The following is a 217,974-nucleotide window of genomic DNA, read 5'->3' on the forward strand; positions in this document are numbered from 1 at the left end:
TTTGCAGTCACCACACTGTTTTCTAAGGGAAAGAACAGATAGCCTGACAGCTGTAAAGGGCTTACACTGAAAGCCTTTAAAGAATCCTTCTTTAATCTGATTTTAGGGGAAATTAAACTTTACTCATTTTCTATTTGCACCAAAATTAACAGGGTTGATCTCATGGATAACTAGAACATTCCCTGGAAGTTTGGAATCTGTTATGTGCAGTCTCAAATGCTATTATTATATTGCATTCAGAGAAAGAAAGAAAAAAAGGAAGGGGAGAAGGGGGAGGGATAGGTGGGAGAAAAGAGGGTAAAAAAGAGAGAAAAAAGAAAAGGAGAGAAAGAGAGAAAGAGAGAAAGAAAGAGAGAAAGAAAGAGAGAAAGAGAGAAAGAGAGAAAGAGAGAAAGAGAGAAAGAGAGAAAGAGAGAAAGAGAGAAAGAGAGAAAGAGAGAAAGAGAGAAAGAGAGAAAGAAAGAAAGAAAGAAAGAAAGAAAGAAAGAAAGAAAGAAAGAAAGAAAGAAAACCAACCAGAGCGAAAAGCTGACTGTTTTCATGACAGTGTGTATCATCATGCATTTTGTTAATATCCCATCTAACCCCTCAATAAAGGGGATTTGCAGCATACCCTGGAGTATATTCACTCTAAAACCAGGCCACATGGTGGCACATGGTTAAGACCAGAACCACAAGCTCTTCCATAACTATTAGATTGTTCCCAGAAAGTCCCTTTTAATTCTACATTACTTTTAAAATACTAGATTTTTTAATCTCCAGTCAGATATCGCAATTCTGAGAATTCACTACCCTTTTGGAGTGCAATCACCAATAACATTTTTCCACTGCTGTATTTCTTTTCCCTTTTTGCCTTTCTTAAATAAGCATATGAGTTAAGCAAGCTCAAATAAGCATGCTAGGTTATTTCACCACCTAGCATTTTAATGACCTAGCCCAAGTCATTTAGGGTCAAAACAGATTTTTACAACACTGAAGACCCTACAACTCATTAGAAACCATTAGTTCCTCAGTAAAGAACAAATGTTGTATTATGCTCTCAACTAAGTGCCCACATGGAGATTAGGGAGTACTAATAGAGCACGACTAGCACCTTTGCAAATAAAGGATTTCAAAGATAAATACACTGCTTGCCTAATGGCAAAAGGCAGACAGATGTGATGACAGAGGCAGAGTTTGTATTCAAACCTTTTTTTTTTTAAACCCATGCTTAAACTGTACGTCCCTCTGTGATCGTTAAGCAGTGGGAATGAATGTTTTGGGATGTTGTTGTAAATGAGGATTTAAAAAAAATCCAACGCTGTTAGTTTTACTGGCTTTGAAAACCCTTGAATGATTAAATAACTTGACTGCAGTCTAATACTAACCCTTAGTGGTATAAAATGATGCAAGACAAATTCATGCCCAAAATTTGTATCCTGTGAAGGACCCTATGCCTGTAGTCATCAATGTGAAGGGAGTTTTGCCTTACAACCAGATGACAAAGCCTTAAGACTGTGTTTGAGTGCCTAAAAAGAGTTTTCTGCAGTCACTTCACTCGGTAATGTTCCTTAAAAATCTCAGGAAATTGTATTAATTTAAAAATAACATGGGAAGCAGTGTTTGTTTCCATCTCTGCAAGCACACCAATTCCACTCAACACAGAGACTGTGTGATTTGTTGGGTAGGCTGGGGAAGGATGACTCCTCAGGAGGACTTGCATGGTCTCCACATGTGCCTTTGCACAAGAAGTTTGGGGATAGGCTCAGACATGCCAGAAAAGAACAGATGAACAGGATTTGTTGTGAGACAGGCCTTCCAGTCCCCCGGCAATGAGGCAACTGAACCTGCACCATTTCCCAGATGAAATTATACATCTGCAGCCTGAGGCTCACAGGAATTTGATAACGCTTTACAACAAATGCAGCTTGTTTAGGCAAACCAGTTTGTCTTGGCTTCAGTTCACCAGCCTGCAAAATGGACATTATCTAACTGTGGTTTTGTGAAACAAGGAGCAATTGCAGAGTGCTTTCAGATAGACTGATGAAAGTTTTCACTTTCACGTAACATATATGTTACGTATTTATTGGTGGAGGGTATAGAATATGGAAGCATGTGGGAGTGAAGCCAGAAGAAATGACAACATAAGCAAAGAAAATAAGGTCCAGAAGAAGAACTGTTGCTGTCCTGATCTATTTCGTAGGTCAGTGTCTCTCAGACATTTCCATCTCTGCTGCCTTTCACAGCTGTAGATGCCTGCAGCAAGTGCCATACAGAAAGGCAGTATTAGCTACCTTTAATCCAATGTCAATACCAGAAAAGTAGGTAGCATGTAGCTAACCAATTCTAGGAAGCTCTTAGGTTTTGGCTCACACGGCAGTTTTTCCACTTCTAAGTTACTGGAATCAAAGCTTCTGTTTTTTATTTCCAGTGTGGTAGTTGCTCTACAGCATGGAATAACTTCTTTGCTTCACAACCTACGAAACTCTTGGCTTAATATTTACCTATTTCACAGACTAAGTATGAACACTAACTACTGTAAAATATTTCATATTAAAACTGCCTGTAAGAAGAAACAGCGTCTAAGTAATTATCGTGTGATGGCCATTTAGTCACACAACTGATTTACTGTTGGTCTTCCAAAATTATTTTAAACCTATTACTTTTATATTCATATCATTATTTAATTCCTGCTTCTGCAAAATGTACTCTTAAAAGTGAGTGCTAGCTGCAGGAGTACATAGCAATCTTGATTTTCTTTCTACACAAGGTTTTCTGTACCCTTTGCTTCAAACTGTCCTTCCCCTGCTTCCCCCCCACCCCCACGATATGAGTCATTCAGGTCAAACATGTAACTTTTCATCTAAAATAGATACATCGAGTAGAATTACCAGTTAGATACCAAAGCAAATGTCTACATAGAGTCTACCTTTTGAAATAAAATTCACGGTGTGCAAGAAAACGTTCTATTGATCTCTGAGTTTTCCTACTCCAAGATATGTAATTTCTTTTGAAAGAGCTTGCATTATGATTTATTTCCATTCCCCTACAGTAGGTAGAAGCCTGTATTTCCATTTTCTAAACACACAGCTCGGCAGAGACAAGGAAATTACAAAAAATGCTCTTTCAAATATTCTCACTCAGCCTTATTTTTATGAATACTTTTGGAGCTGAGGAAAAATATTTGCAATGCAGTGTTAAACATTTATGAATTGACAAAGAATAAAGATCAATGGTTGATAAAAGTACAAAGGGTGACAGAAGCAGACTGAAACAACTTTTAAGTTACTTTTATGTTTAACTAGGGTTTATGTAGGTCAATACAAAACATGCAAATTCCCCCTGGCACAACTTTTGTAGAAATCTTTGATGAAATTTTAAGAAGAGAAAGGAAAAGTTGGCATGATTTCCCTTTCTGTAATAAAGTCGCCCCTTGCCACATGTTATTTACACATCTTTCTCATAAAACTACTACTGAAGAGAAAGTGTTTCATCTCTGAAGTACACAAAATGTTTCCTGGTGGCCAAGGCCCAAAACAACGCAGGATGGAGCAGAACTTGCAGCCATATCCTCCCATTCTTGTAACATTCAAATTTCCTCAGCAAGTTTTTCAGGAACAAGATAATGTCAGGGTCCAACAAGGACACCAACAATGCTGTTTGCTAAATACTGTTCCTTTTTTCAGTGTGAGGAAACAAATACAAGTCCGGTCTATAACTCATTGTTCCAAGGAGCACATGGATACATTTTTTGTGTGTGTGTGTTTTATTTTCAGCTTCCAAAACTGTAAATATTGTCAGCGCTATTCTACAGATGTCCACAAACATGCATATTTCATTGCAGCATAACCAGATGAAACAGTGGATAAAAAGGTGCTTCACACTGCGGACAGTCTAGAAAGGCTGGGGAAATGGCTTCCAGACCAGAAATGCTCTTGCTGCCCCTTCACTGGAAGATTTGTCTTCAGCACATTCCCCATGGAAAGTGGCAGGGAAAAATGAATAGACCCCAGACTGGCTGGGCACTGGGGTGTGAGCGCCACCTCTCCACAAACATCTCCGTGGAGCACAAAAATTAAAGGCCGTAATTTCTGGTTTAAGTCCTCAGCTTTCATATTTCCTGAAAATGACTCAATACACACATTCACCTGCATGCTTGTTCACACCTATGCATGCTCCCACTCACTTGCATGTTCACCAGTACGTACACACCCTGATGCATCGTTACATTCACTCACACGCCTCCCACCTGCCCATTCGCTCATACACAGACTCCTGCTCCGTCTCACGCCCGTGCTCATATACGCACGCTCACACTCATTTGGTCACACAGCTGTACCCCCTTGCACTCACTTGTGCTTCCCCCCGAACCTTTGAGATTTTTCTTGCTTGAACAACTAATCACTCATTCTTTGCCTATGCATTTTGTATTTTCAACACCAAGTTCTGCTAATGGCACTGATTATTATTTTGTCTGCAATTAAAGATAAATTCTCACCAGGAACTAAGCACCATAGTTAAAAAAACTAAAGGGAAACACCTTTGGTTCATACAATTCACAACACAAGGTAACAGCATTTTTCATCCACTGTGCCCAAAGAGCAGAACTGTACTTTTCACAACATGCTAGAAAAGTGAAAAGTGTGCTCTGAACTTTAATCTCTCAAAGATACATCAGATCCTACCACATCTTTCTCCACAAAGCAGTTAAAAAAGCTTACACTTGAACTCTGATTTGCAATCCAGCCAAAAAGGTGGGATAACTTCACAGAGCAGAAGACAGTTGAGAAATTGCAACATGCAATACCAAGGAAAGACAGGTACTAATGTTCAGCATGTACCTTTGAATCTGCCACCTGATGTGGTTGCTTTTTTCTTGTGTTATGAGAAATAGTGACCATTTCTATTTACCTCCATCATGCCACTCATTACGTTACAGGAGTAAACCTGCACGTCATGTTTATTACACCGGCATAGAATGAATTTATGCAGTAATAAAACAATCCTTTGCATTTTATGCTATCATTTTTCTAGCAATTCCATTATTCCTAATACTTGCCATTTTGACCACCACTGAGCGTTAAGCTGACATCTTCACAGAACTTTCTTATTACACATCCACAATCTGAGCAATAGGAGCGCTAGTCCACAGCTTGCCATTTTGGATAGCTTTTTTTACAAGACTGCCTTTTCCTCAAGGCAAGTCACTATACTAACATACAATACTAACATACCATTTGCTGCATTATCACCCAGCTGCTGAGTATTTTGAGATACTCTGCAGATCTGAAGTGAAAGGTCAGCTTACTTACTCTAAGTAAGTAATTCCCTGTCATCAGCAAACTTTCTCAGATCATTTTGTACCCTGCTTTGGGATCATTTATGGTAACACTGGAGCACAGAGGCCTGGTACAAATTCCTGAGAAACATCACAGCAAACTTTGCCCTGTTAGACCAAGGTTTATAAAAAATAATAATAATTAAACAAAAACATCTAAACACCACAAGAATAAACCCCCCGTGTCAACTCACCCTTTTTTCCCTGCAATAACTGAGTGATAATCACATGCATATAATTATGACAGGGCAGAAGTAGGCATAATTTTAAAAGATGGGCATTTTTTTGAATTACTACCACAATCTTGTAAATATCTGGTAGATATTTAGTCTTTGCCTAATGTTCAGATGCTACTCATCATTATATAAATATAATTATTTTATAAATATATACTTATATAAATATATATACTCAGCATTATATAAATTACATAAACTGTGGATAATTTGAAAAAATATGTAATAAAATATTGATTTACATGAGAAATCAAATAAAAACTGCATCAGGAATAAAGTGCTACATTTTTTTTAATGAGACATTTATGGTACTTCTTGTTCCACATGAGATTTATGTGATATACATACATGTGTGTCCTTTACTACAAACCTTTTTTTTCCTCCTTTTTAAAATATTTCCATTAGTGGAAATGAGAAGCCAAAAAAAGTGCTGCAAGTGATACACTTCTTGTTGCAACCACAGTACCCTACCTTTTACTTCTTGTTTTTCTTGCTGTTCGTTATTATGTTATTTCCAAGCCACCCTCTCTTCAGTTGAGAGCACCAACATAGTTCAGTTGAGTTGTACCCACATAGATGTCTTACCTCCATCTTAAGCAAGACATTGTTCCTCTTCTGTCTTCTCTTTGTGACTTTTCCATGTTGCTTCAAGTCTGAAATTATCCTCATGTCTTGGTACCAGTATTCGTACTTTTCTACACCTTCGAAACAGTGAAACCTGCTTGGGTTTTTTGGTTTGGGTTTGTTTTGTTTTGTTTTTTTTTTGAAACTAGGCTTTCTTCCTCAATTTACTGTGTTTTTTCATTCTGAATATATTATGGGTCTTGCCTCAGATCTAACTATAAGCATTTTGGAGGCAAGATCGCACCTGTTTCTTTGACCACATCTCCTTCTTTGTTTCTAAAGCACCCTGCATCTTTACCAGGTTTCGGTAAATGTGCATGTAAAGAATCTTCCTCTACAGAAAAAAAAAAAGTCTATTTCCTTTTTTAATCAGTATAGAGCTGAAATTTTCAAGGAAGTCTCCCTTTTCTGATCTCTAACCTAAAGTCCTGAGTCACTGGTTTGCTTATTTAGAAAAATATATTTCATAAAATCTTACAGAAATGTAAAGAAATACTCAAAAGGAAGTAGGCATAGACCTAAACATAGGCTTAAACATTTTGCTGCACCGAGGCCTAAATATTCCTGTTTCCAAATAAAGTTATTTGGGTGATAAATTTCTGTTTAAGAGTTGCTGAATTTGAAAGCTCAATCTGATTAAGCACGTTTACCTTTACAAAACATGTCCAATTGAAACAGAACACTCTCTGATCAGACCAAGTTTTACTATCTTAGTTCTAGAGTAGCCACTTCATTAAAATTCAGTAAATAGAATTTTATATTATGAAAACATTTATTTCTCCTCGTCCTTTCCAACCCTAAGTTCACAGTGTATTTTATTTTTCCTTTCACTTGCAATATACAGAAAGAAAAAAATTATTTTTTATAATTAGAAAATCAGTCTGAAAACTGAAATCACTCTGAAATCTGCAGCAGAATGTATGCAGCAGCTATGTATGTGCCCAAGAAAGGATAGGGAGCAGATGAGAGATAATATAGGATAGCTATAGACTTGCAAACCTTCACAGACAAAGAGCGTTCTTGTTCTGTGTCTGAGCTGTTCAGTAGCTACCAGAAAAGGGACCCGGAGTTTCTACTACTGCAATATAAATAGTTGTAGTTACACTGAAAACTCATCTTTATTCTAGAATTTGGGTTTTGGTCAACATTAGAAGACAACAGATTTTTTTTCCCTACCTCTTCAATATAGCTAGTGTAATGGAATTCTGCTCAAGAGATGCAATAAATAGGCTCTCGTTTCATGTCATTGAATGGATGACTAACACCAAAACAGGAATAAGAAGTCTCTAATAACTAACAAGAACAATCCATCTAGTTTTTCATTTCAATTAATCACATGACATGACCAGAAGCGCATCCACCAAGGGACAAAACTGCAGGCACTCCCAGTCACAAATGGGCCCACGTCCCACCCCATGGCTGTGGTCACGCTGCCAGATGTGCCCCAGATCATGGGAGGGGGCACTGGCACAGTCCCAGAAAGCCGGGGATCCACCCTACCCAGAGGTTCTCCACCCTTCGGTCGAAGCAGGTTCCAGCCCAAAACGAAGTAGCCACACAGTATTGGGAGAAAGAAAAATAAGTAGCATAACTAACTAGGCTACAGAACGTAGCAGCTTGTGACTGAGAGAGTGTGAAAACAACCTTCAAATAGTCAAAGCAATGATGGAAATTTTCTCCACTCCAAGCAGCAGGCCTTACACCACCATGGGACCTGCAAGAAGGAAAAGAAACAAACCATCATATTATCATCTTTCAAATGTTGGTTATTTGTTACTAAAACTACAAAATCTTGCTGCTTCATTTTTCTACCTAGGAGTGTGGTATCTCAAGTTTAGCATAGACTAGCCGCCACGCGGTAAGAGCATGTCATGGTTTAATTCACAGCAATTCATTAATAAATTCATACTTTTGGTTTACAAAACACCAGGTTAGAAATATTCTCTCCTCCCAGCCTGGAAGGGGTTCTTAAAAGTGACTGCAATTATCAGCTCTGAATTGCAACATTTAGATTAGTTCTATCCAAAGTCTTTTGTTCTAAATTTCATTTCCTAGAAAGGCTTGTACTAGCCAAAAGTAATACACAATGCTACTGCAATTCTACAACAGAAAGATGTATCTTGCCTCAATAAATTTGTCTCAATTGTACAAGGAATAATAAATCAGCCCCATTTATCAGGTACTAGAGTAAGACCATCTCAGCTAACAAGTGAAGATCTGGCAAACTTTGAGGCAAATATTCTTCCCTGCATAGAAGAGAGACTATGCAATAAAAAAATGCTAAAATTACAGCATAATTCCCCTACTCCCTTTTCACTTAGGATACTTGTACCAGGGCTTAAATGTGAGGAAGTAATTTTGTTGAGAGAAAACCTAACCCTGTTACAACACGGGACAATGCCCACAAAATACGTAACTCCGGTACAGAACAGTCTCCTGAATGCCAGGATATGGCCATAACTGATAAGCTCATGGAACCAGTAACTACATTTGGATAAAGATTTTCCGACTGCTTAAATATACAAAAAACCCAACCCAACAAAACCCAACCCCACAAATGAGTATTATTAATCAGGGAGGACATGAGCTGTACTTGTTCAAAATGGGGAGAGACTCCAGGCAGAAGTCTGCCAGAGAAAGAAAACTTACGGGCCATACACTAAGCTAAGTAGAAACTCATCTAACTCCTCTGAAACCAATGCCTCCTCAAGGAGACATATGCCACACCTTAATTCTCACCACTGAATTAATTACATTCTTCCCTGCCACTTTATCATAGAATCATAGAATGATTTAGGTTGGAAGGGACCTTAAAGATCATCAGATTGCTCAAATCCCCATCCAGCCTGGCCTTGAACACCTCCAGGGATGGGGCACCCACAGCCTCTCTGGGCAGCCTGTGCCAGTGTCTCACCACCCTCATAATGAAAAGTTTCTTCCTGATATCTAATTTAAATCTACCCTCTTCCAGTTTGAAGCCATTACCTCTCGTCCTATCACTACATGCCCTTAATATCACTTACATGCCCTTTCATACTTTCACATGAAATCAACAGCCCTCCCACACTGGATAAATTAGGCACTTAACCATGACACTCTTAACTTTACAATCGCTATTTTATTTCCATTTCAGGTCTGTGGTTATGTCTATTAACTCACTGCTGTTAAGAAACACCGCAAATGACTTTGGCAGTTTCAGCTCTGTGGCCAGCAGGTACTTGTAGACGTCACAGGAAACCACACGTTGTGCTAGTTAAGCACGAATTTTTCAATACCAACATTGGCATGGCCATAGACGCATGGAGAATAAACTCTGTTCTCATTTCTAGGTATTTTTTCCTAACTCAAATGAAACAAGTTATAATATGGCTTCTGTCACTTCTTCTGATAGGCAGAACTGGGGGGGGGGGGAAGGGGGAGAAAAAAAGTACTTTAGCACCAGCCTTGAAGTTATCAGCTTACTCTGTGGTTAAACCACAAACTAATGCTAGTAAGTTAGCCTTTCTACACACTTTGAGAAAATAACACTTGCCACTGCCAATATCAAAAGTAGCATCTGTCACTGTGTTTTCCCTGAGCAGAGACAGAAGAGGGTGATTTAGGAGCCAGAGTTTAAGACTACTGCTTCAGACATTTGACTACCTAACTCTTCATTCTGCTGATAGGAGTTTAGGAGTTTTAATATCAATAAACTTCCGCAAGACAGAAACAAGAGCAAGAAGTATCAAGGGCACTCTGATACACAGGAGCCCTCTTGAAACCCTACCCATTTTTACTAATGTACTGGAACAGAGTAACAAAATGGTAGCCACAGACAGTCCCTTTCTTTCACTCTGCCATGTTAAGTCCAGCATTAAGAACAGCGTTTCTCAATTTCAGATGAAGGTAACTGCTTCTGTTGCAATACTGAAATCCTTAGCAGTTTTCAAACCTTGCAGCTTCCTGCATGTTGAAACTGAAGTAACATTTAAGAATCCAAAAAGCATCTTCTAAACCATCTAAATCACCAATCAAACAGCTTCAGAAGCTGTGTGGCTAAACCCAGGGGAGATCTGAGCTAAACAGACCCAAAGAACCAACACACAAACCCAAAGCAATTCAGTGAAAGAAAAAAAAAAAAGAGCAAAAAAGGCAAGAGCCAGGAAAAGGAGAATCAATCTCAATAAGCATAACACAATCTTCTGACACTTATAACAGAAGAAAACTGCTTTAGAAATTCAGATAGAAACTCAGAAACTGATCTAGAAAGAAAGCAGGAAATCATAACAGAACAAACTCTGTAACTGCACTAAAGTGAGTGTATCTTAATCTCATGGTAAAACACCAAGATGAATTTTCTTGTATTCAGATGTGCCATGTTTCCTCATGTATTGACCAGCATCAGTAAAGCGACTGCACTTCTGCCTGGGTGCCCTGTTGGTTTACAAGCTGTTTGCATAAACTGGTCATGGACATTTTTACCAACATATATCCTAGATCAGCCGTTGAAGAGATTGACATTGTGCCGGACTGGGGAAAACAACTTTGGATGTCCCATATTACCATTAGCAACAAGGGCACAGCTCCACACATTTTTTTCCCTCTTGACACCAATACTTGTTTAAAGAATCTCCATCTCTTCCTCCGTGCTCCCCTTCACTGTTGCTTGTAGGGGCAGGAAAAAAAAATTAAAAATGTTAAATACCCAGCAGCAAATTGATGTATCCTGCAGCCTTGCAAACACCCGTTCAAATACAGAAGACAGAGCAGCGTGAGGCAGACTATAACCTTAAACTAAGCTGCAAAAGGTGAGGATGATCGTGTTCCCAGAAGGCCAACTAAGTCAGTTATGGCCACACACCACCCAGAGCACTAGAGGTTTTCTTTCCTGCCTCAGCACGTAAGCGGCTCCTGACAAGGCGTAGGTTGGTGAGGACGCTGGGTCACTGCCACGCAGGCAGGGCACAATCTCCCTGCCTACAGTGAGTCATGCCTGGGGAGCCTGCGACATGTCAAAAGGTCTGGTTGTGACCAGCTCTCCTTGTGACACGTCGTGGTTTACCCTGATAAAATGCAGAAACGCGAGCTTACAGGTTCTTTTTGCATGTGTTTGTGGCACATTTTCAACTGAACTTTAAGTATCAGTGTACATTTGTTTCAACTGTTCTCATCAGAGCAGCTACTTATTTTTTTGACCTAAGTTGTTTGTGATTACTGATACGTACATATGAATTTATGCTTAATAAATTGCAGTGCTTCCAGGTCACAAAAATCATAGTTTACAAACTAGGAAAGAATGCTAACTGGCCAGAAAATTCTGTTTCTAAATTGAAAAATACTGTGGGAAAATGATTTTATAGTACTGAACAGTATTTCCTTGAGAGAGAGCGAAAGCTCCAAGTAGCGTCAGCCCTATTACTTTAATAGCTTTCTATTACCACAGATGTCACTATAGACAGCTTACATCCCCATTTTTCTTTCACATGCATAACCCAGAAGCTACAATTTCAACCACTACTTTGGACTCCAATTCTCATTATAATTAAGCATTCAAAACCCCATGACAGTTTTTAGTATCGTGCTTAGACTGCATAAATCCCTCATAAATTTTTCTCTCATTTGCGTAAACTATTGCAACAGTTTCTTAAACAAAACTTGAATGACTTGTAGATAATTATCTTGTAAATCAGAACATCAGAAGTGCAATGCACAGTGATTACTGACATGTACATATGAATTTATGCTTTTTCAAGAACATGTACAAGTCAATACCTCTTTGTTTAAATATGAGTACAGCCTCACAGTATTGAGCCATGTAACAGGTTACAACTAGGATCTATGCTTATTCCAGAAATAGTTATTTTTATAGGAAATATAGAGTATTTGCTATTACAGCTATTTACCTATCCACTAAAAATAACTTTTCTGAAAAATGAGCACTTTTAGTGCCCTGCACGTAGAGAAGGTCGTCCAAAAAACCAGGTACTGCTCTTCAAAACAGGGTGGTAACGGAAATTCACGAATCAAACCCCAAACTCACAGCAAGCAGAAACAAATGTGCGGGTTGAAAATATTTTCCTAACTTCTTTAATCAGCAGGGAGCTCAAGATTCTCCCCCCTTCCCCCCATCTTTCCTCCTCCGTTTCATAAGGGAAAACCAAGTGTGAACGCAGTAAGGCTCCAACAGGGGAAATCCTCTCCCTCGGTGCTGCCCGGGCCCCCCACGGCCCTAACGGTCCCCTCGGGGCCGCCCGGCACCCGCCAGGGCCCCCCCGCGAGCCGCAGGTACGCGCCCGCCTCCCCCGTGACGCCAGAGGCGCGCGGCGCGGCCCGGCCCGGCCCCGCCCCCACGGCGACCGCCACGTACCTCCTCGGCGCAGGCGGCTGCGCTGACGGCCTGGCCCCTCCCGCCATCTCTGGCCCCGGCGTCCGAGGCGCTTGCCCAATCAGAACCCTCCGCGACGCCTGGGCGGGGGTCAGGCCCGGCCAATCCCCGCGCTTCGAGGGGCGGGACCTGTCCCTATGGCAACGGGAGCCGGGGCCGCCGGAGTGCCGTGGGACTGTCGCGCCGCACCGCACCGAGCCGTACCGCACCGCGCCATACCGTACCGTACCGTATCGCACCGTGCCGCCCCGTCGATCCCCAGGAGGCCGCGCCGGGGGACGCTCCCTTCACATCCCCGCGCGCAAGGAGACACCTCGCCCTTAAGAAGCCAGCGGCTCGTCTCCCGCCGCAGCGGGACCGAAAGGTAGCGTCGCCCGTCCCAGGCCGGCCCTGGGGCGGCGGTGCCCCTCCGGTTGGGTGGCGGAGGGGGCCTGCGAGGGGCGGCCCGCGGGCGCGGAGCGGGGCGGAGGCCCGGCGGGGGGACAGCTCCTGTCAGGGAGAGCCATTGGAGCCGCGCGGATGTGTGTGTGTGGGGGGGCGCGCGCGCTCCCTCGCGGGGGGGTTTAACCGCCCTCCCTCCTGTCAGGTTTGAAAACGTGAAATAACGGTAACGCGGGAGCGGGGGGAAGCGGTGCGCGATGTGGCGGCGGGCGGGAGACAGCAGCCGTGCGGGGCCAGGGGCTTTCTCGCGTGTGTGCCGGGGGGTGGAGGCGGCGGGAGAAGGGGGGGGGAGCGTCCGAAGTTTGGGCGAGGGTGTCCTGCCGCCTGCCAGGAAGGCGGCTCCGCCGGCCCCCTCCCTCCCTGCGGCCGTTCCGCACGGGTGCCCTCCGCAGGAGTCCCTGGCTTTGCAGGAAGTAACACTTGGGCAGCCCCGCTGATGGGCACGTAAGCGATTGGCTTTAAAGCGCCGGGAGAAATGGATGCATACCTGGCGGCGGCGGCGGCAGCGGCAGCGAAATCGAAATCCTGACGGGCTGGTAATTGCACAACCGCAGGAAAAACTTGGGCTGCTTTGTCCAGGAGACCAGACTGGTTTCACTAGAAAGGGAATAGCTTTTCAGCATTATGCTTGCTATAGTACCGCTGGCGGAGCTCGGTAAAATACTCTAGCGTGAGGCTAGCCACTGTACTCAGAAAATATTTCAAAAGAGGAAAAGGTTGAAACATGGTTGTAGAGAGGTAACTTTTTTTTTTCCTGAAAAGGACATGGCTATGGTTTTCAAAAGCGTTCACGTTTGGCAGCACGTTTTAGTAAGCCTGTAGGAGAGAAAGCCTCTGTTGTTTGAGTTGTAAGTATTTGCTGTGGAGAAATAATGTTCAGCATTTTCAAAATTCGACCATCACAGTAACAAAAATGAAGCACCAGTACACCACAGTATCAAGTTCAACGTAGAGGTTTGCTTTGCATCTTGTTTGTCATCTTGTTTTCTCCCACTTTAAAGAAAAGACCTGTAGTTGATTCAGTATTAGTGCAGTTGTGCCCTGAATTCTGACGTGACTGTCCTTCTCCACTAAACAGAGCAGCATGGGAGAGATTCCTACTCTAAAGACCGGATAGGAGATGAAAAGCCACTCAAAAATTGTTTGAAGCCAGGTTTTGTGGTAACCTTTATTGACCTTTGCATAAGACTCACAAAGGTTTATGGGAGAAGCCCACATTTCTGTGAGCATGTAAGATCCACTTATATCTCTGGCTATCAGTTGCTACACAATGATTTTGTACGGTCACAGTGCAACATCCACCGTGGGCCAGGCGCAAGTTATTAACCACATTACATACAGTAACTCCTAACTGCGATTATGTATTTTCCTTTTTCATTGCTATTGTAATCTTTTGGACAGTGGCAGTATTTTATTTTAGAATAAAATAGATAGTTATATAAAAAAAGTAATAACATAAGTCTATCTTTAAAAAAAAATGTGTTGTAGTAGAACAATGTGAATCTCATTCACTTCTAACGAAAATAATTAACAGACAAAAAAGGGGGAAAAACATTAATATTGCTCATTGGGTCTGCTTAAAATTTGCATTAGCTATTGGATGCAAAGGCATTCAATGTAGGCATCTGATATAAATTTGCTTGTGACTTGGTGCTATAACACGGCTTGACAGATCATTATCTGATATGTGAAATTATATTCAGAAAACCCCATCAAGCAAATAAAAACTAAGCAAGAACAACAAAAAGGATTATTTTTTTAATAAGATGAATAAGCTTCCATACCTTGGCTGTGTAGCAATGTAGTATAGTAATATTGCTGAACATAAACTTTTTGTCATATAAACCAAGTTAAAGGGTTTGTGTCAAAAGCTGCCCCTTTTATAACTTAAATTGGGATCATGAAAGGGGAGAACAGTAGTTCTCTGAGATAATAAAAAATATAAAATATTATTATATTGACTCAAATGTCAGAGGTGTGGAAATATTGACCCATGCTTCTAGTGATATACTGACTAAACAAATATGCTTTACAAAAGAAAGATAAAATCCTTTACTGTTAAGTTAAAAGGCCGTATCAATGTTGCCTTGATTTGGACTCCTGTGCAGCAAAGGTGTTTATCTAGTGAGGTATTGTGCTCTTGTCTGTTTGATTGCTCAGTAAGCAGAAGAAATCTCTGTGAAAGTTCCTGTTAGATACATAGTAGATATAAGCCTGCTGGATAGGGATGTGCTTGTATGTAGCTAAAAACATGGCCATGTACTTAAGCCAAATTGAATGAAATCAGAGGCAAAAATCATGTTAATTTTGACAGTTTTTGCTCTTAGGATTTGACGGAAGAATGAAAGAAACTGCATTTTATTAGAATTGTTTTAATCATATTCAGTTGTAAATATTATTCTTCATCATAGGATTCAGGAAATATGTAGTCCATTTTCATGATTACGTTTCTCATACTTTATATTCTTTATAAAACAAGAGTGGGATGTTTATGCATATTCTGGTTACTACGTAAGTAAGAATCAATGGTAATTAACAAATTATGGAAATAAATCTCATTAGGCAGCTGTCATTAAGTGCCTAAATATTTTTAAATCTGGCTCCATATCATTAGATCTAAATTTATTCTTGTTCACTATTTTGTATTTTCTTTCCAAAGGGTGATAAAAGTACCTTAAAGTCCTGGGGCATTCAGGGTTTACTTTAGCATCATCATTTGTTGTTGATTAGAGCAAAATGCATATTAGTAGAATGATTGAAATACTTTTTGATTTGAGACTAGGGTTTAAGCAAATACTTTGGTTGCCTGTAGTAGCATATTTGAAATGAAGTTGTTTTTTCACACCGGCACTGGCAAAATTACTGTTTGGATTTATACAAAAGGAATTTGTGAGATTCCAGATTTGCTGTTGTATTTTGTTCTGTATGGGAACTGAACTTGTAGTACAGGAAGCTATATTTATACTGGTAATTTTTTTTCAAATTTGCTTTTGAAGTTGATAAGAGTTTTGTCAAGTATGCATTGAATTCAATAGAAGTTTTTGTGTATTAGTTTCATAAATCTTTTTTTTGTAGCCAACTTTATTGAAAAAAATTGATAAAATTATGCAAGTCCCTTTTAAAAACAAGACTAATATTGCAGCATTCTTCAGTTAGTAAGATAGCTTTGCAGACACTGACACTTATTTTTCTGTAACAATGATAGGAAAGTTCCTTGGAGACAGGTAGTATATGAACGTGTATGTGTATTTGTGTGTGTGCACACAGGTTTTTAAATAATGAACCATTAACATTGCAACAAGAAGAAAAAATGATTGTGTTTTAAAACTTTATTTACAACAGAGCTGAGCACATGTAGCAGCAGGCCATATGTTTTGCTTCAATGCCATTTTTATTTCTGGACATACAGTTGCCTTCTAAATAGTACTTTCTTCCTTCCCACTTGAGCATTCATAGTTCGTGTTACTATATAGTATCCCCCATCATTTGGGTGACTCATTTAATAAAATAGCTGAAGTGTATTTTTTAAAAAAAAGGTTTTGTCAGCAAATGTTGCACTACACACAGTTATGGCATGCTGTCTTTCCTGAGAAGCTGAAAAAAGAAGCTGTTTTATCAGCCAACTTCTAACTGTAAAGAGAAGTACTGCCTATGAAGATTGTTCACTTCTCCAATGTCCAGCATTAAAATAGGAAGTCACAGCACGGTCATAACTATAGAGAATATTGCTATCATCCTGCATGTCTGCACCATGTCTTACACAGGTTTAATTACTTCCATATCAGATACAGCAGGCATAAGTGAAATTTTATGAATAGGTAGGCATATTTGTGTATTCTATAAGTCTGGATTTATGTTTACATTATGTTTACATCATAGTACACACGGGTTTGGCAAGTGCAAATGTGCAATATGACATTTACAGTGTTGTGCTGTCTTGGCTCATAATCATCCGCTGAGCTTCTACATGTGCAGACATTACACACTGTACACTGATATCACTGTATGGTTTTGCCTATCTCAGTTTTAGAAAATTTGACATTGGGTGTTACTTCTTTAAAAAGAATTTGTGCTTTGCTAGGAAGGTGATGGAGACATCAGTACCAGAATCATACTGTTTTCTGGGCAATAGGTGGTAAGTTAATGAAAAGTAAATTTTCAGGTCTATATTATAAACTCCTGACAGTTGTGTAAAATAGGTATACTAAGCCCACATTTAGCTGCTTGTGTTAAAGTTGCTAGAACAAACCTTGGAAGCTGTATTTTGTACTTCTCTTTCGAAGCCTGTAGCTCTTTGTAATTCAAATGTCTGATCCTGTTTCACTGAAGTTGATAGGAATTTGTGATTAACTTTGGTGAGGTCAAGACCAAGGTTGCTGGCAGACAGCCTGCTTCTTTTCCAATTGTATTCTTCTGTTCATGCAAGTACATGGGTGGCTCTGTTTTCTGCTGACTGTTTCATTCTTTTAGTTCTCACTCTGTTTTTTAAAAATACTTTATACTCAGGTTTTTACTTTTTGTTTTCCCTGAAAGCTTAGGATATTGGCTTTGTTTATAAATTACAGTATTTGTCCGTTCTAAAGCACTACCTTTATGATTAGTTCTCTTTATGTATTACAAGTAGAAATGTTTGTTTATCCCTCTAGGAACGATGAGATTGAATTCTGATACAAGCAGATTAGAGTTGTGCTACCTTTTTATCTAGGTGGGCTACACGTCTTGGACTAAAATAACTTAATTTCCAGATGACATTTGTAACATTAGCTCTGTCCATCTGTCGTTAAGAAAATAACGAGTCAGCTGGGCAGATTAATGACAATTTGTATTCCTATTAAACTATATATCAGTAGGAAGAATAGTAATAATAATAGGCTCAAGAGATGCACCCGTGGCAGGGCACAAGGATATATGCTGTGCATTAGGTACCACTAATGGCAGTGATCAAATCGACATTGCTTCTCTTCTGCAGCACTGTGATTGTCTGTTGACTTGGTAGCTCCTAGTCCTTACAGGAGAAATCACATCTGTGGGTCAGAAACGTAGACTCATCCTAAAGTGTCTGGGAAGGAATGGGCATCCAGGAATGAGTTTCTCAAACATCAAGAACTGTTCAAGGTAGCTGGTAATAGGCTGAGAGTGGGATAAACTTTTAATAGTAAAGAGTTTAGTGGAACAGAAACTGGAACCCCAGTTTTCCTCTCATACTGCCTCTTGTCACTCTTCCCTCTAGTTGCTGAATTTGAGAATCATGCTCAGTTTTTTCTTGCAGCTGATTAATGTTAGAATTTGCAATGGGCCTGGTTTCTGTCTTATAATACGTGTCAGAGTAGAATGTACTCGGTGACTCAATTGCAACTGTCACACTCTAAAAGTTGACACATGTCTTAGTCACCTGCTTTTATTGAGGGAATTTTGATGAATATAGTCTTGGACTAATAGATACCTAAATACAGTAACTCCATCTTCACTAGGTAATTATTCTTTATTCTAATAAATGTATGTTATAGCACAGATTGTGTGAACAGTTGGGTTCCTCAAAATACTACTGGAAGTCCTGTGTTGAGCATAGTAGTCTACAAAGTCAGCTGCAATGATAGAGATATTTTTTGCTTATTCATTTTGGTATTCTCTGCTTCTAATTCTTCCTGGTACTTGTGGATTTTTTTGCCTGTGTTATCAGAAAGGCTACAATAAAAACACCCTGTGCACAACCTGAAACAAAACTGCCTGATAGGTAGTAGATGGGCCTCTTTTCAGAGCAGCTTGTATTACATCGAATAGATATGAAGAACATATTGCAATATCATCCAGTCCTTCCCATTATGTATGACAACGTGTGATTACAAAGGTTGGTATTTCCAAGGGAACCCAAATTGGCCAGGAGCACAAATCCCACAGAAAGTCAGCAGACCCAATGGCAATTAGTTTGATTAGGGCTTCTGGTAGATAAGCTTTGCTGACTGCTGCAGAGGTAGTTTAAAATGATATAGCTCTAGTTGCCCATCCCAAATCTGCTGGAGGTTAGTGCTCCCTTATATGAGGTTTGGCAGACCTACATGGTTGCTTATACCTCAGTTGTTTCAGTTCAGCATGGACATTTTATGTATCAGTTTTCCTGAGTAGCAAGGGAAAAACTCCTAAAAATTTAACGGTGTGCCCCCCTTTGTCCTAAACTGACAATCCCCGTCTCCACAATCACTAAAGGTTGTAGGTCAGCAGCTTAAAAAAGATTATTTATGTCTTTAAAATGGATCAAAGACTAGATGTCATCATTGAAAATGGCTTTAGTACTTGCCGTAGGCAAAGAATGAATCAGTGCCATAAATATGGCTAGCACTTGAGTTTCTGGCTTCTCTGCCATGGTTCAGCTAGCCACATATGATTTTAAAAAACACTGTTTACACACCTTACATAACTAGAGTGGCTTATGATAATACTAAATTACTTTTATTTCTGTAATTTTGTATATATGAAAATAATTTGGTCAGGAAAATATTTATCCATCTATCGGGATCCAAATTTTTAGCATTCTCAAAGCTATAGTTTCTTTAAATGATACTTCAAACATTGATACTTCAAAACCTTTTTAAAAACAACATTTCTAAAATACTGAGAGTATAGTTATTATTCTCATATACTTTGTAAGTCTTTTATTTTTTCTTAGTTTTGTTTCATATCCATTACATGCTTATGACCTTTCACTTACCAGTTTGATAGACTGCCCCATTCATACTCTGCTGGAATTTCAGCAAGGTTGATTTTTGGTTTACCCCTACATTTTTTTTGACTGTGTTGCTCTGTGTTTAGAGAAGTTATTGCCCAGGCTGTTCATCCAGAAGCTTTCAAAGTGGATTTTGATGTTTTATTCTCTCCTATTCATTTTTTAAATACACTTAGTTGACAGATATTGAATTAAGTGTTTGCCTTGCTTTTACTTTCTTTGCTTTTTTTTTTTTTTAATCTGAAAAGGAAAGTACAATGGCTTCCTCACAACTGTATCTCAATCTGCTTTGGAAGTGAACCACCACCTTGCAAATATTCTCAGTCCTAGTTATAGAATTTATAAACCTTTCTTGTTAAGAAACAATGCTCTGATAAAATCTGTAGCATAGCTTAGACCTCCCAAGGTTCTTCTATTTCAAATGGGATATCAAAGGACTGGAAAAGATTCAGAGAAAACTAACAAGCATGATCAAAGGTCTAGAGAAGCTTCTGTAAAAGGAATCAGTAGGTAAGCTAGCACCGAGCGATAACTGGTATATGATCACTGTTGCAGTGATAAATGGAAATGGTAATTAAGAATAAATTGTTTATACCTCTTCCAAGACAAGAACTTAGGGGGTCATTGAATGAGGTAAATGAATGACAGGTTCAGAGCAGAGATGGTTCACGCAACGTGCTATCTGTGGAACTACTTGCCATAGGGTGTTACAGATGATACAATTTTTTTATGGTTCAAAAATCAATTGAATAAAATACTAAAATAAAAATCCATTTAAGTAAATACAAGGTACAACCTGAATGTAGGAAAAGCCAAAGATCTCCAGTTGAGGTAGTCTAGAAATGACAGTGAGAATCACTGTTCTCATGTCCTTCCCTAAGCACCCATCATTGCAGACAGGATCCAGGGCTAGAGGGCCCTTTGCTCTTATGGAGCAGAGATGTCGTTATGCTCCTGAGGAAGCATATTGAATTATAAATATGATGAGGGTTGGTCATGTTATAGGTAGTCTGTTACAGAAACACTATTTTCTATTTCTGTCCAACCTGCTGCATAGGTTACGCTATTTCCACTTTCCATTTGTTGTATTCAAGCCTACGTGGTGATCTATCTGTGTTTGTATGTTGACAGGTCTATCAAAATGCCTTGGTAAGGATAAAACAGGCAACAGTGTTCAGAGAATGACTCTAACATGAGACATGGCAATCTACTTCTGGGAAAAAGAGGACAAAATTAGGTGGTCTTGTCCATGCAAGATAGAAAAAATTAAGTGACAGTAGGGTTATGGTTGTCTGCCAGCTAAAAAAACTGATGGCCTGCATGACTTCTGCGCCAATCCATTAACATGGTCATTTGGTTTATAGAAGTCATCCAGTTAGTACTCAGAAATATTCCATCTTGGCATCTACATCAAGATTAGGAGACTTGAAAACCTGGTATTTGTTAGTTATTATAATTTCCTGTTATTTAATCCTGTTGAAATTACAAACCCTGGCACAGCCCCTGGTAAGGGCTCTTGCCACACTGCCCAAGTTGCAGAAGGCAAAGGCAAGTGGGAGAATGAGGAACGGCCCACTGTAGGAGAAGACCAGGTTTGAGACCATCTGAGGAACCTGAAGGTGCACAAGTCCATGGGCCCTGATGAGATTCATCCTTGGATCCTGAGATAACTGGCAGATGAAGTTGCTAAGCTACTATCCCATCATATTTGAGAAGTCATGGCAGTCCAGCAAAATTCCCACTGACTGGAAAAGGGGAAACATAACCCCCATTTTTAAAAAGGGAAAAAAGGAAGACCTGGGGAACTACAGGCTGGTCAGTCTCACCTCTGTGCCCGGCAAGATCATGGAGCAGATTGTCCTGGAAAGTCTGCTAAGGCACATGGAAAATAAGGAGGTGATTGGTGACAGCCAACATGGCTTCATCAAGGGCAAATCATATCTGACAAATTTGGTGGCCTTCTACAACGGGGTTACAGCATTAGTGGACAAGGGAAGAGCAACTGACAATCTACCTCAACTTGTGCAAAGCATTTGACACTGTCTCACACAACAACACACTGGAGCACCCTTGATATGAAGACAGGTTGAAAGAGTTGGGGTTGTTTAGCCTGGAGAAGAGAAGGCTCCAGGGAGACCTTATAGCAGCTTTCCAGTACTTAAAGGGGGCCTACAGAAAAGGTGGAAAGGGACTCTTTATCAGGGAATGTACTGATAGGATGAGGGGTAACAGTTTTAAACTGAAAGAGGGTAGATTTAGATTAGATATTAGGAAGCAATTCTTTACTGTGAGGGTGGTGAGATACTGGAACAGGCTGCCCAGAGTAATTGTGGTTGCCCCATCCCTGGAAGTGTTCAAGGCCAGGTTGGATGGGGCTTTGAGCAACCTGGTCTAGTGGGAGATGTCCCTGCCCATGGCAGGGGGGTTGGAACTAGATGATTTTTAACGTCCATTCTAACTCTAACCATTTTATAATTCTTTGATTTATACTACAATATTCTGTAATTAAAAATATCTGAAGTATTGGGACTCTGGCATTTTTTGAAGTGATAGCGAGTAACTAACTCCTTCATTCATCAGGCCAACTCCTTCATTCTGCAGGCCAACATCTTGAGTAGAAGTGTAGAAATTAATTTACTAGTTTCAGCAAATCAGTCTGGTTTTGGGTTTCTTTTTGTTTGTGTGTTTGCTTGTTTTCCAGGAATGATCTAGGCAAAGCTAATCAGACTTGCTGTTGTGGATCTGACAGTAGTGCTGACATTGAATCTAATATGCTTAGTATGGCAGCAACAATAGCTCCTGCTATCCCATCTGGTAATCATCAGACGTTAGTCATTTTTTAAATGAAAGTAATAGGTATTTGCTATAACTGAGCAGAATCCATGTAGGCTCTTCTTGCTGAAGATGCGATTAAGAAAAAACAGAGAATTCTTGTCATTCTTGAGCCTTTGAAATGTAAAACAAAAGATGGATACGTGGATGTATTTTTATCTTCAGCTATTCCCTCATCCCCAGCAAAAGAAAGAATCTCTCTGCACATCTTATATGCATTTCCCATTTTTTTACTTAATAAGAGTGCTTTCTTTTACATAATACTTATATGAATAAAGGGTGTCATCAATGCTTATTATTAAGTAGGTACCATTATCTACATTTATTGCCTTACTAAAACAGCAGTTTAATCCAAGCAAAAGTAATGTTTCACTGTCAAGTACCAGAGCATGTAGTCAGGAAAACTGGCACTGACACTGTAATTACAGTTTGTCCCTCCTACCCCTACAAAAAAAAGATTTGCTGCTGGGGGACGTAAGTACTTGTGATAAAATTATGTACATAACTAGTTAAAGCACTTGTACAGAAATTTTCCTTGTAGCAGGTGTACTTTTGGTTTGTTTGACTGCACATTTCTTGAATATTATATCTTTTTCTATGATATATCTAAGCTAATTCTAGACAGCATTTGACTGGCAACTTTTGCTTTCCAGGAGGTGATTTATATTATTAATGTAACACTGGAGTTTGCTCAAGCTTTTTATAGAATATGCAGAGACTGTGGACTGTCATAGACTAAATTGGCTGCATTGTCTCAAAAGCATGACTTCATTGTCAGATGCTGGATTACCATCATTGCTTTTTTAGCTGTATTTCTGGTATTCGCAGTGTTTAAGTATTCCGTCTTACCAGTTTCTGAATGAATTGAGCTATTTTCAACCAAATGTGATAGAGGGAGAGAAGATGGAGCTTGGTGGTCATCAAACTGTGTGAGTTAGCCCCATGGAAGACACCAAAGAAAGTCTAGGAGAGACTGACTTAATAAAGCCCCAGCCTCAGCAACAGTTTCAGATAGTGTGAACACTTTTTTAGGAATCACTGTCAAAGTGAAATATGGATATAACATGGATTGTAAAATATTTTTCCTGCAAATAAATTTTGGAGGAAATCTTGACTCCAAATTAGGGAAAATACTCCATTGCTGAAACATAAAAACTACTGGCATTACTACGCTAAGATCTGATTCAATGCCCGTGATTATCTTTAGGAGTTTGCCAATAACATCAGGAAAGACATGATCAGAGTAGGAACATCAGTATTAGTTATGCAAGACTTGGCCATCCTAAACAAGCACATGAACATTGGGTGTTCCCACCTGTTCTGTGGAGCCATTGCTAATACCTCAACATGTTAAAAACCTCTCACTGTTTACAGTACAACTTAGGCTTGCCACACAACTGTAAGGTAATCTGAGGATATCTGCTTATGTAATAACGGCTGTTAAAAATTAAAGCTGTATTTAATTCTTTGAGTTTTAGTGTTCCTTGAGAGCAGTAGAACATATGGGAAGTGGGTTATTACGGGTATCTATTTAGGAACGTCAAAAAATTCTAATCAGTACAGTATGATGACATATTTATGTTAATTTTTGTGACATGGTCTCATTTCAGATGAAGTGGCTATCTGTCCTGCCCCAACAGTGTATTTTGCTGATGACATGTCTCCTAATGGCCTTGGAAGCTGTACCTATAGACATAGATAAGACGAAAGTCAAAGGAGAAGGTCATGTAGAAGGAGAGAAGGTAGAAAATCCAGTAAGTATAATGAAATTTATCTAATTAAGTATTTTTCCCTAATTGTTAGTAATCTGGCTATAGCGAACTCCCTGACACTTAGATGTTCTTTACTGGAGTTACTTGCAGGAAGGAAACTAATACTAGTCAGTATTGTCAAACAGCCTACCATCTACTGTGGTTTAAGTTGTTCTCTTTTATTTTTTTTCCATGAGCTGCTAAAGGTGAGGTGGCATATGGAAGGAATTCCCCAGCTTACAGTAGAAAGAACTGCTTACTGGTCCACAAAGACTTCTTCCAAGTGATTGAGTGGTGGCTTAGGAAATTCCAGTCAGTGATTCCAATTCAGTGTGTCCAATAGAAGAGTACTGAATGAATTGCACTCTTTTTAAAAAAAACAACAAACTATATTAACATGACAGGTGCTTGTGCATGACATGGATTCCTAAACATTTTTCTCCTCTTCCTTGTCAGTTGCTGAAACAAATTAATCATAAGAGTAAGTTGTTATAGGGCAATGATGGAAATCAGAAAAACCAAAGATGTGTAAGACAGGATAATGCCTGTGTTGCTGAGATTTGAGTTTCAGTTTAATCGTTGTATTTAAACAATGATTATGAAATGTTTGGTAGTATATTTGTTCCTCAGTTTCACATTTTTATTTTGAAGGATACAGGACTTTATTACGATGAATATCTCAGGCAAGTAATAGATGTCTTGGAAACAGATAAGCATTTCAGGGAGAAACTCCAGACTGCTGACATAGAAGAAATAAAGGTAAGTACAAAATAATAATAAAAAAAAGTTAAATAAGGTTAATTAAATCCATAATCATGAGCCATGTATGTTGTATTCCTTCTTCCTTTTCTTTCTTCATACTCCTCTCAATTTTTGTCGTCTTAAATTTCCTCTCATTTTTATTTACTTGGGTATTTAACTCTTACTAGATCTTTGTCTTTAGTCAAGGGACAGCAGAAGTTCTGTTCATTAAAGAATATCCCATAGCATAAAAAACCCAACCCCAACAACATATGCTTGAACGCACAGCTTTTGCCTTCTGCCTATCTACTAAAAAGCCAGTTTCAGACTTCCTACAGGTAGGTGAACCTTCATGTACATCAAAACAGCTGGAAGCGTAGCTGTTAACTGTTGCCTGATGAGTAATTTGGAACACTGTTTTGAACATAGAGGTATATCTGCCTTCTGAGATTAAGATAGTCTGTCACAAATGAATATGATGACATGGAAGAGAATTACAAGAAAGTCGTATTTTAAAGTCTAGGGAAGTTGAGGAATTGTGCTAGAGGTAAAGTCAGTGTATATAGGAATAAAATAGACCTCTGACTTTCTCCACTGCTGTCCTTTCTTTTGTGCCAATCCACATAGCACTCTCTCCAAAACCTCACCACATTCTTGTCTTTTCTACTTTAGTTCCTGGCTGTAGGTGGTGGCTGTTCTGCATTCCCCTTTATGAGCTAGAAATTCAGCAAGGGACAGGTAGGAAACAGTCTAAAGTGATAGACTTAAAGAGGAGATCCTGCCTTTTGCATTTCCTTTAATCCCTCATGTTGCCGTTGGCAGCTTTTGGCTCCTTTTTCTTCCGTGCTACATGTAGTGTAACCCTTGAACATTACTATCCATTTCCAGATCCTGATAAATATTCTTGCAATACACATTGGTGGCTGTTGCTGTCCTTGTACCTTCTCCCAAGTCTTACAGCTGTCATCAAGTGGATGAAGAACACAGCACTTTCTGTGCATCTCACAGTTCTTTTGAGTTAATTTGAAAACATTTGATCAAGAAATTTGTCACTTCTTAAATGTTATTAGCTGCTTCAAGGTCATGCTTTTGCTCTTTGAAGGAGCAAGATACTTAGAAATTCTCTTTTCAGAAAGCTTTTAGGATTCCTCTCTGTTTCTATAACCATAGGTTTAAAAAAATTTGAATCTGCTCTTTGAAAAAAATTTGAGATTCTTATCATATGGGCTCAGTATTGCCAAAGACTGCCACTAGTCTGCCGTCTTGCAGCTCATGTCTAATGGGAATCCTAAAGGCTACTTTCTTCTAGTTTTTACACATAACTTGTTTTTTGACAGAGTGGAAAACTAAGCAGAGAGCTTGATTTAGTAAGTCACCATGTGAGAACACGACTGGATGAACTAAAAAGACAAGAGGTGGCAAGATTAAGAATGTTAATTAAAGCTAAAATGGATTCCGTTCAAGGTAAGAATGCAAAATTTAACTAGGTGAGTTAACAGATGGGGTTGTGCTGGAAAGGTGCCCAAAATCTATCAGTTGTGCTTTGTTTGTTGTCAACAATAATGACTGTAAACCGAAAGTGAGTGTCCTTTCTGAGCTGGCCTAGGGCCAGTAACAGGAAGCTGGGGAGATGAGAAGTGCCATCTGTATTTTATAAATAACTAAACTTGATTCTGGCAGTGGATTTTTCCCATACTTCTAGTCTTTTTCAACCTCTTCTTTATTTTTGTAGTGCATCAATGTATAGATTACCCACTGAGAACTAGTAACATAGTAGGACTATGTTTAAGAATACAACATGATATGGCATTTCATGTCTTTACAGGGTAAAAAATGACTTGCGTTTTTGGTTTGGTTTTTTTTTTCTTACAGTCAATTAACACAAAGTTCTCCATTTTCTCCTTTCCACCAATTAGCATTACTGTAGATTATAGATTATTATTATATATTATAGATTTATAACAAACATTAAACATCTCAGTTCAGAAGATTATTTTTGAAGCAGTTTTAAGCTCCTGAATAAAGAAAAACATTTGGAATGAAAAGAATTTTCCATAGCATTTTCTTAATTGCTAATAAAATCATACAACTCAGGCAATTTCTTTTAATGAATAAAGTATACAGGTTTCTAATGATTCTGATTGTTCTATGTTTGTGTGGGAAATGGTTCTATCCCTTTTTATTTCTTATTACCAAAGACTTTTTGAAGTTTGCATTTAGAACTAATTCTCTAAATTTTGTATTAGTGGTTTCTTTCTGAAGATAATCAGTAGCTCATAAACAAAGATCCTAATGATGGACTGCATGACCTTGTTTCTGAAATGCAGTTTTTCACAAAGAAGCTCTAATAAAAAGGTCTTAATTTGCCTATATAGATTATTTTATTATTAAAAATATTTGGAAGTTATGGGGAGGCATCCCACTGAATTGAATAGGTAACGTATCAATTTAAAATACTCCAAGAATAAGGATCTGTTTCTAGGCTAAGTTGAATTTAGAGGTGGCAAGTAGGCTGAAGAAATTTGCATGTGCAAATATGAGTTCATGGGGATGCTACTAGGGTCAGGAAAGCATGAGATTAATTTGGGAAAAAAAGATATTCACAGTGTAGTAGCTTTCCAATTAAGTCTTTACGTGCTACCATAGTATAATTAATGAATAATAATGTTAAGTTGGCTGAGGGCATCAAATCACCTTTCTGTCCTTTGCTTTCTTTTAATGAAAGGTCTAGTTCAGAGAGTACAGTTTACTGTTAGCTAGACAGTGCAGACCAGCAGTAGCCCCTCCACAGGAGTCCGTGCATTGCCTCACATACCTGCCAGACTCCGTGTTCATCTTCCTCAAGTGGCTCGTTAGCTGCCAAGAGCCCAGTCTCATGCTCCTGTTGCAGGCAAGCAGTCCAGTGACATCATGGTGACACTCACAGTGAGCTAGTTGACAGCAGGTAATGATACCTGATTGTTTACATAGTAATTTTGTGTATTTTGCATTTTTTTAATAGTTTAATGGACTGATTACTTCTAGCCCTCTCTACTTCCATAAGCCAAGAGTGCTTTAGAAAAATAATTCCCCCCAACAGATCAGATCTGTTACAGTGTAAGTGAGATCTTACATTTGGGAAAGAATAAGAACAGATTATTCCAGCTGAAAATATTCAGATGACTTCTAAGATGTGAAAACAAAGGGAGTGGGAAAAGATTTTGTGAATTTTATAATAAGCCCGACCAGCAAGTACTTCACACCACATGCAAAAATATGGCCAGACTATCTATAAAATACAGCTGCATCTGTACAACTATGCAACATCTTGGAACATGTACGAAAGAGCATTCTATAGTAACAGCAGGCAGAGCTGTTTGATTTCCTTTTATTTGTTCTGTTAATCTTTTCCCTGTAATACCACTTAATATTTTAGTCTTCTATCTGATCTAAAAAAAAAAAAGCACAGAAACCCCCCCATTTTCTTCCCTCTCAGATGGATAAGGTTTAGAAAAACCCAAACAACCAGACTTGAGATTATATTCTGCATATATTTAATCCTGATACAGATGTGTTTTTAAACATTTGCACCAAGATCCTACTAGACTGATCAGTACAAGACAGAAGAATGCTAGGGGTTAGGGGTTGGGTCTCAAATAAGACAGCAGTGTGGCAAGTAAATACTGTCAAATAGAATGAGTCTTTTCCCATAAATATAAGGAATGCGGGAAAATGGGTTTGGGGGCAGGTTTGTTTTTGTTTTGGTTTGGTGTTTTGTTTGTTTTTTAAAAAAGCTTATTATTACACTTCTAAAAAATGTTTCAAAAGCAGGCTAAGGCGCATATATTTCAACAGAAATTATGATCTCACCAGGGAGGAATGATGGTTGAAATCTGCCCCAGCCAGCGTTTGCTGTTTTGTGATAATACAAACACAGCATTGAGTGTAAGATAGATAGTTTACCAAAGAATAGTTTACCAAAGAATAACATGTTCAAAATGTTTTCTTTTTTTTTCCAAATAAATAAAATATTGTTTGCTAAGCCATCTAGTAAAAGCTTGTCAAAATTGTTATGTTTAATATATCAAAGTGTGTCCTGCTTATGATAGCATTATTATCTAGCATTAGCAGTTAGAAGCCATGGTAACAGCTAGAAAAGCCTGATGTAGAAATGTGTTTTGTTGTTAGTGCATTGTATATTGATATTGTTGGGTATAGTTCCTGTTATAAGGATGAGAAAAATGTTTTCAGCTTTTAGGCATAGGACCTGACTCTCCACTGTTTCGCACTTCTTGTTTTGCACAAATGAAATTTGAGTATCTGCTTATCTGATTTTATATAATTTTACACCATATTGTACATACATCTTTGGCCGGATATAATTCATTTTCATTTGCAAAATGTACAGGACAATAGAAGAGTCAGACTTCTCACACTTCAGAAAAAAGATGCAATTTGTTGTCTGTGATACTGCACATAACTTCAACTGTGTCATTTATATAAAAGGGAATAAAATATTTTTCTTAGTTTGTGAAGCTCAAATTGGTTGCACATTTCCTTGCTGAAACACAAGCCTTAATTTGTGCATGTTAAATTATTACGTGCAGTGAAACACTGACACATCAGAAGGAATATAGTGCAAACTGCTATCAAGTTTGCCAGTCTCCTTCAGGAAAAGCAACTTTAGAAGTCCTGTTATAATTGCTCAGACAGTGAAAAAATTATCCAGTCCTCAGGGAGCCTCAAGTGCTTACAAGGCACAAGCTCCTGTATGAAAGTTTTTAACTTCCTGATCTTGCTTGATTTAAAACTTATTTTAATGTTTTACATTTGTACCTTGTTCTTTCAGATACTGGCATAGACCATCAGGCTCTCCTTAAACAATTTGAACACCTGAACCATCAGAATCCTGACACGTTCGAACCTAAAGACTTAGATATGTTGATCAAAGCAGTGAGTGCTAGATATAAAATACTATGGGTTTTTTGGTATTAATTATTATGCTTTTTCTCTGGTAAAGGCAAATCCCTTTATATATACACCACTTTTTTATAAGCGAGATGCAGTTTTCATTTTCAGAGAAAAGTCATTCAGAGAGAAGTGTCTTCATTGTACACTTGAAAACTGTTGTCAGTGTGCACTATGTTGAATAACCCATAAATTTTGGAGTGGCATCTTAATAGGACTTGCATTCATGTGCCAGTATAAACAACTTCGGGAATAAAATACGCCTTTCTGGGAGCATTTAAATTAAATGCAGTTTTGATAGGGGTACATTTTTCCCAAGTGTATTTTCTGATTTTGAATTCTGAATGATTTAAGTGTCTCACAGAATGACATAAAAAAATCATCCCATAACTAGCCATTTGAATTTTGGGATCTGTTATATGTATCAAGCTGCAAAAACACAGCAGAGTAGAATTTAAGATATCAATATTAGAAATTGCATATGCTGGGCATGGCATTCAGTGTCTATTTAGCAGATTCGGTATCAATCACGGGTGAGGTTGGTTTTTTTTTTTTCCAGTGCATGTTTATTAAGGGGATGCAGTTAAGCTAAGCATGGCGTGGCTTTTTTCAACTGCTGGAAAAAATACGCTTCCCAAGGGGAAAAAAGGCTTTAATATCAGATACGCTTTAGCAAGCACTGCATGTTTGACGTGAGAATTTGACAGTTTTTGTATTTTCAAAATAAACGGAAAGCTAAGGTATATTTTAAGCTTCCTGTCATTTTTGTGGATTTTTTTTACCCTTGGAAAACTTTATCTCCATTTCTGTAAAATTATTTTTTATATAGGTATTATAAAGTTTCTTGCCACTTCTGAGCATCACTTCTGGGCAAATTCTGATTGGCTAGGAGAAGCATATCCTCAGCAGGGCAGTTCTTTCTCTTATTATATTATTTTTCTCATCTTTTCATTTCTCAGCTGAGATATTGACAGAGTGTAATGGGCATTTTAGGGGGTCTGTGCTTTGGAATTGTTTTTGAAAAGGTACAGTGAATCTGAAAATTAAAATGTAAATAATGGGAAGACTATATCAGGTATGAACATGTTACTTTGAAAAGCATTGCCAAAACATCCTGTAATACCTTGAGCTGTCTGAAAGTATCTGAAAAAATCTCTCAACTCTGTACAAGTACTTGTCAGAAATTCTTTGCTCATACCCTTTATCTCCATATAATTGGACTTTTTGATTTAATCTTTATTAAGCTACTGCAAACTAACTCCCATTATTAATGAAGGCACTTTTTTCATTAAATTGTAGGATAAGCTACAGATGTTCTTATTCTGAAATAAATAAGGAGTTAGTGGCACTATTGAAGCTGTGCTTAATTAGAATGAGACATACTTAACTTGAGTTAATTTATCATTAATTGATGAGAAAGGACACCTTGATGCCTTCTCTACAGTACTGTGTAGTTGCAAAAATTGTCCATCAGTTGAACCCTTGCAAGTTAATTTCTGTGAAAATAACAAAGTGAGGAGGGTTGTCTTTGCATCACTGTCATGTGAAAGGAAACCATCGACTAGTCTACCTCATGTTTAAAAGCACAATGGCAATATGGCCAGCCTTGCCTACAGATCTGAACAATACAGTGTTTTTAATGTCATATGTGTTAACATAATTGTGTGGCATAATCATATGTCCACATATGTCTGTATTTTTAGGCTACAAGTGACTTGGAAAACTATGATAAGACCCGCCATGAGGAGTTTAAAAAATACGAGATGATGAAAGAACATGAAAGGAGAGAGTATTTAAAAACACTGGATGAAGAAAAGAGGCAGCGAGAAGAATCCAAATTTGAGGAGATGAAGAAAAAACATGGAGATCACCCTAAAGTTCACCATCCTGTAAGGCCACAGTCTGTTCTTACATGATTAGGTGGAAGGTTTTCTTTCCAGAGAGAAAAAAATGATGAAGAGAAGGGTATATCTTGTTTGCTCTCAGTATTTGCCTCTTCTCATTCACATAGGAGCAGAGCGTGGGAACAGTGTTGAGAGCATTACAAAACCCACTATATATATACCCCCATTTTTTCTGTAGAAGTATGCTATTTGCTGGCAGAGTTAATATTTACAAAGAAGCTAAAACTCAAGAGGAAGAAGCCAGAATGGTATTCAAAACTGCAGGGATGCCTTCACGATATGCCTGACTTGCAAGGGACTCTGTCACAGCACAGTTTTCCTCTAGAAAAGGCAAACTAATTTAACTCCCTTCAGCTATTGTTTCTATACGAGTATGGGTGCCCATTACTGATTATTACACGTGTTCCTTTCCTCAGAATATGTATTTCCTTGACACTCGCTCTTTCCCTGGGCCTTTCTGTCTAATAAAAGTATTAGACCTGACCAAAGGGGAATTAAAGAAAATTCCACTGATTCCATTTGCAACATGACTAATCAGAAAATAAATCCTTTCAGAGAAACTGTAATGCAAAGGTAATGCAGAAAAATTACACTTAATAATTTTTTTAATAGTTTTTCTTTGTAACCAATCTATAGGGAAGCAAAGATCAGCTGAAAGAGGTGTGGGAAGAAGCAGATGGACTAGATCCTAATGAATTTGACCCCAAAACATTTTTCAAACTACACGGTAAGAGGTTTAGTTTAATTTAATAAACAAGTGAAGTGACTTTCTGTTACCTTACCTGAGGGAAAGTTTGTCTTAACACTAGCATAAAGTCTTATATCTCAAACAATTTGGATTAATCTGAAGAATATGGAAGAGATAATATTTGTGTTATTATTTGTAAGTTTACTGCAAAGTTTTAAATGGGGTTTAAAAGTTAAAAACAGGGTTTTGTTTAACTACTCATAAAATCGTACAGGTAATAACCATTAGTGGTTGCTCAGGGAAATATGGGTACTCAGAGGGCTGTCCATAACTATAACTTTGCTTACGCACACACTAGGAATAAACGCTCAGAGGTGTTTGTGGGAAAACCTGCTTTCTCATCATCTCTGCTGTTAAGTGCCAGACTCTCCTTATCTTTGCAGCGGTCATAGAAGTGCCAAGCCTCTTCAAAAGTTGCAAGATTCCCTCAATAAAACGAAAACCACAATGACCCCCAATCCTCCCTCTATATTTCTGAGCAGCATGCAGCTAGAAACAATAAAATAGTAGCAGAGAGGAGGATGCATGTCAATGGGCATTTTGCTTTAAATGTGATTGTATAAATATGTAACCTTATATCCTGATGTTGTTAAATGCTTCATAATAAAGTACCCTTAAGCAGATCCTGCCTGGCACTGGCCTGTGAAGAGTTGAACAGTACACAGAATTTGACTAGTCACAAAGATGATAATTTAACTGAAGAAAAGTGCTCTAGCTTGAGTCTGAACTTTTATCTTGGTTTATAAAATATATAAATATGTATTATAGTTATTAAACCTTATTTCTTCTTTATAGAAAGAGATCTTGAAAGATAATTTTCTGAAAATTTTTGGTAGCTTTTTTGTGCAAATCTTACCAAAACAGAAATAGCTGAAACAACCTTTTACCTTAGAGCTTAGTATATAAAAAGCTTTGAAGCAATTAAATAAAAATATTGCATAATAACACTCATTTGAAGTAGACATTGTCTTTCAGTTTCAGAGGTAGTGTAACAATATTCAGAGTAGAATGTAGGATAAGAGATGGATCATTAGTTATCAAGTATTCTTATCTTTGCATTTGTCATGAAAATTCATTTTATGGCGATCTCACGTGCTGCATATTTACATAGGTGTTCACATAATTCTTTAGGTTTTTTGGGGAGTTATACTGTTGGTTAACAAAGCTTTTCTACAGATTTTTGTTGCTCCTGAATCTATTTACAAGTTTGGTTGATAAATTGGGGCAACTTGTTCTCAGCAATATTTTTTGGCAATTGCACTCTGCGCCATCCTGTCGTGACCTACTTCTTCAGTTTGCTAATCTAAGAAGTAGGGAAATTGCTCTAGACTTGTCCAACCAACCAAAAATGGCAATACAGTACAGCCAGTGCCTGCTAAAAACCTAAACAGAAAAAATGACCTATGTAACCAGCATCTTGTTAAATGAGGTTTTTAATCCACGTGAGATGTGTATGCTGATACTTACTTAACTCATCGAGAACTATTACATGTATTACTTTCTGTACATACTCAACTTTTATTTTCAACGTTTCTTTTTGTAGATGTCAATAATGATGGTTTCCTGGATGAGCAAGAATTAGAAGCCCTATTTACTAAAGAGGTAAAGAAAAAATAGTTCAAAAACTTAACTTTTTTCAGTAAGTGGTTAGAGGGATTTCTGTACTCTTTCCAAGTATATCTGGGGGCTTTGGACTACAAATTAGAGTATTCATGCCAAGTTTTCTGCATTGTTAATGTTTCTACAAAAGTGTAAAAATATATCAGCAGTGAAAATAAAGTAGCTGAAGCACAGGACTCAGGCACCAGAGATCTAGTGCTCATGTATTTCTCTGCCACAGGCTTGTTTGAGATTTTGTAATTAATCTGCAGGATAGCTATACCTGTATAAATTGCAATGTAGAGAGCTGCAGTCATACTAGGTGCAGCCTGGTAGAGTTTCTGAAGCTGGGTATCTGTGATCATTCAGTGCTATCTAAAGTCATAAGACTTGTTGAGAGAAGAAGGGTCACGCTTGTGCATATTAGCTGAAAGACAGCACATTGTGGAAGCAGCTACAGAAATTTCACGTATTTCGTATCTAGCTAGTTTGGAGGACATGGACATCCGATAAAGTAGACAGGCTCTTAGTTTCTTGAAGCCTTGCTTTATTGTCTGTGAAAAAATGCAACTATTAGTACTTCTTTGCCTCCCAAAGGGATAATGATAGCCATGTACTGAAATTCTACAGTGATGGGAATTGCAGAATCAATAAGTAAACAAAGGGCCTTGGTCTTCATTTTTTCAGTAGGTTCTGTTCTGGTATAGCAGAAAAACAGCCCTAAACTTCCCATTCAAAGATCCAGTACTGTGGCTGTCAATATGTAGTCCTACATTTTTTTCTAAGTTTCATAGGTCAGGGAGGAAAAGTGCTATATAATGTATATAGAAGCTTATAAATTCAAACTACTGTACATTTTTGAATAGATTAATTTTGGAAACACAGATTTCTATCAGTACTTTGCCATAATCCTCTCAATAATACAATGAAGATATATGGCAGTCTTTTTTGACAGATTTGTCCCACCATTTTGCAATTTTGTAGTTTAAAAATAAATAGTCTGGGGCCTTAAAATTACCTATGGCTAAGCAAGCAAAGCTTAAAGACTAAGAAAGATAAGTAGAAGCAAATAAGCATAAACTCACCAGAAAGACATTATGCAAGAAGAGAAGTGGACCTTTAAATTAAAGCACTCAGTTTGTCCGGTGATATCCTGAATGCTTACAGGGTCATCTGCATGCTCTGGTAAAAAAGCTACTCTCTCCTGTTCCAGAAACCACGTGGAAACTCTTGTCTGCTTTGAATCGAACATAGGATCAGACTATGCATGCTGAGGTCAATTTTACTTTAATGTCCACAGTGCTAAATTATAACAGACCACATGAATTAACTGAAAATGTCATTCTTAGCAATGAAAGGCTCACTTGTTTCTTAAATACTATGCTAAGAGAGGAGAATTACACACACTCTCACTCTATGGTAAAAATGGTGAACTCAACATCTCACACTACTGTTTCAAATATGCTCTGTCATTTGAATGAGCAGCCCTTTCTCCAAACTAACATTTGCTAATTTTGAATTTCAGCTAGAAAAAGTTTACGATCCCAAAAATGAAGAGGATGACATGGTTGAAATGGAAGAAGAAAGGCTCAGAATGAGAGAACATGTAATGAATGAGGTGGGGACTGATGTTTAGTAGAGCTGCTGATTTCCTTCTATGTTCAAGAAATACAGTCCTCCTAACATGAAGGGTTGTCCAAGTACAGCAGAAAGGGACGACCTGACACACTGAACGCTCTTTGTGCTGGGATTCACATAAAGTTACAACTCTCAAGTCCTGCCCCCATATTCTGATGTAAATGCCTGCTGGCAATTTTTTATTTAAGAAGTTCTAGGGAAGAAATTGTGCTGTAGCTTCCCGTATTTTGCAGGTACTGAGATTCAGTAGAAATTCCCTGTGACTTTTGTGTCAAACAGGGAAGACTGTAAATGTGCTTTTGCACTTGGCAAATGGGTAAGATTGAGGTGTGAGAAGAGGGAGTAGAGAATGTCGTCTTTCATTTGGCTCCCCTTTGTCCCTTCAGAAGGGGGCTCAGAGCTCAAGGTGTCACCTATGACAGTGAATACCTTTACTAGTTCTGATAGGTTTTCAGCTCAGGAGACTGAGGAAAGGGAAGATGATGTTTTGAACCGTTGTGTTTTTCAATGATATCTTTTCTGTGTTCAAATATGTTCCTTAAGCTTGAGGAACAGAGCAAGCCTGGTCTCTTAGTCATAAAGGGAGGCGTTTCCTCCCTTCCCCTTAAGGATTCTGACGCAACTCAGTTAGGGTTCTTTTTATGTTTTAAAACCTCCCTATCCAATAGTGGAGATTACTCTGACTCACAGTTATGAAACTATTACCAGAAAGCTATAAAACGTTTTTCTCAAAAAAATCATGCGTGCTATGATTAGCATTGGGGCTGTGACCACAAATAATGTTTTCAATGAAGCCAGTGGATTGTGAAGTAAAATGTGAGGATTTACTTTTTATTTCCATTTTTGTTAAGCTATATGAGCTTATGTGAGAGGTTTTCAGAAGATGTTGCAGGCACTGCCTTCAAAATGGGACAGTTTAAAAACAAAACGTTTGTATTTGAGGACAATTGCATTAGGAAATTAAACATTAGCTCCACCAAAACCCATCGTTTAGGTTGAGTTTAATTTTTTGCTTCAACTAGGTTGACATCAACAAGGACCGGCTAGTGACTTTGGAAGAGTTTCTGCGAGCTACAGAGAAAAAAGAATTTTTGGAGCCAGATAGCTGGGAGGTAATGAGAATGTGTTCCAAGTGCAACATACTGCACTGTTACCATCACTCTAACCAGGAAACCAAATGGCATGTCTCTGACCTTTGCTTTTTTTTCAGTCCTGTTTTGGTATGCATGTGGTTAAGCGCCTTAGCTGTATGTAATGTACAAAATGTAGCAGATAATGTAATGCAGATGTAATCTTTATGGTCCACACACAAACAGAAAAGGTCTTGCGCCACCCTGTGGATTCTAGAAGAGTTTTTCCCACGTGCTTTTCAAACAGAAAATGGACATTTTGTTTATGAATCACTTTAAAGGGAAGATAAGAGCTCAGCTGGAAGCAAGAGGATTTCTTTCTGTCCTTCCCCTAAATCTATGGTAGAATTTTGCTGAGAAAATATCTGAGAAACAGCTATTTTGCTGTTTCTTACAGCGATTGTACTAACCCTTTACAGTGTCATGTCTGGGTATTTTGATGAAAATTCTGAGAGTTATTCAGTGAACTGTACAATTCAGCTAATAATAATTTAAATGGGAAGATAATAAAAATAAATATTCATTCCTGCCTAAATATTCACGTTTATATCTATTTTCTTGCAGACACTAGATCAACAGCAGCTCTTCACTGAGGACGAGCTGAAGGAATTTGAAAGTCACATTTCTCAGCAGGAAGATGAACTTAGAAAGAAGGCAGAAGATCTTCAGAAGCAGAAGGAAGAGCTACAAAGGCAGCATGACCAGCTTCAGGCTCAGAAACAAGAGCTTCAGCAGGTACACTTATGAGAATAGAATCTCCCCCCCCCTCCCCCCCCAGTCTTCTATATCCTTATATGTGTGACAGGTCATGACAATTTTCAGCTCTGGAGCATTTTTTACCTTGATTTCTCATATGAGTCCCAGCTGAATTCTAAACTAATGGTACCACAGCAAAACACAATCAATTATTCAGGTTTATAGCAAACGATGCAAGCGTATCAACTCAGTAGTATACCCATTAACAAAGACTTTAAATAATGACTGCAAAATTTGTTTTAAGGGTGTTTATTTATGTCACATCAGAGAAAGTTGACAGAATTAAGTTTTTCAACTGGTGTTTTATTTTTCACCAGGTTGTAAAACAGATGGAACAAAAGAAACTACAGCAAGGAAATCCTCCCGCGGGACCAGCTGGAGAACTGAAATTCCAACCCCGTATGTATCTTTTTGTGTAGATACAGAAACTTTAAAATAAGATCTCCAAGTCATTAAAGCTATATCTTCTGTTTAAACTGTAATATAATGTGGTTTTAATGATCTCTGTAGAGAGATTTACTAAACTGTCTTTAAGACGGAAGTATAACGCTGCTAAAGTATTCCTGAGATCTCAATGCTTTTAAGTCCATACTAAAAAAGCAGTTCTAACAGTTCTAACTCAAGGCATCCAATGGGCAGAGGAGGAGGATGGTGTTGTGCCTATCAGACTAAAAATACTGAGATCTAGGATATCTAGGATTTCTGAGCATCCAGAGAAGAATAGAGGCATACAAATGACCAAGTCTGTCCAATGTTCTATGGCTGCATTACCAGTCTCAAACTGCGGAACAAATCAAAGTGTTTAAATGCTTTCAACAAGTGTATCCTTTGTGGCCAATTTACCAGCAGCTGGGAACAACATGACATGACAAGTTAGTTTTAGACAGTGTGAATGACCAATTGCTTCAACACCCTCAGAAGAAGATAGTGTCATAATAAATCGTTGCATATGCTCATTGGTGGCAACAAAACAGCCAGGTATATATTAGCACTTCTTACTCGTAACACATTGTCCATGGGTTTTTTGTGCTTTAAAGGGGCTCTGCTCTCCCATGCATCCTAACTTTGCTTTTTCTCCCCCTCTAGAAAGGTTGAAACTAATCTGCCTGTATTGGCTTCCATGTTCATGTGCTAACATTATTAGTAGATCTCAAGAACTTCTTGACATTCATCTCAAACATAACACTTCAGACTATATCCAGGCAGCCTTTTGAATACTGGAAGCTCTTAACTGCTCCTGCAGGGCCAGCAGCGGGATTTCAAACTTTAAACGCTATATTCAGTGATTACAGCTTACTTTGTTGAGTACCCTGAAATTCTATCCCTAAGCCACTCAGTTCTGTGAAAAGAAATAATGACATTTTGGTACCAATTTAACTTTGTCTTTCATTTGCTTCAAAACTGCCTGTGGGTAATTCCATTTTATGATCCTTAGTTCTGAGAGCCTCGGTTCCCCTTACCTTCAGAAAAAACATCATGTGTAATAGCGGATGCCCTGGGAGTTGGACTAATGATACATCTTTTGATACTGGCAATATTGTAGCATATACTGTTCTTAACACATACATTATTTTACGTAAAAACTTTTTGCAAAGTCGTTTTATCAGGTGTCATAAGAATTCATTATATCAGCCAGAACTAGTCACTACTCATTCACGGATTTAAGGAGGTCCAAGTAGACAATATTTCTAATCTGTAGGCTATTGGAGCTACTAAGAGTAATTTAAGGAAAAAAAGAAAATCACAAAAATGCAGCTGCAAGTTCTGAAATTGTCAGCAAACTATGAACATTAGTATTATTCAAAGGTAGCCAAAGCGATAATGCTGCAAGTATTGTACACAGTAAGGAGTAAATACAGGAGCAAGTTGGTTTTGTTTTGTTTTTGTTTTTTTTTTTTTTTTTTGCAAGCTTCCTGTATTGGGATTAAAAGTTTCATAAACGCGTAATATATTTCAGAAAGAACAACCTCCAAATAACCAATGTGTTTTGTAAGTGAAAATACTTCACAGGAACCACTAATAATTTAAGAGGAAACTCTGAATATTGTAACAATGCAGTCTATTGGGTAATCTCAATCCATTGTAATTGTTAGTAACATACAAAATTCTTGATCCCGCTTACAAACAAAAAACCAGAAGGTTTTGTTTGATTGTCCCTACACTAGAAACTTTCCTTTAGAGACTTTTCACATTTGCGGCCAACTTAAATGAGAAGTTACAAATGGTTTCATTCTTGTTTTACAGCTGGGGAACACAAAGTTGGAGATGCACCAAAACATCCTGCGGGAGGTGATCAGCCTTTACCACCAGGACATGTCCAAGAACCAGCTGCTAGAACTGATCAAGTTCACCCTTAACCACTCGTGCCTCAACTTTATAGCATCTTTATTATCTGGGGTGGGGGGGGGGGGAGGGCAGGAAATCAGAGTGCAACATGAACTCTCCACTTTCTTCCTCAGATTGTAAAATCATTGGGAATGTTAGAGGTAAAGTATCAATCAGATTTGAATCATAAATTAAACTAATTTTCTCCTTAATGCATCAGTGAGAAATACAACAAGGGGATTATTTAGAGGCTATAATGGAGGAGGGAATTAATGGAACTATTAATACTAAAGGTTTTTATGGCTAGGGGACTGAGCTGTTGAACTCTTCTCTTACAAAAAGGGGAGGAGATGTCTGCTATTCTGTGTTTAGGCACAAATCGTAATCTTCTCAGAGAGGAAGCAGGGAACTGGCCTGAATGTCAAGTTAGGTCTAGTTTTATGTAGAAACTCTTTCCAGAAATGCTGAGAAGCAAAATATGGGGAAACGAAGACCATAGATAAAGGCCTACCATTTCCAGCACTCCCAAACCCTTTCTTCTTTGAGACCAAATAAAAATCAGACTCCTAATTCTTCATCACAGAAAATTTGCACTTTCTAAAAACTAAATATAGCAAAGAATTACGTGGAACAGTGAATATTTTTCATGTTTACAGAAGCCTAAGAATTTCACTGTAAGCCTTCAAAAGGAATACTGTATTTCTGGTGTATTGATCTGAACCGTCCTCCTTGTTGAGATTAATTCTGTGTAGCAGTTGATTACTCAACTGGCTCTTGGGACAGTACTTTTGTCCCTGTTTCTTTCATCAGGTGCCAGCTGATCTCAAAATTTTGCATGTTATTAGGTAAGCTTTTTATGTTGATGGAAGTATTGTGCAAAACAGAGCAAGACTCATTGTCTTTTTCTGTACAGATTATCCTACCTCCTATGATAATACCAGATTTTTCAAAATGCACCACAAGCTCTTCTCAGACATGAATCTTTGACTTAAGAGCCTCACTATTAACTCTTACTCATCTTTCAGCAGTTGGTGTAAGTTTAAGAAGTGTTCTAAAACAGGGGTGCTACTTGATTGTATTATTTTGGTATTGAACCAGGATAGGTCCCTAATATTGTAAGCCAAGATTTTACAAGAATAAGTTAATTTTCCTGTGGGTTTTACTGTAATGTTGAAAAGTCGTGTGATTGTCCTTGCTTGTCACGCATTTCAGACTGAAAGTGTCCTAAAGTGTAAACCCTGCATGGGTTTTTTTGTTTGCTTGGGTTTTTGTGTGTGTTTTTTTTTTAAACCTGCATTGTTCTGATTGTATAATGCTGGCTTTGAAGTGATACACACACACACACCCCTTCGCAAGTATCCTTTGCATTTCCTTCCTGTTCTATGGCTAACTATTGACAGTGTCATTAAAAAAGATCATTTGGGGTTTGAGCAAAGAAACAGAGGCAAGGCTGTGTTACAGAAAGACGTTCCTTTCAGAATAAGACTTGAATATTTTAGGCAAAGTCAAAAAAGCCAGGAGGCAATTACTGACATTTTGTATTGATGTTTGTGAAGTTTCTCACTCTGAAGAGCTTTGATTGATTGAAGCTAGGCATATTCCTTCCATGTTTAAGGCTTCTTTCATTAGGACTGCACACATTCTTGTTCTCCACACAATATAATAGAATTCACTGCCCGAACAGAGTAGGTTTCCTTATCTGTTTCATCGTATTAGTTGTCATGTCACATTTCCTTCATACCACTCAAACAATTGGACTTCATTTACCTCTCTTTTTTTTTTTTTTTTTCTTCTTTACACCAGTGGTTAACATTTTAATTTAGTTTCCAAAACTAGTGTCTCTCCACTGTTCTTTATTTCCATGCATTTCTAACATCAGTTTGATTATGTCTTTGTCACGCAATTAAAATACCTTTCAACAACTTAATCTGTTTGCTAAGAGGCCCAGACATAGTTACAGCTACATCCAAACTAACAGAGTTTCTCAATGCACAGCCCTGGCTTTGGGGATGTAGCCTGATAATGGGTAACAGAGCAAGGAGGGAAACAAAGGGGGAATTATTCGCACATCATGGAAAAGGTGAGGGGAAATATTTTTTGTGTTCTCCCCATCCCATGTGAAACTTTACAGAGGACAAATGATACAGCCACAGATGTTTGTAGAAAATCAAGGACTGAAACCTTTGGTGTGAAGGCATTTCTACCATACAAATCATTCCTTCAGGCTACACCTGCCTCTTAACAGATGTCATTATATGTAATTACATGCTTTGTAATGTCATTGTAATGTAATGTAACACTCAAGCTTTGGTTTCAGTGCAACCTCTTACATTTTGATTGTAAGATCCTGACTCTCCCTGCTGTTGGAGATGGGCATTATATCCCCCTTATTTACTTTGAAACATCCAGAGTTCTGTAAAGAACTATTGTAACTTGGGTGCTGAACTCAGCTTCTGCACGCCACGGTGTAGTGAGCATCAGTGGTGACTCTGAGGAAGCCACTTGTGAGAAGCCAGAGTTTTCACTTGTCATTTCATCATGAGTTAGCATTAGCAAAAGTTCCTTGTTTTCCATTTCAACTAGCCACTGAGGTGCGTTCAGTGTAAAACGGTGCACATCTTTCAGTTGCTATCTGATACCTAAATGTTATTCTTGTCACTGCTAATTTAATTAGTAGCTTGCAGTTTAGCAGTATATTACAGACTTTCTGTTCATTTTTTAGAAGTGGAAACAAGCAGGTTTTTTAACCTTAGAATTGGTGGTTGGGTTTATCTCTAACAATAATCAAGGTTTAGTCAAACTGATAATTATTTGCCCTAAATTATGTGGGAGCAAGAGCCTCAGTCCTCAAAAATGCTTAAGTTATTGAACTCCTACTGAACACATCTTAGGTTTGTTGCCTGATCGTTTTTGAGATGAGCGCCCAAATTACAACTTCATTCTCATCCACTCAATTCAAAAATCTCGTATGTGTGGGTACCTGTATCGCGTGTCCACAGAGGTAGCAAGGACTGAGTGAATGTTCTTTCGAAAGATGGTCTGTCAGGTCTGGGATACCGACAATGTTCGCCCAATACTGTGCATCTCATCCTCATCTGTAGACGAAGCATATCGTTCTTCAGGCCCAGGCTAAAAGAGGTCTCCGTCTGAGCGTAATTGAATCACCAAACTATTTTTGTGGATCAATCCTGAAGCGTGGTTGAAATAAGAGTTATCTCACTGTGAAGAACATCTGCCTTAGAGGTTATGCAATGTACTGAAGTCATGCTTACACATGAAGTGTTTAGCAAATTTGTTGCTTTTTAATGTCTTTGTTGTTTTCTATGCTGATGTGTTCTTTTAATTGGGTTCTCTCTTCCATAAAAGAGGCTAAAAGTATTAGCTGCTAAAAGCATGTTTCTACCATGGTACTCATTTCTCAGGAGCTTTTTAAAGTTGAAAAAAAATTATTAAACTAAGCTTACAGCTAAATGAGGAAGTGGAAAACTATAATCACAGATAAATAAGGGACTGGAATATCATAGGCACCAGTACTTTCACCTCTACTCTGCTTTTCATTTAGGAGGTGATTACGAGAAAACTGAATGTAACTTCATACAGACACCAGTTCCAAGACAAAGATGCAGAAATTTGGTTTTGTACTTGGCTGAGATTTCCGTAGGAGGATGAAGGGGTAAGATTTGGTCAGTGTTGTACAAATTCATATCCTCCAGTGCAATATATGTAGGATAAAGAAAAAAAAGCCCCGCTCTGTACTTTGTATAGATTAGTTTTTAACTGGATTAAACTGAAACTCAGCGCAGTGACAGACGTCTAATGTTTTATTTTAAGTGGGTGGGAAAGAGGTGGGTTTAGATCTCATCTATAGGCACAACTTTGTGTTTCCACTTAGAGGCCCTTCCTGTTTGCCATCCGCATTTTGCTTTCTGGAAAGATGTAAGAAGGAATTTCGAAAAAGAGATAAGTATCTTGTGTTCTTTCCTGGCACCAGCTGCCTCACTGCAATAGCTATTCAGTAATGAGGTACTTGAATACTCAGTTTTTTATATTCATAAAAATGCAAAACTAATTAAAATGCTACTGCACGAGCATTACAAACTCTTGGCAACATGACACACTTCCCTAACTTGTTCAAATTCAAAACAGAAATCCCAGAGAAGGTGAAGCACCCACAGGTTTAGTAACAGATTTTGCTATAGGTCGTTTTCTCTTTGCTTACGGATTTTGCCTTCAAAGCCAGGTGTCAGCATGGCTGTGTCAGCATGTCTCTTGGGGAGATCCACAGGACATGAGACCATATCCAGCCACATTAGGTTTTACCATTTTGTAAATGTATCTTGATTAAGAAAAATTTGATGTATGGTGGCATTTTCTGAAGAAGTGAACCTCTGAATTACGGATTGTCCTTTTGTAATTTATCCAGAAGTAGGCAGCAGATGCCAGGAGCTGTCACAAAAAGGTTGGCCCCAAAAGTACCTTCTTGTTTACATCCTCAAATATCTGTTACTTACTGAAATTAAGAGGTAGTTGGACCAAGGTAGTAAATGAGAATCACATCTGAAAATGTATCAACACTCACTGTAGGTTAGTTACTTTTTTTTTTTTTTTTTACATAATGGGGAACAGCTTGAGTCCTATTATTTACAAACATCAAAACCAACTACAGTTACACTAATGTTTTCTAATGCCTTAAAAGCTATACTTGCCAGAAATACTTTGTACCCAATAGTACCACTTTTTATAATTATACTATCCAATACTATGCTAAATAATAGCCTGCATACTTGCTTATGTAGTAAAGTAGAATATCATGAGGGAAAGTAGTTTTTGTCAGAGATACTCAGGTTTCTAAATCTGGTAAATTTTTCAGTGACAAATGCAGTGTAGACCAGCACCACAAAGCTGACCTCTCCATTCTTTGCAACTTTTCCATCAGTTCAAGAAGCTGTAGGTTTGAATGACTGCACAGCAACTGCAGTTCAGTCTCTTGCAAACAATTTGTATTTACTCAAACGTGTATTTCCTTAAAATATAATAGCTCACAGCCGGTATCTTCTAAGAAATTGCCCATAGAGCTATTTCTGTGTTGTAGAAGGTGATGGTGCATACCATACACAGAGTTTCCCCTCTAATATTTCATTTCACACCCTCTCCCACTAGCTTATCATTGCTGTTCATACTACACTGAGAAGAGGACTTCAATTTGAGCTCCTTATCACCAGTGACAGTGGAGAAAGTAGGATGGAGGTGCAGGCAGCCCTCCACCTCCACTGTGCATCATACCAAGCTACCCCGCTGCATGAATTTAGAGCCCAGTTAGGAGGATAGGATGAGTTATTCAACCATGGAGTAGAGTCCTACGCAAACTTGGACGTATGGAAATTTCCAGAGTCACAGAAAGATGCTAGATACTTCAGTAGCAACGAGTGAAGTTCCTGAGCCCACGTCTATGCTACAGACAGTGCAGGCCTTGCCAGTGCATTTAGTACCATGGAGAAGTGACGCAACATCTATTATAGCACACAACGATTTTTCACATGATCAGCACATGCAGTTGCATACTGTTTCTTCACTAGAGGGAGCCCAAGACAAGGATTACTGAGCACTTTTAAAAGCTAAGAAGCAGAGTGGTGGCATAACAAAATTGAATGTTGAAAATGGAATGATCCCTCAAAAGCCAAACAACAGCTGCCATGTTCCTAAGGGGCTTTTTCTTCCTTTTTCTTTTACAAGAATGCATTTCTTACATTAATGCTATTTCCTTTTGGAAGAGAACCTGAAAGTTCAAATGAGCACTAAGCTGACGATGCCCTTCCTGAATACAGATACCTCTGTACCATGCTTGATCTCCAAGTACCACAACAAGTACCAACAATATAAGAATCACTTGATATTTAAAAACCCAAGATACTGACCAGGAAAAGATAATGTTTACATTTGTAACTGGAAACCACAGTCCTCCTAGAGCAGGATCCTACATGTTAGACAGTGAAATAAAAAAGGCAATACTGTACTATTTCTGCCAAAAATACAGCTGGAGGAAACAGGATTATACAGATGCTAACTCGTTGTCACTCCTGATGCTGCTCAAGGAACAACTTCTTTGGAGGTAGTTGGTAAGTTGTTTTATAGTAGCTTTTTCTCCCCGGGAATTCTAAAGGTAAAATTTGCATATATCAGAGACAGCTTGGGGATGCTAGTTTATTCATCTCTGAAGCTCCCAGGGAAGCACAATCACCAATGGTTGTGCCAAGTAAACTGATAAAAATCATTATGTTAAATACGAGAACTTGGATAAAGGGATAGGATGTTATCATCAAGGCATGCCATAAGTCTTTGACCAGAGTTTCCCTATATCTCCTGTTTCATTGTTGGTGTTCAATGTTACACTGCTTACTACACATAAAGCCACAGCTCATTTTCAACTGCAATAGTTTTATAATTCTTAGTCTAAATACACTCTTTCTATGCATTTTATTTTTTAGCAAACAAAGAGGAAAATTAAGTGCCGTAAGTGTTCACTTATTTGCATTCACTGGGTATTATAAAATTACTAAGAACTTAGTAAATCACATATGCTTTTCAGTCTAAATAAGTATCTCTATTTTAACAATTTACTGTTTGCAATACTCAGACAAAAAAAATAACCAGGCAGTCATCTGCCCTGATGAGTAGATTTAGTTCAGTCTACAGGTAATTACAGTACCATCAGAATGGTTTTTATTAATTTATCTATTAATTATTTACAGCTCCCAAGTTGCATTTTAGTTGGCTCACTCTTTGGATTAACAGCTGCCTGTCTTTTGGTTGGACTGATTGCTTCTCTGTACATTAAGCACTATAAACCACGTAAGTGGTTTCAAGTGTCTAAATTTCTCTTGTGGTTGTATTACAATTTCTACATTGAAAACTGGTTTTGCAAATTATTTTATTCTAAGGCTGATAAGAGCGACTACAGCCAGCACCAGAATACCCCGTACCACTGTTGTGCTCTTCCGCCGCTGCTCCCAAAAGCAGCGCTCACATGCTTTTGTTCCCATTTGTTTAAAGCAATGTTTTCATTTAGTACTTTGGTGGCTGCAGGCAGGCTGGAGATTGCTAAGCCATCTGTGCTGTTACGTGGCACCACAGACTGTGCTGGCTGGATTCAGGTTGGATCCTGCAGCTGTCTGCCTGCCTGCATGGCACCAGCCTCACTGAGGGCCAGGGATCACCAGTCGGCATCTTATCCATTTGATCTCTGCCGGCTTATACATGCTTTGTTGTAGCTCCTCTTTCAGTCTAGACATGTCCTAAATGTTTCAGAGACCCTTGGGCTCCTCAGGACAAAGCCAGGGTTGCACCAGTGTTGCATCAAGTATACACAGAGCATTTTTATTTATATATTTTAAATAAATAAAGTAAAAATTGCAACATAGTAGTTATGAAATAGGAAAAAAGTAGAAAAGTAGTACTGGGATTAGGTGCAACGCATTCACATACTGCCACAAAGGACTAACTGAAAAGATGCAGTTTGACTAAGAAAGTGGCTAATATAAATCATCCTGCTCACGCCTGATACACATGTGTCATCAGTAGAACTTCAAAGTGGTAACTCCCAACTGCTTGGTGATACGATTTGTTTATTATTCAAAAGAAACAGCGACAAACTTGGGCATCTAAATAACCCTTTCACAAATGAATTCATGTGGAAGAAACTTTGGAGGTTGGCTGGCTGCAGCTGGCTGTACAGTCACATATCTGGCAGCAGTGGTGGACTAAACATTATTTAATTGTGGGTCTTCAAATCAAGAGAATTTAATTGCATGTTTTAAGCAAAAAAGCAACAAAATATTTTTATGCACTATGACAGTATAGTATCTAAGCCTTTGTAAAGTGAGGAACCGACTCATGTTTATGAGTTGAAAAAAATAAAAGCTAACTAAAGCTTATTTTAGGCAGCCATTTGCACTGTGTAAATGCAGCTCACTTCTCCCATAGCTGTTCTCCTTGGTGTATGGCTCTTCAATGCTGCCCAGGAGCTGGTTGCAGTCTGTCCAGCGCTTGGGGCAAGCTCCTGGGGCAGCTCCCACCACTGGCTTCCCAGCACTCCCGCAGCTGGGGAGGGAGGACATCATCTGCCCACAGCTGGCAAGAGAGGGGCAAAGCTGCCCTGCGATGCCAAGGGCAGCAGCCTGCCACATCTCCAGGGCAGCAGAGAAGATCTTTCTGGCACGGCATCACCTGCCTGGACAGAGGCGAGGGAGAAGCAACCCGCGTACCTTCCCAAAACCCTCCTGACAGCATGCATACAAGCAGGAGAGAGAGAAAAAATAGCGTTCATTTCTTTTTCGTGCTCTTTTTAATTTAACATGCATCTGGAGAGAAATGTATCCCTTTTTTCCTTACAGTTCCACAAAAGATACTAGCATTCAAAGGAAGTGTACAAATGAAGCATTTGGAAGAAGCTGCTTTGAATTACCAGATTGTGGGCTTTCATTCCAAACTATTAATATTAAACTTTTTATCTGAATTATCCACAAGAGAGAAAGGTACAAATTTTCTTCTGGAGTAACGTGCAACGTAGCACACAATGTAATGCTGCAAGAGAAGAGAAAGCAATTCTGCTAAAGCACCAGGAGGATCTGAAAGCTTTTCAGTTGCAGGTGCGCATAGAAGAGAACAGCACTTTTGTGGCTCCAAACACTGTTCATGTTTCTCCAGATGTATGTGAGTACAATAGGAAAGAGCTTCCCATCAAAATCACTTATGAGACTCTTAAGTGGCATCCTCTTGAGTAGACAGCACCACTGACTGTCGTGGTAAGCAAACTGTTTTGCCATGCATTGAGGGTATGGTTTAATTTCTGGAAGACAGTAGCTGTTTGGATTTCCAAGTTGGTAGGGCTATGACTGGTATTAAAACAGATATTATTCAAAGCAAATGTCCACTTTAGGACTCCCAAATTTTCATCTCACTGTTACAAGGATGGGTGTTCTTTGTCTCCAGAGCTGTGACAGTCATTTCTTCTAACCCAGACACCCTCACGTGAACACACAGTTACTCCTATGTGCTCACACAGAATTGCTCTTAGTAATACTATATATTTTCTCCAAATAGCTATCTTAACTGCTACACTCAGTTCTCCAACAGCTGGTCATTTCCCTCACAGGTCCTCAGGAACTATAAGGATACATTTCCCTAAATCTTATTTAAGATGTCTGGAAACCATTTCCCCAGAGAAGGCACGTTCTGTTCACAGAAGGCAACCTGGGTCTCTCAAAAACTGGTTGGTCATAGTCACCAGATCTCTCTAACTAGGGAAGAAAATACCCTTCAAACACATCTTTGTTTTTTCTTCAGGGGAATTTCACAGCTGCATCTGGTGCAATTGTGAAACCCATCCTTTTTCATTTTGCCTATCTTATGGGCTTCCAGCACAGGTTTCTCTGGGGCTCATGATGCTCAGTATCTGGGGGAGGGGGCCAGCAGGGGGAAATCCCCAGTCAGCACATTGCAGTCTGTATCATATCTTGATAAAATTTAAAGAAATCTAGTGATTTGCTTTTTAGCCCTACCAGAGCTGGATGCAGTACAATGTTTAATGGACATGCCAACTGCTGTGGAGTCAGATCAGTGCTCTGGAGCGAGATCAGTGCAGCTGGGTCCTGGATGCCCAGCTTTATATGCACAGACATGCCAGAAACAGAGTTTTGAGAGAGCTGAATCTAAGGAACAACAGAAGTACTGCTCCCGATCAGATTTCACAGACTGTCATGAACTAGCTTCATAAAGTATTAAAAAAAAAATAAAAAATACTACTCAGATCTGACTGTCCCAATGTGAGACACATACATAGCACTGCACTTTGCAGTGCACGAAAAAGAAAGAAAATTGTTCCAGATATACATCCATATCTAGCTCGAGGTCTAGATTCAGATTGAGAAAAACAGCTAGCCTGAGAATTTCAAAGTGCCCACAGCACCTGTATTCCTGCCTACCCCACTGGAAATCAGGGAGCCTAATCCATTGAGCAGACTTGACAGTCTCTGTCTCTCAGAAAATTTTAAGAAACTCTTACACACACCAAAGAAAAAAAGGGTGGGAGGGGCGAAGAATAGTGCTTGGAGTTTGTGAAGTATTTTCCTGAGGAAGTATTCTTTAATAGGATAACACTGATGCTTTACAAGAAAGTAAATAGATTGTTCCTCCCGCAGCAGGGAAACCACTTCTATTCCATAGTTCACCACCTTTTAAATTGTGCTGACATAGCTGTTTTGGGAACTGCGAGAAGGACTAGCAAGGGGAAGCTGGGAACTTCATAAGCCAGGGAAAATTTAATAAAACACATAATTACATGTTACATTTGTTATAGAAGTACTAAAGTATGATAAATAAGTACATTTTCATATCCAGAGGACTAGCGGTTCATTGTGTTTAAGCTATCAGAAGAACATTATTTCTCATTGTATTTCTTACTGTGATGGGATCCCTTTTGCGTCCTATATAAATAATCAAATATATAAATACCAAGGCTATAAAGAGCTAAATAGTCAAGATTCTTTGACCTCCTTTTCATATCTTTGTCTGCTTATCTCGCATTAGCAAATACTATATCATCACTCTGTGTCTCTGTGTGTGTAGAGTAAGTGATTTTTGCCCTGAAGAGATTCAAATCCAGTGGTTACTGGAGGAGGATACGATCAAGGATAACATCAGACAAGAGTTACCGGGCCACTCAGGCAACTCCTTCTATAACTACGATCTGTGCTTCAGATAAATTCTATGGCTTTCATGTTTGGGGAAAAAAAAAAAAAAAAATATTTGCTTTCAAAGTAGTGTACAAAGCCTGAAGAAACCCATCACAAAAGAGGTATTTCTAAGGCTTCCAGGTATGTATAATACATCCATGGGTCCTTTCACTTTAAGGGCAGTACAAAGCACTATTTGATGTAACTTGAGGGGGAAAATAATTTTAATTTTGTTTCAGGTATACAGAGTCATTTGGGACAGGAAGGTGTAACTTACGAAATCACTGCGCAAGCATGATTCAGCCCCAGGAGACCCTGGTTATAGCTTTCTATCAAATTAGTCCACGCAGTGGTTCAGTAGATATGTTCACTTGGCATGTTATTTTTGCCACAGAGAGTCTCTACAAAAGTTCCAACAAATTGATATGAACAAAGGTTGAATTTAACTTGGATTTTTGCTTTCCTTGAATTGTTTTATTTCAAATGAGTGAAGAATGTTATATTCCCCACTAAGAACTTTGCTAAAAGTAAAGTTAGTTAAAAAAAAAAAAAGCTAGAAATCGAGGTTCTGTTATCTTTAATCCAGCTGTTCCACTACCAGTTTGCTTTCCAGGAGATATCATATCTGACAGGAGCAATTTCACTTTCTCTCTCCCCTCTCAATCACAAGTTGTAATTTCGTATTTACCCTGCTGTAAAATTCTAGTGGCAAGAAAGCAATATAGGTTTTAGATTTAATGCTTGAGAACTGTTAGCATAAACCCCTTGTCTGGGGTTCACTTCTTAACTAATTAGTCCTCAAACCATAGATCTTCACCTATTTTGTAGCAAAGTAACAGAATATTTTAGTTGGTGGAAGTGATGGCAAATGGGCTGAAAACAGCCTGCTCAAGACAAGTGCTTAGTTGCTATTATGTTGATAGGACCCATACTTTGGTCTTATTCGTGCTGCCAGAAAAAACCCACACCCTCTAACAAAGAGCGAGATTCCTTTTTTTAATATATGCAGTACGACACCCTATGTATGTACATATGTGAGTGCACTGTCTTACTGACTCCGGGTACAGAGCACCCAGAGAGCAGCAGGCGTATACTTTTTCCTGTTGCAATTCTTTCTTCTGTAACAAACCACTCTTGGGTTAGTATCCCAAGAGTATTTTGCTGCAGCAGCTTTTTAATGGAAAATTTTCTCTCTTACTTTAGCGGAGTCTCCTGTTGTCTCCAAGATAAGAAAAAAAATCCTACACAAACCACAGTCAATAGGACTGTCTGTCTTGACTTTTCCATATCAAATTTTGTACCTGACAACATCAGTTGTTGTATGTACGTATCAGAGCCACAAAGACTCAGAGACGCAGGGTGGTTACCTGAAGCCAACCAAGTCATAAAAACTAACATTGGAGAAAATGGATTATATTTTTGTATGAGCAAACTACAGTTCTCTCCAAAGGCATCTGACAGTATTAAAACATTAAGATGTGAGGTTTTTCATCCAGCAGCTCAACACTGTAGAAAGAGCCTTTCAACTCAAGCTTGCAGGTAAATTATTGTTTTATTCTTGTTTGTTATCGCTTAGAAGTTAGTTTAAATTTGGATACTACTTTGCAAATACTCAAGCTCCTTTTAGTGTAGCTGGATAATGGAATAAGACACCCCACAAAGTTGTTAGAGGTATTGGAGTGTTAACTAAAGGAGATTATATCTTTAAAGAAGTATTTCTGTATGTCAGAATAATGTGGAAATTATTGAATTTTCCATTCCACAGTTATGCACTGAACGAGCTATAGCTACACCATAAACTTTAAAAGTGAACCAACAGAACTTTTCCACTATAACACACTAAGAATCAAATCAAACCCCTCTAGTAATGCTGAACGGTATTTTTTTTTTATTTAAACTGCTTCAGAAAAATGAATGACATATGAGTGTCAACACACCATTTTAGTCAGGCATTCTCTGAACTACATCCAGATTTTTTTAAGTCAGTAACAAGACATCTGTTGAATTTAGCATACTTTGGAGTAGTTTCTTTGAGAATCAATGTGAAAACCAGTCATGACTGAATATTGAGTAATGAGAACATACTATTAAAAACTTTGTGGACTGGCATAAATTTGGCGATACTTTTTAATACAAGATTGTGGATAACTCCCTTTATGATAGGGGAGTATAACATGATTACTATTGTAAATAATTATATTTCTTCCTACTTTGTAGAACAACATAATAGGGCTGCTAATAAACTGTCTCTGAATGCAAATCAGACACACAGAGCCCTTAAACTATTAGTTTTAGAACAGAACAAAACTGTAAAGGTCATTCTAATAATATAATTCATGAGCACGATTCTCACCTCACCAGGAAAACATTACTGGAAGGTATGGTAAGTGACAGTACAGCTTATGCAACAGTTCCACACCCCTATATCTCCCACAGGACTCTAGGTTTGGGATCAGCAATGCCTGTGTAGACGGGGAAGAAATAGGAAACCGCCAAAGAGGTTGTCCCCAGGTTAATACTTGTTAAACGAAGACCTTCTTTTTTGATACAGAAGTCACCTGAGGGAGGCAGTAATGGGTCTCTGGCAGTATAGACAGAGGTTCACAGAGATACAGAGAAGGTTTTCGAACACAGGACAGTTTCACATTGGGCCTGCCTAAGGCCAAGTCCAAGCAAGGGGAATAAGGAGGCAGAGTCTTAAATTTTTACTAGTCTTCAGGTAGTTATTTAATGTTACGGGACATCAGTGAAATGTGAAAATTACAGTTTTAATAGTAAAGCACAAACCACTCAGCCATCATGACACATTTATGGAGCGGCTTTGGTGCCAAGACCTTTATCCTCTTCTCTCTGAAAAAATAAAGATTCTGGTCCATCTAGCCAAGAAGCAGTTACCACTCTGAAGGTTAAGTGCATTACAGCACACACAAAGGCTAGCATGGATGTGACACTTCAGTGCTATGACTCTGGAAGGAACAGAGACCAGGTGAGTTCAGTTACCTGGTTTAAGGGACTACTCCCAGTTGAAGTAGAAAACAAGCACTATGAGAATGAATCCTGTGTAACTTGCAAAATAGAAACACAGAGTGAAGAATGTAGGATGAGATGTGAGGTTTCTACTGAAGATGAAATTTTTGAGGAAACCTATATTTTAAAACTTGATTGAGTTCCGCTTCACAAAGGAAACAGACTCTTCTCAGTGAGGACAGATCTGCACATAACAGTAGAAACATTTGTGATACCATTAAAATATCTTGAATGGTAATACTGTAATTTAAGAGTTCCGACCTCAGGTCACAGAGCTATGGCATGCTGTGGAGCTTTTAATTTTTTTTCTTCAAAAAGATGTCGTTCAAGAATACAATAGAAGTGACATGCTTTTCAGGCCATGTACAGTAATGAGCAAAATAAGTAGAAAAAAAAAATGTAAATAAAGGAATAACAACTTTGCCACAATTAAAAAAAAAGGAAACACAAAAGAATAACTTTTCAAACTGATCAAATATCACTATCAAATGCATCCGTTTAATAAAGTAGGTAGATTCTAAGTGTAAAGATCTCAGCTATAGATGTCCAGATAACACTTGATAGAAGAAAATCTGAGTAAATAATGGCTACATCCTACAGAGACATTTCTAAAGACAGATACTGCCTTTGGAAAAATATCTGTTTACTGCCTATAATTCTAGATAAATTCTCAGTAAGCACGAACTTTCTCCATGGTTGGTGAAGCCAGCCGTTAGTTCCTTCATATCAAGCGACCCTTCTGTATTTCGTGACCAGCACACCCAGAGAGTGCTAGTCATCTTCTAAAAATGTCACTGGGGATGGCTGCATAGGGTACCTTTTTTACCCTCAGAGTCCAAGTTTAGCATCATTTTACATAAGGATCTGCTCTCTGGGCACTCTGCTCCAACAAAATCCATACGTTTTGCAAGAAGAACACTCTGATCTTCCTGCTCATCTCACTGGCCTTCTTTTCCACCCACCCCATGAAAGAAACATTATCTTACTAACTTTTCTTCTCAGGTTTTAAAGCTAAAGTAGAGCTAACAACACTGGAAAAATGCACCTGGGGCAAAGGCAGGGTGTGGAAAACACTGTTCCCATAACTTGTATGCACTCATCAGGAGACAGTGCGAACTTAGAACCATAGAATCATTTAGGTTGGAAAAGACCTTTAAGATCATCGAGTCCAGTTGTAAACCTAACACTGCCAAGTCCACCACTAAACCATGTCCCAAAGTGCCACATTGACACACCTTTGAAATACCTCCAGGGATAGTGACTCCATCACTTCCCTGGGCAGCCTGCGCCAAAGCTTGATAACCCTTTCAGTGATGAAATTTTTCCTAATATTTAATCTAAACCTCCCCTGGTGCAACTTGAGGCTATTTCTTCTCATCCTATCACTTGTTACTTGCAAAGAGAGACCAATACCCACCTCACCACAACTTCCTTTCAGAGAGTTGACAAACAGGGCAAGCTGATATCAGACCATAAGATAAACATTCAAGTGCTTCAGCATATAGAATTATACAATATGCACACGGGCCATATTCTCTCATGCTAGAGAAAAATAAATAAAACAAGATTTTTTTTACTCACAAGGCCCAAGAAGGAGCTCCCAGGACATGCTGAAGCAGAAGGAGACTTTTAACATAAAACACAGGGAACAGCATCACTGTTGCAGCAAAAGCACCATCAGGGACTATTTGAGTCAGCTGCCCACTCCATTAACCTAATAGTGGCCAATCCTAAGAGGGAAATCCTGGTGCTAACGAACTCCCTGGCAAGCTCTCTTGGATTTAAGGGCCTAGAATTTAACGTGGGGGCCTGATTTGAAGCTCACTGAAGTCAAGGGCTGCTGGCATTGATGCTCACTGTCAATCTCTGTGCCTCAGTTCCACTCAGGAATAACATTATTATGACTATAACAACAACAATGCTATTTGTACACTGTGCCTGTCCTCTCTTGGGCAGAGAAAACAAATGCAAAACAACAAGCAGGTATTTGCCACTTAAAACAGCAAATGAACAAGGAACAGCCAGGAAAGGAAAAGGGTGGCTCCCACCTCCTGCCATAGCACGTGGCAGCCCTGCTTCCAGCTCAGGGCCTCACCACACTCACAGCAGCATGGGCAGAGGGATGGGATGGGATGCTCCATGCCTTCTGCCAGGGCAGGGCCCAGCTCCTGTGAGGGGGGGAAAGAGAAGACCTGTGCCTCTGTGAGGCTGCTGTCACGAGGATTGAGATGGGATTGATTGCTGAGCTTTGCAGTAAGGCAGCTGGTTAGGATACCTCTCATAGACCTGCCATCTGTCAGGCACAAAGGTTGACAGGGGCAAGTGGCAAAGAGCGGCTGCAGGTTTTGATTTTTGAAAATTACTTTTAAAGTGAGTCATTCCCCTGTGATGATTCTTTAAAGTCATATTATGTATTAAAGTAGGGGCGTGAGCCAGAAAAACATGCAGCATACCATCCTCTGCAGGCACTCAGCAGTGCTAAGTGCAGGATGGAGGCAGCGGTATCTGCAGCCTCTCAAGAATGTCTTCTGCTCTTTTAATAGTTCTCCTTAGGGGGGTGTGGAGGTTTGTATCACGTATCTTTCTCCTTTGCTGAATCAAAAATAGTACACTGAGTCATTTGTTACAGGCATTTAGACAGTCACCAGCCATGTTGAGCTCACGTCCCACCGCCTGCTCAGGTCCATCTTACCCAAAGCCTCCTTCACACAAGGGTCTTCTCATCTCAAGCAGCAACTTTGCATGAGTAAGGTCTGCAGCACTGATTAAATACCTCTTTCTGCTGCAGCATATGCTTTCAGCAGGTTGGCAGATTACATGCTTTGTTCCAAAAATCCACAGAATGGGTGGGAATTTTTCTACTGCCTTCCAGGGCAGTTGGGGTTTGAGATATCCACCTTGGAATGGGGCAGCTGTCCCTGCATGAACACAGAGCCACACAGGAACATGCACTGCAAAGAGCATTCATTCTGCGCATTTTTAGTGGCAACACCACTATGACTTTGAGCATGGGGAGAGAGAATGGTGTAACCAGGGAGCCTAAAATACAGTGATTTTGAACTTTCTTCTCTTCTGCCTCAACCCAAACCTTAAGAGCTAAACCACCTTCCCTTCCACAGGAACCTGCAAAATTAACATGAGCAAATGATCTATGGTAGTTTATTAATATCCAGTTCCTATGAATAGATATTTCCATGCTTTGTACAAGGAACCATCATGAAAGTCACAAGCTTGGCAATTTCACAGAAGTTTTTGGGTTTCTAATATCTATTTTATTTTTGTATTTTATTTCCCCGAGCACTCTTGTGTTTTATCCCAAATCAAAACAATCTGTGCCAGCAGACTGACAATAATTACCTTTGGGGGTGACCAATGTACAAAGAAAGAGTGGAAAAGGAAGGTAAACATGAGGAAGCAAATTCAGTTTTCAAAGAATTATTAATTATTCCTTAGTTTGATATTATTAACTATTAATAAATAACTAAACACAAGAATCAGTTGCCACAAAGCCCTCCTAACACTGACTCCAACAGGGCTCTGTTGTGACTTGTACCTTGCCCAACACGCAGCAATATTTACCCACCGGATTGAGCAATGCTGATCACGCCCAGCCTGCAGTCTCGCCTTACAAGGCAGACTGAATTTTGACATTGACCGTGTTGCTAATCTATGCTAGCATGTAAGCCCTGGACTTGTTAAAGACTTTTATACCAACCTCTCATCTGCTTTTTAGGTGTCTGATCTCTTATCTCAGCTTCGCCACACCTTTGCTGGTGTGAAGGTCTTCAAAGAAAATAGTTTATTACTTCTTGACATTGTCTTCCCACTGTGTCACTTGTGGATTTTAAATGTATTTTTAATGTCCCTGACCCTCTTCTGCCTTAATATGCAGCCTCTTGAGTTCAGTTCTGATTTGTATCTATTTTATAGAGAGATTTTCCTACTGAAGTACACCGCTACAATACCATACTTACTATGTGCCTTGGGGGATAAAGAGACAAAGTCAGACCTTTTTATACTCTAATTTTGTATATGTATGTCATTTGATTTCATTAGGAAACACAACATGAAACTGATACACCTGGCGGCTATGTTCTCACCAGCAGTCACTACAAGTATTTTAAAACTATGGCATATAACACAAGTGCTCTCCAGTCTCTTTTTCTGATTAATAAACTCTGTGATCCTTCTGTCCATCCAAACACTTAACAAAATCCAATTTGAATGGACTAAACAGTGTGAAATATGAGTATAAAATTATAACGGTCTCTGAAGCACATGAAAGGCAATTCCTATGGACACAGTTGGTTCCACCACACCCTAAATTCAACAATGGGTCACTACAAAACCTATAGCTTGCCACTTCTTGTTTCCACATCCTTCCCTCAGTCAGGGCAAGCCCTGAGCATGTAGCCCCTGGCTTCCCTCAAGCAGGTTTCTGTGGAGAAGAAACGTGGAGAGGTAGCAGTGATGGGAGCCACGGCACACTCCCTGCAGCTGTTCAGCAGGATCCCAACTGCAATACTACCTACCAAAAAGCAGATGTAGGCTGAGAGAGAAAGTTTAAAAGCCCACTCACTTTGGACTTCAACTATGGAAAACGCAGCGTTAGCTCATTGCTAAGAATGAGGACTTTTCTACGTCAAATGACAGCACTGACGCCTTCTTCAGAACCTTCCTACAGAGAAAAGGGCCGGTCAGCATAAGTACAACTTTAAAAACAATTTCAGATATTTGTGTTCCCAAATACTTTGTAAATGACAAAATGAAAGGATCCTCACAAAGAAGTAATATCCCTAGTAAAAAATAAATACATTTATTCTTCCTTGCTCTGCCCCTGAAATGCTTCTGAACGTTTTAAATGGTGAAAGAACAGAAGAATTTAAACTTACAAGAATCCTGACATTCAAATTCACCAACACTTTGACTGAAATCATTTGCTATGGTGATTTTAATAGTACAAACCCTGCCTTGCTCATAATATTATGATGCCAATTTATTGCAAGACTTCAGAAAATTAGGCAGATTCTTGTAAAAGAAGTGACATAAACGGTGGTCCTGAAAGCAGCCCAGCGCATGCACGCTGCTTCCTCCTGTCTTTCCCCTCCCATCTCACAGTGAACAAAGGGAATTTTCTACTTCTGTAGCACAGATTTCCCTGAGGGAAAAAGAGTCTTGCATCAGTTCCTGAAAATAGTTGCATGGTAGTGCTGCTGAAATTGCTTTACATTTAGGTCAAATCTTGGCAAAAGTTTTAAAATGCTACCAGAGCTGAAGAGGTTTTATGTGAGAACCTTAAGGTGTATCTTACACATTCAAATAAGGCACTAAAAGGAGACTATGGAGAAGCCAATGATTTCAAGTCACTGGAAAGCTAACTCTAATATTTTATCTATGACTCTTGTAAGAATAGAGCAGTGATATTGTGACAAGTGATAAAGAACAATGAACTTTCAAAGGAACAAAGGTGTCTAGGAAGTGCAAATAGCTCTACTGTAAGTGCCGCTCCGATGAGCGATGGAACAGAGGCAGTAAAAGGGAAAGCTGGAAAACAATGTGACAATTAGACTCAGTCTCACAGAAGAAATTTAATCAAAGGCATTTAATCATTCTCTATTTTAAAAAGTAGGATTTTTTACGATTACAAATGTAAAATATGCCTTTCCAAATTTTCTTTGCTGACTACTTGTTAATGCTAATTTGACTCTTTCATTGTGAAACACACATCACATTTTTAGAGCTGTACACAGAATAGTATTGGTGTATTGGGAATTTGGAAAATGAACAGGCATTTATTCTCTTAACTGGCAGTCTGATAATGCTGATACAGGTCTTCATAAAACTGAAATACATAAATATTAAAAACATAACTACTATTTTATCATTTAAAAAAACCCCTTTGATTTTACCCAAACATTATTTCATTTTATTATAGGTGCCTGAAAATATTCCATAGTCAGTATGGAAGTTTTGTAACACTTTTGAATCAGTTTGTCATATTGTTACACTGACAAGGCATCAAAAATTTGCCATACTATTGCCAAAACAAACCATTTCAGGTGTCTGTCGTGAGCCACGTAACACAAGAACTTGATACTAGAAGCTCCTTGAATAATTGGGTTTGAAAGTAACATTGTGCCCCTGCACAGCTTGTGCAACAAGGTGTTGGATTAGTTCTGTAATGTTTATTTAGGTTTTATTTGGACAACATTATCTTTTTTTACTTGAGTAGCAGTTTGCCCTGTTAATAGCACGCTATAGTTAATGCTGCTATCTCCTAATAGTCCTGCATAGAAATAAAATTGCCGCTGTTACTAATATCCCCAGATAGAGGATTTGCAAGGTTGTGCTAAGGGGAATTGCTCCTATTGTCACAGTGGAACTGAGGAGGTGAACATGGCTCCTCCATGTTTGCTGGTAAAGGCCAGATCTTGAATTCAGCTAAAAACCAAGGCAGGCACCAGCTGTGTAGGGAGGTCAGGATGTAAATGGAAAGGGAACTGTTCCCTCAGCAGGAGTATTGTTTGTCACACAGCATCCCAGAAGTGACCACGTTGTCTTACACATCCTCCCTTTCCCTAAGCACAAAACCCTTGGCTTATTTTACAAAAGGGAAAGGAGTGAAAGGTTTTGCTTACTGCCTGCAGATACAATTTCAGCACTCAGCATTGCCCTTTCCTTTAAAATATCTAATTCTATTTATATTCCCCGATTATCTGACAGAATTCAGACCAACCTAAGGGAGAGATTAATTTTTTTTACTGGGTATCCTATTGGCATGTGGCTCTCTGTGTGTGAGCTTCTCTTCCTTTGGAAATTAGAATACAGAATTTTTCCTATTTGTAATTAATGTCAATTGTATACTATCTGCTACTCTTTTTAAAGGCAAAGCATTGCTTAATATCAGAAAAGTACAATCCAAAAAAATATTCCTGAATGTTTTATTTTGGAAGTGTAAAGGGTTTTAAAATAAACAAAGTAAATATTCAAATACATTTCATATTGCACGTGGAATGGCTCCATACAATATTGATGAAGCAAATCTGGCAGTTAATTTCTTTGAGATATAGAGTATAATACATAGACACTTCCAGATCTGCTCTTGTGTCATACATAAAATTGTCTAACTTCTTTGTTATCACGTAAATCCAGCCTACTTTATTAATTATTAATATTTTATTTTGCTATATTGATTGTTCAAGTTAGAAAAAAACAGTTAAAAACTATTGACTTTAGGACACGGCAAGACCCTAAGTACTGCAATCTTTGAGGATAAATATATATTTATTTTTTTGAGCAAATGTCATTACCTGCAGTCAAATCAATGCAAAAAAAAAAAATCGTGCAATTAAATAGGACAGTCTGAATTGAAATTTAAAGCTGCACACCATGTTTTCCTACTCCCAGTGCTGCTTGAAATCTCTCACACCTTTAAAAAAATATAATTAGCTTTAGATTTATCCCACAATAAATAACACCAGAACATACCTTGTGCTACCAACCTGAATTTAAAAAAAAAGTAAGAGGCCACCTCAGTGTTTTGAGTTTATGCAATCTTTCAGACATAAAGCCCTAATGGACTTTCCCATTCAAAAGGCATCAGGAAGGCTCATCACTTATGGTAAACTTGGGCTTTAGCTTGACAGACCTCTTCCTTATTGTGCCTTTAGGGGACAATGGCATGGTGTCCATAATGCTCTTGTCCTCCTCCAGCTGCCTAGCAGTGCAGGAAGGGGTGGGCACTTTCACTGTGTTGCCAAATTTAGAGTAGTCCACAGAGTATCGCCCATCTTCCTCTGCCACGATGGGCACAAACCTTTGGCCCCAGAGGATTTCATCTGCTAGGTAGGAGGTTCTGGCTTGAGTGGTGATGCCGGTGGTCTCCACCACCCCTTCCAAGATGACAATGATCTCCAGGTCCTCATGGTGGTGAAGGTTCAGGGGGGAGATGTCGTAGAGGGGGCTGTTCTTGTCTATTACGTGGTAAATGATGAGTGGGGAGACAAGGAAGATGCTGTTGCCCCCCACAGGGTTCTCCATCTGGATGTCAATCTGGTTGAGGGGCACCACCTCTCCCTCCAGGCTGGCGGTCTTCTTCACCACCTGCATGCGGATGGTGGCGCTGATGATCATGCTCTTCCGGAGGTCACCCACCCGCAGCATGAAGCAGAGCTTGCCCTCCCGCAAGGCAATGACCGCGTGCTTGCTGAAGATGAGGGTTTCGGCCCGGCGGTGGGCCTGCGAGGTCTTCATGAAGATGCAGCCCAGCATGATGGCGTTGATCACCAGCCCTACAATGTTCTGCACGATCAGCACCAGGATGGCAGCCGGACACTCCTCCGTCACCATGCGTCCCCCAAAGCCGATCGTCACCTGCACCTCGATGGAGAAAAGGAAGGCAGAGGTGAAGGAGTGGATGCTGGTCACGCAGGGCACAAAGCTGTCCGAGCCCCCTGCCGCCCCCTCTCCGGGGCTGCGCTGTAGCCGGGTGCTGTGGTCCAGGTCCCCGTGGGCGAAGGCGATGAGCCACCAGACCATGCCAAAGAGCAGCCAGCTGCAGAGAAAAGACATGGTGAAGATGAGCAGCGTGTGGGGCCACTTGAGGTCCACCAGGGTGGTGAAGACATCCTGGAGGAAGCGTCCCTGCTCCCGGATGTTTTTGTGGGCCACATTGCAGGCACCGTTCTTGCCCACGAAACGCGCCCGTCGCTCGCGTGCGCGGTACCGGGCATGATCCGGCACATCCTCCGCCAGCCGGGTCAGCACGTACTCCTCGGGGATGATCCCCTTCCTCGACAGCATGGCTCCCCGCCGCCGCTCCGCCGCTCAGCACCGCCCCATGCAGCCGCCGGGGGCGGGAGGGTACGGGGGGGGGAAGGGGGACGGCCGCGCCGCGGGGGCCGAGCGGGTGCACGGCGCCGCCGCAGCCCCCGCCGTAGCCGGCCCCGGCAGCGCGGCGGCGGGGAGATGATCGGGTCCGCGGGGGACACCAGGCGGCGCCGACGAGGCCGGGAGCGGTCGAGCCCGGCCACTCCCGGCCTCGGTGCTGCGGTGCCGGAGCCGGTACCGGCCCCTGGGCGATCCCTCAGCGGAGGGACGAGGGGCTGAGGCGCTGCTGCCTGCGCGCGCGCGTGTGTGTGTGTGTGTGCGGAGGAGCCGCGCGCGCCTCCGCGTAACGGTCGTTGGGCAACGGGCGCAACGGCAGGCGGTTAAAAACCACTGGGCACTGCTCCTCAAGGTCGCCCTGTGGGAAGGGAAGGGGGAGCCGAGTCCTGGATTGCTCCCCGGTGAGCGCTGGGTGCGTTTCTTTACCTTTTTACCTCAGTTTTGGTGTTTGTTTTGTTTTTATTTTTTTCCTGAGGAAGGGGGAGGTCGGGCTTCGGGTCACGGTGATGTGAGCGATCCCCTCTCCCCAGAGCCGATTTCTGTAAATATTTGTTCGAGGATGGATTTGCTGCCAGTACCTGGCTTGTGTTAACAGCAGCTACTTTGCAGGATGGTGTGGTTTCAGGTTGGGCAATTATTCTGTGAAATAGAAAACAAAATGGTACTGGGCATTTTTTTTAAAGGAAATCTAATGGGAAAAAAAAAATCCTGAAATTCAGTTGCATGTCTCTCTGTAGGTAAGAGGAAACCATTCATCTAGTGAATCGGGCAGGCGGTGGTAGGAAATTTGCTTTAAGAGGCCAAGTCCAAGGACGTAGTGGTTAAACAGAGAGCTGGAAGTAGAGAGGCTCCTTCCCATTTAGAAAATTTGCTAGAGTTATTTAGCCTTAACTAAGGAAAGATTTGTCTGGAAGAAGGAGCTCATGAAATCATGTGAGCTGCTCAGGAAAATGCCTACTGTCCAAATAGCAGTAAATATTGCAAACAAATAATCCATCTACAGATGGTTAACCCACAGTGGCATGAACTTCCGGACAGCCATCAAAATTGCCAAAAGAGGTGCCAAAAGGAGGCAGGAAGCTAGAACTTGTGTGTGGCAAGTGTCTGCATACATATAAATGCATACATGTGCATGCATATAAGGATGTATCTTTGCAAGATGCGTTATTTAAAAACACTTCAATGTGACTGCTACACTCTTTAAATAGCAATATTCTCATTAGTGTGTTGACTTACTCCAATTTAAATGTTTTGTTTCTATCCATTTCAGTTTAGACACCAGTATTGTCGAGTTGCTAAAGCATCTAGGATATTCTGGATAAGAGATTTTTCTTTAGTGCCAGTGGGTTTATGATTATATTTTTCTAATTGTATGTGTCCATGGACTTTCCCTTCAGTTTTTACTCTAAGTGCTTTGGTATACACTCTAAGCAGTTATTGGCATTGATTGCCTGGGCAAGGCAATTGCCCAGTTGATGGTTGGGAGCCAACCAGTTGGGCTTGAAATTAGCTTTCACCACCTGCAGCTACTTACAGTGGCCCACCTAGGGATTTCAGAATAGTATTTTTAAGTAATCACTCTGAGCTCTCTGGGCAGTCATTGTAGGCCTTGTAATTAAATTATTACTATTGCTTTAGACTATTTCTGTTTTTTATGTATGAATAGTTGCATGTCCTTGGACACATCCATTCCTTTTGGAGGGGTCAGTTTCCCAATACCTCACACTTTCTCTTGTTCTGGGTCGTGTTTCTTGCTGCTTTGCTAAATAAAACCAAAATAAGAACAAGATGCCCTGGCACCTGGCTGTCATGCCACTGAGCTTAGCCAAAGATACTTCCTCTTTCTCTGTATCACTTTGTCTGCTAGATATTTTTTGTGTGCTTGCTGAGAATGTCACCTGCAACTACACTGTTACTTTAAGTATGTGATTCATATATGCAATTTAACTAAAAAAAAATTGTATTTTTCATACTTTTCTTTCTAAACACTTTAAAATAAAATAAATTGATTGAGTAATTTGAAGATTTATTTGTCATAGGTGTGGTTCTACAGCTGCTGGCAGCTCATAGTTACTTCCAGCATTTTGACGTGAGCGTACAGAGGCTCTATAACACCATGCAGGTCATAGGTAACATTTCACACTTTTTTGCAGAGATGGACATAAGTATTCAAGAGGCGGTCATGTCTTTTGTGCCATTTTTACTTACTCTTTACTAATTGTTGTCTTATTCTGTATCTTTTCCTCCAGAGGGCGGTAAGCACATGAGTGTAGAATGAAAAAAAATATGTGTCAAGGAGGAATAATTTAAAGGGAAAGGTAAATTGGTTCATAGTCTGGTGCTAGGCAGGACCCATGGAGCCTAATGCAGCAAGGGGTGTTGCATGAACACACCATGCTGGTTTTAGGAATCCTGAACTCTGTAGAGCTAGAAGGGTGTTTCATTGTTTCCTCTTCTGTTCTTTATTGGGACTGTCATTTGGCACTGCTTTTCCTTCACTTCTGAGCACTTGTTCGCTGAGATGGGACAGCAAAGCAAGTGGCTTCTGCTGAAGAATTTCTAGAGCAGAATAAAAAGAAGTCCTGTCTTTGTGGATCAAATGACAGATACTTAAAAGAAAAAAGTGACACATCTGAGTGAGCCAACTTATTTGTGTTCAGAGCTGATGAACAAATGGGGCTCACAGGAATGAACAATCCCACTCTGTACTATTGAATCATGCATAAGGGGTAAGTTTTTCCACCTACAAAATAAGTTTTACATTTCAAAAATCCCCCCTGCCCTGATTTATCCTAATTTTTATGGATGTCAAAGAAGATATTACTATAACTGTTAAATGAAAATTTAGTTTGCACCATATTACTCTGCCTTCAGAAGCAGACCTTTCTTTTAAAGGCTACACAGTGTTAACACGAATTAAGCCTCACAAATCATCTTGCTGTGTGAGTGGGTAGACAGAAGAAAAGAGATCGGAGCTGGTTATGCAAAGCCACAGGGGAAGGAATGAGCAGAGCTGGGATGAGAGCTAATGTAGCAGGCATGCTCTGCTTCCTGGCCTTCCAAAGAAGCGTTCCCTTAGAAATAAGTAGAACAGGATTAAATGACCACACTAAGACAAGGGGATAAATGCTATAAAGGTTTTTGCATAATGGGCACATTTATAGAAAGCAAACAAAATAAAACAAACCCTGGTTTTTATCTCCATGGTCAGCCTATCCCACTAACACCTTTGGGACTGAGCCAAGTCCCATCCCAGAGGAGAAATGAAAGTCTGAACATGGCAGCTCCCCTCAGCAGCTTCACATGGCTGCTCCGGGGCTGTTTTGCACCCATTTCAGTACAGCACTTTCTTTAATAATGCTTCATTGCCATGCAAAATACATTTGTGAGCCTGATTCAATAGCAACTTCTGGAACGCCTATCCCAAGGCAACAGGTTTAACAACTCAGATAATGGCAGTGATCCTCCCACCATAGAGTAATTTTCTTGGATATTGTCACTGTTAAGATTCTAACCCTTTGCAGTTAGGGGGCAGAAACTTCCTGGGACTTAGCCCCATATAAAGACTATATAAAATGCGCTGAGGAAACATGAAGTGTATTCTGTCTGAGAGGTAGCTAAGAGGCCTCCCTCTTCACACATATTTATCCAGCATTGTGGTGCCATTAAAAAGATATATAGTAGTTGGATATGAACCAGCTCACTTACCCTATTCTCCTGCAAAGCTGCTTTGTGAAATACAAGCCACATTTATAATGGAAATGTATGACACCTGTACTTTAAGTTCCTATTTCTTAATACTGTGAGACACAATACAGTCTTCTTAGTGATATGCTGCATCCTTTACTCCGTTGCGTTCCTTTGCAGGTAAGGTCATCAGAAGTTTGTGGAACAGGAGGTAGTCCAAATTGCAGTGTCAAATCCCAGGCACTTTATTAAAAGCATATGAAACCTCACTTCTCTCTATCTCTCCTCTTGCCATTAGGATTTAGGATCTTCCACAGATGGTTGAAAAGCTTCTGAGGATCTCTCTCTGCAGCATGAGTTTGAGATGTCCAGCAGAATAGTGTTTTCCTAAGCCTTTAACACGAGTTCCTGCTTTAGACCAGTGCTGGGCAGCTAGGAGACAGCACAGACAGTAGTTGTAGTAGAAACCTGCTCTGCGCTCACTGTGCCCTTCTGCTACCCTGGAAGGATAGTCACCTGTCTCCCATTTCTTCTCTCTTAGCCCTAGTGGATGCCTGGTATCCCACGGTGAAAACACACACCAATAGCTCTGCAGCTATTTTTTCTTTGAATCTGCCCAGCAAAATGTGTCCCTGGAAGAGGAGATATCCTCCAACTGCCCATTTTCTCCCTTCATCCAATGACAGAGCTCACGCATTTCATCTGCATGACTGTATTCTACCTCCCCGCTTTTACTGTTGTTCATCCTACATTCTCCTTGTTAGTTCTATGTTCTCTGCCCCCAGTATAATGCCCTTAGGTATTGCATAAATAATCACAGGCAGATGCTGCAAATACTCCATTGTGGAACTGGTAACACTACTTAGACAGCAACAACACTTCTTCAGTATGCCTTGCTTTCTGCTGCAGTGCTAGAAGTAATGCATTAAAAATATCATGTATCCCATGAGAACACCGAGATGCCTTTTTCTAGAAAATAAAGCCGTTAAGAAACAGATTCCAAATTAACTGAGCAGGCTGAAGAAATTCAAAAAGAGAAAGGAGTTTTCCCAAGTGCTAGGAATGCTTCAAAAAAGGGGAAGAGGACAAAATTGGATATAAAGCCAAAGTTGCTATAGAAAGAATAACAGTGAAAAGTTCATTGTAGCTTTCCATTGTGTTGTTGACATTCTAACCTGTTAGCAATTAATAAATCCTGGAATGATTGTCACAATGAATCAATAGGGCAGGGATAAATCCTTGTCCTGCCAAATTAGGATAATCTTAGTGGTAATTTATTGGTAAAGATCAGAAGTGAATCTAGAAACAGTGTGACAGTGGCTGAAATACGTGGAACTAGGAGACAATGAGTCAAGCTCCCATGGCTCTGAGCTACAGTGAAAGGTTTAATACTGTTTATTTGCCAGATTTGGCAGGATAATTTCCAGATGAAGTGGTACGTCTGTACCAGTCTGGAAAGTGCATTAAACACTGATACTTTATCACAACCTGCCTCCTCTTAGCTTCTCTCAGTTTGGGAGGGAGTCTGGCTCAATCCCTTTTGGAATCAGTAGAATACAATTCAATGGCAGTAGCGGTGAGGCAGCCTAAGAAAGACTAAAGGAATCAGCTTGTGATTAATTTTGAAAAGGAATTAAAGGAGAGACCAAGAGACACAGGCACTAACAATAAACCACAATATAAAAAAAGTTTTATAGATTTTATATTTAGATATTAAAGCTTTACAGAGTCATATGATTAAAAGAGATACAATCTTTTGAGAAATACCTTTGGTATATAATTTTTCCTTCTGCATTTAGTCAGTCATGAGCATTATCTACAGTAGGGCTATGACACATAAAAAATAACACGTTAAGAAAATGACAGGAGAGGTTTAAGAGTTACATAAAAACTCTATGCTGGCTATGTTTTTGATGTGTTAAAAAAACATGTTAATAAAATGACAGGAGAGGTTTAAGAGTTACATAAAAACTCCATGCTGGCTATGTTTGTTTGATGTGTATCCTGTCATATTTCACCCATATAGGTTTTTTTTAACTATATTTCATGATTCTTTGGTAGCAAATAAAGAGAATAGTAGTATACAAAAAAAGGAAAAGTACACGGATAATTCATTAATACTTCAGATGCAGAAAAGGGCTCATTTTATTAAAAAAGGAAAACCTCAATTTATTATGAAATAATATTTATTTACAGGTATTTTACATTTTTAGAAAATAATACAATTGTACTTTAAAAGGCTTTATTTATTTTTATTATTTATCTGCTTGTACAAAAGAAGCAAAGACACTGTCTTCTTGTTCTAGCAGAACCTCAGGCTTGTCGTATTCCAAAATAACTCCTCTCTTCATTACAATAACCAAGTCTGCATTGAGGATCGTGTGCACACGGTGCTGGAAAACAAATAAACAAAATGACAGTTCAGTGTATCTATCAAATGTATTCCCGGATAAGACAGACTTCCAGAAATTAATTGTCTTGACAAGTTCAAGTTAGGCTAGTTATCCTACTTTTCATCCTAATTTACTGTGCAAATACTGCAGATAAATATACAGACTGAGAGCCACGTGGATATTCAAGTACCTAAATTGCACACAGGTACTTGAGTATGAAGAGTCATATGAGCTCAGCCTACGATGTCCCTAGCCCGCAGTCCACACGTTGCCACAAGAAGGTAGCCAGGAAGAGTGGGAACAGGGCACATGAGTGTGGTATTACATGCAAGTACTCTTCCAGTCCTAGACTATGTCTAGATCAGGGGGGGTCCTGTCCTGAGCTTGGTGTGGTTTGTCTATTTGTAAAACTGAATAGATCTCTGTTGTAAGACATTGCCCATGTCCTCTGTTGAGCTTTCATAAACGTTTTGCATCCACATCCTTTGGAAAAGATTTTTCCAGACCTGCTCCCCACTGCATGAACCAGTACCCTCTTTTGTATGCTCAGGGCCTTGCTGCTCAGAGCTTCATCTGATGCCTCTTCCCCCTTGCTTCATGATTTTGCAGACCTCTCTCACATGTCCTTAACTTTGTCCTTTTTCCAGGCAGAAGAGGCCTGGCTTACTCAGCTGCTCCCCTTAAGAAACAGTTCCACACCTCTGATTATCCTTGTGCTTCTCAACATTTTTCAGTTGTAATGTGTCATTATGGGGATAAGACGACTGGAACTACACACAATGTTCAAGGTATGTGCGAACTATGGACTTACACAGTGGTATGATGTTTTCTTTTTTGCTCTCTACTGTTTTTCTAGTAAGCCCTAACATTCGATTATCAGGAAGAAACCTTCCCAGTTTTTTCCACAGTGAATACTGAAAATAATTAGTTTAGCTTTTCCGCAATGCTGTTATTTTTCCTGAGCATTCCTTTCACATATCGATCATCAAATGGCCCTATAGATTGACAGACTTCTCTCTCCTGCTGTGTTTCAGGGATTCATGGATTCATTTTGATGGCTTACAGAAACTGCTCTCATACTTTTTTTTTTTGCCTGCCTTATTGCATTTTCACATGTAACATGCCAGACGCTATCATTTCTGTTTTCTTTATTTGGCTATGAGTTCAGCTTTTACAAGAATGCCTTTTTGTTTCTAATAGTCTTTTGTATTTGTTTAGTCATACCAGCTTCTTTCTATCCTTACTCAAGCCTTTCCTAATAAATAGCATTCATTGGCTCTAGGATTTTTTAATAAAATCCTTTAGTAATTTCCATGATCCCTGTAGATTCAATTTTCTTTGCTTTCTCTTTTTGCTTTTTTCACCCCCATTTATTTTTGGGTTTTGTTTTTAGCAAGCCTCCTCATTTTTACATAATTCCACTTTTTAAATTTTAGTGTAACTGCATGTGGTTTTTTGGGTCTGCGTTACTCCTGCAGGGATATTTAATCTTGGAATACTCTGGTCCCTCTTACACAGTCACTCTTCACTCATATGGTTACTAATCAGGTCTTAGACACCCTCAGTACCAAAACAACTCCTGTATTTCCTTCTGTGGCTTCCTAGCCAGATGTTTCATGAAATAATCACTGATGGCATCTACAAATCTCATCTCTGCTGCAGTCCTCCTGTGACATTTATCCAGTCCACAGGCAGGGGGAGGGGACTGAAATGTCACGTTACAGTTGTACTTGCTGTCCTTGTTTGTTTGATCTCTTCCAGTATAACACAATCAGTGCTGCCATCCTGGTAAAGTAACATAGAGGGTAATATAGACCCAATACTATACTCTTCCTATTCCTGTTCTTCCTAAACACAAATTAGGAATATATGGTTTTCTCTGAAAAAAAAACCCAAAAAAACAAAACACCCGAACCACTACCCAACACCCCACCCCCCAACCCAGATGATGTTTCTATTACAGAACATTTTGAATACAAACCCATCTGCTGTAAACCACATTTACATTTGGAAGTAAAAACATTCAAAGTAAGTTTATTCCAAAATGCTGTTTGTTTGAACTGTGCAGTTTAAATTCACTGAAAGAGCAAAAGACTAATAAAACTTTCTCAACCTATCCCCAAACAAACTAAAAAAGATACATAAATGCAAAATCCAGTGCAACTCAGAATTTTCATGTAGAGAAATCAGGAAATTCAATGTTTATGATTCCTTTGGTGTTTTTATAACAACACACTGAATGGATACCATAAGATCAATCAGGTTTTCTATTACACATTCACTACATGAGAATAAAAAGATGCTGTAAGATTTCTGAGCATAGATTTCTTAACTTTTGTTTAATTTTTAAATGTTAAGAAGCATAATGACTTTATTTCACATCCCTGAAATATGTGTATTTTTAGAAAATAGAGGACTGAAAGATATATATTGCTTCTGACGTATCTGTTGAGCCAACTGCTTTGATTCAGGTCAAATCTCTTTCATAAACATTTTTTTACAGATACTCGAGATCTTTGTATAATCACTTCAAGAATATGCTAACTTAAATTCAATCACTGTCAACAGGGATGGAACATTTATTTTTAAAAGTTAGTAAGATCATCATTTATTTGTTTAAATTGTGAAACATAATTGCTTTATCCAGTGGCAGAACTATCACACAATTTTACATGTCCTTAGTTAAATGATTGCTATAGCTTGATTAAACTTAATTCTTAGATTTCACAGTAGTCAAAGCCATATTACATTTTAAATTAGCCTAAAATGGGTAACAAAAAATAGACTGCATACTAAGATTACATGTTTTTACAGGCAATCAGACTTAGCATCACGCAACACATTTAAGAAGCTGTTGTTAAGTATTTAAATAAGAAAGTTGTTTAAAATCGATGAGAAAGCTTACACTTAAACACTGCATTAAAAAAAGATTAACAGCCACATTAACACATTTATTAACATTGACAAGCATGGACTAACGTGGCATTTCTGATTCTTGTTTGCATTAGAACAGCAGCAGAGACTGTACTTACTGCTATTGTAACCACAGTACGGTCAGCAAATGCAGTCATGACTACCTTCTGGAGTATGTTCTCCTATGTAAAGAAAAACATTTATTGCTTTTCAAACAACAGAGGTTACATGATAGACACACAGACAATAAGAAGGCTAAAGTAACCACTGATTATTCCACGCTTTTATTGATCCTTCATTGCAGAAATGAAAAATTAACTACGTCAGAACTAAGTCAGAGCTTGCCTGGTCTCCAGTTAAACAGCCCTGCTCGCTCCTGCTACCCGCACTGCCTCTGGGCTTCAGTGCACCCGAGAGCTGTGCTCTGGCCCCCAGGCACCTGCCATCCTCACCTCAGTTTTACAGTGAGGAAATCAAAGGTGAATTCAGGGTCCTGCCAGGCTGCCTGCATGCTGGCGCCTCTGCAGTGCGTTCTTCACTCTGCTGGAAGCCCAGGAATGTCCCAGCATGTTGGGGACATCTAACACCAAGGGGTGGCAGGGATAAGCAAAGGAGTGTGCTGTACCTGGCATATTTAACAGTGGAGATGATATTTAAGATGGTCTTAACATGCATAGTTCTCACTCAACAAGTACTCATCCTTTGCTATTTAGGCAACGTGTTGTTGCATACCAAACTGCCTAAAAATGTCACTAGCGCAGATATCTAAAGAACAGATAATGGCAAATAAAGGTATGTATCACAAGGGAGGAACTATATCCTCAATGCATCAGAATTCAAAATGTGTTTTAACTGGGCTGCATACAGTATAATTCCCAGCATTACTGACACCCAATACACTAACATTTTACAGAACTAAAAATGGTAGCTGTTATAATAAACCCCTCCAATTATACTCTTTACTCATAGAATTAAGACTAAAGCATTTCTCCTAACAATATAACAGAGGAAAAAAATATCCTAAGAATGTACTGTTCTAGTTGGCTAAAATCCAGTCAGTGCACTATTATTGCATGGTTTAACCTCTGTCTAGCAATTTCAGGCAGTTAATGCAATAATCCAGTATGTCTTTTCTATGTCTCTGTTTATTTCCTTGACTCTACTTTCAAGCCTTCTGATTTCCTGACTTGTCCTGTCCACCACGATGGGGAAATATGCTTGCCAATTTACCCTTCGCTGACCATCCCAGCTGACCTTTCAAAGCTGCCAATGAAAATAACATGCTTCATTTTCCTAATCCAAGAAATGCTGGGATAACTGTGAAACCCTTAGTAAAATGATTTAAAACTCTTTAGATTAGTTAGCAGTGACTCACAACTGCCTGGACTTGTAAACACATCTGTACTAAATATCGTGTAAGCATATTACAGAGTAGATAGAATTGCTTACCACCTTTTCTTTGCATATTAGCAGTTGTCTACCCCTCAAGGAAAACAAGAAATCAGAAACTCTCCAAACTCACTGTTGCCATGTCAATAGATGCTGTAGCTTCATCCATGATGAAGATGCTCGTCTTCCGCACAAAAGCTCTTGCTAGGCAGAACAGCTGTCTTTGGCCCTGGCTAAAGTTTTCACCCCCTTCTGTGACTATAGCATCTGGAAATGATAGAGCAAAACAGTATTTATGGGGTGTGTGTATGCAAGAAGATCAGATTAGAGTACAGCATATGCTTGGAAAAGAGAAGGTCTCACTTTCAGCATGAAGACTTTCAAAGTAACATTTCCTAGATCTACAGCTGCTGGTGATCCAGTTTTTCCTGTTTATTTTCCTTGTTCAAAACAACCAGTACTTCTGTCTCGTGATATGTTTTATACATATTAGACATCAAAGTAACTAAGAATGTTTAAGAGCGAGTTTTGGACAGTCTAGGACACTGCATCCTCCAGTCAAAGTGGCATCCATAATTTCTTTACCATAAGGCTGTATAACTTACCACTTTTAAGTTTGGGGTTTTTTGTTTCTTTTTTTTTTTTTTTTCATGGCCAAATGATTCTCACCTTTAAGCTACTGAAATCTTCCTCAGGACTATTGGAAAATACAAAAGAATATATTCTAGATATATCCTGACTTATTGACAACTTATTTGAATTCACAAGACCCGTAAACCTCAATGCCTTATAACAAAGACATACTGAAATAAAAAAATAATTTTACCATTGATTTAAGTAGAAACAGGATTCTGCCCCACAGGTGCAGTTGGTAACAGAGTTAGATGTCACCTTCCATAAACTTAAAAAGCTTTTTCTTCAGCAACTAACTTTTTAATAAATAGTAAATGTGAAACAGAAATGTTGTGACCACTGGAAGCAATCTTCTCAAGAAGGAAGTCTTATTACCTAGGCCCCCAGGGAGCGCTTTCACCACATGCTTGAGCTGTGCTATTTCCAATGCTTCCCACAGCATGCTGTCAGTGCACTTCTTCTCAGGGTCCAAGTTAAACCTACAGTTATGTGAGATTCAAGAATATCAGTCAACATAAACTTCTGCAATGTATTTCTTCTTTTAGTGTGCTTAGAAACAAACTTGCAAATAATCAGAATCATCTGCTAAAGATCTGGACCTGATTCTGATCTATCATTGGTATAAATCCACTGAATTTTGCAGACTTGGTCAACATTTATACCAATGTGATTAACAACAAAATTTGACTCTTTCAGTTGAGCAGAACAGAAGCAGCTTCCTGTTTTGTAAATATCCTTGTGGTTTTAGAATTTACTTTGTTCTGAATAAAGTAAAGAAATTTTCATGTTTTACTAGAAAAAGCTCTGAAGAAAAAAAGCTGTGGATATAACCAGTTTAAATTAACATTCATTTTTTAACAAAAGGCCAAAATTCTACAATCTCTCCTTTTAAATCCAGTGTCTCTTTGTTCTTTACTGCTATAGAAATGCAGAACAGAACAATCAAGCTTCGTACTGAATTATGAAATACAAGTCTTCACTACAACTGAACAAATCTTGCATTTATGAGCAAATGAATGTTATTTAACTTGCAGTAGCCCAGAAATTATAGCAACAAATATGAATCTCATATCATATTAATATATAGAATGCTAATCAGAAATAAAAGATTCAGTGGTGCGTAAAACTTTTTATTTTTACTTTTTACTCCTATTGTACGTGCTATGAATGACCAATGCTGACCTAAATAAATTTTTTAATAGTTTAATTAATAAAACAAAGGTATGGGGTACCTCATCTTCTGACATGAATGAATCATGCTCTATTCAGGCAAGTTCAGGAGATAATCTTGGAAACTGTATTAGTGTGGAGTCGGCAAAACACGGAAGCCTGTATCATTTTCAGTGAACTGTAATGACTTTTATGTAGAAACTGTAACTGCAGGTGATGTAACTGCACTGAGGATTGTACTGTTCCTTTCTAAGGTATATGCCACAGACATAGGGAAGGACATTTGTTGGAAACTGTGGAGCATTTTGCCACTGATTCTACTGCATCATCCTCTCACAGATGAAAGAACATCTCAAAGACTAGAAAAGCAACAGAGGCTCCAGAGGCTCTAGAAAAAAGGCTCCAGGATAAAATACCCCAGACCTCCCCCAGTACTTCTCATATTGTTCTATTGCTTCCTTTTTTTCTACATTGGTTTTTTAGTCTGCCTTTTTTCCATCTCATTGTTTTAAGGTAGACAGATGAAAATAGATGCAGGAGAAAGAAGGTTTCAAGAAGTGCTGTGTAGTTACAGGTATTTGATCAGTAAACTAAACTGATTACTCGATCCTGGAGAAATAAATAGTGACTTTCACTACTTCCCAGGCACAGGATGCCTTCTGCTGATAGCGTGCTGACCAGGCTCAGGCACTGGGAAGGTGCAGTCTGGCAGTGGTGGGTAAAAAGCACAGACAGAAGGCAGTGATCCTCCCTACTTCAACTGAGAAGAACAGAATCGAACAGTTTGCTATCAGCAATTCTGTAAAAATCATTATATGGTATAATTATAATATATAATGGCATATAAGTCATATTGTTTTTATTGCTGGTACTTAATGCTTACCGGATTGTTCCGCTGAATAAAATAGGATCTTGGAGAATGATTGACAGCCTGGATCTCAACGTCTGTAAGGGAAGCTTAGCAATATCTATACCATCAATGATAATCCTTCCTATTCAAAAAGAAAACAGATAGTCTGCTAGACTGTTTATCATGCCACACAGCTGCTGGCAAAGACATGGCACACTTTCAGCTTGCAATGCATACAGCAGGAACAGGCCTTGAATTGTGTATCCCCTCATTCACTAATGAAACAAGTTTTGGTTAAGCAGCAAACATAATTGTCTTGAGACTAAGCCTCAACTGGGAAGAATACGAAGTATACCTGTAATATTTTATGAATGATTAGACACAGTACTTCTCTGCTTGACCATTACTGAATATCAAAAACCAGGAGGTTACTTCAATCAGGAACTAGTTACCAGGGGGAACAAGCATTTCAGAAAGCCTAATTACTACTGAATGCTTTGAAATTTTATCACCAAACACAACTGTCTGGCTCTGCGTAAGGGTCCTGTGGGCGATGTGGCTGGGAAACTGAGGCTAAAATTTTTTGAGAGACATAGGAAGACACTCCATGAGGTACATGGCTGTGGCACACATAGCAGGAAATATGGCAGGAAATCCCAGGGCAGCATGCCAAACTGCAATCCCCAGTTGCTGAATTTTCTGGGCCCAGTGGGTCCTATCCATGCCTGGTGCGTGGATCCTTCATTGTACTTGAACACCTTCCCCTTTTATGGTTTGCTCCTACTGTTGTGATTTAACAGAAGAAAAGGACTTTTGCTTCTGTCAAGTGGAATTTTTATTGATCCAGCTTATCAATGGAATAGCTGTTACATGACAGATGATGCTGTATTTAAACAAGACCAGAGAACGTGTCCTGCAGATTCAAAAATCGCACCTCAGAGCTGCTGCTGTTAAGAAAATGACTATCAAAGCGCCTTCAGGAGCTAAGCTTGACCAATATGAAAAAAGGTAATCTTACCCTCAAAAGTGTCAACCATCCTGAAAAATGCAAGAGAGAAGGAAGATTTTCCACTGCCTGTTCGGCCGCAGATCCCAATCTGTGATACAGAAAGCAGATGAACATCAGGTGAGCAAAAAATGGATAACGTCTGTATTTGCCACTTAAGATGAGTGGATGGAGGAGCTGTTCTGATCTACATGATCCTCATGTCCTCCAGACAGTTCAGTTCACTCTGTACCTTTAGGGGTCTGAGCATTTAGGGACAAATCAAGGCCAGTCCTATGTACAGGAACAACAGGAGAGTGACAACAATGGGAATAAAGGCAAGAGAGCCACATGGGAATGATGGAAAGTAGGTCTAACACAGTAAGAGGTCACTGTTGCTTCTTTTGGCACTGTGTGCTGACAGCAGGGCACTGGGATACCGAGAAGTGGTGTGTAGTTTAACTTCTCACTCTAACCTATGCCTAAACACACCAAACTAAGAAACCCACAGACTCCTTTCCAGTACACTACATTCTTTTAGAGAAAAAAAATCTGTAATTCAGTCATCAAAACATACTGCGGTATGTTTTTTCAACTTTGTGATTTCTATGATGTGCTAGTCTAAAGAGTTTCTCAGAATCACTGCAGTTCTTTACCTTTTGTCCTGGAGAGATGTGGGCATTGACATGCTTTAGCACTGGCTTTAAGTTGCTGTCATATCGGACACTGAGGTTCTGGATTTGGATCTCCCCTCTGTCTGGCCAGTTCTGGGGAATCTGTGAGGGAGCTGTACCAGGAGCACAGGGGAAAAAGAACTCCAAAAATTAACCCTCTCATAATAAATTAATCAGCTCATTAAGTGATTTACTATGTTTTTCATGGTAATACACTGCAAAATCATTAAAATTTCAGCAAGCTCTTTCTGCATGCTGCACAAAACTGCACTTACAAAGGAGCCCTTCGTAATTTTCAGCTTCTGTTTTGAGAAGGCCATTGATTCTTTTCACTGCACCCAGCTGGATCTCCATGTCAGCCAGGTTACGAACCATCCAATTCAGATAGTTAGACACCTGATGTAAAGCAAATACACTACTAAATTCCAGATTTTTAGTAGTTTGCAACATTTGACCAGCATGCAGTTTATATTCCTCCACAGTAATACTCATTCAGCCTTCATAAGCTGACGTTGTGAATGAACTGTGTGGCACATATCAACAGGGTGACAACAGTGACTAAAGGTTACATCTCCTAACTGCAGTGCACAGATACAGATACTTTGATACTATGGGGATCTGATCTACACCAACCGGAAAGAGGGAGGGGAACAGTAAAGACAGGTGAAAAGACATAATCTTGTTAACTTAAGGTTTGACAGTCTAGAATGATGTACCAGGGCATAATTACCATTGATGCACTGAAAAAACATTCTTCACAATGAAAGACAACGTAAAAAATATGATGCAACTTGGCCATGTTTTGTTGACATATTTGAACTAGCATTTCAATGAATATTTTATCTAAAAACTGAAGAAAGCATACACTCAAATATGTCAGCCATTGAATGTGAACTGAATTTAACACATGGTTTCAATGATGTTACAGTACCCACTATAGATGTACAGACACCTTCGATCTTCCTGTTCATCTTTGTGCCTGAAGAATTACAAAAAAAAATGTTTGGGAGAGACAAAAAGGGTCTTGAGATTCTTACCATAAGCGCATAGGTTAGTCCCAAGCCTACAAGTCCTGAAGAGAGTTTCCTATACAGGCAACTGGTAATAGAAGTGACAGCTGCTATGAGTACCACACATGCTCCAATGTACTCCTGAAGGAATATGAATAAGCTCCATCACTATAAGTCTACAAAGGATTAAAACATTCTTATAACTTTGCATACCAAATAACAAACCCATTGTACAGTTTGAAATACAAGCAGAAAACAACACATAACTCCATAGAGACCCTGCCTAGGAACCCATTCTCATTGCTGTTAGCGTGAGCGTGCTGTTTGGAAACGCTGTTGTAGACAGAAGGAGTTGTACCAACACCCTTTATCTTCTTCTGTAGAAGTCAACACAGATATCATAAGCATGTAATGGAGGTGGCTGAAACCGTGCAGCTGATGTTACCTGGGGTAGGAGGGAAATGCTCATGTGATCCGCTCTGCGAGTGGATCCTCTTTGCAGCTGATGATTGACTGCTGGGTGGCTACCATCTGTATTTGTTGAAACAAGTTGTTCTTGCACAGCATGTATCTATTAGTTGGACTGTGTCTACCCATGATGGGCTTTTTGGCTTTAATTTAAATCATTAGTGATTTGACTTCCCACAGACAAGTCTTTGAGTAAAATTATGTAACAGACTAGAAAACAAACTCTGTATGAGAGAAACTGTCATTCATTTATGTTTGTACTGTTTAGTGATACAAGCATTGATCAGAATTAGGGACTTCAGATATGTTCTAGGACTGAACATATGAAAGGGTAATAACATTTTATTTAAGTCATCTCAATATCTGAATTTAAGTAGTAAAACATACCAGGTAAAATGTAGTCCAAAATGGGGATATAGAGCGTGACACGAAATATAAGTTAACATATGTTTAGCCCATATAAAAGGAGCCCATGTTAACCCAACAGCAGTACTACACCTGTATCTAACAAAGTCTGATACAAATATCACCATCCACAATGTAAAATTCCTGATTTGCTTCTTAGGGAATTATTTTTAATAAGGCAAATTTACTGTGGAAACAGGTATATGAATATCTTTGGCATTCTTTAGTGACCCAAAACCAGGCACAAACCTGCTTATAGATGTTGAAATGTTCCTGGGGAGCCACAAGGCAAAGGCCTGCTGACACTGACTAACACAGGCCCATTATGCATCCCGGCTGGTGGCACAGCTCAACCAGCTCTGATCACTCTTTACACACAGAGGAGTCAATGTGACCTATAAAAACTATTCTTGTCTTGGCGAAACAGCTGCAGGCTATGTGGAAAATTCGTACGCCATTCAGTTTCCAGGATGGGTTGGGCACATGTTCATTACAGATGGAGAGATATAGATATAAAGGGTAAAGGTACAGCTTCAAACCCCAGATGGGGCTGGATAACTGTTGGATGCCTCACCAGATTGCTTGGAATGAAGTCAAGTAAATTCATTGTGTATACACAAAAATAATGTACTTGCCATTCGGACTTCCAGCCAGCGATTGGCAGCTGTAAGGAAAAGGGAAGCAATATTGTTGGAATCTGTGTATTCAAGAAGTTTTTGTCGAAATTTGGCTTCATACCTAAAAAAAACCAAAAAAAAAAAAAGAAAAAAGAAAGAAGAAAAAAGAAAAGGAAAAAAAAAAAAGGAAAAAAGTGTCAGGCCTTGAAGACTTGGAAAAATGGAAAGTAAAATTTAATTTCTGGGTGTATATGCTCATGGACAATTTGACACAGGTTCTAAATCAGCCTATCAATAGTTCAGTGTGACATCGTCTGTAGACTTGTATTACACATGCAAACTGTATTTGTACGGTATCTTCAGGAGTAAATGGATGTTATTGCATTGATGAAACTCTATATGGGACTTCTGGATCACACTGGGCATTTTCTAAATGTATTTTATTACATAGTAATGGTGAGAAAGACAAATCTGAAATGAAAAAAATTAAAAATATATACAGGAGAGAAATAATACATGCATGTACTTGTGAAAAGAAGTATTAATGCTGTAGAATGCAGTTCCTCTTCTCACTTAATCATATAAGCTAAGTTTTAAAATTTATATTACTGTAGTGCCTAGAAATTGTAACAATTCATAAAGTATAAACTCCAAGTACCTCCAGTCATAGTAGCTCCAGCGTTAGACAAACTTGTTTGTCCTTATCACTATTCAAATGGAGCACTTTGGAAAACAGAAGTCCAAGCACATGGTCCAACAAAAAGTAATAGAATGGAAAGAACTGTGGTGGTGTGTCCCCCCCACTCCCACCAAATGAATTAGCCACAGAATACAAAACACAAAAAACAAAACAGTTTATTATAGTGGATCTGCAGCCACTCATCAGAATAGCTGCATCAATGAGTTCTGCCTTGAATTTTGCAGATACGGAAGATGATTCCCTGCTACACCTATTTAGACTGGGATCTCGGCAAGCATGCAAGTCAGCCAGTCAGCCCTTTTAGCTGCGCATATTTATTTGTATAGGTCTAACTTAATGTGATGTTAATAATAAAGAAGTCTGGCACAAAAGCCTTTTCCAGGGTAGCAACAGAGCTTGAAGACCTGAGGATCTAGTTTAAGCACCCAAAGCTTGCCTTTTTTTCCCCTTTATTTCATTAGCAAGTTTAACAAAATTGCTGATCTCCCCCTATAAAACTTTACCCTATTTATATAATTTAGCCATTATGGCTGCAACAAGCACTGCTTATTTATAAATTCAGCTCTCCTTATACTGATATAAGAGAAAGACAGGACAATGTTTTGTTTAAGTATGAAGTACATGGCTTAGAGAAGCTTTCAAATTTGTTCACTACAGAGTATCTTAATCTTTCTTCTGAGTATAGTATAATAAAGTTATCACTTCACATAAATAATTTACGCTTTTGAGGGAAAGAAATATGTGCCACTTTGTGGAAATAATTTAGCTGTTCACAACTTAGCCACGTGCCGAGACATGAGAGACATGTCTGCTATGTGCAATGGAGAACGGCCTGGGCTGGCTCCGAGCGTGTTGGTGTGTTTGCATAGCCTAGAATGGTCGTACCTGAAAGCGAGCATTAGCGTCACGCAGTGACAGAGCTAGCGAGCCCTGCCTTTCCTCAGAACTAACCACCCTCGGTGCCCTACCATACAGAGACGGCTGTGCTGCTTCTGGAATCAATTCAGTCACGTTTAATTTTCATATCTCTATACCATGAGGTATTACGTGATGCAGATATGCCTTAGAAGACGTGAAGTATGCATCATGAGCCAGTCATGCATATGCAGGTGGAATGGGGATGCAAAGTTATTACTGTCAGTGCAGTACTGCAGGAATATCAGAATTTCTGCTCAGAAAGTGTCCCCAGATTACCAGGCCTCTCAGACCAGTCTTTGCAGAAGCCTTCACATTTATATTTTATTGATTATTTAGCACCAATGCAATCTGAAGTGCCAGATAGCAAGCTATAAATCAGGCCAGGGCATCTGCTGAAAGTCTATTTATAGTTGCAGCAGTAGCTGTCTTTCTGATCTCCCCCTGGATTTTTTGTACATTTCTTTCCTTATGCATTCTGAGCAAGTGCAGGATGGAAAGTTGCCAAGGGTAAGGACACTCCAGAAACAACTGGCACCTCCTAACTTAATGACTGGATTCCTGAATTAGTGTTATTTTTAGGGATGCTCAAGCTAGCAAGTCTAAACTCCACTCCGGCTAATATGTTAGGCAGCTGAAAAGCTACACAGTCCTAAAAATAGCTAGGTTACCAGCTGAGGCTGAAGGCTGGCAGGCAGATGGAATACAGAACTTACTGAATGCCCATGGCTCTTGGGTCAGACACACATCAGTTACTGCAGGTTTTAAGAAAAAGGAGACACCAAACACAATTCTTTGATGGAGGAATTCATTTCAAGAGGACAGGAAGAATCAAGAGGGAATGCTCAAAATGATTGGAAGATATTAGCTAGATGGCATTAAATATTATTCATTGTATCGACACCTGAAAATATACACCCATAATACCCTTAAGATCCTCCTGATGAAGTAGAAGAATACATGGATAAATGAGAAAAGCCGTTAAGAAAGGAAGTGAATTTCCTTAAAACTGAACGTAGACATAGCTACAAACCAGAGAACACTGTTGGCACTTGATGAATTCAATAAGCACCAACTCATTGGCACTTATTGAAGTGGAGTACCAATAAGTTGGCACTTATTGTGTAACAGTAATAATAATGGAAAATACTATGCTGTTCTACTACTCTTCGGGAAGTTACCTTCAGTCAAAAAGAAACAAATTCTTAAATTGGTTGTTCTTTCATTGAGCTATTTATATCCTATTTAGAATAGTTTAAGAAAAGGTAACTTTGTACTTTACTTCTATTATAAAATTAACGTTATAGGTTAGGAAGAATAAGCACTACCATTTCAAAGATAGAAAGGTAACAGTAATAATTAACCAACAAGAATTGTCGACATCTAGAGATGGGTGTGGAATACAGTTGACCGCATTTGAGTCAACTGGGAAAAGACAAGAATAGCACTAATGTAAGGAAAGCAGCTGGTAAGCTCACCAGTAGTTTTACCTCTCCTAGCACCAGTGTGACTGCCATTTTTGTAACACAGATACACAACCCAGGCATGTTATCAGGTATTCCTGGGCTCCTCTCCTGTGAGCTTATGAGAATAGAAAATGAAACGAAACAGGTGACAACAGACTCTGTCTCCAGCTTGTGTATTTTCAAAATCAGTATAAACAACCACATTTTCAGCTAGCAACCTGAAAAATAACTTAGGGTACTATTGTATCCTCTAAAGTCACTAGCATGCACACTTTATCTTACCAGGACATCGCCTCATACACAAATTACTCTGGCACAACAAGTTAGTGCATATTAGTTGTTCCATGGAAACTGTCCAAGCACACAGTATGCCACACTGCACGCTGTGGTAATTGCAAGCTAATTTAGCTTCTTAAATCATATTTGCCCACAAGTATTTTTTTGAGCTGCACGCAAGTGGATGGAGAGTTACTGCAGGGCAGCTGATGCACGTTAGCTTGTTTTTCTACAGTAACTCCTTCACATGCAAAATGCTTAAAGTTCTTCAGTGTTTTGGAGTTCCCCCTTACCAGTGTTTTGGGAACTCTGGATTCTGCGGGTGATCCAAATAACAATTACTTATAGCTGCATAATTGCAGAACAGAATCAAAACTGAGGTAATGTATGTTTCTTAAAAAACTGTACCTGAAGGCTCGGATGGTGGTAAGACCTTCAACAGTCTCTGAAAAATGGGAGAGTAATGGTAGCTGAGTGCTGTCATCCAGCTGCTGCAGGTCCCTGGAGAGGGTTATGAAAAGAATTTTGTAAAAAGACAGTTTTGTTGTGCAGTTATTCTCTTGAAACAGGCCCAGGGACTGAAAGGGAGTATCATCACAGTAATTATATATGGAAGGTTCAGACAGATTGCAAAGCAGAGCTGCATGTCTCTCAGCAGCAAATGAAGACCCCAGGAGAATTTTTCTTTTACTATTTGAACACAAATGGTGCTGGAGTTCTGAATGGGTCTTTTCCCTTTACTGCCTTCCCTCATTTCTACTATATTCCTATTTCTTATACTCAATTATTTATTCATTTAAACATCATTCTGGCTCTGCACTGAATATAAATTTAATGGGATACTGCAAATAAGAGCTTGAGTTAAGCAAAAGGCAAAATGCAAATTTTTCTCTCTCCCCTCTGTATCTCCAGTTGACAACACAACTTCTCACTGAGCTAACAGTATAACTCATACGCAGTAGAGTAACTGAGAGCCTGCACTCATCATTAGGTTGTGCTTCTCAATTTTAGTTTAGTCATCAAATCAGTGGAAGCACATGTGGGGTGAAATTCTATCAGTTCCTTCCAGCAGCAAGTAAATTGGTTGCAGACTCCCTCTCAATCCACTCATACATGAGCAGATAAATGCAGCATTGCTGCAAATGCTTCTCAAGCGCAACTGGGGAGGGGGGAAAGCTGTATGACTGTAGAAGGACAAAAATCACAGATAGGGCTAAAATTTTTCAACTTGTTAAAAACTGAAAGGCACCCAGAACAAGAGACGATGGATGCTTCTGCATGTTGGATCTTTAATGGGCGGGAGTACCACCACGGTTATTACTGCATTCTCCAGCCTCTCCCTGGCTTTATAGATTTCCACTTCCACCTGGATAGGCAGACATTAATTTCCCTGTTCTGTCACCACATTGTCTTGGACATACCCAGGACAGAACCTAGTTGGGGTTTTTGTGTCTTGTGAACTCTAAGAAACTTTGATCATGGACAGAGACCCTGGCTCATGCCTCCCAAAAGTTCTGCCTGAAGAGCTGCAGACAAAGGCACTTGTAAAATTACACATTTTCACTCTAGTGGATTCGGCTCACTTTCAGACAGGGCCATGGCTTTCACAGGACCAAATTTAAACCAGAAGTTCCCCAGCACTGCAAGATGTTTCTACTGCCAGAGTGATACTGGTTTATGCTCTTACCGTGATGCGACTCGGAAGTACTTCTGGATGAAGTAACACATGATTGCGAGGGGAACCAGGGCAATGAGAAACATTGGTGTGACGTATGAGATGACAGCGAGAGCAGATACACACAGCAACGTGGAACGACTCAAGCACTCCAGGGTAGCTGGAATGTGCTATGTAGATAAAGAAGAATAAACACACAGAATCTTCCATAACATATCAAGTTTAAAAGTGCATTATTTCATTTACTTTTCTCACACTTACACAAGGGAAAAAATTGTGAGGATTCGAAGCACTAAGCATACAGGCCCGGTTCTGAATTGACTGCTGGGTTTTGGGAAAGCCTGAAGGGATTTCTGAGGGGCTGCTTCACATGTCTGCATTGCAGACCACAATCCTCATGTCAGAGGATTACAGATGGGATGCAACAGATAATTTCAGTGTCTTCATTGATCCTATGAACTGGCAGTGCAATCTGGGGTAAATACTGATAATTTGAATTTCAGCCATTTCTATTTTGGGCAACAGCACTTGCCTTTTTCGCATTTCATTTGCTCATATATGTCAAGTGAATGTGTTTACCCACTTTTTTAAACAGTAGATTCTCTTAACTTGGGGATATCACTATTGATCTAATTTTGCTTCCCTTTTCTATACAGGGCATCTTAATCAAATAAATGGTTTTTCAATGTGCATTTAAGATGAGGAATTCATTCTGAACCTAGAAAATCATAATGCAAATTGATACAGTAGTCAAATTATACATCATCAGTAAAATTAATCTAAATGAGTCTATAAAAAATGAAAATCCAGTCTTTCAGACTGGGAAAGACAGAATAACTTGGGAGCTTGAATACACTTAGGTAGTACCTGGTCAATGGTATTGCAGTCAGCTGAAAATCTGTTCAATATACTTCCCAGAGGTGTTGTTTCAAAAAACCTAAAATGAGACAAGGAATGGGAAAGATTACAATACTGATACTAGAATAGTTTTAATTCTTTTTTTGTCTTCCTTAAGCTAGCTACCATATCACAGGCACAAGCAAATAAATTGACAACCACAGTAAAGTTTCTCATTTTCCCCTGTAACCATGGCTTTCCAAAAAAATGGCAGTCTTGAACCCAACAACAGCAAGCATGTCCCCACCTCCCTCTACTGCCTAAGTTATGCAAATCACATGATTACAGTTAAAAAAAATAAATCTTTTCAGATTTGCAATTTGAGGCCTCTTCAATTCATGAAAAACGCAAGCGAAGTTAAATGGCAGGTCTTGCATTTTTCTGGGAATAGAAATATGTAACTAAGTACAACTGTTCAAATAATATATTAAAAGACCTTTCCTTTACATTTGCATACGCAAATACACAAACTTCGTTGTTGCTTTCTAATTGTTAACTGTTCCATAACTCATGTTGAACCTGAAGTCTAATTCTATTCCAGAAAAAAAAAGTTTTTTTAAAAAAAATCTGAGGTTTTCCATGTATATTATTTCTCCATGATTTCTGGGTCAAATACAGTCAGCTTAAAAATAAGAAGGTATTTTTCCTAATGTTCAGTAACAGCTGCAGGTTTGAATCAAGCTACAACTTTCCTTTCATGCATTAGCGGAAAAAAATCTTACACAGGACAACAATGGCCTTTACGGTATCTGTGCATCCCAGCGTACTCTAATGGTGACTGGGATGACACTTGTCTAGGCTCATTATATTTTTTATAGGCTTGCATAGTCGCCGCCTGACAGTAAATATTTCCAATGATTAAGATTATGATGCATGCTATGAATGAACTGTACAACATATTAATCGATAATTGTGTTTTCTCTCCCTAATTAAAAACAGCAAAGAGCAATTAAGCATGCAAGGAAGTAAATCGCTAAAGTGGCAATCAGGCAGGAAAGGCATCTGACTGGTGTCTAGGAACCTGAGCAGCCGGGTACCATTTTAAAAAATTGCTCAGTAGTTTGATACCTGGTGATTTTCAATGACACATTAAAAAAAAAAAAAAGTGATTCACAGTCACTTCTTAATAAAAACTGTAGTTAGAAGACTGCCTTGAAATAAGAAACACAAAATGACTACAAAATAATTTGTATATCAATCAGAGGAATACCTCATTGGGGCCAAAATAATTTTATTTAGTAAAGCAGAGTGTAGCTTTTTGGTGACTTTCAAGCCAGTCCACTCCACTGCTATTGATGTGACAAGACATAATACAATCCCAAGACAGCAGAGGATGCTGAAGACTTTTGAATATGGAGAATGGCTGAAATCCTAAGAAACAAAGAAAGAATAACAAAATTATTCCCTGTAAGTTACATTTAAAATTTATTGCAAAACCACAAAACACAGGACTGAAAAAAGGTAAGGAGTAAATCCTTTTTTCTCCCTAAATTAAACTGCCAATGATTTTCAACATCTTAAACCACAATTTGTTATGCTTTGGAGAGAGGAGTGTTTGCATGAAAATAAAAGTAATCAGAAATTTAAAAGAACAGAATACTACAAAACCTCCTGAAAAGATATATGTGATAATTTCATCTGAAGGGAAAAAAAAAAATCTTCAAAGTATTTATTATAGCTCTGTTGTTTTTGTCTATTTTTTGAATACGTACAGAATATAACGGTTTTTATTTTGAAATGCTAGTTTGATATTAAAACCCAGCATCAACAATGCATCTTTTAGAGATGAAAGCGTGACTCCAGTGAAATCCTACATGCACCTCCCAAACATGAACGTGGATTATTTGTAGGCACTAAATTCCAATAAAGAAAATAATCCCAGTTCTAACAAAATCCCTTCACTACTGCCTTATACATACAGAGTACCCTGCTAAGTAACACTGTGATCAGTTCCATGTGGAATTCACATAAAAATCAACCAAAGAAGCATAGTCACCACACACACACAAATTTAAAAGTCTGTGTTTTCCATATTTTACAAAACCTGAAAGCCCTACTTGCAGTAAGAATGCAACAGTACAGGAAAAAGAAACAAGAGCTATGATACCAAAATTACTGTGGAGACCATCGTTTAGCATATCAGCTAGATGATGAAAATACAATAAATCTAGCAAAAGGAGAACAATGCACAAAACTTAACTGTTATTTTTATTGCACTGTGTACCTGACGATGCATTAAGCTTCAAAATACTCTAGAGTGGCTCTATTCCGAGAAATATAGCACATCACGTACAAATCTGGGAGCAGAGGTTGACAGTGGGAGGTCACCACTGATTAAGTCATAAGAGGAAGGCGAACGAGGCATTGCATACCTCACAGTGAGAGCAGTTTTTCGGGTCTAGCTCTGTCTTTGCAGAAATGGCATCCGAGGTCCAGCGCGCCAGGCAGTAGTCAATGGCCACCATCACTGTGTGCTTCAGCAGCTGGGACAGAATCAGCAGTGGCAGAAGGAGGATTCCTGCCGCGCTGAGGTACTTGCCACAGGCTCTCCAGGGCATCTTTGCTCTCTGATGCAGCACTGAAGACAGGTTGTCTTCATCATCGCTTTCTGTTACTTCTTCTGCAATGTGCACGAAAAAAGTACAGCCACACTGACTTACTCGTACACACCTTTCATAGGGACTGGCAAGTGGCAGCTACTAAACAGGTCATCACATACGGGGTAAAGAGTGGCTTTAAGGTGAAATTGCCTGCTCAGGCATGCATGTATTTGCCTGCTAAAGTTACTAGTAATGCACCCTAAAAAGACGCAAAAAACCTTAGCACTTGGTAATCCATGTCTTCAGCCATGTTTTTGCAATTTAAGAGTACTGGCTTGATAAAAATTAATTGCAATTTTTTCCTAGGTAAAACCTTAAACAAGTGTGCTTAGCTATTGACAGGTTGGAAGCTCACACAGCATAAACTATTCAATATTATTCCTCTTTCATTATCAAATCATGATCAAGTATAAGAAAAAAACCCTCAAAAGTTTGGAAGAAGCTGTGACTTCTGTATGCTTGGAGTCACTGTAGTCCAGAGGTAAAAATCAATGGAAACAGCACATTTACAAACCACAACCCACATGGAAAAATGATTATTCTCTTGCCAGTTTTAGTTATGCTAATTCATTCTAAAATAATTGAACTGTGAAACAGTAATGTAGTGGTACTGGGCTCAAAGGGTGCCCTTTTACCTTCATCATCTTCATCATCTTTCAGCAGAGCTTCACGGGAATACATAGTCCTTCGGAGATTCGTTCTTTCCAAAACAGTTTTGCTTTCAATAATAGTCTCCTAAAGAAGGGACAATTTGTGTGTTTTCAACCAGAGAATTAATAAAAGAAATTACTATCTGTGACAAAACTTGTTTCCAATCAGAACATTAGAGAGAAATAAAAGTGAGAATCTTACAGCAGGCACTCATAAGTGATTGATTTGCTACCTCTGTGTATAACCAAAGGACATACACTAGATATCTGACATTAATTTCAGGTTGTCAATTCCAACCCGCCTGGAATCTTAACTTGGACAGGTATCCCTGAATTAAAGAGAACTAAGATTAGTATCTCATTCTTCTGGTGTTGCAGTATTAAAGACAAAATGTGTTACTGATTTAGAAAGCTTGATATATGCACATTTGAAAAACTGCTACCCAATGCAATGAGTAAATTCAGGCATATTTATAGAAGCAGTTGTTAGTATTGCACACTACCAATGCTTTTCCCCTAAAATGGCCCAATTTTATACTCCTTAGACAAGAATATTTTGATAGGAGTTCACTAACAAGAATGGGTCAGAGGCAACAGTACCAAGGAAGTATGAGATGTCCGGATGAAGGAACTTCTCTTACTAGATCAATAATAATGGTAACAGTAATACTACATTCATACTAAGTGAGAAATCACACACAGCATGTCAATCCTTGCTAATGCTTTCAACCTTAAAAAAAAACCTGTCAAATTTTTTGCAAATGTCGATTGCCCTGCCCATCAAAAACCTTCTCCAGCTCTTGGTCTTGTCGATTCATTAACGTCTTCCAGTGTTCAAAGAGCTCAGTCTCTGATTTCTGAATGTCCTTGAGTGTTCCTTCTCTCTGGATGTTACCATCTTTCATTGCAATTATCTAAAAAGTTAGAAACACAAGTCATGAGACAAATAGCCATGTATCTCTTTATTTTAAAGCTATGTTCCTGAGCTTGGACAGAATTTTCTATTTTTCTTAAATAAAGAATATTTCTGTGAACAAATCTGTCATTTTAAAAGACGGTGAAGTTATCTCTCAACTCTTTCCCCTTTACTCAAGATGCTGCAAAACCAGAAACTTCCCGTACTTCATGCTTTCAGAAAGGAAGGCTGCTTTTATGTAAGAAAGAAGAACGGGGTCCCTGTCAGCAGACAGGAGAGTGCACTACTCTTCCTAAATACAAGTCATTAGCAAGATAAGATTTTAGAGTTCTCTTACCTCCTAAAAGGAAAAGGCTTTTAGCAACACACTGCACAGCATGGCTTGCCCTCATTCAGGCAATTAGATATGAGCATGCTGGCTCCACCGTCTGTTTGATATCACGGACCTGATAAGGAAAAGCTAGGGAATCTGAATCCCCTAAAGCTTTTAAAAGCATAAATAATGGACAAGGTTTGGAAAAAAAAAAGTGTATGGAAGACAAAGTCTGAAAGGCGTGGTTTCCAGGTTTGTATCAGTGTAACCACATTATATACACAGTGTAACTACCTTCACTTGAGATCTGACAAGGAGAATTAGAAAATGAGGCGTGTGGAGTGTAAACACACGTGACATCATTAGAAAACAGTTAATGTAGTATTTATTTTTCTGTCTCCCTAGAAACTCAGAAATTTCCCTGGGTGAGGGGTGAGGAGGTGGGAAAATAATCTATTCCACTTATTGCTAAGAATTTGCACCAGAGGAAAGGAAAAAATAAAGCAAAAAAGGATCTTTTTGTGGTCAATTAATTCAGGAAACCTGTAATTGGGCTGGACCTTGAATTCTTGTGAGGACTTTGCTAGGAAGATTTAGGAGGGACACCAGATATACTTCAAATTATATTTATATTTAAAATTCATTAATAAAATAAGTATTCCTGCTGCACTCCATTCTGTAAGACTCGCGAAGGCTTAATGAGACCTGTGCTTAGGAAAAAAACCTGAACTATTTTTTAATAAATATTTTTAAATTACAAACTTCATTAATACAAATCCTTCCCATCTCACAGGCTGTTTGGAAGAGTATATTTCATAAAACATTACTGAAATCCAATTAGACGATAATAAAAATAAAATAATTCTCAGAGTATCTCATAAAACACAAACACCTAGAAATGGGTCTGACATTCATAAGAAAATGGAAAAGATCATACTGATACAAAGCCACAGCTGTGCATATTAAACAAAATGCCAACAAATAACAATTGAAAAAGAAGCAGCTAAGATGAACCTCATAGGGAGGGGAAGAAAGCAGAAAATTCCTGTATCCTGAGAGATGCCCACCAGAAAACCAGAACTGTGTTGAGAACAGTAGCAATTCTTAAAGATGTACAACTGAGGGACAAGGTCACAGCAGACACCATAAAAGATAAATGCTGCCCACCAAAACCACGATCAGAACAAGATTAATGTCTACGTGCAACTTTATAGCAAGACAATATGAAGAACAGGAAGCAGCTGAAATATGACTGTTCCTTGAGACTGCTGCCATAGGCTCTGCGAGCTGCAAACAAGGCAGAAGTCCTGCTAGGAGCCATAACTGCGGTCATCAATCCTTGTGGGCAAGAAGACCTGTGATGTTGTAGCTGGATAAATGTAGAAGAACTAAGTGCAAGGCTACTGTGAACTAATGAACTAATAAAAAAATAAATCCAAAAAACCAAACCACCTTATCGTATTTGATTTCCTTCATCTTTGACATTTGCAATTGCAAATTCTTACAGAAAGCATACCTTGATTTTTTCCTGTAAACTACAAGATATAACAAAGGAACCTAACAAAACAACTGAATACTACACATTTCTTAAGATTTTGCCAACGTACAAAGGGTAAAAATGTTCTTAATACATTGTGTACTAGTACTAACTGCAAGGAAATACTGGTTTTTTCCTTGTATTTCCATGCACCTCAATGTCCATAAAAACACCTTTTGCTTTGACAGCACAGACAAATTCCCAGTAACATCTCAGACATCGGCAAATATGTTACTCAAACATTTCACTGTTTTGAGATTAAAAAATGAAGAAAACTTTCCTAATTTGGTTTTGGATACTCAATATATTTTAAATGCAGCCTGCTTTCATGAGAGTATTAAGTATCAGCTCTATGAAAATCCAACCTATTTAGGTGTGCAAGGATGGGAATCCCAGTATTATGGGACCTCAAACTCACCGGCCAATTTTCAAAAGATCTTTATTATGTCTCTTCTTACTAAACTACCACTTGGTGGGAAGATGAAGCAAAAGCCTTGTTTGTAGCAAACATATTCATGCCACATCCTTGCCTCCTCAGAAAAAACAGGAAGGGCTTTCTTACCCAGTCAGCGTGGGGTAAGTACTGCAGCTTGTGAGTTACCAGCACAACGGTCCGCTTGTCTTCCCGTAGCATTTTGAGGATCCCTTCTTGCATGAGATGGTCACTTAGGTGGATATCCAGTGCAGAAAATGGATCATCCTGTCACGAGGAAAAGAGGTCAGCTTTTGGAGCCAGAATTTCTGGGATTTAAGGAAACTGACAGATTTTAATACCAGTTAGATCAATATAGACAATCAAGAGAGGCCATCAGATCAAAATTCTGAGGAAAGGTTTTCTTAAATTACATAACAACAAACCTCAAATTGTCTTTTTGCAGTGACTGCCCAGACACACAGTAGCGTCAGCTGTGTAAACGCTAGGATTTCCTGAGGCTCTGTGGGAACTGCTCCTCTCCCAACAGATGCGTTTCGCAGCCCCCGTAACCGCAGTACACTGCTTCTGTCAGGCTCAAGACAATGCAGCAGTGTGTGTCTCTGGCACACAACTGCTCCAGGGACAGTGGCAAAGAGCACATTTTTATTTCTCTTGTGCGTAACTGCCTTCTGATTATTATTTTTTTTTTATTCCATAAATCAAAACTCTATTAACAAAGAATTGCAAAAGGAGAAATATTGATCAGTTTGATGACTCTGCTCGGATGCTTGATTTACAGCCTAGATTATCTTATTGAATCAATGAATTATACGCAATTAATTTACGCATAAGCTAATCTGTACCATCTTTTGGACGACTTGTTTACTTAAACCTATTTATATGGAATCACAAATCTATTATTTCTGCTTGCATACTGATACTGGCTGTAATATTTTCTCATACTATTATATAACACTAAACGCAGGATTTGTTAAAAATCAAATTTTGTTTTCATTTGTCCAGATGTTTGCTGATAAAGTAGGGTTGAATTTGAATTAATTCTGCTTTCTGAGTGACATCGTTACCACCAGTTAGTTAGGGAGAGGTATAAACAAAAAAGTGAGTGCTTTAGAAAAGCCATTTGAACTTTTATTCCCTTCGATTTTGCAACAATTTATATTGTGACTGCGTTAGATACTTCAGTATTGTTGCTTTCACACAACGATACTTTGGTTTCTAAAAAACCAAAAATATCTGAAACCAACAGTAAGATAAATGTGAACACTGAAATTCTAGTAAGTCAGAGGATCATAACACAGAGCTTTTGAAACACAGTAACTTCAGACCGTGATACAGAACTTATTCTCAACAACGTGTGCGCAATTGCGTGTGCACTGAGCGAGGATGCACGTTGTCAGCTTTACTGCTGCACTCCTCTGATCTGGCACCGCCCTGAACATCATTCTGAGCACTGAGTTTGTGCCCAGCCTCCTCGCATGCAACGCTGCGCTTCTGCAAACAGTAAATACCAGGTGAGAGAACACGACATTGCACTGTGGAGTCAGGTGAGGCTGTTTATGAAGGCGGCGCTCACCATATACAGTTATAACGAGGCATTGGTTACAAGACACCTGAAAAAAATCACTTCATGCTCCAGGACTAGTCCAACAAATAAATAGAAACCAAATTAAACACGCTGAATGAATTAATGTCATTAAGAATAAAATACATAATGAATTATCACATGACCTTTTTTCACATCTGCAACGCTCACAAGAAGTTTAGGGAATATGAAAAGTTATTCAATATGCACACTCATGAGAGATCTTTCATAAGCATTTGTTTACAAAATCAGTCTTAAAAGAACTGAGTGTTTGCAAATACTAACATATAGGATTCCTGATTATTTTTAAAAGATTAATAACTGGCAAAAAATGTATTTGTAGGCACTTTTACGTTATCAAACTATAAGAGAACCGGCTACTATTAGAAGATTATTGAGTGTCCTGCACAAAAGAACAAAAGTGACAAAACCAAGTTACAGCCCAATTCTGGATCTGCCGACTGGCAGCACCTGTCACCCAACTGCTCTCTACCCTTCTGCATTCTGCCCACTGCCTGGAAGTGTCCTGCACATGAAGCAAGCACGTATCGACCAGCCTATCCCTATTCCCCTGCAGGGAAAGGTCTAAGTAACCTCGCAGACTTTGAGAGATGACCTCTAAACGTGCACAGTTTTCCTAATCCCATGTGATTCATGTCTGGCTCTCGTAACAGCTGGATTCAAAGCTCATTGAAAACTGAGCTTAAGAAGGAAGTCCTGAATTGGAAAGCCATCAAGCTCACTACTAGCGAGTATGTAGGATGCATCCGCTTTCCCACCTACTGTTTTTAGAGCCTGCTCTCACTCCTTTTTCCATAGCACTTCTGTTGAAGTTGGGACAGGATATGCCACAAGCAGTTCAGGGTGGGAAGACAGTTTGCTGCACAAAGGAAACACCCCAGACACAGGACAACATTAATTTTAGGCCCGAGACAGCTTAGGATTTTCATGAATACCGCTCAGACTATTAAATTTCTTAGTACCAAAGATAAACACAAGGGTCAAACAGAAATTTCAACAGACTGCGAGGGGAAGCATCAGCATGTCAATTTGTATCCTAATATCTACCTGTGTGTCTGCAGCATTTGCAAAGTGCTTCTTACCTGCGGGCTAGCTAACAAAGGATATAAAATAGTGCACACTTGGCTTAGCTCAGTGAAGCACAATGTTCTCTGTGTGTTACCCATGAAATACTGTAAATGCTTCCACCTCGTGCTCCTGTTTGCAGCATAAACACAATGGCACCTACTCACCAGGAAGACAACATTTGTCTGCTGGTAAAGTGCTCTTGCCACACTGATACGTTGGCGCTGCCCTCCAGACAGATTAATACCCTGGAGATAAGCAGGAGAAAAACAATCACACAGTTATAAAAACATCAAATGAATATTCATATTTTGACCGGATTATCCACCGAAGACTTTCTGGACAGAGAAACCCAGAGAAATTTTTCAAAAGTGTGGGCCTGCAATTCAGCTGGGACACAGTACGCAAATTGTCAGCAAAGCCAGAGCACTGTCTGGAGCTGTGCTCCATGCATACCAGAGGCACGGGAAATGTTTAGTAGTTTGTGGTGACATAATGGTGTAGGTGGCACAGATATTGTGCAGGCAGTCTAAACTAGACTTCTACTCAAAAATTAGCCAAATGAGTCTGGCTGTATTCTGATTTTTATTTATTTTTATAATCGTATGCTGTCATACTCTATCAGCTCCATTGTCTACTGTGATCAGTAACTGCTGGCTGCAAGGTCAGACCATGCCGAGGGGAACATTACCTGGCTGCTATTGTACTTGCTTTCGGCCCTTACTCCCCTGCTCTAACTTACTTATCCTTCCTGTGATCCACCTGCAGTTTCACAAACACCTTAAACTCTCGTAAGCCAGTACTGCTGCCAAAAGTTGCCACCTCCCCTCCCCTTCCCTCCTTCTGTCAAAAAACATGTGTTTGTCTACACAGTGAATTGGGTTAGGAACTAATCCATGTAAAATTAATGTGGTAGCCAGCGTGGGGATTAGAACATGGAAATGTACCCTTAAATGTATCTTTGTGTGGGGTGGTTTGTTGTGGTTTTGGGGGGTTGGTTTGTTTGTGACAGTGCCAGTATACACCACAGTAAATTGTGTACAAATTTGTGACTTCTGTTTCCTTTCTTGTCACTCCTTAATCTTCCCTGATGTGATAAAGCTTAGTTTGCCATTGATTAAACACCTGCCCTTTTTTAAATGAAGGGGCTCTACAAATCTATGAATGATTTATTTTTATGTTACTCCTAAAGAAACCAAAAAATGCACTGTGAAGTCAGGGTATCTGAGATGTGGTCACAGAATTAGTCAAACATTCTGATAGCAGCACATTTAAATCATTGCATCTCACATAAAACGACAGTGTTTCCATGTTTACCGAGCAACGAGCTTTCAGACTAATGACCCAAATGTACACTTAACGAAAAGATTACCTTTGTTGCCAAATAACCGGTAAGATTTTAAGAACATAACAAAATAATAAAAACCCCTCTCTATATTTAAAACAAAAATAGAAGCCTGTAGGTGTTTACTGACCCTCTCTCCAATCTGGGTTTGGTCTCCGTGAGGGAGAATGTCAATATCGGGTTGGAGGGAACAAGCATCAATTACTGCTTTGTACCTGCGGAAACAAAAAAGGTAACGCAAAATCCACACAGATACTGCTAAAGAAGCACATTTCCTACCTGCAGAGGAACAAAAATTAACCAGCTGGAAAAATCACATAGCGGAAAACATATTTGTTAGCCACTAATTGTTCTAATGGGATCTCTTTCAGTCACAGGCAAGTAAATAATATTTCAGCTAAGAAAAAGCATCTTAGGTCTGCTTCCCAATTAAAAATATTTAGGAGTTAAAACCAGGCAAAACAAGGACAACTTCTTCCATGATACATTGTTATTGTTTAGCATTTAACCTTTTTCATGCCCAGAGCCTTTGTTTCTTGTTTCAATATCCAAGGATGACAAAAAAATGTGTGTAGGATGTGAATACACAGCCAACCACTTCTCTTAGGGGCTGGGGAGATGGAATACCAGCAATTAACTTTTAAATATTTCAGATTGTTTGGTGGGCACTTATACTGAATAAAAAGACAGCCCATTAATCCTTCACAATGTACAAAACACCGGAACTGTAATAAACAACATTCCCACTCCCAAACAGCTAATGCCCTTCTAAAACGGTTAAACTAGTCAATTAGGTGTAAGGAGAGAATACTGCATCCTAAACAAACACGGCCCTTGGAAATTAAAACACCTCTACACTTAAGTTCAAGTAATACCGAACTCTGTCCCCTGTATCCTTCAGGAAAAACACGGTCAAAGAGGGATTGCGCAGAACTCGAGGTCTTTTGTCACGTTCAGGTGGGTGCAGTAGGTTTGTTACTAGAGGGAGATGGGGACCCATGTGTGAACTGAGGCCTACGCCGCTCCATTATTTAGCTAAAAGTTAAATGTAAGCATGTAACAGTGCTGAAACCTTTTACCTCTGCTTGTTAAAAGGGCTTTCAAATGTAATATTCTCTTCCACTGTGGCATTGAGCAACCAAGGCTTCTGCGATGCATACGCTACTGATCCTCTTTTCCTGGAAAAAAAAAAAACAAAAACAAACCCCCAGAGTTTCCCGCTTACCAGTGCGGGAGGTGTTTTTGAAAACCATTTTCTTGTAAACGAAGAAACTGGTAATAAGTCTTCAAACATGCTGTCTTTCATTTCTTTTTTAGGACAACCAATAGCTCTCCCACCAAGGAAATACATAGGACGCTAACTTTCCAACAGAATACTGAAATTATTCACTTAACAGAATTTTAGTTTGTTCCCTCTTTTTCTGCAGTGTGGTGGGTTTTGGAGAGGCTAGCTCAGTAAAGCTGCCTCTTGAGCAGCGCAGATGGCGGGAAGAAAATTACCAATGACTGTCTCCCAGCTCTGTTTGGATAGACTAATAAAAAAAGACGTATAACAGATCACTAGTTAGGCAACACATTTCAGGAGGGATGTTCTAAAAAGATATTTTTAAGGTGTTTAAAAAGAATAACAACTCCACACATCCACAAAGGCAATCCCCCCAACACATTTATTTTCCCCATTCTAAGAAGAGAACTTGAGTCATAGAGTAAATATGTATCCATGGGTACAATCTTGCTATGTCTTCTAAGACAAGAAAAAAGAAACACAAACAAAAAATATTTGCTAAATTTCCCCCTGTGGAATTTCCCCCATAATGTAACAATGTCAACAGGATCTCACTATGCATATTTTGTTTCATGGGGATTATTATTGTTGTTATTACTATCTAAAAATAAAAGTATCTGCCTACTAGTTAAGTAGCTTTGCGGCTGTTGCACACTAAAAACCTCAGTAAGGCAGAGTTGGGAGAAAGGCAACATTTTTTATTAGAGCAACTGATACTGTTGGAAAACTCACTGACATATCACCATTTCTCCAGAAAAGGGCCAAAAGAGGGATCATACGTGTAAAAGCGTATCTATTTTCTTTCCAGTTATATCAGTTAATCCAATAAAAAGATAGGTCCTCTCACCCAAACGTAGCCTTTGTCTGCTAGACAGCCATTGCAGCAGCCTTTTTCTAGTTGGACCTGAATGCAGTTCAAACCATGAGCTGCCAAAATACACCAGGCGCTTTATCTTTTCTTATCAGGAGTTAAGGTCACTTGCCCTGCTCATTTTTTCAGGCTTTCACCAAGCTTGCTTAGAAGCCATTATAGGATCCAATTTTCTTTGATGACCTGAGAGAACACACAGTTACACTACCCTGCTAACATGCTTCCAAGTTCAGATGTCTGATGGCTCATTAGAATTTAATTATGTTTTATGAATTCTCTTTATTAGAAAATGAAACAGAGACACAAAAAAAAGAAAAAAAGACAGAGAAAATCCCCTAAGCACTGCAGCCCACAGTCCCAAAATCTAATTCAAAGAGCATTCAGTTCTGCCCCAAGAGGGAAAGCATTTTTCAATTAGTATGAAATTCTCAACCCAACGATTGAGAAAAAATTGCTCCGAGCATTCCAAGTTGAACATGTATTCCCTTCCCCTCCTTTTCATTACTTGAAACTGTGCTACTCTTAATTCTCAATGTAATTTAAAAGCTAGTTCTAATTTATTTTTTTGAAAAACAGTAACAAAATTTTGAGGAAGAAGTCTTTACAACTTTTGTAGAAAGTGTTTTTTTGTTCAGTGAAGATACAGGCACTGCCAGTAAGATGCACTGCATGCAGAGAACCAGCACAATACCAGGGAACGCTATTTACGCTTGGCTTACATTCTGCTTTTAGGCCATCGATGAGAATTAATTACTGCAAGGAATCTGGGAACAAGCAAGGAGCTTGTCAAAATTCATTACGGATTTAGAATTTAGCAAACCCTTCTAAATCAATCTTAATTGCAAATTGACACTAGGGTGATACATCAGATGATATTTTGACATAAGCAAAAAAGCGCTTGCAAGTACTTGATCATGAGAAATCTATTGGATGTCCATAGGGTTTCTTACAGCAAAGAGGCAATCAAACAAAACTTTTACTGAAACTGTGAGAAACATGTGGCCACAAATCCAGAGAACAAAACATTCTGAAATGGAGTGTGTAACACTTTCTCTCAAAGCCTGCCTTGAGCCTACCTAAGGTTTCACACTTAAAAGACTGAATGCAAACAAATGGCTTCGCAGACAAAGACTTAGGAGGAATTTATTCTGCAGGTTGAAGTAATTGCCTCCTACCCCCGGACTGCATAAATATGTATTTTCATCAATGGAGAGTATTTTTTTTCTCTGATAATACAAGATAGACTGACCATAGCCTCTCAATTACCACAAAGATGCAGACAGCAAAATCCAACCTTAGAATAAATAGGGAAAAACTTCCCTGAGCTCCTTGTGCTTTGCCTAATATAGGATCAAGCCTGATCATCAATTTAAAATCAGAAACAACATTGTCAAGTTTGTTTAAAGTTATTAGTCTAACTCTATCTTCACAGTTAATTTTATTAAGTCCAGTAGGCTCAGTACGCATTCAAGATCACTGAAAATAAGACTAGTTAAGGAACATTCGTATATGAATCTCAGTGGCTTAATAAGCCTACCAAGTCTGAAATGTTGGTGATTTTTAAAAGAAAACAGATGCACTTAAAATGCAATGAAGTTATGATTATAATGGTAAAGGAAATAATACATTGTAAAGCCTTTCCTGTGTGTTTTGGATTGCTGATTACAGTTTTATCTTATTTTGCACAATTCATGAATTTCTAATACCAGTCAACAACTTAAAATCAAATTTTCTCCAGATAGGACAGAAATAAGTACCATCCTGTCCTATACTATTACTGCATGAACAAAAAAAGATGCTTCTGTTATTTTCAGGCTGATGGTAGGTAAAAGAACATCCTGATATTGACAGTCCTGAGCATTCAAAGGAGCATACTTTTTTGCCGTTATTAAACTACAAGAGTCGCTTGTTTTTACTTCTAAATCTTGCAGCAGCTGCATGCAGAGACAACCCATTTGCCTTCTAAGGAGGAACAACTCATTAAGTGCAGACACTTCTGAAGAATGTTCAGAGTCACAGAACGACTGAGATTGGAAGGGATCGCTGGAGGTTCCCATTGTTTTTTAAAGCGTTGTACCTGAATTCAGTGTCAACAGGAGATTCTCTCTCTGGGCTGCAGAAAACAAACACAAGAGTTTTGTTTTGTTTAAAAATCAATTATTTTAGACAATGCAAATAATACCTTAAAGTACTATCACTATTCTATAATTAAAAATACAACTAAATGACTGCATAACAGAAATAAAACTCTCTTAAGTATGCTAAAATTCTGAACTACGTCATATTGACCTGCAAAAAGGTATGGTTAAAGCTTCAGTTTCCAGAAGTGCTAAACAAGCTTGTAGAAAGTATTCAACATCTATGAGCAAATGCCGAAGACCTCACAAGACTTTGGCTCAAAATACCCTCTGTTCTGAGAACACCAAAAATGTCCCACAGGATGCTAATGCAACAGAACCATGAGACGTATCCACAGCATTTACCCGACATAATTAGGACTCCCGACATAATTAGGACTCCCAGAACCTAGGATAATGTAAGTAATTGTTTCATATGGTCTGATATTCTTTCCTACTTTTTAATATGCTTGCCATACTTTTGTGCATGTTATCTTACTGTTTGCTGTCCACCCCCATAACAAACATGTGAATGACTAATTCTGATCATATTTCTCTTCTATCTTAATGGGTTCAAATGGTTTCACTTTAACGTGGCCCAGAAATTGCATTTTCTTCTATACAGAAAGAACTGTGAGATTTCCAAGTATTCTTTACCATGAGGCTTAGTCATTACTCATGAGGGAGTCATTAACTCCCTCTTATACTACACATGGATGGGAGCAGAAGTTTTGCAGGACTCAGTCTGACACTCAGGTAACACGTCTGAGACACAAGGTAAAAGAGAGAGAACAGGCTGACAAATCTAAAGAAACGGTAGTAGAATAGTTGTTGCGTCACAGAACCAAGAGAATATTCTGGTCAGAAGACAACACACAGTTTAGCATAAGTCAAGAAAAGGTACATCATATGACATTTTCCTCTGCTGATTTCAGTAACAAAGTCCTCACTGACTTCAGCAGGGATAGGATTGTCACTTTTACAAGGTTTACCATTCTGGAAATTTGTGTACCACACTAAAATGACAATCGTGTCAGAAAGCTTTGGTCTCAGTTGATTGGGTAGCTATTGCCAAAATCCAAGCTGAGCTATGTTTTTTGGGTAAACATAATTTCCATGTAAGAATCCCTTACCAACAGATAGACTAATCTGCTACCCCCCACACTTCTCACAGTTTTGGGTGCCTGAAGAATGCTAGGTGAGAAACTAAACTTATGACAGGATGTAAAGAATGAAGAGAAGGGCAATGGGGAGAATTTGCTTTAATAAATGAAACCTTTAAAGCAATACTTGATACCACTTTAAAAGTGTAGCATTAGGGAATAACCTGGTTCAGACTTTAAGAGAAGGATTGCCAAAGACATACAGGAAAGTTACAATATGATTTTCAAAATTACCAAATAGCAATTTTTCATAAATGAAATCCAGCTCTCATTTTCATAAGTCACATAGGTGGTTTCAAAAACTGTATCCTGAGCTAATTAAGACAGTGAAAATTTCACTGAGTTTCAGACTTCTGACTCGGAAAATCTTAAGCATTGATTTCAGAAACCTTTGGTTCCTTCTATTGCAATTGATTTAGTAGGAAGACCAATAATCGTATACCATACCTGACATCTTCCCCCGTCTCACTGTCAGAAGTACAGCTGCATCACAAATAGAAAGCAAAGATTGTTTATTTAAGTAAGCACAGGCAATCTGCCCCAGAAAAAAACTATTAAATTCCACTTAGTGCACAGACTGCAAACAGTATTTATCACAGAGCTGCAGCACAGCATCTGTTCCTTCTACACAAGTCCTTCTGACTTGATTTTAGCAGTTAAAAAAAAAATTTGGTGACAGTTTTTTTCCTTATAAACATTTGATTTGATTCAACAAATAAGATCACCTCCACTCTGCCCTGAAGCTGCTAACAGAAGTGAGAAGTCCTAGTGTGACAAGAATGCAGTTTAAAAAAGGACGTTTTCAGGGAAAACAAACTGATAATTTGTGATACTGTATTTTTCCATAGCAGTAACTGCAACTTTGCAGCATGTAATGGGTTAGTTTGAACCCCAAATCCCACCTTCAGTTGACTTGCAACACGCTCCGTTCTGTATCAGCCCTGTCCTGGGGGGGATGTGCCTGTATGAGGACGTGTGGGCAGGTCTGAGGGACAGACAGATTTTGTTTCTGCTATTTTTGAATGTGTACCAAGATGTTCACAGAGTTGTTTTGACAGGATGACTGGCCACACTTATAACTGATGCTAAATTCAGTTCCATTGAAAAGAATGAAAAATCTGCGTGTCAAGTGGCATAAACAAAATCAAGGAGGAACAAAGTTTTTCATGCTTTAAGAAGAACAGTCTCATTAACTTTATGCTAACACCATTTGCTGATAAATATAGGAAAAAACATATACTTGCATTTTAAAAGGTTGGTTTGAGACACTTCCAAAAAGTCTATGCGTAGTAAGCAATGACCGTATCTAAATTCATTTTACTGTAGAATTTGAAAGAGCCAGCCAGCCACTAGTACCTTTATTCCAAAGGTCAGTGTTCTGAACCAAGCTTTCCAGTTACCTCACACTCCACTGGTCTTTAGTGACTGTGCGACCTCAGTGGCACCTTCTCCAAAAGCCCACGAACCTGTTGCATACCATTAAGTAGCAACACATTCATTACAGAAACTATCAAGGGGCTGAAACAGGGAATATCTTTTCCAGCCTTTCCATGCACAACAAACATCAATTCCTGCTTCATGGACCACCCCGAAGAAGGCCAGGCATCCATTCTCCCGGTGAGCACCCTGATAACTTGCACCACGTAGTACTTGTGCACGACAGCAATTCCCTCTCCACTGTGCTCTTTTCCTACAGCAGTCTGCGAGACAGGCAGAAAACTGTGCAGCTCGTGTAATCCATCAACGCAGCTCAAGAAGCAAAGACCAGCCAGGATCCCCTGTGCCTAGAACAACTTCCCTGTGCTTACCGCAGCTCTGCAACTTTGCTCCAGTTTCTGCTCAGACACCAGGGCAAAGCGCCGTGCTCGCAGGGCAGGAGTGATTCCCAGAGAGTACCACGAGGTGCAGCAGGGCACCGCCATGTCCCAGCTTCCTCTCTTAACCATGTTCTTTTGCCACACAGCCACAGGTGCCACAATTTTCCTACACAAGTACTGGTAGATCAATTCCCTGATCTGTGCTTCTGGTCTGTAGCTGGAAAAAATTCATTCTCCATTTTGAGTTTTAGCTCAGCACTTCAACCTACTTTTTCCCACTTGGACTTTGTTTTATCCCTCCTTTCCCTGCATAACCTGGCAATTAAGGACACCTTTATCTCCTACCAGTGTTGAAATGTCAAAGTAATGTATGTTTGATAACGAGGTCTAGATCTAATTTTTCAAGGCATATGGATGTCTAAAGATGCAAATATGTGCCTACTGAGATTTTCAAGCCTTCAGATCTCTATTTCCAAATTAAATAAAATAAAATTAAGTGCCTGGATGTTTCTGAAAACTACAGTAAACATATTTATAAAAAATAACGTATGTTTTATGCATCAAAATAACTTTAAAAATATTGTCATTTGATGAAAACAGTCAACTCCACATCAAGTAGAAGAAAATCTACTGTTAACAACCTTAACAAATCTAGCACTTCCTTCACATTATAAGGACTCTAGATTCACACAGGAGTATGTATGTCCTGTTTAGAAACAAAGGATGTAATTTTGTTTGAGCAAACTATTTCTCCTTTAGGTCAATTTTCTGATACTACTTACTCTAAAAAGACATTATAAACTGCTTCCTGGACTTGAACTGGGACTATTTAAAGTGAGATACTGCCCAGAATAAATTAGCGGGGCATATACTATAATTATTTACTCAATAACCAGTCAAATCAATACTATTTACCCTCTGTTCAGAATGTAAATAATGATTTCTCTATTTTTGTTAATCTCTAACCATATTATAAAATATTTATGCTGAGATGCTCTCAGACTGCTTTGGACAAGGGGCAGTAACCTGAGCTGGATCTTCCAGGCACACACTGTAATACAAACAACAAAATAAAACCACAAATGAGCCAGTGCTCACTTCTTATTAGCCAATTTCTAGCCCAGGAATAAATCACATTCCTTTTTAATGTTTTGAAACAAATAATTTTCATAGGAACGAAATAAAGATGATTTGCAGTTAACCCTGTTTTATCAATAGAGCATGGAGGCAGAGGAGGGAAATGACTTGTGCAAGGGTATCCATTAGACTAAGGGAAGGGCCAGGAATAGAATCCAGATTTCCTGAGCACTGAGTGACATGTCAGCAGGATGTATCCTCCGTCTTCATAGCTGTGACCTTGGAGGAAGGGGAGGGGAAGGAAATTTGGAATGAAATAATTCAGGACTATTCTGTAACTTCAATGACTGAAGCCAGGCATTCATCTCACCCCAAAGGAAGAACTGTAACAAGGATATTGCTGATTTTGTTGACACATTTTATCGCCTGAACTAAGGCTACAAGCTCTGGTGGTTACTTGATAAGACTACCCTCCTTGAACCTGGGATAATGTTGCGTGTACCTGGTCAGGCATTAGTATTTTCTTATCAAATTAAGGGAGCTTTCATCTGATAGCTTCACAACGCAGGTGTGCAGCCTGCACCGACTGCACCTATCGCTCCGAACAGAGCAGTGCACATGGCAGCAGCTCTGAAAGATGAGACAAAACATAATCTGTCCCAGTGCAGCCAGCACTTACAGTGCTAAGATTGTTTCAGCCACAATCCCCTTTATACATATCTGTCAGATAGCAAAGCAAATGTGATAACAACTGAATTTTACCTTGTGATACTTTGGCACGTATAGAGGACATGAAAACCAGTTCTGACCTTTCCACTGTTGTGAAGCACATACTTCTAAACAAGTTCTATTTAAAAACACAGTCTGATCAGAACCATCATGTCATCCATCTTAGTTTAGCATCAGACATTCAAATTACACTTCTTAATCATGTTATGTCATCTGTAAAAAATTACAGCCTTTCTGAAATGAAATTAGTTCACTTAATAAGGCTGCAGGGATTCTGTATGGTTCCTCACCATACTCTAATTTTCTGCTTAGGGAAGTATGTTTTAATGGCTAGATCACCACAATCTGGAACTTTGGCTTCTGTTCTTGTCTCCCTCACCAGCTGAAAGGGTCACCTTCCTATGTTTCATTTTCCCCACCTATAAAATAGGGAACCTTCCCTCCATGTACTATTAAAGCACGTGCAATTCTGAGTAGTGTGACTGGCTTACGCATAAAGTCTGGCTATAAATAGTATCTCTACAAACACTCAAGAAAATTGTTTCACAAAAATCAGTGCAGAACCCACTGTGTAACACTGACCCTCTGTCCATCACAGTGCGTGGATTTGACTTACAGTTGCACTGGTGTTCCTTCATTCCCAATCAGTTGGAAATAAAATTAATTGTTTCTCTGTGTCCTTCTACAACTTGTCAAGCTTTACCTACAAATAATCGTATCCCAAAAGGCAAAGTGTAGTCTGTATGGCTAGGAAATCTAGTACTGTAAAATAAACAAGCCAAAAACATTCACACACATTGATCAGACAGTTACTAGAGATGGCAGCAATTTATGGGAAACCACATGGAGGAGTTGCAATATATTACACCACATTCAGCTCAAGGGCCAAGACACCGAGCTCTAACAGTACAGCTGCTGGAGTTTGGTAGCATTTTTTTTCCTCCCTTTATGGCCAGTACAAAAGTTAGACACAAGTATAATCTATAACTGGCTGGCAGAGTGCAGCTGCTGTGTCCTCTCGGGAAAGGAGGGAAGGACGTGACTATCTCCCTCTTGTCCAATCAGGCAGGACACACTGGGGGAGTACCCTGAGGTCACTGCCACTTACAAAAAGCTCTTCAACTTCTCAGGCACTAGACCAGGGCAGAGATGGAGCGCACATCCAAAAGCACAGCCAGGTACTACTCCTAGGGAGCCGGTACCTCTTTATAGTTCCATTCAAAGACGCAAGCTCAGGCCTGAAAGTGCAAGTGCCATTCTATAGATGCACAACACTTCAAGCTAATTAATTCTGATTCCAAATTAGTTATGATTTCACTCAGGTTATGTTGCTGGAGCACAGAATGCTCAAGTATGCTTATCTATTCCTACTAATGGAATAGACAGCTTGTTTGACCCTGGCTGGGGGTTCTTTCTGATGTGCTCCCCTGCTATGTAGGGTAAGGTTTTTATCTTGACTGTACACCTACAAAATCCCTGACTCCACAAACAGGTTCCCAGGTAGATTTTTTTTTTTTTCTGCATTACTACTCAACTCAAGCTTGAATTTTTAAATAGCACTACCTGCTCCAGAATATGCTCCCAGAGATCTTCTGCATCTCACCAAGTATGGCTAGCAAGAGCGATGACTTACCGCAGCCAACCTGTCCTACAATCATTGTTAGCTGACCTGTGAGAGAGGAAGGTATATATAAGCTTCTGATTTACCAAATGCTCAAGGAAAAACATCTTATTCTGTATATCTGATCTCATTTTGTACCTTGAGGGATTCGGATATCAATGTTGGACAATGCTGGAGGACCTTCAGGTGTCCAAGTGAAAAATCCATTTGTGATCTATACCAAGATGGACAGAAATAAGAAACAAAAAAACACCTTTAGAGGTGACTTCTTTTTTCAACATCAGAGACACTTTCTCTGTTTTCATTACTCTGAGGACAGGAACAGAGTTAGCCTTTGCTCAATACAGGAAACAGATTTTCAAGTGACTGATTTTGTAAAGGCCTGTATTCTGACGCGCAAGAATCTCTGAACTTAAACAAACACAACAATTAGAAAATCATGGAAAACTCCTGAGGAAAAAGAAGTTGCTGTTTGGTTTGTTCTTTTGCTGTTCTTTTGTTTTGTTATTTGTAAGGTGGGCACACGAAATAAGAGAAATGATTCTAACACGATTAAATTATATACAGGGTCGCGGTTTGCTATCTGCAGAGCAGTGAATGTCACTCTAGACACACTGTAGCATATACAGCAATTACACAGTCCAAATTCCAAGCAGATTTGCAGAACTTTCCACAGAAATTAGATGTTGCTGCCTATTACAGTATTTTCCTCTGCATTTCTGATATGATTCTCAGATAACCTAGGCTTTGCTAGCTACAGAAATCTTTTCACTGAAAAAGACCAAAACCAAGAAAGCCTGTTCAGGACTTTAAATGGAGGAGATTTCCATGGATACTGTAAAAAATAGGAAACAGGAGACAATTTTAAAAGGCCTGTATTTATACAGGACCCTCTTCTCTCACTTTTTCAGAGCCACTGAAGCCTTCAAAGCCTTTCATCAACGCAAGGTACAACATTTTTTGATCTGAGAAGAGTGGACTGGGACGCTTTTATCCTACCCTGGAGAAAAAAATGATACTCTTATCTCAGGAAACAAGCTGAAAAAATGAGCAAAAGAAAGTGCAGTGTTCCTCCCTCTAAATTACCGAAGGCGGCCAGAGGATCCTCTCTCAACAAATGTCCCTTCATGGGCAATGAGCTGCAGACAGACATTATTTAATAACTGCAGAAGTGCCCTGACCCAGGTGCCGCCAGTGACAACGGTGTCAGCAGATGGAGCCAAAGATTATAGCTGGTCCTGGCTTTCTATTCGAGATCTTATAAATCTGGTCCTTACAGAGGTTACTGCTCTTGCCTCCCCTTTGTGACAAACTCCTTCGTTGTCACTCCATGTTGTCTTTTGATCCAACACCCCACCCCAAACCCTCTCTCAAATATTCCTCTTATTTTCCTAGAAGTCTATTCAAGAAGAATCCTGATGACAGCCTCAAAAAACCCCAACAAAACAAAAAAACAACCCTGAAAGCACTACCAGTTGCCCTACTTAGTCCCATGAAACTGCATTATTCATTCTCTTGTGCTGGAAATGCAAATGCAATAGCAGACTTTCTAAATAAACAGTGCATCACTGTAACAACCATCAGCATTTTTATTACTTCTGGCCATTTCTATAGCAAATTAAGAGCATCAGTCTTCAAAGCAGCGTGGGTAATTTTAATTTTTTCTTCAAAGAAGTTAGGTCTTTTAGGGTTAGTTTTTAGCTTCATCTTGAAAGGCTACTAGGAATTCCAAGAGAGGTAGGGAAGACCCAAGACAAGACTATTTTAGGAATGTCTAAAAAACCTATTTTTAATTTTCTTCATACCATTTTCCTGTACAGGCACTGGAAATGGAAGAAAAAGTCTGGCACCCATAAAAGGTTGGACCAGATGGTCTTTCAAGGTTTCTTCCAGCCTGGTCCATTCTGCATTCTAAGTTGGAAATTTTTGTCATGAGAACAGGGCTAATGACTTAAACACCTCAGACAGAAAATTGCTGAGTGAAATCCAGTGGGATATACATGGCTAATCACAGCATAGAGGTCAGCCGTCAATTCTTAAAATGGAAGACATAGAAAAGAAAGGTGGAGGTTAATCTCTGACATCAGCACAAGTGTCTGACAGTTCACATCAAATGCTGGTTCTTGAATTTGAAACCACCATCAGAATACAAAAGTGACTATTAGTGAGCCATAGTAAGTGTTATTAGAGTGACCTTCATATCACCTTTACACAAAAATCATCTGCTTCTGTGATGTTAATGGGTCTTCTCATGTGAGAGCTGTAATTGTTCCAGTCCTCCCTGGCAGGCCTCTTGCGGTTAACAACCTTGAGTGGCTGTGCAAAATCAGAAAGACAGAAATATGCAGTAATTGGTGGCAGTACCAGCAAAATGTCCTAAACGTGAGCAGCCATATTATGACCTACACAGTTCAGGGTATTAAAAACAGTTTTTGCAATTGCAAGAAATAATCAGCAGGAAATGGAAAAGTAAAAAATTTATTCTGGGTATAAATCATTCCAGCCACTTCACCTGCAATTAAACATCATTACTCACCACTGCCTGGTATTTGCTGTGATTATCTGCACTTCTTATCTCTGAAGATTTATCATGCTCTTCTCCAATTTCTTCACTTGACAGGAATTCACTCAGTTTCTGCACACTGAAAGGGAAAAAATGGAATTACACCTCAACCTGGAAGGCAAAACTTTTATTCACTGCAACGTTTATTATAGAGCATCCCTTTTAGTATTCCAACCACTGTCTGCTGCTTTGTTTTCATTTTGTTTACAGGCTCATGAATATGTGCCTGTAATTACTGTGAGTTACTGCAAGGAAGTTGGCAAAACCTGCCCTGTTGTCTATTAACAGCTATGATACCCTAATGGTTTGTGCAGATGCTTCTCAAGTATTTTGTTTTCTGATTCTACCAGGGAAATTACACAAAAGATTTTTTCAGGCATTTGGTGGGATGTGGACCAGCTACAACAGTGGCTCATTTTGAAGCCCCATGCTGAAGTAGAGTTAACATTGTTCATGTTACTGGACTGCCGCACAGTCAGTTCTACTGAACAGTCTTATGAACACTAGGAATCTGATGAAATCCGTACACCGTGAGCTAAATTCAACCAGCTACGATGAAATACAAAGTGTATGAGGTAACATAATACAGGAATACACCTTAACAGAACAGTTTTCAACAGATGAGATAAAAGGAATTCTGACAACCAGCAATAAAGGAGAATCCATAAAATCTTCCCAAGCTGCTTAAGATTTAATTAGCTAAGAGATAATGTGCCTTTATTATGACATTTAACAGATCATGACATCAATTTTATCTCTGTACCTGACTTTATAAAATGTATGTCTGATCCACTCACAGGGACAGCAAATGAAATTTGTAAAGGAAATGGATTGAATCATGAACTCAACATCAAAGGGGCTCAATTAGCTGGAAACAAGTTAACTATCAGTCTCCAAAATGATAAAGTGCCAGAAGGCCTTAAGTTCCTAAAAATAAATTTTTGGACAAGCACTGAAAAAAACTATTTCAATATTTAGCCTTAGGCTAAATGGGGAGAAACAGGCGAATAATGCCACTGTAGCATAGTGATAGGTGACTATCTGTCAGTATGCAAATCTTAAAAAAAATAAAAATAACCCCCCCCCACTGGCAGGGATTTCCTTTTCAGAAAGAGACTTAGTTTCCTCTAAGAACCTCATGAGATACCGCCCTGGTGCCAAAACAGTGCCTGGACCAAGGTGGTAGAGGACTCCCTAAGGCAGACTCCCTGCACAGTTAGGACTTGTCCTGCCAGTAGAGATCAAAGCCGCCTGGGGACCCCCTAGGAGACAACTGGTTCTACAGTTTTTCTGCCAACTTGCCCACTTGCTAATGGCAGCCGAGGACTAAGACATACAGCCGGGTGAATTTAGCTAGAGCAGGTACTACAATCTAAGCAAGTGAGGAGGGGGAGAATAACTATTTGGGATGGGACAAGAGGAGTAATAACTAATTCGGCCCCAATGCAGGACCAAAATTTCTTAATGGGAAGGTCTACTATATCAAAGGAATAAATCAAAAGCCCCATCACTAGAGATACTGGTATCTATTTGCACAAAGCTCTGGAAACCAGGGTAGGATTGATCTTACCTTTTTTATTCAGTGAACCAGATATTTAAAAGAACATTTTAAGTGTCTTTAAATGGACCAAATGATGGTTTAGATGCTGCCTAGACGGAGTTGGTATGCAGCTGCACCTACATTCTCTGTAGGAAAATTACACTGACATTTGAATAATTACTCTGAAGGTATAAAGAGCAGAGAGAAAAGTCCCCTGTATCTGCTCCAGGGTCTAGAGGGGTAGGCAAAGACAACAGCAAACGGATTCTTGGACCATGCATACCCAAACAAGACCACTCTAAGGTATTCAATAATTTGATTTTTGCTCTCTGGTTATGGATCAAGGGGGCTGTACCCCAAGTACCAAGACTTGTCTCTGCAACCCCTTTGCCCAATGCTCTGCTGAACGCTGCTGCTGTCACTTGCTGCTCCTGTGGCAATTACTGAGGAAAAACAGTATAGCTGTGAGAAAAATCTTTTGTTAGAGGCAGCAATTCATATTTCAAGATGCCACACCATTCTACACTCTTAAAGAATAAAAAAACCACACCAACCAACATTCTCTGCAGAGCTCTTACTGAGATCGCAATTTCACTAGTATTCCAATATCTCCAAGGGGGAGCTTATTTTTAAGCCCCAGAATAGACGTATTGATTAAAACATGGTTATTTGCACAGCTGACCAAAAAAGTGGTTTCATATTAAACCCGGTAAGATACATAATGCCACTCTTGCTACTTGACCTTTGCTGATGTAAAATTGTACGCTGTACCTTTGTCCTTGAAGACCTCACATTTAAGAAATACATCAATTGGCTGCTTAGTATTAATTTTCAATGGCACAAACACTCTTTTGAAAAAAAACTTTTCAAAGACATAATAGTTTCTCACCTTCCTAAAAACTTTCAAGAGATTCCCCTCTCAGAAGCAAACACCTTGGCCCCATAACTTGGAAAGTTCTCAGGGGCCCTATGTGGAACAGAAGCTTTAAATCTGTTTTATCATTGGAATGAGTCACACAGTTGTTCTGATAGTGTCAATGACAATCCATGAGGATGCTTTGCACTTGGGCACATGTATAATGATAAAAGATACTGACAAGTTTATTTGTGGAGATTATTGTCCTTAATAGCATTTGGCATCAGAGACTGTAGCCAATATTAACAGAGTAGGGGTTGTGAAGTGCCTGAGATGCAGAGCTTGTAACACCCTTTTAGTATCCCTTACTTGCTGGCTTCACTGCAGGATCATCTTCATTTAGTTCCTTTCTGCCTCTACAGAAGTTGTCTCGTACACACATCTCAGCCTAAAGAAAGCTGAAGTACAGCTTTATCAAGTTAGGTTACCTTCACCTGATCTTACTCATCAGCTACTTATTAGCAGAAAAGTGTAACAGCAAGACACAGTTAGAGAAAGTAAACATTAGTTGTGCTCAATTGGCACAAACACAGCTGTTAATAAGTCTGCTTTTTCATGTTTACTGAAGTATTTAAGCAAGCGTGTGTTTGCATGGGTTGAAAATATCTGCCACACGCTTCCAAAATACTGTACTGCAGGTGGGGTACTCGGAAGACACACCTAGAGCAGCACCAGCAGCACTACAGAGCAACGCACTCTGCAACACAACCTGGGTTACTGCGATACAGGTAGCCAGGAAAACAAGGGTCACGTCAACTTTGTTGCAGAGTGTGAACCAGGGGATTCCTGTCCGCACTACAGATGGCAGGGCAATAGCCTGCTAACAAGTAGATAACTACAGAATAGCTCACGAACAAGTCCCAGCTAGCAACAATTAAATACTTGGTTGATACCAATTGCTTTAGAATTGTTCCTGCAGCATCAACAGGCACACAATTCATTTACAAAGAAATCCTTAGACAAGCCAAAATAAATGTCCATTACCAGGTGCCAGTGTGAGCCCCCAGACACTTTGCTGGCTGCAATCTTAGCGTAACAATTTGCCATAACTCTAGGGACTACCGGAGTGGCTGCAAAACATTTCATGCCAGCCGCTGACGTGCTCAGATTTCACACTTGTCAGGAGAGAGGGCACAGCTGCGACTTTGCACTGTCAGGGAATATTGAAACAGTGCGGGCAATCTCAGCCTCCTGCTGTAGTCTCCTTTGCATCTCCAAAGTGACTCAAAGGCAATTAAACCAGGGCTGGCATCCAGTATCTGTCCCATAGTTCAGACAAGTTCTTAAGACAGCAATATTGGAGGTCAAAAAGAGGCCCTAATAAAGTAGAGAAGCCTAAACTCTCTCTTCCTCCCCTATCAGTCGGGTAGAGTTACACCACATATGAAAAGCATTAAGAGGTTTTTTACACAAATCTGTTGATACTCAAAGTGAAATTCACAATGAAACAGCAGTTCTACTGGTTGTTATTTCAGTTTTTGAATAATCAGACTAACATGTTCATAAGAAAGTAAAAATTCATCAAGTCTGGCGTAGACATTTAGTCATTAACTTACTCACACACTTAACTGATTTTTATGGGGTTTGTTTGTTTGCTTATTTGTTTAAGTCCAACTCTCCACCAACAGGCAACCTCTCAGGCAGGGGGCTGAGGATGAGCACAGCCCATGTGATACACAGCGAAATACATGTGCCTCTGTGATTACCTTTTTCCTTCTACATGCTTGATGGAGGGAAATGTTTGGGTGATTTATGAAACTAAATCACCAGTAAGTTTTCACTTCCTGTCTTGTTATCACATATATGTTGCATGCAGTACCAATACACACATTCTCGAAAGTCAGAGAGGTAGTAGCAAAGATACTAATTTTACAGTCTCACCTTACTAATGCTTTGACAGTGGATCTAACCACACTGGAGAGCAGGAACAACGGAGACACAAGAATATGAAACAGGGAGATGGAGGCAAATGCCACGGATGGGGAGAAGTCAGCATTTCTTGTCAGATGAGCATGGACCACAAATGTCTACAAAGATACAGACATCAGTATCAGTGTTTTGTCATAACGAAGGAAATGCACAAAGACTTCATATTTCATAAGCATTCATTTACAGAATCTTAACAGAATCTTTCTCTTAACAGTTTGGAGGAGTGTGGCATACTCATGGCTGCTTCTGGTCACAGATGACAAATGGGCATTTTCCATTCTCTCCTAGAGGAGCTGCAAATGTGTGGCAGGTTTGCATCCTGTCCTTCTCCCTCCTCATTTCCACATCACTTATACTTGAAAATGCAGTTGTAATTAACACTACTTAGAAAAGTCCATACTTACAATAAGTACAGCTGCAATTGGTATTGCTGCATTCATAAAGACTGTGAAGGAAAACATGTAGGAACATTTAGAAACAATTTCCATTCAGACATGCTCAATCTTAAAATACTACTAGCACTAGTTTACAATGGTATTTTATATGCTTAAGATAGGAAAAACGCACAACTATCTACACAGATCAGTACACCATTTTAAAACACCTACAGTTTACTTCCCTTCACACCACTAGAACAGATAGAACCCAGCAATGTACCCTACCACAGACAACTAATCAACTGGTTTTGAGCTGCAATCAGCTCACACCCTGTGCAGGTGAGGGACGCTGCAGGTCTCCATCTCACAATGGACAGAGAGGCCGAGCCGATACAAGGTCTGGTGGGCAACTTGAATACCTGACTGTGAAAGGAGACCAGCAGAGGCTGCACAGGTCATTGTGTGGGACTGCCTCCTGCAGGACCTCCTGGGAGAGCCACTGGCACATATGTCAAACTGTGACCTACTTCTGGGGCACCACTTCTGAAGCACAGGGCTTTGGGGTCCTCTCAGGTTTCAGGATGCAGTTCAAAGGGTAAGGAAAGACTGGCAACCCTGCACGGTATCATTGACTTAGTTTACTCTTGTGGAGGATTTACTCATAATTACTCCTGCTTTGTCAGGCTTGACTACTTTGTGAATGTCCTCAGGAGCTCTACACAGGTTCCAATGGTACCTAAATGTGGTACAGCTTTGATTTCAGCTGGGCCTTAAGTTATTAAAGTGCAAACAATGAACCAGTTTCCTCCCTGACCTCAAACAATGTCTGTCTTGGTGCCCTGGATTCCTTCACTATAGAAACTACAGTATTCAAAGGTTATTAAAGAAATGGATGGGGAGAAGCAAGCAAATGCCATTTCTGTATAGGGTTCTCTTTTAGATCAGGCAGGAACACAGGTTAAGAATGCAAAAAGAACCAGTTATCCATCTGGGAGCTTGAGTCAGAACCAGAGCTACGATCTGACCCCACACGTCTGTCCCCTCTATAGCAACCTGAAGATACTATTTAATCATCACCTCTTCATTTTGACCATCACTCAGTTTTATTTCATTAAGTAAACAATAGGGAGAAAGAATATAGAATCTATAGCTAAAATAGAATTAAAAGATCAGTACACGTGTAACAGAAAAGAAAGAGGCTAGACGCTTCTTTATTGTTTAAACTCTGCCTGACCTTTTTTCCTACCAGGTACGGCCATGTTCACACAGTAAAAGCACTCCCCAGTTATTCGTCTGAAGTGGAGCATCATCATTTGACCCACAAATGCTTCTGGTTGACTGGCCATCCTTTTCTGGGCATAAACACCCCAAAGAACTTAACGTACTGTCAGATGTTCCTTTTTCCTACATTTAGAAGATCTTTAATGAATCCTGTAATGTACGTGTAAACTCTATACTCAAGCATAAATAAAATAGCTGTGTTATTTCATGTGGCTCTAATTCCTTGACAGGAGAGCGTTTGAAAATATAGGTATATTTGTGTATACAAATTTCCAAAATAAAAACTTAGCCTTTGAAAGATGCATATGCATTAAATCCTAGAAGTTCATAGTTTATTCCTCATCCTAGGGGAAAAAAAAATTCTGGGGAAAATGTTCTTTTCTTTGTTGGAATACAAAGCAGCTTCAGTTCAGACTCTCATTGCTCATAATGATTCTACTTCCTGCCCAGTTTTCACTTTGTATAAACTTGAGGTAGTTACGGCATAGAAATTTTGAAAAAGCAGCGAAGCTTGCTGCCTGCAGCTACGGACTACTTAATTCTATTAAATCCTTGCATTTGCAATTTGCCTTTGAGACTGCTGCAGTACATGAGTTTGCTTTTATGAGTGAATCTGACGAGGGAAGCTAGCAAAGCTGATGAACTTCTCAGAGATGGGTCCTCCCCTTCTGCTGTCTACAGTGTGAGGTCGTACCTGTCAAATACAAAGCTGGACAGATTAAATATACTGTAGGGTTGGCAAAGCCCGCTGCAGTTAAGACAGCCAGGGTCACTTGGTGGGTCCCAATAAGTCAATTTGAGTTTTGCTATTCTGTGAGATCCCAAGTACATCCAGGAACTTCACTTCAAACATCTTCTTTCAAGCAAATAAATAAGGGCTTATTGAGCCACTGGCATTTGGGAGCTTTTTTTTTATAATTTTTTTTTCCAATTATGCAACTGTCCATAATAATAAAGTGTTCTCTAACACAAATTTTGTTCACAGCTAAGACTTTCGGTTTAATTAGATTCAAAGTACTTTGTTACTGAAAAAAGGCAGATTGAACACTGGGAAAAATGTTTTCAGTCCTTTTTGCATATTTTAGATTAGTAACTACTGTTATTTTCCTCTGAGAAAGCCTGGAGCTACTTTGCTTGTGACAGATTAAGTATAAATTCATAGAAACAGGAAAACCATTCTTTTCTTTCTCAGTGTGTACTAAATCCTGTAAATTTAGTGTATACTAAGTCCTGTAAAACTGAACATAGGGTAATTTTACCAATCAGTATGGAAAAAGTTACATAGGAATCTTCTTTGCTAAAGTTAAAGAATTCACTGTCAAAAACTCAAAAGGCGTGAACCATCAGCATTGATTCTGGTGGATACATTTCATTAAAATTATAGGAAGAGCTAACGTCTATAATAGCTCTTTTAATACACATGAACAATTCCATATACATACAAACTGGATCCAGACACAGGGACGAGGCAAAAGAGATCCAATTTCCATGTGGTCTTGAAATGGAATTTCCTTGTGGTCTAGCCAACACTGCCCTGAAACTTGTAGGTATATTTTCTGTAATCCAATGCAAATCTATTCCTCATGAATAGAAGTAGCTCCAACCACATTCTTTCATTCATAGCTAAGTATACTTAGAAAAGTATTCCAGAGTCTATTCAACACTGTACATTAAAAGAAGAATATAAAAAAAAATCTCATTTCTGCTTTCTTATTGTTCTAGGAAGTGTCTACCTTCCTCGTGATCAATAAACCATAAAATCTTGGTTGTCATCTGCCTTTTTCACTCTTTCTTAAAAAAATTAATCATAAATTCACTATCACATTAGCAAACACGCTTTGTGCTGACTATGCCTGTCATTCTATTTATACTTATGGTAAGAAACCCAGCAAATTCTCCTATATTTATGTTCCCCATGCAGTCTGCTAAAGTGCAAGTTTGTAAAGATCAGTGTAATTTCTGCTAAAGACAGAGAGTGTAAGGAACTCCTAGGCTGAAACTACAGGAACTCTATATAAGACAAAAGAAGCATATTAAGAAGCATCAGTATATAGAGTTGTTTCTAATAATATGGTTTCATATTTATGTCACTATTTCTTTACGGAATAGCCAGTACTCTTGGGATGAATACACCTTTTTGTAGCCGTTAGAAATGATACTGTGAGGATTTAAAAACCAAATAAGCCTCCATGGCTCCTTCAGTCCTACAGCTGAACCTGTGACTCTGACTATAAATAGATTTTAACGCCACATGAAGCAGTGCAAACAAAGGGAGCCCGACTGTGTTGATCTGGGCGTAGGATGGAGTTTCCGGTCACACAATCTACTCCAGCTAAATTCTGTTTTACGTCAAAATGGAAACTACTCTCCAAGCATAGAGAGCTCAGGATCCCCAGAGAGAAATTCTGGTCTTGGAAGTCAATGAAAACCTCAACTTAATGTCAGTTAAATTCAGTGGGATCAGGATCTTTCCCTCAGAGTGCATTACCTTTGTGATCATTTGGCAGAGAAGAAAGTCAGCTGCACGTCTTTTGGGTGAAAGAAATCGAATAATACAAATCAGACTGGAAGTTACTTTCCTAAGGAGCAGCCTTCCTTATTAGCCTACAAGATACTTGTGCAGGTAGCTTGTGGCATTTGAATACTTCTCACTAAAAATTTCCATTTCATTAATATCTTACAGATTATATGAACAGCATTCTTCAATATGACTTTAGTAATTATTTCTAAAGTATTACAGTAGCAATTATACAGATGTTGCATATGATCCCCTCAAACAGAGAGTTCAATTGGCCCTACATCTTTTTAAAAAGGATGATAAATGCCTTAAAGCAGTTTGAAATTGCCAGGATTCTCATATTTTACCTTTTTAGGATATAGAAATGTTCTTAAGAATTACTTGCTTTTATAAGAAATCCAGGTTTTGAATAAGGAAGTATAAGTACCATCTGTTGTAGCTTCAATGCAAAGACAATTCCTGTCACATATTACGATACACTGTATTGTGCAAAATGCAGGAGGGAAAAGAAAACGAAACATCGACAAAGGCTTCTTCCTGAATGCTGTTATAGAGAAGAATATTGCTGGCTGAAGGTAGCCTGTGAAACACTTGTCCCTTAAAAGCTTTTCTCCAGAAAAGCTAATGCTTAACTTTCTCTTTTAGGCGTATTTCCCATATGGGCAAAATTCTACTGAATTAAATGGAAAGTCTGACTAAATTGAAAGTGAGGAGTAGGGATCAGAGCCTAAAGCAACTGAAACAATCTCGACAGACAAATGGTAAACTCATTAGCAGCTAATAATGCAGTAGCACTTCAGCTGAAGAGTGGATTAGAATGAAGGAAGAGACTTACTGGATATGGAGGTATAAAGGGCAAAAGACTTGAGGCTAGTCATTTCTTTTTGTCTCGTTTCCTCTACGCTGCTGTGAAAAATGTGTTCCCAAGCATAGAGTTTAAGGAGCTTAATGCCTCGAAGCATCTCATTTGTCTTCTTCAGTCTCTCATTGGAGTACTCCTGCAACATTTACAGACATATATACTTAAAGAGTATAATTAAAGCAGCTGTCCCCTAAACATAAAGATCACACAAAAATTTTATGCAGCCCCTTGTAATCAGTCAGGCAGACTTTACTAGTTCTGTCCATTTAAATGTTTTGTTACTGTTTTTCACAAAGTTGAGCTTCCCTAGAGCTCGTGTGAACAGGCAATTGGTTTGCACCCCTAAATCACATAGTCTGCACTGAAAATTTTTGCCCTCTGTCAGCTTTCTGATGACTTGCAAGGCAGCCTCTCATGACTTCTACTGCCCAGCATACTGGCTGGATTTTCAACAGGCACGCGGACAACCTACAGAGGAGCTCAGAAGGCGCAGACAAGCTAAGACTGGGCACACCGCTCTGCCCAGTCAACGTGATGTGGAAACATCTATGACAGGCTTCAAAGCAGCAAGGCCACATTAGTAAGAAGCTGTGATCCCGTAGAGAACCCTGACTCCGAGCAGGGCCAGCTGGTCAGGCACAATGATGCACTGGTGAAGTTATACCCCCAGTAAAGCATCACTGGAAGGTATGCCGCTTCTATTTTTCAGGCAAGCTCAAGGATTTTTGTACTGCACTAGGTTGCACAGCGGAGACATTTCAAGCACACAATGCGCTGCTCCCATCTGCAGGAATTCCCAGGTGATGCCAACTGTCTGCTTGGATGCTACAGGGAAGAATGCTGTCTACATTTCTAGAAGGGTGCACACTGTTGATGCGAAGGCATTACTTTCACACAGGAAGGTGCACAAATAACTCCCATTACCACCCTTGATTTGTGGTGGAAGAAATTTCAGCAAGCTGTCTGGGTCCATTAGAGGTTCCTATGGCTTCCCTGGCAATGCAACCGTCACTGAATGTGGGGATAAGGTTCAGAGCAGCGGGGTGTGGTAATTCCTATGAACCAAGGCAACTTTCTCGGCAGCAATGCAGACGATTCAAATTCTAGACAAGCCAAGTGAGGGATCAAGGAACAGCTTGTGACTTAGGAGACCTCTAAGGTCCCCAGCTGAGGAGCATGCTGTGGGAGTTAGGACTGCCCAGAGGTTTTTTAAATAAATTGGTCTGATAGATTTCCACATCTATGATGTATCTGGAATCTGAGTTTGGACATAGGATTCCTACCTCCTTTCCCCTTGGACAGATTGCCTTGCACAATTCTTTCATTTCAGTCAATGATTGCTGACCATTTACATTTGCAAGTCAGAAAGATCTTAAGTTTTTTTGCTCTTAAGGAAACGCATACTTGTTGAAAAATATAAACCTCCAAACCTGCATTTTCACTGCTTACGCTTTCATATTCTTGAACTTGACATTGTTCAAGACTCAATGTCCATGGTTAGCTCTGTAATTCCGAACACAGAGCACTGCATAATTACCAAAGGTGCCATTTATATCATGTATGAGTTTGAAGACACTTACCAGTGTGCTTCTCTGGGCCTGTGAGAGTTTTGTTGCTACAAAGTACTGAACAGGTGCAAGGACTATGATTACTGCTGCTCCAATTAAGGCACTGATTCCAAGAAGGTAGTAGAGCAGAAGAACTCCTACAATTATCTGTCGGGAGAAAAGAAAGCTTGGGAAGGGGAAGGCTTGGGGAGGCTTCACTTCATGTGTGCACCACAACGACCCATCACAGGGTAACTGGACAGCACGTTCAAAACCAACAGCCACCACAGCTAACACCACCCCCAAACGTCATACGTTCCGCACCCCTGGCACAGTGGGGTTTGATCAGTCAGGGTATTCTGTCAGAGGACCAAACAGTGGTCCTCTGTTCCCACTGTTCCTAGTGAACCTAGTGTTCCTCCCCAGCTTGTGGATTCTGTGTATTTCCAGTTCATGGACTCCCCATTATGAACAGTAGAAGAAGGTTGTACAAATTTGCATGTCTTCTGTAATGTAACTCACAGCTATTTAAAATAACTTTACTTAGAGATAAATACATTTATAAAAAAACCTCTTTAAATAAAATTTGAAAGATATTTTAGAATACTGCCAAGTAACACATTGAGATACTCCCTAAACCACTATTAAATATTTTTTCCCATTTGGCAGATGACATAGCATGCTTTTGTTTGACTTATGATCTTTTTCATCTTTGACATTTAAGCAGTTTTACACTGAGGAAGAAACTTCATCTCCCAGTTTGATCAGAACTCACTAGTCTACAACACACAGGACTTCCACAAAGAAGGAATTTTTCTTTGCTTCCTATAGAAGCTAATAGGAAATACTATTAAAATGTTAATATGACATTATTGCTGGCCAGCACATAAAAAAAGGTCATCATAAATGATATCTCTGAGAACCTCCACTTCAAACAAACTCTAACATAAACTTGCAAGGAATTGTTTTAAGGGTGCACAGTACCAGACTGGCGATGACTGTCAAAAAAGGGTTAGAGAAACAACTTAGGAATAAAAGGTTTGTCTTTGGATAAACAAGAATCTAGAGAGCCATCATTTGGATAGAAAGGGATACTGTAAGCAGCTCAATAAACACAAACATACAAGCTACTAATGTTAATTACCACTATTCTAATGACTGACTCCTGAACAATCTGGAACACTGACACTCTGTATATTTATCAGTATAAGCTGATAAATTAATCAGAAGACATACTGATAGAAAGTTAATTTCATACATCATTTCCTTTAATTAAAAAAAAATGAAAATTTCCTTAAAGCATTATCTACTATGCTTGCTATATTTGCATATCTGTATACTCTCACAACCCTCACAGAAACACTATCTCCCATCATTTTGAAGCTCAGTAGTCATAAGCCCATCCATTCCCACACATATTTATGGGAACTGGGTGTTTCCATGAAGAAAAGCAGAGTCCTTAGTTTCCAAATCTCCACCTTGACATTTTCATGAATTTAAGACACACAGAGAGAAAATACAGATTATATTTTTTTTCCTTTCCTTAAGAATCCTTTGACGCCTCTCTGCAGATGAACTAAACTAAAACATGACTCTTAAAATGAGTCACAGTATTTACTTAGGAAACATGCATTAACATGAAAGTAAAGTCCTATTATATATATACCACACATCTAGTAAGAGCAAAGGTTAAATTGTAAATTAAAAATCTTTTAGTGATGAGAAAGTGAGCAATCTGCTTCCATCTGAAGTCAGGAAATTCCTGAGTGTGTGAAGCCAAAGGAAAAATGCAAGGCCTCTGTCAGATAGCCCTGGCAGAGCTCCCCTCCAAAACATGAAATGGTCCTGGGTCTTTAGAGATCAAGATATTAATTCCCAACTGCTTCTTCATGGGCAGACAATCCAGGCACTCAAAATACAGGAAAGCATCAAACAGTGCACAGTTAAGAGATGTTTGAAACTACAAAGTCAATGGAGAACACTGACCCCCTGCTTTCCCCCACTGCTGGTTGATTGTCAAGGACATTATGGGACCAGCTGGTTCTAGAAACAGAGCCCCAGCTTCCCACACAGACAAGGGGAAAGCTATTCTAGCGACTGGATCCTGAGGGAGTTGCTAGCTCACAGCTGGTTTGAGGTTTTTTCCTCCATCCTAGCTATTGAAAAGGTCAGTCTTTGCAATAAAAATTCTATGTTTTCAATAGATTAAAAATTATCCCATTTTCATCATCTTTATATTGTGATAATAAGGGAAATGTTTTAAAAGATATTCATCATGTATGAGATAAAAAAGAAAACATTCTCAATTTAAGTACGTGAATACTTGTATCTGAAAAGTGCTGAAATCTGTAAGCATTATTGCAAGTAATTCTATATTTATCATACCACATACTATACAGTCAAGAATAAACAGTATCTAGATAATACCTGAGGTGGTGGAGGACAGTATCTAGCAGATGGGAAGGCTCTCATTAATATTTCTGAGAAGGTAATGATCACATATTTAAAAAAAATACGTAATGAAACACACTGCTTCCCTTTCATCAAAATCCCAAAGCTCTTTCCTGCCAGAGATATGTATCACGGGCAAGAAACTCACCAATAGCTCTGGTTATTTTGTCTTGATTATTTATTGGAGATAGCAAATACTTTCAGCCAGAAACTGCTTTGGGGCCAGTTTTGAAAGAGACAAACGGCCTTTCATTAGAGCTGTAAGTTATCCCTGCTAAATGAACCAGAGATATGAGAATACAGGAGTTTTTAATAATCACGATGAGATCAAACAAGGGTGTTCATAAAATGGAGGCGGGGGGAAAGCCTTTATAGGGCCTCATTTTGCTCCCAGGGTCTGAGCCAAGCCTGCTGAGGGCATCTTTCAACTGATGGGCATCCCCAGGCCTCTTTTCATGGATTTCAATGGCCTTCAAACAGTAAGTTAAGGCAATGATAAAGCTCCTATTGACTCCAGTCAGAGCAACGATGGGGCTCAGATTATCCAGACTGTATAGAAATCCTAACTTGTTATGAATGGCTAGGTCTTCTAAGTCGGGGATAATTACAAAATCCACAGCAAATGCTGAAATGCCGATTGTTAGGTTAAGAGCTACAAAACCATTAAAAACCTGTTTTAAATAATAATGAAGCATCCAGTAATTGGTTTCACTGCCTCACAAAACAAGGTATTGAATGAGTGTTGTGGAAACATGTTTTGGAGAAACCTTCGTGACCACCATGACTCATTGATTTGTGCCTTGCAATGCGCGCACCGCCCACAAAACGGGAGCATGCTTTGACACTGGTAGTCGTGATCTGCTAAGGAGCATTGCAGGGTGAATTTTAATGCAAATATAATCATATTTTCAGCAGACTGTCAGGAAATCTTTATGAGTCTGTGACTTCTGGCACATTAGAGCAAGATGTTGTTACAGAATATGCAATGAAATCTGCTTAATTCTCGGTTGCACTAAAGCTCTCCCTACACTGAGCTGACAGAGTGGTCTTACAAAAAGTGTACCTGAAAACGGTACGGTGCCTCTTTTACTAACAGACTTACAATGGAGACTAAGTCCAGCAGATAACTGGACCCTAAACGTTATCATTAAAGAGGTGGACTCTTCTTAACGCCTCATAGCTCTTACAGCAATATCATTAGCAGTATACAATCACTGACTTCTTACTGCAGGGTACTTCCAGTAAATGGATAACAAATATCCTGATATTCAAACCATTACTAAGAAACTGCCAACCTGTAACCATATTTCATATGATATTTCATATCAGTTTCTTTTCATTATGGTTGTCTTCTCTTTTGCAATTAGATATCAATATTAGCACATTTTTTCCCCCACTCTAAAATAATCTGCTTCCCAGTTTTTCCCCAGGGAAACCATCCTGATGCTAAAAAATAAGCCAGGTTTCTTTCTGAAAAAATCCTGCTGATAATTGCTATATTCATCATCCATTTTTAATTCTAGAAAGTAAGACGGTTTTAACTGGCATATAAGCCTCCCCAGAGTAGATGAGGAAAACTAGTCTATACCCAATAGCTACTCCTGCACAGGAGAGAGATAAATGCATTTATACTGTACGAGTGCAGCCACCCTATGATATAAATCATATTCATAATATAAAATATAAATATAAATAAATTTATTTTATATAAATATAAATCATATTCAACCATATAAATATAAACCATTTTAGGTCTTAATATTTCAGCAGGTATAGTTATACACCTCACATGCAGAGTAAATGCAAACCCTAGGCATGAAAGCACGGTTAAAAGAAGCTATCAGTTAGTAGGCTGCTGACTGTTTACACCTTAATGCACTCACTATCCTGATCTGAGGCTTTAATTGGTGTTACCGAGAGTTCTACCAAAGTTTCAAACAGATTTCTTCTTCCTCCAGGTCCTATTGCAGTCTCGGAAGCAATCTACCCCTCACTACCACAGAGAGACTAGAAGACATACGGTAACATATTAGGTTTCAAACACATACAGCAGAAGTGCGAAGACTCCCAGAGTATTTCAAGAGGGCACTAATTGGTTTTCCAGAGAACAAATACTCCCCAAAGAATTAGACTACACAAGAGGACACAAGACGCCCTCAAGACCTCACTATCACTAACAATGAAGAAGGACCTGCGTTGCCCCTCCCCAGTGTTTTCCTCAGTGAGGAAAAAAACAAATCCAGGGAAAACAATTAAACCAGGGATTTTTTTCCACGTTAGGAAATCAATCTGGCTTACCATGCAATCAGATGATTTTAAGTCCATCACAAAGGAGGACTTGTTCATCTAACCTGTAAGCAGCTTGACCAAAACCTCCTGGTTTTGACAGAAACTATAAAATCCACTCCATTCTAATATGTATCTTTATTGTCAGAAAAGAATCCAGATCTCCTGATTGCCAGCAGCCTAGCGCCTTACTCTCTGAAGGACATTCGTACCATTTATATAATCATCTGAATGGCTGGCTTTTCTTCCCGTCCCACCTTTTCGATGTAGTATTCTTACATACTCAACATCTTATAGAAGAAAATCACTAGTATCGGATGTTGACAGACACAGGAACTCCTAAAGCAACAATCCTAAAGCCGTGCTAGAAACTGACTGGAAAGATGATCTGCCAGTTGCAGTCCACATACAGTCTCATGAAAATGATTTCCTTTTTGGGCAAGAGCAGGCAACTCAAAATGCAAAGCTGTTGGGTCAATTATTGGCAACTTTCTGACTTGCACGTGAGCCAAATCAGCCTCTGCGTAATGCTGGAACCAGACCACCTCTGTGACATGAATACAATGGTGTTTTCATCATGTTTTTGAAACTAAATGATACTTTTAGAAAATACTGAGTGAATATAAACTCTGTTGCCTCTTTTGTTTGAATTTAGTTTTAGCATTGAAGCACTCGCAAGAAAAACACACCGAGTAGCTGGAAGAAAACAGAAAGAATTGCAGGGTACTGTATTAAGATCAGATGAAACTATGTGCTTTACTGTCGGTTTTCTCAGGAAATTCCTAAATGGAAGTGCAGGAAGTTTCTATGGTTTAAGTACTGGCTCTTCCAAACTAAGTAATTTGCCCTTTTCCACTGTTTCAGTAAGCATGAACTTTGAAAAATGATCCAAGGTTGTACGGAGATTGCTCTGACCTCCTACGGCTCTGTGTCTGCTCTGCTCTACTCTCTTACTGGCATAAACTTAAATTAATCACATGGCCTTCCAAGGTTGACCACTTCACAGGCTCAGAGGAATACTACCTCTCTGAAAAAAAGACTAGTTTTCATCAGATTAGTTTTTCAGTAGCTCTGCAATCTCACGTGACACAATGCACAATCTATAGAGCTGGAACAATGAAGGAGGTAAAAATACCGTGCTTCCATGTTGGACATCGCATACAAACTCCTGTTTCAGTAAGAAAACAGGCTTAGATTAATTTAAATCAATCATGAAAGTATCCTCTAAGATGGGACTCTGCTTTCCTCATCATAAAGCCTTGATAAGACACAGCTGTATTTCCTTGGGCGTTACACATGCTATGAGGCTACAGGACATGGAACCAGGAGTCGCTGATGATTGAAGGTAACTCAGAACAGTGACCTGCCCCGTGCCATGCATGTGGGAAAGGAGACTGAAGGGATGAGAGTGGTATTTAGAGACAGGAGGACAAAGACACCAGAGAGGCTAAAGCAGCAAGACTATTTCATGTAACAAATGAGTCCATGAAATTTTGTATGCAAGAATTTGTCATCCATGAGGCAGTGGTAGTTTTAAGGGATGTCCAAAGGATCATCTCTAAGTGATCGTATTTTTTAATAAACTGCTGCTTCTCTTGCTTCTGCTGGGATTCAGAAGACAAATGATTACAATACATTCCAGTTATCTCCACTGATATAATAAATGAATGCACTTGAATAACATAATCTGCTGTACCCTATAAATTCTTATTACAAATGCAAAGCATGTTTAGCAGCAGCCAGGATCCTAATGCAATCCTAAACACCTAGAGTCCTGTCACAGATGTGAAATATATTACCTACAATGTTTCTAGATACTAATAGCTTGAAATCTCATTTTGAGTTATTCTTTAACTTCTTTAATAACTCTAGTTTCATAAAACTCATAAGCAATCATCAATCCCTACAGCTGATGCACATTAATAACAAAAGCACGTTCATTCTCCTTACCTGTACTGGCATAGCCCAAAGGTTAGGGCAGAGGAAAAAGAACCACATCAGCTGATTTGTGTCTATGGCAACCAGGTTACAGATCTGGCCTGCAGTCATCTCCCCCATAGACATGTTAGAGGTTGAAAGCTGCATAATTTTATTGTATATTTTTGTCTGGTAGAGAGATCAAAACGTGTTAGCATATAGAAATAAAATAAGTTTTCTAGCTCCATCTAAAACACAGACATAGTCCAGCATGCTGAGGGAAACCAACATTCCCAGTAACTTGAATTAAAAGTTCGGCCTTTGGTGTTATGATGAAAAATTTTAAGCTACTGTCTTATTGTTCATCCACAAAAAGCAATTAGGTACATAATGGTTTTCTAAGTACTCCCTTTTTGCATCCCCTCTGGATCAGTAAGAGAATAAAACCTTTACTGCCCAACACACCCAAGAACCATATAAGCAGCTATGATTTACACCTCCAGCTTCTCCACGGAGTGCCCCTGCTGTGACTAGTTTAGCACTAGTATAGTGTTATAAATAATATATTATTACTTTCAATGTATCATAGTCAACATATTATAATCGTTGTTATTTTTCTCTGGCAATTGATTCAGGTCCCGTCCAACCTCAGAACTATGTTCCTGGCTGAGAATGATGCTACATTTTGGCTAGAGAGCTCAGTCCCATTACAAAGTTTAATTCACAGACAACTGATGTAACAGGTCCAGTTCTGTACTGAATTAAGTAGTTGCCCCAGTGCAGAACCAGGCACCATGTAGATAATTAATTTAATACACAATAATGAAAGCGTACTTTTACCAGCTGGTTTGGTAAAAGGCTACACAATGGCGCTTTGCAGTCTTGAGACTTATCTGACAGGAGGCACCCTGATTCAATAAGTGCCTTCAGATCAAGTGCCAGCTGTCCATCGTGAAGCACAAAGTCATAAAGGGCAAGTTGAACAGGTGCAGGTTTGTACAGGGGAGCAAAAGAGAGAAAAGGTTTAAAGAAAGCTGAAAAAATATCAGGAAAAAATTGTATAAAAATACTGGCACAGAGACTGCCATTAACGCTAATTCTGCTGCTTAGAGAGATGGCTAGAAATTCTCCAATTTGAATGGGCCGACTGCTGGTGTTATCTGGGCCTCTGGGTAATATCCAGTGCAGAGAACATGACGCTTTTCTTAAACAAAATTAATGTAGCACTTTTTTACAACAATTTCCCTTTTACACTTGCTGTGGTCCATGTATTTTTCGGTTAGTTTCAGCTCCTACGCTTGATACAAGACATGCAATTTTTACATATATACTTTGGGACAAATTTTTATTTCCTTAGGAACTTTCTAGTTCACTCTAATAAGGAAAAACCAATGGATGGAATACAGAAGTCTGGCAGCTGACAAGTGCTTCCAAGTGTAAGATCAAAAGAGGATTAAACAATTATGCTGCCATTGAAAGCATCCATCTATCACGCAAACTCTCAGAGGATCTATGTTGTTCAGTGGATAAATAGTGTAACTTATAAGGCTGTCTTTCAAGCTGTCAGAGGGTAGGTTTCAGCCATTGCACTTGGCAATATCACATTGTAATCCTACACCTAATTCTCTCATTTCCAGGCACAGATCTTTGTATACTACATAAAACTTTGATCTGCTGTTCGCAGTTATACAGTGATTATGGACTCCATTTTACCAACCTTACTTATGTTCAGTAATTACGGACTCCTCAATGCCTGGTAGATTTTTGTGGCATGACCCATGGAATAAGACACTACTCCATGCATTGGGAATACAACCTATCCTTTTGTCCAAAGTATATTTACAAGACATTTTAAAGCTGTATTATTTGCATGGGACATTACAAAAACATGCCTTTGAGATGGGAGAGGTGTGGTTCACAACCTAAATTATTTCAAAAGTTACATTCAGTTTTACTGTCAGCAAATTTCTGCTCAAAAGTAAGAAGAAATACAACATTAGATATTACAAATAAATGTTTATATAAAATCATCAAATAAGATGTAGAGGAAAGAACGCAGGTCTAAGTTAACACAATCTTTAGTGGCAACAGTTACATTCAATAAATTTCTGAGAGAAGCGTTTCAGAATTTAATGACTATAATTGTAATTTGTATTTACAAATACACATATAAACATATGAAAACAGGTTAATTAATAATATATTGGCTACCTGTATTGCGCCTCTCAAGTTGATTCCTGTTTCAATAGCAACATAGTACGATGCTTGGAGAAATGTCCTTTGCAATAGAAGGGCAAAAAATAAGAGTACAGCCAAAACGTAAGCATTGGAGAGGAACTCTTGAGATGAAATAAAGAAAACGCCAAGAATTTTAGTCTATAAAAAAAAAAAAAACAATGAAGAAAGAAATCAGGTGCGATGGTAATTTAATTACCAGTTTTGCATAATTAACAAGTACAGATAATCAGTTTATTACTTTGAAAGTGCTCCCAATCTTATCTAAAACCTCCCAGTTTATCAATTCATGGAAGCAGTCATATAATCTCCCAACTCAGTAAGCTTTCTTCAAATGCAGAACGACATTTATAGGATTTCTGATATCCTTCCAAAACTCTAGGACACTTTGAGTAACTCCATATGGTCATTTGCTAAAAGATGCACACTGCCCTTTGTCAAAAAGGATTAGTTAATGTTCTTTGGAGAAATTAGTCTCCTTATTTTAGCACCTCAGGTTACTGAACACTAAAACGACCTTCACAACTTGCTGAAAACACATCCTTCCAGCTCCTGAACTACGCATATTATTTTGGTTTGAAGCACCCAATAGATTTGTTCAGCAGAGAAACGTATGCCTACCTTTGCGAACAAGTAAACAAGATAATGAGAAAAACAAGTTTGAAAAAGGATCCTTTGTTTTACTCCATGAGAAGAGTGGATGCTTACAAACACACATTTTTGTAAGTTTTTGTAACAAGTTTCTTGACACAGTGCCTCCCACTTCACATAGCAATATTCCTTCTCTTGAGAGGGAATTAGCCTGATCTGTCCGCGAAACAGTTTAACGATCAGTTGAGGTGCCTGGGAGGTCATTCATCAGCACCAAGGAGTCATTCTCCATAAATATCTGATCAACATTGGCCAAACTAAGCAGCTGTCAAAGGACTTTTGTCTACTACCCAACACAGACGAACTTGTGTGGTTTTCTTAGGTTTACTCCCTTTTCCCACTTATGTGGCATTTGTTACAAGCTACTAAGATTCAGACCGAGGCTGGACACCAAGAAAAGCAAGTAATTATGATTCCATTCCTGTAAATCTTTGTTCATGCAAATGCTCCTTATTTCCATAAGGAGGCATCTTCACAGTCATACACTACTATTATGTAAGTATACAGTGCAAGAACTTAGAAGAACATGGAAAATTTCCATCAGTGACACTCAACAGTGCTGAGTTTCGTACTTTGAAAACAGGGAATAAAAACCTATTTCATTTGGTAATTTATTTCCTGCTCTCAAAGCTAAATTGTTAGCCAAAATATTTTCCAGTTCAGCTAGGTACTTGGACTTCAACCGGATTTGATGTATATAAACATTTCTGCAGTCTGTAGGGCCACTGAACTAAATAAGGAATTAGCCCTCAGAGAAGCCCTCTGAGAAAATATTCAAGCATACGGAGTCTTCAGAGTCAAATCAATAGAATGCAAGTAATTGCTGGGCATACTTGTTTCTTTAAATCTGTATCAAGTGCAAAACTGTGAACAATTTTAGTACATGGCAGTAACTATGTTTAGTTAGAGACACTTAACTCCAGTTTTAGTTATTTGTACCATAAAAGGATTTTAAGACCTAAATTATTACTTATTCCATAGCCATTCAAATAGGCTACACCAGCATTATATACTACAAAAAGTCTACGGTACAGTAGAAGCGAGTCTCTCTTCCAGATTATTTACAGTCTAACAAATTCAGCTTTTACAATCAGGATAACTTGCCTTGGACCTTGCAAGTTTTAACTGTGGTTGTAAATTTATTCTTGTTGTAACTCTGAAGAATAAGAAGGAAGACCCGAGGCTCTACATTTAGCCTGGGAGCTTTAGAAAACATACCACAGAGGTCTGGAAAATTACAAGTACAACCAAGTCTTCTCCCGTGCTACCTTTAAGGTCTTGACAGTGGAAAGGAAAAAAGAAAGTCCCAAATTGGCCAAGTCTGTGGCCAATTAGATACATCCAATTTATCTCTCAGACTTTTTGATATTTATGCTCATCAGCATAAAGCATTAGGCACATGTAAGGTGGAAGAACTGCCCCTGGTGCTTCACTGTACAAGTTTAAGAGTCACCTATTGTTTCCTGTGCAGTGTATATATATTCAAATAAAAAACAGAATACAAAACAGTATAACTGCAAAACTTGGTGGTTTATTTTTGGTTTGGGTTTTTTTTTGTTGTTTTAAAAAAAGAAAAAGCACATTTGGCGGAAAACCAGGATCATTTACATTTGTGATGTTTTCACCTCAGACGTATCTTGTTAACTTGCAACAGTGAGAACCTTTCCTTTGAGTTACCCTTCCTGAGATCAGCTATTATTTTAGTAGTTATTCACTGGGATTTCTTTTTATTTCAATACAGGGTCATTCAGGAAGAAGTGGCACCCCTGTAACACATTAAAAACTGAAAAAAGCTTCTTATGAAGGCAAAGCTAGAACAACACACACGTCTGCGACGCTGGGGGATCACGATTGTCAAAGATAACGTGGCAGCAAATAGAAAGGCTAAAGCATTATCACAGTCGTGAACCATGAACGTTACAGACTGTGCTGTATCATATCAAAGGCGGTTGCAGACGCAGCACAATTTCAACGCTGTCTTAAAATACATCTGGCTAGTACTGCTAATTCCTGCAGCTAATACCACTTTTTATTGTATATAAAAGAACACCATTTTTTACACAATCGTGTTTTGACAAATCACACTTTTCTAGCAATGATATTTTGGTTCGGTGTTGATTCATATCAAAACATCATATAATAAGCAAGGAAAAGTGAGATGAATATTCTCGTTATTTCTTCCAGTACTCACTTGAGTGAAAAGGAGGAGTTAAACATATATAGATAAACATCACACACACTTAGTGAAAGCACCAAAATACTTGCCAAGCCTCAGATGCATTATCAGGCCATTGTGGCTTACAAAGTCACTGAGCATCTTTGTGTTTAAACAATAGCTGTCTAAGTACACTGCTCGGCCTGCAGGAAACAAGGAAATTACTGAACATCTACTGAACCTTTTGTATGTAAGACAAATAACCTTGTTTCAGAAGTTGATGGAACTAATTAGATGTTTTATTTTCTGAAACGGCTTTGGGGACATTCAGTGTCCCCACCGGCGACTTCAGGATAATACCACTTTTTAAAAGTGCCAGGAGGGTCTAACCAGTAAAAGGCTGAGCAAAAGGCCACTATTTAAATAGTTAAAGACCCTGGACTCACACAGCCTTAAATGTCTATACTGGGCCTTTTGCTACACTGAGACCTATGACTGCTAGAGCTTTTTAAATAATGAGTCTGTAGGTTTGCTGCATCACTTGAATGTGTTATGTCAGCAGATTTTCCTACTACTGGAACTGCTAATCCTAACATTGCAATGTGGAAGATACTACCAGCAAAATATAAAGGTTATCATTCTGTCAGTCTCTTCTTCGGTGCAAAATGATTAACACTCAGAGAAATTCATGTCATAAGAACGTTCCGGGGTGGCCATAAATATTGATACTGGAGTTATAAATAAACATGAAGAGCGTGACAGAATTTAAGACGCTGTCGTGCTCTAACTGCGGCACTAACTAAAGCAGTTAATGCTGCCCGTGACACCCACGTGATCTCAAAGTTCCAGTTCCACAGGAGTTTATATCTGTCACAAAGGGCCTGAAGAATAGAGAAAATATTATGTCTTAGGATTTATCTCTTCACCTTCAGTTTCGCAAACAGAATTTCTGTTTGAAAGATACAGTTGAGTCATTACATCATCTCCTCAATCTAAACTATTTAAAATGAAGAAATGTCACTTCAAGGGATGGGTAGAAGATGCTCTCCACTGTACTCACAGTTTACTTTGCTTGTCCAATTCTGTCCCACTGTATGGCAATTCTTCCCCATGCCCTCAAACTTAGCAGCACGTAAGAGACAGACAATGCTTCCCCCCAAACTTATCTTTGCCTTCATAAAACCGTTTTAGAAGTCTTGTTTCTCACACTTATGTAGCTCTCTGGAGTAAACAATTAATAAGGCCAGGTTCTCCTTTTTTGACCCATTACAAGTAAGGATATAACATTCCTAGTAGAGCTGGTCTATTTTTTCCCCAGAGTAGACCCAGTTGGCTAGGTATGTGCATGCGTGTGGGAGTTTTCCTGAACACCGCAGTGTGATTACAAACAGTTTGAATAGAAAGCCTTCATACGTTTCAGAAAGATATTTCATCTAATCCAGCAAAAGCAATTTTCAACTGTAAAGGTAATTTTAGGCTCTTAACAGAAGAACAATGTGTATAAACAGTGTCAAAATAGAAGGAAAAAGCTATTGGAGACCTTTTAGCAAAGGTAAAATCCACCCTTAAGCATCACTCAAGGACTATCACCATCGGTGAATATTGCTGTTAGATGATCCCCAAATGGTGTAGTCAATGACAACAAGGAGGCGGCTACCGCTTAGCAAGGCACAGTGAGGACATCGAGGCAGGATGAGGCTCTGTTTGGGGCCTTTCTGGATCAGACCTGAGCTTTTTTTTCCCCAGAGAAGCATTAGCTAACACTTTAATAGGAAAATTAAACAGGATAATCCGTAATTTGTGATTCAGTGTAAATTCAGCTGAAACAGTGTTCCAAGCAAATTACCAAGAAGCAAACTTCAAAAGCCTCCACAGTACTTTGCTGCAACACAGCCCTGTAGTCTTAATTTTTTCATTTCCTGCTTTAGCTGGTTTCTATTGAATCTACTTGTTATATTAAAGTTTCCAAATATTAGGATAAGGATTGCAAAATGGATAAACAATTAATTTCAGCCTGAGGCCTTTGTTAAATTTTCTGCAATGCATCTGATGTATTTCTATATTTACAGTGGAACTAATCCAAAGTGTACTTGAGTGAATGGGTATATTTCCATTAGTGTCAACAGACTTTGGAAATAAAGTCTTACATCAAACAATAAGTGAGCTGCAGAAATAAACTGATGTTTGTCACAGAAATCTAGCCTGAGTGATCACCTTATAATGAGAAGATGCTTCCTGAGTTGTTTTTTTTCTTTCCCTAGTTAATCAAGAAGTATGTCTGTTTTTTTCTTGGGAAATATTAAATAGCATCCTTTAAAAATATGTTTCAGTTGATGTTTCAAAACCAACCTCCCCAAAGACACTAGTGGAAATTCTTTCTTTGTCACAGTCAAATTACTTGGCATTTTACTGTGATGACAAAAGCCTGCTTTAATCCTCTTGGACGTCACTCATTTTTGGAAATGAAAAGTCAAGCCTATTAAAAACATACTTTTTCCTTTCCAAAAAGCACTCAGTCACATACTTGATTCAATCTCTACTCAAGACTGTACCTAAAAATCCTCACGATACTAGTGGATTTCAGGATAAGCTTCACCATTATCTTGAATGAGGTTACTTTCCAGAATGCAAGCCTGACTAGATGCACGGGTAACGTATTTTGCTCCCCATCAAGGTATAAAAGTCGATAATAGTCAATACATACATACTGTCATTTCTAGCATCCACAAATACACTGCAGAATCACTTTCTTCACTGAGGCCAAATAATACATAGTCATAACATTACTACTTTGACTCCTCTATTTTTATGACATTTTGACAGTACCTGTGGGCGGATGGTGTTATTTCCTTTTCCAACATTGTGCACAATCCCAGAGATGCAGAGCGGACCAGCAAATCCAAGCAAGTCAGCCAGAATACGGAAAGTGCTACTGAGAAGTAAAGGTCTTCCAAAAGCACAGCAGAGAGCACGCCAAATTGATCTAGATCCTTGTGGAGATGATGACCTTTTGTTCTGTTCAAAATTAAAAAAAATTGGTAGGGATTATGCTATACATTAACTTCAGGTCTGATAAATCATTGGTATTTTTATCTCTGCTTTAATTCATTGACAACCAGTTGCAACCTTTGAGCTAGAAAAGCACAGGAGCTACAATTATTGTTTCATTGGGTTTTAGAGAGTCAAAAAAAAAAGCATTAATTTGTACTCTCCTCCACAAAAGGAACCACGATTTCTTTCCTACCCTTAATAGGGATCAAATAAGTGTGTTGTTTGTGGCTTGCTGGGAGAGAAAGAAAAAAAAGAGGGAGGGAACCGACAGGTTTTGTTTTCCCGCAAACATAGAGACTGGAAAACTATGGTCTTTTTAGACAGGATGCAAAAGATTTCTCTTAAAATCCTGAATACACTCAGTCAGGGTGTCAGAACTTGAGCTGAGGTAGCTTCAGCCCTGAATTCTCCTGCAGAGAAACTGTAACCGAAATAACATGGAAAAAAATAGTCCTGTGAGGCCTCATTAATATTGACTCTATAACTGAATGATTCCAGGGTCTCATTAGGAAGAACGATAATGGTGTTCAGTGAATACAGTCCATAATTACTTTCCACATCAAAATAAAGGCTATATGGATTTTACATGCATTTAACCAGCAATGTGTTTGACATGCATATTTAGGTAGATAAATTCTATTGTTTGTACGAGGTACAAATGAGTATGTGATCTCTTTGTACATGGAAAGCTATGCTAAGGGATACTTCATTTGCATCACGTCTGTTTATATAATTTTATATTATGCTTATAGCATAAAAAGTAATGAAAAACGCAAGCATTGAGTAAGCAGACGGACATAATTCCATGCTTTGCATACCTTCTGCGCTTCAAAGGCCTCATTAAGGCGAATGTAATTGGTCAGAGCTCGCATAGCAATGGGAAGCTTGCCTATGGTTTTCAAGTCTATTGGTTTTTTATGGGCGGTCTTGATGAACGTATTCATCCACCAGTATGTTCCTTTGGACAACAGATTCACAAACGGCTGTAAGAATCGAACACCAAGGTCCTGGAGATCCTCAGGAGGTTTAACTTCTTTAGGAGTTTTGAAGAAAACATACCTCTGAAATTCAGAAAAATACCAAAAGAATCACAATAAATGCATAGAAAATAAAAGTCCACACAAAATCAATAAGCGGTAAAGGACACTACAGATAACCAATGAATCAGTCTTGGTTTCTCAAAAGTACTCAAGGAACTTAGGCATTCAAATTCAATCAATACAGCAATCCAGTTTCCTCAGGTACTGAGGAAAATCAGAGGCATCCAGTCTAAAAATAAATCATCCTAAACATTCACTATTACTTTGTTTATGGGGTACAAATTTGCGTACTTGTTGAAAAAAACCCCAAACACTTCACCTTACATTTCAAATAGTACAGCCCCAGCCTCTCGCTCTGAGTTCCAGAGAGCGCGACATGAGACATACTAGCTTAGGCACAGCCCTGCGGCTGTCAGTGATTCGCCTCCCATCCTGTACTGCCTCACATGTCGTTAGCTCAGAACGTGGAGCTCCCTGTGCTCTCTTGAATGGGTCTGGGAAACCACTGAACTAGAGAGTGTATATGGCACCAACAAATGTTTTCATTGACTTAAATGCTAAAGAGCAAGGGCAAACTGCTGATGATTTCCTGTCTTCAAGATAAAACTTTTTCAGACATCACTCATTTTTGGGAATGAAGAGCCAAGCCTCTTAAAAATAAACCTTTCCATTCTGAAGAGTACTCAATCATGTATTTCATTCAATCTCTACTCATGACTGTACCTAAATCCTAGTAATCTTAGTAGGACTTATGGATACCCTTCACTGCTATCTTTTCTCCAACCATAGTTGGAGAAAGAATTCACAGATCTAGAAAAAATTGTGATGGGGTTGGGAAAGGCCATCTACAGGACAATGGGAACAATGGAAGGAAGGGAGAAAAGTTGGGATTGAAAGGCAAACAGGTCAATCTTCTGTCTTCTGGAAGAAGATGGGGGAAGGCAGAAGGAAAAAAGAGTGAGGCCAATGTCTGCTGTTTCTGCTAGCATAGAGACCTCACCCCTTATTTTTATTTTCTTTTTCTCCCCCCTCTCCCCCTCAGCATTGGCCAACTCTCCACACATCCCAATCCCTTCCTTCAGCAGCCACAACAAGAAGCCTGGCTCTCCAAACTCTGCCACAGACACAGCAGGCAGTAAAAAAATCCATACTGCTGGCTAGTTTATTCTATGCATCAATGACATTCTTTAATAACTAAAGCCAAACAAATACAACATAAAAAACACAACAATAGGCAGTGACCATTTTTATTCTTTTTGGTGACTTATAATTCCACAGTGATTAAATCTCATTTAATTATGCAGTTCTATTATGAGGAGATTTATGAGCAAATCTCTCCGATGTCACATTTGAATTTCACTTTTCCCACAAGCCAATCCACTGTTTTTCATTTGTGATATAAATACTAAATGTCAAGCATTGAGGTTTTCATTACTCTTTCTTCCAAAAATGTTACTGACAAAGCTGCTTTCTAGGCATATTTTTGTCCTAAGTTATCAAATAAACATACACAGACACAAAATCCCCCAAGAAAATCACAAAAGAACAAATACGTGACAGATGCAACTCTCATTGCTGAATGTATTACTGGAAAGAGTTCGCATGCAAATGTGGGGGAAGCAGCAAGAAAATTTACATTTACTTTTTCTCCAGAGACTTAGTCTAATTTGTGCACATAGTTAAGCAAAGGACAGGTGAAGGGCAGAACTTTGGTATTTATCTACCCATCAGTCTCCAAAGCCATCTCTCAGTTTGGATTTTGACTGCAGACACCACAGAGGAAAAAAAAAAAAAATATATAGCTGGGACACAAGACAGCAACCCCAGATGCCCCAGTAAATCAGTTATTGTGATTGTCTCCTGGAAAATGAGAGATGTTATTTGCGTGTCTAAGATATTCTCTGATAGAGCAGACAATTCCTTTTACGCAGTCTTTCCTTGCATCAGAAATATTTGTTTCTGATGACTGAAACTCTGAATCACAACAGACATTTTTTAAATAAACTCGAACAAATGAAATTTATCTTAATTTAGCTACAATGGAGCCTGGCATTTTTTAAAATTATGGATTCATCTGGCCTAATAAAATTGGATTAACCTTTGATTCTCAAATATATTTCGATTTCTAACTGGATTTTTCTCTCTCCTTTAGAAATGCATTTCACACTAAGTACCCGGAAAGGGGAATAAAGAAAAAAAAAAAAAAACAACCCACAACAAAAAACACAGAAGGAAACTTTTATGACACTAACTTACCCTCACCCTGATGACATTGATTTCTACAGCTAGTAGCATTCCATATAGAACAACCAGGAGTCCTGTGAGGCAAAATCGAAGCTGAGAAAATCCAACCCCGTTATCACAGAACTTTACAAATTTGATGGTTTTAGTTATGAAAGCTAAAGTCCAGTAAAACAGCAATGCTGTAGGGGAAAAAAAAAAGTTAATCAGCTCCATGGTTGCAAAGATATACAACAGCAGTATTAAATATTCATTCAGAAAAAAAATGCAACAATAACATATAAAACCAGAGTGTGGCCTTTCTCATGGTCAAAACAGAAAACTAATTCAATTCCACAAATAACGAAAATATTAAGACAATGTTAGTTCCAAATTCCTTTCCTATTAGATTTGGTGAAATTGGAAAGTTTCACAAAGTGAAGTCTGCTGAAGGAAATTTCCATCTACTGTAAACGCGTCTCCGCATGATGAGTTCAAGGGAGGGAGCTGCCCCACAAGTGAAGGTGGCTGTAAATGATGCTCTTCATAACCAAATAAAAGACACTCCATAGCATTCACCACACCATAAAACAGCTCCTGTTCCCCATTCTTAAGGAAATACCTTCTAGGGTTGTGTTCTTTTATATGAATCTTTCATAGCTGCTGTATCTGCCATGGTGCAACAGCTGGAATGAATTTCCAAGAAAAATGTGGATACGCTTTCTGAGCGTCTTGCTCCAACACCACAGAGTCTTCAACCAAGACAGCAACTGCAAGTGTAACTTCCAAATATGGATAACCATCAGGAACTTCCACAAATTTCAAAGAATTTGTGGGGTTCTAGCTACCTCAAGGCACCCTAGAAATCCCTATGAGGATGTACTGTGGGGCTGACCCGTTCCAAGCAAAACTAAATTCAACACAGTGAGTCCATACGGAACTTGGGGCTGCCATTCCTGCTTCTGTGAAAATCCATTTTAAAACTGTCATTTAAATGAGGAGAATAAATGGAACAGTACAGGAGTGCTGGGCATTAGGACATTTGCCAAGAGAGTCTATCTTCCTCTAAAATTAATAGGCCAGTTTGTAAGAAGAAAGTACTAAGAAGTGCTTTCAGCACTGTATTTTAGTGGCTGATGCAGCTGCAGAGAGGATTTAAAAGACATACTTACAGAACCCCTCTTATAAAACTCCCTACCATCTTCCCAGCTTACACTGCATGAAATCTAATCTTCCATCCTGCTTCAGGCTGTTTCCTACCTTTGAGGCACTATGCCTTCCTATTTGCAATATGCCTGACTCTAAAATCTCACTTAATCCAAAAATACATTCCACATTGTTCTACTCCTGACCACCTTTATCTGTAAATCCTTGTGTTCTATCTCATTCTTGTTACAGCAGGCTGAGAACGCATCCTTCTCAGAGTGAAGAGGACTTACATAAACACAGCACACTGAAAATCCACACCAGCAGAGGACACCTGAAAAAATAACCAACCCAACTGGTATCTATGCAGAGCTCTTGGAAGAAAAAATAAGAACTAGCAGAGCCATTCTCCTATTTAGGATTTAAAAAAGGATCTATATGACCTTTTTAAAATTATTATTTTATTAGGACATTAATTTATCTAAGTGTTAGAAGGTGTCAAATGCAACATTCTCAGGTAAGAACTGACCTCCCACTGTCTCACCTCCTAGAACCATTTGAACTTATTTAGCTTCTCACTTTTGAATACAAGTGTATATAATCTTATCCGGCAGATGTTCACAGGCCCCTCAAGATAAGGCTCCGTGGAAAATTATAGTTATGACTCTTTCTTTTAAGCTGCATTTTTATCATCTGGCTGGTGAGGGCATATTGGCTGAGAGTTTCTAGAAATCATCACCAAGAACTTCCACTGGCCTGAACTGCCTAGTGATCAGACCACAGAGGCATGCTTTTGTTCCCTTCGTTGCTGTAGATCTGTTCTAGATGCTTGCAGCCTAGAGGACTTGCTTTCTCTTGGGCCATCTAAGCTACCTCAACCCACAACACCAGGGTGTAGATTCTTGCCTAGGGCCAGATCACTGAAAATTAAGCGATGTGGAACTCAAACTGTTCTGCATCTTCATTGGATTAAGCCCAAGATCTGAAAAATCATGCACTTAACTGTATGGGATTTATTAACCAACCAGTGTCTGTTTGGAGAGAAATCTTGTGTACTTACCAATAAGCATTATATTTATATGATAACAGGAAGCTCCATTTTACACAATAAACTAATTCCCAGGTAATTAGCTACAATGTCAAGGTACAAGAAATTTAAAGTAGAAAACTAGATTACTGTTAAGAATGGTAAGGCAGTTCTGTAATTATGATTGGATTAAAAAAAGACAATTTTCTTAAATCAAAATATTCATATGTGTTCCCGTACTACTATCCTTTTCAGATTGGCAACTCAAAGTCCTATTGCTATTTTATAATTTTCTCCTACTGTTTAATTTCTGAGGTTTATTTATCTATAAAACAAATACATACTAACTTAAAAAATAGTGTAATCAGATGCTACCATTCAATTACATATTTTGACTGTCGAGAAAGCTAGCAGATTTTCCAATTCAGTATGAAAGCTACTCTAAAGCGTGACCTGCTAAACCATACAACTGTTAGGCATCCATTCTGCAACACTGTGCAAAGAGCACCAAAAATTAGCATCATTATGAGAGTCCCCTGGTAAACAGGACTGGAAAAGCTATGTTTGTTGAAATATAATTAAAGGTCAAAACCATACAGAGAAAAACAGATTCAGAGCAGATCAAAGTGCTCCAATGGTTTGGACTCTCATCTGGGATCCTGGACTCAATCATTAGCTTCAGACAATAAATATTCCAAACATTCTCAACTTTTTTTGATAAGAGATAATAAGAACAACTATTTCAAAATAGTCCACAGCCTGGGCATAAAGCTGAAAGGCAGGATCAGTACAGGAACTTTGCGTCCTTGTCTCGCATACCCCAAGAGAACACGCTAATCCCCAGGTCTGTTATGGTACCTGCCTCTTGCTTTTTTATGAAGAACACAAATGGACTTGGTTTCTTTAAGGTACAGAGTAAAAAAGGCTTTAAAGAAGAAAATATCTCAAATGTCACAGGACTGGGAAACTTTATCTTGTTCAGAATTAATGAACAGCTCCTTAACAGTCTTCTGCACTGCATCAATGAGAGGTTCCCCACTGAATTTAGTATTTTTCAGTAAGGTTTTGTTAGCCTTTGCTTTATACCGCTACCAACTCTTTGCAAGTGTAAGCACTGATCCTGCAGCTGTGGGAGATGATGCCCTGCAGTTCGGTGGAACTTCGCTGATGCTCAGAAGCAGCAGAAGATGCCACATCAGGTCATTTACTTTGTGTATTATTAGATCTCCTGTGCAGCATCTTACTAATGAAGACCTCTTTCAGTTTCCTTCCTCATATACTCAGCAAGAAGTTTATCACCACCTTAAGCTTTCCTTCATGGTTCCCATTTACCTCGTTTGTATTAGGCTCTGAAAGAAAGCTGCTTCATGGCCACACTGCACTCTAGTGGGTTGATAGTTGAGTATAGGTATAATTTAACTCTCTCCTAAAGGGGCTAATTTGCATAACATCGTTGCCTAGTCCCAGTTGTCAATACATAGTAGTTGCAATCAACACTGAAAAGTGACAATCCTCACAGTTAGATCACAATAAATTTGTGCAGTCAAGCATAAGGGATGAAGACTTCCAGAAATGTCTCTCTTAGGTTCTCTCACAAATCCAGGACAATTAAAAGAAAAACAAAGTTAAAAATAAAATAAAAATCAAAGACCCTCAGCTTGTGAATATTTTGGATTAAAATTCAAATCAGACCAACTAAGTGGGAAAGACTGTGGGTGTTTTTGCCTAAGAGTCAGATATTAAGATTAGATTTTCTAAAGAAGTCTATCCCTGGAAATTCTTGCGGAATGAAAATTCATAATTATTAACTTCAGTATCAATAATACTTACTTAAGTATTTGTATTCATTGGTATAACTGTTTATTATTCAAGTATTGTCCGGAGCTTATCCAGCATCAGTGCTCTAAATACTGAGCAAAATTATCATAAAAGAGAAATCTCTACAGAGAAATGATTATGCAAAAATGGGTAATCAACTACCAGCTGTAAATTTGTGCTACGCTTCTCAATGACTTAACAGTGAGAATGCGGTAGAGACACTAAATTATTAAACATTGCATTATACATCTGAAATAACAAAAAAACCCCAACAAAACAAACAATAAAATCACTGTTTGCTTCCTGTAGGCGACTGTAACAGGCGAGCAATGCTTTCCTGAGACATAACGTCTAGTCCTGTGAGACGGCATTAAATAGACTGTGTTGACTTATTAAAAAAAGGAACTAAATGTAAATGACCCCACCTGGTTATAAAAGACAAAAAAGATCCTACTTAAAAGAAGAGTACAAGAAGAAAAGCAGTCCCAAACGACATGACATAAATGTTGCCAAACCCGGATAGAAATCTGAAGTTTTTGAAGAGGAATGATTTTTTTTTTTTATTCCCCCCCGCCCCAGGAGTAACAGGCTCGTCTGCAGAAGAGGATGCCTGCTTACCACAACATGAAGTTCAAAAAAATCTTTAGTTTTTAAAAGCTTTCTCAAATCCAGTTGTTACTGACTTTTTACCACCTGGCAAAAACTAGAGCAGAACTTTTGATACCCAGAGCTACAATGACACAAGACAAACCTTATCAGGATCCACTAATACAGAAAACCAGCTCAAAGGAAACTTGATGAGCCAGGACCACCAAAGAAATGACAGCTAAAAGGATGACTAAACATGTAGACATCCACAGTCTGCAATCTACTTAAACAGTAGAGAACACATCACCAACTGCATGGTTGTCAGCAGTGATGGATTCTCTAGCTAGCTACAGATTATTTACAATCTTGCAGAAAATATACAGTATACTAGGTATATCTTATACATATCATTTTCCATTCAAAAGTCTTAAAGCAGTTTACAAAAGGGAATTTTAAGAAGAGAAAGCAAGAACAAGCAGGCAAAGTAATTTATCCAGGGTCACGCTGAAAGTTGGTGATGTCATTCATCTCCCTTGGCTCCCTGCATATTTCAATAGACCACACGCACAAAGATGGCTTCAATCTTATATCATGCTTAAATGCAACATGCTGACAAGCAGGGGAACTTGGACAGCTTTTAGAGTTAAGAATTTGATGCGCTACTTTTCCCACAAACCCAGGTTTTCCCAGAGAAGCCTTTGGCCCATTAGAACACCATACAGAATACTATTGGAAGTTAAAAGCATTGAAAACAATGAACTGTTTCAGGAAAACTCAGAACTAAGTCTGGTCACGGCAACCAGCAGACCAGAATACAGGTGTAGCCTTACCCATACAAGCTGGCACCGAAGCTGCAACGAGCTGTCACAGAACGAACAGACACACAGCACCACAATCACACTTCCCAGCCTCTTAAGTTGTGAGACGTACCGATTAACAACTTCGGGAAATTGGATGTTTCGATATTATGGTAATAGACAACTGAGGTGATGGCCGCCAAGAACGCCATCCCAGCCGGCATGTACAGGTGTAAGTGGCGTGATTCTGAAACCCTTAAAAAGGAAAATAGAGAACACCTATTAAAATCAAGCCCTCTTAGCTATTTAAATGTCTCCTTTTTAATTTATGAACTGTATCCTGTACCCAGCCCTGACACAGGATCATCTAGAATGAGTTATGGATGTAAAGCTCTCCAATTTTCAATTGGATTTATGCTCCTATATCACACAGTTGGATTTCAAATTCCTCCCCTCTGCTGAAAATGAAATGTGTGTACTTCTATTTCCTACTGAGATCAATTGGAACATTGTTTAAATTAGGATAAGCAGCTCAGCTCCAAAATGAGAAGAGTTAATTTAAGCTAAACTAGTTCGGGAGCCGTCCATCAAAATATGCAGATAAGACCAACTGAAGCACAATTTAAGATTTTCTACAGAAACATTTTGTGGAAGCGTTTCCTTTTCTTTTTCCAGTTTGGGAGAAGGAACAGCACCACAGCATGGGAACGAACTACAGTGAGTTCTGTTTTCAATAACCGCAAGCCAACAAACAAAACCTACAACAGAATCATACACCCTTAAGTTTCATCCTATAAAGCAAAAGTCTCCTGACGCTTTGCTTCAGGTAGCAGTAGAGGGGTCCTGCCAACTACAGCCCCTTGGGAATATGGGAATTGTTGGGCAATGTTGTTGGTTTGTGCGGAGATTGGTAGAATCACGTTTCCCCCCTCTTTCCTCCTACTTGCCCTCTTCTCCTCCTCCCCTCTTCTTTCTTTCACAAAAGTAATGGAGTTCCCCGTGCTGTCAAGAGGTACAATTTCTGCTGTCTCCCAACCAACTCCAGGAGAAGAGACACCAAGAAATAGTCTTCAGGACACAAACACTCAAGGAAATTCACACCTTGTGAACCTCATGGAAAATAAATTAGCGTCTCTGGATTTGTTCTTTCTGCAGAAAAAGCTGCCTTTGTGTAGTTTGGAGACACAAAAGGTGCTGTGCTGTCAGGGAGCTGGAGATCATCGCAGGACGGCACACGTTTGAGCAGAACATCCCAAATGTCTAGCAGATCCATAGGAGCTCAGGAGGACCGCTTCCTACATCTGTACTATCAAAGGAAAGCCCTCCCTCACATGGACATTGTGGTGAACTCTGCTGAGCTGGCTGGAGCCGTGCTGACAACCTGCAGCATGAACACTTAACTCCTCTTGTTGACAATGAGTTGTATGTGCATACAGCAAAGTGAGAAAAGATTCTCCAGTCTCTGAATTCCTAGGAATGCCAGGGGTTTTGGGATATCAGGGCGGAGTTCTCAGCAAGGAAAAACAAGCAACAGGAACAGATTTGTTCAAACAGCTTAAGCTTCAGTAGGTAACACTGCAGAAGTGGGAGATTCGTTAAAAATTTATTACACAGAGAGAAGCTGCTGGAATTCCCCTATATAACTGTATCTCCAATAGGCTGCATCTATCCCTGAGGTGCCAAAGCCTTTGGCACCCAACTGCTGTCAAAAGGACTTACCAACATGACCCATTTTGGTCTTAGAAAGCTGATGAGTCTCAAAATCCGCTTTTATTCACTGGAGCACTCACTAGCCTGCTGAGTGCTCGGGAGGCACGACTGTGGGTTGGCACTCCCCCAGTATAGCTAGGAGCTTTGATTCTCATCAGGTGACACTTATTACTTAACAGCAGCATTCTGAGTCAAGTTAAATAGCAAACAGACATAATGGGAGGGATTGCTAAAGAGCAAAATAAAACAGAAAACTCAAAGCAGGAGATTTTGCTCTGAGCATCCCACACCCTGATAACTCTGAATAAGCATGAGAAAAATTCCTTTTTAAAAAAAACCCTGTCACTGAGAAACATCCTATTTATATATATTTAAGAGAAGTTATAATAATAATGATGATATCAGCTTCTACAGCAGAATACTGCAGTACCTTTCACACTGGTTGGTGGATAGTTGTTATATAGATGGCTAAACAGAGAGGTTTTGTTCTGTTTAACGAGGAGCTTCAACTTTAAAATCCTTGGGTTGCAAACTTATAATAGTTATGAAAATCAGACCTTTCTTCAGAGGAAGATGATCATAGTCATTGTTACACAACATCAGCTTTGTTCATGATAAATCACTCTCCTGTATCACTTGTTTCACCCGGAATAATTTTTCCCCCACAGATTACTGCTTAAAGATACCCTAAATTGAATAACAGATGATGGATTGTGCTCATATAACGTGAGCTGCTCTGCTCAAGGAAACAGATCAGAGGTACTGCACAAACAACAGAAGAACTTCTATGGAGAGTCAGATGAGGCCCAGTAAACCCGCTCATTTTATTAAGATGAGCGGAACTCAGTTTGCTGGGGAATGGGATGACCTACTGTGCACATGGGAGTTCTGCCTGAGTAAGGACTGTGGGACTGGGTCCGTGGACACAAAATGTACCACGAAAATGTCACCATCTGCTTGAATTGTTAGGATTTATTTATGATTACTCCTTGGAAATATAGTGTCATTAAGCTGAACTAAAAATGATTAAGGTCAGCTGTGTGTGTGTACATAACTTGGCAAGGTCTGTGGAATTTCTGATACAAGGTCGGTAGGTTAATCACCAAGAATACAGATTACATGTTTATAACCACAAGGAGTACGGTCTAGATGAGAATTTAGGGAGAAAATACCTTCCCTGAAACCTTTAAAGTGCTCAGTGCTACCAGGAGAAGGTAGACATACACTTACCCATCTGACACAATGCCCTCTGCGATTTCACACACCAGCACAAACAAGAGGATAAAAGTCAGTATCCAGCGCAAATTGTGGCCAGGAAAATGAAGCCATGTGCTATGATGTATATGTACTTTGGAACTCTGACTTCCCCATCCTAAACAGAAAAAGAAAATTATAAGGAGCTTTCTTAACAACAAGGCTGACATACAAAGCTCCTACATACAGGAAAGCATACGTGTAACAAACTAGTGTACTAAAGTTGACCCAACTGTGTTGCTAAACATGCATGTATTTGAATATTTTCAGAAATGTGTTCTCATTGCTTCACTTCATACAGAATAAAATCAACAATGCAGACAGGACGCAGCCTTAAATTCCTATACTTTTAGCAACTTACTATCAAATAATTAAATGCATTAAACATTTTTCAAATATATTAACAGTTTAAATGAACAACAAACATTTTGACAAATACGTACAAACATTATAATACATACACTATTTTTTTCACTTCAATCCATTTAATTAAATAATTTACACCTCATCTTACAATTTTTTTTAAAGTAACTCATTCTCTTGATCTAGATTAAAATAAGCAATACTGAGAAAAGCGAGATAAACACAGATTACCCTGAGCAGTCCTTCAGCTGACCCCGTTTTAACGGTTGTTCTGTTATTTCAGCACCGGACCTATTATGATCAGCAGAGGTGAGTGTTAAATCCTCCTCTGGGCCCTGGCTATCTAGAGGACAGACCGGGCTGAGCAGAACGGTACTCAAAAGTAGTGACAGCCGCATGTATTAAACCACCGGGCCACCTACTGGTAACCCCAGTTTTATGTTATCAAATAATGTCTACTGCAGATATGGCAAGAGTTACAGCAGCCGGGCAGCCCTCCTAGTCGTTACCAGTGACGAGGAGGGCTGTCCGGCCGCTTGAAGTCTTCAGTAATTGCAGGGAGTATTATTTAATAACACAAGACTTACTTGCCAGGCTGTCGGGTTTTTAATAGCACGTATATATTTTGCATCCCGGGCCGCTAGTCAAACCCTGCAGGCAAACCCTGCAGCCTCCTCCAGCACCCATTCAGCCCCTGGGCAAAAGGGGGTGTTCACCTGCAGGGAGCCCCGCAGGCTGCCCCCGCCTCGGAAAATCCCCGACAGAGAGAAGGGGCTCTCCAGGGGCGGGGAGAGGCCCGGAGAGCGGCCGGTGCGGGCAGCCGCGGGAGAGGCGGTCGCTCGGAGCATCCCGGAGCTCGCAGCCTCTGCAGCCTGCGGGGAGCCGGGCACAGAGGGCAAGGCCAGGCCGGGAGGCGGCGGGGGGATACACAGCAAGGCAGAGCAAGGAAACACAGGGGGGGCGGGGGGGCGGAACGCGACACGGCAAAGCGGGGGAGGGAAACCCAAGGCGAGTCAAAGCAAAGCGGGGCGGGGGGGGACGCGACAAGGCAAGACGGGGTGGGAGCGGAAGAAAAACGGCGAGGGGGTGGCGGGGGGGGGACAGAAGGCAAGGCATAGGCGGAGAGGGCGAGGGAGCCCCGCAGGCGCTCACCGATGAAGAGGATGGGGAAGGTGATGAAGAGCAGGAAGACGTGCGGCACCACGTTGAGCGCGTCCACGAAGCAGCCGTTGTTGAGCACGCCGTGGTCCACGTTGTAGGCGGTGGAGTTGCCCTCGTCGCCGCAGAAAGCCAGGGCCATGGCGGGACCCTGCGCGCAGCCCAGCGCCGCCTCCGCGCACATCCAGGCGGGGCGGGCGCGGGTCGCGCGGCGCCGGCTCTGCCCGCACCTGCCGGCGAGCGGCGGCGGCGGCCGCGGACCGGCCCCGGCCCCGCCCCACGACCCGCCCCTCGCGGCCCCGCCCTAACGGGCGGCGCCGGTGCTCGGCGATGGGGTCGTGGGGCGTCCGGGGCTCCAGGGAGTCGTGTCCCTTTGCCGACGGGGCTGCACGCAGCCCCGGGCTAGCTTAGGGCAACGTCAGGCAGCGTCCCGGGCTCCCCGGGGCTCGGCCATTCTGCGTTTTTATGCATCAACTAAATTCGTGATGATATAAGAACTACAGACTACAAGAAGTGTATTTTTTTTTAGCCTTGTCAGCTTTGTGCTTTTTTTCCTCCACTATGATGAAGATATTATTAGATCAAATCGTGCAAACCCTGTCCTCAAAGGCGACTTCGTCACCATATCCCGAATAGCTATTACGTTCGTGCTTTACCTTTTTTCACCCCTAAAATGAGTTCAAGCCTAACTTTCTCCCCCCCCCCCCCCCCGCAAGACTGTCTTGCAACAGTCAGATCATTAATGTGACTGGATTCTGGATTCTGCATCACTCCCTAAGCAATTTTATGTATACAAAAATATTCTGTTAATCAAACTTTTCAAACCCTTTTTGTCTTGAGCAGAAGTTAGGCTCAGCTGAGCCAAAGCCAAACAAAAACTTTAATAAAATACATCCATGGACTTATTTTAAAACATCGTGTCAGAAGTTTGCACCTGGCTTACACTTCCAAGCACAGGTTGAGTCAAACACCTCTGGTATCTAGCCACGAAATACTCAACATTAAGATTCCTAACCAAATCCTCTACCTTGGAGCTCTTCCATTCCCAGTCAAGCTTATCCATTGCTTCACTGAGTATTTAATACAACTTGTCACGTCCCACAAACAGAAATGCAAACCAAGAATGCTCACATATCCAGGCTTAACTCTTCCAATTGCAAAAGTGACAAGCTGGTTAAATGCCTTTTAGGGAAATGACCCCATAAATGAAAAATTTCTTCAGTTTTCCTCTAATGATCCAAGCTGTGGATGCTCAACATATCTAGGACAGACAGCTCCACTAATAGACCTGAGAATTACCTTTGTCATGCTGCTTTTATTGATCTTGCTGTCAGACAGGGGGAAACAAAAAGTAATTCCCTGCACGCAGCATATTATTTCCTATATAGGACCTTTTAGACCCACTGCAGTGTGGTTAAGTATAATAATTAAAAGATAAACCCCAAGCCAAATCCCGTGTATATATATTTTCAAATGTTAAAGTTACACCCACATTGGAAAGAGTATAATTATTTTAAGTTTTGGACAGAACCCAGCATTTATCTGAGCTTCTGGTTAGGCTCATCTCTGTTATCCTAATAGTTATTTAATAAACAGTATGTGCAGTTTACATGGAGATAATTTTAAAATAATTTATATTTAAGTATTTCCTGAGGCCCTAAGTAACACAAGGGGTCTATGTTGTAGATGAACAAATAGCAGCAAAGAACTCTTTTGGCAGTTTACAGCCTAGAGACTGAAATCATGGGGTAAGATTTGGGGGGGGAAATCATCATCACCTCCACTGTGGACGGAGAACTAAACACAGAAATCGAAGTTTGCCAAAGTCTCTGAAAGAATTAAAGAGCTGAGCTCACATCCCCAGCCTCTGCACCATCTCTGAACCCTGACACCATCTTTCTTTACTACAAGGTGTCAATCCCAATATTTTTAAACACATGTTTCTTGAACAACAAAACATCAGGAGACTCCAGAGTTTGGAATTTGAAATTTGTCTTTTCAACAGTTTTCAAATGCAGCCAAGATTACATAGTTAACACGGTGGTTTAAAATTAATGGTTTCAGTCGAGGTGCTAGAACAGATGTGCCCCCAGCACGGAGCTTAAGTTGAGTCAGAAACGTGTTGGCAACCTGAACAGAAAGCTGACGGATTAAATGGGGAAGAGTCTTGGATTACAATTAACTACTTAATGAAATACCGAAAAAAACCACACAATGACAGAAATCAAAACATTCGATAAACTAAGCATTCTTAGCAATAAACACACAGGTGCACACACACAAACTCTTTAAAGAGCTGACACTTCCTCTAACAATGCTACCATTTTGTCCCTGCTGTAACAATGAAATCCAGGGTGCTGGATTTGGACTAAAAATGCCACTTTCGCTCGCTAAAGCATCAAATGACAATTTCTTTTTTGCTCACAAATGGCGAAAAAAGCTATTCTGTGACTTCACAAAATAATTCTAAGTCAGAGCTTGATCCTCTACTGAAAAGCTTAGATGCGATTGCCTGTCTCCAGTGGGCTTCAGAGCAGGTCACAGAGGAACAGGTTGTTTTCTCAAAGCTGCAGTTTTGTAAAGCTTTGTGAGAACAGGATTTCTTCTCAAAGTACAAAAAAAGGCAAAGAACAATATAGTAGACAGCAATGTTTACCTGCATGTTGCAAATGCAATCTATTTTTTCACTAAAGTCCTGTTAGAGCTTGTTTCCCTCACTCTTTTCTATTTCCATATCACAAGAAGTCAGTTTTCTACTCCATCATTTCAGCACATCTGTTAGAAATGAGAAATCAAGTTAGATCCTGGCAGCCACCAGCACATTGAACAGGTGACTGGAAATATTATGGAAGCACTTTGACTATTTGAAATTGAATTGCAGACAGATAAGGGTAATATTTAATTGAAGAAAAAAAATAATCTCTCTTTATTCTTGCCTTGGAATTTGAGTTCATCTAACAGGATACACACAGGTTTTGGTATTTGCAGTACAGTATTGACACTTCAGAATTTAAAACCTGTTTTTAACAGATAAGAATATTCATTTAAGTGGAACCTTTCATTTTTCTTTCCTATCTTTGTCATTTGTTTCTTGCTTCTCTAACTCAGCTGTTTTACGCCGACATCTCTTTCTCAACAGTGCTGTGTAGGGGAAGTGGTCTATCCCTAAAAATCATGTTTTGCTACTACGGATCACTCTGCAGGTTTTTTGCTTTTGTTTGCATCTAGAAACACAGATATAAAAGCAAAATAAACTTTTGAAAGTTCTGAACAGCCACAGCCGATATTCAAAATTAGTCAGTTAGGCATGTAAGTTTAGGCATCAAGCAGGAAAATTTCACTTTCCTGTGTATTTTAAAGTCATTAAGGGGACCAAGTATCAAGAGGAAATCCTTATCAGAAAAAAAAAAACTAATAAAGCAAATCCTTATTGTGGTTTAGAATTTGCTAAATGAGATGTACTGATCTATGATTTTTGCTGCCTATTACATTCTGCTCTTGGAGGTAGAGAGGAAAAGCAATTTACACGAATGGGAGGAAAGTACCGATCCTTTTCAAATGCACATTTGGAAAGTCACCTCCAGAGAAAACTGTTGTTTTAATCTTGTGGAACAAAGAACTGCACGCTACCATGTAATGGAAGATATCATTTGACAAAGCAAATGAAATTTCTTGGTAAAAATTGTCTAAAGTACTACTATTAAAAAAAGTGCAATAAGCATAATAGTGCAGAGGTTCACAGAAATGGCTGTTTTTCTCTAAATAAACCTTATTAATTTTTAATTGCTGTCCCTCATTAAAAATGAAGAAAGAACTTATGAGTAAGCAGATCTATCCCAGAGTGGAAACAAAACACAAGCTCTTTGTTGGACAGTCATCTTTAGGCAAATAGTCAGATAAGTGTTTTAGATTAGAACAGTTTATTTTTAAGTGTGTGCCACGGAGTTCCACTGAAACTAATGAATGGGAACTCTTCTGCATCCACTTGTTACGCCATCAAAAATAGCAGCATACATATTACTGACTCAAACGTTGGGTTTGTTTCCCATATTTTACATGACAAGAATGGTCATCAGCACTTCTCCGCTCCACTTGATCTTCATGGAATGCCATTCTCTTTCCCTATTATTGAGGAAGCCACACTATAGTTATTGTAGGACAAACAATACTGAAGTCCTTGAATATTCTTCAGGCTTCTTGTGGCTTCAGCTACACACATGACCTTTATCATTAAGTCATTTTATGAAGCACATTTTCCAACATTCAGGCAGTTATACTTGCTTTGAACTAGCTCCTCAGCTGAACACTGCCTTCCCAGTTCAATACAGCCAGAGCAGTGCTGACTTGGCCATACCGCATGGCACCTGAAAGCCAGGGAAAACGCTTGCTCTTCTCTTCACTCATTCTGCTTTGAAGTGTTAAACACTCACGCATTTGGTGGTACCTGGCAAAATGCACGGTGAATCAGCTGAAGGGCTGCAGGCTGTTTCCCTTGCTAGCACGACCTAAGGGTACACCTGATGCTCCACTGCCCTCCTGCATCACCAGAATTCTTCACAACGACGAGGACAATATGCTCCAGGTACAGTGCTTTTCTTGAAGGACAGAGAGCATCTTGCTCTCACTAGGCAGCGGGGTTATGGTCACACTCATCAGTTCTCTCTCCTCTGGGCATCCACTCCTCAGCCCAAAAGAAGAGGCATCTTTTCAGTAACAAGTTTGCTTTTCCTCACCTACCCACTTATTTACTCCACCTACAGCTCTGATTCATCCTATAAATATTTTGGAAGGTAATTAATTACCCCAGCTTCAGTTAGCTTGGTTGGTGCTCAACACTTTAAAATATTTTAAGCTGTGCTGAGAAATTCTGAGACAACCAAAGCAGCAGGAATTTTTGAAAAATCAGGCCTACGCCAACTTCCTATTCACTCCTGACTACCCTTGTACCTAGATGTACTTTTACAATCGCCCCATGATATCACTGACCACGATGTACCTTGGTTTATTTTTCCAGCATTTAAATGGTTAATATTTTGAGTACTCCCTGTGTAGTACTTGTAGTACAAGTGTTGTGTTTTCCTCAGGAGAATAAGTTGAGTGCTGTGGACTAACTCATGCCAATAAACAACTCGCGTGCTGGCTCCAGCATGGTATCCTTCAGCAAATGTTATTTTAGTTACTGATTCGGTTAAGTGCCTTTATGGTACTTGCCTTGTATATGGATTCTTGTATATAAAAGATTACTTTGCCTGTTTATACTTCAAGAATCACACGCACTAACAAATAAACATATAACCAGCATTACTTTCTAAAAGATAAGAGGGCTAAAAGTCACTGGCCTTTCTAGGAACTCTTCCAAAACCAGAAACTAGACTGAAAGCTAAGATTTGAATTGTTTGTTAAAGGTTATTAGAAACAAAAGGAAGCCACCATCTTTCCTTTGCAGAATAGAAACCACTTTTCTCTTCAGGCACACTAAAGTGTTGTACTTAGTTGGTCTGTTTATTCACCACCTGGGAATTGTCCCAAGTTATCCTCAGTTTATCCAGTGGGTAAAATTGACCCAACAATTAAACTAGAGAGAATTTAAAGCTATCGATTCAGACTTGGGTTTGGAATGTATTTTTCTTGTGCCACTATTTGACAAACTTATTCAAAAAATCTAACGAAAATATAGAGTCTTGCAGTTTAATTAGGTTTTGCACTACAATTTTTTCTTGTTATTTTGAATAGATTGCAATGTGGCATTTATTCTATCTCTTAAAATAAAGCCATGACGAAAACAAAAAATCACAGTGTAGATTCATTAAAAACAAAAAAAACAAAGATCATGAGTATGCACAAAAAGCTTGATCCCGTATAGCCAAGACTGTTTATTCTCCATTGTGATTTAACATATAACTAATTAATTGTCAAAGGCCTATTTCAGGAAGCTTTCTTCTTGAGTTCAGCCCACATGCAGACTACATTTGGGATTTTCAGAGGCTCAAGGGAATTAAAACAATCAATACCCATACAAAATATAAAGAAAATTAATTTACTAATTTTCTACTTAGTAATTGAACTCCTAGCCAGTGAGAACTTTTTTTCCTACTGTTTCACATTTTTTCCATGACAATGATTTTAACCTGAAACTCATTATATCTCTTGGACTAGTAGACTTTTGTTTGTGTATAGCAAAGCGCTGTACCTGTATTTGTAGGTATGAAAGCTTTGCATGGAAATAGCTGTAGTTTGTGACACTTTTAGGTGGCAGCAGTAAATCCTGAATGTTCTCACTTATGGCAAATGGTTCCCAGCCTCAGCCTTCAAATCAGCCAGAGATCCCCTGCTCTGGATAGGGATTCTTTATACTGTCAATATTTAGAAGGAATCAAGTAGCTTTTGCAAAAGGGGGAAAAAAAGACAGCTTTACCGCTCTCTCCAGTAATGAAACTTGGCACTACTCTTTGCCATCTACACCAGGAGAAAAATACTTTAAGTGTCTATAGATCCTGCCCACAAATTTGTAACAAGAATAAATAAGTCAAACTGAATATCAAACCCTCAAATCACCGTGCACTACAAAAAACCACCCTTAAACTGCGTAAAATAATGGAGCATCAAGGGGGCTAAAGCTATTTACAAGTTTGGGTCATATTAAATTAGTATTTTTGGCCAAAAAAAGAGGGAAAATTCTAAATAGGAGCAAAAGCAACTGCCCAGCACATAACACCATGGCAATCTTCTTAGCACACAGAAAACCAGCTTCACTGAGAGGGGCCAGGCTACCAGCCCCTGATCAACAAATAGCTTGTCCGTAGGAGGCAGGGAGGTAGAGTCTCTCGTTAATGCCAAAGAAACCTCAGCTGTTCAAGCTAATGCCACAGGTCCTTGGTGCTGTGAATAACCCAGAGGACTTACCTCAGGAAATGATCCCACCCTGATATCTTGAACTCTTATTCCACTCGTACAACTAGGAATTTCTTAAATGGCTCAAATAAGGGGTGGGTGTGAATATCCAGGTTGGTTCTAATGTGTTACACAGTGCGTTTACAAGTTGCTTTTTTAAAGAGTGAATAATAGAAACAAGGGCTTTGTGCAGCTACAGCATCCTGCTGAACTTAGTGTGGTAAAGAACGGGTTAAAAATAATGAAGAGAGATTAATTTCCAGCCGCATTTAAAATAAAATATTACAGCTAATCTTATTCCTATTTAGGACTATTTTCTCTGTGAAATTTCTTAAAAAAAAAAAAAAAAGAAGATTTAGAGGTGGGACCATGTTTAAGATGTATCAACACCCTGATGCTAAGTGGCACTTAGATGTGCTATGACCATACAAATGGCACGAAACAACTCAAACACTTCACTGGAGGATGTAAAGTAGCTGTGAGAACTGCTCTCAGGAAAGTATGAGCTCTTGGTTGGAATATTATGAGCCTAAATATGAAAACTCACATTCTGATTGAAAAAAAAAATCTAAATAAACTTTTCTGGCCAATAAAGTTGTAAGAATTGCTTTTTTTCTGATAATGGTTATAAAGAGAATAATCCCTTTCCTTCAAAAGTAATTCTCGCCTTCAGCACATGTGTTACATTTTTGCTGACTGGTGGTAACACAAGGCTAAAAATAATGCTTTGTTTTGTACATCTTTTAAAAGAGAAACCCTATTCTTTTGTTGTAGAAGATTTTCCGAAAAAAACCAAACATCTGTTTTCTCAAAGTTGAATGTTTTCTTTTCATAACAGCATATGTTACACCATTTCACTCTATAGCATTAGTTAAGAAAACAACCCTGACTCATGAGCACAACAGACAATTTGCAGTGTGCTAAAATTGTAGAAGTTTCAAAGCTGCACACAATTGTGATTGATAGAGCTAAAAAAAAAAAATCACAGTGAGGATACAATGAGAATTGATAACTAAATTAATGAACACTGTGTTCAGTTTTATAATTTTTAGAATAAACAGCCTATGAGACCGGTTTGTAAAACACGGTAAAGAGAAATTCCTTACTTTGTATGAATTAGTTTATAGAGAGTTTGTAGGAAATAGTTGGTGGGGTCTCCTTGGCAGGAGCCTGACGCAGTCCCAGGTATTTCTCAACCTAAGTCTGTGGCTCCTCAGTAGGCCCCTGGGCAGCCACCTGCGGGCACAAACACTTTGTCTGCCCGCTTGATACCACAAGTGGATGTATAAGAACCACCTATGTAGGGTACAACTCCCAAACTCTAATATCCCCTTCTATATGGAATTATTCCCAATTCTCTCTTTTTCTCATGGTTGTAAGTAGCCTCTCAGAATGCTTTCCCTAGGCTATATTTGTCTTCTGTGATAAGAAGGCAATACAAGCCAGTGGAAACTTTCTGCATGTCTGCATTTTAGCAGTCCAAATGTGAAGGGGGATGTCATGTGCTGAGGCTCAGCCGTGGCAGTTTTTCACGTACAATCATCTGCTGTCTGTTTTTCATCTACAGCGTAACAGCAGTGCAGTGGAGACAACAACCACATCCAGCTGGAGAGCACTGACAAGTGATGATTTTCTCACGTGTGACAGGGATACATCCTCAGCACATGCTCAATGTAACTGGGCAGAAAAAGTGAGATTGCTTTCTACATATTCCCAATCCTGAAACTGGCCAGGGCTTCTTTAACAAATGCTGAACTGCCTCTCCTTTCAGATAGGGTATCACCACATCACAGAAGAGCTCTAGCCATTTCCCCATTTATTTGTATTTTGGTCCACAAAGGCTCAAGATATGGTAAGATAAGGAATGGATCATGCTAGAATTAGATAAAAACTCCGCTCTCTTCCACGATTGGGAACATGGCTGACTATACAGCTCATTGCCCCATGATTAAGAGACTATATCAATAATAAAGAATAACTGAGATTTAATCCTCAGATGTAATCTGCTTCCTAGGAAAATGGTAACATGCATCGTATAAAAGTCACTTGGCCTTGTCCTAGTGTAAAGAAGGGTAAGCATTTTGTCCCTTTGTGTCATTTATAAATCTAGCCACTTTTCTCCATCTATTTCCTACGGTATTTTAAACACATCTGTTCATGTACACAGACGTTTAAATATACCATTAGAAAAGGCAATACTGGGTAATTTTATCATTGAGAAGGTATGTAATTTATGAAGCACTTCAATGACACAACAGAAAAAAAAGTCTCTGCATCTGTTTGTCTGGCTAGAGATATAGAAATGTGAATATTGACATAGTTTTTTTAAAAAAACCCCAAACAGCTTTCCTGCAGCAGTACAATCTAGGACAAATCACTACAAGTAGGCCAGGCAACTTAATACAATCAGATAACTTTTCACTGTGAACAATCCAACCAAAAAATATGCCCACCCACTCCATTTTAATCTGTCCTATGAGTGTTAACACAAATCTGTTGCAATTAAAATTCTCTACTCGAAAAGAACATTATAAACTACATTGTACCCACCTGTTAACTCTGAAATCACTGTTGAGAAATTTTTATGTTGGTTGAAGAATAGACTTGTTTCTGCTGTTCTTCTCTCAATCTGGACTTTGTGTCTTGATAAATTATATGATTTGTAGAACACAGCATGCCACATGCACTGACTTCTTTATAACAATGCTGGTTTATTTGAAAATGGAAAATTTGCACATACTCAGATGTATGAGATATGTAATGGGGAAACTGCCTTCCCCTGTGTGAAGAAAAAGCAACCTGGAGTCAGAAGCACAATGAACTCACCCCAATCGTCTCAGTTCTTTCTATTCTCTTAACCAGCTACAATCTGTGAATGAATAGCTTGATTATAAGTAATTGTTCTGAACTGAAATTCTCTCACCCAGCCTGAATAACTCTTCAGTTTTTGATTCCTGCTATGCACGTCACTCCTTTGCACTAAGATGGAGCTGCCTGATTTTCACTAAGGAGCAGCACGCAATTTCTTCTGTCCTACCAGGTTGATACTTCACATTCAAAGATCTGCTTCATCACAATTCTTTGTGAATAATCAGAACCAAAACATGCACCTCTCCTCCTCTCTGTTTCTCTCTGTCCTTCCTTGCTATTGGAATTGCTGCTGATCAAAAAGCGTTCCCGGGTCTCTCTCCTCTGAAAATTTCAGGTTTTATGCTGGAAGGGGGAATGAGGATAACAAAAAAACGTTGTTACTTGAAAAAGTTATAATCTACTAAATTTCAAAGGATAACCCTGAAAAGCTATTTGACCCTGTCAAGGAAATACTTAACACAAAATTTTAACCAAAGTTTAATTTTGTGCCCAGTGTTTTTAACAGAATGTTTTCTACCTAGTCTTATTCACGTTCTCTCTGTTAAGTGGCATTAAGGCACAAAAGTCTCAAGCTGTGGCCAACACAAACATGGGGTCTCAGTCACCCTCCTGCTAAAGCATCCAGAACTGCTTAGGTGAAAGGCAGAGGGAAGGGAACACACACTCAGAGTAAAGTAGTTTGAAACTTTTTTTGAGGGGAGGGGTGGGGGTACCTTTACATAAAGAATAACCATTAGCAACTTTTCCTCTCACTTCCCTATTGTTTAGAAAAGCCCTTGCCCTCAAAAAAGCTGTTTGATTTCTATTTTATTCAGTTTATATTGGGAGGGTCTCAGTCTCTCCCAAACTTTCTTTTAAGCACCATATAAACAAACTCTGTTATAACTATTGAAGACTAATGAGTTCTACTGATGTCTGGAAGAGAAATGGTGAGAAAAGATAAGAGAAGGACAAGCCAAGAAAATGTGCAGTGGGGACTGGTGGGAGGAATAACCTTTAAAGATTATTTGAGAAAATGAAGAGGAACTGAAAACCAATACGAATACTAGACCCTCAGTGCTAGCAATAACAGCTTTCCATAATAAGCATCTCCAGGGCTAAGGCATCCTTTGCCTTCAGATTTTGACTTCAGGCCCCAATCCAGCAAAGTACTGACGCCTGAGTAGTATTATTGAACTCAACGTATGTCAATGGGATTGGCTCATATGCTTACATTTAAGCATGTACTTAAGCGCTTTGCTGGATCAGAGCCTTGCTTGTTCTAGTCTATGGTTACCTTAAGTGGGAAATTATCTATCAAGCACAACTACCTTCCAAATGTGTAAGTGATATCCCTTGCTAATCATACAGCAGGTTTTGTGATACTGGATGAAGCAGGTATCTGCAGTACATCAGACTCCGCATTTTTTCCATGTAGACAAACAGTCTGAGTTGAACACCATCCACTCAGACTTAAGTAACCAACACCTGCCAGTCTGCAATGTACTTGTTCAAAATTAATTCCTTAAAACTTCCAGTGGTTGTTACGCTAATAGTTTACATTTTCATTGGACATTACCATACACATCCAGCATCACAGTCCAGAGAACTTTTTCTCACCTGTAATCCATCATCCTCTTAAAGCTGAACGTGCTTCACATTTCTAGGAGTTCCTTTATAGAGAACAGAAATCTTATTGATTGCTTTCCTATGTCTGTCTCCACTTCCTCTGTCATCTTAGATGCTTTTGGATAAGATCAAAAATAGCTCAAGTTACCTTGTTGTAAATATAGATAGACCTTGAGCCCCACCAAAGTGCTGTACTATTATCTGTTTCCTTCAATAATGCAGCAAATGCAGATCTAGTAACAGAGGAAAAACCATTCCAGCAGAGGCCCCCAGTGTTCCAGCAGTGGCAAACTTTTTGATGCCTGCTTTAGTATCTCCATGGAAATTGTCTGCATGACTTGTGAGCAGCCCACCTGGAGCCTCCTCAGATTTCAAGACTGCAAGAAGGAAATTTTGGAATCTACTTCAGAAATTTCTGAAGGTCAGAAAAAACAGAAAACCCCTGTGAACAACAGCAAAAGATAAAATGGGGAGATGGGTAGAAAAAACACTGGAGGACAAACTCAATATCAGGATCAAGCACTTATTAGCTTATCATAAACTGATAATAAGGGATTTTAGACTCATCTGATTTATAATCCTAAGGGGTCAGCTCCTTACAGGTAAGATGCTGGCTTCTCTACACTACACCTGGTCCTTAGATGCTGTAAAGTTCACAGTTTGTTCACGTCAGCACAGATCCCAGGGGGACACTTCTTTGGAGAAAGGGGGATAAGAATTCCACAGCAGCTACCCTGAGCCCGACCATGCTTTATGAAAGTCAACATACAGCTAAAGCATACAGAAAACACGTATCAGCTATTGCATACCAAGCTCCTTACAACGAGATATACATCCTTTAACATGAAACCATGGTTTTCAGTCCTGTTTTTAAGGCAAGAGGGTTTGTAACAACTTATTTATATGCAGAGGTTAAATGTCATATTTGTGAAGTGCTGAGATCATTTGTACTCGTGCTACACAAAAATTAAAAAACATTAACAGTGTGTGTACACATATACACCCCTCCTTTATATATATAAAACTGTTTCTGAATAGAGCATTTCTTAAAAATCATAGTTTCTGTGAAATGTACTTACAGGTTTTAAAAGATGCCATGGTCATATGATAAATAATGTCTAAATTATGAATTCTTAAAGTGGCAGAATGGCAGTAAAAAATAGATCAAAGGCTTCCCAATGCTAATATCTGTGAGTAATAAACAACAGTATTTCCTATCCTGTAATGCATGTCATGGTTCTGATGCACAAGGCTTCCCATTTTTTTGCCTGCACATAGGCACGCACAGGCTCACAGAACAGATGTGAAAGTCACAAGTCCCTAATGTAATTCATGCTCCAGTTCAGCAACTGTGAGGGTATGCTGAAGACGACGCTGTGACTAACACGGCCAACAAATTCCTGAGAGAATAAGAAGGATTGTTAGCTGTTCTGAGAAACTCTTCCTCTGGGTTATTATCCCATAGAGAGAGATAGTGGGTTTTAGCGGTCTTAACCAAACAAACAGCTCTGAGAAACTAGACATATTCCCTCTGAGATTACAGCAAATGAAAAACAAAAAACCATTTTATGTTAAAAGCGGTTTGAAACATTCATGATACTGTCAGTGAAGTACGTGCATCAGGTCAGAGTTTCCATACTCCCAAAGGAAACTATGCATTGGCTGAAAAAAAGAGAAAGTCCCATTTACCCTACTGTTATCTTTTCACAGCTGGCTTGATTGAACGGGGGTGAGGCATGGGCACACACAGTGACAATTACAGCCACCAGAAAACAACACAGTAGCAACACAAATGGGCGCCTATTTAAATGATTTACATCTGGGACACTCTGCTTCCACACACCAAAGTAACTGAAAGGGAAGTTGCTTGCAAACTGTATTTTCTCGTAGCTTTCTCCAACTCCTTGAGCACTAGCTGGCAAATGAAAGACGTGATCCAGTCCCAGGGCACTGACAGCCAGAAATAAAGTAAAAAACTACCTGACAAATGGCTTAAAATAATTTTAAGATTTCAGAAGTATCAGCCTCCTGTTTTTCTAATACCACCTCTTTACATTGCCTAAATCAACTCTGCCACCCTAACAGAGGTTAAACACACAAAGTAACACTTTCTTATACACACAAAGCAATGTGCAGTAACTATTTCCTCAACTGCCTCTCATGCCTTTTAAGCTGTATCCAAGCAAGTAAATTAACAGGGTAGATGGGGAGAAGAAAGATACTTTTGTGACTAAGAAGCAAGGGTACAACTCAACTGTCGGTACTCCCACAGGTTTCCCAGCTCAGTCTTCTGTGCTCCTTTCATCTCTGAAAAAATAACACCAGTAAAAATATTTCTAATATCTAACCTTTAAGTTGTCTGCGTTGTGTTTCTTAGTGTGCTGAGACAGTGATTAGCACAATCAAGCACTGGTTGCAGGGTGAAGTTCATTACTGGTGCTTTACTGTGGCTCTCAATTTGCTGGTACATAGCATCAGAGCATCCCTTAAGAGAACATTTGACAGCATCGCTCATCTATCTACATTGTCATACAGCCCAGATGGTTGCAGTACGTAGGCAACTGGGAACCAGAGCAGCAGGAGGAGTACATCCTGCTGCAATTTTCCCTCTACTGCTAGTCTTGATGCATTTAGACTAGTCTGCTGGTTAGGAAGTCTACAGCTCTGGGTAGACTCACCCAAAGATCTAGCAAATTAAATAAACTGGAGCATCTGCACTCTAAGTAGTTTGCCAACTACCAAATGATCAGATTTGTCCAGAAAATCTCAGTAAAAGACTCCTGCAACTCAGCAGAATGCCAATTCCCTACTGTGCAGAGTGAATTTTCTTTTGAATTCCACAAGGGTGGCATTCTGTTGCAAACACATCTGTTATTAAAGATCAACTCAGAAATCTGGGTACTTTATCAGATTAACTATTACTGTGATGTACAAACTGAGAGACAAACAGGAAACAAGACTTCTTCTATTTAGCAAATGCAATTTTATTTCCGTGTTAGTTGTAAGAATTAAAATTTTAAACATTCTAACATGTGTACCCTGCCAGACACATGAATTGGCATATGGGAACAATACTGCAAATGAAGAAAGTCAATGTAATTAATCATCTCTGTTTAAGTACAGAGTTCTCAGGAATGCAATTGTTATTTTCCTGTGTTACAAAAAGAAGGGTTTCCAAATCTTGAAAAAGCATGACAAAGAACTATAAACTGGATCTCATTAGTCCAGGTAAGAAAAATCCAAACACAACGTGAAAAACAGAATACAAACTGGCAGATACAAGGAAGGAAAGAAGACAATGACATTTCAAAAGGGATATATCTTGATAACATAAATTACTAAGTCTACAACTGTAATCATACTTATGCCAGGTTAGTATAGATTTGATGGTCTTGAGTAATTTACTTAAACAGAAGACATATAGTCACCAAGAGTGCAATGTTATACTTCATGATTTCCTGCACAGTTTAGTCACATATATAGCCTCACTGAGAACAAAGTACATAACTGCAGACTGTGAACTACACCCAAATTTTCCACCCATGACTACGTGAAGGAGTAATTTTTGCCACCAATACAAATACTTGGTAGTATAACTGTGACTACACATCATGATTTTATCTGGACTTCTTGCTAGCTGCTTACATTGCTGGTAGAGAAGGTTCTTTATACTGTATAAGCATCACCAAAATTATTCCTTATAATGCTAGCACTCATGGTATTACTGGTTCTTCCACCAGCAGGATTTTCATACTCAAAAACAACTCACAACTAACCAGCAGAAATGGATGGTAAGAGAACCAGAAGAATATGAGTGAGAACAGAAGTTACCTATATACATTCCCCATCTCTCCAGGGAAAATCATTTCTTACAGAGTAAAAATATAATCTTTTTCACACCCAAACTGGCCTGTGAACATGTAATCACAAGTGTTGCATGTGGGAACAGACATCTGTGTTCTATCTTCGTTTGCCATTTTGGTGTCTATTTCCAGGAAAATTGGAAGACTATTTTCAAAATTTGCGCCCCCCGAAATAGCAACAAATAGATTGAGTTCTCACAGACCAAACTATGCTTACTGGCAGTCCTCAATGATTCTGCAAAAACGTCTTGCTGTATGTCTATAGAATGATTTGAAATTACTCCAATTACCTGAAAAATCTGAAGTCTCTAGCTCAATTTATAGGTCTGATTGCTCACATTTCTTTCAAATAGAGATGCATTTCATATGGTTATTGATTTCCTATTAATTTACAGAGCAGCAGGTTTCTGCAGGGGAAAGACTTCATTTTTCCAGTGTAGCCTTCTTTAAAAGAATGTCCTACAGAAAGAAAAAGAAAAAGAGATAGTGAAACAGATGCTTTTAGCTGTAGTGCAATTTTTAGTCTTTCTGGTAAAGCACAATTTTATATAACTGCATCTCAGTTGAGTCATTTTGATTTGTATGGTAGGTAATAATTGAGAAGACCACAAATACACACATGCAACAAGGAATCTTACCTTGGTTGTTCTAGAGATCTATGACTATACTCTCAGTAATTACAGCATAGAGAAACCATACACAGTAAACTCAGTTTATGACACAAGGATAGTTTCAGGACAAACCCATTGCATAGTGACAAATTAACACAGGCAAGCTTCAGTGAAAACCAGTCATGAATACTTGTCTACAGGCACACTGTCATATAATACAAATGGAAACTTGTTCTTTGGACAAGCCTTAACAAGTAATTTGTAGTTACTTATGAATTCACAAAGCCACAGCAGTGGTCCACAGATAAGGAAAAACCCCCTACATTAATCCTACTTGTTTAGGCAGGGCCTATTTATTTTATAGTTTGTCAGATGATAAACCAATTCTGCAGAGGACCTCTAGGGGACATGATGAAGTAGAATCTAAATACTTGTATTTTAATAGGACAGGTATGGCAATAGCCCAAAGAACACTCCAGCACGCCAGGAACAAAAGCAAGCGTGGCATGCAACGCACAGGCAGGCACATGCTGAAAAAATAACGCAGCCTCACAATGGACAGTCATGTTAACCCAGGTCTGGCTATTCACCGTGAGGGAACACTGCAGTGGCTACAGCTGCAGGAGGTACCCTTGTCTGTACACGGGTGCACTGCCTTCAAAAACCTTTCTGTGTGTGTTGGGACTGACTGTTGATGAGGGAATAGTAGGGCTAAATATACAGGATATGAAAACAAAAATAACAGTGACAGTTATTTCCTTGCTTGTTAGTTTATGCACAGGTATTAAACACAGTTTTACAGCAATCTGCAATTGGTCTTAGCCAGTAAAACTACACTGATTTACAGCAACTAATGCGCTAGTATTCTACACAGAACAAGAATCTGGGTTAACAGTGACTACAAAACTTTCCTCTGACATTTTACTTGGTAGGAAGGGTATCTTCAAATCTTTTCCTTCATTAAAGCTAGAAAACATTGGTCTTGCTTTTGAAACTGTCCAAAATAAAGCAAGTTGTATCAACTTGGTATCTCTATCACACTTTAAACCATGGATTCTTCTGTTTCACACCTATGCTGATTATTTTTAGCAAAAGGACCCTGTGACCATCACAAATTGCCGAGACACACAAATTACTTAGCTCTTTTGAAAATTTTACACTTAGGTTGGCTTAGACAAGGAATCTAGACTGGACTCTAATTTAAAAAAAAACCACACATAGAACAGAATTAACTGTCTTCTTGTGATGAAGAATGCTTGTGGTCATTTGTTTCCCCCAGTTATGATCTACTGGACCACAGTAGATGGATCCAGGCTAAAGTAAATAATTTCTAAAAAAAAAAAACCCAAAAAAACTTCCTCTCAAATCCTCAAACTTTAAACCGAAAGCATGAGTGTGTAGTCATGTATGACCAATTCTGAGAATCACCATTTTGAAAAGTCTGGGAACCACTGCTGTAATGCATGATAGCTGTGTATAACTATCAAATTAGCAACCACATGATGCAGAAGGTTACGAAGCCCACAAGAAATAAATACTTGAAATACATCTGATAAAAAAGCGAACTGTATAGACTGTTGTTACTAGCCTTTTAATCCCCAGAGAGAGAAAGCTTATGCACTTACACTTCATCATCATATTCCTTTGGAGGTGATGCCGCAATGACTAAGTCAATCCAATCCTGAAAAAGAAATGCATGGGCAAACATGTGATGCTAAATACTGCTTTTAGAGATGGTTAGTGGACCACCATGGAATATCAGATAGACAATCAGGAAGGCAATCTATTGCTGGCAAACCACAGGTAGCAGCAGAAAGATCTCTATAAAAAGACTTCTATAGGAAGATCATTTCAAGATTTATCTGTTTGATTTGTATCCTGAAATTAAAGAAAAATCTACTAGTCTTGCAAAAAATAATTATTCTAAGAATCGTCCTGTATTTGGTCATCTTAGCAATTAATACAGTTCTTGCTGAGAAAACACTCACTGTAGCTGAAGTGCAGTGTTACTTGTACATTAAGAAATCAAAGATAAGATAAACTATTATTGTAAAATTCCAATCAGCTTGCACGTCGTTTCCAATATCAAAGAGAGATTCTACAGATAAATGTACTACAAACACTCAGAATGTAATGTGTTTAAAAAAACAATCTTGACATGTGGCTCAATGCCATGAACTTTCACAGTAAATTACACGCATGATTTTCAGAGATGCCATATGCCAGTATCTTCTGCAGATTTCAGCTCACTTTGGTAGTACGTGGCATACCTCTTATTTTTGATGTTTGCAACTTTATTTGTGTTGATCTGACAATGTAATGAAAGAAAAGTATACCTCATATGAACGTTGTAGGTAGAATGAAGTATTCCAGGTACTTACCCCACCCATATTCCAAGCTTTTGCTAGAGTTGCCTGTGCTTCTGCCAGCTTGCTGTCAATTAGTATCTTGCCATTTACAGCTAGGATTTCATCCCCTTTCACTATGCCTCCTGGTGAAAAGACCAATAGGGTATACATACACGTAAGCAAAAATTCTGTGAGTCTTTTCTGTCCCTTATTTATGAAGTACTGAATACAATGAAACGTGTCTTCACTAGGTGTGAAGGCTTACACTAAAACTTGACATAGACAAGAAAGTTTGCTACAGGCGAAAGACAAAGGAATTTTTAGGCATGGAAAAGCCACACTAATCTCTTACTGATCATGACCAGTAAGAAACTAGTTCAGTAAGATTTTCCATAGTAGCAGTTTGCCTGTCTGGGTAATCTACCTATACAGCTGACAAACTGGGGTTGATCATAGGCTGTTACTACTATGAAAGTGGCTGCATTACTTAAAGACCTGAAGGTGTAAGTGGCATTTGTCAAGGGTTTGCAGGACTGACATTCCTTTGCAAAAGTATGTGTAATGTTTAGTCCTTTGACTTGTTAATCTAGAATGAAGCAAAATCAGCCACCTGGGACTGGATTTGAAGAGGGGAAAACACAGATGGTAAAGGGACAGCCTTAGTTACAAGACACCCTCACAACAGTGAAGAGTCAAAGAGAAACAGAGTACTTGAGAGATCAAGTGGCTGAGATGTTTTCACAGCAAGAGTGTCTTGAACTTCGGTGCAGGTTGGGATGAGGTCTGCAAACTCAACATAAGGAGATATTGTCCTGTCTGTCTACCTGGTCATCACCAGGGATCTCAAGGAAAGGATGAGAGATACTGGCCACTAGGAGCAAAGCCTGGATGTGTTGGTATGCACATTCTTGTGCCTTCCAGAGAGCTGTTACCCAGAAGGCTCTGGCCTTCGGTGGGATTTTGGGCATAAAGCCAGGTGTTTTGTAAAACAAATCACTATTGAAAGTATCATTAAAACCAAAACTAAGCAGTTTAGTGTAGCCGTGGTCAGGTAATTGCTTTGCACATGGAAGTTCTACAGATGTCATTGCTTGGAAATTGTTACACAATGGAGACCATATTCTGCTTTCCTTAATTAACAGAATACACCACAGAATCAGGTGTTAGTTGTTTTTTTTTGTTTTGTTTTCCAGACTGGAAAAAGGGGAGTCCTTCTTAAGGGAACAGCTCTACATTTTTAGGCCATGCTATTGAAAATTCTGTAATGATGAAAATACAGCATCAGTGACCATTTCTTCTTAAACACTATTTATAAATTTTACATAATTATTAATTTGAGCAGCACCCTTCCAACCATGAGCCTCTCTGTGTGCTGCCCTTAGAGCTGAGGCAGAACTTCGCTGCCTTGGACAACCTAAGTGTGTCTGTCGGTACCAGGCATAGCTATGGAGTCAGCCAACAGCTCCCAGACAGCCCTTTTGCAGCAGCATTCAAATTCCCTATTGTTACTCACCATGTTTGTCTGCAGCACCACCCTCATAGATGGCAGACACGACTATCTTTCCAATTGGAGAATCAATTCCTCCCTCGACTGCAAGGTCTAATGATCCTTCCTATTAAAAAAAGAGTTCAGAAAAGGCTGTTAATTTTTGCCATCAACAGGAGCTTAATCTTTCCTTCTTCCCAGTAAATGGGACTGTACATGAAATGCTTACAGGAACCCTTTATATACCAATCAATCAAATAACATAGTATTTACCTTTTTAATTCGTAACAGCCGTACATCTTTTCCCACAATCTGCTCTGGTGTAAACTATGAAAAGATACAATGATTAGTCATTTCCACCTTGGAAACACAAAACATTTAGGCTGATTTATGTATTTTATGGGAGAAATGGGACTTCTCCCTCCTCCAATATAGTGTTAGAGGAAGATCAGAACACTAGATCATCTGTTCCTGTAAGAAAGATTCTTTTCAACTTGTCTAGAAAAGACAAATACACAAGCTGCAGCAAACCAACAAGCAAGAATCTTACCCCCTTCCCAGCCCTCAAAATCAAGGGTGTGTTTTTTCCAGTGTGTTTCATATTAAACAATGAGACATATTTGAATTCTCTCCTTACCATTGAATACGGATCAAAATCTTCCAAATACTTCTGGAAGCCCTGAGAATAGAACAATACTTAATTATAAAAACATCAGGCTCATCCACACACTTAACACACAAACGCCACTTTATGTATTAATGAGAGAACATATAATTCTGTAAGCTATGAAAAGAGAGTAAATGGAGAAAAGCACTGAAAGGCAGCAAATAGTCCATCCTGACAGTCAGAAGACATTCCAAAACCTTAAGATAGATCAGCAGATTGAGTTGGTCATACTATGGAGCAGTTTTGAGGAATAGTTTTGCACTCTGTCAGGTACACAGTTCCTCTCTACACCTGACAGAGCAGAAACAAATCTGGAAAGCATCACGGGCAGGTATGTTCTGCCACACTCTTCTGAGCAACGATTCTTGGGAATATCACCATGTTGGGCACTATCTAACACAGGCAGAAGTCACAGGCTCCAATCTGCCTGTCAGAAACACTGCTCCACGGTGTCTGGGTTGTAGGACCCTCTTCCAGCCCCTTTCTCTCCTCCTTTCCATGGGATTTCAGGGAGATGGCTCCATACCACAAGCAAACAGAGGGCAACAACCCTTTTTGTTTCCATATGGTCCTGTGGAGGCCTAAAAAGTTTTGGCAGAGTGTATATGAAAAGAGAAGATAATACTGCAGTTCGGTAGAGCAAGATTTAAGCTTTGAGAGGACCCACACCTTCTTAAACTTTCAAAACCCAGTACATAACTCTTGTCAGATGAACACTGCAGGGAAAAAGCAGGAGTTACCTCTTCCACAAAGATGAGAATTCCTGAGTCAGCAGTCAGGAATCAATGGTGTTTGGGTGGGGGTTTCTTGAGGAGGATTAGTAGTTACTATGTGAAACTGTATGGGCAATGCTGGAGATTTATAAAAAACTCTGCGCTTATCCTGCGTATTAAGTAAAGACTTCATGACTTAACAGAAATCTTTATTAAGGCACCTGAATGCTGTATCACTCTCCTGGCTTCAAGCTGCAACAGCGTGGGGATATGGGAACAGCACAGAACCACACAGCCCTTTGCTGACACAGCATGCAAGCCAATATCTGACACAGACCTGCAGTTCAGTGTGTAATCAAGCTTGATATATTCGTTATTGCCCTCTTTTCTACTGGATACATCTGATGACAAAGTCGATTCCACTCTCAGACTCAGCTGAGACTTTTTCCGCTTGTAAATCAAACACACTGCTTAAGATTCCTCTGGTATCTTTAAGGACTGGCTGTTAAATGACAAAGTTGCAGCAGAAAACACAAATACCTCCTCCTGTTATCATTCCTCTCAATTGCCTAATTTTGACATGACTCTGAATGATCCCCTGGGGTCAGATCTCATCCTTACCACCACTGCCTCTGACAAAGTCAGTGAGCACTACCACACAGCTCTGCGTTCGCAGACCCTCAAATGTACAACAGCACTGCCCATGTGTCTAACCACGCTTACACAGACCACGCGACAGTGGTGCTGACTCTTGCATGGACCAGCAGCGATTACACACGAGCATACTGAATCATAGAGCGTGAACCCCAGCTTTCCTGCAGGCTGCCTCTCTCTCCACCTTTTCCCTGAGATCAAAAGACCAACTTCAGCAAATCATGTCCTCGTTCTGTGTTTCTTCTGAGGCAGAAGAAACATTTGCAAGGGTTGAAGCGTGACTTTGTCTGCCCAGACTCCAGACAGCTAAATCTTCAGGGCACAACTACAGAACTTTTGCTTACTCTCACAATTGGGTTTTTTTCCATAGAGAAATACGTATTAAAAGCACTTTTTTGGGGAATAGGAACATGAGACACCTTATTTAGCATTTAAATTAGTATGGGCTGCATTACATTTGTTAACTGCTAACTTTGAGTAACTAAATACATGGGAATTTGGTCACAGACTTCAGTGAGGGTAGAATTTCATTCTGGGGAAAAATCCCAATCATTCATTCATTTACAATGTATATTAATATTATTAATAGTTTTACTAAAATTGTTAGAGGAACATTTCACAATAACAGCTACCTAAAGAACTAATAGTTTGAATAAGTGAATCTGTAATCATGGCTGAAGCAGACATCTATGGTCTTGGAGCAAGCAAATTAGAAGAAAGAACTCTGATCTCAGCCAAGTCACTAATTCATTATGTAATCTAAAGGAAGTCATTGAACTCTTTGTCCCAGGTCGCCCTCATGAAAAACAGATGTTGCCCTTGAAGAAAGTTTTTTCCTGGGAAAATTTTTAAACAGGAAAAAAAACCCTGAACCCCACAACAAAAAACCTGAAAGCAAAGAAGTGATACAATCTGGATGCAATAATGTACAAATACAGCTATGATACAATGAAGACATCTACTGAACTGTAATAAATCTTCCCAGAAAAGGGCATCAAAAATTTGGAGAGCAGAGAGCACACTCCATATCCAAGCTGGGACTAATGAACCAAGCAAAACCAAGTGGAAACCATGGTGCTAAGCCTACCCTCCCACTTTTGCCATCTTGGGCAAAACACTTAAGAGCATTCTGATCCTTTCGTGACTTACAATAACATTCATAGCACTGAAGATAAGTAGAATCTGGAACATTAAAATGACTGCACTGAAACAACTCTGTCTGGACTTCTGGATGAAAGGTAAAGTTACTACTTAAAAAAAGAAAAAAAATCCAAACCCAAAACACAAGAACCTAAGCCAATGGTACTGCTCACTGAAGTTTCTAGCATCAATAGAAATTGAGACCTGATTGAAATAAACAAAAACAAACTGAAAGAGAAACCCGTGCCCAGGTATAACACAATTTTCCAAAAAACACATTTACTGAGAACACAACTTATATACACAGAACATACTAACAATCACAAAGTTAGATTTATCTCAGTCAAATACAGTTTTTCCTTCTAGATATAGATTGGAGCTGATCAAAAGAAAAAAAATCATTACTAATCTCAATGGTTTACCACTCAAAAGCTGACACTGTGAGCTCACAACTGTGCAACAACATTTTCATATAACATGGCAATGTGTCTAACTTAGCTTGCACTGATAAAACTGTTTTACACAGAAACTGGCACATTTAACAGCAGCAGAGAAGTTAAGCACGAAGTTCACTTCTTCAAGGGATCTATTGAACCACCAGTCAGTCAAAGAGGAAGAGGTGAAAACTTCATTACTATGAGAGAGGAAGGCAATATAAATAGTAATATGGCAGAAAAATCCTACACAATACAGAACAGCTATATGAATATAGTGGTGCTTTCCACCACCAGTTCCTCCGATTTCCTGCCAATAAATGTGTTATGATAATAGCTCATTTGTTAAACTAAGAACTAATATTTTCTTACTGAACACATTTCAACTGGAGACTAAAATAAACATGGAAAGCTTAAGAATATATATATAAAAAAATTTGCCAGCATCAGATCAGTTACCAGTGTTCAACTACCTTAAAGATTGCACTAACCATATAAGCAGTTACAGACGGTTCAACCTGAAGGATTTACAATCCTCTCATTCTTTCTTTGTCTAGACTAGCAGGAGACACAGGCACACACTGAAAGTTTACAAAGACCAGCAGTTTTCATGCATTAGGGCTGTCTTTATCATCTGTTTTAGAAACTGAGCAACAGGATTAGAAAAGTTTTAAATCTACAATCAGTCAAAACAAGAAGTACCACACAAAACATGGAAAATGTTATTTTACTTGTTTTTTGTTAGATCTAAATGATGAATTGTAAACCACCATCCTTTTAAACATCTCTTGTGGCTGCAAAAGAAAGAAAATTGCCAAACCAGGTATTAACTTTTTGTTGTAAATAAGTATCACGTCCTCACAAAGAATCTCACTGCTTTTTTTGTTCTTCTAGGAACTGAATTACACTTGCACTTAACTAGCGCTTGTTCCCTACACCATTTCAAAATAAGAGAAACACACAGTGAAATAGTACTAAATACAAAGAGGAAAGAATTCTAGAGAAACTACATAAATAATGCACATTTCCATCCCACAAGATTTCTTAAAATATATTCCATGACTCTTATTATCCTTAATTTCTCCAGAACAGTGTTAGGGTGTCTGCTCCATGATTTTTGAAAAAATAAATGAAAACAACAACAACAACAAAAAATTGACAAAATGCTAGACAAGTCATTTCCAGAATATTGAAAAGTCATGATGAATATATGTTACACATATAAGATTTGATCTCCTAGCAGGGAATATTCTACGCTGAAAAGTGAATTCCATTATTAAATTCCTCACGAAGTTGATAAACTGAAAGAAAAGATACGTGTTATTTGGGCTCATCCTGAAAGAAACAATTATTTAAATGCCAACTATTAGTACAGGTTCATTCTATATGAAGAAAAATTCCGCCTGAATGTAACTGACTTATTTCTGAGTCATCTTCCTTCAGTTTGGATACCTACAAGTAATTTCATAATATTGACTAATCGCTGCTGGATTTTATGTTATTGTGTTGGGCTTCAATGATTTTAATCCCATATTGATTCTGGTTTTACTTCCAGTGCATTAATAAAATGGTAAACTGTAGTTTGGAATAACTTAAAATACAGAACCTTTTCTTATGTTACAAGAATTTTCACAATAGGTTAAAAATAAATAAATATAAAAAAAAGTCCTCACACCTCTCTAGCATCCTCTCAAAACCCTGCATCAAATTGGGTAACGTATTTCAGTCTTCAGAAGCCACAGCAACTTTGTACAGACTAAAGTATGGTATTTAAATTTCCAAACTCAATTTGCTTTAAAACACATGACTATATATCAGTTTCACTACTGATTCTATCAGTGTCCTATAGTCATACCATTACTTGGAAAAACGTATTTATTCCTGAATTAATGAAAGCTTTGTGGTCTGCATTTAATTAATACAGAGACTAAGGTTTTGTCTTGAAGAACTTCTGGGCAAGTCTGGCAAGATTTTCCACAAAACTCTTCAGCCCCTCTCTAGCTACTTAGAAAAAAAAAAAATTATTTCCGTTTCAACGCAGATGATTTTGGTATAGCTATGGCCAATAATAACTGAAATTTCCAATCATCGCACATTTTACCACACAGTACCTAAGCACCTGTCTGAGGTCCCTTGACTGCAGTCCTGCAGAACCAGGTTTCAAATCTTGCAAATTACAGGAAAGCTTAAATATTCATTCTTCCTTTCAGAAATGCTGCATCCAACAAAGAAGTGAGGGAGGAAAAATCTTTAGTAGCAGCAAGTGCACCAAATCTTCTAACTCACACAACAGCTTGTTTGCAATAGTTGGGAGAGACTAATGTTCACATTGCTTTTGATTCTCTGAAAAGCCCACCGCTAAATCATAATAATCCTCTGAGCCAAAATTTAATTAGCTTTGCCACAAGCGTATTCCAGTTCACTCTAGTACAGCAGAGACAAACAGTTCACACTCATTTTGTCCCAGAGCAGCCCTGGGCATTCAAGGCCACACTCAAGGTTTAATCCTCAGCCATCATTTCCCTCTATAAGTGAGAACAATTTCATTTTAATGAACTGTTAAAAGACCTGGGAATTCTGACCTGAATTCAGTTAATATGAAGACTTAAGTGACAATAGAAACTTCACTGTTCCTATCTGGCCCAACTGCCTTCCATAAAACAGGAGTATTTTACCCATTCTTGCATTTTTATTTTATTCTTAGGTTCATGCTTTTTACCTTCTTTACTAGTGAATTGCTTGAGTACAGGCTCACTTGATTAGCTGTTTGCATCAAGTAAATCCATCAACACCAGTTTCTAGAGTTTGGTGCTCAGGACAACAAAATTCAGATAAAAACACGGTAAAAGGAGTTATGTGCATTATGTCACATTAAAGACATAAAGACTGGAGATCCATAAGTTTTCTGAAATCTAGCGAGATAAGAAATAGGGTAGCAAAAGGTACATTGCCTTGGTGATACTTCCCTTCGCTAAGAGAAGCTGAACTGGTCCTGTATCTGAACCAGTGACTTAAAAAAGGACTCCTCATCCCCTCCTCAAACAAACAAAAATCATTCCTTCCACATGAAAAAAAAATTATAATTCTTACATGTTTCTGGAGACAGGCTGGTACTTCCTTGCCTGTTTTGCCATACACTGGCCTTTTCATTTTTTAACTAATGGAAGTAGCCTCCCTCTTTACTTCGGTATCCATGAAGGTCTTACTCTACATCCTACTGTGACTTCATTGCAGCCAGGATGAATATTCTTTACTGCATTTAGTCATAAAAGGAATTAAGAGGTAACACGTCTACAAAAACAATTTACAGACTGATGTTTCTCTCAAAGTCCTATCAGAATATTGCTCCCACTGAAATTGTGATCTTCCAACTAATATGAGACAGTTTGGGAATGAGACGACTGACAACTGAAACATTTTAGCAAACTTCTGATTTGGAAAATGTGCGTGCATGCATAACAAATCATAAGAAATTTCCCTTCAGAGGTGGATCTTATTGCCAATTTCTCAAACTAATTGTAAGCAGCCGGTAACAAACAACACAAGCAACATTTTCAATTTGTACCACGGATGTCTGATCACACATAAGGGTATTATCAATTTTGCAAACTAGTTTATATTTGCACAGCAGGCATTTATTTTCAAGAGCTAAATTATATTAACTGCAGATTATAGTTTATCTCTGTTCATTCCTCCCCTAAGGAATTTCAAATTGCTTAGAGATGCCGAATTACTGAGCACAATCAAAATGAAAGCTCCAAAGCTCCAGTGCATACAACTGAAGGAAATACCTACACAATATCTACAGGGATTTGAATTTATTTTTAGTTCGTGTACCTGCCTTCTCTTGAACAACATATAAAACCTGCTTTCATTTATCATTTCAATACATTTATAATATAGAAGTTTCAAGACAACTACGTCTGTGGGAAAACTGGTTATTATGTACCACTAAAATTTGTTGAAATTGAAACCGGGAAAATAAAGGAACAAGAGTATCTAAATTATTAAAGCAGAAAATGACAAAAAAATACTCCATCCCACTTTAATGAAAGACAGCTAGGAATATTGTGCCTATCATTTATTGTCAGATATAGCATAAGCTTGAAATTAAATAAATGAAAGGCAAATGCGATGTATTTTCCATCACTTAGAAAGCTCACATGTTGCAATACACTGTCTTGCTCATATAAATGTACACACATCCAGACACACGTATATAATAGACACACAACTTTAATTGTAACAGCATAAGTCATGATGACCCTTGAGAACAAATACTACTAATTGGTCTGTCAGCTTTCTTAGATGAATTTTCAGGGCTGCCATTTGGGAGTTATAACTTCTCAGAGCAGTATTTCTCTCCCCACCCCACCTCCCTCAATAAGCCTTGTCCCACCTTCCTTTATATACCACAATTCCCAAAGATGCTACATGGTTGGTCCTAAAATATTTAGCCTAAGTGTTTTTTTCTTCATTTACATTTGAAACAGAAATGGAAAAGAAATAAGAAAAAGATTGTGAGACAACTTTGCAGTAGCACTGCATGACCGGTATACCGAAATCTAAGACATAACAATGAACTTTTTTCTCTGGAAACGAAATGATGAGTTATATATCTACATTTCAAGTATGTTCATGATTATTTACAAAGGAAAAATACAGTGTAATTAGTTTTTACTATTTCATTTCTGGCAAAGGACTTCAGAATTTATGAAAATACAAACCAGCATATGAATAAATGAAAAATAAGATCTACAGGGTCTAAGGCTCTACACTGCTCTGTAATTATGCACCCCAGTACAAAAAACGTCACTAAGAGTGACTTTTAGATCACTTAAAAAAAAAAAAAAAAAAAAAGGAAAAATACCCTTCTTTTGTACTTACCATTAGCGATCACTTGAAAATCTGTATAAGTTTTAGTTAGCAGAAAACAAGACATGCATTGATTCTTTGAGGACAAGTCAACAACAAATCCCACAGTACTGTAGCACTTGGAAAAATAACATTAAAAGGCTTACCAGAGCCTCTGATTTGATTGTTGGCCTGACCATAAAGTTTGGGTCAGGATGCAGCATGACTGGTTTAGAGACTATTGGTACACCTGGATGTCGTTGGGTAGGTGGACTTGGAGCAAGTTGCTATGGGGTTAATTTAAGAAAATTAAAATTCACAATGTAATTTCTACAAATCCATCATTTCACCAACATACCTCAATACAAGTAGTTTATGGTACTGAATTTAATGTCACTAATACAACAAAAGGCTTACAGAATTATTTTAAGACTTACAAAGTTCACAAGCCAAAACATAATTTCTCTTGCATCCAAAGAGTAGCTTTCCCCCCTAAACTACGACTTCTCCAGCAAGATTATGGAAAAATCTCATTGCTGCTTTTGGCATTTATCCCATAAAGGCAATGAACTGAATGAGAAACTACAGGAAAAAAATAAAAGCTAAAGTTGAGTGTAAGAACATAGTGAACCTAAAATGAGATTTTAACCAATCTATATCTAAATAGATCTTTTAAGTGAAATTCACCAGGACTGCAATGATCAGCTTTCTGTAAAGAATTTCAAGGTAACATATCCTGACTTAAGAGCAAGAATTAGTTACGTTAATTATCTACCCTTGACTCCACAAAGTACAGATACCCAGAGGCATCCGAGACCTAATCATCCAGCACGTACTAACCCGATTGTACACTTCTTACTCAGTTAAAACTCCCACTGACGTCAAGCATAGTTTTATTCAAGAAAAGAGTTCAAAACTGAGCCCTGTGGGTTTAGTTTTTGACTTAACCCCAGCAACTCTCAGCACACTTTTGTCAATGTTTCTCATAGGAAATGTGATGTATTCCAGATATCATTGATATAGTACACGCTGTATCCTCTGAAATTATTTGAATTGCTTCCAGCAAGTTGGTTAAGCCACTTTTTTTTTTTTTTTTAAGTAAGGGAATTTTGGGGTGTTTTTTGTTTGGCTTTCCCCCCCCCACCCCTCCTTTTTTAAATAATTTAAGAAAGAAGAAGTTTTGGAACCAGATCTTTGAAAGTCCCTGTGGATATCTCTCAACTAATGTTGTTCCACACTGTAAAACGTATCATATCGTTAAGCTTTCTGATCTTAGAAGAATCAGGAGGTTCACAGCTATCATCTTGTGAAGGTTCACTGGAACTGGATGATTTCGCCTGGAGTTGCACAATTTAGAGACAGACTTTTCTAGAATGCCTCAGAATGGGAAAACCTGACATCCAGCCATCCTGAATCAAAATCAGTGCAAAGAACTACCAAACAAACGTTGGTTCTTCTGAGAAGAAAGCTTGCTTCTTAGCACCCATTATGTTTAAAATATAGTTTGGTCCTGTCTCCTTTTGTCTGTCTTGACAGAAGAACAAAGTATATGCTTCATGACAAACAGTACATGCCAACTTGGGCTGTACGTTGATGAAGTGTTAAAATATGAAGTCCTCAGACCGCTGGGAGTCACTTCCACTACCTGGTATTAGGTAACAGAGCAATGGATCCACACACATGAATGCAAGCACTGAATTTTAAATAAATTAGCCATGCAGAGTCAAACCGTCGACATTTCCTTGACATTAGCATTACATGGGAAGTTCATAAAGCTACAGTCACTATTAACAGTACATGACATACCAGCGGATTGCTTGACACAGAAGGTACTTTGCCGACGTGGGAGGTGTTTCTTACAACCTAAACAGTAACAGACTTAGTACCAGGTTCATATAAAGTATATAGCTAATAATAATTTTGAGAAACAGATCAATTTATATCAGATATCTTAATAGTTAGTTGTCAAGAATGTATCTGACAGGATTTCATTCCTTTTGTCAGGTATTTGTTCGAGCTGAATTTGAAATTAAACAATGTGGTGAAAAAAACTCCTTAGCAACATAGAGAAGATTTACCAGTTTCAGTAATATTAGAAAAGCACACTTATGGGACAACAACGGTTGTCTTATTTTCAGCTTTGGCAGGCATAAACACAAGATCTTTAATTGGTGAAGTCAAATAAAGTGCACTGCTTCTGCTTATCTATGGTGTTAAAAAATGACTTCATAAAAACCAGCAAGGATAAATTGTCCAGCTTCTGATTTTTCTTCCATTTGTAAAACCACATCAGGAATACAGGGTTATCTAGTTATAAATGAAGAAGCTTTGTCTCAGTATTAATACTTTTCTAAGAGATTAGTTATTTCCTCATATACACTAGTTATATTCAGTGAAAACTGGCTTATCATTTTTGAAGGCTAGGTTATTTTTTTTTGTTGTTGTTACCTGATATATTTTTCTTTAATTATTGACCTCTTCTTTAACATATCTAGCAGTGAAAAACTGCCAGAAACATATATTGGAATATATGGGTTTAGGGTCAGATCCTGTATGGCAGTTCTTATATTACTTCTTTTATCTGAATATTTTCTGTTAGCATTAGGAGAATGTATTTCTCCTCTGAACGCTAGTATTTTGTACACTTGTGTCATTTCACACCATTTTTATTTTGCAAACAACTTGGGAAATCTGTCATCTATAAGAACATCTGACACATCCATTTCAGTGGATCTAGCATATTCCTGGCACTTTGAACATATAAACCATATAGATCAAGCACTATTGGATGTCTATTTAAGTTTAGAAAAGATTCATAGTTCAGATTAGGGCAATTATTCACATAATCTGCCAGTTTCCCCTGAGAAGTGATTAATTTGCATATCCTTCCCCACTGTAACCAGAATCATGCAAATGCAAAGCCTAGGATTTCCAAGTAAACACGCAAAAAAAAGAAAGCCAACAATGCAGTCAGTCAATCCATGCAGAAAACTGTGTAGGAAAGAAGTGACCATATGGGATCCCCCTAGAATCTTTTGCTACAAAAATGAGTACATGAATCCCACTACAGTGCTTAGCAAAGGGAATTAAGATGAAACAGCTGCCGTTTCTCTCCTAAAGTAAGATCTGGCACAAGATTTCTTATATTTGATCCTCTTTTGGGCTGGGATTGTAATAAAGAGAAAGTCACAATTTTTCTCAAAGAAATCCCTAATTCCTGTGTGTGCAAAAAAAAAGTTAAACCTGATTACCAGCTCTTGTTCATTTGAAAGTATTTTAATGGTAATTTATACAGCGTTGATGTTATAAAGTTTGAGCTTCTGATTTTAAGATAATTTTCTTTGTTCACTTTTCTTGCCTAACAAAGCATGTTTAAAACACTTTCAACAAGTCATTTTCACTACACGGATATTTTTCTCAAATTTAACTATGAGTTAAATCTGCTGCATGCCATTGCTTTTTTTTTTTTTTTAAACACTCAAGTCCAAATTGTCTTTTTAACTGATACATTCTGCCCAAGATAACTGCATGTGGTAGGATTACAACGTGCTTAGGGAAGAGAGAGCAAAACCCTCTGAACTTAAATTTGAAAAAATTAAAATAAAGCTATCTCTGGACTGCATTCACTACTATGAAACAACGAAACCACTTCATTTCTTCTTTTAACACCACATATGGCAGATGGGTAGATCCAATGAATAAAGTGGGCGACTGGAGCAGGGGAGGAAGGCCAGGCAGGGGAATGGTAAAGGCACATGCATCCAAACAGATCATGAGGTCACCTGGGAAGCTGGTGTTACTGCCAGGGCTGGACCTCTTGAAAGCGGAACATTTGATGTAGGAAGTGGATAAGCTGATGGTCCTGGAGTAACAATGGGTGGTGGTGGCAGAGGTGGTGCCACACGTTGTTTAGGCTTGTCAACTTCGTCTAAGTTTATATCATCAAGATCTGTGGTATGAAGCTGCAGGCCACCAGCAAAACGCCGCATTGATGTGGCAGGAGGAGAAGCGGAAGGACGTCCACTTGTCAACTATGTGCAACAGAACAGAAATCTGCCTTAACAGTTCATCTGCCTGCAACAGCTCTGAAGAAATTAATGGCAAATCCTAGAACATCACTCAGCCTACCTGCTCCTGCACAGGAAGCTCTTGGCTTCTCCCACACAGAATATACATAAACCTTTTCCTCAGTAAGGCCTTTTTAAAAGCACTCCTTGGGATTCCAGTTTAGAAAGAAGAGAACTGGAGTGCTGTGACAGTAGCCCTGGCTGTTGGGGCATGGGGGATTACACACAAAAAAAACCCCAAAACCCCAAACAAAAAACCTCACCCAAAACACCCAACTGCGTGAAGTCTTCAGACGGTAAAATCACAGGACAAATCACAGATAATGCAACTCTTGACACTCTATCTCTTACGAAGAGAAAGCAAGAACTGCTCCTTGCAAAGGTGATTATATAAAAGGAAAGTAATGGAAGATGGGCCCTGAAATTCCATGTTATTAAAAAAGGGAAGGGGCTAAAGTCTGGTGTAAACATAACCAGATGTTAACACAAGTGGGGAAAGTAAGCTTAAGTAAGCTTAAGCAGCCATCAAAACAAGAAGTTTAGGGTGCTATGAAATTAAGATCCTCTGGAGGTTCTGTTAATCAACACCAGATGCATCCAGAGTTTGAATACCATGAACAGCTCACCCAAAAAATAAGGTTGTGTGTATGAAGAAGGTTTCTACATATGCTGTTAAGAGTTGCTAACACTTCTTTCAACACTCAAACTGAAGTACTTAAGAAAGACACAGTTGAGGAAACACTGTAGAGATGAGCTGTCCTACAGTCTAATATGACAATACTTCCCTCAAGTGGGTACCTCTGATGACATTCTTTGGGATATCCTTATCTGCCATACTCACCCCTTGGTACTAAAAAAAAAAATAGCTATTTCTTTAGCAGAGGACAAGAGATCATGACTGCTCTTGTACCCAAGTAGCAGTTCAAGCCTGTAGTACTTAATATCGTTCAGCTGCCTTTAACCCTCAGAAGTGTTCTGGTTTTGTGTTTTACAGGAGTCTAGCTGCTTGGGCAGTTTTGTAGAAATGTAATAGAATATTTATACATAACGTAATAGAAGAATTGATGGAGCAAATACAACACAGGGTGCTTGTCTTAAATCACGGTAGAGCTCTGGAAATACAAAAGTGATTTTAATCTGTAATTTTCCCTCTTACTTTACAAAGTAAGGGGGACAAAGATCTAGCAGAACACAGGCAGCCAAATTTAGGTAGTGAAAGAAACTCAACATAATCATTCCACTGTCCTAGAGATCTGCACTGAAGAGCCAACATGGATCTCAGCCTGAGGCCAGGAAGAACAGAAGACCAGCTGCTTTTTTCAGAGCTGCTCCACACTGACCTGAAGGAAATTCATGCGAGTGTTCCCCAAGGGTCCCTTTTGTGGTTGCAATTTCTCTGGGATCCCAGGGGAGTTCAGCAGATTGCAGTGTTCCTCTTGAAAGCAGCTGTGCTTGGAAGAGAGCCAGAGCAGCAGGATGGTGGGAAAGCCTCACTGCACATCTAGAACCATCAGGCTCTAAGGCACAATCGCTATCTGCAACTCCCTTCATTAAAGGGGACTATTTAAAACACAAAACTGAACCCTATTCTTTGGGAGTTTCTTATCTTTTGGTCATTTTCTTAACCCATACCTTTATCTCATGCAATACAAGGAATCATCCAAGAGCTCATCATCAATCAAAACATTGCACCTATTTTTAAAAAGGGTAGAAAGGAAGACCCTGGGAACTACCGCCCTGTCAGCCTCATCTCTGTGCCTGGGAAGATCATGGAAAAGATCCTCCTAGAAGCTATGCTAAGGCACACGGAAGACAGGGAGGTGATTCGAGACAGCCAGCATGGCTTCACCAGGGGCAAGTCCTGCCTGACCAACCTAGTGGCTTTCTACAATGGAGTGACTGCATCAGTGGACAAGGTGAGAGCTACGGATATCATCTATCTGGACTTCTGTGAGGCCTTTGACATGGTTCCCCACAACATCCTTCTAAGTTGGAGAGATACGGATTTGATGGGTGGACTGTTCGGTGGATAAGGAACTGGCTGGATGGTCGCATCCAGAAGGTGGTGATCAATGGCTCAATGTCCAGATGGAGAGGGGTCACAAGTGGTGTCCCTCAGGGATCTGTACTGGGACCAGTGCTGTTCAACGTCTTCAATGACACAGACAGTGGGATCAAGCGCACCCTCATGAAGTTTGCCGACGACACTAGCTAAGTGGTGCAGTTGATGTGCCAGAGGGATGGGATGTCATCCAGAGGGACCAGAACAAGCTAGAGAGGTGGGCCCGAGCAAACCTTATGAAGTTCAACAAGGCCAAGTGCACGGTCCTACGCTTGGGTTGGGACAATCCTCGTTATCAATACAGGTAGGGGATGATGTGATAGAGAGCAGCCCTGTGGAAAAGGACTTGGGGGTACTCGTGGATGAGAAGCTGGACATGAGCCAACAATGTGTACTTGCAGCCCAGAAGGCCAATTGCATCCTGGGCTGCATCAAAAGAACCGCGGCCAGCAGATCCAGAGAGGTGGTTCTCCCCCTCTACTCTGCTCTCGTGAGACCCCACCTGGAGTACTGTGTCCAGCTCTGGAGTCCTCAGCACAAGAAGGACATGGGCCTGTTGGGGCAGGTCCAGAGGAGGGCCATGAAGATGATCTGAGGGCTGGAGAACCTCTCCTATGAAGACAGGCTGAGAGAGTTGGGGTTGTTCAGCCTGGACAAGAGAAGGCTCCAGGGAGACCTTATAGTGGCCTTCCAGTACCTGAAGGGGGCCTACAAGAAAGCTGGGGAGGGGCTGTTTGCAAGGGCATGTAGCGATAGGTCACGGCGCAATGTTTTTAAACTAGAGCAGGGTAGGTTTAGATTAGACATTAGGATGAAGTCCTTTACAATGAGGGTGGTGAAACACTGGAACAGGTTGCCCAGAGAGGTGGTGGAGGCCCCATCCCTGGAGACATTGAAGGCCAGCTTGATGAGGCTCTGAGCAACCTGATCTAGTTGAAGATGTCCCTGCTTACTGCAGGGGGTTGGACTAGGTGACCTTTTTAAAGGTCCCTTCCAACCCAACGCATTCTATGATTCTATGATCAATGATGTTCTTATTTTCATAGGATACTAAAAATATGACTGGGTCTTCTAGTCTCAGTTTTATTATTGGTAACACGTCCCACCTAGCCTAAACAGCTAATGATCCAAGAAAACGGTTAATTTTGCTGTAATAATATACTTAAGAAGGACAAAATAAAACCAGTTCATTAAAATAATAAAAAAAAAAAATATCTGCAAGACATAGGAGCAGCAAATACTATAGATTGTAATTCATCAATTACTGACGTTTTTTCCCCCCTCTCTGAATGAAGGCTGAGAGGGAAAGATCAAGACAGATTTTTCTCTGGTAAAAACCTGTTGCTTTTAGGAGACAACTCATGAGTTATTTAGAGATCATGCAATATATGGAGAAGCCAGACTTTTACCTCAGGAGACTCATTCTCCACAGAGGAAATCTGTTCTAACCGTGTCTGACAAAGTCTTTCCACCCAGTGCTGCACCTTTTCTGATTCTTCCAGGTCTTCTCGTTCTGTCTCAGATACCTTAATCGTGATGCCAATGCATGAAAAAAGGTTATAGGTATAGTTATAATACAAACATGTTTCAAAAGCATGAAATTCCCTTTAAATTAGTTTTAAAACTAATAATGCTTTTGAGAATTATTTCCTCTTTTACTGTCTTTCATTAAATTCATCACTACACATGGACACTCATTAACTGCAGAAGTATCCTCTCATTTGGGCAAAAACTGACTGTAGAAACAAGCAAACGTGGGAACAGAGTTTTGCAGTGAAACAGCAATTTTTTTCAAACTTCATTATGTTTGACATAATTAAACAAGTGTCCTGCTAAGATAATTCCACTAAAGATTCAGCTCATTTTCTTTCAATATAATTTTGCACTTGATAGGAGAACACAACATACCTCTTGCACAAGACGATTTATTTTCAGTTGTTTTTCTTTCTCCAACATTCCTTCTTTCTCTTTGGCAAGTTTTTGCTCAAACTCCATTTCCTTTTTATTCTTCTTCTGTTCACACAGACTGTCACTTTTTGACTTCTTTCGCTCTTTCCCTTTCTGGGAAGTTTTGTTGGTTTTGTTTTTCATATTTTTACATCAGCTAAAAACATCGCAAACTTCAAACTCAGTACATGAGTGCCTGCCTTGAAAATTTAATTACAGTCTATGCAAGCATGGGGACGGTCTTTTAAAAGAAAATCTAAAGTCCATTTCCCCAGCAATTTGCAGGAAACTCAACCTTATTTGGAGGGCCTGTGCACATTAACATAAATTGGACAAGATCAGACAATTCAACTTTTTTGCTTCTGTGCAAAGTTCCAACATTAGGGCACACAGGCCCACTACAAAACTTTGAATATTCAAACAATTTTGGTTAGGTCTTGATTTGCCATCTCTTTGTTCTGATATTTTTATATAAAGACAAGACTGACTGATTTCAGGTGACAGATGCTCATGTATAGGTAGATGTGAATATTCTATGCATAAAACATCTTCATGCATATGTCCTAAAATGAGCATTGCATGCCTTAATACGAATGAAATAAGCAATTACTAAGGAAAGGCTTAGATCAGTGCAGAAACTGTATTGCTCCCAGGAAAGAACACTGCATCATGAAGACCAAGTATCTCCTACAAGAACTGGATAAAATCTACTCACGTCAGTGAACTAATACAGCACAAAGCAACTCTAAAATTTTAGATGTACAGTGCAACCAAAGGGGAAAACTACATAGTCTTTTTGGAGCCTCTATTCCTGTTGTCTTCGAAATACCCCATGCTCCTAATTTCTACTTTAATGTTGCCACGTTTCTGCCCTCTCTCTTGTTTGTACTGGTAGGGTCTAGTTCATATTGGAAAGCCCATGTCCTCCTTTTATTTATGAAAAAGTAAGGAGGAGCAGCTGGCCACTTATTGTCAATTACTGCCTGTGCCCAGAGAGGCTATGCTTCGGGTTTGATTTTGCTCTGCTCATTATTATCAGCTACTGACTTTTCATCGTGGTTTTGGGAATTCAAAGCATGAACATGCTTCGCCTTACATATCATTATTTGTCTTACTTCCACCTTTTACATATAATATTGATAATAAAGCCTTGGAAAACAGACATTTTCCCTGACATCTACAAAAGTCAATTCTCCCAGTCAAGTAGTATTAACTTGACTTGGAATTTTGTACTGCTGAGTTCAGTGGGACGTTGCCTACTGCTTCATGGTTAAGTGGTGGTAAATAAATAAATAAATAATTGTCAGAGACAAAAATTAAGAAAGAGTTTAAGTAAAAAAAAAATTAAAATCTAGCTTTTCACACTAACGTTTTAACATAAACATAGTTCTATTGGCACGTTTTATTCAAGGCAAATTAGTTTGTACCTTAATAACAATTGCTGATACGATCTTATCATTTAATAAATTAGAAGATACATTTAGTACAGTCTACTAAATGTAACATTTGGCAGGTCAACCTGCTAGGTATCAACATTTGAAAAATTACTGGATTTAAGGCACATTAAGCAGTACACATGCCAAAATGTTCCAGAATATGAACATATATCAGACCGTCTTAGCTGCATTCACTGCATTCACATACAACAGGATGAGTCATCCTTTCCATCCATTTTCCCCATGGATTCAGTTTACTTCCTATTAAAAACATTTTTAGTACAGAGCAAAATTTTGGTTTTAAAACAAGACCAAAAAGCAATTAGCAATTTGGAGTAGGATGAAAATTCATCGCTTCCAGATTTTAAAGTATTTCTAAAAGAGAAAGATTAAAAATACGTATTTTCAAGCTTCTAGTCCACACTGTATAGTAGAGTTCAACAGGAACTGGGTAAGATCTTCATTACCATATGAAGAGGTATTTGGAGGTTCTCTAAACTATCTTTGTCAGCAGCAATACAGAAGATGACCTATTTGTGTGAAGAGACTGAGTTTTCATAACATGTATTTATACTTTTCAGGTAGAAATCCTAACCGCACTGGCTTTCACATAAGTTACAGATGCATGGTGATTTACAGTTGCTAGCAGTACAAAATGGTATTGGAGTGTACCATAATTTCCTATTCTCTATTAAGGAGAATAGACATTTCCTGTCCTCACAGAAGGTTAAAGTAATAGTCCTTAACGGTAACACAAATACTTCACCTGTCAGAAACAATCCTGACCTCCTCAGAAACCTTGAGTTCCCAGAAGATAGACATATGATCTCTCCTTGACACTTCTACTCCAGTTAATTACCATCAGCCATCACAAAAAAACCCAAACACACAACACAACCACAAACCCCCTATAATATGGCTAATAGACATTAAAAGAAAGAAAGAGAATAAAGCAACAGCAGGAATAAAGTATTATTTGAAACTCTAATAATTTGAAATTGCAATACTTTAGCAGCAACTCTACAGATACCGTATTCTATCAAGCTTAAAGATTTTCAACTGGTTTTGCTCATTCTGTGTGATGTAGATGCCTAAAGGCCTTTTGCCTTCAGCATGCCTTTTACTAGGAGATTTGCAAAGGTATAACTGGGAACTACATACTTGGTTCCCACTGAATTTTTGTCTCCGTATGTTTTTTGATACATTATTCTGAAGACTTTTGGAGAGCCTAAAGACATGTACTGCCCATTGTATTGCAAAGTATTGACATACACTCCCCACTGCAGCTGGCAGGACTTGAAAAGTCCACAGTATTCAAAAGGACAAACTCCTAGGCAGATGCATTCTGAATGCATCTTAATTTGAGCACACATTTAGAGGAGAAACATTTACTATAAAGAATGTCTAGTAATAACAGAGAAGAAGAAAAAAACCAGGAATTAAAATCAAAATGCACAGCAAACAAATTCACATATCAAACTTTGTACCTTGCGGATTGTGGGAAATTTTCCTTCATACCGATAAAACCATCCAAAAGCTACAAAAATTGAAGAAAAGTCAAGGACTGGTTCAGATTCAGATTAATCTATGCTGACACATGCAACTGATTAAAATTTATTCGAAGGCGCAACACCAAAGGTTCGATATTACATGACAAGTTCTTAGATGACTTCTTGACCAATTGTGCTAGTACATTTAGTCACAAGTTCCCCTTATTTTACTGATACACATTCTATGTTACACAAAGCAAATGCAACAATTAATCTTCATACAGAACCATACAGCCATATGCATTGCTAAGATTTCTATGGTCACAGTCCCACTTTACACTAGTTTTAACAAGTCTTCTTAAAATGAAACAGGTATTGAAACTCATTCAAGCTTCTGGCAGAACACGGTGGCGTTTAAGGAGACAAGAAAAGCTCTGTTTCCTAGGATAAAATATTTCAAGCCAAGTGCACAAATATTAAAACCACATTGCTAAGTAAAAACATACAAAAGAATCTGTTACCATAATTTTACAGAAGAAACACTGATAACACACAGAGCTCTCAATACAATACACCTTTCTGTAGGTTTAATAGATTTTGTACTTGTATGAAGGTATCTTTAGAAAGCGATGACAGCAACAGCATCATAACCTTTCATCATTTACCAAAGGACCACACATACTGCCCTAGCAAAACCAAATGATCAGTTCATTGTCAAGACTGACTGTCAGGAGGAAGAGAAACACAGGAAGAATCTGAATCAGGATAGGAAGTTAAGGCTGAGCGGCAAACCTGTTTGTCCTGCTTCGTGATCACTTCATCCATGTCATCTGTTTCAAGTTGGTCATGTGCAACTCCCTCTAAATCTACTAGAGAAACAAAGGAGGAAAGGAGTGAGGAGATAGAAATGACAGTCTAACTGGAGGTTCCCACGAAATGAAAAAGAGATCAGCAATGAGTAACTAGAAGTTTCCATGAAATAATAAGAAGTTAGCAACAGGATATTTTTCCATGTAATTGAAAAAAACTGAGCTCCTGCTTAAATCAAATCAATTTCCAACCTCCTTCAAACCTGAAGAGCAGTTAGGATCTGCATATCGCCAATTAGTCTGCTCTGCTGTGAAGGGAAGCTTGCAGAGGTAGGTGGCTTTTCCTGTAATTAAGCCATCAGCAGTTCTGGGATATCTGGTTTCAAAAAGAAATATCAGCCTTCTGTTGTGCTGTCACTGGGTTAAGCGCTATACAGAGCAAACACTGAAGAATCAGAAAACTAAATGTGTAAAGGATGGTTGCAGATGAAACATTTCCCCATCTCAGTTTCTCAACCATGAAAAGTTAAGTGACTTCCCCAAAGTCACATAAAAAAAATTATGTAATCTGGTTAGGAACTGACCCAGGTCTCCCTTAAGTTATCCAACACCTGCTCCACTAGTACTTTCCACTTTTTCCTTTGTCTAATGCCATTTTAGTACACTCTTCACATATTATCTATAGCTCCCAACTTAGACTCTTAACTGTAAATTAAGCTCCAAGCGTCTAAAATTCCTTTGGACAACTAAGACAGACTTACACTTCAGGGCAATTCTTCACGGAAACATTGCGGTGTACAACAGTACCTCCTCAGTCTCTTGACTAATTCTGAAGCAGACTGCCCAGTGATAGGAAATCAATTTTCAGGCTGTGCAGACTACAGCCTGTTTGTGAAAGATTTGCTGCAATGGATGAAGAGAGGAAAAAGACAGGAAAAAGGAGAACAGGGGAGGAAAAAGAGGTAGATTCAGTAAGTAAAATGATAGTAGGAGGGGAATAGAAAAAAGAAAAAGGAAAAGGTGTTTCAAAGTCTACAGGTAATCTACACATGAAAAAGCAAGATTTATTTTTCCTCTCTGACAAATGGTCTATTTAAGATATTAACAGATCTGCTACTACATACAGGACCTCACACACAGATGCCTGAATTTTGCAAATTCTTAGAAACGTGCCTAGCTTTTTCATGATTAGGTCACTAGGAATTGATTCAGAAGTTCTGATTGCATGCTTTTAATTAGTACATGCTTACATGCTTTGCTACCTAAGCTCTAGCATGCAAGATTATTTTTGCGACAGTTGTAAACATCATTATGCCATCATCATTTCTTTTTCAAGATAATTGTCAAAAAAAGCATGAACAAGTAAAGTTGCTGATTCTTCAGAATCTTTGTTTTTTCTTTTTTTTGCCTAGCGTCTTAGTGTTGCTTGGCAACAATGGCTTCTGTTGCATTTTTTTAATCATACTCAATACATTAAGTTGTTTACTCCTCATGGAAGAGAAGCAAGAGAGCTTCAATACATTCCTACAGCCACCAAAGACTGCCAAAATAAGAGAGGACTGAAGTCCCGCTGAAGAGATGAGGGAAAAGACCTTTAGATTTTTCTGAAAATTAAACGCTGAATTCATTTCCTCCAAGCCAAAATTGGGGATTACGTATCTATCTTTTCTAGTTAGAAGCAAGCAGACAAAAGCAGACAAAAACACTCAAAACCCTAAAATCCACCCTCCATAATACACTGATTTAGAGTAAGGAAGAAGAAAAAAAAGTAGCAATAGGAATAGCAAAGTGCATTCATTCACTCCAAATGAGACTACAAATCTAGTACTAGTTTTCTACCTTCAAATGCTCCAGCTCCCAAGATCTCTTCTCAAATATAAAAGTGATGTTAAACTATTTGCTGATATGATTAATGCAGGAAGCTCAAAGCTAATTTCAAGTGAAAGAAGAAAAACAAACCCTTGTCTCCCCTTCTTCATACTTTCATTTTCAAAAGTAACAAAACCCAGTAATAAAATGCCCATAAAACCTAAAATATTACTTATTACTGTAAGTAATAGTTTCTTCACTGAGATGAAAGCACACACGTGTATATAATCTAACATTTAAATATCAGCTTATCCAGATGGACACAAAAACACAGTCACTGATCATATAAAAAATGCAGCACTACTTTAATAGTGGAAATTAGCACAACTCTACTGATGCAGGAACCGCTCTGTGAAAAGGTTGACAAGTAAAACACTGAACAAAACCAACATGGAAAGCAATGCATCAAACCCTCAAGCTAAATAGACTGACACTTCAGACAATTTCTTCACAAGACTTCCCTCCCCACCCCCCGCCCAGTTTTTCCTGCTACTGACGCTGCTTGTTAAAAACCATGACTGTTTGAGTGGATGTAGATTTTGTGAGCCAGGCACCTGTTAAATAAGAGCTATTACATTAATCTATCATATGCTTCCAGCCGTTTGAAAACAACCAAGCCATAACTAACTTGGCTTGGACACAAACTGGTGATATGTTCCATATAGCTCAGTGATGCGTCTGAAACAAATATTTTCCCTAGGAAGCAGACTGAAATCAATTACTTACTCTTCTGTTTGGAACGAGGGGCAGAGTGCACTTCTGCAGTTACAGTTTTTAGAGATTTGGGAGGTTCTTTAGGACCCCAGTCTTCTTCCCACTCCTTTTTAAATTTCTCCTCCTCTGCTGTTATCCTATAGGAAAAAAAATGCAGCTAGGAATTCTGAATATAAAACAACAGCATCAACATAAAGTCATTACAGCTATTTAGTGTTCAGTATGTTTTATTTTTCTCTTAAATATAAAGCAAAGTAAACTGCCGCTTCCCCCAAACCAAACTCCTTTCATCAATCAAAGTCTTATTTACTAAGCTACTAAGATAATTTGTAAAATATAATGCAACGGAGTAAAATATTCTTATTTAATATTGAGACTTCAAAGGCCAGTTATATAAACACCTGCACAGATATAAAGCCCACTACAATACTGACTGTCACCTTAACTGAAGCAAAAACCCATCCCTCATCTAATATTTTTTTTTTTTTAGAAATGGGAAGTATCTATTAGAAAAATAGCCACTTTTAACTAACATACTAAGTGACAGACTATGTACCACATACCTAAAACGGATGTTACAATGGCAAATTATACCTAGAAAGTGTGTGTGTTATTTCAATATCTTGTCTCCATTTTGGTGGTTGCTTCCTAAACACACAGTCCTAGGCTACACTAAAAAGTGACTCTTCCCAAAAAGACCTAAATACTGTTGAGACACAAATTCAGCATTCTAGGAAAAAGAAAAAAAAACAACACAACAAAACAAAAGAAAAAAAAAAGAAGAATGGTCACTTCCGGACACAGGAGCTCATAAAACAAGTAAATTACCTAGAAGGCACCTAGAAAGGCATCATGACCAAAAAAGGACATTTTGAAGGAATATTCCACAAATCCCAAGTAGGTCACAAGAGAACTGCCATATAACCTAACAGCTTGTAGCTTCATATACGATGCCTTTAAGTGATCCAAGATCTGTTCTTGGATGTAGCCTGTCCTGAACTGGTAAAATGATACATAGTGCCAAAATTTACCAGGCTGTATATATATGCAATGCTATTTATACTTGGATTATCTTTTGAATCTCTAAATTAGCTAAGGTAAATTTAAAAAATATCCATAGGTGGTCAAAGCACTATCATCAAATCTGCAGCTAAGGTCAGTTGATAGCAGGGAACACAGGACAGAATGTTTAGATTTGTTTTTACATTTCATTTCGATTAAAAAAAAAAAAACAGGGATACAACATAACTTGAAGAACATAGAGTTAAAGACCTCTGACATTTAGGCACATCTGAAATTTTTTCCTAAGAAGTATACAGGAGACTAATAAAGGGCACAGTGACTTTATACAAGCAATTCCTACAGAAAAGATTTTAAAAATGTGCAAAATGTCATCTTCACAAACTGTTAATACAGGAAAGCATTATATTCTAGTGAAATCTCCTGCCTGCGATTCCTTATTAAATCTAAGCTTTCGACCAAATCTAAGTCCCCATGCTACCATCCTCCCTCTTCTACACCAAGGAGATCGTCACTGACTTAACAGTTTGGATTGTAATACAGAAAAGCTTAACAAGTGCCTGAGCATGACTTGGAAATTACAATGAGCAGCCCTCAAGGCAGCCTAGTCATGAAAGTCCTCTCTGAGTAAAGATGCACTAACTTCAGACGGATACTGCAGATATCGAACATTCATTATAGCACACAGGCAATCTGGATTTGGAGAATGGAATCATTCTTCACCTGTGATGGTCTGCTTTTATAGCAGCTTTCCAGGGCTACTGCAGGAATTTCTACAGCAGACCACAATAAAGAACTGGGTGTTATCTATTCTCCAGGAATTAGAAAAGGAAAACATGTAAGAATTCACCCACGTGTTGCAGTAGAGCCCACAGCAGGACTGTCAGAAGATTATTCTCTTGTGACGGCTGGGGAATACATTCCTTTTTGCACCTCACAGATTCAGAAATCCCTGCACTTTTTCTATCAGAGAATTTTAGCTAATGCAGGTACATGAAAATGGACTTAAATGAATGAATATGAATTAAAAACTGTTTAAGATGTCAAAGGTGCAAAAGTGAGTACTTCAGGGTCAATTTTAGCTCTAAAAGGCTGCATCAAAACAGACATTGTGCAATTTCCCACTATCTTTCATGCAATTTCCCAGCATCATTTAGAAGGGAAATTAATTACTGTGATAACAATGACATATTATACTGGTTAATTTTAAAGTTCCAAATGTAAAATAATGCTTAAGTTACATTTATATTACCAACTTTATTATGATACAATCTTTGAATGTGTCTAGTTACTAGAATCACAGATTTTTAAAAACAGAAGACTGCGATAATAAAAAAATAATCGTATTTCCTGAATAAAATAGGCTATAGAACTTGTTTCAGTGCCACAGTTTTAATGTAATTAATTCTCTCCTTAGAAAAGCAAAAGTTTATTTAAAATTTATGATGACTGAAATACCTAGTCAAGACAATTAGCATTATATAGTCCTTATTTGAGTCTAAATCTACATAGCTTTTGTTTTCAGAACTGTCTGATAGACCGAAAAGGCTATTAAATTCAATGCTGCCTACACTCTTACAGATCGTGAACAACCAACCTGTGCTTTGGGTTTTTTTTTTTTTGTTTGTTTGTTTTTTTAAATATAAGCTAAGTGGATACGTCATGTTTTCCAGCTCTTCAGTCATTCTTCTCTGTATCTTCCCTGATCCATTTCCTTGCAGCATTCGTTTCTTTTTTTTTCCTATTAGAATTAAATGTAGCAGCTCAGTGACAACGGAGTAAACAAGTTCTGAGACACAGAGCTTCCTTTACTCTTAAGTTTCTGTATACATTTATAACATATTTTTAAAATAAGCACTCAACTTCAATTTCACATTGAATTTATTATCACCATAGCCCTCGTGTTTTCCAGGTGCTGATTTTCAGGTAAGTTTCCTATTCCATGTGGTGTACTTATACGCATTGGATCCTATATTTAGCTAAATGGAAATACACACTATTTTATTAGAAAAGAATGTGCAGAATGTTTTCAGCCAAGTTTAATACATAAGGACCATTTTTCAGGCAGCATATTGCCTATGTAGGTTATTACTTACTGCTCTATTTCTCTGCGATATCTCTCTTCTTCCTCTGCAGCCTTCTGGGAAATCTCCAGTTTTCTTCTATAATAAGAGGAATTGGGACACAGTAATAAAAACAGTATTTTCTGAGTAAGAACTTGCACAAAGTGTGTCAGCATATAGTTAGTAAAAGATACAGACAGTAAATATGTATGCACTGATGGAAAAACACTCCTTTTTAGAAGTCATCTTTAAGATACCAAGGGTTCAAATACACTTTTGTAGGAACCCTGAGGGCAATCATGACCATCTGGATAATAAGGGCATATCATCTATTTAACTCTGTAAGTCACTATCTCCTTCTGACAGTCCCACAGTGTGCCACTGTAGGAGTATAAAATTTGTAACTCCTGCTAAAGATAAAGGATAAGGGGATGACATCAGGAAAATAACTAATATCACATTGAACAATACGGGTACGACAGTTGGGGAACAAAGTGACCCTTCTACTCAAGGCATATTTGAACGATATCAGCTTGGAAAACCCAGAACATCAAGGGCACCACAGGATAAGGATTTAGGAACAGACTCTACAACAGCAAAACTAAGTTAATCTAAGTTGGGAATCTTAAGGAACAACTTATCCCAGTTGTTCCTGTCTTCCATGCTCTTTCCAAATCCAAGCTAAATTTTTCAGACTGTCCTACATAAGAGTCCTTACAATCTCTCTTTCTCTTGCTGCTCTTTGATGATCTTGTTAGTCTCCAGTGCAAGTCGCTTCTGATGCATTAACTCCTGGCGTTCCTGCTCACGAAGACGTGCTTCTCTCTGCCTTTCATCTTCAGTCATAAACAGCTCCTTTCCCTGCAATCAGAACCACCACACAAAGCAGTTGTGAAAAAGTCTCATGAATGTAGTTCTTCTAGCAGATCATTCAAAACAGATTACGTATTAGGCACATCTGCCATTTCCTGACATTACTTTTTCTGAGGAATGCTTTCTGAAAGACCCGATCACTTCATTCCAAAGAGCTACTCCAGTTTCATTCTCGAAATTATGATGTGCTAAAAACCTCCTAAGAGGCAAGGCAACTACTAAAGTCAGCAACAATAGCACAGGGGTCATGCCAAAGACATGCTCAGTGTGTCACCCAGAAGAAACTCCACATTATACTTTATTGAAATCTAATTGAGCAATGCAATGCTAGAGAACAGCACATTGAATGAATCCCAATGTGGAAGACAACTACACAGCAACTGTGTTTTAATGCTCTTGTGGCTGCCGTGGAAACATACAGGGAACTCAAATACAGGAAACATACATTGCCAAAAGGTTATATAGTTGATGTGTTTAAGTTGGTTTTGTTCCTGTTCCATTTGCTTTACAGTTAAGAAACGTGCACTGTTTTCTATTCAAGAAAGATATTTCCATGGTGCTATTTGTGGAACGCTTCGATAACATCTATCTAATTTTCACTACTGAAATTAAAATCCCGTGTTAGTTAGGAAGGCAGAATTTTTCATGTCTTTAAGGCTCAAAGCAGACAGCTTAAACAAAAACAAGCAGTGAAGAATGCCTTTGCACTACGGTCTTTGCTGACAGAAAAAAAGTAGAGAAGCTGTTTCCGTTTGCAACCTCCTCTTCAATACAAAGATGTGCCTTGAGGAAAGGAGAAACACACAAGGTGGAGTAGGATGGAGCAGAAGAGTTCCATAGCAAAAATTCACCATTTGAAGGATGCAATCCCTGTGTAGGGGATTCTGTAGCAGATCCCATCTTTTCTAACAGTTGGTTACATAGCTGGGAGTTGAAACATCCTCCTTAGGATGTTGAGTTCCTGGAGCCTTTGTTTAAACAGCATCTACAATGCCTCCGACAGCTGCATCTTTTGTTACTCTAAGAGTAGTTTAATTAAACCATGAATTCCTTAATATAGCTACAGAGTATACATGAGCCCTTAGAAGTAGCTTAATTGATTTATTAAATCTTGCTTTCCCTATTTAATTCAGTTGCAAGGCAATTAGAAAAATACCATCTTTGATTAGTCTACGGAACTTGAGTATCCTCTTGTATATAACTATACATTTTACTATAAGAAGGATTAAAGCAGTAAAACCAATAAAACATTTATTGAAAGCCACACTGAAGTCAGTGGAAAGATTTAATTAACTTCAGCTGGCTTTAGATTAGGCCCCAAAGGCATATAGTTCTGTTGTACAAAACCGTGGAAATTGAAAACTGAACAATTTTCAATGTGCTGATACACTAAAGAGATCAGATAAACAGTTACACAGGGAATTAATCTGGAATAAAACTCGGACATCAGCTATTCACAAGGAAAAAAATGACTCCAATTCACCTTTCGTGTTTCAGCAGAAGCAGCTATCTGTTAGAACAGCAGCTCTCAAACATAGGAAACCATTCTGATAAAGTTAATTTCCATTCCTTGTCAAGGGAATGGTTTTGCGCTGGCCCACAGTCACAAAAGTGTTTTATTTGAGAAGACTGTGGATAGTTATTAATGAAATAATCAAAAGCCACTCAACACTGCCCTGTTTTGACAGAATTCAGAGGGACAGACATTATAATGAAACACAGCTTCACTTCTTACCTATTTATTTTTATAATTTATTTGCCCACATAGCAATTTCCATAGATGTTCTGCTTTTATAAATATACTACTTACAGCGCCTGCTACCACCGAGATAGTCAAAGTACGACTACTTTTGAGCACTCTGACAGCCTGCAAATTAAAGCAAAACAAAAATCAGTCTGAATTAAGCAATAAAAGGCCTGCACATACAACAGGATGAGAGATGCTGGTTGTCAAGGCTAGAATTTCCAGAAGACCTACCTGAACTAAACAAGGTGGTAGATCAAATGTCCAAATTCCTATGTTCAAAACACCACCTCTTTGTCTAAGCAGCCCAATATCAAAACATACTTTTTGCAGCCAGGAAAACTGGACAGATGCTTAATAAGCTGACAGTTATGTATTTGGGGAATTAGGAAGATTTGATCTTACCTCTTTATGATCCACATTAGAAAAGTCCACTCCATTTACCTCAACGATCTGATCACCGACCTAAAGGAGTTAATCCAAATTTTAGTACAGATGCTAAATTAGTACATATATTAAATGAAAACAGGAAAATATATAGTCTCTACCATTTTTAATACAATAATCGTAGGTACTGGCAGAGTCTAAAGGGAACAGAGCGGAAAGCGGCCAGGCCTGCACATCCTCCCATATTAGCATTTCTTACTGGCACCGAGTTCGAATACTGAACTCGATGGACTGTTGGTCTGACCCAGTAGGGCACTTCTCAAGTTCTTAAAGTTTAGGAAACTTGCTTCATTTTAAATGTAACCACATGGCATTTCTTTCATGTGGGGAAAAAAAAAAAAAAAAAAAGAAAAGAACACTGTTAGTGACTTTACAGTGATGCAGTATCCTTGTAGTAGTAAATACCAAACAAGATTTCCTTGTGGCACATACCTTGGAAGGTGGCAAACTTACCTCTAAGCCCACCTCTGCTGAAAGAGAACCCGGCTTAACATTACTGATGAAAATGCCTGGTTTTTGTGTTGGACCACTGGAAATACTGGTATAATATAAAAACAAACAACACCAAAACCACATTTATAGGATAATATTTATAGAATAATACGGTGTAATGCATTGAGCACTCTTAGTTGTTTTCCCGTAATTTGTTTCTGTTGTTGTTTCAGCTGGAACGCAGTTGACTTTCTTGCCAGCAGCTGGTATAATGCTATGTTTTGGGTTTGGGATGGGAATACTGTTGATAGCGCACTAATGGATTTTGTTGTTGCTAAGAAGTTAAGGCCTTTTCTACTCCTCATACTGCCCGGCCAACGAGTAGGCTTGGGAGTGCACAAAAAGCTGGGAGGAGATGCAACCAGGACAGCTGACCCCAACTGACCAGGGGAATATTACATGCCATGTGATGCCATGCTCAGTATATAAAGCTAGGGGAAGAAGAAGGAAGGGGGTGAACATCTGGAGTTATGGCGTTTGTCTTCCCAAGTAACTGTTACATGTGATGGAGCCGTCCCTTCCTGGAGATGGCTGAACACCTGCCTGCTGATGGGAAATAGTGAACAAATTCCTGGTCTTACTTTGCTTGCCTGTGTGGCTTTCGCTTACTGAGTAAACTGTCTTTATCTCAACCCATGAATTTTTTCTTACTTTTACTCTTCTGATTCTCTCCCCTATCCCAACTGGGTGAGTGAGCAACTGACTGCATTGTCTGGCTGGGATTAAACCACAACAGTCCTTTTTGGCACCCAACAATTTACTCGAGATTGGTATCTTCAACCCTGGGATTAAAAGTCCCATGTTGGGCACCAAAAAGCACTGTCATGGTGGAAGAATTAATAATTAACACTTTTTCCTCACCGAACTGCAGTATACTATATGTATAAAACAATGTTATTTTTCAAGATTATTTATTAAAAGAAAGAAGGATGTTTCAAACAGGAGCCAATATCTAGCCTAGAAACTAATCTGCAGTCTAAGATAGGCCCAAACACAGCAACGATTTTTGTAAATAGTATATCCAGCAGGTGATGTTGAACCACCCCTCCAGGTCTGTAAATAATTTTTTAAAACTTTTATTTCTTCCAAATAATATGAAAGAAAACTTAAGCTTTAGAAAATATTCTGTACAGTTCAATCTTGATAACTTCAACTACATATTCCTAAATATATGACAAATCCTACAATATCACTTCTACCCCAAAACCTCCATAACTAGCTGCAAGAACAGGAGTCTTAGAAATATGAACAGATCCTTCTCAAAGTCTTTCAAATTCAACATTACATTTAGGAACTGGATATAGCTGTGTGATGCCTTCTTAGTTCTGAAAAGGGTCAAAGAAAGCAGTCGACGCTCAGAGAATGAACCTGACACTGAATGGCACTGGAAGTTGCTGTCACAGAGCAGCATTTAAAAGTATTTTAAAATATAAAAACATTTAAAAGATCCAATTCCATGACAACTTGTATTATGTCACTTTCAGCCTGCTCTTTTTTTTTTTTTAATTTAAAAGATTTTTTTTGTTTCAAGTCAGAACTTGTAACGCTTTATGCTTTGTCTAATAATACATATTATGTGCCACAGATACCCTCCTGTTTCAGTTTGCCTTCCTGATCCAGCATGGATCTCCATTTTATTGATATCGTATCAATGAAGAATCAAGAGTCTTGGATGTCTAACTTAACAAACCAGTGACATTAAATAAGAAACATGTACCCACCTGCATCCCATGCCTTTTGTACCAATCAAGCTAATGAAAACTTTCTTCTCTTTATTGTCTCTCCCTCCAGAAGAAGCAAGACCAGCAACACTGCCCTTCCCTTCCTGTAGGGGGATTAAAGAGCGATGCAAGTGTTACTCTGTGTTGAAGCTCTATCAAGACTACTATAGAACCCCACGATGCCAGGATCAAACCCTGCCAATATCAAGATAAGATTGCTCCAAGGCCCTGCTGGAGATGAATGTAAAGTACAGTCATTTCGGTGGAGCTGCACAGCTGAGGTGAAAGCCTGAACTTATCTTTGTATTTGGAGAAGATGGTTTAAATAGTCAAACTTTGTCTTCAGAAAAGGGTGAAAGAAAATTAGGGGAAAGTGATATGGCAAAATAATCATTTAGATGTTCCCTGACAAACGAGCTGGAAAAATACATGATAGTGCTCACTATTTAACAAAATCTTTCTTCCTGAAAGCAAAAGAATCATAACTGTGGTCTCTTTTTTCATTGCTGCAACCCATCGAAGTCACTTGCATTCATACCTGTCATTGCTCCACTAATATAGCTAAGATAGGCCAAATACCCTGTTAAAGATTTGTATAGTAGAACTACAGCCTGGTAAGCTAATAAGCTCAAGCAAAGTAAAGTACCAATTAATGAGTAAAAGATATTTTATTTGTATCATACCCTTTCCTTATCTAATGATTCTAGAATTGTTTCCTACCACAAAAGATGTTTCTCGCAGAATACTTGTAACAAGATATTGCATCATAGAAATACGTACAATAACTTCTGTGATAAGCTCTGCTGAGAAAGTGTTCCAGAACCATTAGAGATTTCCCAGAAGACATCTTAATAAAACATTGATCTCTTACCTCAGACTCTGACACAAATTGGTCCACATATTGCCATTTAAGGGGTTCGTCTGCTGAACTGGAAGGAAAAAGTAATTTAAAACAGTGACAAAAATAAATGTGAATGTACTCAAGAAACTACTTTGGAATGTGGCCTCCTATTTTGCATCCACAGGTTTCTTTGGATACCATTCACAACTGGTTTATTTTTTAGCAATATAAATAGAACATCAAACAAACATACAATTATTTAGGCTAGTAAAGCCGATTGAACATAAATTTGAGAAAATCTCCTCAAGTGAAACACTTTTGAGAAACTCTAAGAAAAACTGTGAAAATAATCATAATGACTTCAACAGCTTATATAAGCATCTGTGCAGAGACATACCTCCCATCATTAACATTTCTCAAACATTACACCTAAAGTTTCAAAATTTCAACAAAAATTGGAGGAGGACAACAATTTGAAGTTTTTCTAAGCTTTGAAGCCATCCTCAAATGTTATGTACACACAGTAGCAGTGGAGCTCTCTGTTAAGCTAGGTGCATTGATAATGAAATTTCCAGGCAATATCCATGAAAAGTGAGGAAATGAAAACCGGTTCACTCAAGCAAGCAACAGGCAGAAAATGTCAGATTCATCAAACAAGACATCTGCCTGTTTATCACAAAGAACGTGCCATTTTAATGAGCTACAGAGATGCCCATTCACACCTTTACAAACATACAGATAAACACAGACGTTCTTTGGATATTGAAGAGGCTATGTGAAAATGAATATCCATTTCTTTTCAAACTAAATACCATTACCTTTTGACAGGTATCATGCCAACATCTGAAAAAGAAAAATACTCTGCTAAGTAACACTTTTTACAGATCACTAGCAATCTATTAACAGCTATCTTTAGTGACACAGGTGATTTTTGCTGTTACTTACGTCTTACTTTTATGGACACTATTTTCTTTGTACGAATGAGGTTTATGACTTCTTCATGTGTGCACGAGGAAATAGAATATCCGTTTATACGAACTATCTCATCTCCAACCTCAAAAAAGAAAGGTAGAAATAAAAATAGATAGTGCAATTAAGCAATGATGCAATCTGGCAATCACTCTGATGCAAAGGTTTGATAATGCTGAGTCCTAAATACCTTTTGAATTTCAGGTAACGCCCAGATCAGATTTACCTGTATTTGTTTGAACATAACATTTAATGCCAAAAGGGCAGGTTAATGGCTAAATAACAATTTTATAAATAATACGTAGAGGAAAGGATAAAAATTAGTCTCTACACATCAGACTTGTAGGATACAGATTACCTTAAATACAAGTGTCCATAATTCACTTAAAATAAGTTTGAGGTTATTTTCTTCTTTTATACTTCAGCAGTTTAAGTTTGCTTTTACCACATACTCTGAGATACCTTCTTAGCTATTTTGATCAACAAGAAACTCAACTTGGTCTTATTAACTCGCCTTATTCTGGATTCAGAAAAATGCATTATTTTAATGGAATTTAGCTCCGTTTCAGGTCTGACATCTGATTAGTTACAACAGTCATGTACTAACATAACAAATGCTTATTCTGGGGTTCAGTAGCTTAAGTCTTCTTGGATCACCTACATTAGTAATAAAATTGCATGCTACTCATAGGTGACAGATTTTCAAGTGTTTCACAGCAGCAACCCCAGCCTTCCAAACCTGTGTGCCATATGTCTCACAAAATGGGTATATGAAAAACAACTGCATTTTGCCACACAGGTTTCATCTGTTGTGCAGGAAAAGATGTAGGGGGTTTACTAATACAGAAACCCAACAACTATACAGGCATTCCAGAGGGGAAAAAAACCCACACCTACATAACTAGTGTTATATATATATATATATGTATACACAGAGAGAGAGAGAGACAGAGAGAGAGACAGAGAGAGAGAGTGAAGCTAAAAGATAATCCTTGTTGCTCATGTGTAATACCTGCCTCAAAATAGTTCAATATTGTTCTAAACAGATCACAGAAAAACATGTCACAAAGTCTCACGAAGCAATAACAGCAGAAATACAAAAACAACCCAACTACCTTCCAGCATCTTTCTATAAGTATAGGGCATCAAAAAGAAGTAACGTATCTGGAAGCAAGAGACTGTAGAAACAAATCCACACAGTGCATGCAATTCATCTCCAAGACTCATTGACTGATCCTAAAAAAGGCCAGCTTTACACAGAAATTACATATGCCCTGGTATATAAATTAAGTACAAAGACCATTCTATAGCAGTGAAGACAATTCCTCCAAAGCAGGGTGGCTCCATGTAACCTGCTCTCTAGGAATCACCCCTGGCACATGTTATCACCCAAACTGCATAGGAACTGATGGAGAGTGCTTGCTGGCACAGATCAAAGGCCACACTGGGGACCTATCATGGTTTTGGCTGGGATGGGATTGGACTTTCTTACTAGCAGCTGGTATATAGTGCATACGCTATTCCAGTAGGCAATACAAATCAATCCTCCACACAGTAGGACAGATAAAAGATTACTAGGAAGTGGCTTTAACAGCAGATCATCTTACACCTCTGTACTTTGATCTCCACAAGCACAAAGCCAAACATCTTGGCTTTACTGCTCTCCAGTAGCGTTTGTTACGAACTACTGTGAATATTTATTATGTAAAATGTATCAAAACCCCACCTTGATAGTTGACAGGACTCTTCTCATTAACGTGAGCAGAACAGGACTTTGTTCTTAATAAAACTTTGTGTGCCTCCTCTCAAATATGTCTGCTTTCATGGCAATATTGCACCCTAGCGAATGATTGCCTAACTTTTTCCAAAGTTTCAAGCTGCCAAATTTCATCTGTTTAGGGTTAAGTTTTCCATGCAGTTATCTGCATCAAGCTGATTTCAAGTTTAGCAAAGCTAAAGCAACCAGTTCTAAACACCACCAAAAAAAAAATAATCTAGGTGGAATGCATTGTCATGCTCATTTAAAAAAATACATACAACCATTTTGTTGAGAGGCTCTGTGCTTTCACTTTAGATTTGGAAAAGGTCCTTATACTACAAATTGAGTATTAAAAGCATGATTTTTACAGTTTTAGTGAACATCTTTATCGATTAAAAAATTTAGGGGGAGCAGCAGATTCACCACATGTTTGGTGAAAGTTCGTTAATATAAAGACTCTGGCCATGATAATACTGATTGAGGGGAACTTCCCTTTCATCCAGTTGCTTTGGGACTGCTGGCGCACCAGCCTCTGCTACAAAGGTCAACTATGAACGCATTTTCAGCTGCTGCTGTGGAATATCTGAAAAGTTAGCTCTTCCGGATCACAGGGAGCACAGGAGACTCATCGAGAACAGAAAAGCATGAGAAGCTTCATTCAGCCCTAACCACTAAGTGAGAAGATGCCATTGTGCAAAAAATCAGTATCTGCTTACAGAATTAAAGACTTCATTGTAATATTTACACAACAGTTTTACAATAAATACTGTAATCTTTAACACATTTCTTAAGTCTGTGTAAGCAGCCTTAGATAATGCTCTGATCCAAACTTTTTTTTTTTTTAAATGTAAGAGTATTTTTTTGCTTTTGAGGCAGATTCTTCCAGGCTCCCCCATAGAGACTTTCCAACTCCACTGTCACCAGAAAGTCAGAAGGTAATGCCACCAGTCTTAGTGAGACTAACGAAGTGATCTACTGTGGCCACACAGACTAAATCACACAGCATAACCACTGGTTTTTTCCATCACACAAGTTTGATGGGAGTATCTCTGCTTGATAAGGCTTAAAAGAAAGTGAAGTCAGTCTGGCTGACTGAGGACTAGCACGGTTCATGCAGTGCAGTTTCCTTTCCACTGAATTTAAAGATTTTTAGCTGACACAACGCAGCATCAGAAGACTATGAAAGCAAAGAAAATGCAGCATGTGACTGTCCTGCGGGAGAGAATATGCTTGCAGAGGCAGCATACGACCGACCGTGGGTCCCCAGCCCCTAACCAGTGGGGCTGCTGCTCCACCTGCTGGATATCCAAAAATCTCACCCAGCACAACGGCCTGCGTGCAATTTGCAACACTCTCAGGAGCTTGACTGTTTTCATTTAAGCCAGTCAGATTTTTGATATGATCATTAATAAGTGCAGAAATCGGTCAGTACTGAAGACTTTTGAACATACAATCTGTGGTAAAAAAGCAGAATTAGACAGGGAAAAGCACATGGGGTCTGCAGTTTAGTGCCATGCCCCTGGTATCTCTCACTACGAAACAACACTCACTAAAACAACTTGTTCCAAACAACCAAAACCACATCCATCCACTCACGCACCCACCCATCCCACAGGCCAGGCAGCCATGCCATTGCACTCCTCTTTCCCTTGCAAATACACTGCTAAATTCTAAGCTAGTTCCTCACCCCAAACCCAAGAATTTAGCCTAGTGCTGTTCCATTGCCCTCGACACTTCAGGAAATCCATTGTAAATAATGCATTTTTAGGACTTGGATTAGCACTGGCAATGTGACTGTATTGCCAAGAAGCAAAATGGCTCAGAGACAGACTTGTGACACTGTGCATAAAGACTTAATATTTAGGATTGTGCTGGTTATTCTAGGAAGTGGTAGGAAAGCGAGTGACCTCTGCTTTTCAAAGGAAGGTTGAGTTAGTAGTAAAATGCTCAGAAAACTTCTTCCTCCATTCCCATCTCTGGCCTCTCTCTGGATTACTCACTTGCAAAAATACCAGAAGTTTGTGTGTAACTAGTTAACCTCAAGTATGCAATGTTGACCTCATTTGATCTACCCAGACTTTTCTATTGTTCTTACACACTTGTTGTTGGTGGGGTTTTTTGTTTTTAGTTTAGTTCAAGATCCCTCCTTTATGCACACCTTCCACATCATGCGGACTATAACAGACCATGGAGCCTGAGTTTGCACAAACCCAGCTTTTTAAAAGGGTAACCTAACCTACTGTTATTAACTGCAATGCCATAACACACAGATGCGGCACGGTTTTAGGACTGCAAATGGCAGTGTTGTTTGCAAGTCTCCACATAGCTTCTGTATCAGCAGAACTAGTATTGTTCTGAGGATGTCACCATTCACTAAGCAAGTCATATCTTTTAGTATTATACCACCTCCTTAACAGGCACACACTTACAAAATTCTAAATGCAGCCAAGAACTTATTTTATTTTTGCTCCCGTATGGGAATGAGCTTTTCCCATATAGATATTTTTAATACTTCTCTTTGCTGAGCTTCAGTCTAGTACTCTTCACTCATGCTAATGACACTTCTGTTACTGACTGTCAATGTAAGACTGATGGCATTTTAGAAATACCTCAGTCTATGCTGAGCTACAGGAGGCATAGGCCAGCAACAAACTGTTTCTTTTTAGGACACTTGAACAGCTTTTCCTTCAAAAAACAAGTGTCCATATACTGAAGTAATTAATAGTTGTTTTCATATATTTTGTTACTTTTGTACTGGTATCACTGTATACCAACCTTCTGAATCAAAAGCAGTAGAGATAAAAGTCTGCAGGGTTGAGCAGAGCAGAACAGTAACAAATATTTTGTTATTATATATCACTGTTTCCCCTTTCCCTATCAAACAGGGAGATGACAGACTTTCAAAAGAAAAGCTGCAAACCTAACTTTTCCCAAGTAAAATGCCTATTATTTGTAACTTTTAACATGAGAAATATCATATTTAGGGCTTTGAGGAAATTGAAGGGTTTTTACATAACATCATCACTGTTTCAGATTTCTCATTTTGTATACTTCTTCCATTTTCATCATTCATACCAATCTCCACCTCTTTGTATCCCCACAGACATAAGTATCAGAAAGCAGAGGGGGGAAAGAAAAAGGATGAAGTACATTTCTTCATGAAAGGACAAAACACTTGACTGTGCGAGAAACTGCAGTTAAAAAAGGGTCAAAACTACAAATGCCTCTGTAAGCCTGCATGAATATTCAGTCATTTTAATGTAACTTGGAAACTACTTCAAGGAGAAAACGTGCAAAATTAATTTGAATTTTTTTTAAAAAGCAGCAGGACGTAAAAGTGATGGTATAATAGAAGATCATTATACCCTTCCGAGACAGCATTTTTGGGATAGAAAATGTGTAGAGATTTAGTTAAATAAAGCAGGTGGGTGAAATTTCAGAAGCAGTTGGCTTTACTGTGAGACAGCAATTTAGAACAATGGGTTGCCTGTCAGCTCTTGTTATTCAGTGGGGTTCAGAAAGCGTCTAGTGCCACCTATTATGAAGGCACTTTAGGCTGAGCTTTAAGACCACATATCAGAAAATGGAAGTCAGGCAGTTACATGAGCTGCAAAGCACGACCTTGTTCATATTAATACACATAATCTAACAAATTCATAGTCAGTCTTGAGCATATTTTCCAGCCCAAAGATCCTTTACAATCCCATTCACTGTCACCAATGTGTAGTACAACAGCCTCAGTTACAGAAAGCCCATAGTGCCTTTCTGCATACTGAGAAAAAATGAAAATTGACATCCTCATAGTAGCACAACGACTAAGCATAAGTCCTTATCTATCAATCATGTCATAGAATTGTTTAAGTTGTAAAGGACCTTTAAGATCATCAACTCCAAACATTAACTTAGAACTGCTAAGTCCACCACTAAACCATGCTCCAAAGCATCACATCTACAAGGCTTTTAAATAGCTCCAGGGATGGTGATTCAACCACTTCCCTGGGCAGCCTGTTTCAATGCTTGACAAGCCTTTTGAGGAAGAAATTTTTCCTAACATCCAGTCTAAACCTCCCCTGGTGCAACCTGAGGCTGTTTCCTCTTGTCCTATTGCCTGTTACTTTGGAAGAGGCTGATTGCAACCTCTGTACAACCTCCTTTCAGGTAGTTGTAGACAGCGATAAGGTCTCCCCTCAGCCTCCTTTTCTCCAGACTGAACAACCCCAGATCCCTCAGCCGCTCCTCATAAGACTTGTGCTCTAGACCCTTCACCAGCTTCGTTGCCATTCTTTGGACACACTCCAGAATCTTAATGTATTTCTTCGTTGTGAGGGGCCCAAAACTGAACACAGCATTCAAAGTGCACCTGACCAGTGCCAAGTACAGCAGGACAATCACTTCCCTAGTTCTGCTGGCCACACTATCCCTGGCAGAAGCCAGGATGCTGTTGGCCTTCTTGGCCACCTGGACACACTGCTGGCTCATATTCAGACAGCTGTCAACCAACACCCCCAGGTCCTTTTCCGCTGGGCAGCTTTCCAGCTGGTCTTCCCGAAGTCTGTAGTGTTGCACGGGGCTGTTGTGACCCAAGTGCAGGACCCAGCACTTGACCGTGTTGAACCTCATACCACTGGCGTCAGCCCATCGATCCAGCCTGCCCAGGTCTCTCCTAGAGCCTTCCTACCCTCAAGCAGATCAACACTGCCACCCAACTTGGTGTCATCTGCAAACTTGCTGAGGGTGCACTCGATCCCCTCATCCAGATCACTGATAAAGATATTAGTCTGAAACAAGCAGAGAAGCAGAGCCGCAACACAGCATTAAGATGAAGTGTACTAGCGTGACTGTTTAAGACTGGGGCTATTAAATCCAGCAGCATTAATGCCTTCCAGTATTTTCCAGGAGATATTTTCAAAAGCCATAGAAGTGACTGGTCTTTGTCTTTTTCTCAGTTTTCTATCAGCGGAGGAAGGATGCAGCTGGAATCTCTCTACTGAGCTGATCACAATCCAAGCACAAGTCTCTTGTCTACACTTCCCATTCCCACTGTGCAGTGTAGTGCACAAGATACACAGGCTTTTGTAGTGCAAACTCTGGCAAGGTGCATCAATGCCCTTTTCTGGAGTTACGCACTGGCAAATCCCATGTTTAAAAGTAGACTACCAACACATTCAGCAGTGTGTTTGTGGTGTCATATGCCACCCTCTCGATTCCAACTAAATAAAGAATTTGTGGGCATGTATTCCCGAATTTGTGGTTTTGTTCTAAGAAGGAGCTTCTGAAAGCACCCAGGGAACTGGTCATGTGCCTGTCCAGAGCAGGCTGACAGACAATGGGACTAATTCAACGATGTTTCTGAATTAGTGAATGGGATATATAGGTATGAATGCACAAACAAAAGGGCATGTGCATGCATGCAAACAGACAGGAAAATTTATTTAAATTTTAGAAAGCTCTCACAGCATGAATTATACAAACATGGAAACCTAACTTTGACTGACTTGTTGATAGAGCTTTTTTTTTTTTAATCTAAGAGAGTCGTGGAGTTATACTGAAGCATACCTACAAAACATTAGCTTAATTAAACACTGTAATGAATCATGACAGCCTAATACATTTTGGACTAGTATTAAATATAATCGTTAAACATCCTTAAACTTCCAGCAACTATTCACAGTTGACAAATTTAGCCAGGCACACGAGCTTTTCTACTCAGAAACACAGACCGTATCAGCTTTGAAACCACAGAAAAATGAAGTCATTTGCCATGGCAATTGCTCACTTCTCTATGAGCAAGAAATGACACATTGAAAAAAACCAAGCACCCAAAACTTGATTGTGAATTGCATAAGTACTTATTCAGAAAAAATGTGTTTCTATACATAATTATTTTTGCCAATTGTTACAGTTCATGTATCTAAAATTTAATCACTGAAGTGTAATTCTATGCAGTACAAAGGATACTGGAAATGGTTAAAAATAGGTTCTTTCTTTTATGTACTTCCATTGCATAAATCAAAGCCTCCACAATTTATACACGAAGTTCAAATAAACACTTCATTACAAAAATTGTATCTGTGCAAGGTGGAAGTAACATCTTTTAGTATTTATATGCTATGTTCTACATATAATCAGAATTTGGCAACTTAAAACACTCTTCTACAGTCTAGTTCAAGATCTTTCTTTCCATCTGTTTTCATTTAACTGGTCCTACTCATGAAGTAGACGCACTCCAGAAAGACCTTTTCTCTTCATATTTTATCACATCCCAAATGTGAGAAAAAAAGTTTACCTATCATTAAAATTGGTGAAAAGAACAATTTTAATAGGTTGATTCGCCATGGATATAATGGTATTTACTACGGCATTGACTTATGTGTTTTATGAATTTTATTACAAGCGACAAAGAGCACCTAGCAATAGCTATTTCTAAATATTAAAGAACAACTCTTACTTCCCTAACATTGTAGCAAAAGGTTTTTTGCAACACAGCAGTCATTAATATAATTTTGTTACCTGAAGTCCAACATTGTCTGCCTGTCCTCCTTTAACTAACTGGGAGATGAAGAGGCCGCAGCTAAATTCCACTCCACCTCTCACACTTATTCCAAGTCCTTCAGGATGCAAACGATCCAATCTCACCTCTTTCAGCTTTCTGCAAAAATGGAAGATACTCAACTACTCAGCTTTATAACACTTTGTGGCAATGACGTTTCATATGAAAGTTACACATTATTTTTCTCTATAACATTTAGGCATGAAAAAAAGCAAGTTGACTGAAGTTTGGATGGATGTGTGTTAAAGCCATCAAATATTTTCCATAAGAAAAGACATCTGCAACCACTGAAGCTGTCTGCTTCTAGAGGATTAGAGCTATAAGATTTTTTTATTATTATTAAATGCAGGAGAAATAAGAAAAGATTGTTTTGACCGCAACAAAATGAAAGCATTGGGTTTGATTCCCTTACACTGCCTTTACTAGATTAAACTACTTGGCAAACAATTTCAGGTAGCTCAAAACTGTACTTCTAGCAAATACATGAAAAGTAAAAAAAATTGTGCCCAGCTCTACACAGGCAACTGGTATTTTACTTGGAATTTGTCTGAAAACTCAGTACTTCCTGCTTGTATTTGTTAGCCACATTGTTCTGCATTCTCTTACCGTGATCTTTTTGGCGTAAGCTGATCGTATTCCACCTGGTGTTTTAATGGGATAAGTGGGCGGATAGCATCAAATAGAGGCAATCTGCTTGGTTCGTTAATCACAAGTTTTAAGTCCCCCACGAGCACTGGGAGATTCATAGATCTACAAAAACACAATGAGAAAACAGCCACAGGTAACCAACACAAATCACTATTTAATAACTTGCTGTACGTGTATCTTCAATGTTTGCATTTCCCTTCAACCTATTTATGCAAATATTGTTTTAATCAAAGCAAAATAGCCTCTGAGAAAGCAAGCTTTCTGTAAACAAACAGGAATAACAACTACCTCCTTCAAAATTACTGAAAAATCCTATATATTGCCTTTAGCTTTTAAGGTCACATGCATCACTTTTACAGATGACATCTTTAATTTCAGAGTCTCAAAAAGATTTATGGAACTGTCTACTACACTTTTCTCTCCTTATTAGTTAGCAATCTTTCTAAGTCAATCTAGGCTACAAGCTCCTTCCTCTCCTAAACTTAGGGGACTGACAAATTGTTTTGATACAGGAAAAAAAAATAAAAATCACAATGCTCAGTAGCTAGAAGACAGACTTATTTTTTTTTCCAAATCAAAATTGAAGGACCATCAACCAATAAACAAAATCTACAGAAGTTAAACTGCTGTGAACAACTGTTTTATGAGAGTTATACAAAGTAGTATCCTTGATACAGTCAGCACTCAGACAGTTGTAGGTTTAGAAAGTGTACTTCGTTGTCCGAGTGGAAGAACAGCTCCTCAAGGTTCAGTGGAGCTACACAACATCCACTTAAACTTAGTCTAAATTATTTGCTGTTCTCTCTCTTATAATTTACATTTCCTGGCATACCATATTTCTGAGGTGTATGCCTCAGAATACAGATCAGGAATGCATATTACATGGGATTAGAGGTAAAATACTTTTGGAAATGCTGTTCACAGTGAAGCAGACATTAAATGTTATCTCCAACAGCAATTGCACATATTTTTGCCCTGGAGTACTTCATAATATATTGCAGAAAAGTCACATATCATCAGCATATGTTCATAGAAATATTGGAAATTCTGCTCAAGTCATTGCAATTTTGGAAATTGAAGGAAAGTTACTATGTGCATTGTTAATTTTGTAACTGCAAGAAGATTTTAAATAATTAAGAGCTTCTGAATCAACGAGCTTTCCAAACAAGAGGCTTTATCAATGGAGAGGCAATTAGACAGACCTGAGTGAAACTGAATCAGATATGCAGCTGAATACACCCATAACTATAGCTCAGTGCAAACATCAGATGGAAACGTCTACATTTCACTCAGATGAGATGCTATTAATTAAGATATGAATGGAAACAATGTCTATCAGAGCCAGTTCTCTATGACGAGTGGAAAATACATTCTCATCTTCTTTGAAAAACAATGGATCAGACGCTGATCTCATTTGCAATGATACAGGTCCTAAGCAACTGTGGTTTAAATCAGTTCAGCAAAAGGATTGGTAATAGGCCTATCAACTTACCATTTTTTACCCATTATGCTGTAATAAGCCAGAGTTGTTAAACATGCCAGATTCCCAGATTAATTTTTTTCAGCTTTCCGGTAACAGTTGCAAATAAATTTTTATCTGAATAGTTATCAAAAAATCTTTGAAAAGCAAACTCAATGAAAACCTCTATTGCAAACAAATAAGCACTATTTGGAAATATTAACAAATTTGATCAATGCTCTCTCCTTTTCCTAAGAACAGTTTTATCATTCAAGTGCTTCCCCCCCACCGTCCCCATACGAGTCCACCAAATTCTTTTACAAAACTGCCAAGTCATAAAACCAAAGTAACTTTATGGGTGGTTACAGACATGCTCCTTCCTTGTCTGCAGGCTACACTGTAAAAGTGTAAGACTTCATTAAACACAATGAAAACTATTACTTCAACTACTTTTCTAGTAGCGTAGAGAACCACCACTTAAAATCTTGAATACTCACTCTTTACGTTTAAAAACATTAGTAAAATTCTACATGAACATATATAAAGCTAGATCTTACTGGTGATACATCCGCAGCACATCATAAAGGTAATCTTTCTCCGCTTCATTGTCAATTAGTAGATTAACCTGAAAACCCAAGGACATTATTGTAAATCTCTAACTAAATAGCCACAAATGTTGAACACAGAAGACTTTCACAAATTCTTAAGCCACAGAGCAAAGATTTCAACAGGCAAACACTTTTTTTTTTTCTAAAAAATAAACACTTTTTTGCAATAGAGTATTACCTCACAATGTGAAACTTAAGACTTTCTAAAATCAGTATTACAACAGTTGGTCAAAGTGGTAAATACCGATACATTCTGTAAGCTAGATTTCCCCTCAGCTGCAATATTATTACAATAATATCATATTTGCCTTACCTGATAATCACTGTACTGTTGAATAAATGTTTTCAGAAACCTTTTTGGCCATTCATTAACATAGCACATGCTGTCACAGATAAAACCACCACACTGAGATGATTATAATCTATATTCTGTCATCCAAACCACTGATTTCAGGATCTGAGTTACGCCAGCTGCTACGCTACTGTTCCTCTTTGCTCTCAGCTCTTAACTGATAGAACTTGCTAGTTATTCTTTCCTCCCCCACGTTTACTTAAACCAGTGTCATATTACTATGTCTGCTCTTAGATAACTACAATAAAATTAAGCAAAAAAACCCCCAAGAATTCTCATATGAGGAGTTCAACTTATGTTCAGTGACAGTGAGACCCCCATTGATCTTACGTTCAGCGAGGGGTCACATCACATTAGTTTTACATTTGGACAAGCCTAATGTTTAGGAGAACAATTTACATCTGACCTAAAAGCTAATATTACTGTGACATGAAGTCTGAGGACCAATTTGCATACTTAAAGAAAGGCCCATTCTTTCTAGGTTTGCGTTATATCCTAGATGAAATACATGCTTCATATTCCCTTTGTCCCTTTTGGCTCTCTAAAGCCAGCAATGCTCCACATACAAGTGGTTTTCTATTACTTGTTTCCTCTGGAAAAAGACACTTGCAAAACCCCTAAAGGCCAAAAAGCTACATGTAGGACAAGATTGCTTGACAGAAATACCAGCGAGTACACCAATTTATTCACAGTGAATTTCAAAACATAGAAGAAAAGTCTGCCTTAAAAGGAAATAAAACAGTTGCAATAAAAATACCAATACTGTCCATAGGTTCAAGGCAAGGTAACACGTGCAAAATTAAGTCCAACATCCATTTTTTCCTTCCCCATCAGGAAAAAATATAACATATAAATCAGCTTCAGTTCTAGCATATAGAACTCAATCCCTAGTGCTAGCTAAGGTGCTGTATGAGCAGTGTCTCATGAAGAACATTAAATGTTTAAGCACATCAACCCCACACAACAACAAGCAAAACCATCACCATCTTTTCCCCTGATTGGGAAAGCAACTAGTAACAACATCCCATTTTTCTCCTGATATGCTAGCTAGATAGTGCTGTCTCCTACTGCCTCTCAGGAACCAGAGGGCCATACCTACATTCTGCCATTCCTTCTCACAAAACATTCAGTCTTTCTGTTTGATTCACACACTTCTCACCCCGCACCAGCAACTTCCTTATCCTCTGACAAAAACACTCAAGTGACTTCTTATATATTCAGAATGCTACAGCTGGGTTAATCTTCCTCGTGCATCTCTAATTAGGTCATTCTTCTCCTGCTGCCTTCTATTCCACCAATCATTACTTCATTGTAACCACCTGCATCTCTTACAATTTTCCTAATTCATTAACTCCTTGGGACAGCCTTACTTTAGACATGCACTTTACCTAGGCTTATCAACAGCTTCTAAGAACTGAGCCTAATTTCATAAATCCTAGAAGAACATGCCCCCACATGTTAAGGAAAAAAAAAAAAAAATCAGTGGTGACATGATGTAACTTGGATCAGAGGATTATTTTACTATCTATTTCTCGAGAAAATAACTGTGGAGGCATGGGATTATGATTTCACAGTTTTTAAACCAAAAATATTAAAAAATCATCTGGACAGAGTCCCTGGCAACCTGCTCTAGGGGGGATGGAGCAGATGACCTCCAGAGGTTGCTTCCAACTTCAACCTGTGATTAGTTACAGGTATCTTCATAGTAATTGCATAATTTATAATCCTAGAACACAAAGAGAGTTGCTTATGATCTATTCTTTACTATATAAAATGCACTGTTTTTCACAGACATCAATAAGGAGTCATCACAAAACTGCACCTACATACAAAAGTAAAATAAAATCTGGCGACAAGTCTATATAAGTTCATTCAGTAGCATAGAAGTTGTGGGGAAAAAGGCACTTTTTGGTGTGGAAAAAGTTCAGATTACAATAACGCACTACTGTAGCATTAGTTCAATCTGTCAGCTTTCAAAAAATAACACAAAGTTCTATTTAAGCTACTCAGCCTTTGAAAAATTACTGAGGGGAATGGAAGAACTGGGCAATTATTTGCATATATTACATATTTTGCATTGCTGCCTGGTTGATAGGGAGAACTGAATAAAATTGGTAAGAAAAAAGAATAACGTGAAAGTGTCAAATAATTGAGGAAACTCAGATCCCGCGGCTCAGCATTTTCACTGTTTTGACAGAGAAGAATTAAGTATCCGAGACATTAAAATTGCCACAGAAGCCACTAGAAGCAGGACTATACAGAATAATTTAAAGGCCTATTCCAGTATCCTCTTAGTCAGATAAAATTTTCAGTCAGACATGCATCCTACTTATTTGCACCAACAAACACTAAGTCTTATGTTATCAGGGGTGGGACTAGAATGATTTATGAACTATAGCAGCAATGAAAGGGAAAGGGTTTAAAGTTCAAGATGGTAACCATCTGCCTAGGAACCTGAGTCTTTATAGATAGGTTGCACAATCCACTGTTGAGTTATACAGTAATAGGTAGCAAGCAGAAACAACTTGCTAGAGGGCAACAGTCATCACTACGGAGTATCCAGGTCCTTAATGTTTTTGAACTTCAGTTTGTCATATAGATGTTTTTTTTGCAGCCCTTCTACTTCACTGTAACAATTCTTCAGTTAATGGCTTTATTACCAGGTGATACTTCTAGAAAATGCAGCATTACACTGCTTTGAAGAAACTCCACTGAAGTAGAGTGAAGCTGACCAAAAAAACCCAACCAATCTCCCCCACAAAAAAACCCAAAGGGCCACAAAACAGGACTGAAAACTTTGGTCTGAGAGAGTCTTAAATAGCTGTGGAAAAACATCTTTTAGATGTGTAAATAATTTTCTCCCTCATCTCCTTAAGCACAGATTACTTTGCTCACACAATTTAGAACTCTGCTGAGCACTCATTTAACTGGGTAAATGACAAAATGACGTGCCAGGCAGACTGAGCCGCTCCGTGTATCAAGTGTATTTGCACATGACTGCACATGCACAACGGCACTGGTGAATGTTAAGATGGAACCAGAGCCTCCCGAGCGCCGGCTGGCAGCGCACAGGGCTGCGGCTGCCACCGGCCCGGGCCTGGACTTCAGCACCTGCACTTTTGCCTTCCCTGAACTGGGCGCAACATTTTTTACGTGATATTAAAAATAAAATGAATTGTAACAAGCCCTGAAAAAGCTCATGCGCTAAGGAATGTTTCTCCTCTTCTCTCCCTCCCTTTTAAAGGGTTTTAAAGTTTTACAACCACCCCTCTCACAGGAGGCTGCCACCCGCGCCATCGGCAGGGCAGCGACAACTTTCCCGAGCTCCCCCCTTCCGCGCCGCTCACTCCGGGATACGGGCAGCCTTCGGGCAGGGCCAGCAGGACGCCCCAGGCCTTCCCGGCGCCCAGCCCCCGCCCGCCGCTTCGCCTCCTTCCCTTCCTGCAGCCCGCGGCGGAGCGGCTCTGCCCGCAGCCTGCGCTCGCCCACCGAGGCGACCCCAGGCGTCCCTGGGCCCCACTACTCTTACCTTGTGCCGGAACTCACGGGCCACCCTGCGCTCCATGCTGAGCTGGGTGCGGGCGCGGTGCGGAGCGGGGCGGCTGCGCCGGTGAGGCCGCGCCCCGGGGCGGTGGGAGGCGCGCCCGTCGCGCTCCTCGCCCGCCGCCGCCTACAGCATCCCCGGCCCTCGCCCGCCCTCGCCGCCGCTCCAATACCTCGCTGCGTTAGCGGCACGAGCCACCGGGCAGCGATAACCTCCCCGCGACCCCAGGCTTTGCTTGTTTAAGGCCAAAGCAAAAAGAGAAAGTAAAAGAAAAGCCCCCCCCCCGAATGTTACCTGGCCTTTTCCCGGGGCTGATTTTTCCAACTGGTGCTTCTCATACGGCACGGAGCTCACATCCAAACTTCTCTTTTGTATTTGTAGGTATGTTCATCACTAGCCCTACTATTTAAAAAATGCATGAAGGTGTGAAATTTAAAGCATGCTAACACCTGGAGGGGGGGGAGAGGGAGAAAAAGAACTTGCTTCCATAAATTTCTCTACTGCAAATAATCTCTTTTTTTTTTTATTTTCAGGTAAACAGGGTGAATCTGATGTATCGCTGTGTAATTCTGATTTCTACCAGCCTTCCCCACTAACAGAATATTGTTGCTTATGAATGTAGTCTCTGACATGCCTACTGTGAGTAACTGCGTAAGAATCAAGCTCAGTGTGCCTGAAAAGGACCCTATTTCAGAATAATCTCTTTTAGGTTTTTTTGTCTTGGGCTGGTTCTTCTCCCACTTTCCCTACTGTAGTACATGATAACAAAGACTTCTGCAACCAAGGCTGGAAGCAAGTGGAGGAGACCTGCCAACCTATGTCCCTTAGTCACCCTGGGGAATCAGCTTTACGCACATAACTCCAGAGGGAATGTGATTTAGGTAAGCACAGGTAAGCACACTGCTCCTCCTTCCAACAGAGTGGGAACTTGTATGAATACATAAAAAGGCATGATAAAAAAAAATCCATACTGCTAAATACAAACCTGTTTTATTATTTCTGTGTGATAACCTTTGTAAGCTACACCAGCTCCTCTAGAAATTGCTCTTACCCCTTTCAGAAGATGGCTTCGCTGTATTGGAACAATTCAATGGGATGTACACTACCCATTTTTCATATCAGGTGTCAGGAATAAGAGAGGAATGCATTTTAAGCCTCTGTACAAATAAATACAAAAACTGTTTTCAGAAAACAATTTTCTGTGAGAAGTGCAACTATTAGTACACAAATAATTTGTCTTCTATCCAAACTCCAGTATCACACAATATTGAAAAGCTATCTCATCTAAGCATTAGACACACAGATACAGTGTTTCTTCCCGGAGTACGCAAACTAAAATTGTCTTATAATTGAAAAGAGAAGGAAGGAGATACATGAAATTTAAATGACACATAAAATACCATGTATGTTTCCTTTAAATTTACATACAGACTATAACAATCATTGATATCTATCAATTGCTTCTAGAAGACTTTTCAGGAATTTTATAAGCTGAAAGTTAAGTACATTGGAAAGTTACTTTTTCATATAGATAAATTTTCCAGGAGTCAAACTCCTCCATGTAGTAAAATATAGTGGTGTTAACTTAATTTGGTGATCTGAAAACTGCTCTGAAACATCAGGTAAAGGACACATCACAGAAAGGAATGAACTTGGTGGCTGTTAGTCTGCTGTTACATGAATTCCGGTCCTCTACTGTGAATAAACACAAAGCAAACAAACCCACAAAGCTACCCAATGCTCCCAAACTGGAAGTTTGATAATCAGAAAACTTATGAGATTGTTCTGAAGTTTACATTACTTCAAATATGTCATATTAAAAGATGGTACCATTATGACTGTTTATTAGGTTTTGATAATGAAATATTTCACAGCAAGAAATCAAATTGCATCCAAATTAGCATCAGACTAGTTTCAAGTTTGCTACTTGTGGGAACAACACTTGTGGGTACATTAAGGGAAAAT

The 217,974-nt window shown here is 39.0% G+C and overlaps 4 protein-coding genes and 1 long non-coding RNA gene across 9 annotated transcripts; 2 read left to right on the forward strand and 3 right to left on the reverse strand.

The window, feature by feature from the left end:
• The first annotated feature begins 12,668 nt into the window (after window positions 1-12,668).
• NUCB2 (nucleobindin 2) lies at window positions 12,669-43,876 on the forward strand. The gene is made up of 13 exons (XM_063332322.1): window positions 12,669-12,905; window positions 24,146-24,289; window positions 24,938-25,045; window positions 26,365-26,491; window positions 29,856-29,959; window positions 31,678-31,863; window positions 32,515-32,605; window positions 34,170-34,228; window positions 35,751-35,843; window positions 36,886-36,975; window positions 37,558-37,728; window positions 38,067-38,148; window positions 39,994-43,876. The coding sequence occupies exons 2-13, from the start codon at window positions 24,146-24,148 to the stop codon at window positions 40,104-40,106; spliced, it is 1,368 nt and encodes a 455-aa protein (XP_063188392.1). The 5' UTR covers window positions 12,669-12,905; the 3' UTR covers window positions 40,107-43,876.
• Window positions 43,877-60,758: 16,882 nt separating this feature from the next.
• Window positions 60,759-62,768, reverse strand: KCNJ11 (potassium inwardly rectifying channel subfamily J member 11). 2 transcript variants are annotated; one of them, XM_063334245.1, is made up of 2 exons: window positions 62,602-62,768; window positions 60,759-62,385 (listed from the first exon to the last, which is right to left on the reverse strand). In XM_063334245.1, exons 1-2 carry the CDS (start codon window positions 62,631-62,633, stop codon window positions 61,431-61,433), a joined length of 987 nt encoding a protein of 328 aa, XP_063190315.1. In that variant the 5' UTR covers window positions 62,634-62,768; the 3' UTR covers window positions 60,759-61,430. The 2 variants fall into 2 exon arrangements, with proteins under 2 accessions (XP_063190315.1, XP_063190314.1); XM_063334244.1 differs by having other exon boundaries at window positions 62,557-62,768.
• Window positions 62,769-63,023: 255 nt separating this feature from the next.
• Window positions 63,024-75,760, forward strand: LOC134515363 (uncharacterized). The gene is made up of 3 exons (XR_010070958.1): window positions 63,024-63,129; window positions 69,445-69,585; window positions 75,157-75,760. It is a non-coding gene; the product is annotated as an uncharacterized LOC134515363 (long non-coding RNA).
• ABCC8 (ATP binding cassette subfamily C member 8) lies at window positions 68,089-148,648 on the reverse strand. 2 transcript variants are annotated; one of them, XM_063334242.1, is made up of 39 exons: window positions 148,380-148,648; window positions 146,841-146,982; window positions 144,034-144,155; window positions 138,561-138,727; window positions 136,083-136,325; window positions 135,040-135,228; window positions 129,384-129,548; window positions 127,206-127,361; window positions 120,552-120,686; window positions 118,945-119,107; window positions 114,338-114,378; window positions 113,886-114,031; window positions 109,522-109,627; window positions 109,191-109,301; window positions 107,124-107,199; window positions 106,928-107,033; window positions 102,189-102,224; window positions 100,539-100,574; window positions 97,385-97,483; window positions 96,436-96,520; window positions 95,128-95,208; window positions 92,419-92,556; window positions 89,879-90,004; window positions 89,076-89,175; window positions 88,213-88,460; window positions 87,051-87,211; window positions 85,811-85,880; window positions 84,956-85,113; window positions 83,677-83,769; window positions 79,930-80,032; window positions 78,449-78,562; window positions 77,687-77,807; window positions 77,394-77,524; window positions 76,771-76,849; window positions 75,786-75,894; window positions 74,108-74,211; window positions 73,233-73,366; window positions 71,830-71,892; window positions 68,089-68,797 (listed from the first exon to the last, which is right to left on the reverse strand). In XM_063334242.1, the coding sequence occupies exons 1-39, from the start codon at window positions 148,567-148,569 to the stop codon at window positions 68,660-68,662; spliced, it is 4,785 nt and encodes a 1,594-aa protein (XP_063190312.1). In that variant the 5' UTR covers window positions 148,570-148,648; the 3' UTR covers window positions 68,089-68,659. The 2 variants fall into 2 exon arrangements, with proteins under 2 accessions (XP_063190312.1, XP_063190313.1); XM_063334243.1 differs by lacking the exon at window positions 148,380-148,648 and adding an exon at window positions 147,459-147,586.
• A 14,084-nt stretch (window positions 148,649-162,732) lies between these two features.
• On the reverse strand, window positions 162,733-216,178 carry USH1C (USH1 protein network component harmonin). Of its 3 annotated transcripts, XM_063333123.1 has the most exons (27): window positions 215,995-216,178; window positions 212,063-212,130; window positions 210,005-210,148; window positions 209,359-209,497; window positions 201,066-201,174; window positions 200,939-200,963; window positions 200,151-200,208; window positions 199,280-199,383; window positions 197,520-197,604; window positions 197,025-197,084; window positions 196,686-196,742; window positions 194,721-194,863; window positions 194,036-194,101; window positions 190,932-191,056; window positions 187,525-187,574; window positions 184,563-184,715; window positions 184,064-184,180; window positions 180,308-180,556; window positions 178,332-178,388; window positions 176,693-176,812; window positions 172,403-172,465; window positions 168,701-168,742; window positions 168,337-168,390; window positions 168,091-168,190; window positions 166,611-166,720; window positions 165,855-165,910; window positions 162,733-164,077 (listed from the first exon to the last, which is right to left on the reverse strand). In XM_063333123.1, the coding sequence occupies exons 1-27, from the start codon at window positions 216,028-216,030 to the stop codon at window positions 164,065-164,067; spliced, it is 2,403 nt and encodes an 800-aa protein (XP_063189193.1). In that variant the 5' UTR covers window positions 216,031-216,178; the 3' UTR covers window positions 162,733-164,064. The 3 variants fall into 3 exon arrangements, with proteins under 3 accessions (XP_063189193.1, XP_063189192.1, XP_063189191.1); XM_063333122.1 differs by lacking the exons at window positions 172,403-172,465; window positions 176,693-176,812; window positions 178,332-178,388; ... (2 more) ...; window positions 184,563-184,715; window positions 187,525-187,574 and adding an exon at window positions 188,320-188,393 and having other exon boundaries at window positions 215,995-216,170; XM_063333121.1 differs by lacking the exons at window positions 172,403-172,465; window positions 176,693-176,812; window positions 178,332-178,388; ... (2 more) ...; window positions 184,563-184,715; window positions 187,525-187,574 and adding an exon at window positions 188,320-188,396 and having other exon boundaries at window positions 215,995-216,169.
• Window positions 216,179-217,974: the final 1,796 nt, after the last annotated feature.

This window comes from Chroicocephalus ridibundus, chromosome 4 (genome assembly GCF_963924245.1).
Source record: "Chroicocephalus ridibundus chromosome 4, bChrRid1.1, whole genome shotgun sequence".
Classification (NCBI taxonomy): Eukaryota; Metazoa; Chordata; class Aves; order Charadriiformes; family Laridae; genus Chroicocephalus; species Chroicocephalus ridibundus.

Excerpts from the sequence above, each read along its gene's own strand:
- USH1C (XM_063333123.1), bottom strand. The coding sequence starts at position 216,030 with ATGGAGCGCAGGGTGGCCCGTGAGTTCCGGCACAAG. Across the intron at positions 201,175-209,358 it reads CAGACAATGTTGGACTTCAG|GTTGGAGATGAGATAGTTCG; the intron begins GTAACAAAATTA and ends TTCTTTTTTGAG. Across the intron at positions 184,716-187,524 it reads AATTTCCCACAATCCGCAAG|AAAGGGAAAGAGCGAAAGAA; the intron begins GTACAAAGTTTG and ends AAAACTTCCCAG.
- NUCB2 (XM_063332322.1), top strand. The coding sequence starts at position 24,146 with ATGAAGTGGCTATCTGTCCTGCCCCAACAGTGTATTTTGCTGATGACA. Across the intron at positions 24,290-24,937 it reads GAGAGAAGGTAGAAAATCCA|GATACAGGACTTTATTACGA; the intron begins GTAAGTATAATG and ends TTTATTTTGAAG. Across the intron at positions 38,149-39,993 it reads AGAACTGAAATTCCAACCCC|CTGGGGAACACAAAGTTGGA; the intron begins GTATGTATCTTT and ends CTTGTTTTACAG.
- KCNJ11 (XM_063334244.1), bottom strand. The coding sequence starts at position 62,633 with ATGCTGTCGAGGAAGGGGATCATCCCCGAGGAGTACGTGCTGACCCGG. Across the intron at positions 62,386-62,556 it reads GATGTGCCGGATCATGCCCG|CTGGCTGCTCTTTGGCATGG; the intron begins GTACCGCGCACG and ends TTTTCTCTGCAG.
- ABCC8 (XM_063334242.1), bottom strand. The coding sequence starts at position 148,569 with ATGTGCGCGGAGGCGGCGCTGGGCTGCGCGCAGGGTCCCGCCATGGCC. Across the intron at positions 107,034-107,123 it reads TGATATCCGAATCCCTCAAG|GTCAGCTAACAATGATTGTA; the intron begins GTACAAAATGAG and ends CCTCTCTCACAG. Across the intron at positions 97,484-100,538 it reads CCTGTTGACACTGAATTCAG|GAAAAGAGGATCAGTAGCGT; the intron begins GTACAACGCTTT and ends TTTTTTTTCCAG.